We start from the raw sequence: 288,358 nt of genomic DNA on the forward strand, positions 1-288,358 counted from the left end.
CTCCTGCCTTGCAGGTGGGTTCTTAATCAGTTGAACTACCAAGGAAGCCCACATATAAACATATGTCTGGGAAATTATTTACAGCCTTTTCCCACCCAAAATTGCCTTATTATTCTAGGCTTGATTCAAGTTCCATCTATTAAATACTTGGAGGAACCAACTGATTTTATGTGCATACCTTCCAAGAAGACCTACTCTAGGCTTGCCTCAGTGATGCCTATCTGGGGAAGTAACATTTAAATTTAGATTTTAGTGGAGACATAAAAGATGAGTTGGGGCTTCCCTGGTGGCTCAATGGTAAAGAATCTGCCTGCCAGTGTCGGAGTCACAGGTTTGATTTCTGGGTTGAGAAGACCCCCTGGAGAAGGAATTGGCAACCCACTCCAGTTTTCCTGCCTGGGAAATCCATGGTCAGAGGAGCCTAGCAGGCTACAGTCCATGGGGTTGCAAGAGTTAGACACAACTTAGCAATGTGGCTAACAACAAAAAAATAAGTTAGCCAGCAAAGAAGTTGGGAGGGAGGGCATTGGCTCAAGGGGTTTTCCAAATGGAGAACTGCTGGTGAGAAGACCCTGAGTTTGTAGAAACAGCTTGTCTTATTTGCAGGAAAAAAAAAGAAAAAAACTGCTTAAGTAAGGAAAGAGTGGCACAAGATGAGGTTAAAGAAAGTGATAAGGAAACCAAGGCTTTATAGGTTACATTAAGAAATTTGGATCTTATTCAGAAAAGTCATCAGAGGATTTTCAGGTTTGCAAACACATGATCTGCTTTGCAATTAAAAAACAAAAGTCAAACTGCTATAGGGTAAATGGATTAAATGGGAGTTGAGAACTGAAGTGAGGCAGCCATTTGGGAAATCTACTGCAAAGATCCAAATGAGAGAAAAGGGGGGAATGGCACAGATGACCAGAAGCAACGAGACCTGAAAAGTATTTAGGAGGAAAAATCAACAAGGCTTGAGGACCAGTGTGGGCATGGGTGGTGAGAAGACAATGTCAAAGGTGACTCCTAATTTTCTGGCACGGGTTATTTCTAGAAAAAGGGCAGGTTTAAGAAGAAAAATGATGGATGGTTAAGAGCTCACCAGACGTCCGAGTGGAAAGTCAAATGCGGGCTGTATGCAGTGGGTGTAGCGCTCAGAGGAGTCGTGTGGACACGGTACTGGTGTAGAAGTTCTACATTATCTAGGACACAGATGCTGTGGATGAGGTCAACGCAGAACAACCTGAGAAGTGTAGGTAAAGTAGACCAAATATGTATCATGACCACACTTAACACTGAGCAGTTTGGTGGCAGAGATGGAGAAAGAAATAGCAAAGAGATAGGAAGAAGCAAGGAAGACATGTTGTCATCATGGCCCACGAAGAAGTGTTAAAGAATGGAGGTGTCAGCTGCGCAGAAGGTTTCTGAGTGGTCACATGAGGACAGAAAAGCGTCTTCCGGGTTTAGCAACGTGGAGGTAGGTCAGCTGCTAAGCTGAGATTCGAGAACGACAATGTCCCACCTGTGTCCTCTGCCTCGAATTTTCAGATTTGGGGCTAATGTAAGGATCTCCCAGTTTGGGCCTCTGCAAACACATAACTTCCTTTTAGCTGTTCTCTAAAGTATGTGTAAACATAACCCTTAACTTGCAACACAGAGCTGAGCTTCGAGGCCTCCGGATACGAGCCCTACCCGAAGGCTAAGGAAAGACTCAGCGGGTTGGCAGAGCAGCTGCCCGGGGGAGGCGATGCGCGCGGGGAACAGCCGTGTCCGATTGGCCGAGCGCGGTAGCAGCCCGATGATTGGCGGGAGCAGAAGGAGGCGGGGCGTCAGGATCTGCCTTTTCTTTCCGCTGGTACTTTCGTTTTTCTTCGCTGAGTTAGCCGACAGATCCTGCCGCACTCGGGAGGACGCGAGTCAGACCCCAGATAGAGCGGAGGCGACCTGGGAGAGGAGGCACGGCTGTGCTCTCGCCCATCTCTGCGGGATCCGGCGCGCAGAGTGAGTGAGCGTGAGGTTCCGGGTGCCTGGGTGGGACGCGCCTGGACCGGCTTCGTCGGGGCCCAGTAGACGGATGCCCAACGAGCCAAGCCTTTAAGTGCTGGCAGGTGAATCCCTCATCTGGAAAAGAACGCGTATCCTAGGTGTTGTTTCCGGTGATGGCACGGTTGCCCCAGTCAGTCGTGCCCTGGTAGTGAAAAAATGTGGAATAGAATCCCGCCCCTCCCCCACAACAATGCATCTTCCCGTTTACCTCTTTCCCTCCCCTTCCAGCAGAGTCGTATTTTCTTCTCTCCGCAGAAAGTTTGCATTTGCCCTGTGCCACCCCTAGAGAGCTGTCTAAGCTAGACGCACCCTGTGCATGCAGACCCAACAGTCTTGGCATTTGACGTGCTGTGTGTAGCTGCTGCTTGTGTTGAATCCCTAGCCCTTCTCTAGGGCACAAGGTGACAGGTTAGTAAATGTTAACGGAAATGAATGAATATGTGACTTTGGAACTTAATTATATATCTGTTTAAGGGTAAAAGAACTTAATGTGCTCGTGAAGTGTAAAAGTGACTATTAGTTCCTGCAGATCCCCCAAAAATATAGTTCGCCTTTAAAAAATTCTGACTCGTACCAAAAGTTTGGGGGAAGAAAAATAGGTGTGATTGATTGTGCTTTAAATATTGTTTTTATAAGTCGGATATATTGTTTTTATGGGACGGAAATAAGACTTGAGCCCCAAGCACAATCCAGTTTGCAGTTTGATGCAGGACTTAAAATTTGTTGTACCATAATATGGTTTGCCCTTTACTTTCTAATTCCATCTACTAGATTTCAGTTCAACAGACTTCTGTTGAGTATATATTGTGTGCAGGACACTGTCCAAAATGCAGAAGATGTTTAAAAAGAACAAAAAAAAAAAGACAGTCTCAGCAAATCTGAAGCTTACATCATTTAGGGGAGACATCATAGAGTTTTTTTAAGGAAGACAGGGTGTCAGTGTGCATGCTCAGTCGCTAAGCTGTGTCTGACTCTTTGTGACCCCGTAGACTGTAGCCCACCAGGCTCCTCTTTCCATGGGATTTTCTAGGCAAGAACACTGGAGTGGGTTGCCATTTCCTACTTCAGGGAATCTTCCTGACCCAGGGATCAAACCTGTGTGTTGCATCTCCTGCATTGGCAGGCAGATTCTTTACCACTGAGCCACCAGGGAAAACAGGGACTGACACCCAAATAGAGATGCAAAATGCAGTGAGGCACAAATCAATGAAAGCTTAATTGTCTCTGGGTATGTCTTCGCTTATAGAATAAGTAGCATTTGTACATGTCTTTGAATGCTAGTAAAATTTAAAGAGGCAAACATTTATGAGGAAGCTGTTTTCAAGGGTGAGTGACAGTTGGAGCAAAGCAGAAATGTTGGGCGAAGCCAGGGGAAGAAAAGTAGATAATTTGGTGACAGAGTTGCTTTGTGAATGGATGAAAATAGTGTCAGAGTGGAAGTCAGTGGGATAGTGGGCAAACTAGCAATTTTGTGCAAGAGAATGATGTGGTCAAAACCCGTGTGCAGCAGAAGGCTAGATTGGGAAATAGTGTTGGAGGCATGGAGGCAGGATGTCTTGAGACTGGAAAGGAAGAAGTCAGGTGATTGAGAGATGGTCTTGCCACTCCGTGTTGGTACCAGGTTTTGTGAGAAGATGGAGTGGATTCTGGATTTTTTAGCATGAGTTTATTGATCGCCTGCTTTGTGCCAGGTGCTGTGTCTGTATTAGCTCATGCAGTCTTAACAATCACCCTGTTGATAGAAAAGTGAGTCACCTGTGGTCACTCACCCTAAGAAGAGTGTTGCAGCCCCCGCTGGTTGACCTCTGGCCAGTGTATTTGCTTTAGGCACATCCTTTTTAGATACTTAGTAGGGAGGGAGAGCGGAGAAGGCGATGGCACCCCATTCCAGTACTCTTGCCTGGAGAATCCCATGGACAGAGGAGCCTGGTGGGCTGCCGTCTATGGGGTCTCACAGAGTCGGACACGACTGAAGCGACTTAGCAGCAGCAGCAGCAGCAGCAGGGAGGGAGAGCACTGCAAATTTGCAGTCTTTCACTCAGGTAAGATAAATTTGAAGTGAAAAATCAAATTGCTACAGCAAGTATACCAAAGGTGTGGACTTGGGTTCGTTTGTACTGATGTTTTGTGATGCTTAACTAGTTTTGTGACCCCACCATATGCTTACCTTTCTGTGGAAGGAAATTTGTGAAGCAGACATGACTTCATGCCTGCACACACGTGCTTGCCGGCAAGCATGCATACATTCTTCCATGCCCTGCTTGAAAATCCAGAGCCTTTCCTCAGGCCTGGTAGAACAAGATTCACTTAGATCTGCTCAGAATATTGTCAGCTGTGTGCTGATATATTAGGTTGCAAAAACCTGAATGAACCTTTTGGTCAACCTGATAAGTCCTAATTTACACTATGATGAAGGGAGGCTTTTCATTTTCCTGATGGATGTTCAGACTTCCTTAAATCAGGTTTTTGTTTTAATTTTTAATCTTCAAGGCTACTGAAAGTTAATTTACAGTTATCTAAAGAGATACTCTTGCTTTATCTTTTCAATTGCGTATAACAATGTAGTTTCAGTCTTTAAAAATTATTACAGAGATTTAAGAATTTTGTGCAACTTTGTTGTGTGCAGTAGACGAAGAAAATATCTCTTTTAAAAGATATATAACAAAAGTAATTCATTTTAATCATGTGAAGATATATAGAATACCAGTTTAAAATCCTTTGAGTTAAATTACAAATGTTCTGTAATTTCTAAGAGCAGTTTTGGGGAAAGTTTATACAATTTATCTTAAAGCAAATAGTGTCTTCCACTTATTAATAAAAGTGCAGATTCATTTTAAAGGCATGTGAACACCTACCATATTCCCAGCACTGTTCTGGAGATACTTCAGTGAAAAACCCTCCCCAACCTCGCACTACCACTATCCTGGACAAATCATTCCCTTCAGTGGGAAAAACAGACAGTAATCAAAAAAAAAAAAAAAAAATGTCCTAGGTCAGATGGTGGAAAGGGCAATGGAGAAAAGTACATCAAGGAGGAGGGATAGCATTTTCTGGGGTGAGAGGTAGGGTCGGTTTAAATAAGGTGGCCAGAGAAGGCTTGCCTGATCCATTAGCATTTGAGCAAAGACCTGAACGTGTATTTTATGGGGAAGGAAAAATATTGACCCAAAATGCAAATAAAAAAGGTTTTGGAATATAGACATCCATTTGAAAAGTATATTTGAGACAAATTATGGTTTTGATTAAGCAAGATATATAGAAGAAGCACAATGCTAGACATGCTTTCTTTGGAGCTGTGGGCTTCCATTTATGATCTGTGCTCTCTTTCCCTGTAGGATGTCCCAGTGGTATGAGCTTCAGCAGCTTGAGTCCAAATACCTGGAGCAGGTTCACCAGCTCTATGATGACAGTTTTCCCATGGAAATCAGACAATATCTGGCACAGTGGCTAGAAAAGCAAGACTGGTAAGGAAAACTCACCTGACAGAAGGAGGAGTTTTTCTACACTTTTAAAATAACTTGTTGACTGAATGACTTGGAACTACACCGACTAGCAGAGGAATCTCATCAGTAGCCGTTGGGATTATCTGTTGCAAAAAAAGAGCGTTGACCTGAAAAATGTCATGTATCTCTAGAAAGCTAAATGCATTAGGCATTAATTTGATGTACTTTTCAGTTTAATTATACATCCTCCTAAATGCTTTGGACAAGTTACATGATGCTGATACAAATTATTTTCCAAGTTAAGATTCAGGTTATAGAACACTTATGAGAAGTATAAAGTAATGCAATTAAGGAAATCGCTCTTAAAACTGATATATGTTCTGTTTTAAAATTTATTGTTTAGCTCATTGCAAATATTTTAAATGTTCTGAAAGTATTTGACATAGAAAGTGAAGACTCCTGTTGATTTTTTGCCTCCAGAGATAATCACCATTGATAGTTTTATGCACAAGCTTGGCATGCTAGAATTGTTCATGCTAATGTTATATAAAAGAAATACTATACTCCCTGCAGCTAAAAGCATTGTCAGTTTCAAAAGAAGGGAATAAAACCCAGGAAAACACTTTTAAGTTATTTTTAATCATTTCATTATGGAAAACGGTGTTTATTTTGTTGGTTTAAAGGTGAAAGTCACTCAGTTGTGTCCGACGTTTTGCAACCCCATGGACTGCTAAGTCCATGGAATTCTCCAGGCCAGAATACTGGAGTGGGTAGCCTTTCCCTTCTCCAGGGGATCTTCCCAACCCAGGGATTGAAGCCAGGTCTCCCACATTGCAGGCAGATTCTTTACCAACTGTGCCACAAGGGAAGTAGTATCTAAATGAAATGTGTACATTTTGACCCTCTTAGGGAGCATGCTGCCAACGATGTTTCATTTGCCACCATCCGTTTTCATGACCTACTATCGCAGCTGGATGATCAATACAGTCGCTTTTCTTTGGAGAATAACTTTTTATTGCAACATAACATAAGGAAAAGCAAGCGTAACCTTCAGGTATGGCCTTTGTTTTGTGTTTTAGTTGAAATGCTACCAGGTTTACATAGAGAGGTTTTTCATTCAGCAAGTGTTATTGAGTAAATTCTCATTGGTATTTAGAAAATTACAGAGACTATCAATAAACTGCCTTTATGTGGCTAACACTTTATAGCAGAAGTAAAATAAAATATTAATTCATTTTGTAAACATAAGGAATTTTCAAGCTTCAGGCTATCACTTAGGCATAAGTAGTTCTGAGAGAAATTTGGTGTTACAGTCTTGTCTTATTTAAAGTTGTTGATATTTAAGTCATTAAGAAAAAGGGTTATATGGTAAGAGCAGTGAGCTGTAGTGACATGTTAAAGCTCAAAGGAACTTCAGTGATGAGTCCAGTCTGAGTGCTTGGTAGACAGATGAAGAGTAAGTCCAGAAAGGTTTGATGCCTCTGAGGCCCAGGAGTGAGGTGGTGAACTGGCGGTGGACCCCGCCTTGCCTTGCTTCTGCTGGAGTTGCCCTCCCTTGGAAGAAAAAGTGAAAGGGAGTTGCAGGCAGGAGACAGTATACGTCAGAGTTTTAGGAGTTCTTCATAAGTACTTTCAGCACCCCATAAGCCTGGTTGCTGTTTTTATTTCAGTATTAACGGAATTTTTCTGTTTTAATGGAGGTGAGTACTATCATTGTCTTGTTTTAGTCCACACAACCAGACTGTTCAACTTAATTAGAAGCTTCCCCCCACTTCTGTGAATGTATATATGATTTTATAATACCAGTGAGTGGGAAAGCCAAATTAACTTTACAGAAATTTCATCTCCTACAGAGTTGACGTGATTATACCTGTTATAAAGAGAGGCACAATTGCCAGTACTTTGCAAACTACCTTTGACAAGAAAGCAGAAAAACTGAAAAGAATGTCTTTGGTCTAATTCAAAGCAGAGACCATCAGATTAATTGAGGAATAATCTGGATAACTTTTATATCATTTGCATTGTCTCAGGATCGTAACAAGAGAATTGGGCCCAAGAGCAACGAAAATGAAAAATGTTACAGGAACTGTATACAAAAATACTTGTTTTTTTAATCAAGAAGTAATTTAGGAACCTGCACGTAGTGGGACAATTAAAGCAGTTTTAGTCATAATATGTGTAAAGAATATTTTGATGTTACCAAAAACAGCTTGTATAGGATTTAGTAAGTGCAGGATGAACAGACTCATTTCCGTGTATATTACCCAGTGGTTTAAACATTCTGAAGATTAATTCACTTTTATTCTAACAACCCATGTCTAGGATAATTTTCAGGAAGACCCAATACTGATGTCTATGATCATCTGTAACTGTCTGAAGGAGGAAAGAAAGATCTTGGATCATGCCCAGAGAATCAGCCAGGTACTTTTTCCCTAATTGAGCATAAAGGATAATAAAGCAATAAACATTCATTCAGTCATCCAACAAGTTTTATTGAGGCCCTGTTTCAAGGCAGTGATGACTAGCTCTCTGATTTTATTGCCCCCAAGAAGTGGGGAAAAATAAGTATCAAAATGTTACAGACCCAGACTTTGAGAAAGGATCCTATTATAGTAGAAGTCATTCTAGGTTTGAAAAACCTTCTCAGGTCGTGATAGTTGCTGTGAAGATAATAAAGCATGATACAATGTGGACAGTAGTGGAGTGTTGGGTTGTTTCTTTAGATCAGGGTCAGGCGTCATCTCTGAGGTGGCAGGGTAGGAAAGGAAGCAGCAGATGTCTAGTCGGCTCTTGCAACAGACTGAGGGAGCAGAGGGGAAGTATGTGAGGTCGACGCACAGTCAGTGGAGGTGGGAAGACGTGGGCAGCTTCCATTATGTTCTGCACGTGGTACCGAAATGGCTTACACTGAAGGATCTGATGCGGAAGTGAGAAGCAGCAAAGTCTAGGATGACGGTGATTTGTGACTTGTGTCACTTGGAGATACTGTTTACTAAGCTGGGGAAGATAGGAAAGAGACAGTAGGGTTTTGGCAGGACACAGTAGGTTTTAGAAAAGAATGGGTTGATGGGGAAATCAGCAGCTTTGTTTTGAATGGTACTGAGATATCCGTTAGGTATCTAAGACATCCAAACAGTGAATGAGTCAGAGTTATACCATAACCAAGATTTTTAAAATCATGATTTTACTAATCCTAATACAGACCTTCCTGGTGATCAGGGTTCAGTTTTTTGAAGTTACAGTGGCATTTATTCATGCCTTTCATTGATGGGGTGGTGGGAACAACCCAGCAGACAGCGAAACCACTGTGGTTTGAGTTGTTCTGGTTAAGATCACTCCATTATCGGGGGAGAAGGTCAGAATACACAGTGGAATGCTTCCTATGTCAATTTCTCTAAGGAATAACTAATAAAGTGAGCTGTTAGATTGGGAGGTAGGGGTGGAGAGAGAGAGTTTAAGTAGAGACAGTGAATGCCATTTTCCATGCACTTTCTGAGCATTTGCCCAGTGCCTGTGACTCTGCTGCCTTCCTGGGTGTTTAGCTCCTGTCACGCCGAAAGCTCCTTGCAGCAGTAAGCATTTAAAGATACGTATTATTGGTTGCAAGCTTATGCTGGCTCATTCATCCTAGTAAACAGAAGTGTCAAGAGGAAAAGCTGGCCACATTGCTGCCTCTGAGAGAGGTGTGTCTTCTTTCAGTGTGGCCTGCACCTGGGAGACCTTCAGCAGGAAATTTTGATTGTCATGTGGGTTTTTCATTCTAACAGCATTATGATCTCAGATGGGCTTGAGTGGACAGCCAAGAGCAGAGATGGGCAGGAGAGTAAACTGTTCACCTTGGGGTACCTAAACCTTTCCCGCCTCATATTTGGCCCCGAGGCAGCACTAGAAAGTGAAGGAGGTGATTCCTGCTCTGCCAGGTCAGCCCCATCTCTTGGGTGTGCTTTGTGTTTGGAAGGCTTGTCGGCTCTTGATTTATTTTAAGCCCCTCAGAGGACACTGAGTTATCAGTGACCCCTTCAGAGGAGATTAGTGGACTGCACAGCTGCCACCAAGAGAAGCAAGGCCTTCTTGGGCTTTGGGGGAAGGTCCTGGATGTCTGGGGGTATCAGATCATTATTTTAGATTCCACATATCCACAAACAATATCTTATGATATTTGTCTTTCTCTGTAAAATTTTGATATGCCTCTGAATTATCTGGAATCTTGTCTAAATGGGGTTTCTGATTCAGTGATCAAATTAGGACCTGAGATTCTGTATTTCCAACAAGCTCCCAGATGGTAAGGTGATGCTGATCTGGGGACCACACTGAATTGCATGACTTTGAGACAAATAAGAACAGGGTAAATAAGAATAATCTCTACAGCATTTGAAAAACCTTCAAATAAATTCCTGTGTGGTCCCAGGCAACTGTATGAACTAATGGAAAATCCTAGATACACTGTTTGTTTAGTTTAGATGTGAATTGAGCCTAGTCTTTCTTTAGGCTTGTTCACAGTTTACCGGCACTTTCCAAGGCCTTGAGAACTGAGCTTTTCTTGTGCAGACTCATGTGGGAGGCCTGCAGGAGCTTCTGGAAGGTCTGAGAGTTAGGTGGGGCACAGGGAATAGACTTGACTTTGGAGCTTAACCAGTAGGTAAATACAACAGAGGAAGTCATGGCTGCTAACCGCGTACCTTCCGCTACAGGCGCAGTCCGGGAATATTCAGAGCACTGTAATGTTAGACAAACAGAAGGAGCTTGACAGCAAAGTCAGAAATGTGAAAGACAAAGTTATGGTGAGTGCTGAATAAGTGCATACAGATTCTCTGTAACTTTTTGTAGGGGGGATAAAAGTTTCAGTTGCCCTACTGTAAACATTTTAACTGATTTCAGTTTTTTAAGTAGTTGAGAAGAAGTTTCCCCCAAATTCCAGTCTCTAAGTAAACAAGTTGATGCAACCAGTGAGCAGATAGATATTTATGGCCCGTGTTACAACTTCCAAACGTGGAGCTATCTTTTCCTTCCTGGCAAGATCATGCAGTAACTGTGGACTTTGCCCCATCACCCAGTGAACTAGTTGTTGCTGCTCTAAATTGCCCTTTATGGCTTCACATCTTAAATTGGCATGTTCCTGGGGTTACATAGAACCCCAGGATAAACGTAGTCTTCCTCAAACACCTGTTTTACTCCAAGGCTTGGAAGGGGAACAAAAACATCTCAGGGAAGGAAATTTCTGATTAGGATAAAACATCCACAATAATTTTAAGAGAGAACTTCCCAGCCCATCTATGGGAGTGGTGCCCTTGGTGGTATGTGTTCATTTCCCTCCACTGTGGGGCTGTGTGGAGAGGGTGAGGAGTCCAGCTTTGCCCTGGACCTGGGTCTGTGAAAGCGGCCTTTCTGCTGAGAGGCCCACTCTCCTGTGGGTCTCTGGGTCACACCAACATGACCTTGACTTTGTGCTGCAGATGGCATTTTATCAAACAGGTTCTTTGAAGCAACTTTACTTTATTGCCTCTGAGGAAGACATTTCATTAAATGAGTCGAGATCAAGTGGCCCAGTCCAGAAATAGGCATATGTTTTATTTTCTAAAAAGATTATTGTATACTTATTAATGAAGTAGAAATTATTCATTATTAGAATTCTATGAATCTTATTCATCTTTGAGAGAGCAGGATTTTACGAATCTTTTTCATCTTCGAGAGAGCAGGATTGTATCCCTGATTTTCTGGGTCCTATAGAAACAATAATCTGTTTCCTAAAGTCTTTGTTCTGAGTACGGTGGAAAACTTGTTTACATCTTTACTTGTAGAGTATTGAACATGAAATCAAGACCCTAGAAGATTTGCAAGATGAATATGACTTTAAATGTAAAACCTTGCAAAACAGAGGTAAGAATTAACATTTAAAGCAGTGTCCATTGCCTGTAATTTTATCTGCCTACATTAGCTAACAAAGGCAAGTACTCCTTCATATTTACCAAATATTTTATGACTTAATTACCAGTCTTGACTTCTTGATGACCAGACCAAGGTTTTTTAACCTCAGTACTATTGACATTTTGGGCCAGATAACCTTGTTCTGCTGGAGGAGGAAATGGCAATCAGCTCTAGTATTCTTGCTGGGAAAGTCCCATGGACAGAGGATCCTGGCAGGCCACAGTCCATGGGGTTGCAAAGAGTCAGACACAGCTGAGCACACACACAACCTTGTTTTGGGGACTTTCCTGTGCATTGTGAGATACCCTGATAGCTCAGTGGTAAAGAATCTGCCTGCCAATGCAGGAGATGTGGGTTTGATCCCTGGGTTGGGAATATCTCCTGGAGAGGGAAATGGCAACTCACTCCAGTATTCTTGCCTAGGAAATAACCACGGACAGTGGAGCCTGGTAGGCTGTAGTCTGTGGGGTTGCAAAGGTCAGACACGACTGACTGAAGGACAGCAACCTGGGCATTGTAGGATGTTTAGCTGCATCCCTGACTTCTGCCCACAAGATGGCAGTAGAGCTGCCAGTGTGTGTGATTGCATGCTCAGTCCTGTCTGACTCTGTGACCCTGTCGACAGCAGCCTGCCAAGCTCCTCTGTTCATGGAATTTTCCAGGCAAGAATACTGGAGTGGGTTGCCATTTCAAAACTGTCTCCAGATGTTGTCAGGTGACCTCTGGGCGACAAAATCACCCCCCTTTGACACCCACTGGTTATGTGCTAGTCACTTTACTTTCTCTGCTTCACCTACTGATGGGCATGAATGGGTAGGTGTTTGGAGTTCCCTACCCTATTCCCCAAAGTTCCTGCAAATGTGCCAGCTCCGTGTGTGCATACCATAGGTGAAGTTCAGCATTTTCTCCTTGTTTTAAAGCAGTTTTACTCTATTTTGTTGTTGTTGCTTGTTTTTAATGACAGGAAGTCCACTGAAAATAACCTCAAAGTGTGCAGAGTACTGCTGTTACCTGAGCAGTCCTTTGAGGGTATCGTGATAAAATGAAAACATTATTTGTAATAATGTGAATAAAAATATGAGAGAAAGAAACCTCAATGACACGTTTCCAAATTGTTTGCTTCTTTTTCAAAGCCACAGAGATGCTTTATATCATTTTTTTTTTAACTGAGGTTTTGAATCTTGTCCTTTATATTCATTGAGGTAATATTCTGACAGTGACTTAAGAACCAGACAGTACTATTTCTCATTTACATGAATCATTGAAAGCAAGGACTTTGTTTCAGAGTGTCCTGTTCTGGTATTTTTTTGTTTTGTTCAATAGTGATTGAAGAAGACCAAGCTTGGACCTGTCTTCAGATAGCACTTGGGTCATATTTTCCCTAAATGTATGTGAATCTTGCCTTCAGTTGGCTTTGTCTTCTCCCACATTTTTGTTTATCTGCTGTCTCTCCCAATTCACAGAACATGAAACCAATGGCGTGGCAAAGAATGATCAGAAACAAGAACAATTGTTACTCCAGAAGATGTACTTAATGCTGGACAATAAGAGAAAGGTAACATTTCACATTCCAGAATAACAGTACTTTTGTCAGAGACTGTAAATAATGAACTTGAAATTTAGAAATGAGGCAAAAATTATTTTTTATAACCACTTGGCTTAGTGCTCCAGTTGAGAGGAAAGAACAAAATTCTGTGATTAAAGATGTGTTTATGTCACTGTGTGTCTTTCTCTCCCTTTAGGAAGTCGTTCTTAAAATAATAGAGTTGTTGAATGCCACCGAACTTACCCAGAAAGCCCTGATTAATGATGAACTGGTGGAGTGGAAGCGGAGACAGCAGAGTGCCTGTATTGGGGGGCCCCCCAATGCTTGCCTGGATCAGCTGCAAAATTGGTAAGACTGGCAGCTGACTGGTGAGCTGCATAAGCTTGTAGAGTGAACATTCAAGCTGTGTTACTTGCACAGACCCTGTGAAAACTTCTGTTTGGAGTTGGATGTAATCCAGCTGCTTCTTGCCCTGGAAACACTCACTTGAAAAGCACAGTGTTAGTCACGCCTGTGGCCACGCTCAGCTTGGTGTGGAACACTCTCCTCTCCCTGTCTGTACACGTACCGTGGGGCGTGTCACTTGACTGCCAACACACCAGTGACATGGTCATCACACAACACATTTAACAACTTAAGTCCCAGTGTTTTTTCAAAATGAAAGGGCTTGAGGCATTTTCCAGGCTTACATGAAATAACAGTTTGTGGGCCATTCATTCCGTCATCCATCTGGTAAATAGTCATTACATGCAGTATGCCAGGCACTGGGCTAGGACCTAGGACACAAGGTGAATGACTCTTGGTTGTTGCCAGCAAAGAACTTTCACTGGGGAGATGGGAGATGGATATGGTAATAACTACTTGGTGAAAGATTGCCAAGATTCTAACAGAGACTGTTCAGAGTCCATGGAGGATGAGGAAGGAGTCACCAGGAAAGATAAAGGAGACAAAATGGTTTTGCACTGACTCAGGAGTGAACAGGAAAAAACCACAGACCAGAGAGGAGAAAGATGTGGATAGAAGCAGCAGGGAGGGAAGGACCTAGGCCTGAAGTTCTTACAGTGGATGGCTAGAGAGTCAGAAGCCAGATAGGGAAGGAAGAAAGCAGAGCAGACAAGAGGCTGGAGCCTGGTCGTGGAGGTTCCCGTACTATTCTGGGAACTCCAGGACTTTCCCAGTCGACGCTGGTGAGCCAGGCAGGCCCTTTATTTAAATGGAGATTCATTTTTCTGATTTTTCTATTTAAGTCTGAGGATAGAATAGAGACAGAAAGGCCTGTATTTCTGGTCTGCTCTGGGGATGTTTGAATGCCAAATTCCAAAGAATAGCAAGGAGAGATAAGAAAACCTTCCTCAATCATCAGTGCAAAGAAATAGAGGAAAATGATAGAATGGGAATAACTAGAGGTCTCGTCAAGAAAATCAGAGATACCAAGGGAACATTTCATGCAAAGATGAGCACAATAAAGAACAGAACTGGTATGGACCCAACAGGAGCAGAAGATATTAAGAAGAGGTGGCAAGAATACACAGAAGAACTATGCAAAAAAGATCATGTTCCAGATAACCATGATGGTGTGATCACTCACCTAGAGCCAGTCATCCTGGAATGTGAAGTCAAGTGGGCCTTAGGAAGCATCACTACGAAGCTGGTGGAGGTGATGGAATTCCAGTTGATCTATTTCAAATCCTAAAAGATAATGCTGTGAAACTGCTGCGCTCAATATGTCAGCAAATTTGGAAAACTCAGCAGTGACCACAGGACTGGAAAAGGTCGGTTTTCATCCCAGTCCCAAAGAAAGGCAATGCCAAAGAATGTTCAACCTACCACACAATTGCACTCATCTCACATGCTAGCAAAATCTCATACACCGGCAAAGTAATGCTGAAAATTCCCCAAGCCAGCCTTCCACAGTACGTGAACCATGAACTTCCAGATGTTCAAGCTGGATTTAGAAAAGGCAGAGGAACCAGAAATCAAATTGCCAACATCTGCTGGATCATCAAAAAAGCAAGAGAGTTCTAGAAAAACATCTGCTTTATTGACTACACCAAAGCCTTTGACTGTGTGGATCAAAGCAAGCTGTGGAAAATTCTGAAAGAGACGGGAATACTAGACCACCTGACCTGCTTCCTGAGAAATCTGTATGCAGGTCAGGAAGCAATAGTTAGAACCGGACATGGAACAACAGACTGGCTCCAAGTTGGGAAAGGAGTATGTCAAGGCTGTATATTGTTACCCTGCTTATTTAACTTACATGCAGAATGCATCGTGCTAACTCCTGGGCTGGATGAAGCACAAGCTGGAATCAAGACTGCCGGGAGAAATATCAGTAACCTCAGATGTGCAGATGACACCACCCTTAGCGCAGAAAGCAATGAACTAAAGAGCCTCTTGATGAAAGTGAAAGAGGAGAGTGAAAAAGTTAGCTTAAAACTCAGCATTCAAAAAACTGAGATTATGGCATCTGGTCCCATCACTTCATGACAAATAGATGGGGAAACAATGGAAATAGTGAGAAACTTTATTTTCTTGGGTTCAAAAATCACTGCAGATGGTGATTGCAACCATGAAATTAAAAGATGCTTGCTCCTTGGAAGAAAAGCTATGACCAACCTAGACAGCATATTAAAAAGCAGAGACATTACTTTGCCAACAAAGGTCCATCTAGTCAAAGCTATGGTTTTTCCAAAACCATATGTTTTTTCACAACCATCATGTATGGATGTGAGAGGTGGACTATAAAGAAAGCTGAGCACCGAAGAATTGATGCTTTTGATCCATGGTGTTGGAGAAGACTCCTAAGAGTCCCTTGGACTACAAGAAGATCAGGCCAGTCAATCTTAAATCAGTCCTGAATATTGATTGGAAGGAGTGATGCTGAAACTCCAATACTTCGGCCACCTGATGTGAAGAACTGACTCACTGGAAAAGACCCTGATCCTGGGAAAGATAGAAGGCAGGAGGAGAAGGGGACGACAGAGAAAGAGATGGCTGGATGGCATCACCGACTTGATGGACATGAATTTGAGCAAGCTCTGGGAGTTGGTGATGGACAGGGAAGCCTGGTGTGGTGCAGTCCATGGGGTCACAAAGAGTTGGACATGGCTGAGCAACTGAACTGAACTGAAAGTATTAGCAGAGTCCGACAGATCTGAGCAGACAAGATGGAAGCAGTAGAATCAGTGGGCAGGAGTGGGTTGAAACAGCTCTGAAGGGCCCAAGGACCAAAGATCTCATGAGATGACTTTCTGGATTGCTGCTCCCCCCAGCCCCCTACCCGGGAGCCCGGTGAGGTCGCCGCTGTCTAGAGCCTCTATGGTCATCTTAGGCCACATGGAGTCTCTTGTGGAGATATGAATGCCTTCCATTGTCCACCGCTGTGCTATGCAAGAATTGTCAGCATTTTCTTGTGTCCCTCGACCCAAACAGGATTGGGAATCACTGGGTTAGAATCCTTGTAGAACACGCCCACCTGCCATTGTTATCCTGCCTCTCATTTCACACCCATGGGCTTTGCTCTTGGCTGTGACCTGAATTCAAGGAATGAGAACACCAACCAAATGAGGTGTTTTTCACTGGGGAGTTGATGCTCTTATCATCACTCCAGGCCAGGACTTCCACAGTCCGACATAGCTCAGAGGCTCCATTACCTTTGGTTTACTGTCAGGATGGAGGAACCTGAGAGGAGTCGGTAGCTTTCCTCCTTGGTTTATACATATATTTTGAGTGTCTGATAATGATTAGGTTATGCACCTTGCCTCTTCTTTCAGGTTAGTGACATAATAACCCCTGTTCCCTCGTCTCCTCCTAACCCACCTTACATCCCCCCTCTGCCTTGCTGCCTTGATTCCAGGTTTCCCTCTTGCTCCTCCCTGCAGTGTCACTACCCTGATATGAAATCTGCAGGGGCCCCTCACTGCCACCACATCACCTCCTAGAGTGTCTGCCTTTTTGTGTCCCCTCCCTCTGCACCTCGCCCCCTTTACCCTGTGCCTTTAAGTCCCAGTTATCTCATAACTCAGCTGAAGTCCAAGATTCACTAGACAGCAGTCCCCAAACTTTTTTGCATCAGGGGCTGGTTTTTTGGAAGACAGTTCTTCCACAGACAAGGTGGGCGGATAGTTTCAGGATGATTTAATAACACATTACATTTACCATGCGCTTTATTTCTATGACATCAGCTCCACCTCAGATTATCAGACATTAGACCCCAGAGGTTGGGGATCACTGCCCTAGAAGCTTCCACTCCCCCCACCCGCCCCCATCTCTCCTTAGGTCTATCTCTGTGGGATGCAGAGGTGTTTTTATTTAGGCTGTAATCATTCAGTGTGTGTTAGTTTTTTCTCACAAATAACGACTCCTAGTAGCTCAGATGGTAAAGAATCTGCCTGCAAGGCAGGAGACCCAGGTTTCATCTTTGGGTCAGGAAAGATCCCCTGGAGAAGGGAATGGCTACCCACTCCAGTATTCTTGCCTGGGAAATTCAATGGACAGAGGAGCCTGGCAGGACTACAGTCCATGAGGTCACAAAGTTCACACGACTGAGCAACTAACACTTTCACTTTTTCACTTTACACCAAGACAAGATTTGTTCTCTGTTTCTACCTGCACTGCAGAGCTGGGCAGATAACATCACGTGTTATCTGTAAACAGTGCTTGTTGGTCTCCATGATTCTCTGAATCCAGACTGCTTTGGGGCTATTTCTAATGAAGACTCTGTGGCTTGTACATTCCCAGGTTCACTATAGTGGCGGAGAGTCTGCAGCAGGTTCGTCAGCAGCTTAAAAAGCTTGAAGAGTTGGAACAGAAATACACCTATGAACATGACCCCATCACCAAAAACAAGCAAGCCTTATGGGACCGCACCTTCAACCTCTTCCAGCAGCTCATTCAGAGGTAACTTGAGCAAGATGTTTTTGCGCCTTTTGCAGTTATTTTACCCAAAGGAAAAATTTATGGTAATTCAGATAATTTAGAAGGGTTTAATAGGATATGTAAAAATGTTTATGGCTTCCCTGAACCAGGTCTTCCTGAATCCCTTGTTTATGCCAAGGGCATGTTTTTCTTGTGACCTCCTACTCTGGTAACTTGTCTCCTTCCCCCTGGCCAATCTGTGACGAGACCTGTCGAGTCTAACTTGTATTTGCCCTCTCTTTCCTATTCCGCGGTCTCATCATACTTCAAGCTCTCTGCTGAACTCTTACATTGTAGCTTTTCAAATGGTTGCAGCCCAGCCCCTTCTTCCCTCGTCCCTGTGACCCTGTACTCTGCCATAGCAGAGTTCTGTTTGATCTGTCATCACCTGCTACTCTGAGTGGAGCCCCTCATCCAGTCACCCAAGCCCACCTCCACAGCCTGGCCCTCACCAGCCATTCCACGTTAGCTTCTACACATGCCCCATTTCCAGGCCGACTTGACCTCGTGCCCACCCTGGACATTTGCTTCTCCATGCCTCTCCCAACAATATTTCCTCTGCCTCAGAGCCTTCTTCTCTGGTAGCTCATTGAGAACCTGCATCCTCAATGTTTCCGCGTATAGCCCATCGTGAAACTTTGGCCAGAGTTCCTGGGCAGATGCTGTCTCCCTTCCAGAGCTGCACAGTTAATTCTTCATTCTCCTGTTTTGGATTTTGGTTGTATCATTTTCTCTGCATTTCTGTTACCTTTATTGCGAACCGGAAGGTCTTCGTAGACAGAGAGGTGCCTCTGTCATCTTCTTCTACCACCACGGCCTTATGTAGTGCCTTACCCAGGGCTGGGTGTTCCCAGTGCGCTTAGTAGGTCAATAAATGGCCCTGAGTAGAAGAACAGAGTTCATATTGCAGTTTTAAAATGCTAACTTGACATAATAAAAGTGTCTTCTGTTCCCTGTGGCTAATGTCCAGACAGGAATGCCCAGATGTTGGATTTTGAAATTGATGCACTCAACGTTTACTCTCTACCTTGATTTTGAAATAATCAAGGACATTTACTTGGGTTTTGGAGTGCAGATTTCATTCTTTTTTTTTTAAATTAAAATTAATACTTGGAAGTGTTTATTAGGTAATAAATATTGCTAAATAATTTTACTAGAATAGCAGTTTTCCAAAGGATGTTTAAAATGTAAGTTTCAAAGCATGGTGGTAAGCAGTATGCTACTTGGTTCATTTTCAAGTATAGTAAAATGTGTTTTTGTTACTGTTTTTTATTTTCAAATTGAGATATTATTGATAGATACATTATATTAGTTTTAGTTATACAACAATAGTGATTTGATATTTGTGTATGTTGCAAAATGATCACCACACTGGTCAGTGAAGAAATTTGATTCTTAAATTTGTAAATGAAGAGAATCCAGTTGAGACTTTTCATTGTTGAAGAGTATCACGGCTCTTTGCAATTACTCAATTTTGTTGAGTGCATCTGTTAGACTTGGGGATGTCTTTATCGACTGTAAAACTTCAGTTTATTCATCCAATTGGTTAGAAGTTTTTCAACTATTTTTTGGATCGTGCCCTCTAAGCCCCCTCTCCTCCTTAGGGGAAGTAACTTTTACTGCCTCAACTTTAATGGAAATGCTAATATATCCTCTGCTGGGTATTCACAGCTCATTTGTGGTGGAAAGACAGCCCTGCATGCCAACTCACCCTCAGAGGCCATTGGTCTTGAAGACTGGAGTCCAATTCACTGTGAAACTGAGGTAATAAAGAAAAGATGGAACCCCCACACCTCCTTAGGGCTTTGCTGGTGGCTCAGATGATAAAGAATCTCCCTGCAATGCCGGAGATCTGGGTTCATCTGGGTCGAGCAGATCCTCTGGAGAAGGAAATGGCAACCCACTCCAGTATTCTTGCCAGGAGAATCCCATGGACAGAGGAGCCTGAAGGGCTACAGTCCATGGGGTCGTGAAGGGTCGGGCCTGACTGAGCGACTAACACTTTCACTTTCTTTCCACATGTCCTATCACAAAGTTTGTGACCCAGCTTCCTTCCACAACATGGGTATATAGGGGGGTGCTTTAGAGGAATTTTGCAGTAGGTATTTTAATATGAATTCTTACTTAGAATATCTAAGAGTCTTTCTGTTCAACTAGAAATATAACAAAGATGTGTGTATACACACACACACCACAATTTTTTCTAGTTATAAGTATAATGAATGTTTACTGTAAATAGCAATTCAAAATTGCAGAACTGTGCACATGGTAGACAGTAAAAGTTCCCAGCAGCCTCATCCCCTCTTGAGCATGAGCCTATAACCTGAGCTTTATGTTCCCCCTGAAATGGATGCAGTGTGTGTAAATGACTGGTACATTTTTCTGGTGAGTGTGTGCATAACTTTCGTCAGATTCTCAAAGTTGTATGTGATCTCAATATCTGTAGACTACCATAGTAAGCAGCCTGGTGTCAGTCCTCCCAGAATTTTGTCCATGTCTACATGAATATATAAATAAATACATTGTACTTCTATATACATGTGTTTTTTCATGCATAGACTTGTGAAAGTATATATGACATGATATATTTCATTTTTAAAAACCAGAGTTCTGCTCTCTGTTGTTTGGCAGACCATTTTTCTCCTTCGTAATAAATTGCAGAAATGTTTCCGTACGAGAATGTCCAGCTTTACTTCCTTTGGTTGCATGGCTGCATTCATTTATTAATAGCTTTTCCTCTACTGATGAGCAGCTGGACTCAGAAGAGCTGGGCTTACCTTCAGAGTTGGCCCCAGTCATTTTTCCATGGCGCTGCTGAGCTAGGTCCACAGGTGCTGCGTCTCGGCTACCAGTGCTCCAGCACCAGACTCTGACTCCCGTGAGGTCCCAGAACTCATGCTGGCAAGGGGAGCAATCTCATCCCATCACGTGCGTGACTAAAGGGAGCCAGCCAGTGAGGGGCTCTTCCCCAGGCCTCCAGCTCGGCAGAACAGAAACACGCTGGAGTCTCAGCCCAGGGCTCTGGCCCTCCGTCTTTCCACACTGCCTGGAGTGGTTAGAGAGATGACCCTCATTTTCCTGACTATGGGTCAGAGTTTTTATTTTCTCCCAACAGGTTAAGCATTAGGTACAAGTTTTGGTAAAGGGTAAAGTTTGCTATTTTTTACCTCTGTTGTTTAATTGCTCAGTCGTGTCGGAGTCTTTGTGATCCCATGGACTGTAGCCCACTGGACTCCTTTGTCCACGGGACTTCCCAGGCAGGAATACTGGAGAAGGTTGCCATTTCCTCCCCGGGTGCTCTTCCCGACCCAGGGATCAAACCTACATCTGCATTGGCAGGCAGTTTCTTCAGTGCTGAGCCACCTGGGAAGCCCATTTTTTACCTACAGAATTAGTCCCAGATAGAAATTTTGATAAACCCCACCATTGGGGAGGCAAAATGGGGAAGCAGGTGCCCTCACTACATTTGGTGGGAATATAAAATCTGTTGCTTGCTGTCAGAATTTAATATTACAGTTTTGTCCCAGCAGTTTCATAGCTAGGAATTTATCCTACAAATACACTTAAAAAAAAATCCAAGTAGACATACGAAGATGTCAATTTAATTGTTTGTAATAACCAAAAACTGGATGGGGTGGGGGTTGTTGAAATGTTTATCAATATGGAATTGGCATAATAAATAAATTGTAATAGATAATTTTTTAAAGTAATTATGACTTTTCTTTTCAGGCTGCTGGTGAAGTTGCAAGAGCTGAATTATAACTTGAAAGTCAAAGTCTTGTTTGACAAGTAAGATATCTCTAATATTATCAAAGATACATATACTATTGAAATGTTGGTTTTGTTAACCAAACATGGACTGATGCAGCGGGGCTGTTAGTGATTCCAGCAGATTTAAATCAGTAATTCCTGGGTCTTGGGAACTTTCTCTAAGAGCTGGTAGCGGTGTGCCTTTTTAGACGACAAATGAACAAAAGTGTGAGAGCATTTTATGCGTATGTGCTTGTTCCAAGCAGCTACCACCTCAACTAGGCCAGCCCCAGAGAAGAGGCACTTGGTCAGGCTCCAGGCCACCTGATTCTTCGGCCAGTGTGGGCTTGTTTCTGGAGTGAAACTGACGGCATTTTTGGGGGCATGTATGGAGACTGCTGGCTTTACACTTGTCTCTTCTGAACAGTAGGTATCCAGGAATGGGCAGGCTCTCAAGAGGTCTAAATGGAGCAGGTCTATCCTGTTTTGTCCTTAGACCCTGAACCCAAACTAGCAGTGACCTAGGCACTTACATTAAGCAACAAGATGGCTTAGCCCCTACCATCCCCCCTTGATATATTTAATGCTTTTGTTGGTGTGTTTACTAAGTTTCAAACCCGTTTATGATGCTCCAAGTCACTTCCTCTGGCTTTTGTCTCTTTCTATTTCCTGTAACTATAGCCCTCTTTGTTTGTACCTTTGTTTTCCTCCCATTTTCTTTGGTTTTTCTGTGTATCAGTTAGCTTTTGCTACATAACAGATAACCTCAAAACTTAGTGGCTTAAACTCAGAAACGTATTATTTCTATTATTCTGTGGACTGTGGGTGGTCCTTCTAGTCTGAGCTGGCCTGGTTGCTGCTGGGTGGTCTAGCGTGACCTCATTATATGTCCGAGGTCTTGGCTGGGATAACTGGGCCCTTCTCTGTGGGGCTGTCAGAGTGGCCAGCATGGGCTTCCTCACGTGGCACTAGTGTTCCAAGTGGGTCTAAGCAGCAGCATGCTGGGCCTATTAGGCCAGACTTGGAACTTGCACAGCACTGCTCCCATCCATCATGTCTGGAAAAGCAAGTCAAAGTCCCCTGATATTCAAGGGACAAGGAAATCTGTTCTGTGTCTTTAAAGGAAGAGTTGCAGATAATTTCTTGGCCGCCACAGTTTTGCCACAGTCTGCTTAACTCAGTATCTCTTTCGGTTTGTTCTTGCCTTTTTGTCTTTTCTGTCTGTTCCAGTTCTGAGTTTTCTTCTTAGTTTTGACAGGAAAATCGGTCACTGTCATAGCTGACAGTGATTATCAGCCACAAAAGCATTGCATGTCTAGTTGGGACAGGAAAGGAAGCTAACTCGTTTAACTGGGTGTGCACTAATGGTCTCTGACCTTCGCCTGCCCCTAAACATACATTATTTGTCCAGAATATGACATTATTGCTGAACTTATATGATTCTGGTCTCTCAAAACTTTAACCTCAGATTTAAAACTTGGCAGTTTCCCCAAATAATTGACTATTCAGGTACTTTCATGAAAGCATTAAAACTAATAAAGAGCAAAAATAAAACTCGAGCTGTCTCTTTGGAGGGTCCTCTGAGTTCTGTAGCCCAGAGCAGTGCTCTCTGCTCAGTCCCCAGGGCTTAGCTCATTGCTTCCTGCAGAGGGAGTAACCGCTCATAAGTTGTGATAACTCAGGCTTACATTCCTGAGGGTGTCTGTGCCCTCCTTACCCGTTAACTGGTTTCCTCCTCCCGGTGTGCTGTGTGGTCGGTGCTGCCAGCAGGATGTACAGAAGAGAAAAGGTGAGGCTCAGTTTACTTGCCCAAGGTCACCCAGCAAAACTTGGCAGTGCAGGTGTGGGTTGATTGACAGACTGAGTGAATGATAGGGAAGAAAACCCACAGGTGTAGATTTATTGGTTATTGATCTTAATACTTTTATATGTTTGTGAATGCGAATTTCACACTTTAAATACACATGTATGGTTACGTTTTTTTTGTTTGTTTTTTTGCAGAGATGTGAATGAGAGAAACACAGTAAAAGGGTATGTTTTGCACTGTTTTGCTCTCTGCTTTGTTTAGGCGTTGCTTTAACAGTTCCCAGCCTTTTAAGTATCCCTTGCCTGTGTTGTCTAGGTTTAGGAAGTTCAACATTCTGGGCACTCACACGAAGGTGATGAACATGGAAGAGTCCACCAACGGGAGTCTGGCGGCAGAATTCCGACACCTGGTAGGGAGACCTGTCTCCCCCTTTTCTGCCGTGTCTGGCTTATCAGGACTTATTTGCAATGGACTGGCACTCTGTGCCATATGTGATGTAGAGGGAAGTTTCCCTGGGAGGAGACTTCTAGAGTTTGTGGCTGGTGACTTCAGCAGTACCTGGGAATCTTGGCTCCTTCTCCTTATCCCAGGGCTGTTCACTTTCTCTTTCTGCCTGTCTCTGTCTCAGACATACCTTCTTTGGGGGGAAGTGAGCTCAGTAAAATATTCCATAAACCAGTGTGCACACAAGCTCTCTGCATGTGGTCCCTCGACGACCTCAGTGATCACTCACTCTAGACTCTTGGAGTCTTCCTGAAGGTCGTTATTCCCCCACATCCTGACTGGTGCTTCCCCCCCTCCAAGTGTGGCAGACCCCAGGGGTCTCTCCTGGGTCCCTTCATCACCATTTCCTTCCTGGGGTCTTGCCTGCAACCACTGTCTCTACTGCTTTGTCTCCAGAGGAGTAGGCCCGGGCACCAGGCAGTGGAAACCAGCAGAGGGGTTTATATGGGTGGTGCCTTCTCCCCTCTCCCTGGAGATTCGGGGCTGGCAGGTTTTCTGCAGATGTGTTGGTGCTGAGCCCTATGCATTTCCTGGGCTGGAACCTGCAGGGAGATTCAAGGCACCCTTTTTCTCACTGGCAGCCATCTCATGAGCCCGCAAACTCATGGTTAGGAAGCTGGACCTTAAGTGAGAGCCTCAGTCCAAACCAGGAGTCTGAGGGTGTCCAGAGCTGTTCCAGGGGCTCTGAGTTGCTTCCTTAAAACCTACATGACTGAAGACCTTTTCAAAGGATGGTCTGAGAGGCTTAAGACACTAGGCCTGTCTGGGAGATTCTGCTGAGGGAAGTAGAGGTGGGAGAAGCTGTGCCCAAAGCCTGGGGAGCATGGCACAGCTGGGGAAGGTGATGGGGATGGTTCAGGACAAGCTTGCCCAGGGGAGGGAGCAGCATTCCACTTCCCTGGCTCCTTCTGAACCCTGTAGTGTTTGCAGGGTGTCAGGACGCTGGGGAAAGGCACTCCCCCTCCACCTCATAAACCCCCACAGGGTCACTTCACCTCCTGTTCTGCATCCTCAAAATATTTTCACCTCCTTCATTCTAAGTCCCCACTTGTTTTGATTTGTAGATGGAAGTAGCAACTTTGAGGATTATTATATAGCTATTTACTAAGTTTTTTTTTTTTTTTTTTTTTTTGTAGCAACTGAAAGAACAAAAAAATGCCGGTGCCAGAACTAATGAGGTAAGTCTTTTTCTGTCGTGACTGGTCTCTTAACTAGCAGCTCTGTCCGGTGAGCTTGGCTCCGTGGCCCTGGGGGTCCCGGGTGGCCAGGGACAGCTCACAGAGGGCTGAGCAGTGGGAAGACCAGCAGGCGAGAGCGGCAGACAAGCTCTGGGGCATGGTGCACGTGTGGCAGCAGCAGAACCACGCTGTGCTTATGCTTTCCGGTTGTCAAGGGATTTTGCCTGTGAATTTTCTGGACCCTCACCAGCAGCCCAGCAGAATAGGTACAGTGGGCTACTGTGTTACTCACATTTCACAGGTGAGGAAATTGGACCGCAGGAGGTTTGCAAGAGTTAGCTAAGCGTGTATAGGAAGTAATTGTCAAAGCTGGAATCAGAGGCCAGCTTCATGACTGCCCTGCCAAAAACTGTGTGTGCCCTGTCCACTGCCGTTATCCTTCTGTCAGCCCCCTCATCACAGCTTGTCCTTGAAGAGCTGTTTGGGATGCATTCAGATATGAACCACGGGCAGAGGACAGAATGGCTGGAGTTGCTTTGGTTTGGTTGGATTTTGTTCTTTGTGCCTGCCTAGCACTCTGTCCTTCCCTACCACAACCAGCAGAGGGCGTGTGGAGCTGTGGGACAGGTGCCCGCCTGGGCCTGACCAGCCCTCATTTTTGGATCTTGACTCTTAGTAACCAACTAGGGACTTAATTTCCTCTCCCAGGAGCAGGAATGGAGTCACACCTCTCTGGTTCTAAGGTTGTTGTGAGGCTCACATTAGATAATGTCTATGAAGGCACTGGGAACACAATAACCTTTCCACCCAAACCAACCAAGGCACTTTATAACCTGCCAGGCTTATGCAAATCTGCTCTCCTGGTAGATAATCACACTTGGAACATGTGTACACTTTCCACCCCTTGTCAGCCTGAGGTGTGCAGCCCAGGCCAGGCGGGTCCATGGTGGGCAGAGAGGACTGAGGGCCGGGAAGGCTTAGGTTGTGAATAAACTCATTAGAAGTTGCTATTTCCCTAAAGACATTTTTTTTCCCTTAATCCATAACCCTTGCCAGAATATTAGAAATCTGGTCTTTGAGGGAACACTGAGATACTTGGGATAATTAAATCTGGGATAGATTATTAAAAGCTGCTGCTGCTAAGTCACTTCAGTCGTGTCCAACTCTGTGCGACCCCATAGACGGCAGCCCACCAGGCTCCCCCATCCCTGGGATTCTCCAGGCAAGAACACTGGAGTGGGTTGCCATTTCCTTCTCCAAAGCATGAAAGTGAAAAGTGAAAGTGAAGTCGCTCGGTCGTGTCCGACTCTCCGTGACTCCATGGACTGCAGCCTACCAGGCTCCTCCGTCCATAGGATTTTCCAGGCAAGAGTACTGGAGTGGGGTGCCATTGCCTTCTCCGTATTAAAAGCTAGAATCTTCTAAATTGTGCCTGATTGGGCTCATGCTTTCTGGAGCTTGTTAAAATGCTTAGTAGTTTCTTGCTGATTGCAGGATCAATGAACGAATCACTGTATTCGTTTTTTTCCCGTTTTCTTTTTCAAGGGTCCTCTCATCGTCACTGAAGAGCTTCACTCTCTTAGTTTTGAAACCCAGTTGTGCCAGCCTGGTTTGGTCATTGACCTGGAGGTAGGACTTACATGTTCCAGGAATGGGAAACTTTATTTTTACTTTAAACTGATGCATGTATTTTAATTTTAGACATACTTATCTAATTGCTAAAAAAAGACTGCTGTTTTCAGCCATTACTCTCTCAATGCTAATTTCATGGTTCAGTCTGCCCGAGAACTCAGTTAACCTTTGTCTGAAGTGAAAGTTGCTCAGTTGTGTCCGAATCTTTGCAACCCCATGGACTATACAGTCCGTGGAATTCTCCAGGCCAGGAAACTGGAGTAGATAGCCTTTCCCTTCTCCAGAGGATCTTCCCAACCTAGGGATCGAACCCAGGTCTCCCACATTGCAGGTGGATTCTTTACCAGCTGAGCCACAAGGGACGCTCCAATAAGCCAAATGTTCCAGTTGAGATGTCCTGTGTTAATTTTTTTATAAGAAGCTTTGACATTTATTTCTTAATTGAAAATATATGTCAAAGATAAATTCAACTAAAAACCAAAGACTGTACCTTTACATTCTTAGTTTTTAAGAATAAAATATACGCAAATGTACATAGGGTTCCTTGTTAGTCTGTGAGGCTGCATAGTGGTCTGCAGGCACTGTTTCTGGGTTTCCGAGGATTTCAAGGTCTTTGTCATCTTGTAGACGACCTCTCTACCCGTCGTGGTGATCTCCAATGTCAGCCAGCTCCCAAGTGGCTGGGCCTCTATCCTGTGGTACAACATGCTGGTGGCAGAACCCCGGGTAAGGAAAACACATCTACTTTCATACCAGGGTTTAAAGCCCCCCCCCCTGCTCTAGTTCTGCATATTTGAAAGAGCCTATATGGGCCAGATGTTGGGGGAAAAGTGGCACAACTCAACTCATTGCTAAGGAGCTGAGTAATTCTGGAATAGCGAAGCATTCCAGAAGCGTGTGTATGTACTAGAAATTAAAAATTATGATTTTCCTTCCATGTGAATAAGCTTGGGCAACAGGTTATTTTGTGTTATGCTTTTTAAAAAATGTATACACTTGCTAAACGAGCAGGCTCTGTTCTTAAGAATGTGGATACTCATGGTCAATTAGTTTCAATTGATTCCAGTTATTCACTGTACTTAGGTTCTTTGAAGTCACTGTGAACACTGATTTAGCGGATACTGAATCACTGTGCCTAAGGGAAGTATGGGTTCCCGTCAGCCTCTGGCAAAACCCTTGCATCTGCAGATCAATACATCACCTTATTTTGTTCAAAGATCCCTTATCTAACATACTTGTTGATTCATTAACATCGAACTCATGGCAAGCAGCTTTATAACTCAGTCTGAACAGAACTTATATATCATGTACGTTTGCTCCTTAAGGCATTTAGGAACAGTAGACAGCACTTCACCTCGCCTTTGAGGGGCATATTTAAAAATGAAATCACCAGCAAAAAAACCTCCAGAAATGCAGAGACCACAGCATTAAACAGATCTCAAAGAAGACACTTGGGTGTAGTGTGAGAGCCGAAACAGGAAGGCAGAGCATAGCTTTGTTTGACTTCAACCGGAAACACGTTTGGCGACTCAAAGTTTTCACGGCTCTGTGCCTGGTTATGTCCACAAATGAGTGCCAAAGTGCCACGAATATTGATTCGGGGGTTAAATTTTAGTGAGTAGAAAAATGCACAGATATGAGTCTGCAAATAGAACTATTTCTCTTCTTCTGCTGTGAAAATATGTGTGTCCTAGGCTAGAACTAAACTTTGGCACAGATCCGTGTTTCCATGCTGAGCTTGTGACTGGTGACTCATCAGTGGCTTTTAGCTTCTCGGTGTTTTCTCCCTAGAATCTGTCCTTCTTCCTGAACCCACCATGTGCACGATGGTCTCAGCTTTCAGAGGTGCTGAGCTGGCAGTTTTCTTCTGTCACCAAAAGAGGTCTCAATGTGGACCAGCTGAACATGCTGGGGGAGAAACTTCTTGGTATGAGCATATTCACTTTTTATGTAACCAACAATCAGAATTCGTAAAAAAATATCTTGACTTCTCCTTTCCCCCCTTTGCTCTTCATCTTCAAGGTAGGAGAGTGTTAGGAATCTATTGGCTTTTCCAGCTGCCATTTATTATAGCTAAGTGAGAGTGATGCCTCACTTTAGAAGGAGATGCCGACTTGATAGATTTAAATGAATCATTTTCCCATTATCTCATATTAACATTTCTGAGCAAGGCTCCTAAGGGAAAGATTTCTGAGTTATGTAAAATATATTAGTTGTGGCTAAAATAAATTCTTGGAGAAAGGTGAAGTCTGAGAAAGATGAAGTCTGATTAACCTTGGGGAGAAAAAAGTAAGCCCCCAATATTGTAAGAATCAGGCCCTGGGGCCACCTACCCCACAGCACACACCCAGGTCTCTTATGTCAGGTGGCCCAAATGGGAGGAGACACTGTCTACATCAGGGGACACCCATGATCAGCGCCGCCTGATGGGCAGGGTCCAGACCAAGATAGAGAATTCCCTTTCAGTAGCTAACGTCATGGATTTATTAGTCTTCTACGCCAAGCAAATCTAAGACCCACCAGTCTCAAGGTCAGATCATCAATGAATGGGAGTATCTCAACTATTTATTTTTAAACCCACAGATGGCTTTTTCCCCCAGATTTGCTTTCTGTACAGCAGAGCTGCCTGTCCTGCAGGCATCAGTAGACTTTTCCAAAACTGGATAGCTCTCAGCAGTGTCCTCTCTTGGGCATGTAGCTGTCACAGTGGGGGTCTTGTGCAATTTAGTAAAAAGTAAGGAGTCACCTTCTTCCATTTCCTTGTTTGCTGAGAGTTAAGACAGATACCCTTCCTGCCTGTGATGGCTTATCTGACACCGCTCTGTGAAGAGCGGTGTCTGTCTCCCCACTTCTCATGGCTCAGCCGTTTTGGTTTGTGCAGATGATGACCCCTAGTCTTCCTTCCCCTTTCATTTCTCTCACTTGCCTTTTGATTTGCTCCCTGAGCCTGTGTCCTATTTGGAGGAAGGTTGAGGGAAATACCTAATTAATATCTAAAATAAGCTTATAAAGTTGTGTCAGTTAAATCGATCACCTGCAAGTGATTCTTGGTCTTAGTTTGCACTTGAAAAAAACTCTGCAGGGTCACTGGGAGAGGAGCCTGGTAAGGAAGGAGAGGGAGGAATGGCAAGTGACATTGCACAGGGAGGGACCACCCTAGGCTTCTCCAGAAAGCACAGGCAGTTAGTGTTAGTGATCTGAGACTACTGACTGTGTACATACACCCTGCCTTGGTTGAGTGTTGGCTCTTTGAGAGCAAATACAAGAGCCATCAGCCCAGCCAGAGCTTCAGAATTGATTCCCAGTTCCTGAAAAACCTTGTTTTTATTTATTTAGGCCCCAACGCCGGCCCCGATGGTCTGATTCCATGGACAAGGTTCTGTAAGGTGGGTGCTGCCTTGGATTTACACTCTGAGTACTTTCTGCTCTCTGTAGGGTTCTTGGATTTCTCAACACGGTGCTGGCTGTGCCATGCTTGCTTTGGCAGGTTCCTCTAGCCCACGGAACCCCTAGGACAAGTTGTTTACTTTCCTTCAGCGCGAAGGTTAGGCTCCAAGTGTGCGTCTGACAGGAAGCACCTGTCTGTATGATAACATTCTCTCACATCCGAAATGAGTCCTCTGTTTGCTCACACTGGGCCCTGGCTTGGCAGCATGTTAGCCCCGTCCGTGAGTAACGTGTGCTCTGTGCCGGCGTGGACAGCCTGTGGGCCAGATGACCGTCCCCGAGCCTACTCAAGCAGGGGCCCAGTTCAGGGGGGTGATAATCAGACCCTACAAGGGTCACCAGACAGTGCTGACACGCTCGAGCTACTGGCGTTCAGCAGTGGGAAGCCACTGTGATCACCCAAGAGGTCATGCCCTGGCTGGGTCACTAATGTTTGGAGAGGGAAGCAGAGTCTGGCTCAGGAAGTGGAGAACTGGGTGTCTGAAAGCCGATAAGAAGGGGAGGGACAGCTCTGTAGGAGACAATGCTAACTTTGGCAGCTGGGCAGTCTTTGCAAACTAAAACCCGAGGGTAGGAGGAGACAGGAGAAGTCAGAGTTTGGGATTTCTTGGTTTCTAATGTGTGCATCTATTTACTTGGCAGGAAAACATAAATGATAAAAATTTTCCATTCTGGCTTTGGATCGAAAGCATCCTTGAACTCATTAAAAAACACCTACTTGCTCTCTGGAATGACGGGTAAGGGCCACAGATAGATGTATTTTTGAAGCATATGTTGAGCACAGCCTCCGTTACTGCAAGGCTGAGATAGTCCTGACCAAGACAGACTTCATTATTTGGCGAGACTTGTGAGCATCCCACTGAAACAGATGCTTACAGGCCGTCCCTTCAGGGATTCATTAGTAGGCCCTCATAAGATTGAACTTATACTTCCATAATAAATGTATACGCATTGTTAAATTAATTAATTTTTTATTGAAGGATAATTGCTTTACAGAATTCTGTTTTCTGTCAAGTCTCAACATGAATCAGCCGTGGGTACACTCATATCCCCATTTTCAAAGCTGAGTTTAAAAACCCTGAGTGCCATGCGTGCATTCATTGTACAAAAGTTTCTTGAGCGTCTTCTTTGTTGCCTCCCAGTAAGGAAGAAAAAGCTGTTTTTAACACAGTAAGTAAGTTTAAAATGTTAGTCGCTCAGTTGTGTCCAGCTCTTTATGACCCCATAGACTGTAGCCCACCAGACTCCTCTGTCCTTGGTGTTTCCCAGGAAAGAATACTGGAGTGGGTTGTTATTCCCTCCTCCAGGGGGTCTTTTTGACCCAGGGATCGAACGTGCATCTTCTCCATTGCAGGCAGTTCCTTACTAACTGAGCCACCAGGGAAGCCCAACTCAGTAAATTGTTTCTAATTTATTCCCAGAGTCAGTTGAGATTTCAGCAAAGACTTTAACTTGGTCAGAAGTTAAGAATATGAAAATGGATTGTCTGAGCTTTCCTTTTCACTGTAGAAGATAAATAAATTCAGACATTTTCAATCACCAAGTGAAAATGAAAGGCTCATTACTCCAGAAAGTATTTATTGATCATCTATTGGCACCAGGTTAATGAGCTTTTGGGGGAGTTAAGCATATATACAGATGATTGAAATGATTCCTGAAGTGTCAATGAAATAGATTTTAAAGCATCTAAGATAGTCAGTACATTTTTATCCTGTGTTCTCTTGTCACGTTGTAGTCATCTTAGTTGGTAAGTGAGCAGGAACATTATAGAGTCATGACCGAACCTCAGAGTGCCTCCGTTGATCCCTTTCCGCATCCAGGTGTATCGTGGGCTTTATTAGCAAGGAGCGAGAGCGAGCCCTGCTGAAGGACCAGCAGCCCGGGACGTTCCTGCTGCGCTTCAGCGAGAGCTGCCGGGAAGGGGCGATCACGTTCACGTGGGTGGAACGGTCCCAGAATGGAGGCGGTAAGCCAGGGTTCCTGCGCACACCCCCATTCGACCCACAGGTGCAAGCCCTTCCTCTGCTGCAGATCAGCTCATACAAATAATGAGCCTGTGACATAAAATTGCAGCTCCTGTACCCTACCCCAGTTGAGCTTCCCTAATAGGATTTATTGCATACCCAAGAGTTTGTGGGACTCTTTGCCTGGAACCTGTTGTGCACATAATGGTTGTTTAAAACACAAGGTCACATTCTTTCCTCTTGTTCAGGTTTGATACCTGTAGGTGAAAAATGTGAGTCACTATGACTGGCACCTAGTTGTTGGGAGGAAACCCATCGTGTGCAGGCATAAGCTTCCAGACCCACTGAGGGGAATCACATGTGGATGTGCTAGGATGAGGGCTGGTTGTTTGAGGGGGTCCCAGGACTGGTTCTCCACCCTGCCTTCAGACAGAGCAGGTGCATGTTTATCTGGGCTCTATCTTGGGTTTCTATCTGATGCAGTACATCCATGGCAAAACAGTTTCGAAAACCCAAGTATACAAAACAGGTTTCTGGGGAGTAAGAAACACATTTCGGTGGAGATGAAAAAAGGTTAAAGACAAACTGGTGACTTTTCCCCGTTACTTCTAGTTTGCTCTGTTTGAAGGATTGGAGGGAAGACTGAACTATTCCAGTAACTTCTGCTTTCAGTTAGAAGATGCGATAAGATGGGATGCTTTTCTAGTTGTATTTATTTTTTCTTCTGGCGAAAAACAAGAGAGCCGGGATTAGAGCCCAGGGAGGGAGGACAGTAATGGCAGAGCCTGCCTTTTCTGCTTCTCCCCTGGTTGTTCTTTCTGGAACTTGCAGAGAGATGGAGCTAGCAAAGCAGGCAGAGATGCATACCACTGACAACTGGGCAGTCTTAGCAGGGCAGCACCAGCTTTGGTCTGAAGTTCAGGAGCAGAGTCCCTAAAGCACCTGACCTCTGGAATATGAGCCCCAAAGTGAGATCCTGAATCAGTTAGGAAGCAGGAATTCAGTGAAGTCTGGAAGTAAGACCAGGAGCAAATTAAAGTTTGGGTGGTTTTGCATTCAGAATTATAGAAAAAGATAGCATAGGGTCCATTTTTGATTTGTTTAAAAAGTTTTTCTTGTATTGTCATCGTTTATTTTCATTCTTCAATATGAAAAGAAGTGAGCTTTTCTGTTAACCTAATCTGTGGCTTGAGCCAAGAAGACCCAAGTGGTAATTCGTTATTTTATAGGTGTCTAATAAAATTTTTTTGACTAGACTTACAAGTCTAAGTAAATAATGACAAATTCAGTGTTATTGAGAGTGATGATGGCCTTTGTTTTTCCTGCCTTAATGAAAGGATAATAATTTATTTAGAAATGAATCAGTTACACACACTGTGATGAAACTCCTAGATTATGTTTAGTTCTTACCAGGTTCTGTTAAATCCATAAACTCTGCAGTGTTTTGTCTCTTTCCTCTGTTGTTCTGGGCTATTCCATGGGACTCACTTTGCTTTTCTTCCTTTTAGAACCTTACTTCCATGCGGTTGAACCCTACACAAAGAAAGAACTTTCTGCGGTTACTTTTCCTGACATTATTCGCAATTATAAAGTCATGGCTGCTGAAAATATTCCAGAGAATCCCCTGAAGTTTCTGTATCCAAATATTGATAAAGACCATGCCTTTGGAAAATACTACTCCAGGCCAAAGGAAGGTAAGTGGGGAGAGTGCACAGGAGTTGCCTGCTGAGTCATAGCACAGCCTACTTTTTGCCATGGTTATGTTCTCCCTTCATCTTGTCCAGAGGTTTTCAGACAGGCTTTAATCCCACTCCACGCTGCCCTTGCCTTCTTGTAAGTATAGGGCACCGTCATAAACTCTACCAGCCCGTCCCTTCCTTTTGAATTGGTAAAAGCAGCCCTTCAAAACATAGTACAGTTGACACATGATACATTGTTTGGCCTGATACAGAGAGTTAGAAAGGAGCAAATGATTTTTGACTTTAGGGGTGTTGGGAAAGTCCATTTCTGGTCTTCTGTGTTTGTTACATTTTTTACTTTCTCTGAGTGGAAGGGATAAAAGGACCTTTGACGGTCACCTGATTTATGTCGTCCCATGCCTGAAATTGAGGAGGTGGAGGCCTAGGTGAAGAGCAGTGGTCCCTGCACGGTGACCCAGTAAGTTACTAGGTCTCCTCCTCACTGAGAGCAGGTCTGGACTCAGCACACAGGTCTTCCACTGCTCAGTCTTCCCTCAGCCATACTTGAGGAAGGGGACGTTAGACTCACCTGCTTTAGGACATGCCAACAAAGTTAATGGTTTTTCAGGCTCAGTTATTTCAGTATTAACACAATTACTTGGGGAGAAGATGCCCCCAGCTCACCTTGACTGATGTGTCTATGATACCAGCCAGGCCAGGACCATAAACCAGATACAACTTCTGTGGGACTTCGGGCCTTGGAAAGAAAAGCCTCCCCCATCTTGTCTATGTTCAGCACAGAAGAACATACCTCCCCTTTTCTTCCCGTTGTTTCTGTATCCATACCACAATTTCAGGTGACCCAGGCAGGGAATCTTACCTCACTGCCAAGGAAAACAAATCCAGTCTTGATCAAAGAAAAAGTTGATTGTTCTTTTTCTTGGGTTTATTTTTGGCTGTGCTGGGTCTTTGCTGCTGCTCAGGCTTTTCTCCAGTTGCAGTGCATGGTCCTTTTATTGTGGTGGCTTCCCTTTTTGCATAGCATGGGCTCTCGGGTGCATGGGCTCAGTAGTTGCGGCTCCCAGGCTCTAGAGCACAGGCTTATTAGTTGTGGCGCTTGGGCTTAGTTGCTCCTCACCATGTGGGATCCTCCCGGTTCAGGGGTCTTTACCACTGAACCAGCAGGGACGTCCCCATTGATTGTTCTTGTGTGATATCTGCTAATGGGAAGTGTCCACGATGTGTTTGCTTCTAGCCCCAGAGCCTATGGAACTTGATGGCCCTAAAGGAACAGGATACATCAAGACTGAATTGATTTCTGTGTCTGAAGTGTAAGTGAACACAGAAGAGTGACATGCTTAAAACCCTCAAACAAGCCCCCTGTCCTGGCTGGGGCCTGTTGAAGATGCTTGTTCTTTGCTTTTCCATTGTCATTGCTGCTGTCATCATCACAGTTGGACTTGTTGGAGAGATCCTAATTAGAGATCCTTGTGTCACTCCCTGTCAGCGTTTCACTGCCTTTATTAAAAAAAAAACCCCAAACAAGGTTGTATTTAAGGTATATAAGTTCTCCCCAAACTGATATTTTGAAAGAGTGTAAATAAAATGAACAAAAATTGATGAGAGTGGGAAAGCAGTTTTTTTTAATGTAGAAAAGGCCAAAGTAATGAGATACCTTTTTTTTTTGTCCGCTTGCTTTTATTTTGTTGTTTCATTTTGTAAAAGGTAGAAAAAATTTTGGAAAAGTCATTGTCAGTTATTTGGCCTGCAGCACTGTCTTGGGGTGAATGGATGTAGCCTTCATGTAAAAACCCTCTGGAGCAGCTTTATCTGCATACAAACCTCAAGGTAGGGATGAGGGACTCCCCAGACGTTTCCTCTGGCGCTTCTTGGGCCAGGGTAGACGACACGCTGCACACGCTCGCACCCAGGTTTACCCAGGCAGAAGCGGTGCAGGACCCAGACTGGCTATTTCTCACTCACATATCCAGAGTCCAACGTGCTTCATGAGGGGCCGGGCTGGGGACATGAACCTCTTGAGATCCTTGCTTTTTCAAATGTATCTTACAAGTGCACACATTTCTCTTGAAATAAAAAACTAAAGCACTGATTCAGTCACAGGCCAGAGATGAAAATGGCCAAGCTGGTGGTACTGCTTTCGCAATTTCGATGTCAACATTTCCTGTTTCTTTCTCCCCCATTTTAGTCACCCTTCTCGACTTCAGACCACAGACAACCTTCTTCCCATGTCTCCTGAGGAGTTTGACGAGGTGTCTCGGATGGTGGGCTCTGTAGAATTCGATATGGTGAGTACCATCACGCAGGGACATTCTCAGTGTTGGCCCTCCGAGGCCAGGAAGGCACTTGGCCAACCCTGGGTCTCTCTGTGAGCTCTCGGAAGGGGCCCAGAAGGATGTTTTTTAGATAAGCTGTGACAACTTGGAGCCTGCTGTGTTTAAACAAGCTACATTGTCACCAAGATCTTTATTTCTGGAATTCTGCACCTTCCCCAAAATAATATTTCAAACATTTAAAAATTCACCCTCTGCCTTTTAAAGGTATCCACGTAGAAATCTCATATATAAAGGAACTAAGATTTTCCTGATAAGAAAATGTTTTCCTTTGGCCTGTTGTTTCAGCCCTGTGTCTGAGTGAAGAGGTGTTATTTTTAGGAAGGGAGGAGACTAACGCTTGGTAGTTGCAATCTTTGTAGAGACTTGGTGAGCCACAACGAAACACTTTCACGTGCTTTATGTTTGAGAGCTAACTTGTGCCGCTCACACCTGGAGCTGTGAAGGGCTTGTTGAGAGTAAAAAGTTCAAGGAATGAAATACAGTCATGAATACTGTGAGTGAAATCCTGTCATGAGGGTCAGTATAAGGATAAGGACCGGGCTGGCCACCAAAAGAGGGATTCTTTCTTTGGGAGAATGTTTTTCAGAGTGTCAAAGAGTATTATCTGCCTGAAATCTGAAATCTTTCCTCTTAAAAATTTTATTTTTTTATTGGCTGGATGTTTTCTGATGCTGTTTAATTTTAAGCTCTTTTCCACATGAAGCTATTCCAGTTCATTTTTAAAAATTTTATTAATTGAAAAAAAAATCTCTCTGAGTCATCCCCAGTCTGTCTTTATCGCTGTGTGCCTGGGCCAGGGGTGGGGGCTTTGGGGGGTGGTGAGGGGGAGGGTGGTTCTGGCACAGACTGCATTAAGCGGAGGAGGGAGCAGATGCTGGTCGAGAGGGCGCTATCTTTCGACGTTCAGGGTCACACATCCTTGAGTTCAGGGAATGCATTTGTGTGTCACCAGTAGTATCTGTTTAGACTCAAGTTTCTGGCATGTCACCTTATCCTTTTCCCTCACCTGCAGAAGTACGGGCTAAAATCTTTAGAGACTGTGCTTTCTTACACCCTCCTGATTGTTGAGGCTGAAAAAAAATTACTTGGAAAAATGCTTAAGTAGTGTAATAGCAAAATAGTTCTATTGGCAAGTGAAAAACGAAACTTTTACATGTATAACGTTGCATTCTCTGATGGAATGTAGCTCCCCACTCTGCTCTGAAGTGCTCTGTGAGCCCAGCACAAAACTGGAATAACTGTAAAGCCTTGTTCAGAAATTGTAAGACCAGTGGACAGAACCTAACAACCGTGTGTTTGTTTGTTGTTCCCGAGCAGGTTGCATCATCATCACTATTAATAGGTGACCCTTGTTAAGCTCTTACTGTGTACCGGGCATGCTACTGGTAGTAACTTAGTCGTCATTCCGATATTCTGACTTAGATATTATTATTTTTCCCATTTTATAGATGTAGACAAAAAATTTTTCCAAAATTAACCAATTTGCCTAAGATCAGGTAGTCAGTAAATGAGGGAATGAATATTTGAGTCCCCCTGGGCTGCCTCTGGACTGCATGTTCTTGCCTGCTCTCCTGAGACCCCCCTCACCTAGAAAGCTCATCTCTGATTCATTTAAAACCTTCACCCCAGGGAAGCTGTTGGCACTTGACACTGAGTGTGTGCTATTCTGGTTTATTAAGATGAAGGCAGCATAACCTTTGGGGGAGAGGCTTGTATTTGTTATTTGGAAATCTGAACTCCACCTCTGTCACACCTTTATCCCCTGTGACCTTGAGAAAATAAGACGGATTAGTCCCCTCCATCTGTGCACGCAGCATGACTGCTTTCTCTGTGCTTCTCTGTGCCCTGGGAATAACAACAGTGGGAGCTATTTACTTTAAATAAATACTAGGAAATGGCTTTATGGCTCTGGATCCCCACTTCCCCTGCTCAGGAGCCATCCATTCTATTCCAGGTGATTTTATTCATTTCATTTGTAGAATAAAATCTATTTTTGCACATACGCACACATACAAATCTCCGGATTAAACCCATGGAAGATTTAAGAGCTAAAACAGGCTCTAATATGGGCACAGCACTGGTGAGACAAAATAACAGTTGGATTCTGTCTCCGAATTGGCTGGACTCCACCTTGTCTGTCCCAAATTGTCCTCCACCATGGCCTGATTTCCTTCTAGTGTCCAGTCTTGGAGTTAGGGCGTATGCTCTGAAATAGACCTTTCATGGAGCTGGCTGGTGTTTGGGTGTGTCTGGGGGTTGTCTCTCTGGAGCAGCAGGCACTGGAGCTGACGCCTGGTGCCGTTCCGGAGCCGGAGGACTACAGCCTCCTGAGACAGAGCACCAGTGTTCTCTGTAGCCTGACTGCAGTATTTGTTTAGTCTGGCTTTCCTGTACAGTAAACTTTTTCCGTGAGGACTACATGAGAACCAGGCTCCTCTCCTGGAGGCCTTTGGGCAGTGCTGATATTGGTAGGAACATTTATTAATTGTCTGCTATTTTCCATCTACTATACTAAGCATTCTTCTGGGCTTCCCTGGTGGCTCAGATGGTAAAGAATCCACCTGCAATGCAACAGATGCTGGTTTGATACCTGGGTTGGGAAGAATCCCTGGAGAAGGGATAGACTACCCATTCCAGTATTCTTGGGCTTTCCTGGTGGCTCAGCTGGTAAAGAACCTGCCTACAAAGCGGGAGACCTGGGTTCGATCCCTGGGTTGGGAAGATCCCCTGGAGGAGGACATGGCAACCCACTCCAGTATTCTTGCCTGGAGAATCCCCATGGACAGAGGAGCCTGGTGGGCTACAGCTCATGGGATTACAAAGAGTCAGACATGACTAAGCACATAGCACATACTAAGTATTCTACATATGCTGTATAATTTAACCCATTCAACAACAAGTCTGTTAGGGACTGTCTTCTTCAAATAGATGAGGAGCTTGGGATTTAGAGGTTAAGGAACATGGCTTGATCACACAGCTAGTAAGACACAGTAACAGGATTTGAATCCTTGCTCACTTGCTTTCTCTCTCTCTGTCTCTCCAAAGACCACCATCTACATATTTTCACTCTCAGCCAGACTGAAACATAGGGGCAAAACCTTCATTGTGCTTTTCAATCCAAAAATATTTTCCTAGGAACCCACTATGTACCACCCACTGTTGACTGCTTGGGATTAAAAAAGGACTCAGTTTTCAAGAGGCATGTAGTCTAGAGCTGTGTTGCTGTTGGTGTTTCGCGGGGGGGTGAATGATTCCCTGGGTGGGGCTGTCCTGTGCATTGCAGAATGGATAGCAGCATCCGTAGCCTTTCCTCACTAGATGCCGGTAGCCCACACCCCCACACCCAGTCATGCCAATGCAGAATGTCTCCAGGTGTTGCCGGAGGACAGAATCACCCCTGGTTGAGAGCACCTGGAATAAGGGGAGGGCCCAGCTTAGACGTGAAGGGGGATGTTTGTTTCAGGCTGTGTACTGTGGATGAGCAGTTCTGGGTCTATGAACGGCCCTATTGGAGGCAGCTGGGCCAGAGGCATGGCTGGGGGAGTTCCTAAGCCTTCTGCTTGTCTAGCCAGTACCTGAAACTCCTTCATGTGTTATTCCTACTGAGTGGCCTTTAAGGAAAATTCGTCATTTTCCCCAGGTCTGTCTCTCCCTCTGGCGTGCAGCTCAGCACTGCCTCACCCTTGTTTTGCATGAGCAGATTTGCCACATTGCTCAGTCCCCAGACTTGCCCAACAGCAGAAAGCTTTATACAGCCTGGATGAATTGACAGAATTAAGCCGGTAGGCTGCAGAGTAATAATCCATCAGCTTAGGTGGTATAAAAGGTCTCGATTAGGCTAGGAAAACGGATAGCACATGCTGCAGGCCCTCTAATCCCATGGTGGTTTTTTGCTGGGGGATGTCTTTCTACTGTAGGACACATAAGGAATGTTAGCTATGAGTCTGCGTTTTACAGGACCAGTGTAGTAATATCACTACATTTTCTCTCTTACAGATGAATGCGGTCTAGAGCATGAATTTTCTCTTCTCTGGAGACATTTTTCCTTCCCACCTGTGATTCCCTTCTGCTACTGTGTTCCTTCACATCCTGTGTTTCTAGGGAAACTAAAGAAAGGCCAACAGATTTGCTGCAACCTGTTGATAGCAAGTGGATTTTTCCCTAATTCAGAAACATCTGTTACTCTGAAGGGCTTCATGCATCTTATTGAAGGTAAAATTGAAAGGCCTTCTCCACATAGAGGGTTTTACAGATGAAAAACATCCTGGTACACCAAAATCATCAGGACTAGAATGAGAGTACTTTAGGAAAGGTGAGACATTTAGCAGCATATGCATAGTCAGGGCCCGACTATTACAGGTGGTTGGATAGATCATATGGTTATTCTTATTTGTTCTGCTTTACATATAGCCTCAAGTTTGCCAGTGGCTTGCCTGTGAAATAGTGCAAAGCTGTCCTGTATCTGGGGAGAGGATAAAAGTTATGTGTGTTATTATATTTTCCACACTGGCCTTTGAAAACTAGAGGGAGATTCTCTCTCGGAAGAATTAGCTTTTGTTACGGCTTTATGATGCTGGCTGATATCAACAGAAGGAAGTAAACTTTCCAAATTCATGAGTAGTATCTTCCATTTCAGCTTTAATACCAAAGTTGAATATATTCTGCCTTCATCATGAAATTGAAGTTAGTAAATCAAACTGTTTTCACAGTTCTATCAAGGTAGCCAAACTATTAACAGCTCTCTTAAGGCAAATCCTATTATTTTTTCAAAAAGTTGAAATTAATTGTAGATGTCAACAAACTCAGAAATTTAATGCATGTTTCATAAGTGAGTTCACTTGTCTTTATTGTTTAGTCAAAATGTTCAAATCGAGAAGAAAAAATAGTAACTGACAAATCATTAAGAAGTGGAGATTATGAGAATCCAATAATTTGAAAACTCATCCTGTGTAACTGCATTGAGAATTGCGTAATTTTCACTGGCAAATGTGTTTCTCTCACAAATACATTACAGATGGTTCCACTCTCTCTCCTGTGCTTTTTCTAGACCTGTTTTGGACTGCATGACGTTTTGTGAAGTGTTGTGTTACTTACCTTGCCCCTTCCCTAGCACTGACATACACAGAAGTGGTTTAGGGAGTGGGTTTGATAGAGGTCTTCTAGATAACTTTCACAAACAGCTGTCTGCAGCTGAATCATATTTTTCTGCTATCGCCACCACAATCATATTTTTATGTTAATACTGTATTTTTCTGGTAGGGATAAAGTTTTCTTGAGGTCTATTTTAAAGTTAAAGCATGTGTATTACATTAAATATAATATGCACATGGTACTTTCTTTTATTAAACACAAATTAAAACCTCCTCTCAGTTTTTACATAAGATGATTGACATGAACCTGATTGAGTTTGCATTGACTTTTTAAATTAAAATGATAAAGGAACAAAGACAGCAGTTTAAAAAGGTGTTTCTAATTCATGCTATTTAGCTATTTGGTATATTTTTGCCCTCTAAAAATGCTTTGGCATAGTCTCATTTTCCTGCACGTCCAGAGATTTTGTTTACTTTTTAAAAGTATTATAGTCTGTTATAAATAATATTTGGTGTAAAGATTTTAAACATTCCTGGCATTGTGTGTAGGTTTGATGTTTTTCTCATCATATGTTTAAACATAAAAATGTCACTCCTTATTTTTAAATAAGATCAATATCGTTTTCCTAAGTGTTGCCTTCTCTTACCCTGATTAAGGTAGGTGAGTGGAGGAGATGAGAGAAGAAACATTACTGAGAGAAGTCATAAAGAGTACCATAAATAAACCAATGAAAATCCTTTGGTCTTGGTGACCACCACAGCTGCCTCCAAGTGCAGAAATAATTTGGTATTTTAAAATGAATTTCAATACTGCTATAATGTGTTTTTAATTTTAAAATACATGTAAAATGTGACTATTGTCTCCATAGCAGCATCTAAAACCTATACCTCCTTGATGAGGTGAGATACTACTTCCTGAGAAGTTACTGCACCCACACGAAAAGCTGGGATTTTTTTTTTTCTCTCCAAAGATGCTCTAAGCCAGAAAGCTGTGATCCTCTTAAAAGGCATTGAGTGCTGGGGGAAAAAATAGTATAATAGAAGAATCACTAGGTTAGACGTAAATTGGCAGGTTAGATTCAACCGTTTGAGCTAACAGGGAATGGTGGTATAAGCTTGAATTCCGGCCTCATAGCAAATATGACCATTCTCATCTCCCTGTCTGAAGTACTTATATCTAGGAAATATCAAGTTTTTTCATAACAAACATCAAGAGTGTATTCCTCCAGGGAATGAAGTACAACAGATAAATGCCCTGCCTAGCTGGTTATGTTTGTATTTCTTTGTATTTGATCATTGTAAGAAGTCACTGAGTAGATCCTGGTAAAGGGATGTTTGTGTGTTTTAAGAGTATTTCTGGTACGGTGTTTTATAAGCACAGAACCTTTATGTACCACTTAGGACAAATTTCTCCCTTTTCAGGAAAAGTGTTTTCTGAAGTGGCAGTAAATAGCATTAAATGATGGAAGTCTATTTATTGTCTGTAAGCTGAAATGGAATATGAAGTCTTAATTGAACAAAGTACTCCTTTCACATCTGACTATCCCAAGAAAAAACCAGAAATGGTTTTGAAAGTTCTGGTACTTTCGGATGCTGTGCCCAGAGTAAGGAGTGTTCACTTGAGTGGCTTCTGCTTAGTAAGATTCATTAGTTCACCAGATATATGTTCAGCACCTGCTATGGGCTAGGCACTATACTAGATGTTTGGGAAACTAAGTTGGCAAAGTAAAACAGACAAAGATCTCTGGTTTTGTGGAACTTAAGATGGTCTGAGATACTGGATCGTATGTCTAGTACAAACATCTTACCTATTAAAACTTAAGAAAGCTTTTGTGAAGCAAACATAGCCAAAAGCTATGAATAATTTAAAGGTTATACAAAAATATACATAATTTCAAAGTAATGGCATTCATCCAAGAAAGGGTGAGTGGAGATTTTGGATGTCTCTTCCAGTTGTAAAATGTCAGTAATATAGACAAACTGTTTGACTGCTACAGCAAAGCAGATTACTTTGTGACAAACAACTTTGTTGAAAATGGACAGCCATGGCATTTGTGGTATTTATGTACCTTCTTTGTGGTTAGAAGACCATGTGACCCTGAACCAGGGTTTTCTGGCTCTGGGAGTGAATGCCATTCCATACATGCATGGACCAGGTGGGGGCTGCCACTACTAGCTGGTCCTGCTTAGACCCCAGTGTGGCAGCACTGAGTTCAGTTCCCCCAACAGACATCTAGACATTTGTGAAAATACCCTCTTTTCATTGAAAGAGGTTCAAACCCTCCTAGTGAAAGATTTCAGTGTAGCAAATATTTACTGAGCACCTCCTGTGAAAGGATAGTGTTAGCTTCTAAGAGGACTAGAAACATGCCTGTGCGTCTTCTCACCTTCAGGGATGAACTGCTTACAGAATTTTCATCCTAGTCGTTGCAGTAACCCTACTGCAGTAGTTTCTGCAGTCACTACTATGGCATGGTACCTGGGTCCATAGGAGGCATGAAAAATGCCTAGACGTAGTTCCTATGTTCAGTGGAGTTCCCAACCCAGTGATGTAAGAGAAAACCTTTTTTTTTAAAGAATCATTTTTGTTTTTTTTTGATACATGTATTTATTAAGCTGTAAAAAGCAACACTACCTGATTTCAATTAAAATAAATATTTTTCAATTTCAGAATACTTACAACTTATAGTTTTAAGATTAGATTCACTTTGGGAGGTTCTGGAAGCAAATACATTCATAGCTGTACAATCCCCAGAAAGAATCTAAATCCAGCATCAGGTCATTCAGTTCCTGCCAGGCAGATAAGAGCATCAAATGGTCAATAGCTGATCCAGTTCTGCAGCTGAAGGGCAGGATGGGCAGCAGTGGGGTACAGCACATTACACTCAGATATGAGATTAGAACAGAGACCAGCAAAAACAACAGTGTATACAAAGCTTTAAAGAAACACCACCATATAGAGCTCTGTGGTACCGAAAAAGCACATGTGATCCTAAAGCCAGAATAAAAAGATCTTTGGAGCATAGTGATGGCAGCAGTTAACAGTACAATTAAAAGCATTTAAGTCAAATGTGTTCATTATTATTACCAGCCAATAGCAAATAGCCAGAGCAAGACCCAGCCTACAGTCATAAATAACATCATGTGTAAATAAGGGCACATTTAACTAAACAACAAAGATTGCACAAAATAGTTTTGATCTGAGAAAAGAGGAAAACGCTTTGTTCCCAAGTAACAGAACAAAAGTTCTCAAAATCATTGGCAGTCTTCAAGTCATGTAACTGAACTATCTTAATGTTTCATTTAAATCACACAGAGCAGGCTGCTGTTGGAGCAATTATTTCAAATAATTTCAATTACAGAGTGTCTACCCCATGATATCTTTGGGAATAATGCTGTTCCTCTGCAGCATTTTACAAATACTACCTGTCTACATGTCTGATAGACCCATGGGGCAGGAACGCCCACCCACCATACTCCACACAGAAGCTCAAACTTGAGAATGGCTTCGTGCCTGATGCAGCTCCGTTAAGGAACACCCGCCATGTTCCACCTACCGAGGTGCTGCCTAGGCAATAAGGGATAATAGCAGAAGTTACTGCTTTAGACTGGGAGCAGTAATTGAAACACTTGGAGGCTGCTGGAGTGGGATAGGAGCCACTGGGCATGATAAAGCCTGGAAGCAGCAGTGTGTGCTGACAGAAAGGGGAAGAAAAAGGAATTTGTTATATTAACATAACAGCCAGCATCCATGTAGCTGAGGATTCTGCTCATTTCACTAAATACAGCTTCAGAGAAGTCCATTTGTGTGTGTGTGTGTGTGTGTGTGTGTAATTTCAGAAATCCTCATTAACATACCCTTTTATACCTCTGAGGTATGACAGGATAATGTATATGTGCAATTCCTCCCCAAGACAAATAATGGATTTTGATTTAAAATGAAATAGCCTTTTCTTATTATTAAACTGTAAAGTCCACCAAAAATATACAGTAGAAAGTCAGGAGGAAATGGGAACAATCTACTGATCCCCTAAACAGAATAGATACCGTGATGCAGACTTTTAATGACAGGTTTTAAAACAAATGTTATTTGTAGCAGTTCCCATACCTTCATAATAACTTTGGTAGCTTAGAGCATGTCTGAATTTATCCTGAAAGCTGAAAAATATCTTCTTAAAGAGCTGTCGGAGCACATTCCTTCCTTTTATTGGCTGACGAATTGGAATAATTTGTATTTAGCTTACTAATCTGTCTCTGGTTCATCTCCTGTAGACAAATGGCATAGTTACAGCTTGGATGCCAGATACAGGAGGCATTTTCTGTTTTATTGTGGAAAAATGAAAACTGCATAGTATGCCAGCACCCACTTTCCCAGCTAAAGGAAAGAGGCAAAGAGCTAAATGTCTGGGAAAAGAAGCTGGTCTAAGGGGATATAGAAAAAGGAGATTCTTTCCAAAATATTTTAACTACATTCACACATAACGTTTTGGTCACCAAACATACCTTAAACAGATTCCCTGATAAAGTCTAATTAGAATTGGGCTATCCTACTAACAGTTGTTAACTATTATAATTTTTAGAGTCACATCATGAAGCTAGGGTGATGGGAGACATTTTAAACACATAACCATAAGTACATATAGTTGTTCACTCAAACTAAATCTGTATTTGAAGTCATGAAAATTACACTGTCTTGCCTAAAGATAGCCTTGACCCATTTGGACAGACTGTACAATAGAGTTTAATTTATAAATGCATATCAGCAGATCATCACCATAAACTGTAAAATTCACAAAATACACAAAAATCATGAAGACCACACAGTAAAGCGAGCATTGGTAAATGTATCTTTTACATCAAATTATACAATGCACGAGGTAAATATTGCTCACATTATGGAGGGAGATTGTTTTATTTCTATTTTTTCCCAAAGAGATCAGATTTGTCCTGTGTGCACAATGAAGAAACTCCAGTAACACTGAAATGACCAATGTTGTAAAATATACATCACTACCAGATAGGAATACACACGTTCTTCATAATCATTTTCCACAATTACATAGGTAAGTGATTTAAATCTTGGGCTTAAGACTATTATAACAGTCCATCGAGATTCTTATGGACCGTTTGATTCTCCTTTCCGTTGTCGGAATCTCCTTGAGGCGTGTACTGGACTTGGTATTCCTGCAGGATTTTAAATACGTCATGGTGCCCAAAGTGCAGTGCTTCGTCCATGGGAGTGTTATTCCACCTAAACAAGTAGCACAGCACAGACAGGGTCATTAGAGAATTTCTGTACAAAGATGATAATCTTAGATTTTAAATGCAGGTTAAAGGGCCATTCAAATTTAGCTATTTACACAGTATTACAAGTAATATTGAAAAAAATGCAGAAAGAGATTTATAATCCAAAAAGTGATCTCAGAGCAAGTTGGGATATGGGGAGGAAGAGAAAAACCATCTTCTGCAAAAGGGTTTTGTTCATACTAAGTGTTTATGGAGGGGAAATTCTAGTGTTGACAGGTAGGAGAGATTCCTCTACTATTCCTGAATTTTACCTTCATGAAAAGCCTACTCAGCTGTGTAAATCCATCACCCTAGCCTTTGATAGAAAATTTGTGTTCCTGTCAATGTAAAATCACAGTGAATCTCCACAAAGTCTGGAAATAACCATAGTCTGATTAGAGCTCAAATATACATTGGAGGAACAAGACTGGCCTCAGAGGAGCTGACATTTTCATCATCTCTGGTAAGGATGGGACTTTAGGGACTCAACTGGACCCACTCCACAACCAGAAGAGCTCCTCTTTCCACAGGAAGTGTGCTCTGGGCTGTGCTCTTCAGCGTCCTGCAGATGAAGACTACTGAAGAGGAGCGAAGGGCTGCCAGCAGTGGTCCATCAGCCAATTTGCCTTTTGGAAGAGCAGTCAACCCTGCATAACTGACAACCCAAGTAAATGACGGAGCATGATAACTACCTCCCTAGTTCCTCACAAACATACTAAGTTTCTCTTCCATCCTCTCCCTACTATTATGTCACTTCACTTCTCCGTGGCTGGTAGGCTCTCTGATTCCATTTTTTCACATGCCACTCTCACAAGCTTCTGCTTTTCCTTCTTTCTTTGTTCTTAACCTTTTACCTTCTCAGTGGGGTCCCAATGTGGAACTAAAAGTTTTTTAAGTAATCTCATTTAAAAATATTTTTGAATAGTTTGAGAGCCTGTTCTTAACTTTTAAAATCAGGTAAGTAACCTTTTATATGTAAGTAACATTTAACACAAACGTGCTTCTCAAAAAACTGCTGAATTAAGTTGCCTTTTACTTCTACGTTAGCCCTCATTAAATTAGGGAGTCAGTGACCTGAAACAGGGTGATGGGGTAACTTCAGTCATTTACAGTATATAATTACCTGTCTTCCTTGGAAAACTATTACCTCTTTTTTTTTTAATGACTCTTGTTTCCGATGAAATAATGCAAAATATCAACTCTATACACTGAATTTGCTTAAGCCTGTTTTACCAATTTGAGGTGATACTGATTCTATGAAATAGAGAAACAAAGATGTGTTCATCTAGCTTACATTCTCAAAACGTTGAATAACCAGTTACCACGTTCATTACTGAGCTAACTTTTGCCTCTCAGATGGGTGCTTCTACTTTCACATTCCTAGAGGTTGATTTAGGGCAAAAACCAAAACAAAACATTTTGATTCTTAAACATGCAAAGCATAGTAAATATTTCTAGCCTGAGCCTATGTTAAACAGTGTTTTACTTGGGATTATAAATACTGGGGGCAAGGAGAAAACACCCTCTTCAGTTCCTCGCTCTGAAGAAAGAGCTTGTGTGGACATTACATTTGGGGATAAATGGGAGAACTGTCTCCCGAACATGAGGTTTTAGAATATTACCAATAAAGATCATGACTTTAGGTAATCAGAGCATTACCACACTTACCAAATTGCTAACAGTTCTCAGACACTGATGTCATAACTTGCCTGCATTTCCTGCACGCTGAGCTAATAAAACCCAAACCACTGATTTGAAAAATAGTAAAACCTTACTGAAACAGAAAGATCTAATAGCTTGAAAGTAATCAACTTGCTCCACAAAGTTACTTCATATAGTCCTCAAAGATCTAATCCAAACACCTAATCACATGTATCAAACCTCTCCCACCAAATATTTTTTTCCATTCTTCTAAGCCTTTCCCCTCCTCACTCACTGACTCACCCAGTTATGCAACTCGTTATATAACATGCCAGTGCATTAGTGCAGGATTTACTTCAGGCGTGTGTATATACCTCAGCTGCATTCTTAACCCTCTCCTGACCATCCAGCTTGGGAACAGGACTTGTTGCAGGATGAATGTCAAGTTGCTATGTGGACCAGGAAGAAGAAGAGAGGAACAGAACATACCCAGGCTAATCTCTCCACTCCAGATAGACTGCCCCTCTCTTCTTTCTGTGCCCTCAAATCTCATCTCTTCCCCAAAGCAATGGTTAAAATTCAGCTTCCAAGAAACTTTCTAAAACTGACTCCAACCAAATCCAGGAATTTCAACAAACTCCAATAGAGTTCTGAAACAGTAATTTCCTTACACATTTTAATATATCCCGCAATGTTTATCTTGTCTGCCTGGGGTAGTCAAAAGCCTCACGAGAACAAAATTCCTATTTTAACAAACACCAAGACTTGTTTTCTCACACAATATACTCACTGACAGACTAACCATGATAATTCTAAGAGAACTCCCTTAGGTAAACAAGAGGATCTAGGAGAAAGAATGATCTACTGAATAAAAACAAGGTTTTGTTTGTTGCCTTTATAAGGCTTCAAAGCAAGTTCATCTCCAACATACACAATGTGGATTTAATACACCCATCATTTAACTATTATAGCCCTGTATGATAAAAAGCCTGGCCTGCCAATGTTAGAAAGTAACACGAGGGCTCACCTGTCCTTGGGGAAAGGATTTACTTTGCAGGCTTCCAGCAGAAATTTAACAACTTCAACATGACCTACAGCCAAAGTAAAACAAGCAGGTTTTAGTGTTAAGTAGAAATTACGTTTGGGGAAAAAAAAAAAAAAAAAGTGGTTCATATATTACCCTCTGCAGCAGCTACGTGGAGTGCCGTTCTAGAATCATAGTCTCGCTGTTCCATGTCCATGGCTGACAAAGCAAACCTGAAAATTCGTAAGCATAGCTGTTCGTTATATTAATTCGCCTCTGTAGCATTTCCTCCCATCAGTTCAACCGAAGGTCCTGTGAGAAAGGTGTCATCCTTCACTAGGCTCACTAATGGAGACCCTGTTCAACTAGTACATGATGCCTTAGGCAAATGCCACTTCACCGCTCTAGCTTTTGCTCCTTTTGGGTAAGAGGAAACACTGGCCATCTCAGGTTTACAGTCCTCTGTGACCTTTCCAGCCTGGGGATCTGCAGATCATCAAGTGTTCCTATTTGCCCACCTCCCTCACCTCCAAAGATGGAGAGTGTGGGTAGATGGAGATTGAGAAGGCACTGTCCAATTCCAGTAAAACACTAATACCAATTGGCCAGATTGGGTGAACAGTTACCACTTGGGAAAACAGAGGACTGGGCTTTTGTAGGAAGTGGAAAAAGACAGACTACAGCAAGACTAAGGCACTGGAAGAGGAAACTTAATATAACTTTGGATTATTTTTATTAAAGGGAAATGTAAGTGAAACTTCACTTAGCTTCAAAATGGCCCTCTCCCAAGAAGCAATTTCATAAACATCTGTAAACCATATGCTATTCTGTCGACATACCTTCGAAGTGCAGACACATCTCCAGTATATGCAGCAAACAAAAGGTTTATCACTGACTTTACCTGTGAAGAAAAGAGAGTTCAGGCATCCAGAGAAAAATCAATACGTAGAATGCACAACTGTCACCAGTAAGTGATTTCCACGTGCTTTGAACACTTCAGTGGGGTCACACACACAAATTTATCACAAGGATACTGCTGTAAGCAAAAAGGAGGCATATGTGTGTTATTTTTCTTTTTTCATAGAGGATTATGGGGGGAAATCCAACATTAAAGATACATGAGGGAAAGAATGGAATGCTATCATTGGCACAAAAGAATGGAAACTTGTGACCTGGAAAACACAGTTGGGACAACTGAAAACTGGAACCTTTTTCATTTAGTATATCTCAGTGCTGGGAGCTGACTTGTATACTCATAAAATTCCTATCACATCATTGCTAAAAACTAACTCATGCTATATAAATGTCTAATTGCTGCCAACAATCCGTGTCCTCACCAATCACTGGTTTCTTTGGAAATCTTCAGAGACAACATTTGGTATTAATCATCTCAAACTGTAAGAAAAGCACTTCCCTGGAAAGGTAGTATTCAGTTCAATGCCCAGGCAGTACAAATGGGGGCAGGGTGGCATTCCCAAAGCCTGTGACTCTGCCTCAGCCCAAAAAGTGGATAAATTCCCAGAATACTAAGTCACTGACATGGAGTGCTTCTAGACATCAAAGTGTATCTTCTTTTAATAACCACTTTCTTGTCATTAATTAAGGGAAAGGCTAGTTAACCTAAAAGGCCATTGGATTTTGGTCTCTTTCATAAAGACTTTATCCAACACTGTTTTTGAGAAACCTAACTACTGACATACACTGTTTGTAAATAGTTCATAAATTCCCACTTTTGTCTTACTTTCAACTTCAACATTCATACAGATGATCCAACTGACACTGGACTCAATGGTAGAAAACAGTTGACCTGTTGGAATGGGAAGTAACTCAGTGATCCCATACCCTGGGAGCTGTGTTTTCTAGATTTTAACCTGGACAGGCCACCTTTCCACTACAGCTTCCCTTTCCCACAACCTGTGAACTCTTAAACTGGAACAACTATCGCAGGACTTCTCTAATTCAGCATTTTCAAAATGTTTTCTAATAGAAACTAGTCCAAAGGTACCATGAAAAAAAGGGTTCCATGGTTAGCTATTTTCTTAAAATACTAAATTCCTTCTTAGAGATTCATGTGCATATGAAAAGCTCTGTAAAGTTCTGCAGAACAGGAACTTAACCAGCTAAGCACACCCCACCTATAAATTTTACTAGTGAAAGTGAAGTCGCTTAATCGTGTCCGACTCTTTGTGACCCGTGGACTGTAGCCCACTATGCTCCTCTGTCCATGGGATTCTCCAGGCAAGAATACTGGAGTGGGTTGCCATTTCCTTCTCCAGGGGATCTTCCCGACCCAGGGATCGAACCCAGGTCTCCCACATTGCAGGCAGACACTTTAACCTCTGCACCACCAAATTTTACCAGTAGTTACTGTTATTAAGATCACTCCAGAAAACCTTACTCTTAACTCTTTCAGTCTATTTGCTTCCCTTCCAGCTACTCTTTACTACTCCTACCCAGCTTGCACTATGTCAACCTACTTTCAAGTCCAGAATGGTTTTCAAATGTGTGTGTGTGAGAGGGGATGGAGAGAGGATAGGAGTTTAACACAATCACCCAGAAGGTTTTGAAAGTATATGTAAGCATCTCTCCTCCTATTGCAATCTTGCTATTCCCACACCTCAATTAGATATAATTTGAAAAAAGTTTCCAGGTGATTCTGATATGCACTCCTATGGGTTATGAACCACTGTTCCAGGTGCCCTTCTTTCTTAATTGGATCAATTTGTAATTTTCAATTCCCTCGTGCTCTTGGGCCCACAGAAAAACATGATGGACTATTACAAATGATTCTCCATCATTTCCAACCAGTCTTTTATCGCTGTTGACCATTTCTTCCCCCTTATTGGTTCCCTTTTGTACTTTCTTCAGATCTTTAATATCAATGGTGACCCCATAACAGATGACCCTAGCCACAACTTTATTAAAGACGATAAATTTTCACCTCTCCTTCCTCTGTTGTGCAAAATATTGGCTTAGAGTAACTATGCTCTCTTCTGTCCCTCCTTCACTGGTTTCCTTATCTTTGCCTTAATCAGACACAACCATCCTATTTTGAAAAACCAATACACAATGCCACTGTTACCTCCTCTCAGTGCATATTTTCTGAAAGTATATTTTTAATTCCCTGCAAATTACCTTCACACCCACTATTCCCTCTTAGTAGTACTCTCAAGCTTTAGCAGCCTCCCTCAGCCTGGATTCTTTCTGATCTCTCAACATGCCCCGCCCTCACTCCTTGTCTTCCATCAGGCTGATTACCAGGTTCTCCCCCATGCTGGCCGCTCTGCAGTCATTTCCCACTTTTCACTGCCTGGTAACACTCCAGAAGTGGTCTCCACCTTCTTGTTTTTCACTGTAATTTCCCTCAAATGTGTTTCATATATCCCTCTGGGCAGAATGACTTCCCAGTCTGCATCTTTAATCTTTGTTCTCAAACCTGAATTCTAGAGCTCCACTTGCTTGTCATGCTGTCATTTCAAACTCAAAAACAACAAACCTGTCTGCATCCCTGATGACTCCTTACCTGGCCTCCACAAGTCCATATCCATCTGTCTACTTGACATTGCCTCTAGGATGTTTAATACGCATCTCAGACATCAGCTCAAGATAGAACTTGATTTCCACCACCTTCCCTCACCTCAAGTCAGCTTCTCTTCCCGAGTCCCTTAGATGACACTACGATTCACCTAGTTGCTCAGGCCAAAACCAGTCATGATTCAGGGCTGCTGCACTGGATAGCATGCACTGAGCCTTCCACAAGCACACCTGGCCTAGCAGGGGTACTCAGCCCGTGCTCTTCTCCCCCAGCTGTGGGGCCCAGTGCCCAGGTATGTCTATGGGAGGAAGGGAGCCCTCCTCAAACAAATGTGCTGAGGGGTCTGCACAAGAGGCAGAACTAGCTTTCTCTAACTTCCACAAACCAACCACATAAACTCTGTGGGTATTCCTGGATTCCACTTCACATAACCCATACCTAGCTCAAATAATTTTGCTCCACCTCCAAACTATATCTGGACTCCCACCACCTCCATTACTATCACCCTAGGCTCTGAGTCACCACCTTCTCTCACCTGGAGGACTGCCTCCTAACTGTTTCCACGTGTTCAACTTGGCTGCCACAGGGATCTTTTGAAAGCACACATGGCACTCCCAGTGACTTTCTATCAAACCGAGAATAAAATCCAAACTCTCTAGCATGGCTCTCAGGACACTAAATGCCCTACTCCCTGGTTACACTGTGCACCTCGCTCCCTACAGCGCTGCGCCTTGCAGCTGTCTCCAGCCAGCCGGTGGCCTTGCTGGTCCTAGGGGTGCTCAGGCCTACACGTGCGGTGCTGCCGTCGGGGACACCCCTTCCCCAGGTGGTGAGAAGGCTCCACTCCTCACTTATAACTCAGGTTTCTACTCAAATGGTATCTCCACCCACCCTAAAACACTGCCCTCTTTTTCATCACTCCTATCCCTTACCTCACTTCTCTCTTCAGAGTACTTTCTCTCTCTCTCTCACACACAGAGGCTTCTTGTCTCCCTCACTAAACAAAAGGTCCATCTGGGCAGAGACCCTGTATTTTCCCTTCCTCATTATAGCCCAGTGCCTATTACACGTAAGTACTCATTTGACTCAAATCAACACACTGTGCGAGTTAAACTTACCCAATGCTAAAGTCAATTGTATTTCAATTTAAAGCGTTGACCGACTAAATTAATATTCTCTCCCAAGGCAAATACTCAAATTGCTACCACCATTTTGATTAAATTGTAATCATTATTGATTCTTCTACCTCCTTGACTTCTACTTCTTAAATATCAGTACATTTATTTGGACTTCCCTAGTGGCTCAGATGGTAAAGCATCTGTCTACAATGCGGGAAACCTGGGTTCGATCCCTGGGTCCGGAAGATCCCCTGGAGAAGGAAATGGCAACCCCCTCCAGTACTATTGCCTGGAAAATCCCATGGATGGAGAAGCCTGGTAGGGTACAGTCCATGGGGTCACAAAGAGTCGGACACGACTGAGCGATTTCACTTCAACTGGTGCCTCTGCTTCTAGTCCTTCTTTCGCCCTCCAAAACTTTCACACATATGTCTAATTATCTTCTCAAAACACTGCTGTGATCATTAAATGTTTCTCAGCAAGGGAGTATTAAAAGAAGTTCCCAAATCATTCCTGATAATTTAAATTCATTAGCCTTGCATTCAAGATTCTTCAATGTAGCTGGCTTTGTCTCTTTCAAACTCAACAGAGTAAAACTAGTCTGTTTTACTACCTTTGTTTCTGTCTTATGCCTATGCCCCCTTCATTGGAACATCGAGATTTCTAATCAAATCCTTCCCTTTCTTCAAGGGCTAGCGTGAAAGCCCCTTCCCCAAGCATCCCATCTAGCATCTACTACCCATGTAGCTTGTTGCCGGTTACCCACGCAGGGCTTTGTGACAGCATGAGCCAAGGAGTAATCGTAATCAGTTAGATACCTCTGCTCCTACTAAACTACAGTATTGCTATATGTACTAATTTCCTGAAAGCATCTTCTCTCCACCCATTTTTCACTGCAGTGTTATTCTTAACCCTTTCTCTGTAAGACCCATGCCAATCTCTTAAATCAGAAGTCATCTCTTTCCATATATCTGCCTCACCGTGGCACTATCACATATAGTGTATTTGTTTCTCATCTCCCCCACTACTCAAGAGTAATCCAGAATTCCAATGAGCATACCAGTGATATGCTAACTACCCACTATTCTTATGCTTTAACATTTATTATCCTAAGCAATAAACCCTTGATGTATTTCGTGGCTGTTTGCATGAACCACATCCTTTTAAAATTCTGAATTTAGACCAAGCAAGTTTGAAGATATTTTATTTATGTAATAGGTACCACTTATTCACTTATTTAATATTTCCAAAGTGCTAAAAGAAATTTATTTTTAAATCTGGCTGTGCTGCATGGCTTGCGGGATCTTAGTTTTCTGACCAGGAATTGAACCCTTGTCCTCTGCAGTGGAAATGCAGAGTCCTAACCACTGGACCACCGGGGAATTCCTGAAAACTGCTTATTAATAAGGCCCAAGAAAGGCTGATTTTAGAGTATAATCAATTTCTTGAGGGTATGCTACCAACACTTGATTCACAAGCATGTTTCAGCTCAGAGGGAAATACAAAACAAGTGCCATTCACTCCAAGAGAGAAAAACACTAGGAGGTTCAGTGAACACCAATTAAAACTGGAGTACAAACACTTCTTTACTCTAGCAAATAACCAACCACCTATATTTTTAAGGTTTCTATAAATGAGGTATGAGTAGAATGCCAAGAAAGAAAATGGAACAGCTTAACAGTATTGAGACAGCAGATGGAGTGTTATTTCCCTTAGGGACAGTCCACTTTGTGGTCTGTTAAAAGCATTCCATGAATTCTCCTCAAACGGACATACTCTAGAAAGGCTACTATGACAAACCAAACCAGAGGAGGAGGACATCCTGTAAGATGAAAGCTGTGGTACATACACAATGGAGTATTACTCAGCCATTAAAAAGAATACATTTGAATCCGTTCTAATGAGGTGGATGAAACTGGAGCCAGAAAGAAAAACACCAATACAGTATACTAACGCATGTATATGGAATTTAGAAAGATGATAACGATAACCCCGTATGCGAGACAGCAAAAGAGACACAGATCTATAGAACCGTCTTTTGGACTCTGTGGGAGAGGGAGAGGGTGGGATGATTTGGGAGAATGGCATTGAAACATGTATAATATCATATAAGAAATGAATCGCCAGTCCAGGTTCGATGCAGGATATAGGATGCTTGGGGCTGGTGCACTGGGATGACCCAGAGAGATGGTATGGAGAGGGAGGGGGGAGGGGGGTTCAGGATGGAGAACACGTGTGCACCCGTGGCAGATTCATGTTGATGTATGGCAAAACCAGTATAGCATTGTAAAATAAAGTAAAATTAAAAATAAATAAAATTTAAAAAAAAGATGACTCATCCAACTCTAAGCCAACTGCTGTGAAGGATGCAGGTGTGCTAACCATTGATCAAGCCTCATTCTAATTTCCCAATGGATACCTGTGTTATGTAAATCTTAAAATACCTGTCAAGAAGGCCAGGGTTCACAAAACAGTGAATTAACTAACAGTAACTGCCAGAGGCATGGAACCTGTTCTTTGATGAATCATTCTTCAGTACAAAGAAAACAGCTTATACAGCAGAACAGTGGTCCATATATATCAAGGACTGTTTCATGTATGCCTCCCCCTACTAAAAAGAAACTTCACTTGGGCAGGCAGCCACTAAAAATTTAGACATTAAATGTTAAGTTCTTTCATATTGCAGACTTTCCAGTACTACTACATTTTCCTTATCAAATATCTTTCCTCAGAACCTGCCAGAACCAGACAACCTTCTTAGTTTATTTGTACAAAGTTATGACAAGAGTGGAACAAAAATGTTACAGTTCACATGAGTTCATTTAACACAGGCATGCTTGGCATATCAAAATTATACATTTTCCCAAAAAAGCTAGAAGCAGTTATAGATTCTATCAATTTTACAAGCCTAAAACATGACATTCCTCTCTTCAGTCCTATCATTCTCCTATTTATTTTGAGCCTATTTAAAAGCTGAATTGTCTGACTTTAGTGTCTCCCAAATACCCTGATTCTGTACAAGTAGCAATTATGAGAATTACATATTACTTTGTATTTATATAGTGCATGACTTTGAAAAAATAAATATTAAAAAAATTATAATTGTTTCAAACATCTCTGATGGGCTGGTTTGTAAAATATTATAGATAAACTGGTATTTATTACTACCACTGAGGTTAAAGGCCTTGGCTTAAGGCCATACAGCACATGAATTAGTAATGTAGCTGGGATACATTCCCAACTGTGTACAAGCAGACCATGATAATGTGAATCCTTACACACAGACTGTTATCCAAAGGATACAAATCAACTAAGAGACTAACCAGCAACCCAGTTTTAACCCATAAAGATTCTCTGCTAAATACTGGAAAGAAGGGAGGAAACATGGAAGGGTAGGAGCAGGGACAGGAAAGGAGATGATGAGAGAGGGAGGGAAGACTGATAACACTGTCATGACAGTTTACTCCAAGTATTTTATTTCCAATTCTATTACCAACCACAAAAACTGTGGTTTAGCCCCCCCCCCCTTTTTTTTTAATCATTAGTCTCTGTCTTCATACAGAGAACAAATTCACCCTTTTGGAAAGGCTTTAATGAAAAAAGCAGGTAACTGAAAATCCATCCTTCTGTTGCTACCACGTTTGGTTTGATGTAAGCTGCTCTCTTATTTCTAGCTCACTACAGTATCTGTTGCTGTGGAACAGATACTCTTCTCCATCTGTTAAATAAACCATCATCACTCCACCTCCAATTTTGTTTTAAAAGTTTACTTCCAACTTGGCCTTTTATAGCCTCTAAATGAAAATACATTTTCAGCCTTCTTTCATAAATATCTTTAAGATCAGGTTAAAAAATACAAGCCTGCTATATAGTGTAGCTGAGGAAAAACTTTAAGTTTCCAGCAAATGTAAATTAATCACTTGCTGACGAGGGTAGAAATATAAACCATTACACCATGTATGTGAGCAAAGATATTCTCTTTCTCTTACTGCTGAGTTTATTTAACATTCATACGCATGTGTAAAATAAAATTATGGGCTGAGTATGAGGCCACATGTTCCTAAGCTTTCCAATGACTTATTCAGACACTTTTATTAATATATAGTTGGCCTTCCATATCCATGGGTTCCACATATATGGATACAAAGGGCTGACTATAAGGGACTGGGCATCCTTGAATTTTAGTATCTGCAGTGGGACAAGGAGGAATCCTGGAACCAATCTCCAAGGACACCAAGGGACAACTGTTACTATATATAGAGACAGAACTAATCCAACTGACAGGATCAGAGGATCAGAGAAAATCCTTCATGCGAGTAACAGCTCTGTTATTTCCTGTCCATATTTCCAAATTTCTATATAAATGCAGGAGATTCTCATACCATAATTTCAGTAGACAAGAATAAACTACAAATTTTACTCTAAAAAAAAAAAAAAAGAGTATAGACATTTCACTTACAAAATATAACCTCAAAATGGCAGCTCCAAACACTGCATTTTTGCTCTTGATCAGTCAAGTGATAAACTCTCTTAACATACCATTTTCAAAATTTCTCAATGAGGAGAATAATTTGAAGTAATTTTACTTACACTTAAATGAAGAAGTCACAATTATATCAAAGAGATCTAATGACCCATGAAGAAAAAATAATTAGAATTATGTATTATTTATAGCAAAACAGCTAATATGTAGCACCTACTCTCCTTCGACTGAAATAAGTGCTTTAAAGGGTTATTGTCCTATTATTATTCAAAGGAACTTGAGCAAGGGAATAGTGCTGGCAAGTGGCAGAAAAAGGGCTCAGGCCCAGACTGCCTGATGCCAGGGTCAGTGTTCTCTCAAGCTCTACTCAGTATTCCCTGGGCCAAGAGATTTCCTGACAACACCTGAGATGAGATTTCCTCACCAATATGGAACCAAGACTAAAATATGTTGTGACAGAAAATCAGAAAATAGCAACTAAGGAGCAATTTATAGAGAAATCAGAGATACTATTTTTCTGTTGAGGTACTTTTTTTTTTAAAACTGAAGACAAAATAAGGGAACAAGGCAAATCATTCAATTCAGTATATCAATGCCAAAAAAGGGAAAAAAAAACAAGGTATCCTTATTCTTCAAGTCTCTAAAAATGAAATATGAGTTTTGGGTTAATGCGAATAGAGCAAGTATGACTGCTACAGACAGCACTGGCAGCAAATAACTTCTTATCTCAGTGGCTCGTATTATTCCGGTAAATGCCAATGAATGGTCTAAAATGATATCACTGGGCTCACAAGCAACCCTCCTTTTATATCCAAGTATAAAAGTAACTCACAGCCTATCTTTGTGTGGGCTGACAAAGAGCACTCTAATTAAGAAGCAAGCAGCAAACAGGAGAAAAACAGAAATAAGCAGGGCAAAGAGAGCTATGCCTTTGAAGAACAAAGTGCATTTTCCATGTGGCAGACCTAAGAGTATTTGCACTGCATTGAAAACTATCAAAATTTCATTTATATTCACAATCTTCCTGTGTCTCTTCTTCCCTTATACAAATGAATATTTATAAAACCCCACAAAGATTAGTTAGCATTCGTTAGTGTTTAGATAGAAAACAAGGTTCCACACTTGTGGCATGATCAAGTGTCATGCTTATTTACAATTATTATTAACTAAAAAGACAAGTATGTAAAACCCCAAAGAATCAAAGAAACTACAAACAGAGAATAAGAATAAAAGGGAAATAAACTGTTCACTGAATGTTTGTATATATTACTTCTTAAAAAATCAGGATCAGGGCCACTGGAATTGTAAGATGCTACAGTGGTATAAATTAAAAATAAGGAAATACAAACAAGCTCCCAGACAGTGTTCTCTTTCTGATGAGGACTGAAACAAAGTTTTGGCAGCAAAAGACAGGATTATTTCAATTTAGAATTAAAGGACCTGTCACTCCTTTGCATGCCTTGACTACTACTACCACAACCAATGTACACATACATGACTATTCTACAGTTATTCCAACCACAATACATTCTTACTGTTATTAGAGAAAAAAAAATCTGTCATTTTCATTGGTCTCCAGAGTCATATTTAATTCTCTAGATTCTTTAATGTTCATTTCACACTTTTATTGTGAAAAGTTCAACATGTGTGTTTATAGACAACAGAGAACAGATACATTAACAATATCTGTTTCTCTAGTGCTTTGAACTTTTCAAAATGCTTTCACAGATGTTTTGACTACTATTCAAGTTATGAGACAATGTTCCTCCAGCATACAATATAAGTAGTTCCTGGAGATTAGGATTTTTCAAAATCCTCGAAAATAAGTAACATTAGATATACACATAATTAGACTATATCATAAGACTGCTTACCCTTACCTATATTAAAACATTTATAATTATTAGTAATACTTTATTCTGTGAAGCAAAGAGGATGGACATGACAAAATTACACCCAGAATTCACTTGTTAATGTAATCTATATTAGTTGAAAATTCTTTAAATAGAACCAAAAAAAAAAAAAAAAAAAGACCTTTTAGGTCTAAAAGACCCTAAAAGCTTGCCTTCTATGTAGGCAGGGTTTAAAGTAGATTTCAAACTCTGTTGTTAAAATGCTTCTGGTAATTGCTCTAAAAATCCTGCCTGATCTGCAACCCAAATTTGGGATGCAGCCATAGGATGCAGGGTGCCCAACAGAACAGATTGTCATCACTATAAATCCACAGCTACCAACCTCAATAGTATTCTGACATCACCATGGTTCCCTGAGCTCTCACTCCCAATCTCCAAGAACAAACATTTCCTATCGTCTCCATGCTCTGAAATCTCATGGCCTCATGCCAAGCCCACAACTCACTCTTAGCAGAAAGCCTTCTTTCCTATGCCTCAGGAAGATGGAAACCAATGGACAGAAAATCTCTCAACCTCCTCCTACCATGACTACAAACCTACCCACTTGCTGCTCAATGACCTGCTTTATTGGAGAAGATGCTCCTCCTTCCACAAGCCTAATCTACCACTTGCACTGAGAGTTCCATCTCTTTCCAGGGATCTCACTTTTATTGGCCTTTTCTACTCTCCTGTATCTACTTCAAACTTTCCTTCTTTACTGGATCTATCAGCTGCCAAACGTGCTCTACTCCAAATAGTTCTCTGACCTTTAAATCTCAAAGCCAACAAAATATTCTTAAAAGGTGAAAAGGAAGTCACCAGTATGGGCTACCAACAGTTTACTGTCCGAGTGCAAACAATGAAACAATCCAACCATCTACTATTATCATTTACTAAATAAAAAGACATTTTAACACCAAAAGAATGAAAATTAGGAACTGATGTAAACGGACACCGCTTATCTTAACACTCATTTGGCTTTGATAGAGATGATGGTTCAAAACTTATTGAAATACTCCCCTCCTTTGACTTCTGATACTATACTATACTGGATTTTCTCTTCTCTGGACACTTTTCAGCTATTTCAAATCCTAAAAGATGATGCTATGAAAGTGCTGCACTCAATATGCCAGCAAATTTGGAAAACTTAGCAGTGGCCACAGGATTGGGAAAGGTCAGTTTTCACTCCAATCCCAAAGAAAGGCAATGACAAAGAATGTTTAAACTACCGCACAGTTGCACTCCCCTCACAAGCTAGCAAAATAATGCTCAAAATTCTCCAAGCCAGGCTTCAACAGTACATGAACTATGAACTTCCAGACGTTCAAGCTAGATTTAGAAAAGCCAGAGGAACCAGAGATCAAATTGTCAACATCTGCTTGATCATCAAAAAAGCAAAAGAGTTCCAGAAAAACATCTACTTTTTTACTTTACTGACTATGCCAAAGCCTTTGACTGTGTGGATCACAACAAAATGTGGAAAATTCTTACAGAGATGGAAATACCAGATCACCTGACCTGTCTCCTCAGAAATCTGTATGCAGGTCAGGAAGCAACAGTTAGAACTGGACATGGAACAACAGACTGGTTCCAAGTCGTGAAAAGAGTACTCAAGGCTGTCAGCCTGCTTATTTAACTTATATGCAGAGTGCATCATGAGAAATGCTGGGCTGGAGGAAGCACAAGCTGGAATCAAGATTGCTGGGAGAAATATCAATAACCACAGATATGCAGATGACACCACCTTTATGGCAGAAAGTGAAGAAGAACTATAGAGCCTCTTGATAAAAGTGAAAGAGGAGAGTGAAAAAGTTGGCTTAAAACTCAGCATTCAGAAAACTAAGATCATAGCATCTGGTCCCATTACTTCATGGGGAATAGATGGGGAAACAAGGGAAACAGTGGCTGACTATTTTTTGGGGTTCCAAAATCACTGCAAATGGTGACTACAGCCCTGAAATTAAGACGCTTACTCCTTGGAAGGAAAGTTATGAGCAACCTAGACAGCATATTAAAAAGCAGAGACATTACTTTGTCAACAAGGGTCCATCTAGTCAAGGCTATGGTTTTTCCAGTAGTCACATATGGACGTGAGAGCTGGACTATAAAGAAAGCTGAGCACTGAAGAATTGATGCTTTTGAACTGTGGTGTTGGAGAAGACTCTTGAAAGTCCCTTGGACTGCAAGGAGATCCAACCAATCAATCCTAAAAGAAATCAGTCCTGAATGTTCATTGGAAGGAGTGATGCTGAATCTCCAATACTTTGGCCCCTTGATGCAAAGAACTGACTCATTGGAAAAGACCCTGATGCTGGAAAAAGATTGAAGGCAGAGAAGGGGACGACAGATGAGATGGTTGGATGGCATCACCAATGTGATGGATATGAGTTTGAGTAGGCTTCGGGAGTTGGTGATGGACAGGGAAGCCTGGCATGCTGCAGTCCATGGGGTCACAGAGTCGGACACAAGTGAGTGAGTGAAATGAATTGAACTAAACTACTCTATCCTACTTTTAAAATGAGAGTTTCTTAGGTTTCCTTCTCATTTCACTGTCCCCTGGAGCAATCTCACATACCTCCCCACAGCTTTGAATCTACTCTTCCAGGCTGATCCCTCATGAAGTTCTATCTCCAGCTTAGACCACCCTTCTAAATTCCAGACCTATATCTGATACTTACTCAATATCATTACTTAGACATCTCACAAATACAGACATGCCAAAAAGATGTTACCTTTCACACACTGCTAACTGCCTACCCATTATCCATTTCCTACCCTGTCAGTATGCACTAATACAATCTCTTACTCCTTAGGGATAGTAATGAGTCTTAACTAAAAACTAGCCCTCTAAATTTCCTTATATCTAGTCTGGCCAGTGAGTATATGGGTTTCTGGGAAATTTCTTTCACATGATTTAGGTGTCACTCTTTCCTTTATTCTTCTACTTTGACCATACAAGAGAGACCAAAAATGAAACACCTATCTGGCAACTATAAGGTCTAACGTCCAGACACTAAGGATGGTCACAGCAGAGCATACCTTTCTGATGGTATTAGTACTGGCTGTCTACCCCCAGACTTGTTATATGAGAAAAATAATCCCATATGTCTAAACCACTGTTAATCAACCTCCTGATTTCTAGAGTCAAACATCCTTAACTATCAAAACCAAAATTAATTTCTTTCTGTACTCACAAAGTTCACTTCTTCATCACAGTAAAAGCAGGAGCATCCTCCGTATTGCTCCTACTAAAAACTTGGTGGTCAATTTGATATCTCATCTTTTTCATCCATCAAATACTATCAACACATGCTCGCCAATTTCATCTCTAAAACCTATTATCTACCTTTTTCACTTCTAATGCCCTATTCTAAATCACTACCACATCTCATTTTGGGCTCAGAACTTCAACTCTTGCCTTCCTCTAATTTGTTCTCCACAGAGCGGTGTCATGTCATGTCTCTTCTAAAAAGTCTTCAAGTTTCCAACTGCACTATGAATAGTCCAATATGGATATAAAACCCTATATATAAACGGCATATAAAACCCTACATAGATTTTTGCCCAACTGTGTTCAGAGGACTAACTGTAGCAGAAACACCTGGGGTGCTTAATAAAAATGCATATTTTAAAAGCAATCTTCGGTGTTGGACTTTAGGAATCTCCACTTCATAATTAGGACACTTAACAATTCAGATGCATATTAAAATATGAGAAGGGTGAACCTACATAATGTGATCCAAGACACATCTACAGCCTATCTCCACTCACCTCGCCTCACCACATTTGCTTACTTTCACTTTCTGAAATGTGCTGAACTCCTTTCTGTCCTGGGGCCTTTCTAAAACCAGACTATCCTATAACCCTACTCTACCCTTTCTCTTGGGTTTCCCTGGTAGCTCAGCAGTAAAGAATCCACTTGCCAATGCAGGAGATGGGAGTTTGGTCCCTAGGTCAGGAAGATCCCCTGCAGACAGAAAGGACAACCCAATCCAGGTTTCTTGCCTGGGAAATCCCATGGACTGAGGAGTCTGACGGGATACAGTCCATGGGGTGGCATTAAGAGTCAGACTTGACTTAGCGACCAAACAACAACTCTTCCTCTAACTCATTCTAAATTTAACTATCACCTTCCATGGAAAACAACCATACTGAATCATCCAGGTAAAATGAGGTTTTCATGTTATACCCTCTCCTAGCACTCTACTCTGTAGTTTTCTTTCATTTATTCTATCATATTTGATTAGTATTTTTAAAAGACAAAGATACCGCTAACTATTGATGTTTCTCCTGCATCCATTCCTTTTCTGCCCAGAGGTGAGCTTCACTGAAGACTGGAGTGTATGTTCTTATACTTTAACTACATTGTGTATTTGTCTCATGAAGTCTGTTATGGGTATATAAAAACAGTGTCACAGAATATACCATTTCACCTTCTTTACAGCAGTTAAACTAGAACTACATGTATCAGTATGAAGAAATTAATTATATTAAATTATTTTAGTAATTCTTTATTCAATATCTGCATCCCCTTACAGACTGCAAACACCAAGAGCTGGATCATACTTGTCTCATTAACTGCTGCCTATCTTAAGCACTTTGCAGTTTCTGGGACATAATAGGCAATAAATAAACATTGGTTGAATGAAGAACTAATTCATGAGTGAATAATAAGATAATGCTGATGTTGGTTTTTATAAAATCTGAGCTACTCCACCAAGTTAAGTCGGCTAAATACCTTGAACTAATTCTGTTACGCGATTTAAACAAAAACTGATAAATACTGAGATAATCAGTTCTTAACAGGAAGAACAAAAAAATAATTTTAAAGGTTATATATTAATTTATATAAAGGGATCTAATATTGGACACTGGTGGGGGACCTACATACAGCAGCAGGAAAGTGGAGAAAACACACATAAAAGGAAAACAAAATTGTTGGTGGAGAAGACATGTAAAACTATTTGGTAACTAAGTAAAACAGGGACTAACAATATTGAAGAGAAAACCTAGAGACCAGAAGAGTCTTAGCCACTTTCTTACAGCTACATAAGTGGGAAAGCAACTTCACAGAAAAAATCGACTGTCTGACCACTTTTGCACCACATTACTGGTACAAATACATTATACATAATACATTATTATAAAAGCAATTCTGGGAGAAAACAGATGGAAAATGCATTCATTTACCACTCATCTGCCTGAATAAGTGCACTGGGAAAGGAAGAAGCTATTTTTAAAAATACACTTTAATAACAAAGTTTTTTCTTCATGATCTAGTATAAATGGCATGTTTTTGTGATATTTTTGCTTACATTTAACATTGTCATTAAACTAAAAATCAAACGTATAGAAGGACAACTGTAAATGGCTCTAAATGATGATAGAGTATTTCATTTTTTAAATCACTGAATCATTCTCATTCTATTGGTTTCCAAAAAAAAATCTTTATACTAAAAACAAGTATAGATATGAACAAAGATACATTCATTTTTGCATAATTAAGTTCCAGATCATTGAACAACTATACACAAAAAAGATTAATGAAAGCCCAGAACTTTGATCTCTGTGAAAAATCAGGATTTATGAAAGTTTTAATAAATTGAGTTTAGCTAACAGACATTTAGACAAGGCAAACAAAATGATGAAAATGCATCTTTTACATCTCGAAGAGGAGGGAACTCCTCCAAACTCATTTAACAAGGCTATCATAACCGCAATACCAAAACCAGACAAAAGACATCACAAAAAAAGAAAATGACACATCAGTATCCATGATGATTACAGATGCAAAAATCCTCAACAAAATATTAGCAAAGCAAATTTAGCTATTCACTAAAAGGGTCATACACTGTGATCATGTGGGATTTACTGCAGGGGTGCAAGGATGGGTCAACATACAGAAATCAGTCAATGTGTTACACCAGATTAACAAAATGAAAGATAAAAACCATATGGTCATCTCAATAGATGCAGAAAAAGCATTTGACAAAATTCAACATCCATTTATGATTTTAAAAAAACCTCTCAACCAAGTGGGGAATGTACCTCAACATAATAAAGGGCATATATGACAAGTCCACAGTTAATGCCATACTTAATAGTGAAAAGTTGGAAGCTTTTCTTCTAAGATCATAAAGAAAATAAAGATGTGCACTTTCACTATTTTTATTCAACATCGTACTTGAAGTTCTAGATAAAGCAAACAGACAAGAAAAAGATAAGAAATCCAAACTGGAAAGAAAAGAGTAAAACTGCTACTATCTGCAGAAGACATATTATACATAGAAAACCCTAAAAGCTCCATCAGAAAACTGCTAGAACCAATAAATTCAGTGAAGTTGTAGGATACAAAATCAATACACCAAAGTCTGTTGCATTTCTATACACTAATAACAAACTATCAAAAGAGAGAAATTAAGAAAACAATCTCATTTGCAATTACATCAAAAGGAATAAAACACCTAGGAATAAATTTAACCAAGGAGATGAAAGACCTATACATTGAAAACTACAAGATTAATGAAAGAAACTGAAGACAACAAAAACAGAAAAATATTTCATGCTCAAGGACTAAAATACTGTTAAAATGTCAATACTTATCCAAGTTATATACAGATTTAATGCAATTCCTATCAAAATTCCAATGGTATTTTTCACAGAAACAGAAAAAAACAACCTCTAAAATTTTCACAGAACCACAAAGATCCCAAATATTCAGGGCAATCTTGAGAAAGTTCCTAATGTCAAGTCATATTAAAAAGGATAGTAATTAAAACAGGTGGTATTGGCATAAAAACACATACAGAGATCAATGGACTAGAGTAGAACCCAGATATAAACCCACACAGATATAGTCAATTAATTTACAACGAAGGAGCAAAAAAATACACAACAGAGAAAGGAGTGTCTCTTCAATAAACGGTGTTAGGGAAACTGGACAGCTACATGCAAAGGAATAAAAGAAGACCACTATCACATACCATACCCAAAACTGAACTCAACATGGATTAAAAACTTGAACCTAAAACCCCAAATCATAAAACTCCCAGAATAAAACAAGGAGTAAGCTTTGTGACATGAGTCTTGGCAATGATCTTTTTGAATCTGACACTAAAAGCAAAAATAAACAAGCCAGACTACCTCAAACTAAAAACTTTCTGCACAGCAAAGGAGACCATCAACAGAATGAAAAACTACTTAACAGGAGAAAATATTTGTAAACCAGGTGTGGTAAGGGGCTAATATCCAAATTATGTTAAGAATTCATACAACTCAACAGTACACTTTAAAAGTCCAACTAAAAAATGAGATCTAAAAAGACATTTTCCCAAAGACATTCAGATGACCAAGAGGTACATGAGAATGTGTTCTGCATTATGATCAGGGAAATGCAAATCAAAACCAAAATGAAATATCCCACCTGATAGAGAGGGTATTATTAAAAAAAACAAACAAACAAACCAGAAACAGAAGTAGGTGAGGATACAGAGAAAAAGGAATCCTTGGGCATTGTTGGTGGTAATGTAAACTGGCACAGCCACTATGGAACAGCATGGATGTCATTCAAAAAATTAAAAACAGAAATACCATATGATCCAGCAATTCCATTTCTGGGTATTTACTGAAGAAAAAGTGCCGACTTGAAAACATACATGCACCCCCACATTCACTGCAGCATTATTTACAATAGCCAACACAGAAACACAGTGTCTGTCAATGGATGAGTGGATATAAAATTGTTGACACACACATGTATACACACAGGAATATTACAGAAACATAAAAAAGAAGAAAACCCTGCTATTTAAGACAACATAGATGGACTTCAAGGGCCTTATACTACATGAAGGCACACAGAGAAAGGCAAATACTATAATCTTTCTCATATTTGGAACCTAAACACAAGCTCATAGATACAGAGGACAGATTGGTGGTTCCAAGAGGTGGGGGCGGAGGGTGGGGAAAATGGGTGAACACAGTTGACCCTTGAACAACACAAGTTTGAACTGTGTGCGTCAACATCTGTATGTCCCGCCCCCCCCCCAATAAATACATACTGCATTTTAGTATTATAGAATCTGCCAGTTGGTTGAATCCATGGATGCGGAACCAAGGGCACAGAAGGTGTACTGTAAAGCTGTATGTGGATTTTCAACAGCATGGGAGGATCAGGGACCCTTATCCCCGTGTTGTTAAAGATCAACTGTATATACATCTGATTATGTTTTTTCAAAAATATGACACAAAATTTTAAGTTTGTGCTTGAGCCCCCAAACCAACTTCTGGAACAAAAAAAAAGAGTCTATCAGAATCAGGTAGAAATATTGCAAATGGGCTGTTATCACAGTATCACTTCTTAAAGAAGTTCTTTATTGCTTCCTGTACTTAAAAATTTCTTTTTAACATTCTAAAAAAATAAAAGAGCTGTCTATGAATAAGTCAAGCGGTCCAGGTGGTCATTAACTCCCAGATATCCAGGTAAGGTTTTTACTTCATTCAATAATTAACAATGTAATGAAACAGACTGAAGTTATTTAGCTTTTTGGGGGAGTGCTTAACAAAGTTTGAGATTTTCAAATTATTAAGATAGAACAGTGAAACGCTCTTTTTTGTAGATAAAACACTATTTGAAATCACCTTATGCAATTACTTATCTAGGCTGTTTTTTGCTATACTAACTCCTGGTATATACGGTATATAAGATTGTGTCTTGTGGTCCTGCCCAGAACACAAAACAATTCCTGGCTTGTAGTGGCTGCTCCGTAATTACTGCATGAAGGCAAATGAACAAAAGAATAAACTTCTGCACCTATTCTGTATGTTATCTGTAAAACACTTTCAAACTTCTCTGGTAGTACCTGCTTTCCTCCCTTTTCATTGCATCTCTACAAAAGAAGCTGTCTAGGGCAAAATTAATTACAACATGGTCACTAGATTTGGCCCCAAGTTCTGTAAAACCTGTTTGCTTTTGTGCATTGTAGCCAGCAACTTAATGAAGATCGCTATTGCAAAGTTTCCTGATCAGAAGGAACACAAGTAATTACTTCATAGTTGAAATCAGTCCTTTCTCCTAGTGACATATTCTGCTGAACATATACAGTAAACAAGCTTAATGAGATGGTTTTAAAGTGAACTTTAAAAAAATTCATGTGTTTAGACTCTTATGCTTACATTTAGTCATCTATTTGGTAGGAGTGGGTTAACAGATAATCGTATTTTTAAATGGATGTCAGGATTTGAAGGGTGAATTTTATTAACTGATCAAACTGAAAATACTTGAGACTTTTAAAAGAATACTAGAAAATAAGTGGTAGACTGAGTCAATATACAAAAACCTCCTTTACTTACATTAGACTTGAGCCTTAAAATTGTATGTCAAAATCATTTGGCATTATTTATAGACAAGTCAACATCTATAATCATTACTTATTGAAAAAAGCTGACAGTGACATTAAAACATTTGCAATTTTATTTTTTTCTTTGTACAGGAGCCAAACTTACAATAGATAAAATTGAAAATCTGAAATGTTTTAGACGTTTGTTTGAGGGCTCAAGGATATTCAGATGCCAGTGACGTTTAATGTGCTTGCTCATATATAGCACAGAAAACTCCACTCTGTCAATCCTAGAGTTAAGAGAATGGAGGCAGTCTCCCTGCTTCTATGGATTATGATCATCATAGGGAGAAGAACCTTGCCTCTTAGAGCAGCATCTCTAACACCTAACATACTGCCTGAATAGTGTGTGTGTAAATATGAAAATAAAAGCAAATCAAAACTCAAAATTCATGCCCATAGGATATCACATCAGGCTACCTACTTAAACTGTATGCCCAACTAACTGCCCAGCATTCACTGATGTTTTTTAAGTGAAAAAAAATGCTAGGTAAACCAAAAGTTTCAATTATCAAAAACTGCTGCAGAAGATCCCAAATTCTTAACTAACACAAAATTCTAAGCCTCACAATGGCAGTGAGTAAGAACTTCTGCATAGCAAAAACTACAAAATACAGTATACAAGCAATAGCAGCTCTGCATCCAAAAGGCCCTACACACACGGTAAATCTATACTACCATGAAAGCAAGCAGATTATTACAGGACAAAGTCCAACATGTAAGGGATACAAAATAAATAACAGTGATGGTTCTGTGGCAGATATATACGGTGGATATAAAATAAAACTGCACAACAGAGACAAAAATCAAAGCTTCTCCAGTTTTTATTACTTGGCTAAAAACACTGCAATTAGTTTTTTCTCCCTTGTTTCTCCTTTAGGTGTAAAGAAAAAATGTCATACAATGACTCTTGTAATAGCATGCTTTAGTTGAAACACTTTAACAACAGGTAATAGAAAGTTAAGCTCTACTTCCTGCTTCATGAAAGCTGTTCTCTGAAGTTTTTTTTTCAGGTAAAAAGAGGAAACATTAAGGCAGAAATATTTTATTGGTATGATTAAAGTGGGTTAATGGTATTAGTTAAAAGAATTTTAACAAAATAATTTGTCCTACAATTTCAAAGGATATCAATAAAGTTCCATTCTGCAGAAACTGTAACGTATTCATTTTAACTCAAAGCAGAAAATATTATTTAGTTCATTTCTGTATTTAAATTATAAATCTTCTACACAGACCTGGACCCACAGATGCATGTATTCAAAGTCAACTGTAAAATAAATTACCAACAAGTTACATCATATTGATAATAAGTTTATACTTTATCAGTTGTGAATTTAAAAAAATAACATTTTAAAGAAATAAAAGTACAGTGACAAATGTTAACAACATGAAACGATTTGGAAATTAACCTACCAGCAATATGAAGGTCTGAAAAGGAAAGCCCATTTTATGAGCAACTCTGATATAATTTTTAAAGTTATCTCATTTTAAGCCCAAAATGAGTTACTGTCAGGAAAGGATGAAAAAGAAACAATACTCAAGATTAACAGATTTTGAGTTTTTCAATTAGGATTCTTTAATTTTGAGAGACTACAAGAAGAAACAAAATAGACCTTGGGTGTAATTAAATTAATAATTGATATAATTCTATACATCATTAATCTCCCTTAATGGATAAAAGACTTAAGTTTTATGTTATCCCCTCAAAGGACGAATTGTAGTGATCCTTAGTGATGATTTATGAAAGGCACACACAAAATAATGAAAACTCGTCATTTGAAGCTAAGGAAAAGTTTAACAAGAGACTGAAGATCATGATTTTAATTTGGATCTTACAATGGAATACCCGAACATGAATAGTTATATCTGCATAACTAATGCTAGTATTTCAGCATCATTCTAATTTGATAGATATAACGTGAAAGCAAGCATTCAATACAAGCAAGCTTATACTGAGTCAGTCTCTTAAAAGTTCAGGTTCTCACTTATACAAACTTGGGGGGAGAATAGTTTCCTATAAAAGTTTAAATTTTGAGAAGAAATAGTAGTTTTTTTTTAAAAGAATAATAATAAAGTTTTAACATTTAAATCAACTCTTGAAAAAATTAATGCACGTCAAGAATAGCAATATATACCTGCTTCATAAAAAAAAATCCCAGAACTATGAAGTATATTGATATTGAGGATAATACACATAATAAAGTATCAGGCAACTACGGAGCCTTTTTCTGAAGCCACTCAAAGAACCAAATATCTAAAGCAGAAACAATGGAACAGCTACGTATTTTGCACAGTATGTGCTGGGAAAAGCTAATTAGAAAAAAAATTTTTTCCAGAAAACATATTTTTGGAACTCCAATAACCTTTTTGCTACTTGAAAATCTTTTTTACTTATATATTTAGCCTAATCGCAAAGGAATTTATTTTAAAAAGCCAAGGGTGCAATATTTATTTTTAAAGTCACATTTCTGTTACCCTTTAGTTTTTTCAAAGATTCTGGGGTCATGATTTATTTTTAGAACTACTGTACACTTGTGACATACATTTCTAGCTTTATTAGTCTTTATAAATGTGGCATATAACTATATACTAGAAAAATACAATTAGTTTTAATAAACAATGATGGGATGATTAGTTTGTAAATAACTTACAATCATATTAACCAGTACTGCCAATTATACCTGGAGAATTCCTTGAACAGAGGAGCCTGGTGGACTACAGTCCACAGGGTCACAAAGAGTCGGACACGACTGAAGTGATTTAGTGTGCATGCGCATGCACACACACAGGATAAAAACAACCAACAAATAAAAGGCTGTCCCAAAATACATAAAATAAACCAACCCTATCGAAGGTGGGGGGGAGTAATGTGCTAATTGAGAAAGCAAGGTGCTACCTGGAAAAGAGGGTTGGGAGGAATGGGAGTTTGTGGTAAGATAACCCTCAATTCCTTTCCAGCTCAACCATGTGATTCTAATAAATTACAAGACTACAGTAAATGAAAGAACAAAGACCTAGAACAGCTGAACTGTATTTTAAAAATAAAAGAAATTCTTCAGCTATTTATAGGATATGAATTAAAATTATAACTAAGAGTTTCAAGTAGAATTGTTAGGCAGGAGAGATTTTCACTATATAAAAAATCTCCAGATATATAATAAATAGAAATTTAAAATGGTTTCAGGTAAGAATTTTTCCTTTTAAAAGCTAAGCCTTCCAAACAGGTAATTTCAACCAGCTGAGACATTAGGATTGAAAATATTTTAGCAAGGTAAAATACTTAATGAAATAAAAATCATTATTTTTTGATAATACTATGTCCAGAAAAATAAGATCCTCAGATATTAAAATCTCACTTAAGTATACCAAAATTGTTCTTTACCACTGAGATTTTAACTAAAATACTTCCAAATTAGTAAATGAAATTTAAAGTCTATTAATAATACCCAAATTATGAGATCAACTGCCAGAATTTGTCATTTCATTACTCTTTGAGCCTCCATGCTGAACTGCATACAAGTTCATCAAAGTACTTGGAATCAAGGATCATTACTACTACTTCTTTTTTTTAAAATGTAACCAATGTAAGAGTTCCCAACAAGAAGTGTTTTGTATATTATGCCCAAAATACCAAAAATGCAATGTGCCAAGTGCTAATTAGTAGTCTATTCATTTTAATTAAAGATAAATGGATTAGGAAACCATTATAAAAGTTTTGATCCTCACTGGTTTTACATCTCTTACATATCTCAAAAATCTCCATAGCTACAACTTATTAAAATTACTAGGATAAACCATCTACAAAACACTTAGGTAAACTAAATCAACCTTAAACTTTCTTTCATATGCTCACAAAACATAAATTTAGAAAGGAACATTTTAAAACTACAGGAAGAGAATCAATTCATTAAATAAAGACTTGTATCAGTCTATTTAATATTTTTTTAAGTAAGTACCTTTTCTATTACTATTTAAGGACTCTAAAAAAAATCAAGTTTTGTGAGCTCTGTTTTATACTGGATAGATTTTGTCCTAGATTTACAGTATTTTTAAGAATTCTAAACTAAGGGTAATTCCTGCCCTTCTCTTCTCCAGGAAATCTTCCCAACCCAGGGATCAAACCCAAGGCTTCCCACATTGCAGGTGGATTCTTTAACCATCTGAGCCACCAGCGAAGTTCAGTCCATTCCTAAACTTCTTCAATGTGCACTGTGTGCTATTCACACTGATAAACTACAACTGGGGCAGAGAGAGGGAAAAAAGGAATAAAAGAATCTTAGTCCAGTTAAATTCCTTCCATTTCTAAACAGTGTAGAAAGCAAATGTTAACTGTGTTACAATTTAAAATAAAAGTGGTTGAACTTGATATACCTGAATCTATGTTCATGCATAATTTTGGCTCTGAACTACATGACAGTGAATGGACAAGTCTACTATGAAAAAATTTGAGTAAATCTGAGGGATGGGGCATGATGAATCATAACAAGCCCCACCTCCAATTCATCTGGTTTTAATTAAATATTACACTTAATATAAAATGGTAAAGGAAGAACTGAATGGAAAGCATGTTATTTGTTAAAAAACTAAAAATTGTGCACAAGTTTTGGAATAAAACTATTCCATAGAGTAAACTGTTGTAACTAAGAAGTCCATTATTTAAGTTGTATACAATCCTTCCATATAATAATTTTGGAAACTAAAGTCAGCTTCCACAGGAAATCTGATGTTCTTGCTTTCCCTTTTGTGCAGTTCTCCAATATCATTATTCTCCTCTCTGACAGCGCTAGTAGTGAATGGGAGCAAAACAGAAACCACATATCTTTAAAGGTAAACTGAAAAAAGTAAAATATGCTATATTTTATAAGTTCTGGGTCAGCAAAAATTCAAAGTTCTTCTACAACAAAACCTAGATCAATGAACCATTTATACAGGACACACTGTGTAGAAATAACTGCTCCTGGTTTTCAGAATATGAATGCATAGATGAAGACAAATAAACAGACATCTATTATATACACATTCACATACATTTATATAAATTATCATGATACAGACTGACAATATCAGTATACATTCAGTGGTTTTTTCCACTCACATGCATGCCTATGAAACTATACTTTCAGACCAAGCTCTCTGAGTTACCTGTTTCAAAGGGACTAAAAACACCAACAAAACAACCCCAAATGTATCTTTCAAAGCTACTGATCACAAACTTACAAACTGAATATATCATGACAATGGATCTTCCTATTTACTAGTCCCAAAAGAACATTATGGAAAAAAATCTCACAGATAGATAGAAATTCCTATAAACAACAGTATTTCCCCTTCAAACAGTTTTAAAAACTTCACCAATATATTTGGGATGTTTCTCTGGATATGAATGGAAAATTTCATCAAACAAAAACTTAAAGTACTGTATTTGACCTACGATGCACATACATTGTAATTTGGACCATGCTGTAGAACTATACTCAGTTCCTTCTGAAAGTTAAATTTCTTAAAAAGTAGTTAAGGTGAATTTCAGTTTTACAGTTTTTCTACTCAATATAAATTCTACTGAGGTTTACAATTCTATTCTAATGCAATAATACTCTGATTTTAGCAACATTTCTCCTATTCTGGACAACTGATAAAGCAACAATTACATAGTGAACCAGTGATGTTCTTGCTCAGAAAGCAGAAAGAATCTGTAAATGGAGGAGAGCTTTTTTCCCTAAGTTGTTAAGTGGAAAAACAACAAAAAAAAAAAATTAGGAAAAAAGTCTTTATTCAAATACTTCTAATACAACCAATTGAAAAACATCCTCCCCGAAAGTAAAAAAAAAACCACCAACACTATACTACATTAAAAAATAGAATCAAATGAAGCCTTTGAGTATTTCTATAGTTTCTCTTCACAGAAGTCTCAGAATTAACTAAAATTATAAAGCATTTTTATTATATCTTCATAAAGCATGACTTTTAAAGTTAAAATTCCATTTGTTATACTTAAAATGCTGGAGTTGCTTTTATAAAAAAAACAATAAAATCAGCTTAAAATAAATTTATTGTACAATACAAAAAGTAGGCATACTGGAAAATAAAAGGTACATTAATATACAAAGCAAATAAAAGAAAGCTAAATAACACAAATGGATTAATCCAAACACTAAGATAAAATGCACAACATTTATGCTAAAAATAAAGTATTTCAGAAAGGATATGCATTTCAAATGAAATGTTAATGATGGCAAAAAAAGAAAAACAAATATGCTAACTTCAAAATGCTTGAATATCAAGAATCAGTAATGGCATAAAACATTAAATTCAACAATACTGGGTACTTTTCAATAACTTTATTTGAAAAGGTATTTAAAATACTGAAAGAATCAAAATAATGTTTTTAAGTCTGGCAAAGATTTTCCTCTTTTTTTTTTAAAAGTAAAGTTTGAGGACCTATTCACAACATCTTCTCTCTTCTTCCATTTATACCTTCCTACAAAAACTTCTGAATGCTCATCTTCAACAGGATGAATAGCTTAGAAAACCCTTCTCTACTGGTGTGTATTTAAGCCTTATCAACATAGTAAGTGGCACAAATTAACATCATTTTGTAATCTGTACAAATGTGGATACAATATGAAACATGAAATTTTCATTTTATAAAGTAAAACCCACTCCAAATGAAACAGTAAAATGTAACAATTAGAGCCTGGGAGAGAGGAGCCTTTTTTTGGGAAACTACCAATTAAAGACATTCAGTCCCCAAACCACGAATAGCTCTGTGAATTAATACGAATCACACTGTTCAAAGGTATAGCAGAGTTAAGGTATAAATGTATGGAGAGAGCAGACACACCACTTTCATGTAAATGGCCAAACCAGAAACATCCAGTTAGGATATGCGTCTGTACATCAGAGGAACAATTAGCCATAAAATCCTTGGCTAATACCTTCTAAAACTTACTGTATAACTAGTTTAAAAATATGTTTAATACTTCAGTTGGGCCAAAAGGCTTTTAAACAAGTTTGGAAGAGAACTTCTTTTCCTAATATCATGGTTTTCAAACTCATATAATCAAGATTTTCTACATCTGTGTTTGCACTTGCATCTAAACTATCCAGGAAAATATTTTCTTGCTACACTGTAATTACTATTTTAGACTTTACCCTATACCACATGTATGCCATGATACTAAGAAACTATCAAGTTCTCCTTCTGACTCCATCCCTGTCCTTCCAAAATCTTGAAGCTCTTGGGAACTGTGGGGAGAAACAGAGAGGTATATGGAGGAAGGAAGAAGTATGAATAGGATCCTACAAAACTTTACAATTACTTTGCCAAGACAGACTTTAAACATTGTGAATTATTTCAAATTTAGGCTGTGTTGAACCTACAGTCCTCTTAAAAACAAGTTTTGATTCTCAATATTGCATTATTATAACCAAAGAAAAGGATTAAAATCTAACAGGTTTATTTTAGTAGCATACTTACTACCTTCATACTGAATTCATTTCCTAACTACTTTCAAATAAAACAAGCTTTATGAGATATAATTATAATTTACTGCAAAGTTCATTAGCATTTGTGAAATTATTATAATTATTAAAAGCTAAAAACCAAAATTCACCATTCACACTTAAATATAACACAGAAAAAGTTACGTGGGTAATATGAAAATAAAACTGTTCAGGTAAACATTTCACTTGAAGACAGTCACTGCTGCTCCTTCTGAGTAACCATTATAGGTTTTTTAACAGTGAAACATGTCATTATCTTACATCGGAAATTCTTTGGCTGGAATGCTTTAGTAATATAAGACACTCCTGTACATAACAATTCTGACAGAACAAAGGAGTTGAAAGTGAAAAAGCAAAGATATTTTAAAGTGTTTGATAAAATTTTAAATAAATTTTAAAAAATTTAAAGCCAAAAAAGAGTAAAGCAAATCTATCTGCTGCTATATTAAATAATTTGGAAATCATAATTATGTCTTTTTATTTTTGTATTTAGCACAGAAATACTTTGTATTGCTATTGGAGACACCATGTCAATTTTAAAACTGGAAAATAAAGAAATGTGATGAAATTTATGAGTTCAATGTGTGGGTTTCAGAACCAAGAAATTACAAATTTCTCTTATTATTTTAAAATAGGATTATTTGACTACATATAGTTAAAATTTTAATTACACCAAGAAAAAATTTAAAGAAATTCCTCCTTTCATTAAAAAGAAAAATCTGCTTTATTTATACTTTTTAAAAGACTGACAAATCCACTTTTTAATCTGTTAACTTTACACAAAGATTAAAAAAAAAAAAAAAAAAAAGCTTTATGGCTCCAGTACCCAAGGTTGAAAGCACAAAAAACTCAATAAATATAGTATGCAAAAAAAACTAAAGATGTTTGAAAGGTTAAATGAAGAACATTCTGAAACTAGAACCCATATCTTTAGCTTTTCTCTCCCAGACTTTCCATTCTATATACTACAGTTGTAGAGATGTCCTCATTTGACTCAGGTGACACTTTTTTCCATACTGTCTCTTTTAAAGCAAGTTCTTGTTGGAGACTTTCATAGTCCAATGGTCCAAAGGAATGCTAGTTGTTCAAGCAACATACATAATTTATTAGTGCACTTGAGTGAAGAAAGGTCCAAGCTATAAAATGGTATTTTTCAATGATGAATGTTATTAAAATCTGTTAGCATTTTCACCCACCACCATCTGATGTTTTGCTCCATGTTACTCATGTTGACGCCCATGGAAGTTTCTATTTTTGTCAGCTTTGAATAATTCTCATGTATTATTAAAAGTCACTTTGAAACTAATGATAGGAAAATTTACTTGGTATGTATTAAAATTTTTTTCTACTTATAAGTGCTTTGCATATATTAGCTTCGAGTCTAGTTAGGTAATTTTATTCTAAACATTTCCACTTGGGATACAAAGGAATTTAAATTCAAAACAAGTCCCTTAATGCAGTAGACAACAACAAAGACAAAAAGAAAATCTTGTTCCTGAAATTAAGTCCTGACTCCTTTAAAAAGGAGTATATATGTGCAAAAATATGAAGTCAAACACACTGGTAAAAAACAAATATCACTTTAAAATAACAGTGTCAAAAAAAAAATAATAACAGTGTCAGAACACTGTATTAGACACTTTCTGAAGAAAAATACTTCATCTATAGTGACATATAAAACTTACTATGAAGCTCTGTAAGGCCTATCACTAATACTATAATCCTTTTCCACTTACATATCCATCCACATAAAAATAAACTTCAATTTGAGACTATAACTGACAAATATTAAGAGCAAAAATAGATTTTCTCTTTATAGCATGCAGCACTTTCCAACATGTTTTCTTTTAACAGAGTCAATTCTTAAAAATACTGCTAAAACAGCAGAAAAATGGGGAGGAAACTCTGCTCCTAGGCTAACCAGTTTCAATTTAAATGAAACTAATATTTACTATGTATGTCCAGGATGATAACGTCAACAATTCAACATTATTCATTTGTTATTAGTAAAAATATGAGGCCACTAACAATTAAAGTAAGTTTTATTTAAACTGGTGAACCTCATTTCCTCTCTCAAAAAAAGTTACATAATAATCTAAATAAGAATTTTGCTTACCCTCTGATCACCACCTTCTCTTCGAGGATCAAGTTTTTTAGCAAAGTGTCTCAAATTATCATAGTTATGGAAATTACACAGAGAAACAAGATCCTGTAATTAAACAAAACAGGTATAATAAGAAACTGACTTAGTCAATGGCTATTGTTTTTCCATATTTTAACAAATTTCACTAATACTGTTCAACTTAACTACTATCTCCTAGAAAGTACCACTGCATGTTAATAAAGCCGCATGATGTATTAAGAAGACCGAAGTCAAAATGGGAAGACATGGACTACAGGTATTTGAAAATTTACTACCATAACCTTAAGGCTCAGGCACTCAAAATGTATAACTTTCATTTTCTGTAAAATGGGCGTTATAATAATAGGCCACATGAATAGCTATTCTATCAAATAACTATAGCACCACAAAAATATAAAGAAATACTATGGTTACGGTGTATTTTAATCTATAAGGACTCCAATGTCATTCTCTAGTTTTTGTAAAATATTTAAAAAACTGAAAAATAAACTGGTATTTTAAATGGGACGATCTGCAGAAAAAATTACAATACTCAGTGCAGACTCTAGGAATTAGTAAATGTAAATAAAACCAGAATAAAAAGATACTGAACTAGTTAACAGTAGTAGTCATTTTAAATTGCAGTATTTATTTCCTTAAAAAAAAAGAGACTCAATCTTTCACTTATGGTGAGGGCTAAATGACTCTTCTAAGTTTAATGTCTTTTGCTGAGCTTTTAGAAACTGAAAAGTAATTACAACCATGAAATTAAAACTTAAGCATCAAACAAATTTCTAATTTGTGAGGATGATTATATGGGAGCTGTCTGGTAAAGGCAATTTACAGCTCCTCTGCAAACACTAACATGGCTATTGAGTAACTGACAGACTGGCAGTGAGAATGCAAACAGTCAAACTATGGAAATGAGTAATAAAGTAGAACCATCAGATGGCTCAACTTACATGATCACTATTTTCATTAAGAAAATATGCTTACATGACAGAAGTGAATTCCCTTAACACTGTTGCCCATCTTGTCCAGAGGAGGAGACCAGCACATCATGCCCATGACATTGGGGACAACTAAAAGAATGCCACCAGCAACTCCAGATTTTGCAGGAAGACCAACCTGAAAATAGTTTGAAAAAATAGACACTTATATTAACATTTTAAAATAAGAAAAGTTATATCCAACAATAAGGGAACTGGTTAAAATATTACAGTGTATTTCCATACAGTAGCATTCCAACATTAAAATGTAGATAAGTATTAGATTGGTGCAAAAGTAATTGCAGTTTTGCATTGTTGAACTCTGCCATTTGATATTGGAACATTCTTAAATGTGGTAATGCTGTACATCATGTTAATGCACATTTCTTGCTTTATGGTTTTTTTTTGTTGTTAATGACTTACAGCATGCATGTGTGCCAAGTCATTTCAGTCACGTCCGACTCTTTGCCACCCCAGGGACTGCAGGAACCATCAGGCTCCTCTGTCCATGGAATTCTCCAGGCAGGAATACTGGAGTGGATTGCCATGCCCTCTTCCAAGGTATCTTCCCAACCCAGGGATTGAACACACACATTTCCTGTGGCTCCTATATGGCAGGCAAATTCTTTACCACTGAGTCACCAGGGAAGCCCCAATGACTTATTACTTGCTGTTTATTTTAGACAGGGGAAATCACATTAGACAAAAAGCAAATTTCAGTGATTTTCTTACCCGAGTTCAAAATGGGTTGCAAATCAAAGGCGACAACGCACAACACTAACAACACATTTGGCCCAGGAACTGCTAAAGAAATGTACAGTATGGTGGTGGTTTAGGCAGTTTTGCAAAGGAGATGAGAGCTCTGAGGATGAGGGAGCACAGTAGCTGGCCATCAGAAATAGACAATGACCAACTGAGAGCAGGGTGACAATATACAGCCTTGACGTACTCCTTTTCCTATTTGGAACCAGTCTATATTGTTCCATGTCCAGTTCTAACTGGTGCTTCCTGACCTGCATACAGATTTCTCAAAAGGCAGGTCAGGTAGTCTGGTATTCCCATCTCTTTCAGAATTTTCCACAGTTTATTGTGATCCACACAGTCAAAGGCTTTGGCATAGTCAATAAAGCAGAAATAGATGTTTTACTGGAACTCTCTTGCTTTTTTGATGATCGTTGGCAATTTGATCTCTGGTTCCTCTGCCTTTTCTAAAACCAGCTTGAACATCTGGAAGTTCACAGTTCACGTACTATTGAAGCCTGGCTTGGAGAATTTTGAGCATTACTTTACAAGCGTGAGATGAGTGCAACTGTGCGGTAGCTTGAGCATTCTTTGGCATTGCCTTTCTTAGGGACTGGAATGAAAACTGCCCTTTTCCAGTCCTGTGGCCACTGCTGAGTTTTCCAGATTTGCTGGCATATTGAGAGCAGCACTTTCATAGCATCATCTTTTAGGATTTGAAATAGCCTGACTAGAATTCCATCACCTCCATTAGCTTTGTTGGAAGTGATGCTTCCTAAGGCCAACTTGACTTTGCATTCCAGGATGTCTGGCTCTAGGTGAGTGATCACACCATCATGATTATCTGGGTTGTGAAGATCTTTTTTGTACAGTTCTGTGTATTCTTGCCACCTCTTCTTAATATCTTCTGCCTCTGTTAGGTCCATACCATTTCTGCCCTTTATTGAGCCCATCTTTGCATGAAATGTTCCCTTGGTATCTCTAATTTTCTTGAGGAGATCTCTACTCTTTCCCATTCTATTGTTTTCCTTTACTTCTTTGCACTGATCACTGAGGAAGGCTTTCTTACCTCTCTCTCCTTGCTATTCTTTGGAACTTTGCATTCAAATGTGTATATCTTTCCTTTTCTCCTTTGTTTTCCACTTCTTTTCTTTTCACAGCTGTTTGTAAGGCCTCCTCAGACAGCCATTTTGCTTTTTTGCATTTCTTTTTCTTGGGGATGGTCTTCATCCCTGTCTCCTGTACAATATCAAGAACCTCCATTCTTAGTTCATCAGGCACTCTATCAGATATAGTCTCTTAAATTTATCTCTCAATTCTAAACAGGAAAAGGAGTACGTCAAGGCTGTATATCGTCACCCTGCTTATTTAACTTATATGCAGAGTACTTCACGAGAAATGCTGGGTTGGATGAAGCATAAGCTGGAATCAAGATTGCCGGGAGAAATATCAATAACTTCAGATATGCAGATGATACTACCTTTATGGCAGAAAGTGGAGAACTAAAGAGCCTCTTGATGAAAGTCAAAGAGGACAGTGAAAAAGTTGGCTTAAAGCTCAACATTCAGAAAACTAAGTTCATGACATCCGGTCCCATCACTTCATGGCAAACAGATGGGAAAACAGTGGAAACAGTGTCAGACTTTATTTTTGGGGGCTCCGAAATCATTGCAGGTGGTGACTGCAGCAATGAAATTAAAAGATGCTTACTCCTTGGAAGAAAAGTTATGAGCAACCTAGACAGCATACTAAAAAGCAGAGACATTACTTTGCCAACAAAGGTCTATCAGTCAAGGCTATGGTTTTTCCAGTAGTCATGTATGGATGTGACAGTTGGACTACAAAGAAAGCTGAGCATCGAAAAACTGATGCTTTTGAACTGTGTTTTGGAGAAGACTCTTGAGAGAGTCCCTTGGACTGCAAGAAAATCTAACTAGTCCATTCTAAAGGAAATCAGTCCTGAGCATTCACTGGAAGGACTATGTTGAAGCTGAAACTCCAATACTTCGGCCACCTAATGCAAAGAGCTGTCTCATTTAATTGACCCTGATGTTGGGAAAGACTGAAGGCAGGAACAGAAGGGACAACAGAGGATGAGATGGTTCGATGGCATTACCAACTCAATGGACATGAATTTGGATAAACTGTGGGAGTCCATGATGGACAGGAAGGCATGGCATGCTGCAGTCCATGGGGTCGCAAAGAGTTGGGCACAACTGAGTGACTGAATTGAACTGAGAGCAATCATCAAAGCTGATCCTCATAGCTACACGAGAAGTTGCCCAAGAACTCAACGTTGACCATTCTATGGAATTCGGCATTTGAAGCAAATTGGAAAGGTAAAAAAAGTTTCTTAAGTGGGTGCCTCATGAACTGATCAAAAATCAAAAAATCGCTGTTTTGAAGTGTCATCTTCTCATTCTATCCAACAACAGTGAATCATTTATTGATCGGATTTTGACATGAAACGAAAAGTGGATTGTATATAACAACCTGCGACAACAGCTCAGTGGTTGGACTGAGAGAAGCTCCAAAACACTTCCCAAAGCCAACCTTGCACCACAAAAAGGGCATGGTCACTATTTGGTGGTCTCGTGCGAACCCTGGTGAAATCAATATAACTGAGAAGTATGCTCAGTAAATGGATGAGGAGCACTGAAAACTGCAATGCCTGAAGCCAGCACTGGTCAACAGAAAGGGCCCAATTCTCCATGACAATGCCTGACTATATGTTGTACAACCAAGGCTTCAAATTTGAATGAAATGGGTTACAAAATCTCGCCTCATCCGCCATATTCACCTGACCCTCGCCAATAGACTACCACTCCTTCAAGCATCTCATTGACTTTTTGCAAGGAAAACACTTCCACAACCAGCAGGAAGCAGAAAATGCTCTCCAAATGTTCATCAAATCCCAACGCATGGATTTTTACACTACAGGAATAAACTTATTTTTCATTGGCAAAAATGTGTTGATTGTAATGGTTCCTAGACTGATTAATAAAGATGTGTTTGAGCCTAATTATAACGATGTAAAATTCAGGGTCCAAAACCACAATTACATTTGTACCAACCTAATATTTACTAATACGTTTGTAATATAGTAAATGAAAAGACAGTTACAAAATACTTGGGATATATTTAAATATGGGAAAAAAAACTTGAAAGATATAATCTAAGGAATTTAACTTGTGGACACATTCACATTTTTACTCTTTTTGGCTATATTTTCTAATTGTTCTACAGTAAACATGTATTGCTTTTAAGTATAAGTTATTTTCAAAAAATACTTCATGACTAAAACAATGAGAAATTATCTCTTCCAAGATGACTCTCTGTGGTATACTGGCAGAGAAATTCTAAAGAATAGAGATAAGATGGTACTAATTCAAATTAATCCTCTTCAAAACATTTAAGTTTACATTATGTAAAATTTGACACCAACTATGATACAAGACAAAATTACTGTCATCAGGACAGTGTTTTACTAATGGTTTATTAACAATTCGGACCTCTTAATAGAAGTAATAGTGCACAAAAGTAGCAAAACAAAATAATTACCTGAATGGAACCTACTAATTTACAGCAAATACCAGGGACAATGGAAGAGATGTAGTAAGCAAAATCAATACTCTGACAAACTACATGAAAAATGATCGAGTTTTTTTTTCATTTAAAAATAAGAAAACAGAGGTAGGTTAAGGGGGAGGGTATAGATTTTTAAAAAAATAATAGAGACACAACAATCACAATGTATGGATAGCCCTTATTTGTATTCAAGTGAAATAAACTATGGAATGATTTTCAAGATCATCCAGATAATCTGAACACTGACTAAACTTTTAGTACAGTTGATTTACAATGTTATTTTCTGCTGTACAGCAAAGTGATTCAATTATAAATATACATATTCTTTCTCATATTCTTTTCTATTATTGACTAAATATTTTCATAATATTAAAGGTTAAAATCCTCTTTAGGTTTTTATAGGTAATAATGTTGCTGTGGATTTTTTTGAGTCCTTATCATTTAGAATTACATACTTAACTATGAAAAGGGTAGGGGATGTAGGTGTAATAAAGATGAAATAAGACTGCTCATGTATTGATAATTACTGAAGTTGAGTGCCAGGTACACTTATTTTTTATTAAAGAATAGTTAATTTATAATGTTGTGTTAGTTTCAGGTATACAACAAATTGTTTAAGATATACATATAGTAAGGCCCTTACATACAAACCTTCAAGTTGCAAGCTTTCAAAGATGTGAATGTGCATTTGATTCCAGCAAGGAGCCAGAACCAGTGTCATCAACGTCAAACGTGAGTGAAATTAGTTTGCCCTCTATCTCCTACTGCCAATAATCCTTCAGCTCTACCATTTCCCACCTCCTCCAATCAGTAACTCTTCTTGCCTGTTCACTCTATGCCAGCCCCTATATGCTAGCTGTTGTACTGTACTACTACACTTTAAAGTATTGTACTGTAAGAGTAAACATGTTTTACTTTCTGGTTTTTATGTATTATTTGTATGAGAAATATTATAAACCTATTATAGTACAGTACTATATAGCCAAATGTGTTACTTGGGTACCTACGCTATCTCTGTTGCACTCACAAATTTGCTCTTGGAACAGAACCTGTTCATATGTAGGGGACTTACTGTGTGTGTCTGTGTGTGTATATATTTCTGATTCTTTTTCCTTATACGTTATTATAAAATATTGAGTATAGTTCTCTGTACTATACAGTAAATAGGTCCTGTGTCTGTGCGGCTATTTCTCTATTCTGAAAACAATCTCACTTGTATCTTTTTTTTAAGATTCTATACAAAAGTGGTATCATATGATAATGCACCAATTTTTCTATGCTTAACATTTTCAAAATAAAATTTTAGGGCATTACAACTTGATATAGAATGAAATAAGAGAAGTCTCTAACATTTCACAAGTGGCAAATGCACAACAGAGCTCAAAGGAATATATTTTTAAGTTTTAACTCGAATACACTTTAAATCCTTCAAAACACTTATGGTTGTAAACAAAGATGCCGAACACCACAGTTATGCATGCACTCTTTCTGAACTTAAAGAATTCCTGAGGTACCTCGTCACCACAATATTAAATACTAGTAACTAAAAGTAAGGTCTGTACTAAGCTTCTACAGTGAAATGCCTTAAAATAAAAGTGAAAAGTACCTATAGATTAAACTTCAAGTTCTTAAGAACATGTCATAGACTGCTTAACTCTATTTTTTACTAATTCTGTAACAAATTAACCTTGAGAACAAGCCTCTCTCTCTAAAATTAATGGACAGCTCTAGAGGCAAAGTTCAAACTGCATCTTAAAAAGAAGCTAGTCTAGACTAGTTTCCTGCTAGAGAAATTAAGATCAAACAATTACTTACATGGAAAGCAAACTGCCCTGAGAAATCATACATGCCACAGGAATGCATCAAACTGAGTGTATTTCGAACTGCTTCAGGACTCAGTACTCTTTCACCAGTGATTGGGCAGAAGCCACCATTAGCCAGTGTTGCTGCCATCACACTAGCTGACTCACAAGTTACTTCAATGGAGCATAGCTAAAAGAAAGAAAAAAATAAATTCTAAAAATTTAGACTCACATTATTTTAGTACAGTTGACCTCTAAGACAATCTATTTTATCTAGTATTTCATAGAGATCTGGAATCTTTTTTCCAAAGGGATAATCTGATGTCATTACACAAAGATTTAAATATGAACAATGTTCCAGCCCCTTTAACGTTTCTCCTAATTCACCAGTTATTCAGTCTTTCAATGGCAGAGCTAGGATAGGAAGAGCCAGACCTTTAGCACTAAGAACTGTAAATTGTCTCATGTGTGATATTCAAGCTTGTTTAAATATTAATGCTTTCTGTAGGATATATAAACATAATTATTTTTAACTCAACAGGGAAAAAAAGAAGGATGACCTATTTTTAAAATGAAGCAACATATGTCAGTATTATGATAGTTAGCATCTACATGAAAAATTGCTACTTTAAGGAAAAAAAAGTCGGACATCTTCCCTATAATAAAGCTCAGTATTCTCACATGGCAACACACAAAGGACTACAGGAAAAAAAATCTAAGTTCTAGCCTGAATGCTCTGTGTGCCTAAACCAAATTTGTTGCTTTTACATTGTTTAGTAACATTTAAATAGCTGTTTGATATTGACTATGATTCCTGGATATGGTATAATGAATTAAAAAAAGCAAAGTCCAAGCACACTGTAGGGTAAAATTTTTGCATTCCAATATAATCAAAATAATGGAAATAGTTTACCACACCAAATCCAAATTTACCCATAAAACTAAAACAATAAATAAATGCTGCTTTAATTTTATTAACAGCAACCAAAACTGAGGCGAAAGTGGAAGAGAAAGAGAAGATAGGAAGAAGAAAAGACTGAGCTCTCAACTTACAATATTCCTACTCATAATTCAAGACCTATCAGAGGCACAAAAGGGTTTGGAAATAGCAATAAGGGAAACTAATAAATTGCAATGAATCAGAGAACTGATTAGGGGCCACTTTTTGACTGGTTTTTACTTTTGCCTCATTATATTAAAACCCCTTCTCTATTTCTCCAAAACTACTGAATCTACCTATAACACAGACCCACACAGCAAACTTATAGTAAAGGTGATTTAATAATGAAAAGCTTTCTAAAAGAAAAAAAATATTTGAACTCAAATGACCAATTCCTAATTTATAATTAGTATTAATGGAAATTTTGTTTGTCATAAGGTGATACTTCCAATTTGACAAAACCCAATTTAAGAGTACTCTCCTGGTACCCTGACAGATGTTCAGTTAGATGCAGTCCTTGTCCAAAAGAGCAATTAAATTTTCCATGGCTGTCTCCTGATTTGTGCCCTGAAGTACGAAATTTCACAGATTACTAGTACCTAAGCTGTAACAGTCAAATATGTGTAACAAAGGAAAAGAAACTTTAACATATGGAAGAAATCCATACAGGCTAGGGAAAAAATAAGGGCCACTGGATAAATATGACACTGAACTCAATATAACATGTTATAGCCTCAAAGAAACTTCACAGACATCTTATGAACTCATCCATGTAATGGAGGAAATTAGATCAAGCTTATGCCACAGATAATGAAACCAGGGTTCAGCAGCTGAAACTAAGTCACATGGCTAAAAAGTGGCCAGGTTAGATTTTGATTTTCTGTTGACAGTCTGGATTCCCAAGTCATAGTTCTTCACACTGGGCAGGTGACAAGCTGAGACTTGGATTTCTATCAAGATCTACATTATCAACTTTCCTTACTTGTTCTTTAAGATTACTAAAAGGTTAAAATTAAAGAAGCTTAAAAAGTAAAGCCAGGCAAATGTTAGGTGACACAGAAATTAACAATAATTAGTTACTATGTAGCTACTAAGTACACTACAAACTCATTAGAAACACCAATGGATCACTTCTTGGCTAAGATCAAGTATAGAAGTACCAACGGTATTAAATCTGTAAGAATGAACTGAAAACATGACAGGAGGTAAATGATTCCTTCTTCTAAGGAAGACTATCTTAACTTCAATTCTATACCACGGAAGATACGTAAACGGTCCTCTCCCCCATGAATATAGAAAGCTACTTTAACTTATTAGAAAATCCACTATGTGACACTGTAGAAATGAACTACACAAACTGAGAATATACCACTTTAGAATGCTGAATGTTAACTTTTTGATAAAGAAACAAGTAACTCTTTCAAAGAAAAATTTAAAACTAAGAAAACAGTGCTCAGTTTATAAGAAAAAGAAGCAATTGCTGGAGCTGTACATTAGTTTTCATACTCCTTAAATGTAACGTTTTTATAGAAAAAAACATTTCCCTGTTACATTCTGAGATATTACAGGCATAAGATTGCATTTAACAAGGACTTTTTTTCTAAAGTTAATGGGAAATGACTTTCTCTCAGCCTAGAGCCAAGATTTCAGAGACATCTCTATTCTGCAAAATGTGACATATTATACACATATATACATAGTGGATATATACATATCCACTTATATACATAGTTCATACAGTTAAAAGTAAGTTACCTGGAAATAGAAGTCCAATATACCAACCATGTCTGTGCCTTCTGGGAAACACTGAAAAAATAAATGGGCAATTGAAAACACAGGCACACAGGAAAAAAATGCACACAAACAAGATACATGGAGATTAAATTTAAAATATACACACATTTCATTCTAATTGAGAACAAAATAGGACACAATCTATAAAAGAGTGCAAACACAAAATAATGAAGAATAAATCAAAATAATATCACATATATATTTCAAGATACTAGTTTAACTGACAATAATAAATTGATTCATTATTCATGAACCAAATTACTGGACCAGACACTTAAAATTTAAAAATCAAGTATAAGGGTTATACTTTTGAAAAATAAACCAATCCTTATGCAAAATCTGCATTAATGTAACTAGACAAATATTTGAATGGTACCAAATACAACCTGCTTGAATAATATTAACACTTTGATAGTATTAATTCAAGAGTGTTTTGCAAAACCTTCTGCATGTTAGTTATAGGTGGTTATTTAAAAGCTATTGTTTTTAGTATACATCTCTATTTTATTAAATGAAAGAGTAATCTGAAAAAGAAACAAAATTCAGAAACCTTTTTTTCCTTTAAGTAATATCCTATTGCAAAATTTCGATCTCCACTTTCTCTTTCAGACTGAAACCTAGAAGAAAAAAAAAACCACATTTGCTCTATTTATACACATACCCTCTGTAAAAGCATGATTGTTCTGTAGGTTAATCTGTATAGCAAAGTGCAGTATAAAGAACACTGACCCTTGAAGTCAAGGCTGCTGGGTTCTAGTCCCAGTTCTGTCAACAGGGCAGCTATGTGGCCTTGGGCATGTCATTTAAGTAATAATTCTTTCTGCATTAATTTTCCCAGCTGTAAAAGAACTGAAATGAACTAGGCCCTTTCTAGTCTTCATATTTTGTGACTTAAGAAGCTAATTTTTCAATTACCAAATATTCAATTATTAAAATTTACTATTAGTATCTTCTGGCTCCCCTAAAGGAACAGTAGTCAATTTCAACTGAGGGAATCTACGGAAATTTAACTAAGAGAGACACATGAATTGGGCCTAACAGCATTTGCTGGATTAACGAATTTCTGGGGAGTCTGGGCAGTGGCAAATAATACAGTATGAACAAAGTTATAAAAGATAGGACTTCACTGAAGGATGCAAGCATTCTGATGTGTCTGGGAAACAGTTTCATGGAAAAGAGTGGAAAAATACCAAACCAACAAAGGAGACTAAACCCAAATTATCAAGATTCAGTTCAGTTCAGTCGCTCAGTTGTGTCTGACTCTTTGCGACCCCATGAATTGCAGCATGCCAGGCTTCCCTGTCCATCACCAACTCCTGGAGTCCACCCAAACCCATGTCCATTGAGTCAGTGATGCCATCCAACCATCTCATCCTCTGTCGTCCCCTTCTCCTCCTGCCCTCAATCTTTCCCAGCATCAGGGTCTTTTAAATGAGTCAGCTCTTCGCATGAGGTGGCGAAAGTATTGCAGTTTCAGCTTCAACATCAGTCCTTCTAATGAACACCCAGGACTGATCTCCTTTAGGATGGACTGGTTGGATCTCCTTGCAGTCCAAGGGACTCTCAAAAGTCTTTTCTAACACCACAGTTCAAAAGCATCAATTCTTTAGCATTCAGCTTTCTTTATAGTCCAACTCTCACATCCATACACGACCACTGGAAAAACCATAGCCTTGACTAGACGGACCTTTGTTGGCAAAGTAATGTCTCTGCTTTTGAATATGCTGTCTAGGTTGGTCATAACTTTCCTTCCAAGAGGTAAGCGTCTTTTAATATCAAAACTGATAAATGCTAAAAAGTGCAATGGCTCCTGATTGCCTACAAAATGAAAGCCTGAATGCTTTCAAGTTACCTTATCAGGTCTACATTTTAGAAGGACAATTCTGCTATCAGTTTGGGAAAGGAGAAAAAGAAAGGGGAATGATTTATTAGGAGACTACTGTTAAAGAGAGCTACAGGAGCTCTTAACTAGGCAGCTGATGATAGGAGTGGAAGGAGAGGTACGATCAAATATAAGAGCACTTGGGCAATCTTCCAACCAAATGGGAAGAGGAAAAACAGGGTAAAGTCTGGTACAAATCCTAGATTTCTAGCACAGTCTACAGAAAGGATGGCAATATCAACTGACATGGGGATCCCTAGAGAAAACAGCAGTTTGGGAAGTACCACGTTTGTCTGTGGTACATTTGAAAGCTCAACCTTGAAGAGTTCAGAAGGCTGCTGCTTAAAGAGCAACTGTATGTGACATTCTTATTACTGATCAGGGGTGGACAGCTCCTTCTAACTGCATACCTGAATATTTCCATGGTCAGAAAAACAATGCTGGATATGACCAAGTTCTTGGAAATGAAGCTGTCAACTTGCCATATTTGGTGATTAACTATATTCAGGAATGATCAAAGTGCCTAACACATAGTTCTGTTCATCAAACATTGTATCAGGTACTTACTATCCACTAGATAACAGGAATACAGAAATGATTTGGAACACACTCTATCCAGGAATTAAGGAGGTCAAAGTCTAATGGCAATGATGAAGCAAAGAGAGAGAGAATCGTAAAATAAGTTCAATAAAATACAGTAATACGAGAGCACAGAAGAAAGGTGAGATGAGATTAATAAAAAAACTTCCTGGGAAAGACACTCAGCTGATGAATAAAAAAGTTGGTAAGAGAGACAACATGAAATACAAAGCAACATCTAGTTTAGTTTTCATGCCAAAAATGTTTAAGCCTTGTCTAATTACTAGGAAACAATCCTGTTCAAAATGGGGAATGCCAATGGGCCAGATCTGGTCCGTGCTTTTATAAATAAAGTTTTTTGAAACACATCCTCACAGTGTTTATTGCTTGCTTTCCTACTAAAACAGTAGAGCTGAGTAGTTGCAACAGAGACCGTATGGCCCACAAATACAAAATATTTACTATCTAGTCCTCCTTCACAGAAAAAGTTAATTTATGTTCCATTGAGAAGACCAAAAAAAAAAAAAAGCCACTTAATGAAATTTTAAAAAGCAAGGGTCTAGGTTAGGAGGACTGTTCCATTTTAAAAAGACAAAAAACCTCACATATATGTATATTTATATCAACATTCAAAAAATGAAGATCATGGCATCTGGTCCCATCACTTCATGGGAAATAGATAGGGAAACAGTGGAAACAGTGTCAGACTTTATTTGGGGGGGGCTCCAAAATCACTGCAGATGGTGACTGCAGCCATGAAATTAAAAGATGCTTACTCCTTGGGAGAAAAGTTATGACCAACCTAGATAGTATATTCAAAAGCAGAGACATTACTTTGCCGACTAAGGTCCAGCTAGTCAAGGCTATGGTTTTTCCTGTGGTCATGTATGGATGTGAGAATTGGACTGTGAAGAAGGCTGAGCGCCGAAGAATTGATGCTTTTGAGCTGTGGTGTTGGAGAAGACTCTTGAGAGTCCCTTGGACTGCAAGGAGATCCAACCAGTCCATTCTGAAGGAGATCAACCCTGGGATTTCTTTGGAAGGAATGATGCTAAAGCTAAAGCTCCAGTACTTTGGCCACCTCATGCGAAGAGCTGACTCATTGGAAAAGACTCTGATGCTGGGAGGGACTGGGAGTAGGAGGAGAAGGGGACGACCAAGGATGAGATGGCTGGATGGCATCACGGACTCGATGGACGTGAGTCTGAGTAAACTCCGGGAGATGGTGATGGACAGGGAGGCCTGTGTGCTGCAATTCATGGGGTCACAAAGAGTCGGACACAACTGAGAGACTGAACTGAACTGACATGTATGTGTGTGAAGAGATGCACACTTGTTTTAAACTGTCCATCTAAGGAGAGAAACAGGTTGAGAAAAAAGCAAATGAGACAAAATATGGATCAGAAAATATAAGTGAACGATGTCCAGATTTTCATTATTTGTTGTTTCAACTTTTCTATAGATTTCTCAATTACAAAATAAAATGTTGGGGCAAAAATCAAGTTAGCCAGGCACAGAGAGATTACAAGAGGGAAGATAAGCATTACAGGCAAATAAAAAATCGAGAAAGTGCCAGTCAGTTGACATAAATTAAGGGTCTCTTCTAATTATATGCTTTCTCACAAGAATTCTATAAAAAGTAGTTAAAGGTATTTTAAGTGTTCTCCCTCAGGTGATTTAGAAATCACACATTTCTCTCTAATGACCAAATTCTAAGTAAGTATTTGTTCACTGATGTGTGTGTGTGTATGCGTGCTAAGCTCCTTCAGCCATGTCCAACTCTTTGCAACCCTATGGACTGTAGACCGCCAAGCTCCTCTGTCCATGGGACTCTCCAGGCAAGAATAATGGGTTGCCATGCCCTCCTCCATGGGATTTTCCCAACCCAGGGATTGAACCTGCATCTCTTATGTCTTTTGCATTGGCAGGAGGATTCTTTACCATCTGAGCTACTAGGGAACACACTGAAGTATATATACATTAAGTCAGAAAAGAGTATTTAAAATAAATTCTGTGGCCTAGATTTTAAAAATTTCATGAGATCTAATCTATCACAAAAGCCTAAACCAAAAACCAGACTCACGTTGCATTACTGAATCCAACATATTCATTACCAGCCATCTTATTCAAAAACTGCATTACCTATAAACCAAAATGAGAAACTATTAGTAATCAAAAAACAAAACAGAGAATGTAGCATGAAAACTGAGTCTATATTATACTTACATAGTCAAATTTTTCAGCATTATTCACTCCTTGCTGCAAAGAAATGAGACATAAATGTTAATATAGACTCCATCACAGTTAAGCTTTTAAGTGAATATTATATTAAAATTCCAAACTGCTATCTTTATAATTAATATTCTGTGCATTAGTACTTTTAAATCTAGGTAATACTCATAAGGTAATTTAATATTTACATAAACTTTTTTTAACATGTCCCTACATTAATACCTGCATGTTGAGAATGGATCTGAATTACAAAGGGAATGCTTTATTTTAAGTATAACTTCCCAACCCAAAGTTACAGAATTTTCAATACAAGTTCCTCAAATCCCCTTATCTTTCATAATACCATAATCTGCTAGAATGTATGTTATTATTTCACATTTTAAAAAGACTTAAAATAAAGTTTCACCCTTAGCAAAGAATTAAGCATATACATATTATGGTTTTCAATTAAGAACAACCTACTTATATTTCTAAAATATAAGTAGAAATACTTGTATTTCTTAAACCTTAAGCCAGTATTAGAGTTAGAAAATAAGTTATGTTGCAAAACTAATCTTTTACAATGCTAGTGTATGTATACATTCTGGGTACACTTTACTAACGTAGAGAGATTCTACCTTTAATATCTCACTTGTTATAGCAAAACTTGAACTAAAAAAATCTATTTCATAGTCTAAAAAAATTAGCTAAATTTGTATTTAGCATTATGCCAATTCAGAGAATGGAGGATGTATTGTTTCATCACTTCTGACAAGTTAGCTGCTACTGCAAATGTCAATAGGAAAAATCTATGTAATGTAGATCAGTTCAAGTAGCCAAATGGTTTCATTTTACCTCGGCGAAGTTTACAAAGCAGTAAGTTGTAGATCTGAAATCAAACGTATTAATTGGTGATATGCACCCAAAAGAAACAATACATCTCTAATTTTTAAAACAAGTTTAAAATGAAGTAATTTAACAACTAAATTTGAAAACTGGAAAATTTTAACTTTGCCATCAAAAAAACCAAAACAATACAATTTAAACTTTTATTACAAGGGGATGGGGGGAAGTACCAGAGTATTATTTAACTGAATAAAGCCAGGTTCATTCTCCACTGTACAAGTGGATTAGGATGTGGCTGATAATCTGAAAACTTAACAAATCAACTTATTTGAGAAAGAATGTGCAATCACATATACAAATCAGTAGCTGGAAAGACCACCACACTATTTCTTCAAAATCAGGAATTAACAAAGCTTAAACAAGCTAAGGATAATATAGTTACAGCCATATTGTAATCACTATCTATGTATTTCCTCTAAAGTGTCCTTTGACATATTATAAGTTTTGTTTCTTTATAATACACCAGAAATCAAAATGTAGAAATGTAACTCCAAAGCTGTTCAATGAAAAATAATTAAAAGAAGAAATTACCAACTTCATTGAACTGTTGCAGTTGTCAAAATATTCCATAGATCCTAATGCTGTAAAATATGTAACAACATTTAAACCACAAAAACCTTTTCAACCTTTGAAAAAGCACAAAAAACAACTCTTTTGGAAAAAATTGTCAGCATTTGCATTGGGATGTCACATGGATAATTACTGGTTATACAATTAATCAATGTAAAATAAACAAATTATATTGAACTATCATTCTCTGACCTAAACTGTACTTTCTTTGTTTAGCTGTCATGTTTAATTTTTAAAAAAACAAACACTGTCTCAACTCTTGACTACAGTCACGTTCTTGATCTACTTTGCAGCTTACTAAACTAATGTACAATTAGGTTTTACTTCTATGCTATTTTTCAGAAACAACTGGTATTTTTAAGAAGCAACTGATATTTGTCAATGTCTAGCATCATATAACATTTTGGGTAAACTATCTGAAATGTTTTGGCAGATTATGTAAACAGGCAAAATATCTAAATGATTGTGTTGACTCAAGAAATCTCTACTCAAAACTTCCCCATTTAATCATAAAAGTACTTGATTAATGTTTCTTTTTATTATTTACCTAGAAATAGCATTTAAGTTGGTAAGATGTACTTGCCCTGTCATCTCTTGTAAAGGTTTCATGTACCCCAGGGATATATGGAATCTAGTAATCATTATGTCATTCTAATTTTGAAAATTTTACAGTATAAAGTTTATTTGCACAGTTGTTAGAAAAAAACACACATACACATACCAAATAACCTAGAGTAAATCCTACCCCTGTACCATCCCGCCAAAGCAAAACAAACTGTTTAAAAAAAAAAATCATTTCTCCAGTAGTGGGATACAGTGGGGTGAAGAAACAAATGTTATGAAAATTAAGGCCAGGAATGGGTGGATGGCAGCTGGTTATACTATTGTTTATTCTGTGTTATGTCTGAAATTTTTCATATAAGGAAAAATGTTTATTTGTTAATAATTCCCCACAATAATTACAAAACTGTTCCTTTAGAATATTTTTAAAATAGTAACTGATTGTTAATTAGTTCATATAACAGTGGATATTTTACTTGTTAGAATAAAAAGTTTAATTCTCTTATTCTGAATTTTTATAGATGTGAAAGTTGAGAAATCTTGCTGACAACAGATGAGTAGACGGAAATCAGAAAGGTTTTAACAATGTCATTCAATCCTTTGCACATCTATATCATTACACACAAAGGTCACACAGTAAAATATATCTTCAAAAATTACACTTAATGTTCTTATTAACTAACAACTTGATCAGATCCTCTTCCCTTTTGCTGAAACCAAACACTGGAAACAACCTGGTATATAAGATTTGTTCCCAGTCATTATAGTGATTACACTAATTCACATCAGCAATACCATAACTACAGTCTTTCAAAATGTTCTCTTCTGATGGTGACCAAGAAGTTTTTACAATCCGAGGCAGTGTACCACAGTAAAATTTGGGACCTGAAAAATATGCCTTTCTTTTGGAAAATGTGGAGAAAACTGGACAAAAGACAGATTAATTTTAAGAAAAGGCACAAAAGGAAACAGACTTGGAAACTGATAGTTTTAGTATCAATGCCCCTTTATATCTTGGAAAAATATTGCCATGCCCAAGGACATGTTTATTTCAGTGTGAAGTCACTATACAAGCATTATTAGATAAATATCTTTATATTATATACAGTAGGAAAACATAAAAAAGATACATTGGACAAAATACATTTACCAAAACATCTAATCCATTTACCCCAAGACTTTGAAAAAGCAAGCCATGTGGTTTGAAAAGGTTAGTAATCAGACCCTGAGATCAGAAAATTTTTTGATAAATGTACCTATCAAGTTAAAGAATTTACATTCCATTGAGGAAAACTTTTATGAATAAAGATTTAATAAAGAAGTTTTAACACTGGCCATTAAAATTTGATTAAGAGTTTTAACACTGGCTATTAAAAGAAATAATATAAATATACTGGAGTAGTTTTATAACCTGTTTTTGCAATATACTCATTAACTGAATCATGTACTATATTTCACAATACAGGTGAAATATCACTAAAAACAGGGACATGTGCCAATAAATTTAATATTACTCATTTAAAGTCAACACATTAATCACAATTTTGTAAATCAACTGATTCATTCATGAAGTATGGAGGTATAGAAGCCAATTGAAAATTAAATCGAAAAGGAAAAAAGACACAGAAGAAAAAGGCAAAAAGAGGTAACTAAAAATGATTTTATAAAACATTTAGCTTAATCTAGCCAAAGAAAATGCTTTAAAGTTAAATAATAGGTGGAGGATTAATATAGATTACATGTAAAAAATACTGTTCTAAATCTAGTACTTCCACGGATTAACCCTAAAGTAACAGAAAAGTGAATTATATTGACACCAATTACCAACCCCAAGTGTATCTATTGATATAAACATGAAGCAAATATAAGTCAATTACAATCCTTTCTTATTAATGTCACCAAGTTCAAGGCATCGTCCATTGCACCCCAGAGTCACAAACTGCCTCCCGTGTAACAAGTGATGGTCAACATGACTAAACTGAACATTCCATACATACTAACTAAATTTGCCTTGATTTTTTTTATGGAGCATGATTAATTAAAAAAAAAAAAGGACAGGAAAAAACCTCCAAAATTTTAAACTCAAAAATACTCTGGACTAAAAAAAAAAAAAAAGAGAAATCAAGTTATTCAAATGACAAAAACCAGAAACTACCAGTAGAACTGAGGTACAAACATATAAGACAATGCAATTTACTCTTTACCTTTAAAATAAAAAAGCAGAAGTGCGATAATTTTAATACATTGCCCTAATTTTTCCACCCAGCCATCAAATTATTACAAGATCTTAACTTTCAAACTGAAACTGAGATTAAAAAATAATGTAAGGATACTGCTGTTTCATCCAGAACAACTGTGCTTTCAAATTTATTTTTATTGTTTCCTTTAAGTCAAACAACCACATTATCATTATCATCAAACATAACAAACTGCATCAAAAAGTATTCCTGTAAGTTTAGTAGCTACCACAGAGAGAAAGAGGTTAGCACCTTCATGGTTTTTTAAATTATGTGCATTTTAAGTACAAAAATGACATTTTCTTTTATGAAGGTATTTACCTATATAGCTTTGTTTAAAATTTTAAATATTGGAGTTTTCCTACAAGTTTAGTAGTTAAGAATTTATGCAACAGGTTCCTTCTGTCCAAATCCTCCTTTTTTCCACAATCTGCTAATCCTTTTGAACATCTGCTCTGCCTCTTCCCCCATTTCCTGAGGATCACCACCAATCCTACAAGGAAAAAATATCAATACTACAAAATTATGAAATAAAGAGTCTTACTAAAGACTCTACTAATTTATGTGTTTGGGGGCAGGGGGATAACATGAAGAAAATATTTTAATAGCACCATAATAAAGTCTTGAATTTTGAAAGAAAGAATAACCTTAAGGTCATCAGTTAAAAAACAAAATTCACATTGAGTAGCCACTGTATATGAGCCACACTTCAGGTACTCAAAGTGTAAGCTCCTTGATAAGAGGCCTAGTTCCTTACAGATAACAAGCATTGACTAATGTCCAAAGAATGACTATACACACTCACTAAAAATGAGACTGACTTCTAATTCAATAAACTGGTATCTTCTGTATAAGTGAAATAAGGTAAATAATATTTCTCAACTTTTTAGACAATCTATGCCAGGTAAAGACGAAGATGTCATCAAGAAAACAGCAAACAGTTACATTAAAAATGGCAGAGTGAATTTGAATGAACAGCAAACAGAAAATCAGGAGATTTAGCTTAAGCCAAGTCCACTGCTGTTAGAACCTATCAAGTCTATTTCCTCATTTTACCTATTTAGTAAGAGGGCTGAGCTTGAAAACCCCTTCAGCTATGGTTTTATTACTTGAGCTTCAACTACCAATTCATAAATATTATGTGATCATATAATCTGCGAGATCACAGACAGGTGTTTATAAAAGTTTTGACTTCTTTTTTAAAAAGAGTCCAAGAAAAGTATTATATTCTGGGACAATTTTATATAGAGGTATGTCAAGCTTACCCCTCCAAGATTTAGATGAACTTCATTAAAAAATAAATAAATAAATAAAACTTGTGAAACACCATCTAAAAATAAAACAAAAAAACTCAAAGAAAGTGACCTTAAATATGAACCATACCCCAAAGCTTCATTGCCAACTCTGTCAGTAAATTTTCCTAAATTTAAAATTTCTGATCAAATTTGTAAAGACAAGATGACTCAGTTAAATGCACAGTTACATACAACCACACTTATGCTGTGTATGTGTGTTTTTTGAACTGTTTCTCAATACTTATATTAATGTGGCTCAATATATAATTTATGGCATGTGATTGAACATGGTAAGTGAAACTTATAAAGTAATGATGTGGTATGACCAGACATGCATTTCTCACATGCAGCATTTCAGTGTAGTGTATTAAGCCCATGAATCATTAAACAAAAGATGTTTAACTGCATGCAGTTAAGCAAGACTGCTATTAATCATTTACATATGTCCTTTCTTGAAAATACTATTGGTGTGCTATGTTAATCTCTCTCCAGTGTAAAAGTTCTTAAACTGAGATCCAGGGTCAGCTTCAAAGGGTCTGTGAACTCCCTACGGTTCATATAAAATCATGGTATGTGAACATTTTTTCTGGAAGGCCCAAAAAAGGGTTAGAACCATTCTAGTGGTTTTCTCATTAACCACTAATGCATACCTTTTATTATCATAACTTTCCTTACTTCTAATTTAAGTTACATGTTCAAATCTGAATAGTTATTAATGCAACTTTTCTCTCACTGTAGTATTTCATTGTAAGGGTGCATTTACTGGTGTATACCTCACATTATACTGGAAGCTACCTGAAGGCATGACTATGCCTATCATATACTCATAACTTTTTATAATAAACATAGTTTCGTTCATCTCAAACTGACAACTCTATTAAACAGCAACAAATAACTAGAGGTTATAATGGGCAAACTGAAAATTTTCATAGCCTAAAATTACTTACATTAAAAAATAATACTTGGCTATATAATATCTACGTCACTGGAGTTAGAAGGATTAAATGGCCAGTACTTACGAAGCATTTGCTCCAAAACAACAACATATACATTCTTAAGATACTACTCTTCTATTTTAAAGGCTTTCCCTCATGATTAACAACAATAAATTCATGAGAGTTAAGAGAATTTATAGCATACAAACTAAATGAAATTTTATTAATTGGGCCAAGGGTATAACTTATATTCAAACACTCCTTGAGTAACCAAGGTATCTCATATTCAGAAATGCATCTACAAAGCCATACAGCTATGTTATCTTCAACCATGGAATAGATATGCCCAGATTCACTGAAGAAAGTATATAAATGTTGCAAACACAAATGAAACATAATTGAATATAAATGAAACTTATAATTAGAAATTAAAAACCTAAGCAGTATCACAAAATAGAACCATTTTCAAATACTTATTTCAATACAACATTAGTATTTCCAATTATTAAGGCAAACTAGACACTTAACAAGAAAACATACAGTGTAAACAAACCAAAGAGTAGGAAAAATAAAATAACTTAATAATTGGAATAAATCTTTTTTACGATTCAAGTAAAACAAATGAAACAAGTTCAAATGAAAATTGTGATTACAGTTCATGAAAGTCAAGGACTTGCGAATATTCAAGGGTAAATGTACTTTGTCTTTAACACAAAGTACCAGAACATTTGTCCCTACATATGCTGATGACAAACATCAAACAGTAACATGCTGTTAATTCTGTTTACATCTGTTCATTCTAGAAGAGCCAAAAAGAGAAAGAAAAAAATATTAAAACTTTAAGAAGAAAAACTGTGACTACTGTTCAACAGAAACTTCTTTTTTAATTTCTGCCAGATCTTCAGGTCAAGAGTAAGTGTCAGAATTTATAATGAGTCATCTGTTTTCAGTTTTGCCCTTGAAATTACATCATTTATTTTGAAATAAATAAAAATTCTAACCTTATACCGTAAGATTAACACCAAAAGAAAACTTTTCACAGTTCTACATAAGGTTCATATTTATGCCTTAGTATTTAAAAATATTACTGGATTAAAACATCAACAGTTTACCTTTATTAATGAAGTCACAACAATTGCTCCAGCATTTACCATAGGATTGTGTGGTTTATCTGAAAAATATAAAAGCAACAGAATTATGTTAAGTACCTGATACCACTTTCTGTGATGCAGTTACTTCCCATGAACATACACCTATTTTCTTTATATAAGCCACTATTACAATTCTTTTTGGGGGTGGGAGGTAGAAAGTAGAAGAATGCAATTAAGTCTTTACACATCAAACCAGTAATACACTTCTCAGAAGCTACTATAATTATACAGGCAAACAAAGATTCAGATACAGAAAGACAGTGAATAGTGGTATAAGGGCACATTCAAATTTCCTAACTATGCCATTTACTACCTATTTGATCCTGGGCAAGTAACTGAATTTCACTGTGCCTCAATTCTCCCATCTCTAAACAGCACCAATATCTCAGCAAATCATAGTACTTGAATGAGTTAAAACACATGAAGTGTTCTGGCACATCACTAAGCAATCAAATAGTATTACTATTAAAAATCACCTTGGAAAAAGCCTATCTAGTGTGGACCCAATTTTCCTTTCAGAAAGTATTTTACTTTCTTATTTATGTGTATATATATGTATATGCTCAGTCAGTCAGTCATGTCCCAACTCTGCGACCCCATGAACTGCAGCCCACTAGTCTCCTCTGTCCATGGGGATCCTCCAGGTAAGAATACTGGAGTGGGCTACCATTTTCTTCTCCACATACACATGCAGAAAAAGAAAACACAAACAAGTAATACATATAGGATAAAAAGATTACAGGGTATTTAAGTTGTATTGTCCCTGCTTTCTATATTTCCTGACAATAAGGAAGTATTTTGTATAATTAAAAAATTACTTAAAATTTAACTTCACCCAAAATCCTACCTCTCCTAATTCTTCCAACAAAGAGAATTTCAAAGTCTCAGCTGATTATATTGTCATTTACAGTACAGCACAAATGCCAAACAGGGGCACTAGAAACATTTATTTGAAAGCATAATTCCAATCTATCTGTTTGCGGTAGTAACTTACTTCTTTGGGAACAAGATCCTATCTAATTTAACAAACCTAGCAGAGTTCATAAGTTATTGCTACATTATTTGTCTCCTTGAATTTTAAGCAAGTTATCTCCTGTGAGATAAGTCTAGAGCTAAACAAGGAAATTCTCAACTGTTGAAGACTTCTGTATAACCCAGGAATTCCAGTCTCACTATATAACCAAGAAAAACAAAAACTTATGTGTACACAAATATTCTCAGCAGTATTACTGGTAATAGTTAAAAAACCTGAAAAATAACCCACAACTCAAACATCCTGCCAAATGATGAATGGGTAAACAAAATGTGTTATTATCCATACAATGGAATATTATTCAGCAATTAAAAATGAAGTACTGACATATGCCCAACATGAAAGCACCTTAAAAACATATGCTAAAAAAAGTAAAATATGCCAGTCATAAAAGACCAAATATAAGGATTCCATGTACGTAGAACGTACAGAATAGGCAAACCCACAGAGACAGCAAGTAGATTACTAGTTTCGAGGCACAGAAGAGAAATAGACATTGACTACTAATGGGCACAGGGTATCATTTGGGGTGATAAGCATCCCACGATTGGTTGCTGTCATGACTATACAACTCTATGAATATACTAAAAGTCATTAAATAGTACATTTTGAATGAGTAAATTATGTGGTAGGTGAATTCTATTTCAATAAAACTGTTGAAAATGTTTAATTAAAAAACAATAATGACAAAAAATTGGGTAACTTAACAGTACATTATTCTCCTCAGTATAAGATCAATAACATGATTTAGTAGCTAGCTCTGCTTTAACATTTTGGATTATGATAATGACAAGTTTTCCAGTAGTCATGTATGGATGTGAGAGTTGGACTGTGAAGAAAGCTGAGCGCTGAAAAATTGATGTTTTTGAACTGTGGTGTTGGAGAAGACTCTTAAGAGTCCCTTGGACTGCAAGGAGATCCAACCAGTCCATCCTAAAAGAGATCAGTCCTGGGTATTCACTGGAACAATTGATGCTGAAGCTGAACCTCCAATACTTTGGCAAGGGCTTGACTCATTGGAAAAGACTCTGATGCTGGGAGGGATTCGGGGTAGGAGGAAAAGGGGATGACAGAGGACGAGATGGCTGGATGGGATCACCGATTCGATGGATGTGAGTCTGAGTGAACTCCAGGAGTTGGTGATGGACAGGGAGGCCTGGCATGCTGCGATTCATGGGGTCACAAAGAGTTGGACACAACTGAGCAACTGAACTGAACTGAATGGCAAGTTACAAAAGTTAAAATAAAACTTAGTACAGGAATACTGTCTAAGTAGTACAATCAGGATTTCACCTATTTCAAATTATGCTAAGAGAAGTCTGCTTTCTTTGAGATCACACCAAATGAGAATGATTATTGTCCCAGAAAAACAGTACACAGCCAAAGGGAAGCCAAAAACCAAAATATCTCCAGTATTACATCCATCTGAAAGGGAAACCACATGCAGACAGAAAGCAAAATACAGAAATCAGGCTGTGCTAAATTAGTTTATACATGTATTTGTATATATTCAAGTATCTGTCCTTTCATTTTTGACATTATCAGGTTCAGTCTCTAGGGCTCTAGAAGGTTGAAAGTGAAAGTGAAAATAGCTCTGCTGCTGCTGCTGCTGCTGCTGCTAAGTCGCTTCAGTCGTGTCCAACTCTGTGTGACCCCATAGCCTACCAGGCTCTCCCATCCCTGGGATTCTCCAGGCAGGAACACTGGAGTGGGTTGTCAGTTCCTTCTCCAATGCATGGAAGTGAAAAGTGAAAGTGAAGTTGCTCAGTCCTGTCTGACTCTTCGCGATCCCATGGACTGCAGCCTACCAGGTTCCTCCATCCATGGGATTTTCTAGGCAAGAGTATTAGAGTGGGGTGCCATTGCCTTCTCCGGAAAATAGCTCAGTTGTGTTCAATTCTTTGCGACCCCATGGACTATACAGTCCATGGGATTCTCTAGGCCAGAATACTGGAGTGGGTAAACTTCTGAAACTTCTCCAGGTGATCTTCCGAACCCAGGGATCGAACCCAGGTCTCCAAAATTGCAGGTGGATTCTTTACCAGCTGAGCCACAAGGGAAGCCACAGAATAAAAAGATTATGGTAAAATAAGAAAGAAAATACAACTGCCCTCAAAACAAACAGAAAAAGAAGCATAAAAAAATAGCAGTTGTAGCTTCACTTAAAAAATTTAATAAAACAGTGAGTATAAGGCATATGCTCATTTTTTATCCAGCATAAAGAAAAACTACAAGAGTGGTCGCAATCACTGAATTCCTTTACTTTTGTCTTCAATTCTATTTTAACTCAGCACATGCGGAACCTAGCATATACCCAAAGGACTAAAAAATAGAAACCAATCTATATGTTGGTATTTAGATTTAAAATCTCTATCAGATCAAAGTACTATCTACCTTTGTCATCTTTTTTTTGGATTCCTGTAAACAATTTAGACTTGTTAGTATCCAACTATTTAAAACAAGATATTTCTTTCACATACTAAATGTTATGGAAGAGCAAAAGCAAAAACATCATCTCTACAAGGGCCACCATAAAAACTTTTTATTATGGAAGTTTTCAAACATATATAATATACAAAAGTAGAAAGAAAAGAATACAAGTGTGCATGTACCCATCATTTAGCTTCAATGATAACTAATATTGATAACATTGATATTGATAACCAAGAATGATATTTTTTATAACCAGTATCATTTAGTTTCAATGCTAACCAACAAATTCCAGACACTGAGATTTTATAAGATATTCCCCTATGGGTAACTATATAGTGAAAGTCTTATTTTCTGCCCTAGAACGCTCTACCTCAACCTCCAGTGGTATAAAAATGCTTAAATAAAACTATTTTTTAAAGTAAGTGATTAAACTATCTCTATGGGTTTCAAACTATTTTCATGACAAATGAAAAAGCACGAATGTTTCAACTTTTTTTCTTCCAAAAAAAAAAAAAAAAACCTACTTAGATTTACACAGGAAATTGAGATATTTCTTTTTCCAAGTAACTTTTATATAATTCTTACCATCTTCATTTAAAAACAGTTTGTTGAACCTTAATCCACTTGGCTCTTTCCCAACATATCGATGCACATATTCTGTTCCAAGGTCATTAACAGCAATGGCATATTTCAAAGGTTTTACACAGGACTGAAGACAAAATGGAACTTTGGTATCTCCAACAGAATGCCTATTAAAAAGTAGATTTATAAAATAATTTACATCATTGGGAAAAAATGTAATTATAACTACAGGTGTTATTTACATGTTAATTCTAATTTACAACAGCTTTCCCATAATTCAACTATAAGTTTACTTGAACATTAAAGAATAATTAAGAATAAATATGTTTATTTAAAAAATGCAAACATTTACAAGTACTCAAGTAAGAGAATGGCTCAAAATTATTATATAATAAGTAATGTGAAAAACTGCCTCTGAGGAACTCTGAGGACAAGAGGGTATGATCCCCTTACTTCTATCTAGATTCTAACATAAAAATTGAACTAGTGCTTTTAGAAATTAGTCACCACTCTTTTTACTCATAGCTTTAATCAAGGCTAAATGTCTTTGCAGCCAAAGATGGAGAAGCTCTATACAGTCCGCAAAAACAAGACCGGGATCTGACTATGGCTCAGATCATGAACTCCTTATTGACAAATTCAGACTTAAATTGAAAAAAGTAGGGAAAACCACTAGACGATTTAGGTATGACCTAAATCAAATCCCTTATGACACATAGCAGAAGTGAGAAATAGATTTAAGGGACTAGATCTGATAAGATATGAGTGCCTGATGAACTACGGATGGAGGTTCGTGACACTGTACAGGAGACAGGGATCAAGACCATCCCCATGGAAAAGAAATGCAAAAAAGCAAAACGGCTGTCTGGGGAGGCCTTACAAATAGCTGTGAAAAGAAGAGAACCGAAAAGCAAAGGAGAAAAGGAAAGATACAAGCATCTGAATGCAGAGTTTCAAAGAATAGCAAGAAGAGATAAGAAAGCCTTCCTCAGCGACCAATGCAAAGAAATAGAGGAAAACAACAGAATGGGAAAGACTAGAGATCTCTTCAAGAAAACTACAGATACCAAGGAAACATTTCATGCAAAGATGGGCTCGATAAAGGACAGAAATGGTATGGACCTAACAGAAGCAGAAGAGATTAAGAAGAGGTGGCAAGAATACACAGAAGAACTGTACAAAAAAGATCTTCATGACCCAGATAATCACGATGGTGTGATCACTCACCTAGAGCCAAACATCCTGGAATGTGAAGTCAAGTGGGCCTTAGAAAGCATCACTATGAACAAAGCTAGTGGAAGTGATGGAATTCCAGTGGAGCTATTTCAAATCCTGAAAGATGATGCTGTGAAAGTGCTGCACTCATTATGCCAGCAAATTTGGAAAACTCAGCAGTGGCCACAGGACTGGAAAAGGTCAGTTTTCATTCCAATCCCAAAGAAAGGCAATGCCAAAGAATTCTCAAATTACTGCACAATTGCACTCATCTCACACACTAGTAAAGTAATGCTCAGAATTCTCCAAGCCAGGCTTCAGCAATACGTGAACCGTGAACTTCCAGATGTTCAAGCTGGCTTTAGAAAAGGCAGAAGAACCAGGGATCAAATTGCCAACATCCACTGGATCATCAAAAAAGCAATAGAGTTCCAGAAAAACATCTATTTCTGCCTTATTGGCTATGCCAAAGCCTTTGACTTTATGGATCACAATAAACTGTGGAAAACTCTGAAAGACATGGGAATAACAGACCACGCAACCTGCCTCTTGAGAAACCTATACGCAGGTCAGGAAGCAACAGCTAGAACTGGACATGGAACAACAGACTGGTTCCAAATAGGAAAAGGAGGACGTCAAGGCTGTATATTGTCACCCTGCTTATTTAACTTCTGTGCAGAGTACATCATGAGAAACGCTGGGCTGGAAGAAGCACAAGCTAGAATCAAGATTGCCGGGAGAAATATCAATAACCTCAGATACGCAGATGACACCACCCTTATGGCAGAAAGTGAAGAGGAACTAAAAAGCCTCTTGAGGAAAGTTAAAGAGGAGAATGAAAAAGTTGACTTAAAGCTCAACATTCAGGAAACTGAGATCATAGCATCTGGTCCCATCACTTCATAGAAAATAGATGGGCAAACAGTGGAAATAGTGTCAGACTTTTTTGGGAGGAGGGGCTCCAAAATCACTGCAGATGGTGATTGCAGCCATGAAATTAAAAGACGCTTACTCCTTAGAAGGAAAGTTCTGACCAACCTAGACAGCATATTCAAAAGCGAGACATTTTGCCAACAAAGGTCCATCTAGTCAAGGCTATGGTTATTCCAGTGGTCATGTATGGATGTGAGAGTTGGACTGCAACAAAAGCTGAGTGCCAAAGAATTGATGCTTTTCAACTGTGGTGTTGGAGAAGACTCTTGAGAGTCCCTTGCACTGCAAGGAGATCCAACCAGCCCATCCTAAAGGAGATCAGTCCTAGGTGTTCTTTGGAAGGACTCATGCTAAAGCTGAAACTCCAATACTTTGGCCACCTCATGCAAAGAGTTGACTCACTGGAAAAGACTCCGATGCTGGGAGGGATTGGGGGCAGGAGGAGAAGGGGATGACAGAGGATGAGATGGCTGGATGGCATCACCGACTTGATGGACATGAGTTGGGGTGAACTCCGGGAGTTGGTGATGGACAGGGAGGCCTGGCATGCTGCAATTCATGGGGTCACAAAGAGTCAGACACAACTAAGTGACTAAACTGAACTGAAACTGGTTAGTTTTTAAATGGGGCTCAGTTTATTCAATATCGTTCTCTGAGCCCCTCTCTAAAAATGCCTCTTCTTGTGAACCATATCTATTGGTAATTTCTAGCCCCAGTAAAACAAATAGCATCCAGTTTTACAAACTTGATAGAGTTGGCACCAAAGGCAATCATTTCACCATGGAGATAAACAACAGAACAAAAAGAAAGCTTTTTATGTTACCAAACTGCTAAGATGCAGATGAAGTATAGAACTGTTTTGAAAATGAAAAAATTGTGACTGACCCCAAGAGCAGCAATCTCTGTTTAATTTGCTCAAGTATCCCAGGTGTCCCAATCAATGAGCCAACACAATACAGGCACACATTCATTCTAGTGGAAATGTATTCATAGTGAAACTGGGCACTATAATAACTACCCCTCGACAATCAGAAGTTAATGGAGACATCAGAGGGACACCTCATTTCTAAGTAAAAGAGTATATTTTTCTTATCAAATTTATGAATAACTTGTAATTCAGCCTGTAACTTCAACTTGGCAATCATTCTATTACCTGACAAAAGCTTCTCTTACTACCTTTGGATTTAAAAATACCTATGATCTAGTCCAAAGCCTTGTCTCAAAATTTCTCTGGATAAGAAGGCTAAACTAAAAGAATCACCTATATGTACAAAACATGTTTAAGAAGAAAAAGGACATGTATGAGAAGTAGCTAATAATAATTTCCTCCAAAATAAAAATTTCTACTACATGATAAACCATTTCCTCCAAATACAAGAAAACAGGAATACCACTCCCTACTGGAATTTATTCCATAGGATAAGCCATGTCTTCTCATGAATTCGTCTGTTCACGGCACCCAATATTTAATACAACACATGAGTGTTTAATTCATTTCACAGGCCCAGATGAGGATAAAAGTATGTCATAACAGAGAGAATAATGGACTAGAAGTTTAGAGACCTAGGTGCTAGTTTCACCTCTGCCAGTTTTATACAAATTCTGGGCCTCGGATTCCTTATCATTAAGTATGAATGAACTAAATCACATTTTTTAAAAAAACTGTAAATACTTGAGAAAGATTAAGTAGTAAAAAAATAAAAGTATTTATTTCCTAATATATTCTGATAAAAGTATTATTAGAATGAAGGCACTTGAGACATATAAAAGCTTTAATTGGGATATTATGATTTGTAGTTTTAACAAAATTTAGGATAAAATTATCTAACATAAATTTACCAAGCTGTATACACCAAGGAGTTGTTTATCTCATTTTATGTAAGTTATATTTTAATGTAAAAAGAAATAATTACCTTAGTAAACAGCAAACAAAAAACCAGAATGATTTTACTTCTGAGCTGAAGTCTTTAAATGAGTAAAAAATATGATTTTCTTTTTTTGGCCTAATTTTTCTGACTGACAAGACCAAACTGCAACATAATAAATCTTTATGTCTGACTTACAGCATAATAGAAAGGTCATTCTTTAAAAAATATTTCAGAACTTTGTTCATTTTTCCAAGGGCCTCTCTTGACTGACTTTTAAAATCAAATTATTCTCTCTGAGGTGCCCTCATATTTTTATCCTTTTTAAAATTCTGCTGGATCCTTAGATGTCAGTGGTTATACCTGCAGTGTGATTATATCCTGAAAATCAAATTTCATAGGCTTCATGAAATCCTGTATCTTTTGCAAATGACTGATGGGCAAAAGACTATACATTACATTATATTGTCTTAACTACCATGCTAATCATATAAGCAGCAAGAGGAACAAAAATGATGACAGTATGCGTAACCAATGTTAAGTGAAGAAAGGTGAACTAATTCTACTAGTGGTCAGTTCATTAGTGAGTAATTTCATATTTTGCCAAATCTATTTTTCCTAAGCAAATCTGTAACTGTAGTTCCTTAAACAATAAACATTCAAATAAAAAGACTGCAACTGTGAATAATGTAGCTGAAATGCCTCATAAAATGTAGTAAAAAGTATTATTTCAATTGAGTTTTTAAAATTAAACTAAAATTTAAACTTCTCTGCCTTCTTGAATTCATGTCATCTCAAGAGGCTAATTACTATTAGAGAAGATACTCCTCTCTACTTCATGCTCATTGTTATGTAGTGAGCAAATTTAAGTTTTAGAGCTGGTTTTGACGAATCTGAAATAAACTTACCTCTGTCCATCTACTGTACAAACGGATACACCCCACAAATCAGGGCTGAACTTGGCTAGTTGAGGAATATAATCTGCAACCTATCCAAAACAGTAGAAATAAATCAACAGATAAAATATAAAATATTCTTTTCTATCAAAAAAATTTATCTTAATTTAGCTTCCACTGATGAACATTTTATAGTACTCAGTGGCTTTGTAGTGTATCTTTTATAACGATATTCATAAAAACTAAGGGCATAACAGACTTGAGGATTACAAGTGAGATCTAAGTGACCTCTCAGAGTCTCTCACCATCTGTTTTCTATTGCATTCTCTCTTTCTAGAAAAAACATAGTCTAAGAGGAACTACGAATTAATTTTGTTTTTAAAGGGGAAAAAAACAAAATTTATTTAATCAGGGTCATGATAATAGGGTTTCATAATCTAAAAACTTTCAATATTGAGAATAAATACAATAGCCCTTATATTATGTAGAGGATTTTAAAAACTGTAAACATTTTATTTAACATTTGAGGATATCATACCTACAGAAATTCCCAGGAAGTTATTTTTTAATTAATTAAAAATATAAAGGTCACCTTAATTGTTTGAAAATCAAAAAGATTTCTTTTTAATGAAAATAACAACCATAATATTTGAAATATTTTAAAAGCACTTAAAAAAAAATACAAAAGCACTAAGCTTCCCTGGTGGTTCAGACAGTAAAGAATCTGCCTGCAATTCAGGAGACTTGGTTCAATCCCTGAGTCAGAAGATCCCCTGGAGAAGGAAATGGCTACCCACTCCAGTATTCTTGCCTGAGAATCCCATGGACAGAGGAGCCTGGCGGGCTACAGTCCATTGGATTGCTAAGAGTCAGACAAACTGAGCAATTTAAACTTCTGTTTACTTCTGTTACTCTAAAAGAACTTAATCCAGTGGCTTCACTTAAATTTCTTACTTAGCAAAACACAAAACCACGTAATTTTAGTCTCTACACCTCAAGTTTAGCTAAATTTATTCAATTATTGGTTTAGGAAAATATTCACGTCAAAAACATTACCTTTCCTCCAGACTGCTTTTTAGCACTCTCATATAATTCATCGATATGTGAAGTAAAAGACATAAAGTCAGGAATGACAAATTTTCTTCTAAAGGCTTGTGTCAACAAAACAATGTTGCTTTGAACACATCTGTGGAATATAAGAAAAAATTAGTACTTGCTAATAATAACAATATTAGGAAAATACTCAAACAATAAAGAAATTCAACATTTTAAACAAATTCTAGAAATTATACTCTTTGTACATTATTTTCTTTCCTCCAAGCACCCTTTCATGTAGCTGCTTGTAAGCTGTTGAACAAATTAAAGAAATAAATTAGATAGCCTAAAAACTGCATCAAAGACTAAAACAACAGAGCATTCCACCAGGTTAAGCACTAAGACCATCTGAAAACAAGACTTTTTCACCTACCAGATATGATAAACATTCAGCATGACATCTGGTTAACAAAAATCAGACTTTAATATATAGCTGAGATCCTTTTTATTTTTTCCATGAAATAACCTCAGACCTATGTCCCGTAAGAAAAAACTTTACAAAAAACTAAACATTCCGTATTTTAACATATTTTCTATAAATTAATTATGAAAATGTTACATTTCTAAGCTAAAAACTTTGTTTAGTCAGATTTGTCTCTAACATAAAATACTTATTTAAATGCTTGCAAAAATAATGTTTAACTTTAAAAAATATGTATAACAGTATAATAATTTTATATTACTTGAATCACCAAAAATATTTACATTATTCTATGCACTGTTAAGATGTGTAACACACTGTAGAATAAAAATGTTTCACTGTTAAAAACTATTTAAATGATATGGTAAACCATGTGGATGGCAAAGCATGAAATCTAATAATTTGAATCAATATTCTGCTTTGTTTTAAAAGAGTTTAAGCTAGAAAATCAATTTATTAATATAACCCTAAAGAAGAGTTTTATAAATAGGTTAATAGCAACCATATACTCTAAGCTCATCTTAAGTGAGTCTCAGAAGCTCAAAAATAGAACACTTAATCGATAAAGGAAGACACTGTAGACTTGAGCATCAAGCCGTTATACCAACTAAGACTAAGCCCATAACAGACTAAAAAGTACTAAGCTTCAAGTACTATTTATCCTGTTTAACCCTCAAAAGATGAACCCTTTAAGGACATTTTACAGATAAGAAAACTCTGTGTAACCTGCAAGTAAATACATGCACTAACTATAAAAGGAGAGCTGGAAAATAGACACTCTCAATTTTTCAGTCCATGGTAAATGATAAGTTTTTATCTCAGTATCTGAATTCAGATGTTCTAAATGAAAAAGCAAATTATGATTAAAAGCCAGATATCACAGTTTAACTATCGACAAAAATCCAGAATATATACTCACTTGATCGACATAAAATTAAACACTGATTTAAAATAAAATAGGTTATTTTCAGTGATAAACACATGCTTTAATTACAACATGAAAAAGTTATAATCCTAATTTCCATTATTAAGCTATACATATAGAAATAACTGACATCTAAGATAATATTTACCTCAATAAACCAATAAATTTTATGATAGTTTCAATGTTACCTAATATTGAGTTTTGTCACTGACTTAGTATTTAATATGCATCAAACAGTAATTCAACTTGTACATGAGAGTTACAAGTAATATATAAGACAGATATTTCTTAGAAGAAAAAACTTGATAATTCCTGATCTTAAATGGCTATTCTGTATCAAGTAAAATCTACATCCTCCTTCTTTCAAGAACTGTTGCATGAGAAAATATAAGGGCTGTCAAACAAATAAAAATTATTAACCTTACTACTATTTACCTATTCAAAATTAATCAGCATTTTTAAAAGGAGGTTTTATACAAAAACTGTACCGTCAGTGAAACTTGGATTTTTTTTTTTTTTTCACTCTATGAGAAGGTGCTGGTAAAGCTGTGCTAACAGCCTTCATTGGTGAATTACTGTGGCCAGTCAAGGCAATATCACTCAGAAGAGTGTCTAGCTGCATGAGGAGCATTCCAATCTGTAATTTTTTCTTGGGAGTTATTTTAATATGGATGTCATGAATCTAACTAGAAAATCAGAAGTCATATAAAGTAGAATGAAGAGTAAGTGTTTTATGATTTTCAACAAGTGACATCTTTCTCATGCTTTCTTTGTTCAGTTTTCTCATCCTAAACTGGTAAAAATAATTTTACTTTCCATTTTAACTTAAATGTTTATGATTAACAACTGTTATGCACATCTGTTTTATAGAATATTTCAAATATAATTTCTCATTAGTAAAATAACATAGTGGATAAGAATTTTCAAAGAAAAATCAAATAAATACAAAGACTACCACTCATTTCCTCCAAAACAAGATAATAAAAAAATTGTGATCACACATGATAATACTTCTAATACTTACATGGCTAAAAATATATGAATAAATAAAGTATTCCTTTTCAACACAAATTTTCTACTTCTACTAAGACTATTAGCATTAAAATCAATCAATTGAGTATCTAGATAGGTATAGGCAGTCTCCAACTTTCAAACAGACTATGCCCCAAAAAGTATGCATAGAACTTATTTTCCCATTTAAAGAAAAATTCTACATGCTTCTCAGATTACCCTCAAAGGCTGAATATATATACTAACCAACAAGGTATTTTAGGTAAAATGTCAACACATTGACTTCAACCGAACCTTTTCATCTTTCTTTATAAATAACTTCTCTGGGAAAATGAATTCCATTGTAACATCTGCTTTTCCAGTTGCATGAAACTGAGATAGTTTATTTCTGGCAACACTAACTAGAAAACTTATTTTGAAAACAGAGAAAATACTTCTCTGAAGCAATCACCTTTTCAGGTGACCTGAAAAGGTTAGCGGTCAGAGGTTTTGAATCTCATTCTAGGAATGAAAAGAGAAATCATATGCCTATAGACATAAACTTTTCCACTGCCTGCTCACATAGACTACTAAGCATCTGTCAAGTTGGGAACTGCCTATATTACAATCATCAGGGTTTTTTTTTTTTTAATTGGATTAGTGTTTAAAATAACGCTGTTATTTTTAATATAGTAGAAAATTTTATGCTTTTCTGTTTGCTCAGTGTATTTAAATTACTTTTTCAAATTTCATATTTAAACACAATAGTATGTTATGAAGCACAAAAAAACCTTAACCAGTACTGAAAAGATATAAAATACTGCTTTCATGTAGGAATTCAAAGCAATTCCTCATACCCACAATCAATATATCTATATACCATGTCTTTGAATCAAGTCTGACAACTTTATTTTCAGATATACCGAAATAACTCCCCAGAAGGCACTCTGCACAGAGTTCATGATCACTAAAAATAAAATAATCTTACTGCAAAAATACAGCTAACTAGAAATTATTTCCTTCCCTTCACAAAGAACAGGTTCAGAAGACCCAAAATTCCTAACATCAATTCCAACATGAACCTAAAATCTACATTTTATAAGGTCAGCAGAGTTAATAGCATCAGGAACCATGTGGTGAAAAGACGGAGATCTAAAATTGGCAGCACTCACTGCTTCATGGTATGCCAAGACACTTGGAAGGATCTCAGTTAAATACTTATACCTTCAGATGACTTAATATTCTAGGATACTTCAGCAGATATCTAGAACAAATCATCTAGCCCCCAAAAGACAATAAAATAAAAAATATATAAAAATACATACATACAAATAAACTTTCAAGGTAGATGCTGGAATTCTTTTCAACCTAAGCTTATAGTCAGGAAACAGCCAAGGTTTAACAGTAGTGTTTATAGTTTTATTTTAGTTCTCACTCAAGTTTAGTTGTAAAATACCATATACTTCCTTGGGTTCCATGACAAACTTGTCTATCAAATTATTAAGCAATCAAACTAGTAGGAACACATTAAAGAAAATAAAGATTGGCAAATATAGGAAAATAAAAATATTCTCATTCAAGCAAATCAAGGCATTAATGTCCAAAGTTAGCAATAAGTTTTTAGATATTCTGAAAAAAAAAAAAAAAAGCCTATGCAGTAAGCCTATGTTTGCTGCGAAGAGAAAAGCAGACAATGGAGACATGTAAACCTAATGAATGCAGGCTGCCTTCCCATTTTATGATGTCATCTAAATCAACTTGTAGAAAAGAAACAGAGACCATGCTGAGAAAGGCTGCAAGATATGCAGATGAATTAGAGATCAATTTAAACAGGACAGAGTGTGTTCCATTCAAACTGAATGCAATCTCCAGGTATTATTAATTGGAAACATCCCTGGCTACATTTCCTCAGAACAGTTTCAAGGTATACTCTTAGCCCCAGTATATTATAGAACTTTAATGTGCACAAAGTTGTTCTAAGCAACTGATGTTTATAAATGCCCTCCCCTCTTTTTTAAATTACACAGGAAGCACTGGCTTTCAAAGATGCAATTTTGTTTTAAAAGAAAAAAACACCACATAGCATAGCAAATGACCATTAATGGTTTGGCAGAAATTTTTACTTTTTAAAAAGATCTTTGTCTAGCATGACACCATCTGATGTTGTTTGAAGAGTTAATCTTAACATATCCATACACTCTTTCAACCTGGGATCAGACGTTCGCAATCCTGTAGATTTGAGTGCCTGTTTTTAAAAAAATAAGAGTCTGTAAATACATAGTGCAAATAATGTATATGCTTATTCCAACTACAAGTTTTTAATTCCTGTATTTAAAAACTTCTACCCAAGACCTGAATACATATATATATGGCATTTTAGTGTCACTATTACCCTCTTTCTGGAAAAGTTTTTCACTGTTTCTTTCATTTCCTTTCATTGATTACCTTGAAATGAACATGATGAAAATTTGAAAATAAGAGAAATAGTGTCAGTCAGAATCTACATGTCAGATGACTTTAAAACTACATTGCAATATCACCATATATTGATTCATATTACTGATTTTTAACAGTTAGGATAGAAAAATGTAAAAACTTACTGTAATAAATTTATGAACAGGTATTTTCTCTTGTCCTTCTGCAATTGTATAGAACAGCAAATCTTCCAAACTAGGTAACAGACCCTGTTTTATTTTACTAAAGAGGAAAAAAAAAACACAAAATTAACTCTTACGTGAACTTTCAAGTAGATTTTAGCTACATCCATTTAAAAATAATCAATGAAGCAGATTACAGTTGATCGATTCCTCAAGACCTACTATCATATTAATAAATGCCGATTTACCAAAATCAAACAATATTACTGAAACCACATTGAGAAGCACGTTTAAAACATGTTCATTAATTTACACAGATATTTTGTAATCCTAAATCATGTTATGGTGATTTCTTCCTGTACAGCCTAATATACAATCACCCAATACAGCCTAGAAAATGTTCAGGTAAGAGTCAATATTTCATTCTGTTATCATTGTTTTTTTATAGGATGATTATACATATGTAACGGAGAAGGCAATGGTGACTCACTCCAGTACTCTTGCCTGGAAAATCCCATGGATGGAGGAGCCTGGCAGGCTGCAGTTCACGGGGTCGCGAACAGTCGGACACGATTGAGTGACTTCACTTTACTTTTCACTTTCATGCACTGGAGAAGGAACTGGCAACCCACTCCAGTGTTCTTGCCTGGAGAATCCCAGGGACAGGATTCCATGGGGTCGCACAGAGTCGGACACAACTGAAGAGACTTAGCAGCAGCAGCATACATATGTAAAACATGGTTGTGGTTTAGTTGCTAAATTGTGTCTGATTTTTTGCAACTCTATGTACTAAAGCCTGCCAGGCTCCTCTGTTCATGGGATTTCCCAGGCAAGAACACTGGTTTGTCATTTCCTTCTCCAGGAATCTTCCAGACCCAGGAAGTGAACCAAGGTCTCCTGCATTGCAGGCAGATTTGTTACTGACTGAGCTTTGAGGGAATCCTTGAATATAACACATATATTATAGTCATATATTTGTTATAAACAGTTATATAAAGATACAGTTCAAATAATTAACCTGATTGTAAAATCTGAGGAACAGAGTAATTAAGAAAAGATTAGTGTACAAGTTCTCAAGCTATAATATTTACTAGTCAAGTCACCTTGGGTAAACTAACTTTTCTGTGATTCAGTTTCCTCATTTGAGAAAGAGAGATGTGAGTTGACTTAACACATTCAATACCCTCAGTGCCCTGCTTGGCAGAAAGTACTCAATTGTCAATAGTTGTAGTGACTATTTCTAAAGTGACCTAGGCTTACATATACACATCAAATGCCACAAATCATAAAGACTGTTAGAATAAATATGTTACCATAAAAAATATATTAAAATCTTATTAACTAATAAACTGGTATAAGATGCTGCTGCTGCATTGCTTCAGTTGTGTCTGACTGTGTGCGACCTCGTAGACGGCAGCCCATCAGGGTCCACCATCCCTGGGATTCTTCAAGCAAGAACACTGTGGAGTGGGTTGCCATTTCCTTCTCCAATGCATGAAAGTGAAAAGTGAAAATGAAGTCGCTCAGTCGTGTCCAACTCTTAGCGACCCCATGGACTGCAGCCCACCAGGCTCCTCTGTCCATGGGATTTTCCAGGCAAGAGTACTGCAGTGGGGTGCCACTGCCTTCTCTGGGTATAAGATGCTATGATTAACCAAATTAATCGAGAAAAAATTTTTTCCTATTCATTGCAAAGTTTTGAGATAAAACTATAATGAACCTATAAATATTTTCTTTTGGGGAGCTCTGAAACTGAAATGAACACAGCTTAATATTCTGAACATTCATGACTGTCATATGTATTATAGTGATAAGAATTATAGATCTAGGGTAGACCAATCCCCTCCCCACCCATCACTATTTTTTAAAATCAAAGGTACAAATATATGCATGTATTTGTATGTATGTATAAAATGTCTGGAAAGGGCTTTACCTTTATTTCAAGAAACAGAAAATTAGAGAGTGGTCCATATATTTCTATTTTAAAAGACAACAGAATACAGCATCGGCTCACAGTGTATGTACATTTACACATGCACATATAAAATTTCTCCTCAATGAAACACTAATGTTGGCATTAATGTCACTTATACTGTTTTCAAAGCTATCATACCAGCTTCTTGTTTTTCAAGTCAACCCTAAAGTACAAGAATTTCATGTCAATGTTTTAAAAAAAATAACATATAGGATTATTGTAATTTAAACATATATCCTGGATATATAGTTACTCCTTAAAACAATCTTGGCTCTTAGAGAAATTTTTAAAATATATTTGGGATATTTTAATTATAATAGTTAAAAATTATGGATAACTTTTGTTAAGTATTCTGATTAGCTATTTTACATGCATTCTAGTTCAATCCCTACAATGATGACAAAAAATACTATTATGCAAAATAAAGTATGGTTCCTGGTACACAGTGGATGCTCAATATATTTACTGTTTGACCAAAAAAAACAAAAAAACAAAAAAAAAAAACCAGGCTGACTCTGTCCCCATTTCTCAGAGGCTCAGACAGGTCAACAAACTTTCCAAGACTGCACAGTGGTAGAGATATATTTAGAAACCTTGTTCCTCTGAATTCAGAGTCAAAATATATGCCTCTACAGTTTTGCTGGCTCTCAAACCTACTAGCTAGTAATTACTGTTATAAGGTATGATTTTTCTAGATCTTCAATCCTGATCTAAAACCATTAAGCAGCATTCAACAGTACTGATGACTTAATATTTAAAGAAAAATTGAGCCAGCTGTCAAAAACAATCAGTGGAAAATAACATACCAATTATTTACAGAAAATGGCTTGTTAAGTAAACTTCAGATAGTGGTAGTTATCACTTTAAAAAACTGCAGAATAAGCTTTCCATGTATTTACAACACCAGTAAATGGTATTTGCTTTGCCTAAAAGCTATGTAAGTAACATAAAATATACAGTTCTTTAGCTTATGGTAGATAGGGCAAAGAATTTAAAATGACCATGTTTATTGCCACAGCTAACATAAAAGGCTAAATATTTACTTACTTTTGGACAAGAGAGTAATTGTTATCCATTGGAGAGATACTTAAGTCATCCCTAGAATACTATGCTCACAAAATAAATAATAAATATAAATGTATAAAAGAGTTCAAAATTGATTTTTAAAAAAATCTACCAATCTGAGCATTTAAAAGCTCAGACTCTGATCTGAAAATGAATTTACTTCAATAGTCTGGGGAACAAATGCAAAGGTTCTCCCCAAAACTTTCAACTACACATAAATTACCCCAAAGACCTTTCCTGATATTATTACCTCCCCCCCGCGCCCACTTCTTTCCCCAGGATTCCCTGGTGGCTCAGACGGTAAAGAGCCTGCCTGCAATGCAGGACACCCAGGTTGAATCCCTGGGTCAGGAAAATCCCTTGGAGAAGGGAATGGCTATCCACTCCAGTATTCCTGCATTAAGAATTGCAAGGACAGAGAAGCCTGGTGAGCTACAGTTCATGAGGTTACAGTGTCAGACACAACTGAGCAACTAACACTTTCTTTCCCCAAATTTAATACCATTTTGTGGCACTGCTTAATGATATTATACTTCACCACTGAAACTCAAATGCTAGAAACTGTAGTTTTTGGAATATATAGTAACTAGGATATTTTTGAGAAGTGTTTAAGTTTTAATGACCAAAAAAAATAGATCGTAACAGGAGTATGCCAAGACTGCATATACTGTCACCCTGCTTATTTAATTTATATGCAGATTACATCATAAGAAATGCTGGACTGGAATAAGCATAAACTGGAATCTAAATTGCTAAGAGAAATATCAATAACCTCAGATATGCAGATGATACCACCCTTATGACAGAAAGTGAAGAGGAACTAAAAAGACTCTTGATGAAAATCAAAGAGGAGGGTGAAAATGTTGGCTTAAAGCTCGACATTCAGAAAATGAAGATCATGGCATCTGGTCCCATCACTTCATGGGAAATAGATGGGGAAACAGTGGAAACAGTGTCAGACTTTATTTTGGGGGGCTCCAAAATCACTGCAGATGGTGACTGCAGCCATGAAATTAAAAGACGCTTACTCCTTGGAAGGAAAGTTATGACCAACCTTGATAGCATATTCAAAAGCAGAGACATTAGTTTGCCAACAAAGGTCCATCTAGTCAAGGCTATGGTTTTTCCAGTAGTCATGTATGGATGTGAGAGTTGGACTGTGAAGAAAGCTGAGCGCTGAAGAATTGATGCTTTTGAACTGTGGTGTTGGAGAAGACTCTTGAGAGTCCCTTGGACTGCAAGGAGATCCAACCAGTCTATCCTAAAGGAGATCAGTCCTGGGTGTTCATTGGAAGGACTGATGCTAACTAAAGCTGAAACTCCAATACTTTGGCCACCTCATGCAAAGAGTTGACTCATTGGAAAAGGCTCTGATGCTGGAAGGGACTAGGGGCAGGAGAAGGGGACGACAGAGGATAAGATGGTTGAACGGCATCACCGACTCGATGGACATGAGTATGGGTAAACTCCAGGAGTTGACGATGGACGGGGAGGCCTGGCGTGCTGCGATTCATGGGGTCGCCCAGAGTCGAACACGACTGAGCAAGTAAACTGAAATGAACAGGTTTTCAAATTATAGTACCAACAACTGGTGATAAGCCCTCAGATTCTGTAGGGGGAAAAAACATGAAATAGTTACAACACTCAGCAACTAAAATGGGTATACATAGATGTTCAAATTCCAAGAAAAGTTCTTTTTTTATACTTTAAAAAATTTTCCCTTTTATTCTCCCTCATTTCCTTTTTGACTTTTGCCTTTATGATTCTTCACCAACATGAAATAGTTATAACACTCAACAACTAAAATGGGTATACATAGAAGATGTGCAAATTCAAAGAAGTGCTTGTTTTGTACTTTTAAAATTCTTCCCTTTTATTCTCCCTATTGTCCTTTCTAATTTTCGCCTTTAAGATCTTTTCACCATCATTTTGTTCCTTCTTTTACCCCTTCCTTCTCCTACTTTACCTTCTCAAAATATCTGCCTAAAACATAGAAATTTCTTAAAAAAAAAGAAAAAGAAAAATCCCATGTATTTAACTGGCATTTATAACATGTACAGCATTATACTAGTCCCTACTTACAATCTAAAAAGGAAGGAGAAGACATACATAATGAGGAATTACAAGAAACAAATAATGGGATCCAATCACTGGAAAATTATTCACTATGAACTAATAAGGTAGTTTCGGGGGAGGATGGAATTTGAGCTAGACTTGAAAGATGGGTAGGAGCTGGAAATACGGCAACAGAAGAGGACTATCAGCAAAGGAAACAGAATGACCACAGCAATGAAAGTAAACATTCACTAGGTATTTACAAAGAACAGCAAATAGCCAGAGCATAGGATATATGAATTAGGGTGCCTGTTTCTACCCACAAGCTGTTAAAATGCCTAATTTTCAGGGCTGAGAGTTATATATAAATCAACCAATAAATGAGGAGACTACCAAAAATTTCTGTCCTTTATTGAGCCCATCTTTGCCTGAAATGTTTCTTTGGTATCTCTAATTTTCTTGAAGAGATCTCTAGTCTTTCCCATTCTATTCTTTCCCTCTCTTTCTTTGCACTGATTGCTGAGGAAGGCTTTCTTATCTCTCCTTGCTATTCTTTGGAACTCTGCATTCAGATGCTTATATCTTTCCTTCTCTCCTTTGCTTTTCACTTCTCTTCTTTTCACAGCTATTTGTAAGGCCTCTCCAGACGGCCATCTTGCTTTTTTGCATTTCTTTTCTATGGGGATGATCTGATCCCTGTCTCCTGTACAATGTCACAAACCTCCTTCCATAGTTCATCAGGCACTCTGTCTATCAGTTCTAGTCCCTTAAATCTATTTCTCACTTCCACTGTATAATAAGGGATTTGATTTAGGTCACTCATACCTGAATGGTCTAGTGGTTTTCCCTACTTTTTTCAATTTAAGCCTGAATTTGTCAATAAGGAGTTCATGATCTGAGCCACAGTCAGCTCCCGGTCTTGTTTTTGTTGACTGTATAGAGCTTCTCCATCTTTGGCTGCAAAGAATACAATCAATCTGATTTCAGTGTTGACCATCTGGTGATGTCCATGTGTACAGTCTTCTCTTGTGTTGTTGGAAGAGGGTGTTTGCTATGACCAGTGCATTTTCTTGGCAAAACTCTATTAGTCTTTGCCTTGCTTCATTCCGTATTCCAAGGCCAAATTTGCCTCTTACCCTAGGTGTTTCTTGACTTCCTACTTTTGCGTTCCAGTCCCCTACAATGAAAAGGACATCTTTTCTGGGTGTTAGTTCTAGAAGGTCTTGTAGGTCTTCATAGGACCGTTCAACTTCAGCTTCTTCAGCATTAATGGTTGGGGCACAGACTTGAATTACTGTGATACTGAATGGTTTGCCTTGAAAACAAACAGATCATTCTGTCGTTTTTGAGACTGCATCCAAGTACTGCATTTTGGACTCTTTTGTTGACCATGATGGCTACACCATTTCTTCTAAGGGATTCCTGCCTACAGTAGTAGATATAATGGTCATTTGAGTTAAATTCACCCATTCCAGTCCATTTTAGTTCACTGATTCCTAGAATGTCGACGTTCATTCTTGCCATCTCTTGTTTAACCACTTCTAATTTGCCTTGATTCATGGACCTAACATTCCTATGCAATATTGCTCTTTACAGAAATGGTGTGGACCTAACAGAAGCAGAAGAGATTAAGAAGAGGTGGCAAGAATACACAGAAGAACTGTACAATAAAGATCTTCATGACCAAGATAATCACAATGGTGTGATCACTCATCTAGAGCCAGACATCTTGGAATGTGAAGTCAAGTGGGCCTTAGGAAGCATCACTACGAACAAAGCTAGTGGAGGTGATGGTATTCCAGTTGAGCTATTTCAAATCCTGAAAGACGATGCTGTGAAAGTGCTGCACTCAATATACCAGTAAATTTGGTAAACTAAGCAGTGGCCACAGGACTGGAAATGGTCAGTTTTCATTCCAATCCCAAAGAAAGGCAATGCAAAAGAATGCTCAAAATTCTCCAAGCCAGGCTTCAGCAATACGTGAACCGTGAACTTCCAGATGTTCAAGCTGGTTTTAGAAAAGGCAGAAGAACCAGAGATCAAATTGCCAACATCCGCTGGATCATCAAAAAAGCAAGAGAGTTCCAGAAAACCATCTATTTCTGCTTTATTGACTATGCCAAAGCCTTTGACTGTGTGGATCAAAATAAACTGTGGAAAATTCTTCAAGAGATGGGAATACCAGACCACCTGACCTGCCTCTTGAGAAACCTATATGCAGGTCAGGAAGCAACAGTTAGAACTGGACATGGAACAACAGACTGGTTCCAAATAGGGAAAGGAGTAAGTCAAGGCTGTATACTGTCACCCTGCTTATTTAATTTATATGGAGAGTACATCATGAGAAACGCTGGGCTGGAAGAAGCACAAGCTGGAATCAAGATTGCCGGGAGAAATATCAATAACCTCAAGATATGCAGATGACACTACCCTAATGACAGAAAGTGAAGAGGAACTAAAAAGCCTCTTGAGGAAAGTGAAGAGGAGAGTGAAAAAGTTGTTTTAAAGCTCAACATTAAGAAAACGAAGATCATGGCATCTGGTCCCATCACTTCATGGGAAATAGACGGGAAAACAGTGGAAACAAGTGTCAGACTTTATTTTTTGGGGCTCCAAAATCACTGCAGATGGTGATTGTAGCCATGAAATTAAAAGATGCTTACTCCTTGGAAGGAAAGTTATGACCAACCTAGAGCACATATTAAAAAGGAGAGACATTACTTTGCCAAGAAAGGTCCATCTAGTCAAGGCTATGGTTTTTCCAGTGGTCACGTATGGATGTGAGTGTTGGACTGTGAAGAAAGCTGAGCGCCGAAGAATTGATGCTTTTGAACTGTGGTGTTGGAGAAGACTCTTGAGAGTCCCTTGGACTGCAAGCAGGTCCAACCAGTCTATTCTAAAGAAGATCAGTCCTAGGTGTTTTTTGGCAGGACTGATGCTAAAGCTGAAACTCCAATACTTTGCCACCTCATGCGAAGAGTTGACTCACTGGAAAAGACTCTGATGCTGGGAGGGATTGGGGGCAGGAGGAGAAGGGGACGACAGAGGATGAGATGGCTGGATGGCATCACTGACTCGATGGACATGAGTTTGAGTGAACTCCGGGATATGGTGATGGACAGGGAAGCCTGGCATGCTGCAATTCATGGGGTCGCAAAGAGTCGGACATGACTGAGCGACTGAACTGACTGCCTGACTGATCAAGAAATTTATAAATTTACCAATTCTGCAAACAGGAAGCCACACTGTCTTTGACTACTGGTCAACCAGTTTCTCAATACAAAATACAATTAAAACTCCTTAGTCTGATATTTAGTTTATAAATTGGCTATGTACTATCTATGCTATCAAAAGTTTCTAAGCAAAAAAACTCCATTATCAAATCAAAGAAGGAAAATGAACTCAAAACGAGAGGGGAAAAAAATGGAAAACAACTTACTTTGTCTTATTTTGTTAAATAATGTTTCATATTACTTGACCTTTCCAAACTATAAAGGCTGGGGTAATATCTTTTTTGTCAACTCCATATAACTCAAATGTATAATAGAGTATAGTAAACCTATTAGATAATCAAAAACTTCTTTAAGTAAAAAAAAAAAAAAGATGCCTACTAATAGAATAAAAAGAATGCTTTGGTGTTTTTACTTGTAGCTTCATTTTAAAACAATTATCTGAAAAAAAAAACTTAGAGCTGTTTTTAAATCAGTTTATCATTTTGATTTTAGAGTGATCTGATTAATATAAACATCCATAACACCAGTAAACTGGCAGATTGAAACTGTGAGGTTGAAAGCTGAAATCATAGTGGCTGATCATATACCATTAAGTCTGATAAAGTGATACCTCTAAATCATTTCTCCCCAAGGCTAAGTATTAGAGAATTTTTTAAAAAAAATTACATTTTTTAAAGCTTTACTTTAAAAGGACTTTCTATTGTTTCATCTTAAAACTCCAAGTGATAAAGCAAAGTGGGTAAACTGTCCCCAAATTACAGAGAAAGTCAAGTAATATGGCCAATGTCACACAACTCAAGTGGGTGGACCAGATTTAGTCCTAGAAGTCAGTACTTGGTTCCTAATCCCAGACTCTTTCTGCTATGCCACACCAGCTGTGCTGAGTAGTTACACTCCATTTTAGGAGGAATACCTGGAGTTTATTCAAAATAAAGAAAGGTGAGATTCCTTACCTATTGAAGAATTTCAAACCAAAATGCTAACAGGGAAACGACTTACATTAGATGACCCAATTGTTATTCTGCCTTGTTAAAACTGCATCTTGTAAAATACAAAGCAAGAATGAGATGAGGCAGCTGTTTTAGCTGGACTTTATTTAAATTTATTCAAAAGCAAGTCAAAGTAAGAAACACAAAAGTGAGCTTTATGTGAGAAGTGGCCACGCTGTCTACATCAGCTGATGACAAAGTGTCCACATGTACAACTTCATGAGTCTAACCCAAGGGTACAATCTGCTTGACTTCAATGTGAGAGTGAGGACCTGGGCAGATCAAGTCCCACATGTCCAGCTCTGTTTGTCCTTCCAACCATGGTTGGAAGTATCTGTTAACAAGTATCTGTTAACAAGTCATTCTAGTTGTAAAAATACAAATATGTGAACTCTATCACTGAAATTACCCTAAAACCACACAAGAGATGACTTCCTCAAAATAACTAAAATATACAGGTTAAAGTTAACAAAAGGCTGATTTCAGCTACACATAAGGAAAAACAAAATAACTCTGAAAATGGTATGTGCTGCCTTCAAAGGTAATGAATTCTCTTATCAATGAGTATTCAAACAGATGGATAACAACCTGTAGCAAGTATAACAGAAGGGAAAAAACGTCAGCTGGGGAGATGGCTTTTTAAGGTCTCTTTCAATACTAAACCTAAAAACTTATAAAGCGTTATATTAATCTCCTAATACTGGAAGAAAAAACAAAGTAAGTCCTAACATTGTATGACCTTGGTTAGGTCATTTAATAACTATAGCCAGTTTATAACCTATGTAAAATGAGGTGGAAATAGATGTCTTTAAAATCACTTCCAACTCTAATCCTCAGTTTTTGAGCTACTCAAAATTCCTGTAAATTATATTCCTATAAATTTCCTCCTAAATTCCTATACTAAAACTCATAAACTTTTACTCACTCAGGACTACATAATGTAAACATAAAGGATTTAGATATATTTTACATATAAAGCTTAATTATCTGGGTTCTTTAAAAAAGTAATGGGAGTACCTAATGCCATGAAACTGTACATTTAAAAACAGTCAAAACAGTACATTTTATGTTACATTAATTTTACCCCATTTTTTTAAGAAAAGGTAAGGGGAATTGGGTATAGAAGGTGAGAATGAGGGAAAATAGCTGAACTGGAGACAGGGAGGCCAAGAACAAAATGTAGCAACTGATAACAATAATCCACAGAAGAACAAACCATTCTAACTAAAACCAGGGTATTAAAGAAAAATCTTACACAAATAAATACAGTTCAGTGTAAGTGCTACTAACAGCAAACTACCGTAAGGGATACCAGTTTTTGTAAATAAAGTTTTACTGCAAGAAAGCCATGTCTACTCAAATCTACTGTCTATGCCTTCTTTGCTACAACAGATGCTTTGAATACCTTTAATAAGACCAGGTAGCTTGTGAAGCCAAAAATATACACTATTTGAGAGCAAGTTTGCCACACTTGCCTTGGAGCATCACTGTATTTTAGCACAGTATAGTAATATCCCCTTCTAGTGAACCTAAGAAATGTTAAACTCTATTCATTACAATGTTTTAATATGGCAGAAAAAAAGGCAACATTTTATGAGACTTACACCTAAAACAGTTAAGAAATTTAAAACTTTGATGTTTGAGGATAAAAGAGAATACAACTGGATAATGCCGATAATAGGAGCTTTACAAACCCATTCACAATCTTCTTCAGAACCTTTTTCAATCAATAATACTGTTATATATACTAGAAAAAAGGATATGAGGATAGCAAACCAGGACAGCAGGGGAGAGATTTACAAACTTAAAATGCTTTCTCTGATTAGAAGTTATCATAATGAGAAATCTTAAAAGTAACTATAAGGAGGCAGGAAAAATGTCTGTTCTCACAAACCAACAACTGCTAACATCGTTTTGGCTTATTTCTACTATTTTTTCTAAGCATTTTTTAAAAGCTTAAGATGACTTGACATCAAATTGCATAGAAAATTTTGTATTATAACTTTTGACTTAACATTATATTTTCCTATATTCCTAAAAAGTATCTGTATTCACGTTAAATGACTGAATAATAAACTCTCATGTGGATGTGCCATAATTTACTTAACCATTCCACTTCTATGGAACACAAGTTTTTCCCCACTTTTCTCTAAACATAATATTGTGCCAAAAATATTAGCGAAAAATCTATCTACACCTCAGTTTTGTTAACCTGGACTCCTAAAAAGGTACAAATATGAAATTTTTCTAACGTTTAAAAATCACCAAGGGACGTTCTCGGTTCTATGCACCTGTGTTTCACAACCAAAGTAATTTATACCAGAGTAGATTCCAGGATAAAATCATAGCAACAGCATTTCTATCTGAAAACTATTTACCTTACTTAGAGAAATCTACAGTTAGATATTTATTTATAAAAAGAGTTACTTCATTTGGCTTTAAACATTCCTCTTAGTATCAAATGACTCAATGGTGAGATGGCACACGCAGGCAACTCCTTGGTTTATAAAGAATTTGAAGACTGAGGTGCTTAAAGAATGCAAATCCTACAGGCAGACTTTCGGTTTCTACAGTTATAATTTTTCTGCACTTCAAAATCACAAGAAGGAAGTAGTGCCGTTTTTTTACTGATTTTTTTTTTAAACTTGAAGACACCCACATATATCTTCAACAAATTTCTCTTCAAGGTGACCCTGATCTTTTTCAGACTAAAATTGTGTCTACTTCCCACCACCACCACTTTTCCCTACATACAAATGTCTTCACCAAAAAAAGACTAACTCCCTAAGTTAGTTGATTTTTAGGTAGGCAGACTTTATAAAAAATATAAAGCCTAGAAACAAGAAGCTAAACTCAAGGAGACTAAACTTCAGGAACTCCTTCAGTGAATGACATCTAAATATTATTAATTAAGAGCATGCAGTTTATTACAGACTATGTCCCGGTATTATCAACAGCTAAACAGATGCATGTGGTTTAAAATAAACATTAGACCACAAAAAACTTTAACGTGTACGTTATGGTTGGGCATTCAAACAAAACTACAACTCACTGATAACTGTAATCTAGAAAAAATATTTAGCAAATCACAAATAAAATGAAAGGTTCACTGCAAAGTCCCACACCCAAAATTAAATATATTTTCTTTATGAAGGAGGGTTTTTAAGTTTGTATTGTAAATTATTAGTAGCTCAGTCATGTCCAACTCTTGGTGACCCCATGGACTGTAGTCTGCCAGGCTCCTCTGTCCATAGGATTTCCCAGGCAAGAACACTGGAGCGGGTTGCCCACCCTCCTCCGGGGAATCTTCCCGACCCAGGGACTGAATTAAATATATTTTCAATCTTGATTTCAATTTAAATGAATTATAAATATGTTTACTTTTACAAATTAAAAGCAAATGATTAAAGGATCATAACAGAATCTGTCCCCTATTTAAACAGAGGTGCTGTCTTTCTATTTAACAATATATTACCTGAATGGGATGCCAATATTGCTTCAACTTCATCATCAGTACTATTCTATATAGTAGACCTAATTCAACATTGCTGAAATGCTTAAGTACTTAATCTTACTTTGAAATTCAATTCGTACAAAATATGAGGTAATGATTCTTTTCCTGCTACCATTTATTAAGAATAAATATGAACTACAAAAACAAGATCATACTATTTGAAGCTAACTGAAATCATCTGTTTGCACTTTCACTTTTAATATATTTTTAATTATACAGTTGAGCAAACAGCATTACTGCGTCAAAGATGTGCAGCTTTTAACAGATTACTACCAAACTGCCCTCCAAGATAGCTGAATTTATACTTCCACCAGCAATGTAAAGAGTTCCTATTTCCCATACCCTTTCCATCACTTAATTTAACATCTATCAATCTGATAGGGGGAAAATGATCTTGTTTTAATGGAGTACTTTTGATATTGTACCCTGTATGCATTACCTATCTTCTAAAGGGCATACACCTACTGACACTTTCCCAGAATCATCCTTCTCTTTTTCTAATTAAATAATATAATGCCCAAACAAAAAGTAACTTTAAAAAACTTTCCCTCTTCTCCACCCGCTAACCCTTCCCAGAGATCCTTCACTAAGACAGAATATACACATCTACATTTTGCAGAAATGAAGTATGGCATTCTTGAGAGAGAAGACAGTATGATAAAAATGTTCATATTGGGCAAGCATTGGCATAAAATAAAAGTTAATCAAAAATCTCAAATGCTACATAGCATTGTTTGATATAATGTGCATCCCAATCCATTACTGGTTTTCTGGAAGCAGTGGTATTTTGATTATAACTCTGTAATTAATCTTGAAACAACATGCAAAATAGGTTGAAATGAGACAAAAGAACAGATATATGGTGAAGATTTTAAATCTGAAGTCATCAAACTGTTGTTTGGTCACTAAGTTGCGTATGACTCTTTGTGACCCTATGGACTATAGCCTGCCAGGATCCTCTGCCCATGGGGTTTCCCAGGCAAGAATACTGGAGTGGGTTGCCACTTTCTTCTCCAGGGCCTCTTCCCTACCCAGGGATCAAACCTGGGGCTCCTACTTGGCAGGTGGATTCTTTACCACTGGGCCACCTGGGAAGCCAAAGCTTGGATGAAAAATGAACTATTACCTACACAAAGATTAGAGGATATGCTGCCGAGAAGGCAGACAAGTGGGGGAAAAGCAGAGGCCTTACAGCCTCAGGATTTATACCCAGTGAGCAAACCAGAAAAAAGCCACAGAAAAAGAGAACAATTTAAAAAGTCAAGAGTTGTGTCAAGTGGTTTCCAAAATGATGGACTAATACTAACAAAATTAAATAAGAGCACTGCAGGGAAAACTGAGCAGAGATCATCACATTTTCCTGTAACATACTTAGGGCAGTAGTAAAATCTTAACCTTGATCAGTAACCTAAACCAGAATTGAAGTTGTTGACAGAGATAGCATAGCCTTGGATGACAATGGTTCAGAATTTGACTATGAAAAAAGATAACTCACATTCTACCTCCTTCCAGAATATAACATTGCATGGATAATAAAATATAAGACCAAGGAAAGGAGGAAAAGCAAATATCCCAGCCATGCGAACTAATAAAATTACTCTGGTTAAGAATTAAATTCACTCTGAGCTTACTGGTAAGCAAGGCAAAAGGGTAAACAGTTAATATCACACAGTTTCACATAAATTTTTTCCAGAAACCAAACAAAAAATTTTCATTTGAGCCTAAAATTCAAAGGCTAATGTCCTTGTAAGGTTTTACAATAAATGATGTAATTTTTAAAATGAAGAATTATACATAACAAATGTTAAACTCATTTTATTTTTCACATGGGTATTTCTTTTAATAATCCTCTACAGAAACTGGCAGAATCCTGAGTGAGTGCTGGCATCCCAGGTGACTTGCTGACTGAGGGATGCTCTATACTTTGGAAGCTGAGTGTAAGAAAGGAAGCATCAACTGAAACCTTACCTCACAGAATAAGAGAAATGTTTACCTCATAAAGGCAAAATGGATGAAGTCAAGGGAAGGAAACTACATTTTGAAACCAGATCAGTCAAGAAATAGAATCTTTAAACTGATTAAAATTTTTTTCACAATCATTGAGACCAGTAATCTTCACTTCATCTGTAAATAGGAGATAGCTGGGGTTCACTCTTGAAATCCTTGATTGAAAGCTCTCAGGTTTATCATATACTTGGATTGCTACTAAACTTATCTAGCTATTACTCCAAACTTTGGTGTCAAAAACAGACTCTTTTGAACTATACAGTAAACAAGGTTATCTTATTGGCTATTCAAACTCCCAGGACATCTGAGCAAATATTCTTGAAGGAGTCCCTCAGTAGACTGCTTTTCTTCGGGGGCTAGGAGGAACAGGAAGGGACATTTTTATGTAGAATTGTCAATAAGCATTAGACAAAGTAAGTGTTCCAAAATTACTGCTAAGAAATGATTTCTTTCAAAGGCAATGGCGGTACAAGCTTCTGGAAAACATGTAAATCACAAAAGCTCAATTTTCTCACAAAAGGGGAAAAAAAGAGGGACACTAGAGCCATTGAAGAGACAGAATGGAAGACATTTTCTAGAGAAAGCCCTTCCCATCGAACAACCCACATTCTTCTTTCAATTCTGTAACTCTGGACATCTGTACTTACACTAGTTATATGACTGGTAATTCAGAGAAGTAAAGTGAGTACCAAATAAACACAATTCTAGTCTCCAAAAAACGTTAAAGATGCATAGATTAGACAAAAGTCGAGCTTTTCAGAACGTGACCACATTTGGGTCATCCAACTGAGGATGTTCAATGACTTGCCCATAATCATAAGGGCGCAAAATCCTTATCACAGAATATCACAAATGTGGCCCATCACCAAGCGATTTTTTTTTAAGTAACATTTTTCAGTCTGGGAAAACAATTTTAGCTCGAATGTTTTAGGATGGTGCCCATTTCAATTACAGGAAACATTAAGCCAGGTCTGAGATTTAAAGCAGAAGAATGGCACTTTCAGTTTGACTTAAGACAGCAATATAAGAACAGGAGCAAAAAACAAATCACATAGGGTCAGCACAAAGTCAGAAAAACAGTAAGATATAAAGAAAACAGGTAAATATTTACCTACAGTGGGGAAAAAAGCTGTGTCCATTTATATTAACTCAAGACAAAATATCCAGGAAACTGCCTCACGTACTGCGTAGGAAAAAACCCCAATTTTGTTTAAAGATTAAATTGCTGTGAACAATAGGTGAGTTATCACCCTATCACAATTCATTTAAACCACAAAAGCGACTTAATTCGTTTTCAGAGTTAGCATTTTGCCAGTCACATTTAATCCTGGCTATTTTCACATGTATTTTCAAAAACTCGCCCATCTCATGTAAGATGTCAAGACGGGCCAAAGCTGGTTGGCCCCCAGTGCAAACAGGTGGTCTGTACTGCGTGCCCCGTCTTCTAGGCCACATGACCCTTTTCCTCCTAATCTCATTGCGGAAACGTTATTTCCGGTGCCCCAGATGGCTCTACACAAACCTTAAGAAGCCACTTTAGAAATGTTAAGAATATTCTGCTACACTAGGCTTCTCAAGAGATGGTGGCAGAGATCGAAGCAGGGATACGCAGAGAGGAAACTCGAGCCCAGAGAAGGAAGGAGTCAGAAAGGCACAGGCTTTGCCCATCGCCAGACTCCTAAATGCCACTTGGTGATGTTCGTGTGGCATCACCGCCAAGGGTTGGGCGGGCGGCCAGGCACTGCAGCCCGGAGCCGGGGCGCTGAGCACGCGCGGCGTGGGACAGACACGCAGCCACAGCTCCAGCACGGGGGTCAGGGGAGGGGGGCACCAAAGGGGTCCTCCGGACCCTTGGCAGCTCCACCCGGCGGCTGGGAAGGGAACTAAGGGCCCAGCGAGGGGCGCGGGCGGGGCCGGGCCTAATCACATGGCGCAGAAGGCGCAGGCCGCCCGGCATCTCTTTCTTTCTCTTTCTCGAACCTCCGCTCCCATCCCGCCCCACCGGAGGCCCCTCCCGGGCCCGGGACCCAGGCGGGACGAAGCCTTCTGCGCCTCGAGTAGACACTCACTTTTCGCCTGAAGGCACCAGCTCCTTGCCCTCGTTGTTGGAGAACGCGTCCGTCTCCCCCGGGCCGTCCTTGGGGCCGGGCGCCTGCGGGACTGCGGGCGGCGACGCCCCAGGCTGCGGCGGCGGCTGCTGCTGCTGCTGAGTGCCCCCCTTGCCCAGCTCCTGTAGGATCTCCGAGGGCGAGCTGGACAGGCCCCTCGCGAGGGGCCCCGCCGACCGACCGCCCCCGCCCCACCACGGGTAGAGCCGCGCGGCGGCCACCTGGCCCGTTCGTCCCCCGCCCAGGGGTCGCCGGCACAGGGTGACGAGGGGCTGCGCCCGCATCAGAACCGCGCAGCCGGCAGCGGGCGGGCGCAAGAACAGGTCCCGCAGCATCGCCGAGCCTCGGAGTCGCATCATACCGCCGGGTCCGTCAGCGTCCGCTCAACAAGGGAGGATGCTCGGGACGTGGGCGGCCGCTCTTTTCCGAGAATGCGGGCTCCGGCGCGACGGCCAGAGGGCAAAAAGAGGACAGGGGCAGAGACGTGGGTGTGGTTCCGGCTCCCACAGCCGCCGCCGCCGCTGCTGCTGCTCCTCAGAATGCCCGCTACCGCTGCTTCTCAGACTGCCCGCTACCGCTTCTCCTCCCACCGCGTAGGGCTCTGCACTGAGGCTGAGGCTCAAGGGCGGGCCCGAGACTTTCCGCGCGCACCCTCCAGGAGGCGGGAGGACGCCGACGGCCTGCCCCCTCCGCCAGCTCCGATTGGCTCAGATCCTCGACCTCGCTTATGATTGGTGACTGGTGCAGTCAAATTTCTCTCGGCGCCTGGTGCGCGGAGTGTCAGGCGGCTGACGGGCGGCAGGGGGGGGTGGGGGAGGTTCGGAGGGGGAGGGGCGGGGCGTGAAATCAAACTGACATATGAGGCTGGAGAGGCAGGCAGGTCTCCAGAGTAGCCCCTTCTCTCTGGCCTGGTCAGGACCGAGGCTGCCACAGATAGAAACTGGGGGCCAGTGGTCTCGTCCTTTTCAAAACGGATAGGCTCCTGGACTCTGGGACCTCAAACTGTTTGGGCAGCTGATGGGTAAGAGCCCCTGCAGCCCAGGGGCCGGCCATCAGTGGGCTTGGTCGTGGCTGGAGGCTGGCCTGGCCATCGGAGCTCGGCTGTCCAAGCTTGCCGCTGGCCCCCGGCTATCCGGTAAGGGCGTGTGGCGACGCCTCTGAGGGCCGCGGACCCGCGAGGGCAGCCCCAGACGAGCTTGTCCTTCTCCCAAATGTTACATTTACTTGAAACTTTCCATGGTTGGCGACTGCCCAGATGTGAAGTGTTTTGGAAAAAATGAGCAAAATCCTTTCAGCTATGCGGCTTAGCCATTTGGAGGATTGGAGTTCGGGGGAGGGCAAAGAGAGAAGGGGAAAATCCAAAACGTGACAGCTTTCCTTTTAGAAAAATTGCTTTTAAAAATGTGCAATGACATCTCAAAAATACTTTTGAACAACGATTCCCCTAATACTAGTTTGCTTCAGAGCAAAATTGTAGATGCTTCTCTATTTTAAAGCTGCCTCATCGTTGTAAAATAGAAGCATCCAGATCCTGTTCTCTAAATCGTTTTCAGCCTAGTATTATTTTATCCATTTATACTTTTGGACCTGTAGGAAAAGAGCTGTGGATCTGATAATCTCTGACTTTTTCTTTGAGCCTATGTAGCCTATATACAGTCCACTTTCAGCTCCCCCTGCCCCCAAATTCTTTAGGCGATACCCTGAAACAATTAGTTTTAAATGCATAGATTCACAAAGGTTAATATGGCTCCCCTGGTGGCTCAATCCGTAAAGAATCTGCCTGCAATGCAGGATGACGGGGTTCGATCCCTGGGTCCAGAAGATCCTCTAAAGCAGGAAATGGCAACCTACTCCAGTATTCTTGCCTGGAAAATCTCATGGACAGAAGAGCCTGGCATGTTATATAGTCCATGGGGTCATAAGAGTGGGAGATGACTTAGTGACTAAACCACCACCACAAAGTTTAACGGAATAATGTTGTATATCAGGGGCATGCATCATTAACGGATCATCAGATTTAGTAATGTAGTGAATCTTAAAATATTGCACTAGATTAGTAATTAAGCAATGTGGCTGAACCTACCAGTATGTGACCTCTGGCATGTCACAGTCTTGTGTTTAAGTTTTTTTTATCTCTCTTTAACCAGAAGAATATGGAGTAAGCTATTATTATATGTATACTTTTTTTTTCCCCAAGTTAAGACAATTGCAAATCATTTAGATGGTTTTTATTACTACTTAGTGTTACCTGTCACTAAATTTGATGAGTCAAAGTAAATTTATTTAGGAAAAGGGAAATTAGGTTTGGAGGAAAAGTAGCAAATACTACATCTCCCTAATATTTCCAGTCTGACTTATCAATGTCATAAACCTGGATACTGTCCTATCTGTCAGATATACCTAGTTATCAGTTTTGTCTGCCTCCCTTCTCAGAATGACATCCAAGCTATTGACAAATTCAGTTATTATTTTCCTCCTGGTTTTTCTTAGTTTCTCTATTTTTCCTATGAAAATTCCTTCCAGTGTTTAAAGGTTTATGTATTTTATAGTATACTTAACACATGTAGAAAGTAAACCAAGTAAGAGATTATTTTCTGGAGTTTCTACTTTCAAGGATGAGCTGGTGAGAGTGGACAGATGTTACTCCTAATACTTAGAACAGCTTCAAGTCCACTGAAATTTAACCCCTTGTTTGAAAAGACCAATACAAAGTTAGACAGCAAATTGAATTAAAATGTGACTCATTAATACTTTTGATTATTTTCTTCATCTTATATAATTTTTAAAATCTTTAATGATTTTTTGGAACTATGAGTTAATTACCATTTCTATTAGGTTAATTATTCGACTATTAAGTCATATAACATATATAGTTATCCCTGTACAAGCATTTTATACACATACAATAGCCTACCAAAATATCTACCAACAAAATGACTCTTTAGTTTAGCATGTGTCTGGGTTGTCAGACTATTCCTAGACGTCCTCTTTGCTACTAGACAGGTGCAGTAGTCCTACCATGGGGAGTGGTCTCATAGCCAGTGAGAAGATAGTCAACCATAGAAAGGAAAAATTGGAATTTTTGCACTTTGTGTTTGTTCTAACTAGAACAGTTCCTGAACTTCTGTACTCTTTTGAAGATTAGAAAAGGCTAATGTTTCAAGATGAAAATATATATATATATATAAGTTCCACATCTTGCCCTTCACAAAAACTAAAAGGTATTATTTGTTGACCTAGAGCTAGATAGAAAATAGTTTTCCTTTGACTAATACCTTAAAAGAGTTGCCTAAGTTTTTTTGATTTGTTGGTTTGTTTGAAATTCTTCTATTTGGAAAATAGAGTAAGGCTCAGGAAGCCTCTAAACAAGCTTCTGCTGCTACTTCCCTTTCTTCTCTTGGTTTCCTGCTTTAACTGGTCAACTTCCTAGCCTCACTGATGAACCTTGCCAAACATAACTTATTTTTCTAAAGCTGAACTTAGATCTTTATTAAAGTACTATAAATCTTTCATCTATATAATACAGGTAGCATTGGTATCTTATAGGGTTGTTGTGAGTGTTAAATGAATCAATACATGTATGGCACTTAGAACAATGTTAGTTGAATTCTGTTTTAGCTATAATTATTATTATTTTCCCATGAGTGAATAAATTTTATTGTACAATATGATTAGTTGTCACATCTATTACTGTAAATACAAATAGGCAATTGTTTTAAACCATGTAATCATAAAATACCATTTAAGAAGAAGTTTTGTTGTTGTTATTCAGTCACTAAGTCATGTCTGACTTTTTGCAATCCCATGGACTGCAGCATGTGGCTCCTCTGTCCTTCACTATATCCCTGAGTTTGCTCAGAGTCATGTCCACTTAGTCAGTGGTACTATCTAACCATCTCATCCTCTGCTGCCCTCTTCTCCTTTTGCCATCAGTCTTTCCCAGCATCAGGGTCTTTTCCAGTGATTCAGCTTTTTTCATCATGTAGCCAAAGTATTGGAGTTTCAGCTTGAACATCAGTCCTTCTAATGAATTTTCAGGGTTGATTTCCTTTAGATTGATTGGTTTGATTTCCTTGCAGTCCCAGGGACTCTCAAGAGTCTTCTGCAGCACCACAGTTCGAAGGCATCAGTTCTTCAGTGTTTAGCTTTCTTGATGGCCCAACTCTTTCTTTGCAGCTGAAGTTGGAGAAGTTGTACATAGTCAGCAAAAACAAGATGTGGAGCTGACTGTAGGGCAGATCATGAGCTCTTTATTGCAAAAGAAGATGCTAACGTCCCAAAATAAGATAATTTTTTTCACTTTTAGAAAACAAAGCAATAATTTGCAAAGTATCTTAAAATAGACTACTACAAAGACAGCTTAAGCAAAGCTAGGCGCAGTGCCTGGGTTACCACCTATTTACAAATAACTTTTAGAAAAGAAATAGTACTAAATGAAGAATTGCTAGACCAAAAAGCAAAACAAAACTAAACCGGGCTGAATGTACATGTCACATACAATTAAACCTAAAAATCTATCATTTGCCATCTATGTAAATTAAAATGAATATCTGTCTTTGCAGTATCACACAAAAATGGCAAGAGAAATTTTAATCAGATTTGAAGACATTGTTTGAATGGTCTCATTTAAAATACTAACCATATGGAAATCTTTTTGAGAGTCCTCTGATGGCTGGGATAGGAGTTGGGGTGGTAATCAGTTATTTTTCTTCATTTAGAGTGATATGGTAAAGATTTCAGTTAGTTTGGTTTATAAATTATTTAGATTTAGGTCACAATTATATGCCTGGAGCCTCCAGGTGTTTACTGATTTTTCAAGCGATTTTCTTGGTTGTTTTTTTTTTTTGTAGATTCATAGAAAATATTAAATTAGACTAAATCCCATCCTAGATATCAGCAAGTTGTATATTAGCAAAACCTTAAAAAGTTTGATTTTATAGATGGCCAAAAAGTCAGTCAAAAGGATACCTACTCGAGTCTGAAAACCTTTGTGGTAGGTTGTATTACTGTTCCCAAATATTTTTGTCTCCCAATAGGAAGTCTTTACTTCCTCACCTTGTTGAATGGGAGGATTGGCCTTATGCCTTGATTTGTTCAATGAAATGTGAAAGGAAGTGATGTAGGCCACTGCTAAGCAGAAACTTTAGGAGTCATCACATGTTTCTGTCATCTCTCTTTTCCTTTTGGTATATGAAGAGCATGTCCGAAGAGTGGATGAGTCCTTAATCTGGGTCCCAGATTGATGGAACAAACCTGAAGATGACTGTAACTAACAAAGACTACAAAGAGAAATAAACGGTACTGTAAGTAATTTCAACTTGGGGGTTATTGTCATAGAATGACTTAGGTTGACCTGTACATTATCCAGGTTGAATGAAAACTTGGCAGCCATGAGACTAATATTGATTACAGAGAGTATTGGAGAACTCTGGAAACTGGCAGTCGATCTCTAGCACAGTTGAAACAGTACCACTGAGAGAACAGTCACAATAGGCATTCTTTTTCAGAGACAATTAAAATTAAAGTTTAGGCAGGAGATATTCGATATTTATAAGTTTATATTTGGACACTTTGGGGAAAATAAGCTTGAGGAATGAGCTCCATACCAATTATGCTATGTTGAATTTATGCTTTGAAATCTAATGTTGATTCAACATCTGAAAGTTGTCACATTTTCTAAGCTCTGAAAAAGAAAAATGAACCCAGACTGTGTCAATCTGCTCTTCAAATGGTAAGATCACATTACCAGTTTGGAAAACAATTATTAAACTCTGCTGAAATAATTATTTATGGAGCTAAATGCAAAATTCAAAAACTTGGGAGAAAAGCATCAGAGTCCACAGCAAGGTATTTTGATGTTCTGGGTAAAGAGAAATCAATATTCATTCTCTGTATAGAGCAGGTTCCTTCAAATTTACTTTTCAAGCATCTGACCTTTACAGTTGGCATGTGAGTCCCTCTGTCTGATTATAAGTCACAAGAGGGAACTCAACAAAAGAAAGGTTGGCTTCTGATAGCACTGCTTCTCACAGTGACAATACCATGAGGCAGAGTTTCAATAGGCACCCCAGAGAGTACGACAGTGTGATGTATAAAAAAAAAAAAAAATCTCTGTAGAAACCATCTAAATGTTTTATCAGTAGAAGAATGGCTTAAAATAATTATCATATTTCTACATTTTACATGTGGCAAACTATATTGTCTAAACTTAATGGCCCCAGTATATGTTTAAAGTGGATAAGCCTCAAAAACAGATCACAGATGGATATGATTATAAAACTGTAAAACATGCAAAACAATATATTATTTACAAATGTATACATATGTGATTTTTAAAGTTTCAAATGAGCATAGGAATGATAAACATCAAATTCAGTTCAGCGGTTATTATCTCTGTGTATATAGCATAAGGAATGGGATTGAAGAAATGTACAAAGAGCTTCAGCTGTATCTGCAATGACTGAATTTTTTAAAAATAATTTTTAAAATCTGAAGCAACTATGGTACTTGGGTAGTTGATATACAAGTATTTGTTATATTCTCTTTCTTTTTCTCTGTGGTTGAAATATATCACAGTTAAAGAAATGGCACTTTGTTGTAATGATGAAAGCCAATATTTTTCTCTAAAAATATTAAGTGTAGAAAATATTCTAAACTAATATTCAACTTTTAATGTTCCCTTTTAAACCCTTTTAAATTTTGCCTAACCAATGCTGAGTGATACAACTAGTTAAAAAAAAAAAAGTGTGTGTGTACGCACACACATGCACATGCTGCACTGTGTCCAACTCTTTGCAACCCCATGGACTATATATAGCCTACCAGGCTCCTCTGTCCTTGGAATTTTCCAGGCAAGAATACTGTAGTGGGTTGGTCATTTCCTTCTCCAGGGGATCTTCCCAACCCAGGGATTGAACCCATGTCTCTTGTGTCTTCTGCATTGGCAGGTGGTTTCTTTAGCTGAGCCACCAGGCTAGCCCAGTAAAACAACATAGCAACCTTGTAAATATATTTCAGATATGTATCCAACAAAAAAGGCTTTACAAAAGGTATAAATGACTAACATTTAACTAAAAAACTGATAGAAAAAATTATTTGGTGTTTGACTGTATCAAACATAAATATGAAGGTAGTTCTGTAATACAATATGAATAAAAACATATTTTTTTTCTTTTGAAATTAAAGAAGTTCTTTATCTTTGTAACATTCCTTTGGGGACAGATATTAATTGTTAAATTTTATGACTACAGAAATTATAAGTTAATAAGATGACACCTCTAGCAAGATGAGGCCCTTGCCCTCATTTCTTTTGAACCGTTGAACAAGTACCTACATGAGACCTGTTCCCTGGAGCAAAAACATCACATGACTTAAAAATCTTTAAGAGTAATTTCCCCAATCAGAGGCTCAGTAGGTAACTTGAATAAAATAGACCAGGCTATATTAGGGAATGATTTAGCCCAGTAAGTTGGAATTGAAATGCTCTGTATAAAGGGGCAGTAGCTAATCCACCTGAGCCAATTTTAGCTAAGTGGAATGCAGGCACATTTACATAAACCTTTGGATTGTTAGAAATATGATTTTTTTAATGTAGGTCTCTCAGTATTCATTTTTTAATATAAATTTATTTATTTTAATTGGAGGTTAATTACTTTACAAAATTGTATTGGTTTTGCCATACATCAACATGAATCTGCCACAGGCACACATGTGTTCCACATCCTGAGCCCCCCTCCCTCCTCCCTCCCCATACCATCCATCTGGGTCGTCCCAGTGCACCAGCTCCAAGCATCCAGTATCATGCATTGAACGTGGACTGGCGATTCATTTCAATATGATATTATACATGTTTCAATGCCATTATCCCAAATCATCCCACCCTCTAGCTCTGCCACAGAGTCCAAAAGACTGTTCTATACATCTGTGTCTCTCTTGCTGTCTCGCATACAAGGTTATTGTTACCATCTTTCTAAATTCCATATATATGCATTAGTATACTGTATTGGTGTTTTTCTTTCTGGCTTACTTCACTCTGTATAATAGGCTCCAGTTTCATCCACCTCATTAGACCTGATTCAAATGTATTCTTTTTTAATGGCTGAGTAATACTCCATTGGGTATTGGTACCACAGCTTTCTTATCCATTCATCTGCTGATGGACATCTAGGTTGCTTCCATGTCCTGGCTATTATAAACAGTGCTGCAATGAACATTGGGGTACACGTGTCTCTTTCAATTCTGGTTTTCTTGGTGTGTATGCCTAGCAGTGGGATTGCTAGGTCATAAGGCAGTTCTATTTCCAGTTTTTTAAGGAATCTCCACACTGTTCTCCATACTGGCTGTACTAGTTTGCATTGCCGCCAACAGTGTGAGGGTTCCCTTTTCTCCACATTCTCTCCAGCATTTATTGCTTGTAGACTTTTGGATCTCAGCCATTCTGACTAGCGTGAAATGGTACCTCATTGTGGTTTTGATTTGCATTTCTCTGATAATGAGTGATGTTGAGCATCTTTTCATGTGTTTGTTAGCCATCTGTATGTCTTCTTCGGAAAAATGTCTATTTAGTTCTTGGGCCCACTTTTTGATTGGGTCGTTTATTTTTCTGGAGTTGAGCTGCATAAGTTGCTTGTATATTTTTGAGATTAGTTGTTTTTAAGTTGCTTCATTTGCTATTATTTTCTCCCATTCCGAAGGCTGTCTTTTCATCTTGCTTATAGTTTCCTTTGTTGTGCAGAAGCTTTTAAGTTTAATTAGGTCCCATTTGTTTATTTTTGCTTTTATTTCCAATATTCTGGGAGGTGGGTCACAGAGGATCCTGCTGTGATTTATGTTGGAGAGTGTTTTGCTTATGTTCTCCTCTAAGAGTTTTATAGTTTCTGGTCTTATGTTTAGATCTTTAATCCATTTTGAGTTTATTTTTATATATGGTGTTAGAAAGTGTTCTAGTTTCATTCTTTTACAAGTGGTTGTCTAGTTTTCCCAGCACCACTTGTTAAAGAGATTGTCTTTACTCCATTGTATATTCTTGCCTCCTTTGTCAAAGATAAGGTGTCCATATGTGTGTGGATTTATCTCTGAGCTTTCTATTTTGTTCCATTGATCTATATTTCTGTCTTTGTGCCAGTACCATACTGTCTTGATGGCTGTGGCTTTGTGGTAGAGCCTGAAGTCAGACAGGTTGATTCCTCCAGTTCCATTCTTCTTTCTCAAGATTGCTTTGGCTATTCGAGGTGGTTTTTTTTTTTTTTTTTTTTTTTTTGTATTTCCATACAAATTGTGAAATTATTAAATTCTAGTTCTCTGAAAAATACCATCGGTAGCTTGATAGGGATTGAATCTGTAGATTGCTTTGGGTAGTATACTCATTTTCACTATATTGATTCTTCTCATGAACATCGTATATTTCTCCATCTATTAGTGTCCTCTTTGATTTCTTTCACCAGTGTTTTATGGTTTTCTATATATAGGTCTTTAGATTCTTTAGGTAGATATATTCCTAAGTATTTTATTCTTTTCGTTGCAATGGTGAATGGAATTGTTTCCTTAATTTCTCTATTTTCTCATTATTAGTGTATAGGAATGCAAGAGATTTCTGTGTATTGATTTTATATCCTGCAACTTTATTGTATTTATTGATTAGCTCCAGTAATTTTCTGGTGGAGTCTTTAGGGTTTTCTATGTAGAGGATCATGTCATCTGCAAACAGTGAGTTTTACTTCTTCTTTTCCAGTTTGGATTCCTTTTATTTCTTTTTCTTCTCTTATTGCTGAGGCCAAAACTTCCAAAACTATGTTGAATAGTAATGGTGAAAGTGGGCACCCTTGTGTTGTTCCTGACTTTAGGGGAAATGCTTTCAATTTTCACCATTGAGGATAATGTTTGCTGTGGATTTGTCACATATAGCTTTTATTATGTTGAGGAATGTTTCTTCTATTCCTGCTTTCTGGAGAGTTTTTATCATAAATGGATGTTGAATTTTGTCAGAGGCTTTCTCTGCATCTATTGAGATAATCATATGGCTTTTATTTTTCAATTTGTTAATAGGGTGTACCACATTGATTTGCAAATGCTGAAGAATCCTTGGCATCCCCGGGATAAAGCCCACTTAGTCATGGTGTATGATCTTTTTAATGTGTTGTTGGATTCTGATTGCTAGAATTTTGTTAAGGATTTCTGCATCTATGTTCATCAGTGATATTGGCCTGTAGTTTTCTTTTTTTGTGGCATCTTTGTCAGGTTTTGGTATTAGGGTGATGGTGGCCTCAGAGAATGAGTCTGGAAGTTTACCTTCCTCTGCAATTTTCTGGAAGAGTTTGAGTAGGATAGATGTTAGCTCTTCTCTAAATTTTTGGTAGCATTCAGCTGTGAAGCCGTCTGGACCTGGGTTTTTGTTTGCTGGGAGATTTCTGATTACAGTTTCAATTTCTGTGCTTGTGATGGGTCTGTTAAGATTTTCTGTTTTTTTCTGGTTCAGTTTTGGAAAGTTGTACTTTTCTAAGAATTTGTCCATTTCTTCCACGTTGTCCTTTTTATTGGCATATAATTGCTGATAGTAGTCTCTTATGATCCTTTGTATTTCTGTGTTGTCTGTTGTGATCTCTCCATTTTCATTTCTAATTTTATTGATTAGATTTTTCTCCCTTTGTTTCTTGATGAATCTGGCTAATGGTTTGTCAATTTTATTTATCCTTTCAAAGAACCAGCTTTTGGCTTTGTTGATTTTTGCTATGGTCTCTTTTGTTTCTTTTGCATTTATTTTTGCCCTAATTGTTAAGATTTCTTTACTTCTACTAACCCTGGGGTTCTTCATTTCTTCTTTTTCTAGTTGCTTTAGGTATAGAGTTAGGTTATTTATTTGACTTTCTTCTTGTTTCTTGAGGTATGCCTGTATTGCTATGAACTTTCCCCTTAGCACTGCTTTACAGTGTCCCACAGGTTTTGGGCTATTGTGTTTTCATTTTCATTCATTTCTATGCATGTTTTGATTTTTTTTTTAAAATTTCTTCTGTGATTTGTTGGTTGTTCAGCAGCGTGCTGTTCAGCCTCCATATGTTGGAATTTTTAATAGTTTTTCTCCTGTAATTGAGATCTAATCTTACTGCATTGTGGTCAGAAAAGATGTTTGGAATGATTTCAGTTTTTTTGAATTTACCAAGGCTAGATTTATGGCCTGGGATGTGATCTATCCTGGAGAAGGTTCTGTGTGTGCTTGAGAAAAAGGTGAAATTCATTTTTTTTTGGGTGAAATGTCCTATAGATATCAATTAGATCTAACTGGTCTATTGTATCATTTAAAGTTTGCGTTTCCTTGTTAATTTTCTGTTTAGTTGATCTATCCATAGGTGTGAGTGGGGTATTAAAGTCTCCCACTATTATTGTGTTACTGTTAATTTCCACTTTCATACTTGTTAGCATTTGTCTTACATATTGCGGTGCTCCTATGTTAGGTGCATATATATTTATAATTGTTATATCTTCTTCTTGGATTGATCCTTTGATCATTATTTAATGTCCTTTGTCTCTTTTCACAACCTTTGTTTTAAAGTCTATTTTATCTGATATGAGTATTGCTCCTCCTGCTTTCTTTTCGTCTCTATTTGCATGAAATATCTTTTTCCAGCCCTTCACTTTCAGTCCGTATGTGTACCCTGTTTTGAGGTGGGTCTCTTGTAGACAACATTTATAGGGGTCTTGTTTTTGTATCCATTCAGCCAGTCTTTGCCTTTTGGTTGGGGCATTCAACCCATTTACATTTAAGGTAATTATTGATAAGTATGACCCCGTTGCCATTTACTTTATTGTTTTGGGTTTGAGTTTATACACCCTTTTTGTGTCTCCTGTCTAGAGAATATCCTTTCGCATTTGTTGGTTTGGTGGTGCTGGTTTGGTGGTGCTGGTTTGGTGGTGCTGAATTCTCTCAGCTTTTGCTTGTCTGTAAAGCTTTTGATTTCTCCTTCATATTTGAATGAGATCCTTGCTGGGTACAGTAATCTGGGCTGTAGGTTATTTTCTTTCTTCACTTTAAGTATTTCTTGCCATTTCCTCCTGGCCTGAAGAGTTTCTATTGAAAGATCAGCTGTTATCCGTATGGGAATCCCCTTGTGTGTTATTTGTTGTTTTTCCCTTGCTGCTTTTAATATTTGTTCTTTGTGTTTGATCTTTGTTAATTTGATTAATATGTGTCTTGGGGTGTTTCACCTTGGGTTTATCCTGTTTGGGACTCTGGGTTTCTTGGACTTGGGTGATTATTTCCTTCCCCATTTTAGGGAGGTTTTCAATTATTATCTCTTCAAGTATTTTCTCATGGTCTTTCTTTTTGTCTTCTTCTGGGACTCCTGTGATTTGAATGTTGGGGCGTTTAACACTGACCTGGAGGTCTCTGAGATTGTCCTCATTTCTTTTAATTCACTTTTCTTTTTTCCTCTCTGATTCATTTATTTCACCATTCTATCTTCTATTTCACTAATCCTATTTTCTGCCTTTGTTAGTCTACTATTTGTTGCCTCCAGAGTGTTTTTGATCTTGTTTATTGCATTATTCATTATATTTGACTCTTTTTTGTTTCTTCTAGGTCCTTGTTAAACCTTTCTTGCATCTTCTCAATTCTTGTCTCCAGGCTATTTATCTGTGATTCCATTTTGATTTCAAGATTTTGGATCATTTTCACTATCATTATTTGGAATTCTTTATCAGGTAGATTTCCTATCTCTTCCTCTTTTGTTTGGATTGGTGAACATTTATCGTGTTCCTTTACCTGCTGGGTATTCCTCTGTCTCTTCATCTTGGTTATATTGCTGAGTTTGGGGTGGCCTTCCTGTATTCTGGCAGTTTGTGGAGTTCTCTTTATTGTGGAGTTTCCTCACTGCGGGTGGGGTTGTACAGGTGGCTTGTCAAGGTTTCCTGGTTCGGGAAGCTTGTGTCGGTGTTCTGGTGGGTGAAGCTGGATTTCTTCTCTCTGGAGTGCAATGAAGTGTCCAGTAATGAGTTATGAAATGTTGATGGTTTTGGAGTAACTTTGGGCAGCCTGTATATTGGAGCTCAGGGCTGTGTTCCTGTGTTGCTGCTGAATTTGTGTGGTAGTCTTGCTCTGGAACTTGTTGGCCCTTGGGTGGTGCTTGGTTTCAGTGTAGGTATGGAGGCATTTGATGAGCTCCTTTCAATTAATGTTCCCTGGAGTCAGGAGTTCTCTGGTGTTCCCAGGATTTGGACTTAAGCCTCCTGCTTCTGGTTTTCAGTCTTATTTTTACAGTAGTCTCAAGACTTATCCTTCTATACAGCACTGTTGATAAAACATCTAGGTTAAAGATGAAAAGTTTCTCCACAGTGAGGGACACCCAGAGAGGTTCACAGAGTTACATGGAGAAGAGAAGAGGGAGGAGGGAGTTAGAGGTGACCTGAATGAGATGAGGTAGAATCAATAGAGGAGAGAGCAAGCTAGCCAGTAATCACTTCCTTATGTGCACTCCACAACTGCACCACTCAGAGAGGTTCACGGAGTTATACAGAGAAGAGAAGAGGGAGGAAGGATACAGAGGTGGCTAGGAAGATAAAAAGGGGGGAATCAAAAGAAGAGAGACAGATCCAGCCAGTAATCAGTTCCCTAAGTGTTCTCCACCGTCTGGAACACACAGAGATTCACACAGTTGGGTAGAGAAGAGAGGGGGTAGGGAGGAGACAGAGGCGACCTGGTGGAGAAAAAGGAGAGTCCAAAGGAGGAGAGAGCAGTCAAGCCAGTAAAAATGGGTACTGAAGATTGGGTTCTTAAAGGTACAAAAGTGATAACAAATACCAAACAGTAAAGATTAAAAGTCTATAATAGAGTTTGGAATTTCAAAAATACGATATTAAAGAAAAGCAGAAAAAAAAGAAAAAAAATACAAAGTCACAAAAATTATAATATATATATATGAAGTTTGCTTTAAAAAATAGTCTTTTTTTTGCAAAGTAATAGTAGATTATAAAAGTGAAAATTAAAGGGGTAATAGATGACTTAAAATTTTTTAAAAATTAAAAAAAAGAATGATCATAAAAATAGTAAAAATATATCTAGGACTTTCTCTGGTGGTGTTGTGGGTATTGTGGGGTCAGTTCATTTTTGTAGAGTTCCTTTTCTGGTTTATATTTCTCAAGATCTATATTCAGATAACACCACCCTTATGGCAGAAAGTGAAGAGGAACTAAAAAGCCTCTTGATGAAAGTGAATGTGGAAAGTGAAAAAGTTGGCCTAAAGCTCAACATTCAGAAAACGAAAATCATGTCATCCGGTCCCATCACTTCATGGGAAATAGATGGGGAAACGGTGGAAACAGTGTCAGACTTTATTTTTTGGGGCTCCGAAATCACTGCAGATGGTGATTGCAGCCATGAAATTAAAAGACGCTTACTCCTTGGAAGAAAATTTATGACCAACCTAGATAGTATATTCAAAAGCAGAGACATTACTTTGCCGACTAAGGTCCGTCTAGTCAAGGCTATGGTTTTTCCAGGTGTCATGTATGGCTGTGAGAGCTGGACTGTGAGGAAGGCTGAGTGCCAAAGAATTGATGCTTTTGAGCTGTGGTGTTGGAGAAGACTCTTGAGAGTCCCTTGGACTGCAAGGAGATCCAACCAGTCCATTCTGAAGGAGATCAGCCCTGGGATTTCTTTGGAAGGAATAATGCTGAAGCTGAAACTCCAGTACTTTGGCCACCTCATGCGAAGAGTTGACTCATTGGAAAAGATTTTGATGCTGGGAGGGATTGGGGGCAGGAGGAGAAGGGGACGACAGTGGATGAGATGGCTGGATGGCATCACCAACTCGATGGACGTGAGTCTGAGTGAACTCTGGGAGTTGGTGATGGACAGGGAGGCCTGGTGTGCAGCAATTCATGGGGTCGCAGAGTCAGACATGACAGAGCAACTGAACTGAACTGAACTGAACTGAATAGGCCCCTTCCTATGTAGTCGGTACTAATGACAGGATTTTAATCTATTGCACCTGTCACTTCCAAGGCAGTTCCCTCTGTTTTAGCTTCTTCTGTTTGCTGGTCTCTTCAGTGTCTGATTTCCGCCCTGACACAAAGGGGGCAATGGTGGACACCTTTTTTAGCCTCACTTGTTCAGTCGTGCTGTGGAGAGGTAAGGACGCTGCAAACAAATAACACTGATGTGTGCTTGCAGTGCCTCAGCCACACTGGGCCTGCCCCTGCTCATGGCATGTGTACCCTCCCTGTCCACACTTCTCAGGATCTAGATTGCTCCACCGGGAACTGTTTGAGGCTGGCCCTGGGCTGCATGCACCTCCCAGGTCTAAGCTGCTCACATTCAGGCACTCATGTAGTCCTCAGAGGCACAGACTCGGTTGGGCCTTGTTTTGTGCCCTTCCCAGGTCCGAGCAGCTCAGGTGATGAGGTGTTTGGCGAGCACAGTCACTGCGACTTATGGCCTCCCCTGTCCCTGCCACTTGGTTTTCTGGGTGCACAACTGGCACACCTTCTCAGGCGGATGTTGACTGTCCAGAACCCCAAGAAGTCTTAGCAAAGAAGCCTGCTTGCAGTTTTGTAGATAATGTCCCTCTGGGGCTGCGATTGCCCCCTTCCGGCTCTGGCTTCCTGTCACCGGAAGGGGATGGTCTGCAGCCAGGTAGTTCTGTTCAGTCCTTTGTTCTGTTTTGGGCCTGGTGGTGTCTTAGGGCTTTTCATGTGGTAGCTATCCCACAGTCTCTGGTTTGCTAGCCCAAGTTAGTTCACTCCGATTGTCCTCGGGGCATACAGGCCAGATCCTTACTCTAAGCAATGCAGCCTGCACCTCCCTGCCCAGCTCCTGCTTGCTAGTGGCGGATGCAGGCGCCTGCATTGCTTCTCTGCTGGGGGAGTTAAAGTTGGGCTCGTAATCTGTGGGTTTATTTATTTATTTTTCCTTCCTGTTATGTTGCCCTCTGTGCTTCCAAGGCTTGCCACAGACTCGGCAGTGAGAGTGTTTCCTGGTGTTTGGAACACTCTTTTTAAGACTCCCTTCCCAGGACGGAGCTCCGTCCCTACCTCTTTTGTCTCTTTTTCTTGTCTTTATATTTTTCCCTACCTCCTTTCGAAGACAATGGGCTGCTTTTCTGGGCACCTGAACGTTCCTCCTGGTAGGCTACAGTCCATGGGGTCACCAAGAGTTGGACACGACTGAACGACTTCACTTTCACTTTTCACTTTCATGATTTGGAGAAGGAAATGGCAATAGCCATTTGAGATGTGCAGGTACATACAGTACCTATAGTCCCAGGTACATACAGTCTCATTTTGCAGGTGAGAAAACTGACACAGAAACATGAAATAATCTGTTCAATATTTTAATGACTTGCCTTAAAAGTATCACACATTTCATAACTCTGTGGCTTTTACCCTTGCTATTTCCCTTGACCATTCCCATCTGGATGTATCATCTGGTTCCTAAAGAACTCAGCTTAAATTTTGTCTCCTCTGCAAAGCCTTCCTTGAACTTTCTGAGAAGAGTTAAGGGCTTCTTTCATTCTGTATCAGGGCTTCTTTGTTAATATCTCCATTTATTCTATTACTCTAATTATTCATGTGCATCTCTCCCAAATGGGCAGGATGATTTAAATTTTTTAGCTTTCAACATACCACTATCATTTTGCATAATATCATTTTCAGTAACATAATTGAGGCTGATTACTGTAACACAGAGTTTATTAATTGGAAAATAAAATAAATATATTAGGACAAGTAAAAAATCAAAATTTTATTTAAATCTCGAGTAAATTCCTCCTCTATTATACTTCACAAAGAGGAGGATGGTTAATAAAAATTCAAACTGCCAAAGGACTTTATAAACACCCTGTTTTTTAATGACTGCTATTGAGTCCAAGCTCACTCTGCTTGCCATATGACAGGCCAATGAATTAGAGACAAGGTATTGTGGCAAGAAATAAGACTTTATTTAGAGCCAGCTGACTGAAAGGAAGGCAGACTAATGTCTCAAAATAACCATCTTATTGGGTCTGGATGCCAGGTTCTTTTATAGATCAGAGATGTGGGGAGGTGAGGAAACAAAGTATAAAGGCCATTAATCTTGCAAATATCTCCTAGAATGGCAAGCCTCAGGCAGGCGAATGTGTTAATTTCTTCCTTGCTGCCTACGGGTGGACATCATTCTGAACAAAGGCACTTTGATTTTAACAGCCAGGCAGAAGGGCAGTATTCTCTGAGCAGACCATTATGTGTGATTATAATAACAAAAGCAATGGAAAGCAAATCAAAGAAACAGTTCCAACATGGAATTAGACTTGACTTTTCCCTGCTACAGATCTACCTGTGCCAACCATCATGATGGGAGCTAAGATTGCAGAGATGAATAAGGCATAGTCTTTTGGTTTAAGGAAGTAGACAAAATACATATGTATGAACTCTTAATTAAAAATATCGTATTCTGGATGCTGTGAATATATTTACATATGTATATTCAGTGGGTAATGATAATATAAAATAAATTATTTCAAGGAGATTATGGAATAGTCTAGAAAGTATCTGCTATTTATATGAGGTTAACGAGGGCATTCTGTCAAGAATAGAAAAGAGAGAAATTGAATGGTAACTTCAGAGCAATCTGTTGTGGTATCAATCTCTAAATATTTCCAGTCTCCTCCTGAGTAGGATTGCATGTCCCTGCTCCCTAGAAGTTGGATGAATCAGTGTAACTTGCTTTGGTTGAGAAAAATGTGGTTAGAAGCTTAAAAAGCCAATGCATAATCTTTTACTCTCTCTATCCCTATGGCTTTCTGTTAACGCTCAAAGCTTGTGGCTGCTATCTGTGTCTGAGTTCAGAGAAACAAACAGTCACTTTAAGCTTCTGTGCTTTGGGGGCTGCGCTATCCTAATGAGTTCATCTAATATGAGAGGAAGATAGGAGAGAAAATGCATTGGCTCATAGGGATGCCAGTCCTATTGGCAGCATATATAAAAGTCAGCATATAAAATGACCATTTACCTGAAAGTGTGTGCACAAAATATTTGAATCAATAAATTCACATAAATATAATGCTTTTTCCATTAAATTCCACTTCTCACTAGGTGTTCTTATTTCCACGACTAACTCTGAAGTTGATATATATAATTTGAATCAATAAAAAGATGTCTTCATAATCCATCTTAATCTCACAGTTACATAATAAATGATCTACTCCAATTAGTGTTTCAGATAAAGAAAAAATAACTAGAGGCATCTGCAGCCTTGGTATATATTAGCTTCATTTGGTGTTGAAGACTGAACACTATTACATTTCTACTGCAAGAGGCATGGTACAAAGGACAATGCTTACAATTTTGGAGGAGGACAGGCTTGTCTTAATTCTAGCACAATTGTAGGCCTTCACACAATACTGTCTTTATAGATTTTACCTCCCAGCTAAAACTGATTCTATTTTAGCAGGAGTTTCTAGAAAAATGTCTTAATCCAAGAGAGTAACTGAAATAGTGAGAACTTGTTACCTCTTGATGGACAAAAACAGGAGGACGTTTGTGTTCATTTGCACTTGAGCTTTGTAACATACTACCTGAAAGAAGTGAGCTAAGAGGATAGTATATATCTTATAGATAAGTTTATGTAAGGAGAGGAGAAAATGAGTTCACAAAAGGTCTAGATGTGAAGGGGTATCCTAGATTGTCAGTATGTAAGGCCAAGGGGCAGTGAATAGGTTGGGATACACATCTTAAGACAACAGAAAAAGAGGAAAACCAAAGGGAGAGGATGGGGAGTAAAAGCAACTCCGGAGATAAACTTAGTCTCCTTCATGATCATTGCTTTTCCCAAATAGTTTGTGACATAGCCCAAATGAAATTCCTCAAGTGCTTTGACCTGCTAGGATCTGCCCAAATATTGAAAGGAATATCAAGTCCTTGTACAGTAAGAAATTCAATAAATAAAATTTCCAACTTTGAAGGCTAAATTTGTGGTTTATTGACTTAAAAAATAGTCTCAACCTAGAAGTTGAGAGTTATATTTTATTGGGTGAGAATTTTTAGGACTTCAAGCCCAGGAGACAGCATCTCAAGTGCCCCTGAGAGAACTGTTCCGAGGAGGCAGGGGGAGAAGTCAGGTTATATAGAAGTTTGCAACAAGGGACAGGTAGTCTGAACATCAGAAAGTTATTGCTAATTAAGGGCAACCACATATCTCAAGTTAAGGAATTTAGCGCTTTTCTATGTATGGGAGGATGCAAGAGTCTGGGCTTACTGAAATCATTCCTTTCATATCCCTCTCAGCTCTCTGACACTATTATCTTGCATCTTTCCACATTCTCCTGAGCTCAGTGCTCACAGCAGAGAGTGCCAGAAGCTCAATGGCTGCCAGTTAGCAGGCATTGTTTTTCCTGGGTGTTCTCTAGGCTCAGAAATTCATGTTTGGAAGGTTGAAATAGTTGATGGCTGTGACATCCTTGTTTATTTATATGGCAGGAAATACTCCATTTCACAGATTGTTTATTAAAAAGTTTAGTAATGTATATGGTTCTCTAAAGGCTTTCTGAACTAAGAGGCAACTGGAATTTAGCTCCATCTTGGCCATTGCCTGTCTCACTGGCTGACCTAGGAAGTCCCTTGATCTGTCAGTGCCTCAGTTCCCTCATCTATGAAGTGGAAGCTTAGCCTGGGTGGTGGATGCTCAGTTGCTCAGTAGTGTCCAACTTTTTGCGACCCCCATGGACTGTACCCTGCCAGTTTCCTCTGTCCATTCTTCAGGAAAGAATGCTGAAGTGGGTTGCCATGCCTTCCTCCAGGGGATCTTCCCAGCCCAGGGATAGAACAGGCATCTCCTGCTTCTTCTGCCTTGCAGGAGGATTCTTTACACACTAAGCCAACTGGGAAGCCCCAGAAGCTTAGCCTAAGTGACCTCAAATGTATCACCTGGATCCAAACTGTGATTCTAAGCACTGGTTACTAGCAGTTGTGGCTTTTATCTGGAGATTATTGATCAAGTACTGATGAAATCCTTTATCTATTTTTTTCACCAACAGATATTATGGGAATTGCAGGTGACACATTATTAAGCGTCAAACAAGATTAAAGAAAGTTTAAAGTCCAGTGACCAGACAAAAGTTATATAAGGAGTCTAGCATATGGCAGTTTTGAAAGAGCAATAAAAGGAGTCTAGCATATGGCAGTTTTGAAAGAGCAATAAAAGGTTCATACATATTTAGGTTAATAATCAAAGATCTTTAAAGGAATGGTGTGGGAAGGGGAAAAGGGATACACAGCTAGGAACCTCAAGGCCTGGGTGGAAAATTGTCCCAGTATGTGGAACAGTGTCTCTATAACCTGGTTGGTACAACTTCAATCTCAGTGGTTTTGCCCCCAGTGGTAGACATTATCAGAATGTAAAGGCAACTATGTTCAAGGGCAATTCGTATACTGTGTATCCATCTGACATTCACACTCAGGGGGCTTGTAGTCACTCAGCATGCACGCGCTCACTGTCATTAGAGGCAGCTGTTGGCTCTGAAGAGCCCTACAGAGCCCTGCAGAGCCCTCCAACAGCCTCCAGGACAGTATTTTGGTGCAAACCTTAGTGTGTGCTTTCAGAGAATCATTAGTGAAAGGAGATAACCACAAGTAAATAGAAAGCAGGTGGACTGGTACAAATGGTGTCACAAAAATATTTTTCAAGTCAATTACTGTAGGGTTTTTGTGGGTTTTTTTTTTTTTTTGTATTTTTTAAGGTGCTGGGATATCTAGGCTTCACTTATCTCTAAATAATAAAACTTTTCACTCCTAGCAACCACTTCCTGGAAAACAATCTGACAAAAAGATCAAAACAGTGAAAAGAGGTCTTTTGCACATTTGCCCATGATAAGAGAGGTTTTAAGAGCAAAATCCTATAATAGCTTCAATCCACTCTCTCTCAGATGAATAGTCAGGGTCAGGAATACCCTTACTGAAAAAAATAACACGTACTGATATTAATTTTTCCATGATCACTGCATTCTGGATATGACTATCAACTACCCACAGAATTTTATGACAAAACAATAATTGAGATTCTATTGGCTGTACAATAGGCCTGATACATTAACTTCACAATAATAAAACAAATTGCACTCATCTCTTTGCTTCTCTCTGTGCTATGCCAGGCAGTTTATATAACCTCAGAGGGCCTTAGTTCCCTTACTTGTAACTTGAAGATAATAATATTCACTTTGTCGGGCTATTGTGGGAATTAAGTGAGTAATGCACGTGTATTGTTCAGAGACAGGCCCACACAGAAATTCAACAGATGTTAGCTCCTTGTCCCTTGCAATTCATTTCTATCCAGAAGCCAGAGTGATCTCCTTAAGCTAATAATCAGAACATGTTATTCTGCAGCTTAAAACCCTTAATGGCTTCCCATTACACTCAGGATAGAATTTTTTAAAAAATTTGCAATCTTCCCTACAAGGCCGACAAGGAAGCAACAGTTAGAACTGGACATGGAACAACAGATTAGTTCCAAATAGGAAAAGGAGTACGTTAAGGCTGTATATTGTCACCCTGCTTATTTAACTTATATGCAGAGTACATCATGAAAAACACTGGGCTGAAAGAAGCACAAGCTGGAATCAAGATTGCTGGGAGAAATATCAATAACCTCAGATATGCAGATGACACTACCCTTATGGCAGAAAGTGAAGAGGAACTAAAAAGCCTCTTGATGAAAGTGAAAGAAGAGAGTGAAAAAGTTGGCTTAAAGCTCAACATTCAGAAAACGAAGATCATGGCATCCAGTCCCATCACTTCATGGGAAATAAATGGGGAAACAGTGGAAACAGTGTCAGACTTTATTTTTGGGGGCTCCAAAATCACTACAGATGGTGACTGCAGCCATGAAATTAAAAGACGCTTACTCCTTGGAAGGAAAGTTATGACCAACCTAGATAGTATAATAAAAAGCAGAGACATTAGTTTGCCAACAAAGGTCCATCTAGTCAAGGCTATGGTTTTTCCAGTAGTCATGTATGGATGTGAGAGTTGGACTGTGAAGAAAGCTGAGCACCGAAGAATTGATGCTTCTGAACTGTGGTGTTGGAGAAGACTCTTGAGAGTCCCTTGGACTGCAAGGAGATCCAACCAGTCCATTCTAAAGGAGATCAGTTCTGGGTGCTCTTTGGAAGGACTGATGCTAAAGTTGAAACTCCAATACTTTGGCCACCTCATGTGAAGAGCTGACTCATTGGAAAAGACTCTGATGGTGGGAGGGATTGGGGGCAGGAGGGGAAGGGGACAACCGAGAATGAGATGGCTGGATTGTATCACCGACTCGATGGACATGAGTTTGAGTGAACTCTGGGAGTTGGTGATGGACAGGGAGGCCTGGTGTGCTGCAATTCATGGGGTCGCAAAGAGTCGGACACAACTGAGTGACTGGACTGAAGTGAACTGCACTGAAATTATAGCTACATCTTCAGCCAGCCTCCCACTGAGGTTTATGCTCTGGCCACAGTTGCCTTCTTTCAGGTCTCCAAATAAGCAAGACCTATTTCATGGTTCCTGCATGGTAGTAGCACAAGGGGAGAGTTGGGGGCTTTATCTTTTAATATGCATCAAGCCCATTATAGAGTCAAACTGCTGCCTTTCATACATACTCAAACATGTATGAAACAGTCACATGGGATTATCCATTTGCTTGAAAGAAAAAACAGGTGTGTGAGAGTTCTTAACAAGCAAACATATTTGAATAGGTGACATTTAAGTTGAGATCTAAAGAGTAAAATTTCATCAGCAATGAACAGGAAAGGTGAGGCTTTCAGGCAGAGGGAATAGTATGTGCAAAAGCAGTGACAGTTTCCAAACTACAATTTAGGAGGGCCTTAGAGGCAACAGTTTGACTCTGAGTGGTGGGCTACAAGCTGTTTCAGGGCTTCTGTGGTGGTTCAGATGGTAAAGAATCTGCCTGCCAGTGCAGGAGCCCTGTGTTCAGTCCTTGGGTCAGGAAGATCCCTGGAAAAGAGAATATCAACCCTCTCCAGTATTCTTGCCTAGAAAACCCCATGAACAGAGGAGCATGGTAGGCTATAGTCCATTGGGTCACAAAGAGTCAGACGCAACTGAGTGACTAATACTTCCACTTCCACGTGACTGTTTCTCCCCTACTGGACTCTAAGGTTCATAAGAGCCAGGATAGCATGACTGTTCCCCTCAGGGCCATAGTCTGATGTAGAGAAGGAATGCTTTTTGCTGGAGTTAAAGATTTACTAACCAATAAAGTCCATACAAAAATACAGCAGAAGATCTGTCCCTGAAAAACTGAAGCACATTGCTGTAGCCAGCCTGATGTAAAATTTTGAGGGTTCTTCTTGAGCCAATAGACAGGAGCAAAGGAGAAAGAAAATACCTCCATCAAAAACTGTACCTTTGTTTTTGTCCTCTTTATACTTCCTCTTTAACTCAATTCCTTTCTTCTGTCCTGCCCACTGTACTTCAACAAATGGCTCTAGAGAAAAACTAATCTTAATGTGTTGTTGTTATTTAGTCACTAAGTTGTGTCTGACTCTTTGCGATCCCATGGGCTGCAGCACACCAGGCTCCTCTGCCCTTCACTATCTCCCAGAGTTTGCTCAGATTCATGTCCATTGAGTTGGTGATGATATCTAACCATCTCATCCTTTGCCACTCCCTTCTTTTGCCTTCAGTCTTTCCCAGCATCAGAGTCTTTTCAAATAAGTCAGCTCTTTGCATCAGGTGGCCAAAGTATTGGTGTTTGAGCTTCAGCAGCAGTCCTTCTAGTGAATATTCAGGATTTATTTCCTTTAGGATTGACTGGTTTGATCTCCTTGCTGTCCAAGGGACTCTCAAGAGTCTTCTCAAGCCCCACAGTTCAAAAGCATCAATTCTTCAGCACTCAGCCTTCTTTATGGTCCAGTTCTCAAATCTGTACATGATTACTGGAAAAACTGTAGCTTTGACTATACAGACTTCTGTTGGCAAAGTGATGTCTCTGCTTGTTAATAATACTGAGTAGGTTTGTCATAGCTTCCCTTCCAAGAATCAAGTGTCTTTTAATTTCACAACTGTAGTCACCGTCCACAGTGATTATGGCACCCAAAAATATAAAGTCTGTCACTGCTTCCACTTTTTCCCCATCTATTTGCCATAAAGTTATGGGAACCAGATGCCGTGATCTTAATTTTTTGAGTTGAGTTTCTAAGCTAATCTTAAGCCATTTTTCCTCTTTCACCCTTATCAAGAGGTGCTTTAGTTCCTCTTCAGTTTCTGCCAAGGGAGGTGTTATCTGCATATCTGAGGTTATTGATATTTCTCCTGGCAGTCTTGATTCCAGCCTGTGCTTCATCCAGCCCAGCATTTCACATGATGTACTCTGTATATAAGTTAAACAAGTAGGGTGACAATATACAGCCTTGTAGTACTCCTTTCCCAATTTGGGACCAGTCAGTTGTGGAGGTTAAGTGCTAATGTATATTTAAACACAGACATGGAAATCTCTCCAAGAACGTCCCTAGGACCTACCTTCCACAATGGTAGTTTCCAAACAGTGAGAGTCTAAAGGACAATGTGAGACCAGGCTGGGGAGAGAACCCTTAAAGAAAAAATCAAAGCCAGGTAAGAGGGAAGACTCAGGATGGACAAGAAAATGCAGGAGAGACTGTCCATCTAGATAGACTACCAAGACCAGAGAATGCAGAAGGGATGGTACCCAGCACAGTCCATGGCACTTAGGGACATTTCATTAAAGACCATGGAAGGAAGGAAGAGAAGACAGAGTTTCCTATTACCAGCTTCCTGAGTTGTTGGAAGAGGTGGCAGGAATAATGTGTGCTGTTGTGACTAAAAGAAAAAAGGAGCCACATCTAGAATCCAAACAGAATGGGATATTAGTACTTCCCTTCAGAGACCTATGCAAAAGCACAACCCGGGAAACTAAAACTGGCAGCTTAGCTCATTGGTAAATAATCCAAAGCACATGTGACACAGACTAGATGCTATGTACAAAGATACACCTGGCAGGGTCTTCTCTGCTGAGGCCTTGGGAGAAATAATATCTTGAAGAAGCACTTGTGGCTTATCTTTTCTCTTCATAGTTGGTGGCCCCAGTACCTCCTCCTTCCCAAATTCCTCTTTCTACAGAATTTGAACTCCTCTTTCTGTGAAGTTCAAATTTGAATTCCTCTTTCTACAGAAAGTCACAGAAAGTGCAAGAAGAGATAAGCGCTGTGAAGAGATAAGTCACAAGTACTTCCTCAATGTGTTAGGGGAAGCACACTGACTGAAACGGCCCACCTTGGCCAGGCCCTTTAGTAACCATTCACATGAGCTGTTCTATGACAGGAGATCCTGGTAAGGAATACGGAACTAATACGCCACCACCAACCAGAAGAGTTTGGGAAAGGTCAAAAGGAGACACCATGTGTCCGTCCACTTCCCAGAATCCCTCTTGCTAGCATCCATCTTGGCTGGGTGATGCGTGCGCCACCAGGAAAGACTGAATTAGAATGATTGGCCAAAGACAACCCGGAAACTAATCCCATCACCATAAAATCCGAGACTGCGAGCCATGTGGCAGAGCAGTTCTCCTGGGTTCCCTTACCCTACTGCTCTCCACCCAGGTGCCCTTTCCCAATAAAATCTCTTGCTTTGTCAGCACATGTGTCTCCTTGGACAATTCATTTCCAAGTGTTAGACAAGAGCCCAGTTTCGGGCCCTGGAAGGGGTCCGCCTTCCTGCAACAAAGGTATTACTTCTCCTAAGCCCTCAGCAGAGAAGACCCTGCCAGGCTTATCTTTGTACCTAGCGTCTAGTCTGTGTGACATGTGCTTTGGATCACTTAGCAATGAGCTAAGCTACCTGTTTTAGTTTCTGGACTTCTGCTTTTGCACAGGTCTCTGAAGGGAAGTACTAATATCCCATTCTGTCTGGGTTTTAGATTTGGCCCCATTTTGCTTTTAGTCACAACAGCACACTTTATTTCTGCCACCTCTTCCAACAACTCAGGAAGCTGGTAATAGGAAACCCTGTCTTCCCTTCCTTCCTTCCACGGTCTTTAATGAAATGTCCTTAAGTGCCAAACATTTGTGCTGGGTACCATCCCTTCTGCATTCTCTGGTCTTGGTAGTCTATCTAGATTGACAGTCTCTCCTGCATTTTCTTGTCCATTTTGAGTCTTCCCTCTTATCTGGCTTTGATTTTTCTTTAAGCTCATCTCCCCAGCCTGGTCTCACATCATCCTTTAGACTCTCTCTGTTTCAAAACTTCCAAATTGGAAGATAGGTCCTAGGGAAGTTCTTGGAGAGATTTCCATGTTTGTGTTTAAATATATGTTAGCATTTAACCATCAGGTCTGAGGCTCCTCTGAGTGAGGATCTGAGACCCTTCCTCTGAAGTATGAGAGCACAGTGGCATCTGTTTTGTCAGGGCCATTTGTAATTTAAGTTTACTCAGAATTTCTATTCTTCCACTGGTTGTGGTGTCCACATTGTCCAGTCCTTGTCTCCAGAGTTCTGCTTTGTGTCTTTCCTATTGAATAAGGTAAACAGAATCAGAACAGTCATGGTATAACAGTGATCTATTTTTTTTTAATACTCTTTTTCATTCATTTTCTTTCCCCCCTCCACTCCAACTTTCTTTGGCAGTTTTCCCCTCTCTACATTAAAAATAGCTTTCTGGAAACTTTCATGGAAAGTCTTTGTGTATAATAGTATTAATTTAAGAAATCATCTTTCAGGCAGATATCTTTAAGTTTTATCTTTACAAAGTACAAGGTTTTGTCATTCAGCCATTTAAACCCCTATAAAGAAATTTCATACCAAAGTGTCTTTGTCTCCTCTAAAAATCACACCACAGAGGATCTGTCTGCTCTACCCATAAGTGAGTGAGTCCTGCCCTTTTCTGATGTTCCAAACCCCCCCTTTGGATTCTAACACTCACCTCACTTCTCAGGGCACATTCCTTCTCTGCTTCTATTTACAGAAACTACCCACTTCAGTCCTAATCTTGTAAAACCAAGCAAACTGCCCAGAAGATGAGAATGACGAGAGACCATAGTCTGTGGTTTTATTTAGTAAGCAAATAATAACTCCGGTAAGGTATCAATGCTTCTATTCACACATTTCTTATACTTTAGCTCAACCCTTCATCTTGCAGGAGCTTCAGCAGGGAGAAAATGATGCCAAGAAATCTCTCCATACTGTGGCTAAATACCTTGGATTCAGATGTAGAATATATAATCCCCAAAAGTACAGAATAGTAGAATCATAGAGGTGAGAAGGAAGGGACTTGAGAAATATAGCCCACTCCCCTATCTATTTGTTAATTGCCTTTAACATTCCTCATAATTGGCCATCCAGCCACAGTTTTACAAAAAAAGATTTTTAAAATAATAATGAACCAAATTCTAAAATCCCAACCAGTATTTCTCAAAGAATGCTCTGTGCAGACTGAGTCAGAGTCACCTGGGTGCTGTTGAAGGGTTCTTGGGCTCTCCCCTAGTTGGAGAGAATCCTGGACTCTTGGGGCGGGGGTGCGTGAAATGCAGGAGTCTGCACCCCCAGGTGTTTCTTGTGCATGGTCAAGTCTGAGACCCTGCGTTCTAACAGGGATCTCCCAAGGCAAATTTACCAGGACTGAAGAAAGCTTTTTTGTGCCTTGAGTGGAGCAGTCCTTGCCTGCAGGCATTTTCACAAGAATGTGGTAAAACAGCTGCTACAAACCTACCCTCAACATTTTTTTTTCCCCACATCACACTCAGAGTGGCCAAGAGTGTTGTGAAGCTGGCAGATGCATAGGTTTCTATTTCCCAATGAAGGTGAGGAAAAGAAACCATTCTCTGTACCTAGGAGAGGGAGACTGAGCAGAATATTAACACTGCACTTAGTACTGGCGAAATGTTCCAGGCCCTCTGGTAGTATATATAAGCAACCATAGTAAGGGAAAAGGTTTGAACATTAATGACAATCTGGAGAAACTGTGATTTATAAGGGAGTGTAAGTAAATGAGTCTAGGCCACGTGGAGCATTGCATGGTCAGTTACTTCAAAAAACCAGAACACAGGAAGTGAAAAGGAAAACAATGAAAGTAATTTAAATACAATTCAAGGTACGGTAAAACAAGCTTTAGGAGTTTAACTATTTCAACAAAATGGTTAAACTTTAGAACAAGGAGAGCTGTGCAGCTCTCCCTCCGGAGGAGGCCCGTGTTGAGCATTCCAGAAAACCACGGACCCTCTTAGCTCAGGATACAAGGGTCGGCTGTGTTGAAAATGCAAGAGCCAGAAATGACACATACCAAGCAGATGACCAAAAACTAACCAAAAACTAACCATGAAAGAACAGAGAAATCCATTTTTCTTTCTCCTAAAGAGGAAAAAATATCACACTACCTCTCTCTTAACCTCCTCCCCCTCTCTCCCCAAAGAAAGAGCATTGGACTAGACATCAGAAAACCTAGATTCTAACCCTGGCTCTGCTACCCTATGATTTTAACCACCAAACTTAATAGTCCCAATTCTTCATTTCTTTACCTAGATGTAATTGAGTGTCTTGGCTGAGAATGAAGTTCAAAATTTGTGAACTGTTTTTTTTGTGTGTGTTTTTGTTTTTGGTTTTTATGAGTAAAAATATTCATTCATCTTTAATGTAAATGGTCTCTTTGTTTTAGGGGTAAAAAACAGAATTGTTTCTTTTAGTTACACAAATAAAGAGCAAGTACCATTAACCTGAATGGGACATTAAGCACTCTGGTTTGGTAAAGGAAAAGGCTGATTTTGTAAGCTTTGGGCTAGATTTTTATCTCTAAATTACTTATGTGAGTGTGTGTGTACACGTTTACTTGTATTTCAGCAGTAGGGGAAGAAAACATTTTTCTTAGGTGCATATAAACAGAATAGGGAACACACAGAGAATTGCTGCTTATTCTCTCTGTTGAAAAAAGTTTTTGCTTGAAGGTGATAAAGAGAAGAAGAAATTCTATTTTGAGGGATGCTGAGTGCTAGCAGTGGGGGTCTTGGAGACCAGTTTACTGTAGAATGGGGCTTCCTCCCCTTCTCATGGCTCTGCAGGGGGTAAAGGTAGGATTAAGAGTGGCATCCCTGACTTGCCTGATGGTTGACTGTCTTCAGAGCTGGTGGTGGCAGGTTTCTTAAGGAAACCAGGTTTTTTCAGTTGCCATGGTCATCAGCAGGAGGGAACCAAACAGGAGAAGAAAGACTTAATTTGTCTCTCCCATGAGAGGCACTCCTTTCGGTTACTCTTTGAAAATAACAGGGAGATTTTCAAGTTGGTGGGAGTAGGGTGTGAAGTAAAGCCATCATGCAAGAGTTGTATTGGGGACATTCGGGGTAAGCTGTGTGAAGGCTCAGCAGCGCTGTTCAATATACACTAGTTGGCCTGCTGACTGAAGAGAACCCATGCCTGGGGTCAGGAGTGTTGGACACCCAGATACGGTGGTTTTGCTCATCTTACATAACTTGCTTGCCTCTGGGAATCTGGAGAACCAACATATAAATCCTGTGATCCCTCTATCATTATAGGATTAAGTCCTTAAATTCTGCTAGTTGCTACCTTGTTACCTCTGTTACAGCCCCTTTAATAATGAAAGAAATGGCTTGTGGCGCTTTCCCCCACTAGAGGGCAGAGGGTTGTCTTATGGAAGTCTCTATCTCCTGGTTTTATGCCTCACTCCTACCAGGCACTCAATAAGTAGACCCAGGTCTTAGAGACCTAGATTTGCTATTCAGTACCATGATATCCTGAGAAAATTACTGACCTAAGATCCAGCCTCTTTATTTGAAAATGTTGGTAATAATGCTGGTGCCATGAGATTGATTTAATAATCAAATGAAATAATGGTCATCTTGTACCTAGCACACAATAAATGCATAATGATGCCTTGTTATTAACAATCAGACTTTATTGAATATGGTTCAGAGGAAGAATGACCAAGAGCTGTGGCTATCACACTAGAAGAAAGGAGTGAATTTTTTTTCAACTCATCATTCCTTCAAGGGCCTTCTATGTGTTCAGCATGTGCCCAGTCACTGGAGACAGAGTAATACCAGCATGGTTCATGCACTCCTGAATTCGAAGCAGGGTCACTGTATTTTCCTAAACTGGCATCTGACCAAAATGTGGACAATTAGGGAAGAAATATAATCAGCTTTCTTATCCACTTAATCAACAATCTCATCACCTGCTAAGTCGCTTCAGTTGTGTCCGACTCTGTGCGACCCCATAGACGGCAGCCCACCAGGCTCCCCCGTCCCTGGGATTCTCCAGGCAAGAACACTGGAGTGGGTTGCCATTTCCTTCTCCAGTGCAGGAAAGTGAAAAGTGAAAGGGAAGTCACTGAGTCGTGTCCAACTCTCAGTGACCCCATGGACTGCAGCCTACCAGGCTCCTCTGTCCATGGGATTTTCGAGGCAAGAGTACTGGAGTGGGGTGCCATTGCCTTCTCACCATCTATGTCACACCAAATCAGCAACATTATGTCCCCAAAGTCCAGTATTTAAAATGGAGCCACCCTTAATCCTTACTTTGGAAATACCGTTAATATTGTGACAACATGTCCATATTCTCAAAAGCCATGTTCCTACCTTGCTTCCTCTCAAAGCTACTACAGATATTATATATTTTGCTGAAAAAAAATTGTTTCAAAACTTACTTTCCATTGATTTACTTGTCAGTTATGTTCTCTGAGAATTATTAAATAAAATAGTATTAATGTCATTCATGAACCTTCTACACATTTATCTTATCTAAAGGAAAACAGAAGGACTTTACTCCTTCAATGAAACTCTTTATGGCCCCTGAAACTTTGATTTACCCACCATAAACTGAAAATGCATTTTGTTATGATGTTATATAGTTATTATCCTTACCCATATCTTTAAACCATTTAGTCATAAGTTTGGGAAAAATTAATAAAATTGACTTATTATTTTTATTAAGAAATTGACATTAAAATTATGTCAAGTGAGAATTTTTTTAATCAATTTTTTAATGGATTACCATGGCATTTGAGACAATGGTACTTCCATTCTCACTTTTCCTTATGTACTGATTCTTTAACATGATCCTCTGAATGTGACCAAAGAGGTCTCCAACTGTAGTTAGGTGAAATTCTGAAGCTATGTTATCCCCAAGGGAATAGTTTCTTCCAGGAAACCTGTCACAGTTTTAGAAAGATCAATGTCAAAGCACCCTATGAGTCCTCACTAAGCCCCCATCTGAAGAAAACCTTTATTTTCAAAAAATTTTCACAACATTTTAGTCTATATTTCTAACTCATGGTAAGATAATAAACTGGAATTAGTTTGAGGATATTAAAGGGAAACGTTTATGTCAACTTTTGCCCATTCACACACTGTATTCCTGAACAGAGACATGGTCACTGTAGGTCCAAGGCAACTCGACCACTTGGAGGGGCATGTTGTGCTCCGCATTAGGGAAGATTCTAACCGACTCTAAAGAGGGTTGCCTAAAAGTTCTCACCAAGATTGTTCCACACATTTGGAAATGTATGAGAGTCATGTTGGTTGTCACAGTGATGAGGCAGGTAGAATGGCAGGGGAAATGCTATTGGAATTTAGTAGGTTGAGACCTGCTGTTACTGCTGTTAAGTCACTTCAGTCGTGTCTAACTTTGTGCAACCCCATAGACGGCAGCCCACCAGGCTCCCCCAACCCTGGGATACTCCGGGCAAGAACACCTGAGTGGGTTGCCATTTCCTTCTCCAGGTTGAGACCAGGGATGCTAAAGTATCCTGCCATGAATAATACCATTCTATAAAAAAAAAGAATTGTCCTTCCTCAAATGCCACTGGCATCCCTTTTATGAGAAATAAGTTTTCTTCAAACAGGAACTGTGGGAAACTAAGCTGGGCTTATGGAAACAGAGAATCCTACAAAGGTGAGGAAGAAACCACCTGCCTCTCACAAATTTTGGTAAGCATGCTATTAGGAACTCTTCTAAGCAATGCAAAGACTTAAACCACTTCTTTTTTCCCCAGCCCTTAGGACAAGGAAACGATATTGGCAGGCCCTCAAAAGATTTATGATGGACACTAGAAGATCAGTCATGCATGTTGAAATCCTGACTGTTAGAGTCATTAATATGCATTTATGTATTGCCTCTAAAAAGAGAGTAAAATGTAAATATATTACTTGAAAGGATAAAATTAGAACAAGCTTTCAGTTCAGTCCAGTTCAGTCACTCAGCCATGTCCGACTCTTTGCGACCCCATGAATCGCAGCACGCCAGGCCTCCCTGTCCATCACCAACTCCCGGAGTTCACTCAAACTCATGTCCATCGAGTTGGTGATGCCATCCAGCCATCTCATCCTCTGTTGTCCCCTTCTCCTCCTGCCCCCAATCCCTCCCAGCATCAGTCTTTTCCAATGACTCAAATCTTCGCATGAGGTGGCCAAAGTATTGGAGTTTCAGCTTTAGCATCAATCTTTCCAATGAATACCCAGGACTGATCTCCTTTAGAATGGACTGGTTGGACCTCCTTGTAGTCCAGGGGACTCTCAAGAGTATTCTCCAGCACCACAGGTTAAAAGCATCAATTCTTCGGCGCTCAGCTTTCTTCACAGTCCAACACTCACATCCATACGTGACCACTGGAAAAACCATAGCCTTGACTAGATGGACCTTTGTTGGCAAACTAATGTCTCTCCTTTTTATTATACTGTCTAGGTTGGTTATACCTCTCCTTCCAAGGAATAAGCGTCTTTTAATTTCATGGCTGCAGTCACCATCTGCAGTGATTTTGGAGCCCCCAAAAATAAAGTCTGACACTGTTTCCACTGTTTCCCCGTCTATTTCCCATGAAGTGATGGGACCAGATGCCATGATCTTCGTTTTCTGAATGTTGAGCTTTAAGCCAACTTTTTCACTCTCTTCTTTCACTTTCATCAAGAGGCTTTTTAGTTCCTCTTCACTTTCTGTCATAAGGGTGGTATCATCTGCATATCTGAGGTTGTTGATATTTCTCCTGGCAATCTTGATTCCAGCTTGTGCTTCTTCAAGCCCAGCATTTCTCATGATGTACTCTGCATATAAGTTAAATAACCAGGGTGACAATATATTCCTTTTCCTATTTGGAACTAGTCTATTGTTCCATATCCAGTTCTAACTGTTGCTTCCTGGCCTGCATACAGGTTTCTCAAGAGGCAGGTCAGGTGGTCGGGTATTCCCATCTCTTTCAGAATTTTCCACAGTTTATTGTGAGTCACACAGTCAAAGGCTTTGGCATAGTCAATAAAGCAGAAATAGATGTTTTTCTGGAACTCTCTTGCTTTTTTGATAATCCAGCAGATGTTGGCAATTTGATCTCTTGTTCCTCTGCCTTTTCTAAGACCAGCTTGAACATCTGGAAGTTCATGGTTCATGTATTGCTGAAGCCTGGGTTGGAGAATTTTGAGCACTACTTTACCAGCATGTGAGATGAGTGCAATTGTACGGTAGTTTGAGCATTCTTTTGCATTGCCTTTCTTTGGAATTGGAATGAAAACTGCCCTTTTCCAGTCCTGTGGCCACTGCTGAGTTTTCCAAATTTGCTGGCATATTGAGTGCAGCACTTTCACAGCATCATCTTTCAGAATTTGAAATAGCTCAACTGGAATTCCATCACTTCCACTAGCTTTGTTCATAGTGATGCTTTCTAAGGCCCACTTGACTTCACATTCCAGGATGTCTGGCTCTAGGTGAGTGATCACACATCGTGATGTGAAGATCTTTTTTGTACAGTTCTTCTGTGTATTCTTGCCACCTCTTCTTAATATCTTCTGCTTCTGTTAGGTCCATACCATTTCTATCCTTTATCAAGCCCATCTTTGCATGAAATATTCGAGGTCAGGGGCTGCGGCCAAGAGGAGCTACCCCATGCCTGAGGTCGGGGCGGCTGCTGAGAGGAGCAACCCCACATCCAAGGAGCAGTGGCTGCACTGGCGCAGGAGGGCTGAGAGGAGCTACTCCACATTCAAGGACAGGAGGGGCGGCCATGAGGAGATACCCCTCATCCAAGGTAAGGAGCAGCGAGTGGCTGCACTTTGCTGGAGCAGCCGTGAAGAGATACCCCACGTCCAAGGTAAGAGAAACCCAAGTATGACAGTAGGTGTTGCGAGAGGGCATCAGAGGGCAGACACACTGAAACTATAATCACAGAAAACTAGTCAATCTGATCACATGGAGCACAGCCTTGTCTAACTCAATGAAACTAAGCCATGCCCTGAGGGGCCACCCAAGATGGCAGGGGGGGGGGTCATGGTGGAGAGGTCTGACAGAATGTGGTCCACTGGAGAAGGGAATGACAAACCACTTCAGTATTCTTGCCTTGAGAACCCCATGAACAGTATGAAAAGGCAAAATGATAGGATACTGAAAGGGGAACTCCTTGGGCTGATAGGTGCCCAATATGCTACTGGAGATCAGTGGAGAAATAACTCCAGAAAGAATGAAGGGATGGAGCCAAAGCAAAAACAATAGTCAGTTGTGGATGTGACCGGTGATAGAAGCAAGGGCCGATGCTGTAAAGAGCAATATTGCATAGGAATGTGGAATGTTAGGTCCATGAATCAAGGCAAATTGGAAGTGATAAAACAGGAGATGGCAAGAGTGAATGTTGACATTCTAGGAATCAGTGAACTAAAGTGGACTGGAATCGGTGAATTTAACTCAGATGACCATTATATCTACTATTGCAGACAGGAATCCCTTGGAAGAAATGGAGTAGCCATCATGGTCAACAAAAGAGTCCGAAATGCAGTACTTGGATGCAATCTCAAAACCGACAGAATAATCTCTGTTCGTCTCCAAGGCAAACCATTCAATATCACAGTAATCCAATCCTATGCCCCACCAGTAATGCTGAATAAGCTGAAGTTGAACGGTTCTATGAAGACCTACAAGATCTTTTAGAACTAACACCCAAAAAAGATGTCCTTTTCATTATAGAGGACTGGAATGCAAAAGTAGGAAGTCAAGAAACACCTGGAGTAACAGGCAAATTTGGCCTTGGAGTACAGAATGAAGCAGGGCAAAGGCTAATAGAGTTTTACCAAGAGGACTCACTGGTCATAGCAAACACCCTCTTCCAACAACACAAGAGAAGACTCTACACATGGACATCACCAGATGGTCAACACTGAAATCAGATTGATTATATTCTTTGCAGCCAAAGATGGAGAAGCTCTATACAGTCAGCAAAAACAAGACCAGGAGCTGACTGTGCCTCACAAGAAGCTTTTGCATGGATTAATTTACCAGATTAGCTAGTTGTCATTTTGGCAACTAGTCCCTAAGAAAATAGATTACAAGCAAGTGATTTTGATACAGGCATAATAAAAAAAATGAGTTGGAACAGGGGAAATTTCCAGAGCTGAGCCATGAGGCTGCTGAGAGATAAGGAGGAGGCTATTGGATGCCTCAAAGAGAGAGCAAAACATAGGAAGACAGCTAAACACTTTTGCCCATATCCTACCCATACTGGTACTGCTATGAGCTTTCTGAAAATAGATATTTCAATGCCAAAATGACCTTATCCCTTTGAAGGCAGAAACCATATTTTTCTTGGCTTAATTTTGCAATGCTTTACAATGAACACTTAATAAAATTTGTCACTCAAGAAATAAAAATTAGTATGTCTTAGATTGGCTTACTGGAAAGCTATCAGAGTCTAGGTTCAGTAAAATAAATACCCACACAAAGTTTTGTTTTGTGTTTAGGCTCACAGTATGATTTTTTGTGAGCACGAGCATACAAACTGCTTTCTTTAAGCATGAGGAATGCTTCCAGGTGTTCCAGAGCAAATTGAAACTGGATAAAATGAAGTGGACTTTAAACTTCACATCAGCACTTTAGATTTTAAAAGATTAAGCCACATTCTCTAATTTTATGTGGAGCCACAAATTTTAAAATTTTAAACAATGTAAAGGAAAGTAGTCTTGTCAAAAAAATAAGTGATTGCAGTTTATGCTGGATGTTGGCATTTTTATTGAGTAATAATAATAATCATAAGATGTTATTCTTAAAATTCTTAAAATATATTCTTAAAATTTTATAGCATAATACAAATATAAGTAAGATATGAGTATTTTGTTTTATTTAACATATGGCATCTCAAATGTTCTTCATCTATGCTGTTGAAGTAGATCTTAAGCTGCATGTTAAAAAAAAGTCTATTGCTATAGCTTATTGTAAACCCAAAATATTTACCTGGATATCTAGAAAAATATGCTCTTGAATTCTGTACATGTGAGAAAATTATAAGGAAGGCCCTTGATTGAGTGCAGAGTATTGTCACTCTTCTTAATGTTTTTAGTTTTAAAGGTGCACATTTGGATCCAGGGACACAGCCTGTGCAGTCTTTCTGCAAATTAAGTAAAGGTACCTGTTCTTTGGGGCAGATGGTCTCCCCACTCCTTAGGGAATAAAGTTTGATAAGTGAAACTGCATTTGGATTTCAGTTCCCTAACTATTTCATCAAGTGTCTGTGTGATGTTTGTTAATTGTCTACACATTCCTACCTTGCATCCTCTCAAAGCTACTGCAGATTTTATATATTTTACTTTTTTTTTTAATTTTTTTTATTATATTTTTTATTTTTTTTTATTTATTACGTTTATTTTATGTTTATTTATTTATTTTTTTTTCTTACATGCGTTCCCAAACATGAACCCCCCTCCCACCTCCCTCCCCACAACATCTCTCTGGGTGTTTTAAAATTTATTTTCTATATGATTTTCTTGTCAGTGATGACCCTTGATATTAAAACTGTTGTATTTCACCTGGGGGTTCCCAGCACTTTGGCATGTAGGTGGCGTGATGAACTCCATTCATGTTTGATGAATGAATGAACACATATGAGGTTTCTCACTAGTCAAGCAATCCAAGTTCCAATCATTTGATTAGTGGAAAATCCAATATTAAAACCCTGAAAAGAACTAATTTCTATACCTGTAGAGAATTTCAAATTCCAGATTGGCTCCTCTTGACTCCTCTTCCACACAACCTGCCCCATCAGACTAGTCCTAATACTAACCTGTGAAGAAAATATTATTAATTAAGCTTGCTGGTGACAAGCATTCAACTTAATATTTTTAAACTTAAGAAATTATGCTTGTTTTATCTGCTTGTTGAGAATATCTGGACTGCATTATAGCAATAATGCATTAGTGCCTCACTACTAGTGGCAACAATGAAAGGTTGACTGTGAGGTTTCCTCTTCAGTTCTCTGGGTCCAACTGAAAATGTTTTACACATTTAAAGTTAGCCTTCATTCATTTTCAGATATGTCTTACATCTCAAACACATATCAATTTCTTTCCTTTTGAGTTTAGTGTTAGTGACCAAATAACTTAAAATGTCTGTAGACTAGATGGAAAAATGAAAATCACACAATAATCACACAATAATAAGTGTATAGATACACTTTTGCAGTTGTTATACTGATAGAAGAAAAATGACAATTTCAGAATTTTACTTTTATGACTGGTAAATTCCAGTATTCAGGGCTTTGAACCCCATGTATTGTCTCTGTTGAGGGACTGTATTAATGGGGTTGACTCAAAAGTACATCGTGACTTCACTGTTAATACAAATCTGCCTCCATATGCTCTAGTGTGAAGAAGTTGTTGGTTGTGAGTAATGTCAGTTAATAAATATAGAAAGAATAATAGAAAATTACTATTTGACAGTCATCACTATAATTGTTTAGAGAGGAGTGTGTGTATATGTGTGTGTCTGTGTGTGTGTTTGTGTGTGTGTGTGTGGAGAGAGGGAGAGAAAGATTGCAAATGTGGCAAAATGTTAACCTTTGTTGAATTTTTTCATTCAGCTCTTTTGTAGGTTTGAAAACAATAAGTTGAAAGAGAAGATATTTGATTAGAAATTTCACATGGAGCCTAGTACTGTGAACTAGGGCCCAAAATGCAAAATTTGGTCTATAAAATGTTTTTTTTTTAACCCCACTAAACCAAGGATGCTAAAGCTGAAACTCCAGTACTTTGGCCACTCCATGCGAAGAGTTGACTCATTGGAAAAAACTCCGATGCTGGGAGGGATTGGGGGCAGGAGGAGAAGGGGACAACAGAGGATGAGATGGCTGCATGGCATCACTGACTTGATGGGCGTGAGTCTGAGTGAACTCTGGGAGTTGGTGATGGACAGGGAGGCCTGGTGTGCTGTGATTCATGGGGTCGCAAAGAGTTGGACATGACTGAGTGACTGAACTGAACTGAACTGAACTGAAACCAAGGATAATATAATAAGCTGACAAGACTGAGTCACTGAGCCTCTAAGTTTTGGATGAAATTGAGAGACGTTCCATCTTGAAAGAAGAATCAAATTTGGTTTTCATTTATTCATTCAGCAAATGGTTTTTGAATCCCTGTCATATGCTAATATATTCTTTGTGCTGTAGGAACAGCTGTCAATAAAACAGAAAGGTTCTACTCTTAGTGCACACTGTATGGAGTTAGAAATATCAAAAACACATAAGGAAATGAACAAAGTAATTTTAGAGAATGGTAACCATGGAGAATACCAGACCACTTGACCTGCCTCCTGAGAAATCCGTATGCAGGTCAAGAAGCAACAGTTAGAACTGGACATGGAATAACAGACTGGTTCCAAATAGGCTAAGGAGTATGTCAAAGCTGTATATTGTCACCCTGCTTATTCAGCTTATAGGCAGAGTACATCATGCAAAATGCCAGGCTGGATGAAGCACAAGCTGGAATCAAGATTGCTGGGAGAAATACCAATAGCCTCAGATATGAAGATGACGGCACACTTATGGCAGAAAGAGAAGAAGAACTAAAGAGCCTCTTGATGAAAGTGAAAGAGGAGAGTGAAAAAGTTGGCTTAAAATGCAACATTCAGAAAACTAAGATCATGAATGGACTCTGGTCCCATCACTTCATGGCAAATAGATGGGGAAACAATGGAAACAGTGACAGACTTTTTCTTTTTTTTTGCTCTAAAATCACTGCAAATGGTGACTGAAGCCATGAAATTAAAAGACACTTGCTTCTTGGAAGAAAAGTTATGATCAACTTAGACAGCATATTAAAAAGCATAGACATTACTTTGCCAACAAAAGTCTGTCTAGTCAAAGCTTTGGTTTTTCCAGTAGTTATGTATGGATGTGAGAGCTGGACTATAAAGAAAGCTGAGCACTGAAGAACTGATGCTTTTGAGCTGTGGTATTGGAAAAGACTCTTGAGAGTCTCTTGGACAGCAAGGTGATGATCTAACCAGTCCATCCTTAAGGAAATCAGTCCTGAATATTCATTGGAAGGACTGATGCTGAAGCTGAAACTCAAATACTTTGGCCATCTCATGTGAAGAACTGACTCATTGGAAAAGACCCTGATCTGGGAAAGATTAAAGGCAGGAGGAGAAGGGGATGACACAAGATGATATAGTTGGATGGCATCACTGACTCAATGGACGTGAGTTTGAGTAAGCTCTGAAAATTTGTATTGGACAGGGAAGCCTGGCATGCTGCAGTCCATGGCGTCGCAGAATCAGACAAAACTGAGCAACTGAACTGAACTGAACTGAACTGAACCACGGAGAACCACGTCAAACATGGTGTGATAGTGGGTGACCAGGGTGAAGGAGTATCACTTCTGACCGTAGGTTTCTTTGAGCTGGCAACATTAAACTGTAGCCTGGAATGACACAAAGGACTTGCCACACAAAGAGCTCTCAAGGTGGAGGGATAGCAAATGAGAGAGAGTAGGTGCAATAAGATGAGTGTGACCAGAGCAAGAAGAGAGAAGAGATCCAATAACAAGTTGTGCAATGGGAAGCCTCTGGAGGATTTTTGGTGGGGAAATTGTGATCTGATGGGCCTGCAAGGTAGAAAATGTGATGAAGAGGGCAAAAAGTGGAATCAAGAACACTAGTTAAAAAGCTGTTGCTGAGGTTCCCAGGTGAGAGATGATAGTGGATTGGACTTAGGTCCCAGGAGTGGAAATGGAGAAATATTTTGAAATGTGAGTCAGTATGGATAGGACATTAGAGGGAAAGAAGAATAAAGATAAACAATATAAATGAAATATCCAAACCAATTTCAAGACTTAATAAACAAAAAGTACGGTCATGACAATTTTAGTTCTACTAGAAAAGTGAACTGGATGTAAAGTGCTGATATATTATCTTTACTGAAGTGATCCACTGGGTGATAGGTCCAAGCAGAGCAGAAAAAGCTGAACTACAGTAGATATTCTGCAGGGAATCCGTGAGGTATGCTGACCCTTCTGCATTTCCCAGTGCTTGGTGATGCTCAGAAAATGATGGAGGACCCAGAGAGATAGGGCCAAATCCTCCACTTGTCTCATTCTGATACCTCACTGACATGAAGACCTGCTTGATACTTCTAATTTCCAAAGAAAATTATTTTATTTTCCTGATTGTCTCCAAGTTTAAAGATATAGATTTTCCTCCAAACTGGCAGGCTTCCTGGATTCTAGAAGTCAAAATTTTAAAGAATCTCATCAGTGCTGGTACTGATGGATAGTACTAGTACTCATGGATACTAGCTCTGCCCATAGAAATTGTTTATGATACATCATCATATTGTCCCCTATGATGAGATGGCATGCTTCAGTTTCCTTATGCATTTAAAAGGGGAGAGAGCAGGACAGGTAATTAGTAGTTCTGAGCAATTCTCACAAAATGTGTTTTGCTATGGCTTTATTTTGAAATCCTTAAATTCTTGATTATATATTAATATAATTGCAAGAGAAGCAATATTTGTTTGATCAAAAATTTAGCTAAGAAACATTCTGAATATAGAGGACTGATTATCCTGTTTTTAAAATCCTGAACTATTCTCTTACTTTGTAGCACTCAAGTTTTAAGTTTAGTTATGGTGGGGCTGAAAGAGACTGTATTTTGATGTCCATATTTTAAGGTTCAGTTTGTTTATTCAATTATTGATCAATGAAACATTCCATATGACAAAGGAATCCTATGGTCTGGTATGTTTCAGAGTCTATGTCCTACTATAAAATTAAGACCACATAATTGGCAGAATTTTAAGGACTCATTAACTGCTCATTAAGAATGTTATCATTATTATGATTTTATAACAGCTTTTTTGAAGTATAATTTATATACCATGTAATCAACCCTATTAAAGTATGTAATTCAATCATTTTTAGTATATTTCACAGAATTGTGTGACCATCACCCCAGTCAATTTTAGAATATTTTCAACACCCCAAAGGAAACTCCATTACTCCAAACATTCACTAGGCCCTCATTATGGATTTTTTTCCAATTATTTATTGTGGCAAAATACACATAACTTAAAATTTGCCATCTTAACTATTTTTGAGTGTACAGTTCAGTGGTATTGGGCTTCCCTGGTGGCTCAGACAGTAAAGAGTATGCCTGCAATGCAGGAGACCTGGGTTCTATCCCTGGGTCAGGAAGATCCCCTGGAGAAGGGAATGGCAACCCACTCCAGTATTCTTGCCTGGAGAATTCCATGGACAGAGGAGCCTGGTGGGCTACAGTCTATGCGGTCACAGTGTCAGACACGACTGAGTGACTAGCACTTCACTTCAGTGGTATTAGGTAATAAGATGTGTTTGGTGGTCTTGTGCATCCATCACTACCCACAGCTCTTTCCATCTGTAAAACTGAAGCTCTATCAGTGTTTTGTTTTCTTAATATTTATATTCAAGACTTTTATCAAATATGGAAATTTTGTCCATCATTTCTTTAAGTATTCTACCTGTTTCACTGTCCCTTCTTCTGGGACTCCTACTGTCTGTATGCTGATCTGCTTGATGGTATCCTACAGGTCCCTTATTCTCTGTTCACTTTTCTTCAGTCCTTTTCTTTATGTTCCTCATAAATAAACATTTATGAGGATAATTTTTTATTGTCTTATTTCTATTGTCCTATTTCGAGTCTACTGATTCTTTTCCCCACCTGCTCAAATCTGCTTTTAAGTCTCTATAGTGAGTCTCTCATTTCAGTTATTATACTTTTCAGCTCCAGAATTTCTTTTTGATTTCTTTTTAGGTTTTATATCTCTTTATTGATATTTCTATTTTTTTATGTGTTGTTTTCTTGAATTCCGCCATGTCTTTAGTTCTTTCAGCATCTTTAAGAGAGTTGTTTTTTCTTTTTCTTTTCTTCTTTCTTCCTATTGAAATATAGTTGATTTATAATATTACACTAGTTTCATGTGTACAGCTGAGCTAAGCACTGAAAAATTGATGCTTTTGAACTGTGGTGTTGGAGAAGACTCTTGAGACTCCCTTGGACCACTGGAAGATCAAACCAGTCAATCCTAAAGGAAATCAGTCCTGAGTATTCATTGGGAGGACTGATGCTGAAGCTGAAGCTCCAATACTTTGACCACCTGATATGAAGGACTGACTTATTGGGAAAGACCCTGATCTGGGAAAGATCGAAGGCAGGAGGAGAAGGGGACGACAGAGGATGAGATGGTTGGATGGCATCACTGACTTGATGGATATGAGTTTGAGCAAGCTTCAGGAGTTGGTGACAGACAGGGAAGCCTGGCATGCTGCAGTCCATGGGGTTGCAAAGAGACACAACTGAGTGACTGAACTGAACTGAATATGTATACAGCATAGTGATTGATTATTTTTATAGTTTGTACTCAATTTAAAGTTATTATAAAATATTGGCTATATTCCCTGTCCTGTGTAATATATCCTGGTAGCTTGCTTATTTTATATTACCCCTTTGCTCTGACCTCTCCCTGCTGGTAATCTCTATATCTATAAGTGAGTTTCTGTTTTATTATATTCACTTGCTTTATTTTTTAGAGTCCACATATAAGCAATATCAAATGATATTTGTCTTTCTCTGACTTACTTCACTCAGTATAACAATCTCTAGGTCCATCCATGTCACTACAAATGGCACTATTTTGTTTTTTATGGCTGAGTAATATTCCATATATGTTAGTATTTTTGTTTTCTTTGAATATATATGCAAGAGTGGAATTTCTGGATCAGCTTCCCATGTGGTACTAGTGGTAAAGAACCTGCCCACCAATGCAGAAGATGTAAGAGACATGGGCTCAATCCCTGAGTTGGGAAGATCCCCTGGAGGAGGGCATGACAACCCATTCCAGTATTCTTGCCTAGAGAATCCCATGGACAGAAGTGCTTGGCAGGCTATAGTCCGTAGGGTTGCAAAGAGTCGGACACAACTGAAGCGACTTAGCACTGCACATGGTAGTTCTATTTTTAGTTTTCTGAAGAACGTCCATACCATTTTCCATAGTAAAATTGGCTGCACCAATTTACGTTTCCATCAATGATGTACAAGGGTTCCCTTTTCTCCATATCCTTGCCAACATTTGTTATTTGTTATCTTTATGATGACAGCCTTTCTGATGTGTGAAGCGATATCTTATTGTCATCTTGATTTGCATTTCTTTGATGATTAGCGATGTTGAACATCTTTTCATGTGCCTGTTGGCCATCTGTCTTCTTTGGAAAAATATCTATTCAAGTCTTATGCCCATTTTTAAATTGGATTGTTTGGGGTTTTTTTGTATTGTATGAGCTATTTATATATTTTGTATATTAACCTTTTATCTGTTATTTAATTTGCAAATATTTTCTACCACTCAGTAGATTGTTCTTTTATTTCCTTTACTTTGCAAAAGCTTTAAAATTCAATTAGACCCCACTTTTTAATTTTTGCTTTTGTTTGCCTGAGGAGACAGATCCAAAAAAATATTTGCTATAACTTATGTCAAAGAGTGTATTGCCTATGTTTTCTTCTAGAACTTTTATGATTTTTGGTCTTACATTTAGGTCCTTAATCCATTTTTACTTTATTTTTGTATATACTGTGAACAATACTGTAATTAATTTTATTCTTTTACATGTGGCTGTCCCGTTTTCCCAGTACCACTCATTGAAGAGACTATCTTTTCCTCATTGTATATTCTTGGCTCCTTTGTTGTAGATTAATTGACCATAAGAACATGAATTTATTTCTGGCTGTCTTTTCTGTTCTATTGACCTATGTGTCTGTTTTGTGCCAGTACCATACTGTTTCTGAAGTCTGTAGCTTTGTAAGATAGTCTGAAGTCAGGGAGCATGATACCTCTAGTTTTGTTCATTTTGTCAAGATTGGCTTGGCAGTTTGGGATCTGGGATGTTGAGAATTATAGCTGCTACAGACTTCTCTGGTGGCTCAGATGGTAAAGCGCCTGTCTACAATGCGGGAGACCTGGGTTTGATCCCTGGGTCGGGAAGATTCCCTAGAGAAGGAAATGGTAACCCACTGCAGTACTCTTGCCTAGAAAATCTCATGGACAGAGGAGCCTAGCGTTCATGGGGTTGCAAAGAGTCAGACACGACTGAGCGACTTCGCTCACTCACTCACTGTGCTAAAAGCTGAAATTATTCAAAATTAACCAAAATTTGCCATCTAAGCCTTTCCCTGGAAGTTGCAAGTCTTCAAAAGACTTCAGAGTTTCAAAATTGTTACATCAGATTCTGTGAGTACAATTGTTATCTAGATGAAGAGATATTCCTGGTGCTTCCTACTCTGCCATCTTCCCCAAGGACACATTAACTATTGACTAAAGTCTCTTTCACTCTTTCTTAGACCTTGTTCATCTGCATCCTAATTATTAGATCCTCAGGATTGGAAAAATAGCCGTCTTTGGTCAGTTTGTTTCCAAAGCATTTTCCAAACTGTAGTATCTGGTATAATGTCCTATACTTTGTTCTTATCATATGTATTATTTTGATTCTTTACAATAATATGAGGTAATTATTAAGGGCAAATAGTGTTATCATTGGGGTTTCCCTGATAGCTCAGTTGGTAAAGAATCCACCTGCAAAGCAGGAGACCCCTCTTCATTCCTGGGTTGGGAATATCCCCTGGAGAAGAGATTAGCTACCCACTCCAGTATTCTTGGGCTTCCCCGGTGGCTCAACTGGTAAAGAATCTTCCTGCAATGCAAGAGACCTGGGTTCGATCCCTGGGTTGGGAAGATCCCCTGGGGAAGGGAAAGGCTACTCACTCCAGTATTCTGGCCTGGAGAATTCCATGGACTGTATAGTCCATGGGATTGCAAAGAGTAGGGCATGACTGAGAGATCTTCTCTTTCATTTTCAGTGTTATCACCATCTTATAGTCAAGAAAATTAAGGATACAAGTAAATACTAATGAATACTCAGTGAGTGATAGAGTGATAATTCAAACCAAGTGTTTTTCACTCAAAGCTAGATCTCTGTCTGCCACCCAAACTACCTCTATAGAGCAACAATAGCTTCACTATGAAATCAGAAATTTTATTCTGGATAGTGAGCACACAAAAAAATATCTTCACTGTATCACTGACCTTAGAAACCATTACTAGCTCTCTCTGCCTGTTTGGATTGTGAGTGAGCTCACAGAAGAGTGAGGAGAAGGCAAAATGGAGGAGGGTGATGTCTTTCTTATCTCCTCCAGCAGTTTCTTTCCACTTGCTAGAGAGAGAATGAGATAGGGAAGAAGTTAGGAAACTGCATCTAAACAAGTTTTTCATGGCAACTGTATAATGCTTGCATTTACCTGAAACTCAGAGAATGAGCAGATGCCAAATTGGTTTTGAAGTATCCAAAGATATAGCCTCTCTAGGAGGGCCTTGATTCCTTCAGGATGTGGATTTAGGATGAATGTCCAAATTTCTATTTCAGTGAGATGATAAGAATAGTGTTAGAATAAGATAATATAAAGTACCTAAGTGTTAGTGAAAAACATATAAAATTATACTTAAAATTTGGTCATTTAAAAATATGTTGATTTCTATATTAATGTTCAATTATTGTATTCTTTGGTGGCACAATATTGTTTTTAGCAATAGAAGTTATAATTTTTACTCATAGAAGTCTAAAACTGTTAATGTATATAATTTGTCTTGTAACCATACTTCCTGCCTTAGCCTGATTATTTGGATAAGTTCATACACTAAAATGCTACAGAGGCCAGGCAGGTAAGCTGCAGCAGGCTGAGTGTAAGCACATGTACGTATATTATATGAATGATGGAGTGCTGGAGACAGCCTGGCTATCCAGTGGGGTAGCTGGCGTCAGCTATAGCCAACTGTTATCTTGAAAAAACACAGAGCCAATAATTGCTAGATATTCTGATTTTTCCAGAAAAACTGAAAAACTGTAAGTTTTATGTGAACACTTCTGATCTTTAAATGTTGACTTACATTTAAAATCAATTAAAACAAGTGAAATTTAAGTTTTACTTAAAAAGATAAATTTAAACAAGTCAGTGAACCACTTGAACCAAACAAAATATGGCTTCTGGCGACAAATTTGCTATGACCATGTGGTAAGAGATGTATTGCCCCCTGGTGACAGTTTTCTTCAATTCTAGCTTTAATTTTAAAGGATACTGTGACTGCAAATTTCACTGTTTGGCTTGCTTGTGTAAGGAGCATGGTCCTGCTGGGTGGGCGAATTGCCTGCTTCCAATATCCATGCCAGTGTTTCCTTACATTGGTACAAATGGCCAAAGTGAAAATTAGCACTGAAATAGTTGGTGATTCGAATACTGAAAATAAATGTTTATTAACAAAGATATTTGTATGATAATCTGTATAATATAGAGTCATTTTTAAGCCTATATTATCAAATATTCAGGGTATATGTTGGGCATAACTAAAGCAGGGAGAGTCAGAAACATGGGGTAATTGTCTTGGTCCCTTGTAGCTGCAAGGTTGAGCATCTGGACCATGACTCACTCAGGCAGTTGGCCAATTCCTGAACTGGTGCTAAAAATGACCTGAAATACAGTTTTCTCGTCTGTAAAATATAGGGATAATAATACCACCTGCCTCACAGGGCTATAAAAACTCAATGTCCTCAGCGCTTTTTTCAGGTGGAGGTGGTGGTTTTCTTATATATGAATGCAGTGAGCCCAACCTGCTGCCATACCCTTGGTCAGCAAGGCAGGCAGGTAAGACTGGCCTATCTTCTATGCCCACCCTCTGCCCAGACTGGGTGTGGCTCCTCTGGGATTTCCTCATTTTCTCCTTTAAGGTTGATTTCTTTTAACCTGATGCTCTCATATAAAAATGTTTAGAGCAGAAATTGTGATTTGGGCTGGTTTCCGCTCCCACTTCAAGGTCAACCATGTAGTTAGAGCGTATGAAAGATGTGTCTGCTTGAAAGGACCTTGAATACTAATTTGTGATGGAAAATTACAGGAGCCCATCAGAAAAAAATTGTTATACCACCTTTCACAGGGAAGTTGAGAGTGCCTTCATATGCACTTTGCTTAGCTTTTTTTTTTCTTAAATTGGGAGACTGAAGCACCAGAAAAGTCCCTAAGATTCCAAATAAATAATTTAAAGCCATGAATTACTAGGCCCAGATTTTTTTCCTTTTTTAAAAAAATATAAAGTAAAAAATTCCTCTAATTAAAGAAAAACTTATAGACCTCCACTTTTCATGTCTTTCATATTTAAATATGAGAATGTATTGAAGGAAAACAAAAACTGCTAAAAACTAAAATCTACCCACTTCTGTTTTGAGAGCTATTAACATGAAAATTAAAATAAGAGAGTGTCATACTCCAAACAGAAAACAGTACAGCAAATATAAAGTGAGAGTATAAACAGCATGAATAATTTGTGGGAAAAAAGTATAGTACTTATATATTTGAAGAATTCAGCAGAAAAGAAGTTATGTGCTTGTTCCCATGCTAGGATTTGTGGCATTCCTTTTCTTCAGTTTTTGTTTACTTTGAAAATTACTCACATTGGTTTATAGTAATGCTTCACATTGAAATCATTTTAGGTGATTAAATAGAATCATACTAAAAGCGAACATGTCTTTATTACATAAAGGTGATAATATTTTGAAGGTGACCTTCATGGGCCAGGAAGCAGGAATAAATAGGGAGTTACATAGGGTTTGAAGGTGTATCAGAGAGGCAAGGAAAACAGATGGAATTTGAGACAATCTAAAACCAATCAGTCAAGGCATTTTAAAAGTTACATAAATATTTACATAGCCATAGAGATGTAATAAAATATTTTTTGGCCACAAAATATTTTTTATACCTTAAAATGATACTGTAAGCAATAGAGCAGAATAATGAACTTAAAAAAAAAATAAATGTGGTGTTTTAAAAGGGGGAAATGAGAAAAATACTTCATCTCATGCAGAAACTTCAAAGTCCTGATACAAAAAATATGAAACAAAGCAGAGCAAGTTCAACTGTTATTACAGATGGAAGCTTCACTCTGAGATAATCCTGAGCAGAATCCTTGGCACCTTCCTGGAAATTTTTGAGTCTATCCATCTTCTCATTTTTTTTCCAATGAGAAGTATTTATGAGATGAGTTTGTATAAGACTGGCTGCAGTTCAACTTTTGCAGGAACAAGCTGCTTATCTAATTCCTGTCTGAAGGGCATTTATTTTTATTAGTGGGTATTGTACCAGCTATCCAATGCCTCACTTTCTCAATGAGGAGGAAAAGAACTTGAGACTCTCCAGAAGACTTTTATATACCTCAAGTAATTATATATTTGTATTACCAATGCACACATGCACAACAGGGAGAAAATGCATGGAGAAAGAGGTACATACATTTTTATAAGAACAAAAAGCAAAATTTATTAGCATATTTATAATAAAGACCTTTTAAGTGATTCTATGTGAAGAATCATAAATTTAGGTTTGAAGAACCTATCTCAATTATCAATATATATGGACATACTGACTGAAGGTAAAATCCTGAAGTCTGAAATTTGGTTTTGAAATTCAAACACCTTGTCCTTCACTGAAAAGAAGAATGATTTTAATAAAGAACTTTAGGTCAAACATGCAAAACACTCTGATAACATAAGAACTATAAAGAGGAACTTTATTTCACATGTAGATTTATACCTTTCTGAACCCCATTCTTCCACAGGGTCATAGCTGATACCCTAGAGACCATTACTCTGACAATGATGGTTGGATTTTTGTCCTAACAGCATCTTCTGTCTTATCCTTGATCATTCATCTGCCACTTCTCTGCCCACTCACCCAGCCTACGTCTTTCTACAGTTTATCCTATTGACTTGGCATTTTACTAATTGAAAGTTTCATGTCATATGCCACTTTGGAGATTTCACGCATATACTCACCTCTGAATCATTTATCAGGTTGTTTTCATAAGAATGTCTCAGAGCCAATCCCTGGTGTACACTCCTGTTTAAATCTCTTCATCCAGGTGAAATGGAATGTTAAACTGGAAGTTTCAGCTGAGATTCTAAGGTATCAGGTAACTAAGGAAATTGTTAATTGTGAATTTTAGATTTATAACACTCACATCAAGAGCATACATAAAATGGTGGTTTTGCTGGGCATTTGTTGAAGTAATTTATTTGAGAGAGAGTTGCGAAATACTGTGTGCTGTTGTTAGTTGCTCAGTCACGTCCGATTCTCTGTTGCCCCATGGACTGTAGCCTGCCAGGCCCCTCTGTCCATGGAATTTTCCAGGCAAGAATACTGGAGCGGGTTGCCATTTCCTTCTATAGGGGATTTTTCTGACCTAGGGATCAAACCTGAGTCTCCTGTGTCTCCTGCATTGGTAGTCTGATTCTTTACCACTAGCACCACCTTCAGTTCAGTTCAGTTCAGTCGCTCAGTCATGTCTGACTCTGCGACCCCATGAATCACAGCACGCCAGGCCTTCCTGTCCATCACCACCTCCCGGAGTTCACTCAAACTCATGTCCATCGAGTTGGTGATGCCATTCAACCATCTCATCCTCTGTTGTTCCCTTCTTCTCCTGCCCGCAATCCCACCCAGCATCAGAGTCTTTTCCAATGAGTCAACTCTTTGCATGAGGTGGCCAAAGTATTGGAGTTTCAGCTTCAGCATCAGTCCTTCCAGTGAACACCCAGGACTGATCTCCTTTAGGATGGACTGGTTGGATCTCCTTGCAGTCCAAGGGGCTCTCAAGAGTCTTTTCCAACACTACAGTTCAAAAGTATCAATTCTTCGGTGCTCAGCTTTCTTCACAGTCCAACTCTCACATCCATACATGCACTGGAAAAACCATAGCCTTGACTAAATGGACCTTTGTTGGCAAAGTAATATCTCTGCTTTTCAATATGCTATCTAGGTTGGTCATAACTTTCCTTCCAAGGAGTAAGTGTCTTTTAATTTCATGGCTGCAGTCACCATCTGCAGTGATTTTGGAGCCCCCAAAATAAAGTCTGACACTGTTTCCACTGTTTCCCCATCTATTTGCCGTGAAGTGATGGGACCAGATCCCATGATCTTCATTTTCTAAATGTTGAGCTTTAAGCCAACTTTTTCACTCTCCTCTTTCACTTTCCTCAAGAGACTTTTAAGTTCCTCTTCATTTTCTGCCATAAGGGTGATGTCTACCTCCCTCTAAATCTCAAGTCAAGAACGAATCTTAAAGTGAGCCATCACAGTGAACTTTTTATGTGAGAATAAGAAGAAAAGCCAAGTTTTAATGAGAAGCAAAGGAAGGACCAGACCCACTGAATAAATGTAAGTGGGTAATTGAAGAGAAAAGATTAAATTGTTTTACTAAGTACATTCCACAAGTTGGTGCTTGTTCAAGTTCCCATTTATCCTTATCTTTTGTTTAGTCCTTTTAGAGTAGTTCTTTACCCATAAAATATTTTCCATAATGATTCTTTTTTAAAGTATTTTTAGTATAGGATCAAAGTCTACTAAACATTTATTGCTGTGGTCTTATCTTTAGATATTTAATTTTGCTTTCAAAGGAATATAACACATTATTTAGAATGATTTCTCCTTAATGAAATAAAATATATTTTCTATCAATATATGAAGTTTGTGCAAGTTTTCAATGACCTTACACTCAGTAGTAAATTACATCATTAAAGCTTTAGATAAGGATGAGAATGTGCTGTTCTTCTTGCCTTTTAAAAATCAATAAAAGACAGAATAATAAGCTTGGAAAGAGAAGTCAGAGAGGTAGAGGTCTCTGAGAAGCCAGTTGCAGAAAAATTTAAAGAAAGTCGATAGAGTCAAATGATGCAGAGACATCAAGAAGGATAAAAACAGAAACTATCATGACTTAGGGAGTCAGGGCTGACCTTTTATGAATAGAGTGGTTAAGATGAGATACAATAGTGAGAAGGCTGAGGGACAAATGAGGGGTGAAGAAGCGAGGGTAAAGATGCACGTATACTGCTTTTTCCAAAAGTTTGACATTGGAGGACAGTGTAAAGAAAAGATTTAGTGTATTTTTCCTTAAGTCAGGAGACTAGAACCTACGTGACAGCTGAGGAAAACAAGCTGCAGAGAGCACGGGAGTAATGGTGTGAGCATGTAAATGGGTATAACTGGGTCCTGGAAGGGGAGAGGGGGAAGTGCCCAGGAGGCTGGAGCAAAAGAGCATGTCTTCTAGACAGGGAATGTACAAAGACAGAGTGAAATCTGAGGTGGAGAAGATGGAAGATGAAGGAGTTCACGACTCTTGGTCTTAATTTTCTGTGACAAAATTTGGTGGTAATTTCATCCACTGAATGGGTGAATGAGTGGATTAAGGTTGTACTCTTTACTGGTTAGAGTGGAAGCCGAAATTCCTGAGGGGATGCCTTTTTCTGATTCTTACAAAGGTACAATAAGGACTAACCACAGCCTTTGGTAATAGTCTTAGTAAGAGTGGTGAAACGTTGGAAAGATATGCTTCTAAGGAGTTATCTTTTAAATAGTTGGCCAATTAGCTGTACAAGATGTAAGTAAACATTATCACAATTTGATCTAATCACTCTAATTTGGTTGTTCAGAAGAAAATTTGGACTGGGAAATCCTCTGATGCCTCCTAAAGTAAGACATTAGTTAAATATGTATTTGTTATATTTTTACTAGACTCTGTCATTTAGGAATTTAAACAGTTTCCTAGTATTGGTATTTTAGTCCCTCAAGACACTTGAATTTTTATTGAGTTCTTTTTTGATGTCTGGATTTTAGCTGATATATGTAACACCTGTACTTCTGTGATATTTTGTGAAGGCAAATGTTCCACTTTTTGAAAGTGGAACATTTGCTTTCTTCCTATGATAGTCTCTTCTATATTGTCATTTTGTCATTTAGTTGCTTTTTTTTTCTTTAATCTCTGAAGAACCTGGTCCTTATATCCTTGGTTTAATTTTTTCTTGTGCTTTAGAATTCTTTCTTTCAAAGGCCCATTATTTTCATTTTTAAAAATCATAAATGATGCTCATATACTGTTATTTTTTTTTCTTGATGTGAATTACTCTGTTTGAAACAACTGAAATTTTCCTTTTTCTACCAGGATATTGAATCATTCAAAATTTATCTGCTAGCTTGTGACATCCAGTAGGGGAGTCATAGTGTTGGGCACTTTTCTAAGAGCTCACTTCTGATCTTATCCCATCTCACAAAAGGTGTAACAGATACTTCATAGAAGACAAGGAGAAAACAGGCTAAAAGTATAAAAGTAAAGAGAACTTTAGACTGATCCCTTAATGTAAAGTCCTTACCTCTACATCTTGGGTTACTCTGACAGCTCTGCTCATCATCCTTACTTTAATGGTAAACTCTTATTAATTTGTTTTTTAAAGGTGAGTCCTTTTTTTTTTTTTTTTTTTTTGGTGCTGAGGACCTGTGGAGAAGAGAGATGGGATGGAAAAGAGTTACTGATCATCTGAACTTCTGATCCAGTTCAGAGTATGTGTATGTTGTTATATATACAGTGTTTGAAAGGATTACAGAGGGTATGTTAATTCAGGTCTCTTGGGAAGCTGACAAGAAGAGACTGGATGAAAAATTTTTTTGAAAAAAGTCCTATAAAGGGGAACAGCGAGATGGGGGTGGCCAAGAGAAACATCAGACCATGATGCAGGTCTGCTTCTAGATAAACAAGAAAGAGAAGGAAAGGAGTGAGATAGAAGCATCTTTAACTGCAGTGCAGTTCCAAGAAAGTTATGTGAAGCTGTTGCGAGTCCTTAGCCAAAGTCACCTTATGGGAGTCCTGTGCCCTTCTGAGAATGACCTACTTCACCCGATCATTGCCTAGGAGCAGCCTGAGAGAAGTCTGGACTCAGTGCAAATGCACTGATATTCAGAGCACAGCAGCTAGGGCTGTCAGTCAATCATTCTTCCCAAGGTGAGATGTCTGAAAGTCAAATTTTCATGGCTTTTACTATCCACTTCATCCACCAAACAGATCCACTTTTCCACATAGGTTCAGGGAGCAGTAACTTAATGGTTATCATAGACCCATATTCCTAAGAGGAAACAAAGAAGAGGAAGGTTAGTGAGATGAACTACAGGCTCTTTTACTGCAACAGATCTTGGAAAAGTACTTATCTTCTCACTCTAGATAGTAGTGCCACCTGAGGTGCTGTGAGCAGGAAAGGTAGACCCTAACTCACACTGGTATCTAGTCCCTTGTGCTTGAGCCAAAGCCCCAGCATAGTTAACAGGGCTTCCCTTGTGGCTCAGCTAGTAAAGAATCTGCCTGCAATGTGGGAGACCTGGGTTTGATCCCTGGGTTGTGAAGATCCCCTGGAGAAGGGAAAGGCTACCCACTCCAGTATTCTGGCCTGGAGAATTCCATGGACTGTTTACTCCATGGGATTGCAAAGAGTCAGACATGACTGAGCGACTTTCACACACATGCTAGTGGCCAGCTGGTTTCCTTGAGAAACAAACAGTACCCTACTGATGGCTCAGCATTGGTTTCTGTTGCTAATAGGCTGGTCATTCACAGATAGCAGTTACTAAATCAGCCTCCAAATGTGATAGGCCATGCTTTGGGGCCAATATAGAGCCTCCATGTCTGCCACATGGCTACTTCATTTCTGTACCTATTGTGACAATTGTGGGATGATCAGTGACAAAGTGACTAGTCATTTAATTAGCTAGTTGTTTTGACTACTTAGTAGTTGAGTACTTCTTCATGATATTAACAGATGCTTTTTGGTTAGTATTAATGTACAATACACTTCATGTCCCTTCCCACATGTTTGCTCACATACCTCTAGCCCATATCCCCTTATCTCTAATCTTCCAATGCTTTTCTTTCCAGATCTCTGATCAGATGGCCAGGCCATTGGCTATTACTCAGTAACGTGTACATATTTTCACCTTTGACATAAAGTAGATGCCAGGTATACTGCCCACTTCCACTGTATAATTGTAAGGGATTTGATTTAGGTCATACCTGAATGTTCTGGTGGTTTTCCCTACTTTCTTTAATTGAAGTCTGAATTTGGCAATAAGGAGTTCATGATCTGAGCCACAGTCAGCTCCTGGTCTTGTTTTCACTGACTGTATAAAGCTTCTCCATCTTTGGCTGCAAAGAATATAATCAGTTTGATTTTGGTGTTGACCATCTGGTGATGTCCGTGTGTAGAGTCTTCTCTTGTGTTGTTGGAAGAGGGTGTTTGCTATGACCAGTGCATTCTCCTGGCAAAACTCTGTTACCTTTGACCTGCTTCGTTTTGTACTCCAAGGCCAAATTTGCCTGTTATCCCAGGTATCTCTTGACTTCCTACCTTTGCATACCAGTCGCCTATAATGAAAAGGACATCTTTTGGGGGTGTTAGTTCTAAAAGGTTTGTGACATTGTACAGTAGGCAGTGATCTAGACCATCCCCAAGAAAAAGAAATGCAAAAAGGCAAAATGGTTGTATGAGGAGGCCTTACAAATAATTGAGAAAACAAGAGAAGCTAAAGGCAAAGGAGAAAAGGAAAGATATACCCATGTGAATGCACAGTTCCAAAGAAGAGCAAAGAGAGGTAAGAAAGCCTTCCTCAGTGATCAATGCAAAGAAATAGAGGAAAATAATAGAATGGGAAAGACTGGACATTTTTTCAATAAAATTAGATATGCCAAGGAAACATTTCTTGCAAAGATGGGCACAATAAAGGACAAAAATGGTATGGACCTAACAGAAGCAGAAGATATTAAGAAGAGGTGGCAAGAATACACAAAAGAACTATACAAAAAAGATGTTCATGACACAAATAACCATGATGGTGTGGTCACTCACCTAGAGCCAGACATCCTGGAATGCAAAGTCAAGTGGCCCCTAGGAAGCATCGCTACAAACAAAGAGGTGAATGAATTCCAGCTGAGCTATTTCAAATCCTGAAAGATGATGCTGTGAAAGTGCTGCACTCAATATGCCAGCAAATCTGGAAACTCAGTAGTGGCCACAGGACTGGAAAAGGTCAGTTTTCATTCCAATCCCAAACAAAGGCAATGCCAAAGAATGTTCAAGCTACCACACAATTGCAGTCATCTCACATGCTAGCAAAGTGATGCTCAAAATTCTCCAAGCCAGGCTTCAACAGTACATGAAGTGTGAAATTCCAGATGTTCAAGTTGGATTAGAAAAAGCAGAAGAACCAGAGATCAAATTGCCACCATCCGTTGGATCATCAAAAAAGCACAAGAGTTCCAGAAAAACATCAACTTCTGCTTTATTGATTACGCCAAAGCCTTTGACTGTATGGATCACGATAAACTGTGGAAAATTCTGAAAGAGATGGGAATACCAGACCATCTGACCTGCCTCCTGAGAAATCTGTATGCAAGTTAGGAAGCAACAGTTAGAACTGTACATGGAACAACAGATTGGTTCAAAATAGGGAAAGGAGTATGTCAAGGCTGTATATTGTCACCCTGCTTATTTAACTTATATGCAGAGTACATCATGCAAAATGCCAGGCTGGATGAAGCACAAGCTGGAATCAAGATTGCTGGGAGAAATATCAATATCCTCAGATATGCAGATGACACTCCCCTTATGGCAGAAAGCAAAGAGGAACTAAAGGTCCTCTTGATGAAAGTGAAAGAGGAGAGTGGAAAAAGTTGGTTTAAAGCTCAAGATTCAGAAAACTAAGATCATGGTATCTGGTCCCATCACTTCATGACAAATAGATGGGGAAACAATGGAAACAGTGACAGACTTTATTTTTTTGACTCCAAAATCATGACTGCAGCCATGATATTAAAAGATGCTTGTTCCTTAGAATAAAAGTTATGACCAACCTATACAGCATATTAAAAAGCAGAGACATTATTTTGCCAACATAGGTCCGTCTAGTCAAGGCTATGGTTTTTCCAGTAGTCATGTACAGATGTGAGAGTTGGACTATAAAGAAAAAGCTGAGCACTGAAGAACTGATGCTTTTGAACCATGATGTTGGAGAAGACTCTTGAGATTCTCTTGGACTGCAAGAAGGTCCAACCAGTCCATCCTAATTGAAATCATTCCTGAATATTCACTGGAAAGACTGATGCTGACGCCAAAACTCCAATACTTTGGCCACCTCATGTAAAGAACAGACTCCTTGGAAAAGACCCTGATGCTGGGAAAGATTGAAGGTGGGAGAAGGGGATTACAGAGAATGAGATGGTTGAATGGCATCACTGACTTGATGCACATGAGTTTGAGTAAACTCCAGGAGTTGGTGATGGAGAGGGAAGCCTGGCATGCTGCAGTGCATGGGGTCACAAAGAGTTGAACAGACTAAGTGACTGGGCTGAGCTGATATTGCTCCCACCTTGCCTACTGGAAAGATTTTCCCTTTCCACTGTCTTTCATCAGTTCAGTTCAGTTCAGTTGCTCAGTCGTGTCTGACTCATTGTGACCCCATGAATTGCAGCACACCAGGCCTCCCTGTCCATCACCAACTCCCAGAGTTCACTCAGACTCATGCCCATTGAGTCAGTGATGCCATCCAGCCATCTCATCCTCTGTCGTTCCCTTCTCCTCCTGCCCCCAATCCCTCCCAGCATCAAAATCTTTTCCAATGAGTCAACACTTCGCATGAGGTGGCCAAAGTACTGGAGTTTCAGCTTTAGCATCATTCCTTCCAAAGAAATCCCAGGGTTGATCTCCTTCAGAATGGACTGGTTGGATCTCCTTGCAGTCCAAGAGACTCTCAAGAGTCTTCTCCAGCACCACAGTTCAAAAGCATCAGTTCTTCAGCACTCAGCCTTCTTCACAGTCCAACTCTCACATCCATACATGACCACTGGAAAAACCATAGCCTTGACTAGACGGACCTTAGTCGGCAAAGTAATGTCTCTGCTTTTGAATATGCTATCTAGGTTGGTCATAACTTTTCTTCCAAGGAGTAAGCGTCTTTTAACTTCATGGCTGCAGTCACCATCTGCAGTGATTTTGGAGTCCCCCAAAATAAAGTCTGACACTGTTTCCACTGTTTCCCCGTCTATTTCCCATGAAGTGATGGGACCAGATGCCATGATCTTCGTTTTCTGAATGTTGAGCTTTAAGCCAACTTTTTCACTCTCCTCTTTCACTTTCATCAAGAGGCTTTTGAGTTCCTTTTCACTTTCTGCCATAAGGGTGGTGTCATCTGCATATCTGAGGTTATTGATATTTCTCCCGGCAATCTTGATTCCAGCTTGTGTTTCTTCCAGTCCAGCATTTCTCATGATGTACTCTTTCATGGCCACCCCCAATATGGCTGAAATGCAGTCTGTTTCTGGCTCACTTTCATGTATCAAGCCAGTCTTAACCAAGCTCAGACTTCTTCCTTCACTTTCATTTCATTGAATAGACTCCTTCTTAATGCTAGGAGCTGAGGTAGGGGTATGGTACAACTGCGATGGATACAAAAAGTCTGGGCTACAAAATCATGTCCTTGTTCTAATCTCAGGATCCCACATTGTGAAACTCCCATGGAGGTCTGTCATAAACACCATCCTGCCTATTTTCTCACCACTGTGAGTTTTGCCAGATCATATGGCTTAAGCAGCAGAGCCATTTGCATCACAGCCTATACTTGAATAAGAGCTCTTTTATTCTCTGGGCTCGACTTAAAGCTGATAACCTTTCATATCACCATGTCACTCTTCCTGGGTGGTTAATGTGTTGCCTACAGAAGTCAAACAGTCCTACCAGGTACTGTGCTTTCCTCTTTGTGGTAGAGTATGCAAGATTCAGCGATCTGTCTTTTGCTTTGAAAGGAATTTGCCAGCATGTCCCTGACCACTGGACCCCTAACAATTTCAGTGAAGTGGCAGGTCCTGAGTCTTCAGATGGTTTATCTTTCACCCTCTGAAGCACATGTCTTACCAAGGCTTTCAATGTACTAGTCATCTCTTCTTCTCTTGTCCAATCATTATGATGTCATTGATGTAGTGAATGAATGTGATGTTCTATGGGACATGAAGGTGATTCAGATCTTTTCAAGCAAAATTATGATAAAGGGTAAGAGTGCTAACATAACCCTGAGAGAAAGTTGAAAATTTTAATGTTGTTTATCTCACATGAATGTGGATCATTTTCATCTTTTTTAGGTGGACTGAAAAAGAACAGATTGTACAGATCAATGGCTGTATGCCATGAACCTGAAGTCTTATTAATTCCGTTAGCACGATACCATGTTTGGCATATGATTACGTTTACTACCTGGTTAAATCTGTAATAGTCCATAGTCATTCTCCAGGATCCATCTGTTTTCTTCAGGAGCCACACTGGTGAGTTAAACAGAAATAGAGAGCTCACCACTTCTGCATCATTTAGGTCTTTAATGGTAGCAACACTTTCCACTATATTTATTGGATATGAAACTGTATTTTTACTATTTTTGTTGGGGGCTAGAGATAGTTTCAGAGGTTCCCACTTAGGTTTTTTTTCACTATGATAGCTTTTACCACAGCCCAAGGATCCAGTATAGGGGTTAGTCCAACTGTCAATCTAATTTTAGTAATACTTTCAGGAACTGGCTAAATGACCAGTATGTGTGTCCTTGGATCCAGTGAACCAACTATGAGCCAAACTTTACTGTACTTATTTATTCAGTTCAGTTCAGTTGCTCAGTCGTGTCTGACTCTCCTGTCCATCACCAACTCCCACCGTTCACTCAGATTCATGTCCATCGAGTCAGTGATGCCATCCAGCCATCTCATCCTCTGTCATCCCCTTTTCCTCCTGCCCCCAATCCCTCCCAGCATCAGAGTCTTTTCCAATGATTTATTTATTTATTACCTGGCTCCTAAAACTTCACACTAGCAGGGGCCATGATAATACTTTGGATATCTGGCTATCAGTGTCAGCTATTTCTTTGTGTAATAGTTCTAAAAATGTTTAGTTATTTGTAAGCATCTTTCCTTCCCACTTTCTGCTGACATAAATTTTACATGTCTGCACCATTGTATTTGCCACAGAATTTCACATGTCTGCACCATTGTATTTGCCACAGAATTTCCCTTCACCAGGATAATCTCCCAGGTCATCAAGAGTAAAATCTTTAGAAATCTTGAGCCACTGTTACCTTGTGGCAGGGACAGTCCATGTGCCAGTTGCCAGAGAGGGTGTTATCCCCTTCATTCCCCAAGTGACTAATAAACTAGTTCCAGACTCTCATTTCCTCATCGACTTTCTCAATCCATTCTCAGTACCTCTTGTGTTACTCTGGGTCATCCAAGAGTCAGATTTCAAGATGAGATTAGAATAGCAAGAGATTTATTAGAAGCAATGCCTGTGAGGGAAAAGTAAGGCAGGGAAGGGGTAGGGAATGAAGGTAAGGAAAGTCATTAGATTTCAACACAGGTCTGATTGTGGGTCAATACGAGAAAAAAAGAAGGAAAGTTGGGGAAAGCATCTTAGACTTCATTTTAGTTCTAAGAAAGTTTGGCAAGGTCATTGGGAAATCCAGCATCAAAGTTGGCCATTGGAAGAATCCTGTGCCTCTTAGGAACAGGCCTGCCTTAGTTTTCCCACCTTGCTCTGTCATTAACTGGAAGGTTACTCAGTGATAAAGAATCTGCCTGCAATGAGGAGGTACAGGAGATGTGGGTTTGATTCCTGGGTCAGGAAGATCCCTTAGAGAAGGAAATGGAAACCCACTCCAGTATTCTTGCCTAGGGAATCCCATCGACAGAGAAGCCTGTTGGGCTACAGTCTGTGGAATCACAAAGAGCTGGACATGACTGAAGTGACTGAGTGAGTGAGCAATCCAACCCACAGAAAGGCCTTCCCACATGGTGCTAGCGGTGAAGAATTCTCCTGCCAGTGCAGTGAGAGACACGGGTTCGATCCCTAGGTTGGGAAGATCGCCTGGAGGAGGAAATGACACCCTGCTCCAGTATTCTTGCTGGGAGAATCCCATGGAGAGAGGAACCTGGTGGGCTACAGTCCATGGTTCACAGAGTTCGACACAATGGAGCATCTAAGCACATTATATTACATTAAATTATGGGCCATAGAAACAAAGCACATGGCTCAGATGCAATGATGGATTTCAGAGCATGTTAATGAGGATGCCTTTCATGGTCACCTCAAAGTAGAACAACTGGAGAATAGTGGGGAAGAATGATCATTCTCTACACAGGAAAAAGAAAAGAGATAATGGATGGAGAATAATAAAAAATGATGATCTCTGGTAAAACAAATTATGTTCTCCTGCAGTTGACCTGTCAGAAGTTAATTAATATGGAACTATTGATTGAAAGCTGGTAAATCAGCAAATGTTCACCACATATAGGGATTTCCAGAAAGTAGCAAATACTGATATTTGTACCAGTCCCCAAAAGGAAAGAAGGTGGAAGCCGAGAGCTACTCTACTGATTCAGATTAGAGGAGACTGTCAATTTATCAACAGGGTTTGGTTTACGGTCTAGAATCTGAGCAGTGAGTGAGCAATGTATTCCAGTAAGTGGGTGCTCTGCTGAAATTGAGCTCTGAAGTATTTCTGGAAACTTTGATGTCCATGAAGAGGAAAAACTTCCCATTAAGAGGTGATTAGAAGTGGAGAGCAACTTTGGCAGAAAGGATTTGGAGATACACATTTACCTTCTGCTAAAGAAAAGACCCTAAAGAGGAGTGAGCTGGCCTTGCACATTCCCATATTAGACTAGGGTTGTTCTGAAATAACTAAACTCTGGTTGTTGTTCAGTTGCTCAGTTGTATCCAACTGTTTGTGACCCCATGGACTGCTGCATGCCAGGCTTCCCTGTCCTTCATTATCTACGAGTTTGCTCAGACTCATGTCCATTAAGTCGATGATGCCATCCACCATCTCATCCTCTTCAGCATCAGTCTTTCCAATGAATATTCAGGGTCAATTTACTTTAGGACTGATTGGTTTGATCTCCTTGGTATCCAAGGGACTCTTAAGAGTCTTCTCCAGTACCACAGTTCAGAAGTATCAATTCTTTGGCACTCAGCCTTCTTTATGATCCAACTATCATGTTCGTACATGACTACTGGAAAACCATAGCTTGGACTATATGAACCTTTGGAAATGTACCCACTACTGAATCTTGACTAATTTTTTTTAGAAAAACAAGCCATTTAATTCAATTATCCAATTATTATTGAAGGCCTACTATGTCAAGGTACTGTCTCAGTCACTTGGGATATGTCAGTGAAAAAACAAACTTTTTTTCACTGGGACCTCTAGGTCTTTTCTCTTGGATATCCTCTCACTGGAGAAGAAGAAAGTGTTTTCTTTCTCTTGGCTTTGGGCATGAGGGCCTCAGATCTGGGAGAGAACAGGGTCCTCAAGAAAACTCTCAGTGGGGGAATAAGTGAGCCATGTACCATGTGGGCAGGTCAGAAGCCAAAGTGAGAGATGTCCAATAGGAAACTCCTATGGAAACTCCTTGGCTTGTAGATACCGAGAACTACTACATCTGACATAGGGTTTTAAACTATTAGGGAAGTTCCCCTCTATTACTCTCCAAGACTCTATGCAAGTCTTGTTAAGGATTACATCCTGGTCTTAGATACCGCTGTGTGGATTTGAATGAAAGGACTGGGGTCTCCATGGTGGTAAAGTTATACAAGAGGAAGTTTCACTGGCTGACAGTAATGAACCTTGACCTGAAGAGAAATAGAGGAGCAGGCCAGAATCAGTTGATGGGCTGGGGTCCCAAGTCATGGTGGATTTTTGGAATGAGAAAGCCCTTCCTGGGAATTTTTAGGGATACTTGGGAAGCAGAAGCTGGTAAAAATTGGACTTCCTGCAGTCAAGCAGGATTAGAGGCTTGAACTACTGTTGATACTGTAAAAGAAGAGTGACTTCTAGGCTGGAAAGCAATGGGACTTCTGTGTTCCAATGGGCTTCAGGGTTTCAGTGCCCCTGAGAGTTTCAGGGAACACTAAAGATGGTGTTTGTGTGAGAGCTCTAAGGAAGGTTGGAAGTCAGATCATAGAGCATAGTGAACTGAGAGCACTTCAGAGTTCTATGTTTGATTGTATCTGCACATGTTTTAATTAATAACTGATATGTGTTATTCAGGGCTTCCCAGGTAATGCTAGTGGTAAAGAACCTGCCTGCCAATGCAGGAGACATAAGGTTTGATCACTGGGTTGGGAAGATCCCTTGGAGGAGCAACTCACTCCAGTCTTCTTGCTTGAAGAATCCTGTGGACAGAGGAGCTTGGCAGGCTATAGACCATGTGATTGCAAAGAGTCGGACACAACTGAAGTGACTTAGCATAGCAATATAGCTCTTATGTGTAACTTGATATTTCTATTAGTTGTCTTCCTATTGTAGCCAACATTTCCGATAATCTTAAGAGAAATATGGGGTAGAATACACCCCCTAGAAACAGTCTGTGTAACTAATTTCCCTGAAGAAATGCGTCTACTTTGAGATTTCCAAGATGCAGACAGTAGGGAATGCTAAATTATGTAGTGTCCAATACTCATTCATTCTTTCTTTCCTCTCAGATATTTGTGAAAATACTGATATAGCTATACACATATTATCATAGATACAAATGCACCAAACACAATCACAATTGCTTTACAAAGTATATCACCCCAGTGATAGGAGTGGGAAACTCACAGACTACCTAAGGTATGTTATTATTAAGCATTTTCTGTTCACATCATTCAAGTTTGGTACTTCCACAGTGTAGCATGTAAAATGTAAGGGACTACACGGGCTGTATAGATCAATAAGCTCGGACAATCTGCTACAGGTGATTCACGTATAAAAATGTTTCATATGAAGTTTATAATGCTAGAATCTTACATGCTCTAGAGCCTAAAATTCTGCAGCACGAGAGTATGGACCCTAAACCTCAGGGCTGTTTTTGTCATAAAAGGCCTTCGTTATAAGGCCTCTTGTTATAATTCAGATGTCTGGTTTTGGATGTAAGAATCTTTCATGAAGATCACATACAACTCTGTTACTGTATCAGGCCAACTGAACAACATTATAACAGTCACTAGAATAGTGAGATTTGACCAAATTTTGGAAAAAAAGAATGGACTACAGAGGAGCAATCCTCTTTCTCCCTTCCTCTTTGTTAGTTAATTGCAAAAATATGTGGGAAATACAGTGAGCAACAATACTCTGCAGCTCCTACATCAATAGGTAGAGCCTGTTTCCCCATTCTCAAGATGAGGTGGGCAGCTCTTGTAACTGGCCAACAATGTAATGTAAGTGATATTTTGTGAGTTATGAACCTAGGCCTTGAGAGACCTCAGCTTCCTCTTTCCTACTCTTGGGACTCTGCCTACGATAGCCTGATCATCCTGAGACCATGTGGAGCAAAAGACTATTCTAGTTGAACTGTCTTAGACCAGCCAGTCCTAGGTGACCTGCCAATGACCATAGACACATGAGCAAGCCCAACTGAAAAATTGGCTGAACCTGGTCAAAGCTGTGACCCTCAAGTCAAGCCCTGTCAACATTGCCAAATTGCAACCTGTTTTGAGTGACATTTTGGGGAAGTTTTTGTTTTTAATTTTATTTACTCATTTTTGGCTATGTTGAGTTTTTCTTGCTGCATGCAGGCTTTCTCTAGTTGCTGCGAGCAAATGCTACTCACTAGTGTGTGTGGGCTCCTCATTGTGGTGGCTTCTCTTGTGGAGCACAGGCTCTAGAGCACATGGGCTTCAGTAGTTTTGGTGTATGGGCTCACGAGTTGCAACTCGTGGACTCTAGAGTGCAGGTTCAGAAGTTGTGGCACACATCTTTAGTTGCTCCGTGGCACATGGGATCTTCCTGGACCAGAACTCAAACCCATGTTACCTGCATTGGCTGGTGGACTCTTAACCCCTGAGGTGATGTCCTTGGGGGATATTCCAAGGGATGTCCTTGAGGAGGTTTTTCAAATGGAAAAAGCTAACTGATAGCTTTACATATCTCTATGAATCACACAGCTTAGAAATATTTTATAGTAAATACTCTCCTCAAGGCTCAATGGTAAAGAATCTACCTGCAATGCAGGAGCCACAGGAGACACAGCTTTGATCTCTGGGTCAGGAAGATGCCGTGGAAGAGGGCATGGCAACCCACTCCAATATTCTTGCCTGGAGAATCCCCATGGACAGAGGAGCCTGATGGGCTACAGTCCATAGAGTCACAAAGAGTTGGACATGACTGAAGCACACATGCCCTCTCTTCAAAGTTGGTTATATTTTTATTGTCGCTTAAGTGAGAGTCACTAAAAATGCTGATCCACAGAGAATAAAGAGCTTGCCTCAGAATGTTAATCTATACACTGCTCCCTTCATCAAGAAAGTCTTGATGCAAAAAGAACATCAGCTTAATTCAATAGTGTGCCTATGACATAGTTGGTTTCTATTTATTGTTCATACAGGCTCCTCATATAACTTCAAATTGGTAACAAATAGTATATAGACCAATCATAGTCTGTAAACCACACTCTTAATAGCAATGACCTAAGGCTTAGGAGTTGGAGAAGGCAATGGCACCCCACTCCAGTACTCTTGCCTGGTAAATCCCATGGACAGAGGAGCCTGGTAGGCTGCAGTTCGTGGGGTCGCGGAGTCGGACACGACTTCACTTTCACTTTTCATTTTCATGCATTGGAGAAGGAAATGGCAACCCACTCCAGTGTTCTTGCCTGGAGAATCCCAAGAACAGTGGAGCCTGGTGGGCTGCTGTCTATGGGGTCACACAGAGTCAGACACGACTGAAGCGACTTAGCAGCAGCAGCAGCAAGGCTTAGGAGTAAACAAAAAAGTTTTTTGCATGTGAAAAACCAGATAGTAAAAATTTTAGGGTCATACAATCTTTGTAAACGTCATCATTATAGCAAAGAAGAAGCCATAGACAATATGCAATGAGTGGGCATGGCTGTATTCCAATTTTAAAAACAGGCAGGAGGCTAGATTTGTTTTGTGGGCCATAGTATGCTGACATCTGAATCCTAAGCTATTTCTGAGGCTCATCCTCATCAAAGCTCATTATTGGGTCTGTTTTTTATTATCAAAAGAATATGTATGTGTGTATATGTTAGTTGCTCAGTCATGTCCGACTCTTTGCAATCCCATGGACTATAACCCACCAGGCTCCCCTGTCCATGGAGTTTTCCAGGCAAGAATACTGAAGTGGGTAGCCATTCCCTTCTCTAGGTGATCTTCCTGACCCAGAGATTGAACCCAGTTCTTTTTTTTTTAATTTTTAAAATTTTTACTTTATTTTACTTTACAATACTGTATTGGTTTTGCCATACATCAATACAGTATACTAACACATATATATGAACTCAGTTCTTTAACGTCTGAACCATCAGGGGCCCTCAAAAGAATATAGGCAAAGGCAAAAAGAGAATTGGAGATTGCCTTCACAGAGAGAAGAACAAAAAATGTTAAAATAGTTATTTTAGATGTCCCAACACAGAGCCACCCAGAGGGATAAAATAAAGTATGGAAATATGTAAATAATTATTTTTTAAATATATGGGGGAAAACAGTGAGCAGATACTGCCAATAAAAGCCCTTGGCTAAATCTTGGGGGAAAAAAAGAAATATTCCAAGAAACTTTCTTTTCAAAATGTTGACATCTCAAAGATACACAACTGCTTAATGGTAGGAAGCTGAAGTATTCCTTCCCTCATTTTTCTTCCCTTGCCTCTCTTCTTGTTTGCTTCCTTTTTAAAAAAATTTTTTTCTTTGGCTCTTAACACAGAGGAAAGAATTTCCAGGCTCCCTTAAGAGCAACCAGTATTACATTCTTGAAGAACAGGTTCATAAGAGCAGCTATTAATAATTTATGGCTGCCTTATTTGATTCTCCTTCAGTGTAGTTCAGGGAGAGTACATTTCTGTGTCACTATGGTATTAGACAACAATCTGTCTTTAGATTTACCCTGCAAATGGGCAGGTTATGTCCCTGTGAGGGAGTTTCAGGAAGCTGCTGCTGCTAAGTCGCGTCAGTCATGTCTGACTCTGTGCGACCCCATAGATGGCAGCCCACTAGCCTCCCCCATCCCTGGAATTCTCCAGGCAAGAACACTGGAGTGGGTTGCCGTTTCCTTCTCCAAGGCATGAAAGTGAAAAGTGGAAGCAAAGTCACTCAGTTGTGTCCGACTTTTCCCGACCCCATGGACTGGCCAGGCTCCTCCGTCCAGGGGATTTTCCAGGCAAGAGTACTGGAGTGGGATGCCATTGCCTTCTCCAAGTTTCAGGAAGAGGCACAATAAAAAGAGCTGTCACACCGAAGAAACCAGAATTGAAAGAGACACATGTACCCCAATGTTCATCGCAGCACTGTTTATAATAGCTAGGACATGGAAACAACCTAGATGTCCATCAGCAGATGAATGGATAAGAAAGCTGTGGTACATATACACAATGGAGTATTACTCAGCCATTAAAAAGAATTCATTTGAATCAGTTCTGATGAGATGGATGAAACTGGAGCTGATTATACAGAGTGAAGTAAGCCAGAAAGAAAAACACCAATACAGTATACTAACACATATATATGGAATTTAGGAAGATGGCAATGACGACCCTGTATGCAAGACAGGGAAAGAGACACAGATGTGTATAATGGACTTTTGGACTCAGAGGGAGAGGGAGAGGGTGGGATGATTTGGGAGAATGACATTCTAACATGTATACTATCATGTAAGAATTGAATCGCCAGTCTATGTCTGATGCAGGATACAGCATGCTTGGAGCTGGTGCATGGGGATGACCCAGAGAGGTGTTATGGGGAGGGAGGTGGGAGGGGGGTTCATGTTTGGGAATGCATGTAAGAATTAAAGATTTTAAAATTTAAAAAAAATAAAAAATAAAAAATAAAACATTTTAAATCTTAAAAAAAAAAAAAAAAAAGAGCTGTCAACCATAGCCATCATTTCTCAAAAAGCATACTGGGCAGATTTCCAAATTCCGTTACATTCTGTTTTTTAAAAAATATAAGATGATTAGCTGCTTTGACAAATATAGGCCTCCCCAATTAACAACAGCTGCTATCAAAATCATTAGAGTGAAAGAAAAATATCTAAAGTACTGTGTGTTCTGTTTAATGAGATGTGAAATGCTAAACTATTTCTTAAGGAGCTCAGGCTCCTTAGCCCAAAGTGTGAAGTAGCTTTGTAAATGGTTTCCTTTATTTAATATTCACTCCAATTTTTGATTAAGCCACTGAAATGCTCTAGCAGAATGCATAGATGGAAAGAATGACACATTAAAAAAAAGCCCTTGTCAGTTATTAACAATTTGATTCAGTTCTTCCTTTTTATGGCCATCACTGAAGCACCAGTAGCCAAAATGAAGTTCAATCCTGTTGTGATTTCTAACTGAAGCAAGAACCAGAAAAGGCATGACAATGTACCCTCCCACATTCATAGGCAGATTATGTCTCCCTCTCTTTCCAAAGAGCTGACACAAAATTGCACTACAGAATACTAAATGCAAGATGGAAATATGTATACCAAGTATTGTTTCATTGTAGTGAAGGACTCTGTTAGACTGAGCAGGAGAAGACTTCCCTGAGAAGGAGAGTTTGAGCTGAGTGATGAAAAATGATAGAATTCACAACAAAGGGAGAAGCAGGAGCAATCACTCTAGTAAAGTATGCTGTGAACGTGGAGTTCATGTAGAGGGCTCTTAGGAGATTTTAGCCCTAGTGGCAGTAAAACTAAAAATAGGAATGGATAAGTATGAGAGGTGTTGAGGAAATGGAATGACAGATAGAGTTTAATGATATAGAAGCAGGTGAATATGACTTCCAAGTCTCTTAAGTGTGGAAAGAATCTTCAGTTCAATTCAGTTGCTCAGTCGTGTCCGACTCTTTGCGACCCCATGAATCACAGCATGCCAGGCCTCCCTGTCCATCACCAACTCCTGGAGTTCACTCAAACTCATGTCCATCGAGTCAGTGGCGCCATCCAGCCATCTCATCCTCTGTCGTCCCCTTCTCCTCCTGCCCCCAATCCCTCCCAGCATCAGACTCTTTTTCCAATGAGTCAACTCTTCACATGAGGTGGCCAAAGCATTGGAGTTTCAGCTTTAGCATCAGTCCTTCCAATGAAAACCCAAGACTGATCTCCTTTAGGATGGACTGGTTGGACCTCCTTGCAGTCCAAGGGACTCTGAAGAGTCTTCTCCAACACCACAGTTCAAAAGCATCAATTCTTCAGCGCTCAGCTTTCTTCACAGTCCAACTCTCATATCCATACATGACCACTGGAAAAGCCATAACCTTGACTAGATGGACCTTTGTCGGCAAACTAATGTCTCTGCTTTTTAATATGCTGTCTAGGTTGGTCATAACTTGGAAATAATCTTAGGTCTTATTTATTCCATTCCTGACCCAGCACATGAGTCTCAAGCCACAGAATTCCCAAATGTTAGCCCAGTAATCTCTGTTGAGACCCTTCCAAGGGGAGATTCCCTCTGCCTCACAAGGCAACTGTCTGCTCCATTCTGAACAGCTTGGATTTTAGAGAGAGCTTATTTGCATTGACCTGAAATCTGGCTGCCCTTAAATTCTATCCATTGGTCTTAATTTTTTATTCAGCAAAGAATAGGGCTATTTTCTTAGTTCTAAGTCTGAGTCCTCTATATTTTTATAAGTAACTATTTAGTCTCTTTTTAGTCTTGTCTAGTTTTCTTCTCTCAAAACATTCCCAAGGAGTCAGGAAAATTCTGACAAATCTCTATTAGTCACAGTGCTGAAATATATAAAAGGCAGCTTTTCACATTTCTCCAGAGGTTACATTTGGTGTTAGAAACATTTAGTGCCATCGTCTTAAAACGTGAAGCTTTCTGACTGAAGCTCTTAGCATATCAGCCTCTTCAGCAGCCACAATGAAAAAAATAAGAGGATGAAACAAATGTTGGAGAAATAATAGCATGCATACTTAAAATATCATTCATCAAGGGGTTATGCCCTTTCTGCCTTAGTCATTTGAAGTAACAGTCTTTTATTTATTACTGCAGGAGAAAACAAGATATGGGTAGATTCAAATAAAATCAACATTAGACTGAGAGAATAAATTAATGTCACAACTGAAAGTTAAGATGATCTTGTCTAGTCCCTTCATTTTATAGACTAGGCAACAGATGACTACATGATGATGACAAATAGTAAAACTATTTGCTAAAACCACTTTGAGAATAGTTGATGGGTAACTAGACATTCCTATCATGCCACACAGATTATTTTCTAGTCACAAAGGAAAATGTCAGTGTACAAGGGAGGGATATGGTAGTTATCACACTAAAATGAATAGTTAAGTTTCACCTCTCTAATAACAGCTCACCCAGAAATTATCTTCTGATGGGAATATAGAGTACCTAACATCATCTATGATGTAATCTAGGCAAAAATATCTAATTGGAATACACGAAGTCCAACAAATGTTGCTGAGACAACCAGATATCCACGTGTGAAAGAATGAGTTTGAATCCCTTTCCTCATACCACATACAAAAATTAACTCAAAGTGGACCAAAGACCTAAATATAAGCACTTAAAACTATAAAACTTTTAGAATGAAGCAGAGATGTAAATCTTTGTGATGTTAGATTAGGCAATGGTTTCTTAAATATGACAGCAAAAGCACAAGAAGCTCAAGCAAAAAAGAAAAAAAATTCATCAGAATAAAATCTCTTTGTATTAAAAACCATTATCAAGAAAGTAAGAAACATAGCCTACAGAGTGAGGGAAAATTTTACAAATCATATATCTAAGTGTATGGTATCCAGAACATACAAAGAAACAACCTGATTTTAAAATGAGCAAAGGATTCTAATAGACACTTCTCTAAAGAAGGTATACGAATGGCCAATAAGCACCTGAAAATATACTCAACATCATTAGTTATTAGGAAAATGCAAATCAAAATCACAGTGAAGTACTTCACACTTTCCCTGGTGGCTCAGACGGTAAAGCCTCTGCCTACAATACGAGAGACCCGGGTTCGATCCCTGGGTCTGGAAGATCCCACAGAGAAGGAAATGGCAACCCACTCCAGTACTCTTGCCTGGGAAATCCCATGGATGGAGGAGTGTAGTAGTTCATGGGGTTGCAGAGTCGGAAATGACTGAGCGTCTTCAGTTTCACTTCACACCCACTAGGGTGAATACGATTTTTATAAAAATGGAAAATAAGTGTCAATGATGTAGAGAAATTGGAACGCTGTACGTTACTGTTGTTGTTAGTTAGTCACTCAGTCTTGTCCAGCTCTTTTGCAACCCCGTGGACTATAGCGCACAAAACTCTTCTATCCATGGGATTTCCCAGGAAAGAATACTGGAGTGGGTTGCCATTTCCTTCTCTGCGGGATCTTCCGGACCCAGGGTCGAACCGGCAGCTCCTGCCACATCTTCTGCATTGCTGGCAGTTTCTTTACCATTAAGCCACCGGAGAAGCCACATATTGAGGAGGGGACTGTAAAATAGTGTAGCTACTGTGGAAAACTTTTTGGCAGTTCCTTAAAAATTAATGATAGAGCTACCGTATGATGCAGCAATTCCATTCCTAAGTATGTAACCAAAAGACTTGAAAATCTATGTTCACATAAAAATATGTATGCTGCTGCTGCTGCTAAGTCACTTCAGTCGTGTCTGATTCTGTGCGACCCCAGAGACGGCAGCCCACCAGGCTCCCCCGGTCCCTGGGATTCTCCAGGCAAGAACACTGGAGTGTGCCATTTCCTTCTCCAATGCGTGAAAGTGAAAAGTGAAAGTGAAGTCGCTCAGTCGTGTCTGACTCGTAGCGACCCCATGGACTGCAGCGTGCCAGGCTCCTCCATCCATGGGATTTTCCAGGCAAGAGTACTGGAGTGGGTGCCATTGCCCTCTCCAAAAATATGTATAGGAATTGTCATATCAGCCTTATTCATAATAGCCAGAAAGTAACTCAAATGTCCATCAGCTGAAGAATGGATAAGCACAGTTTGGTACCATGGAATATTATTCAACCATAAAAAGTAATAATGTACTTATTGTGCTTGCTTAGTCACTATTGTGTCCAACTCTGTCACCCTATAGACTGTAGTCTACCAGGCTCCTTGGTTCATCGCATTTTCCAGGCAAGAATACTGGAGTGGGTTGCTATGTCTTCCTACAGGGGATCTTTCTGACCTAGGGATTGAACCTGAGTCTCTTTTGTTTCCTGCATTGGCAGGCAGATTTTTTTACCACTGAGCCACCTGGGAAGCAATTTGCTGATACATGTCACAACAAAAATGAACCTTGAATACATTAGGCTATGTGAAAGAAGACAGAAACAAAAAACAGGAAAGACCTCATATTACATTCCACTCATGTGAAATGTCCAGAACACGCAAATTAATAGAAAGCGAAATTAGATTAGTTTTACCAAAGGATTAGGAAGATATTGAGAGAGATGTGGTTTGTTTGGGGGATGGTGGAAGTACCCTGTAATTAGTGGTGATAGTTGCGCAACACTGTGAATATACTAAACCCCACTAAACTGTATATTTTTTTAAAAAATTTTTTATTTATTTTATTTTTGGCTCTGCTTGGTCTTTGTTGTTGCATGCAGGCTTTCTCTAGTTGCAGCAAGTGGGGGCTATTCTATAGTTGCAGTGCACAGGCTTCTCATTACAGAGGCTTCTCTTATTGCAGAGCATAGCTTCTAGTGTTTGTGGGTTTCAGCTTCCGGGTTCTAGAGCACAGGCTCAGTAGTTGTGGCTCATGGGCTTAGTTGCTCCACATCATGCGAGATCTTCCCAAATCAGGGATCAAACATGTGCAGCTGCACTGGCAGGCAGATTCTTTCCCACTGAGCCGCCAGGGAAGCCCCTGCTCAGTATTTTTCATGTGGTCACGTAGGACTCTATTGTTGAGTGTACCATACCTTATTTAGCCATATCCCTTTTAGTGGACTTACATGTTGTTTGTAGTTGCGTGACTATAAGCAGTGCTGTTGTAAATAAACAGTTTTGATGGATATAGGAGAGAATGATTTCTACAGATTTTGTACCAGTTGGAGGAGAGGTTGAAGGGTCTTGTGACCATCTGTCAGCTGTAAATAAGCTAGCTATTTTCTCTCATCTTCACTAGATGGTACCCATATTACCAATCTTTTTCATCTTTGCCAGTCAGTCTGAGAGACTTAAACAAACTATTGTGCCTTCTTGTTTTAATCTGAAAATTTTTAAAGTTTTAATGAACATTCCATATTGTTAATTCTTCTGTAATTTGCCTGTCCATGTAATCTGGAATTTACATTGTGGTCTTCATTTTTAGTTTATTTTTAAGGGATATTTATACATCAAATAATAACATATATATGTCAATATTTAATATCTAAACTTTCCCCCATAATTTCCTTGAGGGTAGGCTTTCTCCATGAAGCTCTTACTCCCACTGAACAGACTTCTCTCTCAACTGTCCTCACCAATTTAAAAGGCATGAGCACACATGCCTGAACTTCTGCTGGGATCCTAGCTGGATATCTATAAATAGATATGTCAGTAAAATGTGTACTTACTAAAGACACATTTATTCAAAATGAAAATGTGGTGTTAGATATTGCAGATTATTTATTAATGGAAAGACATTCAAGATAATGAGTATGCAGTGTAAGTAACAAGTAGCATAATCAATTTAGAAGACCGGCACACATGTACAGAAATTTATTAATCTAAGACTAGAAGTTTAGAGGAGAATCCTTTGGTGAGATTTTCAAAAAGAAAGAAGCTACATACAATCTTTCTGTCTTCCTGCCTCTGTAATCCCTCTTTGTAGCTGAGCCCTCTCCCCATCCCACATATCATAGTGGTGGTTCTTAAGTTGGCTGTGAGTTAGAGTCACATGGAGTGCTCTAAAAACTACTCATTCCTGAGCCCTACTCTAGAGGTTATGAAGCAATTGCCTTGTGATTGGGATTTTTTTTAAAACTCCACAGATGATTTTAATGTGCAGCCAGGGACTCAGCCCCTATCATGACTTTGGGAGTAATATAAGCTTATACAGGAGAACTGTAATGACTTCTAATTCAGAGCATGCTAACTTTGCTGGTTCTTACCTTACAAAAACTGGGCTTCTGCCTTTTCCCCAGCACAAAGTGCCTTACCTTACACTTTTTTTTAAAATGGAATTTTTCCTCCTTGTTCCCAAGGGTACTGCTGCTACATAATAGTGTTTTCCTTTCTGGACTTCTACAAATTACTTATTCTTAGATCCACACATGTACTTCTTGGGACTACTATGATGCTGAACTCTACCTTGGGTTAGTTACCTCTTGATGCTTTGCACTGTACTCTGTATATCCTGCTTTAATGTTGTCAGAGGGGTATATGAGAAACTGCCAATGGAGGTTATAAAAGTTTAAAAGCAAAATTAGGGAGTGAGACTTCCAGAGAAAGTTGAGTTGAGTTCAGTTCAGTCATTCAGTCCTGTCTGACTTTGTGACCCCATGGACTGCATCATAGCAAGCCTCCCTGTCTATCACCAACTCACAGAGCTTACTCAAACTCATGTCCATTGAGTCCCTGATGCCATCCAATCATTTCATCCTCTGTTGTCCCCTTCTTCTCCCACCTTCAATCTTTCCCAGCAGCACCAGGGTCTTTCCCAAGGAGTCAGTTTTTCCATCAGGTGGCCAAAGTATTGGAGTTTCAGCTTCAGTATCAGTCCTTCCAGTGAATATTCAGGACTGATTTCCTTAAGGATGGACTAAATGGATCTCCTTGCTGTCCAAGGGACTCTCAAGAGTCTTCTCCAACACCACAGATCAAAGCATCAATTCTTCGGCACTCAGCCTTCTTTATAGTCCAACTCTCATATCCATACATGACTACTGGAAAAACCATAGCTTTGATTAGACGGACCTTTGTGGGCAAAATAATGTCTCTGCTTTTTAATATGCTGTCTAAGGTGGTCATAACTTTTCTTCCAAGGAGCAAGCATCTTTTAATTTCATGGCTGCAGTCACCATCTGCAGTGATTTTGAAGCCCAGAAAAGTAAAGTCTGACACTGTTTCCACTGTTTCCCCGTCTACCTGCCATGAAGTGATGAGACCAGACACCATGATCTTAGTTTTCTGAATGTTGAGTTTTAAGCCAACTTTTTCACTCTCCTCTTTCACTTTCATCAAGAGGCTCTTTAGTTCTTCCTCACTTTCTGCCATAAGGGTGGTGTCATCTGTATATCTGAGGTTATTGATATTTCTCCCAGCAATCTTGGTTCCAGCTTGTGCTTCAACCAGCCCAATGTTTCTTATGATGTACTCTGCATATAAGTTAAATAAGCAGGGTGAAAATCAATATACAGCCTTGATGTACTCCTTTTCCTATTTGGAACCAGTCTGTTTTTCCATGTACAGTTCTAACTGTTGTTTCTTGACCTGCATATAGGTTTCTCAAGAGGCAGGTCAGGTGGTCTGGTATTCCCATCACTTTCAGAATTTTCCACAGTTTACTGTGATTCACACAGTCAAAGGCTTTGGCATAGTCAATAAGAAGAAATAGATGTTCTTCTGGAACTCGTGCTTTTTTGATGATCCAGCAGATGTTGGCAATTTGATCTCTGGTTCCTCTGCCTTTTCTAAAACCAGCTTGAACATCCATTAAAGGAGTTAAGACATTACATTGTAAAAATATCCACTTACACAAAAGAAGACAGTAAGGACGAAGAAACAGAAAGGCATGAGAAATAAAAAAAAAAAGAGGCAAAATGGCAAATGTAAGTTTAAACATATCAGACGTAAAATATAAGCATACAGATATGAATGTGAGTGAATCTATAGAACATCCATCCAACAAGAGCAGAATATTGTTTTCCTCAAGTGCACATGGAAAATTTTTCAGGGTAGACTATATGCTAGGTCATTAAACCAGGCTAATAAGTTTCAAAAGATTGAAATTACAGCAAATATGGTCTCCAACCAAATGGAATGAAATTAGAGATCAATAACAAGGAAATTTGGAAAGTTCACAAATATGTAGAAAGTAAACAACACTATTCTAAATAACCAGCAGGTCAAAGAAGAAAGAGTAGTTAGAAAAATAAAAAACAGAGTAGTTAGAAAATACTTTGAGTAGAATGAAAGTAAAAACTATTAAAAAGTGTATGCCAACAAAATAGATAACTTAGATGTAATGGGCAATTTCCTAGAAAGATACAGATTACTGAAACTGACTCAAATAAAAAGTAAAGATCTGAATAGATCTTTAACAATCAATTTCATTAGTTATCAAAAAAATTCTCACAAAGTCTAGAACTAGATAGCTTCTCTGGTGAATTCTATCAAACATTTAAAGAAAATTTAATGATAATGCCTCATGACTCTTCCCCAAAAAAAGAAGACGAAGGAGCTTGTCTTCTATAAGGCCAGTATTAACCTAATACCAAACCCAGATGAAGATATTTCACAAAAGAAAGCTACATATCAATATGCTTTATGAATATAAATATAAAAATCCTCAACAAAATACCAGCAAATTTGTAAAAAGGATTTCACTCCATGACGAAGTGAGATTTATTCCAGGAATGGTTGGCTTAACATTTGCATATTAGTTAGTATAATGTAATAGCAATAGAGCAAAGGGCAAAAATCAAACAGCCACCTCATTCTGAAAAAGCATTTGATAAAATCAGCATCTTTTAATGATAAAACATTCAATAAATTTGTCTTAGAAGGGAACTTCCTCAACCTAATAAAAGGCATCTACAGCTGTACTAAACTTAGGAAAAAGACAAGGTTGTCTTCTCCTGCCAGTTGCATTCATCATTGTACTGGAGGTTCTAGACAAAGCAATTAGGCAAGAAAGAGAAAAGACATCCACATTTGAAAAGAAGTAAAACTATTTATATTTGCATATCATATGATTTTAGATTTAAAAAATCCTATGGAATCTATTAAGAGACTGTTAGAATTAACAAGCTTAATGGGTATATTCTTCCAACAACAATTTCCTAATATAAACTGAGTGTCCAGCAATTAAATTCAGTTCTGACACTAACCACCCTGATCCCAGAAGTTAATAGTTCACTCCCACGAGACTGCTACCACTTTAGATACTAGCTTCAAGTGGGGTCCCCTGACTAGTCACACTCTTGCCCAGCTGACTAAAATTTTGGGGCCCCTTCAGATTTAGTAACTTGCTAGAACAACTCACATAACTCAGGAAACACTATACTTACAATCATATTTTTTAAAAATAAAGTTTTAGATAAATTCAGGAACAGATACTTGGAAAAGATGCATAGGATGAAGTATGGAAGTGGAGATGCAGAGCTTCCATGCTCTCCCCAGGAGCACACCATGCGCAGAACATCATGTGTTCATGAATCCAAAAGTTCTCCAAATCTTGTTCAGAAATTTTTATCAAGGTCTCATTTTGTAGGCATAGCTGATTAAATCACTTGTTACATGATTGAACTCAATCTCTGGCCTCCCCTTCCCCTCCCCAGAAGTTAGGAGGTATGGCTGCAAGTTCTAGCCCTCCGATCATTGTATGGTCAGCTCCTTCCTTGAAAATATCCAAGGAACTGCCACTAGTCACCTTATTATGGTAGACTCAGTTATGGTTATAAAAAACAAATAACTCTGTCATTCAGGAAATTCCAAGCAATTTTGAACTCTAGGCCAGCAACTAGGGGCAAGGACTATATATAGTCCTTTCCACCCCACCCCAACCCAATTATACTACAGGCAAGGAATCCACTAAAAGAATGCTAGACTTAATAAACAAGTTTAGTAGAGTTGAAGGATACCAGATTAATATTAAAAAGTCAATTGTATGTTATATGGTAGCAATAAACAATCAGAAATGAAATTAAGAAAACAATTCCATGTACAACAGCATCCGTAACAATAACATAGGTAAAAATTTAACTAAATTAAGTGCTTGTATATTGAAAACTACAAAACATTGTTGAAAGAAATTAAAGAATATCGAAATAAACATACACATCTCATTTTCATGGGTTATAGAATTTATTATTATTAAAATTGCACTACTCTCCAAACTATCTACAGATTCAATGCAACCCCTATCAAAACTCCAACTAGGTTTTGTGTGGAAATTGACAGGTTGACTCTAAAATTCTTATGGAAATTCAAGAGACCCAGAATAATTGAAGAAATTTTGAGAAGGAAGGGCAGAGTTAAGAGGACATTATACAAAGCTGCAGTAATCAAGACAGTGTGGCATTAAGTTAGAAATACAGATCATTGCAATACAAGTGAGAATCCAGAAACTAAATCTTTAATTATGGTCACAAGCATGTCAAGACAATTCAACATGGAAAGAATAATCTTTTCAACAAATGGTACTGGGACAATTGGATATCCACAAATAAAAGAAAGAAGTTGGACTCCTACCTCAAATTATATAAAAATTAAGTCAAAATGGATCAATAAACTAAAATTAAGTGCTAAAACTATAAAACTCTTAGAAAAAACACAGAAGTAAATATTAGTGACTTTGAATTTGGCAATGATTTCTTAAATATGACTCCAAAATCACAAGCAACAAAACATAAAATAGATAAGGTTTATCTCATCAAAACTAAAATCCTTTGTATATGAAAAGATACTATCAACTAAGTGAAAAGATAGCCCACAGAATGGGAGAAGATATTTACAAATCATATACTTGATAGGGATTGTATCCAGAATATATAAAAAGTTTTAAAACTCAATAAGACAGATAATCTAATTTTAAAAAGAACAAAGGACTTGAATAGACACTTTTTCTGTGAAGATAAACAAATGGTCAATAAGCACATGAAAACATGCCCAATATTATTAGTCATAGGAAATGCAAATCAAAACCACAATGAAATATCCTTTAGACACACTAGCATGGTGTCATAGGTTGAATCCTATCTCCCCAAATTCATATGTTAAAGTCCTAACTCCAGACTGTGATCTTATTTGGAAATAATCATGGTAGATGTAATTAGTTAAGATAAGGTCATCCTAGAATAAGGTGGGCCCCCTAATCCAATATAATTTCCTTACAAAAAGGGGAGGTTTGGACACAGACTGCACACATGAACATCATGTGAAGACTGGAGTTTTGCTGTCATAAGCCAAGTAATTTTCAGAAGCTAAAGAAATACCCTAGGATCTTGAAAGGGAACATGGTCCTGCACACACCTTGATCTTGGCCTTCTAACTTCCAGAATGGTGAAACAATAAATTCCTATTGTTTAAACCACTCAGTTTATGGCACTTTTTATAGCAGCCCAAGCAAAACAGTACAGATGGATATAATAAAGAAGATGGACAATAATAACTGTTGGTGAAAATGCAGAGTGATTGAAACCCTCATACTTTGCTGATGGCAATGTGAAGTGCAATCCTTTAGAAAATAGATTGGTAGTTTCTCTATATGTTAAGCATACAGTTGCCATATGACTTGGCAGTTATACACTTAGTTATATAGCCCAGAGAATTGAAAACAGGTATTTAAATAAATGCTTGTATTTGAATGTTTATAGAAGCATTATTTGAAATCACCCAAAGGTTGAAACGGAGAAGGCAATGGTACCCCACTCCAGTACTGTTGCCTGGAAAATCCTATGGACGGAGGAGCCTGGTAGGCTGCAGTCCATTGGGTCGCTAGGAGTCGGATATGACTGAGCGGCTTCACTTTCACTTTTCACTCTCATGCATTGGAGAAGGAAATGGCAACCCACTCCAGGCTCCTCTGTCCATGGATTCTCCAGGCAAGAATACTGGAGTGGGCTGCCATTTCCTTCTCCATTGGTTTATTTAACATGCCCCAAATAAGCAAACCTATAGAAACCAGAAGTAGATTTGTGTCTTCCTAGGACACAGTAGTGCATGGTAGTTAGGGTTGAGGGTGTAGGAAAGGTTGGGAAGAATGGGCTGTGACTCAATAGATACAGAATTCCCTTTTGAGACAATGAAAATATTGTAAACTTAGGGTGTAGTGATTCTTGCACAACTTTGTTGATACACTAAAAACTATTGAATTGTACACTTTAAATGAATGAATTTTATGATGTGTGAATAAAGACATTTTTTAAAAAACAGGCCTTGATCCTAAACTACCCACCTGAGGTCTTCCTGAAATGTAAGAAACTAAGAGAAAGAATAAAATAATGTTGATTTTAAAGAAGAAAAGAAAGCTAATTGGAAAACTCCCACAATATACTAGTTATAGGAGTTCTGAATTGTGTAGATGTATATTTAGCAATGGTAGTCTTTTAAGACGGAACAGTATTATTGTCTTGCCTTGATATTTTTAGAAATGCTGTGTGTGTTAGCAAAACAAATACTTTGCAGTCTAAGTACATTTTGTGGGTGAGCAATTCCTTAGCTCTTAGAACACCTCAGAAGTGCTAACATAACTGAGCAACCCTGGGCCAGTCCTTCTAGGAACCTCCTTGTCCTGTGTTTGAAGGGGAAACACCCTAGATAATCTCTAGGACCACCTCTTATCCCAAATATCTGCAGCCAATACCTTATGTCCCATATATTACTCTGAGAAATGAGCTGGCAGAAGAAGAGCTAGGGGCCTTAGAATCACCTGGGGGGAACATGTTAGAAACAGAGATGCTAGGTTCCACCCCCAGAATCCCATTTGCTTGGGTGATTGACACCCAGTGCTTAGGAATCGGCATTTTATAGATGCATACCAAGCAATTCAGAAACACTGGCAGGAATCTCTGGAAACTAGTTGCCCCACCCCTCAAATCAGGGGCCCTCTTTATCTCCTGTGCTTAATGAGATAAGAGAGACACCTTGATTACCATGTATTACCTCTATTTCCAACTCTTGGACTAAATCTCTTTCTTTTATTTAATCTTTTTGAAGTTAGTTAATATCACCATTAATTTGCTTCTTTTTAGGCCTGGCGTGCTGCAATTCATGGGGTCGCAAAGAGTCGGACATGACTGAGCAACTGAATTGAACTGAACTGAACTGAACTTATATGCTGAACACATGCAGTGTGTGATTAAAAGATCCTGCTCACTCCACTTAGGCCATGTTGGTATAACTTAGTGAGAAATAGCTACTATTTTACTTTTCACCTATGAATGGGAATCACAGGACATCAGGGAGGCAATATGTTATATGAAATTATAGTCAGTTATGTGATGCTGTGTTTTGGCTCCCTCTGAAATTTGACTCTGAGGGGAACATAGCTGAACATAGATGGCACAGAAAGAAGGAAATAGGGAGAGATATCAGTTATTCCATTGGCTGAAATAACTTTCAAGCTTTAGGGTGGCTTTGTTCAGATGTCATTTATGGATGTGAGAGTTGGACCATAAAGAAAGCTGAATGCCGAAGAATTGATGCTTTTGAACTGTGGTGTTGGAGAAAACTCTTGAGAGTCCCTTGGACTGCAAGGAGATCCAACAAGTCAATCCTAAAGGAAATCAGTCCTGAATATTCAATGGAAGGACTGATGCTGAGGCTGAAGCTCCAATACTTTGGTCACCTGATGCAAAGAGCTGACTCATTGGAAAAGACTCTGATGCTGAGAAACATTGATGGCAGGAGGAGAAGGGGATGCCAGAGGATGAGATGGTTGGATGGCATCACTGATTCAATGGACATGAGTTTGAGCAAGCTCCAGAAGTTGATGATGGACAGGGAAGCCTGATGTGCTGCGGTCCGTGGGGTCGCAAAGAGTCAGATACGACTGAGTGACTGAACTGAGCTGAACTGAACTTGTTCAAATGTCAGGAAAAAAGGAGCCACTTATCTTAAAATGAGATTCATTTTCATTTGAATCATTCTTTAGATTCAAAGAGAAGGGATTCAAGTCCTTACTCTGTCCTTATACCCTTAACAATAACTCACCTAGGGTTTACTATGTTCAAGGCATTGTTCCAAGAGTTTTAGCTATATAAACTCTCTTAATCTTCACCACAGGTCAACTGACAATTATTATCTCCGTTTTAAACATGAGGAAATCGAGACAGGGAGGCTAACTAGATTACGAAGATTACAAAAGGAGAAGACCAGAGAGCAGGATGTGAATCCAGGCAACAAGGCACCAGAGTTCATGAAGCATAAACACTAAATTTCAGCCTTATTTACCAGAGTTAACTATGCAACAGAATACAGTGTGCTTCTCATTCCTGGATTAGCTAAATCTTTAACCACAGCAGGATAATATTGTGTAGATTTGTCTTTAATGAAAGGGGCTTAAGGTTTAGCTGGTGAAGCATAATACTAAGTTTGATCCATCAACTGAAACATTATTCTCTGTGAAATGAAGAATACGGATAACTCATATTATGTTAGGAGTAAGTGCCTTTACAGAACTTCCAATTGAACATTATTCTCATCTTGTCTTAAGAAACAACCCTTAGTAAATATGGATTTTTAGCAGAGTGCATTTAACACTAACCTGAACACTCCCAGTTTTAATTATATACCCTTCCTTCCCTCTTCAGGGGCTCAGAGATTCAGAATTGACTTGATTCCAGAAAGTGAATTCAAAGTGCTAGAAATTTGTTGATATTGAAATCAGTACACACACATTGTAAGAGATGTTTCTCACCTGGTACTTTTCATTCAAGGACTCTTAGAAATGAGCCAAGGTTTTGGACTAAAGATGTAGTCTATCAAAAAAAAATTATGTGTTGCTTTTCTGTATTTGCACTGTGCTTCCCTGGTGCTTCAGATGGTAAAGCATCTGCCTGTAATTCAGGAGACCCAGGTTTGATCCCTGGGTCAGGAAGATCCCCTGGAGAAGGAAATGGCAATCTACTCCATACTCTTGCCTTGAAAATTCCATGGATGGAGGAGCCTGGTGGGCTACAGTCCATGGGGTCACAAAGAACTGGACATGACTGAGCGACTTCACTTTCTTACCTTTCTTTCTGTATTTAGTTTTTGGATGTATGCAACCATTTAGCAGTGTATTTAAAACACCTACTATGCAAAAAGCAATATGATAGGTATTATGAGGATGAATCTTGTCCCCCAAAGTGATTGCTGTCTTGTATGGGAGATGAGATTAAAAATTGTGAAACAAGACACAGAGTACATGATGGTTTATGAATAATATAACTAGTGACTCTGGTCATTCAGAGGAAGAGGACTCAGATGGTAAAGGGAAGCCTCTGGCTGATAGTTTCATTTGCGAGAACAGTGAAGGCAGGGTAGGATCTAGACACATGGGACTGGGAGGAAAGACTGAACTCTTTTAATTGAACCCTCAGACTGGATTAGAAGCTCTAGCAATAAGTGATTATAAAGCAGGGACTTTGTCTGTTACATGATCATGGACACCTATACGAGACACAGACTAAAATGAGAAAGGAAGCATGGAAAGAAAGAAGAAGCTAGTCAGTCTGATCTCTAGGAAAGGAGAACATAGGCGCTAACTGACTCGATGGACCACTCTGGTCCTTCAAGCTCTCAAGCTTTGTACTTCATTTAGGATGAAATATGGCCACATCTTATGAATGCCAAAAGAAAGCAAGTGATCAACAATCACCTTTCCCTTTTGAATTGACAACATTCTCAACTAACAGCCGTGTCAAATGTACATAGATGTTAAATTAAACTATAAGATTTTTGAAATGACAAAGGTATTATCTGAAAACATCAATTTGTTAAATAATGTTCAAACGATGAAATGTTTGAATGATTGAAACAGAAGAATATTTAGATTATCAAGTAAATATAGCAATGGTTTCTCAAAATGTCTCTTTCTCTGCTCTTCTTAGAAGACTATAACACATTGTGTCTAAAGATTTGTCCTGGGAAGCCATAAAATCCAAGGTCTGAATTCAGTATGGCCATCCAGAAGAACAGGAGTTGCCTCTTATTCTTCACTCCTACAGCGAAAAAGGGCAATCACTCTTCATTGAATGGAATGAGATATACTCAAAACTCATCTTTCCTCTTCAACGAGGAACATTGATTTTCAAAATTTTTTATTGCAAATGGTGAGTACTTCCTCTGAATTTGAATGTCAGTTGTCACTAATGATTTTTTAAAATATAGAAATCAGTCACTGATACACACACACACATATGCGTACACACACACATATATAGCAGTCATTATATAATATATATATAACATAAATTTACTGTTGTTGCTTATTTCTATGAAATGCTTTCCCTTGGCCGGTCTGACAAATGTGTCCCCAGTCCTCTGTGCAGATATTTTTCAGCTCTCTGCAAGCTGAGACAAGATCAGTCCTTTGACTTAACCCCTCCCTTGGTAAATAGAACCAGAGAAGCATCTTTACACATGCCATTCTGGTCTCAGCATTTCTAGTGTTAGCACGGAAGCAAACAAGGTCAGAGGTAGACTAATGACAATATGAATTTTTTGGATGGTTTACCACAAAGGTTAGTCACCTTTACACACTGAGTTCTACCATGGAGTGAATCAGACATTTGTCTGTTGACTTGTACATGGATTTGCACCTTTTTCTGAAAGAGAAGTAGTTTGTCAGCATGGATGCTTCAGGTAAAATGAATTGCCCTTCAGCTGGTGTGATTTGAGAAACAATGAGATATTTCCTCCACATAATATTATTTTCCTTGCCTTCCTTCCCCATATACTGCCTGAAATTACATCCTTAAATGCACATTCCTATGAATTAATAAGCATCTGGGCCAACCCCTTTATGACACGTCATGATGGTGTCAGTCAGCACTCTTTGGCTTGACTTTAGCTGATCAGATCTTAGTTCTTCCTGCTAACTCACTGAGATGCAGGCACTTTTGCAGGCACTTTTACACCAACAATTGCAGAGTTTTGTTAGGTAGGTGTTTGAGACATTGCCTGTGACTCCAGGTTTCTAGGTGAGGCACCATACAAGGGCCCTTGGTGACTAGGAAAAGGGGGAAGAGAGCCTATAGGTTGTACTAGTTTCCTAGGGTTGCCATAACAAAATATCTACAAACTGGACATCTTAGAATAACAGAAATTTGTCTCATAGATCTCAAGGCTAGAATCCAAAATCAAGGACCATACATCCTCAAAGGTGCTAGGAAAGCATCTGTTCCCAGCCTCTCTTCCATCTTTAGGTAGCCTCAAGTGTTCCTTGGCTTATAGATATCTATCTTCTCCCTATGTCCCTTAACACTGTCTTTCCTCTGTGTATCCCTGTGTCTGAATTTCAAATCGTTGTTTAAGGACATGAGTCATATTGAATTAGGGCCTCCCTTAAGCATAATTATTTCTGTAAACACCTATCTCCAAATAATGTCACAGGTACTGAACATTTAGAATATAGTACATGAATTTTGGAGGAGACACAATTCAATCTGTAACAGAAGTATGTGTCTGAGTTAGGCAGGGTCTGAGCGAGAAATTATGTGAAGATACTTATATACAGAACTTAATTAATACCTTCAGTTGGCCCTGCCTATTCAGTGACCTTGTGCATTAAGAAGCCTTAGCTAGTTCAGGTGTGACTCCTCAAATCAAGAAAGCCATCTGATCAGGAAGATCAGGTGAATGTTAGATCTAAGACAGTCAGGCCACAGTCATGTTCAGAGTGAGCCGGAGGTCAGAAATCCAAGCAGATAAGACACGAATAGAGAAAGAGCTTTGAGAGGCCATGACAAGGCAAGAGATAAGATATCAAAAGAAGCATTTTTTTCTCAGGTTTTATTTTGAAAAATGTTCAGACATATTAAAAAAAAAACTTGAAAGAATTGCACAGGGAAAATTCATACACCTAACACCTGAGATGTTATTTGTCTTTATAACTTGGGCATTCTGATGCCTGTGTGAATGATATCTTCTGGTTTTAATTGCATTAATTTCTCTAATGACTATTTTTTTAGATGTTAAGCATTTTTTATGTGTTCTTATTTTCTATTTGAATGTTTTTGGTATGAAATCTGCCCATTTCTTTTTCCATTTTTAAATTTGGCTGTTTGCCTTATTAAGCTGTAAGTGTTCTTTGTATATCCTGTGTAAAAGTCCTTTACCAGATATAAGTTTTACAAAATTTTTTCCCAGTAAAGAAACAATTCTCCACTAGGAAATATCTGAGTTCAGGGGAGACAAAGAATCCCAAATCCAGGCAATTGAGTTGCAGTACTAATATCCTTTTCTGTTAGGATTCTAGGTTTTGCCTATTTTTCTTTTAGTCACAACATCTCACTCTATTCCTGACACCTCTTTCAGCAACTCAGGAAGCTTGTATTAGGAAAATATGTCTTCCCTTCCTTCACCATGGTCCTTAATGAAATACCTCTTAAGTGCCAAGCACTGTGGTGGCTACCACCCTTTCTGCATTCTCTGGTCTTGTTAGTCTATATGGACTGACAGTCTCTCCTGCATTTTCTTGTCCATTTTGAGTCTTCCCTCTTAATCTGGCTCTGATTTTTCTTTAAGCATCCTCTCCCCAGCCTGGTCTCACATCATCCTTTTGACTCTCCCTGTTTGGAAACTGCCAGTGAGGAAGGTAGGTCCTAGGGAAGTTCTTGGAGAGATTTCCATGTCTGTGTTTAAATATATATTAGCACTTAAGCACCACAACTGACTGATTCAAAATTGGGAAAGGAGTATGACAATGCTGTATATTGTCATCCTACTTATTTAACTTCTATGCAGAGTACATCATGTGAAATGCTGGGCTGGATGAATCACCAGCTGGAATCAAGATTGCTGGGAGAAATATCAACAACTTCAGATATACTAATGACACTCTAATGGCAGAAAGTGAATAGGAACTAAAAAGCTTCTTGATGAAGGTGAAAGAGGAAAGTGAAAAAGCTGGCTTAAAACTCAACATTCAAAAAACTAAGAAATATCATGGCATCTGGTCCTATCACTTCATGGTAAATAGAAAGGAAAAAGTTGAAGCAGTATCAGATTTTATTTTCCTGGGCTGCAAAGTCACTGTGGATGTTGACTGAAGCCATGAAATTAAATGGTGCTTGCTCCACGGAAGGAAAGCTATGACAAACCTAGACAGCAAATTAAAAAGCAAAGGCATCACTTTGCCAAGAAAGATCTGTACAGTCAAAGCTATAGTTTTTCCAGTGGTCATGTATGGATGTAAGAGTTGGACCATCCAAATAAAGAAGGCTGAATATCAAAAAATTGATGCTCAAGGCTCTTGAGAGTCCCTTGGAATGCAAGAAGATCAAACCAGTCAATCTGAAAGGAAATCAACCCTGAATATGCATTGGAAGGATTGCTGCTGAAGCTGAAACTCCAATACTTTGGCCACTTAATGCAAAGAGCCCACTCATTGGAAAAGACCCTTGTGCTGGGAAAGATTGAAGGCAAAAGGAGAAGAGGGTGGCAAGAGATGGCAAGAGTGAACATCGACATTCTAGGAATCAGCGAACTAAAATGGACTGGAATGGGTGAATTTAACTCAGATGACCATTATATCTGCTACTGCAGACAGAAATCCCTTAGAAGAAATGGAATAGCCATCATGGTCAACAAAAGAGACTGAAATGCTATCTATCATTTGGTTAGATAGCATCACCAACTTAGTGTACATGAATTTGAGCAAACTAAGGGAGTTAGTGAAGGACAGGGAAGGCTGGCATGCTATGGTTCTTGGGGTCACAAAGAGTTGGATGTGACAGCAACTGAACAACAACATCACTTATATGTGAAATCTAAAATATGACACAAATGAACCTATGTACCAAACAGAATTTCTTTTCCATGGGGATGGTCTTGATCCCTGTCTCCTGTACAATGTCATGAACCTCAGTCCATAGTTCATCAGGCACTCTACCTATCATATCTAGTCCCTTAAATCTATTTCTCACTTCCACTGTACAATCATAAGGGATTTGATTTAGGTCATACCTGAATGGTCTAGTGGTTTCCCCTACTTTCTTCAAGTCTGAATTTGGCAATAAGGAGTACATGAACTGAGCCACAGTCAGCTCCTGGTCTTGTTTTGTTGAATGTATAGAGCTTCTCCATCTTTGGCTGCAAAGAATATAATCAATCTGATTTTGGTGTTGAGAATCTGGTGATGTCCATGTGTAGAGTCTTCTTTTGTGTTGTTGGAAAAGAGTGTTTGCTATGACCAGTGCATTTTCTTGGCAAAACTCGATTAGTCTTTGCCTTGCTTAATTACGTATTCCAATGCCAAATTTGCCTGTTACTCCAGGTGTTTCTTAACTTCCTACTTTTGCATTCCAGTCCCCTATAATGAAAAGGACATCTTTTTTGGGTGTTAGTTCTAAAAGGTCTTCATAGAACTGTTCAACTTCAGCTTTTTCAGCATTGCTGGTTGGGGCATAGACTTGGATTACTGTGATATTGAATGGTTTGCCTTGGAAACGAGCAGAGATCATTCTGTCATTTTTGAGATTGCATCCAAGTACTACATTTTGGACTCTTTTGTTGACCATGATGGCTACTCCATTTCTTCTAAGAGATTCCTGTCTGCAGTAGTAGATACGATGGTTATGAGTTAAATTCACCCATTCCAGTCCATATTAGTTTGCTGATTCCTAGAATGTTGACGTCCACTCTTGCCATCTCTTGTTTGACCACTTCCAAAAATGGCTGTCTGGGGAGGCCTTACAAATAGCATGAAAAGAAGAGAAATGAAAAGCAAAGGAGAAAAGGAAAGATCTAAGCATCTGAATGCAGAGTTCCAAAGAATAGCAAGAAGAGATAAGAAAGCCTTCCTCAGCGATCAATGCAAAGAAATAGAGGAAAACAACAGAATGGGAAAGACTAGAGATCTCTTCAAGAAAATTAGAGATACCAAGGGAACATTTCATGCAAAGATGGGCTCGATAAAGAACAGAAATGTTATGGACCTAACAGAGGCAAAATATATTAAGACGAGGTGGCAAGAATACACAGAAGAACTGTACAAAAAGGATCTTCAAGACCAAGATAATCATGATGGTGTGATCACTCACCTAGAGCCAAACATCCTGGAATGTGAAGTCAAGTGGGCCTTAGGAAGCATCACTACAAACAAAGTTAGTGGAGGTGATGGAATTCCAGTGGAGCTATTTCAAATTCTGAAAGATGATGTTGTGAAAGTGCTGCACTCAATATGCCAGCAAATTTGGAAAACTCAGCAGTGGCCACAGGACTGGAAAAGGTCAGTTTTCATTCCAATCCCAAAGAAAGGCAATGCCAAAGAATACTCAAACTACTGCACAATTGCACTCATCTCACACACTAGTAAAGTAATGCTCAGAATTCTCCAAGCCAGGCTTCAGCAATACATGAACCATGAACTTCCAGATGTTCAAGCTGGTTTTAAAAGGCAAAGGAACCAGAGATCAAATTGCAAACATCCACTGGATCATCAAAAAAGCAAGAGAGTTCCAAAAAAACCCATCTATTTCTGCTTTATTGACTATGCCAAAGCCTTTGACTGTGTGGATCACAATAAACTGTGAAAAATTCTGAAAGAGATGGGAATACTAGACCACCTCACCTGCCTCTTGAGAAACCTCTATGCAGGTCAGGAAGCAACAGCTAGAACTGGACATGGAACAACAGACTGGTTCCAAATAGGAAAAGGAGTACGTCAAGGCTGTATATTGTCACCTTGCTTATTTAACTTATATGCAGAGTGCATCATGAGAAACGTTGGGCTGGAAAAATCACAAGCTGGAATCAAGATTTCCGGGAGAAATATCAATAAGCTCAGATATGCAGATGACACCACCCTTATGGCAGAAAGTGAAGAGGAACCCAAAAGCCTCTTGATGAAAGTGAAAGAGGAGAGTGAAAAAGTTGGCTTAAAGCTCAACATTCAGAAAATGAAGATCATGGCATCTGGTCCCATCACTTCATGGGAATTACTTGGGGAAACAGTGGAAACAGTGTCAGACTTTATTTTAGGTGGCTCCAAAATCACTGCAGATGGTGACTGCAGCCATGAAATTAAAAGACACTTATTCCTTGGAAGGAAAGTTATGGCCAACCTAGATAGCATATTCAAAAGCAGAGACATTCCTGTGCCAACAAAGATCCGTCTAGTCAAGGCTATGGTTTTTCCTGTGGTCATGTGAGAGTTGGACTGTGAAGAAAGCTGAGCACCAAAGAATTGATGCTTTTGAACTGTGATGTTGGAGAAGACTCTTGAGAGTCCCTTGGACTGCAAGGAGATCCAACCAGTCCATTCTGAAGGAGATCAACCCTGGGATTTCTTTGGAAGGAATGATGCTAAAGCTGAAACTCCAGTACTTTGGCCACCTCATGCGAAGAGTTGACTCATTGGAAAAGACTCTGATGCTGGGAGGGATTGGGGGCAGGAGGAGAAGGAAACGACAGAGGATGAGATGGCTGGATGGCATCACTGACTCCATGGACGTGAGTCTGAGTGAACTCTGGGAGTTGGTGATGGACAGGGAGGCCTGGCGTGCTGTGATTCATGGGGTTGCAAAGAGTCGGGCATGACTGAGCGACTGAACTCACTGACTGACTGACCAAACAGAAACAGACCTAGAGAACAGACTTGTGGTTTCCAAGTGGAAGAGGGGTAGGGAAGGGATGGAGTGGGAATTTAGAGTTAGCAGATGCAAATACTTATGTATAGAATGGAGCGGCAAGAAGATCCTACAGTATAGCACAGGGAACTCTTCAATGTCCTGATGAATCACAATGGAAAATATAAAGAAGAATGTATATATATGGCTAAATCACTTTGCTGCACAGCAGAATATTAACTAAAAAGTAAATAAATAAAAAAGAAGGCAATGTCAGTTCTGGCCACCAGCAGGGAGTAGAATCCCCATTTATGGCATTTGCTGCAGGGCATTTGGAGAGCAAGGCAAAAGAGGAAGTAAATCAGAAGAGGCGACTGGTAGCAAGGAACAGGAACTTGAGGGAACTGGGAATGGTGGCCACAGTATTTATGGAGAAGGTTAGCTTTCAGAGAGCAAGTCCTAAGAGGAAAGCAAATTCAGATCCATTCTGGGCAAACATTGGTAGTCCAAAGAAAGGCTAATCAAAGGTTAATGGGATTGTAAGATGAGGGAACACATTCAGAAATCTGGAGGAGAGAAGGAAGAAGAGTCAAGGAAGATGGTATTTCTAGGAAATCTGTAGGGAAACAACAGGCAGGGAGAAGAGGAAGACAGCTTCAAGGCACTAAAACACTGGTAAAAATATGAAATGGAAGAAGTGCCAGTTAGGTGACTCAGAAGAGAAAAGGGCCGCTCTTCAGGTACCTATGACCTTGAGAAATATGGAGAAACCCCTGGCAGAAGACCTTAGAGGTATCTTTACCTTCCCACAGAGGTATTAGGGTAGGTGGGCAATCCTGCTTCTCAGTTATGTCACTGACTAGTATGACTATTTCCAAACCCCACTGCTTTGTGGGATTAAAGGGGACTATCAATGTGCGAATTTACTGACTTTTTATTTTAATTTCAGGAGAAGGCAGCAACAGGCTAACTATTTGGTGCTAGAAGTGCCAGGAATGAGGCCAGGGTCTGGGGTTAAAAACTGAATGTTAAGTTGGGAAAGGGAGCAAATCCATGATGGTGTGCTGGCCAACCTAGTCTTCTATTATGGTGACAAGGAAGAATGGGCCTGAGGGGTCATAACTCTGTGACTAGCATATTCACATATTACTTGTATGTTTTGATTTATCTTCCAGAAATGTTTAAATAGAAAACTTAGTGAGTTTTGTAGACAGATCTTTAGCCAACATACCACTCTGCACTGTCTTAGGGCTGACTTTGTACACATGGAAGTCAGCCAGATCTCACAGGTGGATCACTAAACTAGCATTCTTTTCTTGTCACTCTGGTACCTTAATGTGTGACCTTGACCTAAGGCAAGCTATCAGTCTGTCAAGAGGAATGAATCCAGGGATAAGGCCCTGCTGCCTCCACTTAAAAGACTATTCTTCAAGAAAGAGGCAATATAATCCCTTTTGATATCTGTTTAAATAAAATCTTATGAGGATTCTAAAGATAATATCTTTGGAGGACTTTGAGCTCCTTCAATAAAAATGTTTAAACATAACTGTAGGAATTGTGGTAGACAAATACTGCAATATTGTATATCAGCTTTCTGTCTATAATCAAATTTTTTTTGACTTGGTTTGTGTCCAGAGGTCTGAGCAGGTATCAGTTCAGTTCAGTTACTCAGTCGTGTCTGACTCTTTGTGACCCATGAGCCACAGCACACCAGGCCTCCCTGTCCATCACCAACTCCCGGAGTCCATGCAAACCCATGTCCATTGAGTCAGTGATGCCATTCAACCCCCTCATCCTCTGTCGTCCCCTTCTCCTCCTGCCCTCAGTCTTTCCCAGCATCAGCGTCTTTTCAAATGAGTCAGCTCTTCGCATCAGGTGGCCAAAGTATTGGAGTTTCAGCTTCAGCATCAGTCCTTCCAATGAACACTCAGGACTGATCTCCTTGAGGATGGATTAGTTGGATCTCCTTGCAGTCCAAGGGACTCTCACGAGTCTTCTCCAACACCACAGTTCAAAAGCATCAATTCTTCAGCACTCTGCTTTCTTTATAGTCCAACTCTCACATCCATACATGACCACTGGAAAAACCATAGCCTTGACTAGACGGACGTTTGCTGGCAAAGTAATGTCTCTGCTTTTGAATATGCTATCTAGGTTGGTCACAACTTTCATTCCAAGGAGTAAGCGTCTTTTAATTTCATGGCTGCAATCACCATCTGCAGTGATTTTGAAGCCCAGAAAAATAAAGTCAGCCACTGTTTCCACTGTTTTCCCCTCTATTTCCCATGAAGTGATGGGACTGGATGCCATGATCTTAGTTTTCTGAATGTTGAGCTTTAAGCCAACTTTTTCACTCTCTTCTTTCACTTTCATCAAGAGACTCTTTAGCTCTTCTTCACTTTCTGCCATAAGGGTGGTGTCATCTGCATATCTGAGGTTATTGATATTTCTCCTGGCAATCTTGATTCCAGCTTGTGCTTCCTTCAGCCCAGCGTTTCTCATGATGTACTCTGAATATAAGTTAAATAAGCAGGGTGACAATCAATATACAGCCTTGATGTACTCTTTTTCCTATTTGTAACCAGTCTGTTGTTCCATGTCCAGTTCTAACTGTTGCTTCCTGACCTGCATACAGATTTCTCAGGAGGCAGGTCAGGTGGTCTGGTATTCCCATCTCTTTCAGAATTTTCCAGTTTATTGTGATTCACACAGTCAAAGGCTTTGGCATAGTCAATAAAGCAGAAATAGATGTTTTTCTGGAACTCTCTTGCTTTTTTGGTGATCCAGCAGATGTTGGAAATTTGATATCTAGCTCTCTGCCTTTTCTAAAACCAGCTTGAACATCTGGAAGTTCACGGTTCATGTATTGCTGAAGCCTGGCTTGGAGAATTTTGAGCATTGCTTTACTAGCATGTGAGATGAGTGTAATTGTGTGGTAGTTTGAGCATTCTTTTGCATTGCCTTTCTTTGCGATTGGAATGAAAACTGACCTTTTCCAGTCCTGTGGCCACTGCTGAGTTTTCCAAATTTGCTGGCATATTGAGTGCAGCACTTTCACAGCATCATTTTTCAGGATTTGAAATAGATAGCAAGTATTCCATACCGCATATTTAACTCAATCCCATCCTTTAAAACAATGACATGGAATAGATTTTCATCAAAGCTCAGGGATCGGAGCTGTAGGTTTCCCTCACAGTGAGAAGTAAAGGTAAGTGTAGGTGATTCTCCTGTGACAAATCTTCTAATGAGAACTTTGTATGTAATTTGAATTATTATGATACATATTTCAGTGAAATGATTGTCAGTCAATATTGTTTCAAGTGTTATTTCTATATTACTTAAATTCTATCAGTTTTATATAATTATAAAGGGCTTGGAATTTTTATGAAACATTCCATGATGTGATTTTGATTCTAACAGTTTATCCTTGATACTAGTAGCTAACTCAGAGAAGGAGATCAAGACACTGAAAAGGGATACCCAAGAACTTTGAAGGAGAAAAGATCATTGGGATTGTGTGTGTGTTTCTTTTAAAGCTTAAACATGAGGTGGTTATATAAGGGGATTTCTAAAAGAAGAAAGGATGAAAATGGGCTGAACATTTCAAACAAAGTTCAATGTGAAATCAGTAGTACGTTCAGAGGAGCTGAGAGGGAACAAAGCTGTGGAGGAGAAAGGAGAGCAAAAGAATCGGGAGGCAGTAAAAAATGATTGGGGTCAGGTGGTAACAATAAAATCAAGAAATGAATCTGATGGAGAAAACCATGGGTAGCTATAAAAGGGGCATTTGAAATAGGAAGTGATGTGAGAGAAGAAGATAATTTTAGTATCGTTAAATAAAGTAGCAGCTATGGGTGTGAAGAGAAAGGATTAATTTTAAATGTGTCTCAGATGTGAGAGAAAAAAAAAATTTGAGGGCTGGATTGATGAGAAAAACTGGTTGAGTGTTGTATGGTTATGTCAAGCAAAAATCTTCCTAGAGCGTTATGTCCATTTTTGGACACTGTGCTCTCATAGGAGTACTGATGAGCCCGAGGTCATTCAAGACACCAGTGTGGTAAGTAATGTGTCAGTAGGGCCTCCTCCCAGGGAGTTAGGGTGGGCAGCTGTCCTCAGATACTTGCATGTCTGCCAATGGAAGAAAGACCACACTTTGGCCTCTGTATTGCTCAAGAGAAACAAACAGATCCATGGAAAGTTAGAGGGAAGCAGATCTTGCTTAATGTAAATGGTCTAACAATTAGATCTGTCTCTGTAACAGAATGGGCTTCCCTGGTGGCTCAGCAGGTAAAGAATCGGCTTGCAATACAGGAGACATAGGTGACACAGGTTTGATTTCTGGGTTGGGAAGATTCCCTAGAGAAGGAAATGGCAACCCACTCCACTATTCTTGCCTGGAAAATCCCATGGACAGAGGAGCCTTGTGGGCTACAATCCAGAGGGTTGCAAAGAGTCAGACATGACTGATGACTAATACAGCACATTTATCTTTATGAATCAATCAGATTAAATACTTGAGAACTTAAAAAAAAGAAAAAGAAATGTCTGTGGAAGTGTAGTTATTTAGTAAAATGTGAAAAAAATAGAAGTGTCAAGGATCATAATAGAATGGACAATTGTAAGGTTTCTCATCTTTGCAAGTATTCAAGCAGAGAATATTCAATAACCCAACTAACTAATAGAGTAATTTCTTTATCTTAAAAATTCCTTTCTGACTGGAGGAACATGTGATTTGTGGACAGTGAATTCAAGTCCTCACAGCCTTGATGTTGCACTCTGACCTTCTACCTGGGGACTACTTTCCCAGCACCCCCACCTCTGCTAGGAGGAAAGGAAGACAGACATGCTTTTTAAGACCATCCTTTAGTCACAGTCTGTTGGCTGGTGTGTTCAGTGTCAGCCATTGCTTTCTACTTCTCCTTTCCTATTATCAATTCTGGGCCCCTAAGCAAAAGTTTCTGAAAGCCTTTTCTCCTCCTTGTTACTTATAATATAAAATCAGTCAGGGTTCAAACAGAAAACAGACAAATAGTTGAACTGGGTCATAGACTGTAGCCTGACAGGCTCCTCTGTCCATGGAATTCTCTAGGAAAGAATACTGGACTGAGTAGCCCTTCCCTTCTCCAGGGGATCTTCCCTGCATTGCAGGCAGATTTACCGTCTGAGCCACCAGAGAAGCCCAGGTAATTAGAGGAGAGTTTAATAAAGGAGCTGTTTACGAAGGTGTAGGCAGAGTTTACAGAAACCAACAAGAGATGGTGCAGTCCCCCAGGACTTGTGTTATGGGGACCTTTACCATACACAAGATTGGGTCTGAAGATTGAGGAATGGAGCTATTTTGGACCCTGTAGAGGGTGGCTTTAACAAGAGGACTGCCTGCAAGGAGTTTGCAGCCAACACATAGAAAGAGAGCCAGGAGAAGAAACAGCTCAACCTCATTCTTCTGCTGGTGCTTCCCACAGCCAAACCTGACAAGCAAGCTAGGAAGGAGGGAAGTGGGCTGGTAAATATAAGGGATCAGCCTCCTGGGGCACAGAGCAGGGTACAGCTGAGGAGAGAGTGAGTCTGGAGGGGCTGATGGAAGAAACCACAGAAAGCAAATTCTTTTTTAAGGTATGGCTGGTGCTTGAACCATATCTGTATTGTTAGGAATGTGGCAGTGAGTCTTGAAAGAGCTCAGGGCCTCAGCTCTCTGCTAGTCCTATGAGCCCATGCCTGCCAGAGTTATAGCTCTCTGCAGAGTTTTTTCCTGATGGTGAGTGTTTAGTGTCCTTCACCTTCAAGGAAAGAGCACATAGCAATTTTATAGAAAGAAGGACATGTAGAAGTTCTTCATTTTGCTTAAGCATTAGAGTTTCCTACCTTGGAGCAGAGTAGAAATGCTTAGACAGAAAGGTAGATTTACTATGAAGAAATTGAAGCCAAATCTTGGGGCCCCTTTCTTGCTTGGGTCTCTGACCATTAAGTGTTGAGAATGTTCTAAGCGAAGAGAGAAGTCAGATTGCATTTCTTTTTAAGCATTTCTGGTAAATTGCCTAGAGAAGTCAGAAAAGGGGGCTCTGGACTTCCAGGGCTCCTGTAATTTGTCAAGAATCCTTTTCTTATCCAGTAAATATTCAATTTTGTATGTAATTTTCTATTTGTAATTTTATCTTTTTTTTCTTAAAAAGGATCAACCAAATAATATGAACTTTAGTTTCCACAAGACTGGGATCCACTTCACCTGCATGGAATTTTAATTATACTCAAACTAGGTCAGAAGTCAGTTTATAATGTAGGGATGTGGATTGCTTCAAAGTCCCTTCCAGACAAAGGGACTTTGTTAGGGAAGCAGGTGGTAAATATATGTACCAGCAAGAAGGAGCATATGTGCAGGTGGTACCTATGTCTAAAAAAAATGGCTCCCGTCTACTAGTAGACAAGCATCAAGGAATTGAAGTTTATCCTTCACCGCCTTCTCCCTACAGCTCCATCTCTGTCTTTCACATTAGTGTTCCTTGAACACACATTTTATATGAGACACATTCATCTCTTAACTGCATCTAGAGCTTTCAGTCTCTTTAATCATCTTTGTTTCACTTCCGCTAGCACCACTTCCATCTTTTGATGCTGCCATTCTCAACTAGAGAGGGTGAGTGAATTTCCCAAAGTAATAGATTGGTAATCTCAGCAGTGTTTGAACTCAGGTTCAAACTGATCTAGGAATCCGTACTCTTAACCTCTGTGCCAGTGCTTCTCAGAGCATGTGCCATTGGCCAGCTGCATCAGGGTCACCTAGGGTGCTTGTCAAAGTGCAGATTCCTGGATCCCAATTCATATCTGTTTAAATGATGAGAGGCAATCTGTTTTATGAAGATCTAGTGAAGGCATACTCCAAGCAGAGAGAACAGCAACTTCTGAGATAGGAATAAGCAAGGACCAGAATGAAGGCTAGTGAGGCTGGAACGCAGGGAGACCAGAGAGTTAGAGAGGGCCAGATCATGAGGATCCAGAGGCTTTGGATATTTCATTTAGTTAGACAGGAAGCTCTAGATCAGTTATAAGAAGATGAATAATAATCCCTGCCTTACAGTTTAACAGATGGCTGCTGCCTACTTAAGAACTATGGAGTTGTGCCCAGCCAGAGCATTTCTCTGCATCAAGAGAGGCCAGGGATGAATTCTTGTCATTGGAATGGGAGCAGGAGTGATTTATGAGTCACTCCTTAGATACTCCAAAAGTATCAAAGGAGCAGATGTGCCTGCTTCACTCTCTCTTCTCCCTTCTACCAGCTTCTTTTTGTTAAGTCACTAACTTCTGTCTGACTCTTTTGTGACCCCATGTACTGTAGCCTGCCAGGCTCCTCTGTCCATGGGATTTTCCAGGCAAGAATACTGCAGTAGTTTGCCATTTCCTTCTCAAGGGGATCTTCTCAACCCAGGGATCAAACTGGTGTCTCCTGCATGGGCAGGTGGATTCTTTACCACTGAGCCACTTGGGGATTTATTTATTTATTATTTATTAATTAATTATTAATTTCCTTTAAATAATTTTATTTATTTATTTATTTTTTGCTGTGCTGGGTCTTTGTTGCTTGATGGGCTTTTCTCTAGTTGCATTGAGTGGGGACTGTTTTCTAGTTGTGGTGCATGGGCTTCTCACTGTGGTAATTTCTCTTTGGGAGCATGGGCTCTAGGGCCTGTGGGCCTCAGTAGCTGCAGCACATGGGCTCAGTAGTTGTCATTCTCAGCCTCTGGAGCAAGGCTCAGTAGTTGTGGCACAGGGCTTAATTGCTCTGCAGCATGTGGGATCTTCCTGGACCAGGGATGGAACCCATGTCCCCTCAGTTGACAGGTGGATTATTTTCCACTGAGCCACCAGGGAAGCCCGCCACCTGGGAATGTTAACTTCACTTATTGACAATAACTGGGCTTTGCCCTGTCCCCTCGTGGCACTGTCAAGGCACTCTTATATGGGACTACTAGGTGAGCAAGAAATAAAATTGATGTTACTCAGATTTGGGGGCTTCCTTGTTATCATAGCTACTGTTACCTGAATGCAAGTCACAGGACTTATGCTTTGCTAAGGTCACACTGGCTGCTGTATGGAGAATAGCTTGGAAACAGTAGGGGTGGCAGCGAAGGTAGAGCAGGGAGACCAGTTAGGTAGTCTTAATGGGACTAATGGTGACTTAGATTTGGTTGGTGGCATTGGAGTAATGTAAAGTGGAGCTACTAGATACATTTTGAAAGAATTGTCTCTGAAACCAGCTAGATATATGGATGGATTGGATGGTGGGTATGCCAGCAGAGAGAAACCAAGGACTGTAATGTTAGCAGCTTGAACTCACTGAAAAAAAGAAAGGAGATTCCATTTTTCTGAGATGGAGACCATAACTCTCAAAAGCCTCCTCTTCCTACAGTTCTAGTCAGCTCAGCCTGCCCTGAACAATCCAGCTGTGGCCCTTGACCATGTTATTTGTCACCTGTGGCTTCGTCCTTACTCTAAAGACCCTGCATGTATTTCACATAATGACACTAAAAGGAAAACTTGACATACACATTTTTTCAGCCTGGACAACTGACAAGTTAATAAAATGAAACTGGTAAACATGACAAATGGCGATTTTAACCTCAAATGGGTTTGACTTACTTTTCTCACTCTTATTAAGGCGGAGGACAGATAGAGAAGGATTGTGTCTTTCATGTCTGCAGTTGGAAAATAAGGTGATGGTGCTAATCATAAGGTTTCTGTTAGTTCTGGGCTGACCTTGACTTGGAGTATGATTACAACACACTTTATGACCATAACAGCTCTGGCAGGATTTATGTTTATTGCTTCCTTTCCTTGTGTCCTCTGAATGTGAGTCTACTCAGAGTCACGGTATCTCAGGGCAGGATCCCACCTGTTTACCTTCTTTTGCACTGGGCTTCACTTCCCATGGTGCCTCTGATAGAACTGGGTAACTATGACCTTTGAAAAATAATGCTCTGTGAAAGAGGGACAGGAAACAGGGAAGAGAGATAGTATGAACAAAAGAGAGATGTGAAAGAAAGAGGGGAAATATATGGTAGTTGGTCACTTATTTTTCAGTTAATCAAAGAGATTATATATTTGGGTTTTACTTTTAAGACCTTTGCTTCACTGTTCTACAAGCTCAAGAGGGAAGCATTAGATACGGTCATTAACCTTAGGGGGTTTGAAGTCCAATCAAGGATATCCAATGCAGAGGGAACAGTGATTCTCTAACAGGATTAGACTAGTAATGCTGTAGCGCTTGGAGAAAAAGCTGCTCTGTCAGACCCCAAGAGGGTGGCTATTTCATTTGGAACATGGTCATGGGAGGAGCCCTGAGTCTACCTGGGGACAGTAAAAGAGAACCCCTAGAAATGTCAGATACCTGGAACTGGTCCCCCCAAAAAAAACTTTGCATGTGAATACCTATTATGTTGTAGGAGGAGTCCTGAAGTTTTTTTCCTGTCACTATTAGCACTTGAGTCTTTATTGATCATCAGCAGCAATGAAATTAAAAGACGCTTAATCCCTGGAAGGAAAGTTATGACCAACCTAGACAGCATATTCAAAAGCAAAGACATTAATTTGCCAACGAAGGTCCATCTAGTCAAGGCTATGGTTTTTCCAGTGGTCATGTATGGATGTGAGAGTTGGACTGTGAAGAAAGCTGAGCACTAAAGAATTGATGCTTTTGAACTGTGGTGTTGGAGAAGACTCGTGAGAGTCCCTTGGACTGCAAGAAGATCCAACCAGTCCACCCTAAAGGAGATCAGTCCTGGGTGTTCTTTGGAAGGACTGATGCTAAAGCTGAAACTCCAATACTTTGGCCACCTCATGTGAAGAGTTGACTCATTGGAAAAGACCCTGATGCTGGGAGGGATTGGGGCAGAAGGAGAAGGGGATGACAGAGGATGAGATGGCTGGATGGCATCACCGACTCAATGGACATGAGTTTGATTGAACTCTGGGAGTTGGTGATGGACAGGGAGGCCTGGTGTGCTGCAATTCATGGGATCGCAAAGAGTCGGACATGACTCAGCGACTGAACTGAACTGAACCACCCATAAATCCTTCCTAAGTGAACAATGCAAAGAAATAGAGAAAAACAATAGAATGGGAAAGACTAGAGATGTCTTCAAGAAAATTAAAGATACCAAGACTAGAGATCTCTTCAAGAAAATTAAAGATACCAAGGGAACATTTCATACAAAGCTGGGTACAATAAAGGACATAAATGGTATGGACCTAACAGAAGCAGAAGATATTAAGAAGAGGTGGCAAGAATACGCAGAAGAACTATACACAAAAGATCTTAATGATCCAGATAACCACAATAGTGTGATCACTCACCTAGAGCCAGACATCTTGGAATGCAAAGTCAAGTGGGCCTTAGGAAGCCCTAAAAACAAAGCTAGTGGAGGTGATGGAATTCTAGTTGAGCTATTTCAAATCCTAAAAGATGCTGCTGTGAAAGTGCTGCTCTCAATATACCAGCAAATTTGGAAAGCCCAGCAGTGACCCTAGAACTGGAGAAGGTGTTTTCATTCCAATCCCAAAGAAAGGCAGTGCCAAAGAATGTTCAAGCTACAGTACAGTTGCACTCATCTCACATGCTAGCAAAGTAATGCTTAAAATTTTCCAAGACAGGCTTCTACAGTACATGAACTGAAAACTTAAAGATGTACAGGCTGGATTTACAAAAGGCAGAGGAACCAGAGATCAAACTGTCAACATCTGTTGGATCATAGACAAAGCAAGAGAATTCCAGAAAAACATCTACTTCTGCTTCATGAACTATGCTAAAGCCTTTGACTGTGTGGGTAACAACAAACTGTGGAAAATTCTTCAAGAGATGGGAATACCAATCCACCATACCAGTCTCTTGGGAAACCTGTATGTAGGTCAAGAAGCAACAGGCAGAACCCCACATGGAACAATGGACTGGTTCAAAATTGGGAAAGGAGTATGTCAGGGCTGTATATTGTCACTCTCCTTTTTTTAAGTTATATGCAGAGTACATCATGCAAATGCTGGGCTGTATGAAGCACAAGCTGGAATCAAGATTGCTTGGAGAAATATCAATAACCTCAGATATGCAAATGATACCACCCTTATGGCAGGAAGTGAAGAGGAACTAAATAGCCTCTTGATGAAAGTGAAAGAGGAGAATGAAAAAGCTGGCTTGAAACTCAACATTCAAAAAACTAAGATCGTGGCATCCAGTCCCATCAATTCATGGCATATAGGTGGGAAAACAATGGAAACAGTGACAGACTTTATATTCTTGGACTCCAAAATTGCTACAAATGGTGACTTTATGAAATGGTGACTATGAAATTAAAAGAAGCTTGCTCCTTGGAAGAGAAGCAATGACAAATCTTGACAGCATATTGAAAAGCAGAGCTTACTTTGCTGACAAAGGTCTGTATAGTCAAAGCTATGGTTTTTCCAGTAGTCATGTATGGATGTGAGAGTTGGACCATAAAGAAGGCTGAGTATTGAAGAACTGATGTTTTTGAATTATGATGTTGGAGAAGACTCTTGAGAGCCCCTTGGACAGCAAGGAGATCAAACCAGTCAATCCTACAGGAAATCAGTCCTGAATATTCATTGGAAGGACTGATCCTGAAGCTGAAGCTCCAATACTTTGGCTACCTAATGTGAAGAGCCAAATCATTGGATAAGACCTTGATGCTGGGAGAGATTGAAGGCAGGAGGAGAAGCGGACGACAGAGGATGAGGTGGTTGAAAGGCATCACTGACTCAATGGACATGAGTTTGGACAAACTCAGGGAAATGGTGAAGGACCAGGAAGCCTGGCATGCTTCAGTCCATGAGGTTGCAAAGAGTTAGAGATGACTGAGTGACTGAACAACAACAACCATACACATGTATAAGTGGAACTAAGCAAAGTCTCCAACTCTGACATAGGGAAAAAAGGGATTGAGGGTGAAAGAAGAAGGTAAAGAAAGGGGAAGCTTGTTAAATATTCTCTGAAAGTCTGTTTCTGCTGACCCATCATTTCTTATTCTTCCCTCATACCCTTGTCTCTTCCTTTCATACACACTATGTAATTCTTTGTTTCTAGTCCATTCCCAGAGAATTAAATATGAGGGGTTCTATAATTAGCCAAGTGAGAGAAATGTGCAGTAGTATTGACTGTATACAGTCTTTTGTTCATTCATTCATTCATTCCTGGTGTCCAATCCAAAGTTGAAGAAGACACAATCCTTATTGTCAAGAAAGGTAGCAGAGGTAGTAGAAGTGTGAGAACAAGGTACTCTGGATGCAATAAGGAGTGGCCAATTAGTCCTGTGAGTGTGTGTGTGTGTCTGTGTGTTGTATGTAGGCAGACTATGACACAAGGCAGTTTTTACGAAGGACATGCTTATTAGAGAACTTTTGAAAGATGAGTCAGATTTCACTGTTCAGAGAAGGGGTAAAGGCAGAGGAGAGAAAGGACACGAAATAACAGGTGAAAAGACATTATAGTCTATTAAATCAAGGAATTCTGTCCTTAGGATATTCTTGGCTGAAGAAATCAGAATGTTTCATCATACCATCAATCAATGATTGAAAGGGCAGTAATGACTTATATTTTAACCAGAGTCACCCATTAGTGTCATTAGTGATGTGAGCTGGAAATGTGAATATACCCAGTCCTAAAATTATTTGTAACATAAGGCAAGGCTTACACTTTGTTCTATCTGTTTTCAACCTATACTTTGACATGTACCATTTACTAGGTATAATGTAGTTGATTTGCTGCAAATGAAAAGCTGGAAAAATTGATGATAAGTAACCTACACAAAACTCAGATAAAACCATTTGAATCTCCCACTAGATGGCATAGGAAGAACCTAGAATAGCATAATATCTATTTCTCATATTAGGCTCAAAATAAAGAAATTTCTAGTTCTGTGATTGCATAATTCTGAGTATTTACTCCTGAAAGCAAACACTGTATAAATAATATCTCTGTAATTATATTTCTTTATTAGTAATAATATAAAGTAGGTAATATGTGTATATGGTTTAAAAATCATAGCAAACAGAATATGATGAAGAACTTTATCAAAGTATTTTAAAAAATAGATTAAAACCATCCTTTTTTTTCACCAGACTGCTTTCTTTATTCATTCTTAATTTTTGTAGGCTAGCATTTTTCCAAATGGGTTCTTGGGTAGCCCAAGTCAGAGTTTATCTGAGTGGCATCACTCTCACAGATTCCTGACTTGGGAAAGAAAATAAAAGTTAATAATTCTGTATTACTGTGACTCTGGAAGACAAGGCACTGTCATCCATGACCTACAGGTTTTACAGAGCCATGAAGAGTGAAGCAATACATATTTACTGATAAGGCAAAAGGGATAATTATCATGTGACGTGTGTTAAGTCAGTCCACATTACTTTAGGAACACTAATAAGTATTGCCCAAGGAAAAAGAGCTCTACCCTCATGGTTAAGTGGTAAAGCACCCACCTGCCAATGCAGGAGATGTGGATTCAATCCCTGGATTGGGAAAATCCCTTAGAGAAGGAAATGGCAACCCACTCCAATATTTTTGCCAGGGAAATCCCATGGACAGAGGAACCTGGCGGGCTGCACTCCATGGGATTGCTAAAGCATCAGACATGACTTAGTGACTAAACAATAACAAGGTAAAAAGAAATCCTACCAAAGCTATTCTGTAACACTTGTCCATTAATCAAAATCTGACTAATCTGCATACAATTACTCAGAACATTGAGTCCTAATTAATTTCCTCTTCACAGGAACCTCACCCAAAATCTAGTCTTAAGAATGTAGATAGAATGTGATTTTTTTGACAAGCTGCCATAAGTGAATGATACAGAGCCAAAGGTGTATTCTGAAAATACACAACAGGGCACAGCTTTCCAAAACTCCCAGTCCTGTGTTACCTGGAGTTAGAGCTACATGGGATGAGAACCCAAGGTTTAGAATAACTTCTTGGTCATGAATGCAAAGCTAAATAAATGTATTTCCCAATTAAAGTCCAATTATAGTAACCAACTGATATAACTTGTAGTATAGCACCACAAAAATTCCATTCAACACGTATTTATTGAATGCTTTCTTTGTGCAACATTCTGTGCTGGACCCCAAGCTGGCTTAAATAATCTTGCTCTGTAACGCTGAGGTGGTCGATAAGGAGGAAGAAAGAGTGTACCTTTCAATAGTCATCTTTTACTGCAGCAAGAGCTCATAAATTGCTGGAGTTTGCAACACTAGAAAGGACACTTAACTTGAACCACAGTGCCCCCTGGCAATCATAACTGATATTCTGCTTACCCAGTAAAGAGTTCTTGCTAAATGTACAGTACTGCTCAATTCTATTAATAATTACAGCAAATGGGAGTGAAACAACTAATTCCTGTTGGATCTCAGGGCAGTGCTCCTAACCCAAGATTTTTTTTCACATTGTGTTAAAAATGAAGCCTTTCATCAAAATCTCCTGAAGTACTTGTTTTAATGCAGATTCTCGGGCTCAGCAGGAGATCACTGAATTGCAGTTCTGGGTCGCTTGACCAGGAAGAGGGAGCTGAAAACACCCATTTCTAAACCCACTTGATACCACCAGGAGCGCTCCATGAATCACAAGGAGATTTGAGGATCTCACGATATGAATTCCTAAGCATGTCCAGAAACACCACAATTTGGCCTTGACATTAATGTCATTTCATTTTCCTTTGTTTATCTTAGGTAAAGGCCAGTTTATAAATGTGTTCTCCCAAAGTGAACAGTGGGAATTGATTGACCGAAGGCACTGAGTATGGTTTCTACTTAAACAAATTTTTTACAGGAAAGTGTTTAGCTGAGATGTTTCACTTCATCCTTAAGTTTTAATACAGCAAAAGATGATGAGACTTTTCCGCTGCCCAGCTGTCCCTAATTCATTAACACATAGAACTATAGCAGTTACTGTTACTGCAACAAGAGCCTCAGAAATCACTGTAGTTTGCAACACTAGATAGGACACTTAACTTGAGCCACAGTGCCCTCTGGCAATCACAACTGATATTCTACAGAATATCAGGAGTTAAAATGCAGAGAAACACCAACATGGAGTCCTCACATGGGCAGGTAAATGTCACTTCAGAGCAAAATTAAGTTTGGGGAACTTGTATAGAAAGAAGGTCAGAAAATGAGGGTTTTTTTTTTTTTAACATTTATTGGTGTGTTTGTATAAAGGACATAGATTCTTTATAAGTTCAACATTATGCTGGAAACTTAAGTGTTTTATTCCCTAATTCTCATAATAGTTGCTGGGTAGTAATTATTGTGTTATTCCGTTATACCCGTATAGCAATCTGAAGCTTGAGTAACTTGCCTAAGGCTGTATAGCAAGAAAAGTCACAAAGCAAAGAAAGATCTTGAACCTCCAAAGTTCATGATGTGTCCATTATACCATGCTTGTAAAGAAACATGGAAAAATTAACAAATAAAAGAAATGTGCTGTACTACACTTAGTCGTTCAGTCATGTCCAACCCTTTGGGAGCCTGCCAGGCTCCTCTGTCCATGGGGATTCTCCAGGCAAGAATACTGGAGTGGATTGCCATGCCTTTCTCCAGGGGATCTTCCCAACCCAGGGACTGAACCCAGATCTCCCGCATTGCAGGCAGATTCTTCACCATCTGAGTCAACAGGGAAGCATATTAAACATTAAAACTCCCATGACAATTTTTTTCCTTTGCAATCTCAGAATCATCCAGTAGGCTGTACCCATGAATCAGTTTTCTGTCGAAACCCCAACCCATTAAATGGTGATTTTCTTGTGTGTCAGTTAAAAAAAAAATTGTTTTAAATGAAGCCTGTAACAATAATTTGGGCTTCTCCAATGGCTCAGTGGTAAAGAATCCACCTGCCAATGCAGGAGACACAGGTTCAATCCCTGGGTTGGGAAGATCCCCTGGAGAAGGAAATGGCAACCCACTCCAGTTTTCTTGTCTGGGAAATTGAGTGGACAGAGGATCCTGCTGGACTATAGTCCATGGGGTTGCAAAGAGATGGACACAACTTAGTGACTAAACAACAACAATAATTTACAAATTTTGATATGTATACCTGAAAGTCAAAAGAAAATATTGTCTTTCATGCATTGATATTATGTCCTTAACTGATATTTTAGATTAAAATAGTATTCTATTTAAATTGTTCGTGAAAATTATTGATGCTTCCACAGCGAGGGACAAAGCTTCATTTTATTCCACCACTGTGAAAGCCAAGCTCTTTTATCACAGGCAGCCATACAGGCTTAGCTTGATTTGTAGAATTGTGATTAGTTTATCAATTTGGCTTCAAATGTGGTCACGGCATGGTTATATTAGAATCACCTGACAGGGGTTCTCAAAACATAGTCCCCAACCAGCAGCATCAGCATCACCTGGGATCTTGTCAGATAAATTCTCAGGCCTCACTCCAGACCTATGAATCATAAACTCTAGTCCTGGGGTCCAGAAATCTGTGATTTAACAAGCCCTCAGAGTGAGTCTAATAATGTACACTACAGTCTGAGGACAACCAGTAATCGAAAATGGAGATTTCTTCTCCTCACACAGATTTAATCAGAATCTCAGGGCTTCAGAATTTTATATTTTAAAACAAATATCCCAGTGATTCTTAGACACAAAAAAGTTTTAGAACCACACTGGTCCATGTGATATGATTTGAAAGGACAACAAAGGATCCTTTCGTTAACATCCCTCTTTAATTATTGATCAAAAGTTAAATAATTTTATAGAATTAAACAAGCATGTCTTCATTAGTTTCTAAATTTATTGTCATAAATATTTTAAAATAAATTTATTTTTAATAACTAGGTATTTCACCTTCATGGGAGAACTAGGAAGGATGTTACAGAGAGATGTCACAAAACCCTAATTTAAATACTTTGCCTTATAGTCACCTAAAATCTGAATTCTAGGTTCAGTTCAGTTCAGTTCAGTCGCTCAGTCGTGTCCGACTCTTTGCAACCCCATGAATCGCAGCACGCCAGGCCTCCCTGTCCATCACCAACTCCCGGAGTTCACTCAGACTCACGTCCATCGAGTCAGTGATGCCATCCAGCCATCTCATCCTTGGTTGACCCCTTCTCCTTCTGCCTACAATCCCTCCCAGCATCAGAGCCTTTTCCAATGAGTCAACTCTTTGCATGAGGTGGCCAAAGTACTGGAGCTTCAGCTTTAGCATCATTCCTTCCAAAGAAATCCCAGGGTTGATCTCCTTCAGAATGGACTGGTTGGACCTCCTTGCAGTCCAAGGGACTCTCAAGAGTCTTCTCCAACACCACACTTCAAAAGCATCAATTCTTCGGCGCTCAGCCTTCTTCACAGTCCAGCACTCACATCCATACATGACCACAGGAAAAACCATAGCCTTGACTAGATGGACCTTAGTCGGCAAAGTAATGTCTCTGCTTTTGAATATACTATCTAGGTTGGTCATAACTTTCCTTCCAAGGAGTAAGCGTCTTTTAATTTCATGGCTGCAGTCACCATCTTCAGTGATCTTGGAGCCCAAAAAATAAAGTCTGACACTGTTTCTGCTGTTTCCCCAAGTAATTCCCATGAAGTGATGGGACCAGATGCCATGATCTTAGGTTTCTGAATGTTGAGCTTTAAGCCAACATTTTCGCTCTCCTCTTTCACTTTCATCAAGAGGCTTTAGTTCCTCTTCACTTTCTGCCATAAGGGTGGTGTCATCTGCATATCTGAGATTATTGATATTTCTCCCAGAAATCTTGATTCCAGCTTGTGTTTCTTCCAGTCCAGCGTTTCTCATGATGTACTCATGATATAAGTTAAATAAGCAAGGAGACAATATACAGCCTTGATGTACTCCTTTTCTATTTGGAACCAGTCTGTTGTTCCATGTTCAGTTCTAACTGTTGCTTCCTGACCTGCATACAGACTTCTCAAGAGGCAGGTTAGGTGGTCTGGTATTCCCATCTCTTTCAGAACTTTCCACAGTTTCTTGTGATCCACAAGGTCAAAGGCTTTGGCATAGTCAATAAAGCAGAAATAGATGTTTTTCTGGAACTCTCTTGCTTTTTCCATGATCCAGCAGATGTTGGAAATTTGATCTATGGTTCCTCTGCCTTTTCTAAAACCAGCTTGAACATCTGGAAGTTCACGGTTCACGTATTGCTGAATCCTGGCTTGGAGAATTTTGAGCATTACTTTACTAGCATGTGAGACGAGTGCAATTGTGCGGCAGTTTGAGCATTCTTTTGCATTGCCTTTCTTTGGAATTGGAATGAAAACTGACCTTTTCCAGTCCTGTGGTCACTGCTGAGTTTTCCAAATTTGCTGACATATTGAGTGCAGCACTTTCACAGCATCATCTTTCAGGATTTGAAACAGCTCAACTGGAATGCCATCACCTCCACTAGCTTTGTTCGTAGTGATGCTTTCTAAGGCCCATTTGACTTCACATTCCAAGATGTCTGGCTCTAGATTAGTGATCACATCATCATGATTATCTGGGTCGTGAAGATCTTTTTTTGTACAGTTCTTCTGTGATTCTTGCCACCTCTTCTTAATATCTTCTTCTGTTAGGTCCATACCATTTCTATCCTTTATCAAGCTCATCTTTGCATGAAATGTTCCCTTGGTATCTCTAATTTTCATGAAGAGATCTCTCATTTTTCCCGTTCTGTTGTTTTCCTCTATTTCTTTGCATTGATCACTGAAGAAGGTTTTTCTTATCTCTTCTTGCTATTCTTTGGAACTCTGCATTCAGATGCTTATATCTTTCCTTTTCTCCTTTGCTTTTCTCTTCTCTTCTTTTCACAGCTATTTGTAAGGCCTCCCCAGACAGCCATTTTGCTTTTTTGCATTTCTTTCCCATGGGGATGGTCTTGATCCCTGTCGCCTGTACAATGTCATGAACGTCATTCTATAGTTCATCAGGCACTCTATCTATCAGATAGGCCCTTAAATCTACTTCTCACTTCCACTGTATAACCATAAGGGATTTGATTTAGGTCATACCTGAATGGTCTAGCAGTTTTCCCTACTTTCTTCAATTTGAATCTGAATTTGGTAATAAGGAGTTCATGATCTGAGCCACAGTCAGCTCCCAGTCTTGTTTTTGTTGACTGTATAGAGCTTCTCCATGTTTGGCTGCAAAGAATTTAGTCAATCTGATTTCAGTGTTGACTATCTGGTGATGTCCATGTGTAGAGTCTTCTCTTGTGTTGCTGGAAGAGGGTGTTTACTATGACCAGTGCGTTCTCCTGGCGAAACTCTATTAGTCTTTGCCTTGCTTCATTCCGCATTCCAAGGCCAAATTTGCCTGTTACTCCAGGTGTTTCCTGACTTCCTACTTTTGCATTCCAGTCCCCTATAATGAAAAGGACATCTATTAGGTGTTAGTTCTAAAAGGTCTTGTAGGTCTTCATAAAACCGTTCAACTTCAGTTTTCAGCGTTACTGGTTGGGGCATAGACTTCGATTACCGTGATATTGAATGGTTTGCCTTGGAGACGAACAGAGATCATTCTGTCGTTTTTGAGATTGCATCGAAGTACTGCATTTTGCACTCTTTTGTTGACCATGATGGCTACTCCATTTCTTCTGAGGGATTCCTGCCTGCAGTAGTAGATATAATGGTTTCTGAGTTAAATTCACCGATTCCAGTCCATTTTAGTTCGCTGATTCCTAGAATGTCGATGTTCACCCTTGCCATCTCTTCTTTGACCACTTCCAATTTGCCTTGATTCGTGGACCTGACATTCCAGGTTCCTATGCAATATTGCTCTTTACAGCATCGGATCTTACTTCTATCACCAGTCACATCCACAGCTGGGTATTGTTTTTGCTTTGGCTCCATCCCTTCATTCTTTCTGGAGTTATTTCTCCACTGATCTCCAGTAGCATATTGGGCACCTAATGTCCTGGGGAGTTCCTCTTTTGGTATCCTATCATTTTGCCTTTTCATACTATTCATGGGGTTCTCAAGGCAAGAATACTGAAGTGGCTTGCCATTCCCTTCTCCAGTGGACCACATTCTGTCAGACCTCTCCACCATGACCTGCCCATCTTGGGTTGCCCTGGAGGCATGGCTTGGTTTCATTGAGTTAGACAAGGCTGTGGTCCTAGTGTGATTGATTGACTAGTTTTCTGTGAGTATGGTTTTGTGTGTCTGCCCTCTGATGCCCTCTTGCAACACCTACCATCTTACTTGGGTTTCTCTTACCTTGGGCGTGGGGTATCTCTTCACGGCTGCTCCAGGAAAGCACAGCTGCTGCTCTTTACCCTGGACGAGGGGTATCTCCTTACCGCCGCCATTCCTGACCTTCAACGTGGGATAGCTCCTCTAGGCCCTCCTGTGCCTGCGCAGCCACATTTGTTTATTTTTGCTTTTATTTCCATTACTCTGGGAGGTGAGTCATAGAGGATCCTGCTGTAATTTATGTTGGAAAGTATTTTGCCTATGTTCTCCTCTAGGAGTTTTATAGTTTCTGGTCTTACATTTAGATCTTTAATCCATTTTGAGTTTATTTTTGTGTATGGTGTTAGAAAGTGTTCTAGTTTCATTCTTTTACAAGTGGTTGACCACTTTTACCAGCACCACTTGTTAAAGAGATTGTCTTTTCTCCATTGTATATTCTTTTTTTAAATATAAATTTATTTGTTTTAATTGGAGGTAAATTACTTTACAAATTGTATTGGTTTTGCCATACATTAACATGTATCTGCCACAGGTATACACGTGTTCCCCATCCTGAGCCCCTCTCCCTCCTCCCTCCCCATACCATCCCTCTGGGTCTTCCCAGTGCACCAGCCCCAAGCATCCACTATCATGCATTGAACCTGGATTGTCAACTAGTTTCATATATGATATTATACGTTTCAATGCCATTCTCCCAAATTATCCCATCCTCACACTCTCCCTTTCCCACAGAGTCCAAAAGACTGTTCTATACATCTGTGTCTCTCTTGCTGACTTGCATACAGGGTTATCATTACCATCTTTCTAAATTCCATATATATGTGTTAGTATACTGGATTGGTGTTTTTCTTTCTGTACGATAGGTTCCAGTTTCATCTACCTCATTAGAACTGATTCAAATGTATTCTTTTTAATGGCCAAGTAATACTCCATTGTGTATATGTACCACAGCTTTCTTATCCATTCATCTGCTGATGGACGTCTAGGTTGCTTCCATGTCCTTCCATTCTATTATAAACAGTGCTGTGATGAACATTGGGGTACACGTGTCTCTTTCAATTCTGGTTTTCTTGGTGTGTATGCCCAGCAGTGGGATTGCTGGGTCATAAGGCAGTTCTATTTCCAGTTTTTTAAGGAATCTCCACACTGTTCTCCATAGTGGCTGTACTAGTTTGCATTCCCACCAACAGTGTAAGAGGGTTCCCTTTTCTCCACACCCTTTCCAGCATTTATTGCTTGTAGACTTTTGGATCACAGCCATTCTGACTGGCATGAAACAGTACCTCATTGTGGTTTTGATTTGCATTTCTCTGATAATGAGTGATGTTGAGCATCTTTTTATGTGTTTGCTAGCCATCTGTAAGTCTTCTTTGGAGAAATATCTATTTAGTTCTTTGGCCCATTTTTTGATTGGGTCATTTATTTTTCTGGAATTGAGCTGCATAAGTTGCTTGTATATTTTTGAGATTAGTTGTTTGTCAGTTGCTTCATTTGCTATTATTTTCTCCCATTCTGAAGGCTGTCTTTTCACCTTGCTTATAGTTTCCTTTGCTTTGCAGAAGGTTTTAAGTTTAATTAGGTCCCATTTGTTTATTTTTGCTTTTATTTCCAGTATTCTGGGAGGTGGGTCACAGAGGAACCAGCTGTGATGTATGTCGGAGAGTGTTTTGCCTATGTTCTCCTCTAAGAGTTTTATAGTTTCTGGTCTTACGTTTAGATCTTTAATCCATTTTGAGTTTATTTTTGTGTATGGTGTTAGAAAGTGTTCTAGTTTCATTCTTTTACAAGTGGTTGACCAGTTTTCCCAGTACCACTTGTTAAAGAGATTGTCTTTAATTCATCGTATATTCTTGCCTCCTTTGTCAAAGATAAGGTGTCCATAGGTATGTGGATTTATCTCTGAGCTTTCTATTTTGTTCCATTGGACTATATTTCTGTCTTTGTGCCAGTACCATACTGTCTTGATGGCTGTGGCTTTGTGGTAGAGCCTGAAGTCAGGCAGGTTGATTCTTCCAGTTCCATTCTTCTTTCTCAAGATTGCTTTGGCTATTCAAGGTTTTCTGTATTTCCATATAAATTGTGAAATTATTTGTTCTAGCTCTGTGAAAAATACCCTCGGTAGCTTGATAGGGATTGCATTGAATCTATAAATTGCTTTGGGTAGTATACTCATTTTCAATATATTGATTCTTCTGATCCATGAACATGGTATCCATCTATTAGTGTCCTCTTTGATTTCTTTCACCAGTGTTTTATAGTTTTCTATATATAGGTCTTTAGATTCTTTAGGTAGATATATTCCTAAGTGTTTTTTTTTTTCTTTTCATTGCAATGGTGAATGGAATTGTTTCCTTAATTTCTCTTTCTATTTTCTCATTATTAGTGTATAGGAATGCAAGGGATTTCTGTGTGTTGATTTTATATCCTGCAACTTTACTATATTCATTGATTAGGTCTAGTAATTTTCTGGTGGAGTCTTTAGGGTTTTCTATGTAGAGGATCATGTCATCTGCAAACAGTGAGAGTTTTACTTCTTCTTTTCCAATTTCGATTCATTTTATTTCTTTTTTCTGCTCTGATTGCTGAGGCCAAAACTTCCAAACTATGTTGAATAGTAGTGGTGAAAGTGGGCACCCTTGTGTTATTCCTGACTTTAGGGGAAATGCTTTCAGGTTTTCACCATTAAGGATAATGTTTGCTGTGGATTTGTCATATATAGCTTTTATTATGAAGAGGTTTGTTCCTTCTATTCCTGCTTTCTGGAGAGTTTTTATCATAAATGGATGTTGAATTGTGTCAAAGGCTTTCTAAGCATCTATGGAGATAATCATATGGCTTTTATTTTTCAATTTGTTAATGGGATGTATTACATTGATTGATTTGCAAATATTGAAGAATCCTTTCATCCCTGGGATAAAGCCCACTTGGTCATGATGTATGATCTTTTTAATGTGTTGTTGGATTCTGATTGCTAGGATTTTGTTAAGGATTTTTGCATCTATGTTCGTCAGTGATATTGGCCTGTAGTTTTCTTTTTTGTGCCATCTTTGTCTGGTTTTGGTATTAGGGTGACGGTGGCCTCATAGAATGAGTTTGAAAGTTTACCTTCCTCTGCAATTTTCTGGAAGAGTTTGAGTAGGATAGGTGTTAGCTCTTCTCGAAATTTTTGGTAGCATTCAGCTGTGAAGCCATCTGGACCTGGGCTTTTCTTTGCTGGAAGATTTCTGGTTACAGTTTCAATTTCCCTGCTTGTGATGGGTCTGTTAAGGTTTTCTATTTCTTCCTGGTTCAGTTTTGGAAAGTTGTACTTTTCTAAGAATTTGTCCATTTTTTCCATGTTGTCCATTTTATTGGCATATAATTGCTGATAGTAGTCTCTTGTGATCTTTTGTATTTCTGTGTTGTCTGTTGTGATCTCTCCATTTTTGTTTCTAATTTTATTAATTTGATTTTTCTACCTTTGTTTCTTGATGAGTCTGGCTAATGGTTTGTCAATTTTATTTATCCTTTCAAAGAACCAGCTTTTGGCTTTGTTGAGTTTTGCTATGGTCTCTTTTGTTTCTTTTGCATTTATTTCTGCCCTAATATTTAAGATTTCTTTCCTTCTACTAACCCTGGGGCTCTTCATTTCTTCCTTTTCTAGTTGCTTTAGGTGTCGTTAGGTTATTTATTTGACTTTCTTCTTGTTCTTGAGGTATGCCTGTATTGCTATGAACTTTCCCCTTAGCACTGCTTTTACGGTGTCCCACAGGTTTTGGGCTATTGTGTTTTCATTTTCATTCATTTCTATGCATGTTTTGATTTCTTTTTTGATTTCTTCTGTGATTTGTTGGTTATTCAGCAGTGTGCTGTTCAGCATCCATATGCTGGAATTTTTAATAGTTTTTCTCCTGTAATTGAGATCTAATCTTACTGCATCGTGGTCAGAAAAGATGCTTGTAATGATTTCATTTTTTTTGAATTTACCAAGGCTAGATTTATGGCCCAGGATGTGATCTATCCTGGAGAAGGTTCTCTGTGCCCTTGAGAAAAAGATGAAATTCATTTTTTGGGGTGAAATGTCATATAGATATCAATTAGGTCTAACTGGTCTATTGTATCATTTAAAGTTTGTGTTTTCTTGTTAATTTTCTGTTTAGTTGATCTATCCATAGGTGTGAGTGGGGTATTAAAGTCTCCCACTATTATTGTGTTATTGTTAATTTCCCCTTTCATATTTGTTAGCTTTTGTCTTACATATTGCGGTGCTCCTATGTTGGGTGCATATATATTTATAATTGTTATATCTTCTTCTTGGATTGATCCTTTGATCATTATGTAATGTCCTTCTTTGTCTCTTTTCACACCCTTTGTATTAAAGTCTATTTTATCTCATGTGAGTATTGCTACTCCTGCTTTCTTTTCGTCTCTATTTGCATTGAATATCTTTTTGCAGCCCTTCACTTTCAGTCTGTATGTGTTCCCTGTTTTGAGATGGGTCTCTTGTATCCGTTCAGCCAGTCTTTGTCTTTTGGTTGGGGCATTCAACCCATTTACGTTTAAGGTAAATATTGATAAGTATGATCCCGTTGCTGTTTACTTTATTGTTTTGGGTTCAAGTTTATATACCCCTTTTGTGTTTCCTGTCTAGAGAATATCCTTTAGCATTTGTTGGAGAGCTGGTTTGGTGTTGCTGAATTCTCTCAGCTTTTGCTTGTCTGTAAAGCTTTTGATTTCTCCTTCATATTTGAATGAGATCTTTGCTGGGTACAGTAATCTGGGTTGTAGGGTTTTCTCTTTCATCACTTTAAGTATGTCCTGCCATTCCCTTCTGGCTTGAACAGTTTCTATGGAAAGATCAGCTGTTATCCTTATGGGGATCCCCTTTTGTGTTATTTGTTGTTTTTCCCTTGCTGCTTTTAATATTTGTTTGTTGTGTTTGATCTTCATTAATTTGATTAATATGTGTCTTGGGGTGTTTTGCCTTGGGTTTATCCTGTTTGGGACTCTCTGGGTTTCTTGACCATGGGTCATTATTTCCTTCCCCATTTTAGGGAAGTTTTCAACATTATCTCCTGAAGTATTTTCTCATGGTCTTTCTTTTTGTCTTCTTCTTCTGAGACTCCTATAATTCGAATGTTGGGGCATTTAACACTGTCCTGAAGGTCTCTGAGATTATCTTATTTCCTTTAATTCGTTTTTCTTTTTTCCTCTCTGATTCATTTATTTCTACCATTCTATCTTCTACTTCACTAATCCTATCTTCTGCCTCTGTTATTGTACTATTTGTTGCCTCTGGAGTGTTTTTCATCTCATTTATTACATTATTCATTACATATTGACTCTTTTTTATTTATTCTGGGTCCTTGTTAAATCTTTCTTGCATCTTCTCAATCCTTGTCTCCAGGCTATTTATCTGAGATTCCATTTAGATTTCAAGATTTTGGATCATTTTCATTATCATTATTCAGAATTCTTTATCAGGTAGATTCCCTATCTCTTCCTCTTTTGTTTGGTTTGGAGGGCATTTAGCCTGTTCCTTTATCTGCTGGGTATTCCTCTGTCTCTTCATCTTGGTTATATTGCTGCGTTTGGGGGTGTCCTTTCTGTATTCTGGCTGTTTGTGGTGTTCTCTTTATTTTGGAGTTTCCTCACCGCGGGTGGGGTTGTACAGGTGACTTTTCAAGGTTTCTTGGTTAGGGAAGCTTGTGTCGGTGTTCTGGTGGGTGGAGGTGGATTTCTTCTCTCTGGAGTGCAATGAAGTATCCAGTAATGAGTTATGAGATGTCGATGGTTTTGGAGTAATTTGAGGCAGCCTGTATATTGGAGCTCAGGGCTGTGTTCCTGTGTTACTGGAGAATTTGCATGGTATGTCTTGCTCTGGAACTTGTTGGCCCTTGGGTGGTGCTTGGTTCCAGTGTAGGTATGGAGGCATTTGATGAACTCCTGTCAATTAATGTTCCCTGCAGTCAGGAGCTCTCTGGTGTTCTCAGGGTTTTGGACTTAAGCCTCCTGCTTCTGGTTTTCAGTCTTATTTTTACAGTAGTCTCAAAACTTCTCCTTCTATACAGCACCATTGATAAAACATCTAGGTTAAAGATGAAAAGTTTCTCCACAGTGAGGGACACCCAGAGAGGTTCACAGAGTTACATGGAGAAGAGAAGAGGGAGGAGGGAGTTAGAGGTGACCCGAATGAGATGAGGTGGAATCAATAGAGGAGAGAGCATGCTAGCCAGTAATCATTTCCTTATGTGCTCTCCACAGTCTGGACCACTCAGAGATGTTCATGGATTAATATAGAGAAGAGAAGAGGGAGGAAGGAGACAGAGGTGACCAGGAGGATAAAAGGGGGGAATGAAAAGTAAAGAGACAGATCCAGCCACTAATCAGTCCCCTAAGTGTTCTCCACCATCTGGAATACACAGAAATTCACAGAGTTGGGTAGAGAAGAGAGGGGTTAGTGAGGAGACACAGGTGACCTGGTGAGAAAAAGGAGAGTCCAAAGAGGGAGAGAGCAGTCAAGCCAGTAATCTCACTCTGAAGTAAAAATGGATACTGAAGACTGGGTTCTTAAAGGTGCAAAATTGATAACAAATACCAAAAAGCAAAGATTAAAAATCTTTTAATTTAGAGTAGAGTTTGGAATTTCAAAAATACAATATTAAAGAAAAGAAGAAAGAAAAGAAAGAGAGAAAAAAAAAGTCACAAAAATTAAAAAAGTATATATATATATGAAGTTTGCTTTTAAAAAATAGGGTTTTTTTTTGCAAAGTAATAGTAGGTTATAAAAGTGAAAATTAAAGGAATAAGAGAGGACTTCAAAATTAAGAAAATTAAAAGAAAAAGAAAGAATGATCATAAAAATAGTAAAAATATATCTAGGACTTTTTCTGGTGTTGTGGGTATTGCGGGGTCACTTCATTTTCGGATAGTTCCTTGGTCCGGCTTATATTTCTCAAGATCTTTAGGCTCCTTCCTATGTAGCTGGTACAAATGACAGGGTTTTAATCTATTGCACCTGTCACTTCCAAAGCAGTTCCCTCTGTTTTAGCTTCTGTTTGCTAGTCTCTTCAGTGTCTGATTTCTGCCCTGACACAAAGGGGGCGGTGGTGGACACCTTTTTTAGCCTCACTTGTTCAGTTGCACTGTGGGGAGGGAGGGACGCTGCAAACAAATAACACTGGTGTGTGCTCGCAGTGCCTCAGCCACACTGGGCCTGCCCCGACTCATGGCACGTGTACCCTCCCTGCCCACACTGCTCAGTCTCTAGGTTGCTCTACCGGGAACCATCTGAGGCCGGCCCTGGGCTGCATGCACCTCCCAGGTCTAAGCTGCTCAGGTTCAGGCACTCAGGTAGTCCTCAGAGGCACAGACTCGGTTGGGCCTGCGTTTTGTGCCCTTCCCAGGTCCGAGCAGCTCAGGTGATGAGGTGTTTGGTGAGCACGGTTGCTGCGACTTATTGCCTCCCCCATCCCTGCCACTCGGTTTTTGGGGTGTACAACTGGCGGACCTTCCCAGGCAGATGTTGACTGTCCAGATCCCCAAGAAGTCTTAGTTAGCAAAGAAGCCTGCTTACAGTTTTGTAGATAATGTCTTTCTGGGGCTGCGATTGCCCCCTTCCGGCTCTGGCTGCCTGTCACCAGAGGGGGATGGTCTGCAGCCGGCTATCTGTTCAGTCTTTTGTTCTGTGCGTGGGCCTGGCGGTGTCTTAGGTTAGGGCTGGCTTTTCGCGTGGTAGTTATCCCACAGTCTGGTTTACTAGCCCAAGTTAGTTTGCTCAGATTGGGCTTGGGACATTCAGGCCAGATCCTTACCCCAAGCAGTGCAGCCCACGCCTCCCTGCCCAGCCCCCACTTGCTAGTGGCAGGTGCAGACGTCTGCATTTCTTCTCCCCTGGGGGAGTTACCTTTGGGCATGGAATCTGGGTTTTAATTATTTATTTACTTTTCCTCCCTGTTATGTTGCCCTCTGTGCTTCCAAGGCTCACCACAGACTCAGGAGTGAAAGTGTTTCCTGGTGTTTGGAAACTTCTCTCTTTTTAGGACTCCCTTCCTGGGATGGAGCTCCGTCCCTACCTCTTTTGTCTCTTTTTTTGTCTTTTATATTTTTTCCTACCTCCTTTTGAAGACAATGGGCTGCTTTTCTGGGCACCTAATGTCCTCTGCCGGCATTCAGAAGTTGTTTTGTGGAATTTACTCAGCGTTTAAATGTTCTTTTGATGAATTTGTGGGGGAGAAAGTGGTCTCCTCGTCCTACTCCTCTGCCATCTTAAGACCGCCTCCTCCATTGTATATTCTTGCCTCCTTTGTCAAACATAAGGTGTCCATAGGTGTGTGGATTTATCTGTGGGATTTCTATTTTGTTCCATTGACCTATATTTCTGTCTTTGTGCCAGTACCATACTGTCTTGGTGACTGTTGCTTTGTAGTATGGCCTGAAGTCAGGCAGGTTGATTCCTCCAGTTCCATTCTTCTTTCTCAAGATTGCTTTGCCTATTCAAGGTATTTTGTATTTCCATACAAATTGTGAAATTATTTGTTCTAGTTATCTGAAAAATACCGTTGGTAGTTTGATAGGGATTTGATAGGGATTGCATTGAATCTACAGACTGCTTTGGGTAAAAAACTCATTTTCACTATATTGATTCTTCCGATCCATGAACATGATATATTTCTCCATCTATTTGTGTCATCTTTGATTTCTTTCATCAGTATTGTATAGTTTTCTATATATAGGTCTTTGGTTTCTTTAGGTAGATTTACTCCTAAGTATTTTATTCTTTGAAATGGTGAATGTAATTGTTTCCTTAATTTCTATTTGCTCATTGTTAGTGTATAGGAATGCAAGGGATTTCTGTGTGTTGATTTCATATCCTGCAACTTTACTATATTCATTGATTAGCTCTAGTAATTTTCTGGTGGTGTCTTTAGGGTTCTCTATGTAGAGGATCATGTCATCTGCAAACAGTGAGAGTTTTACTTCTTTTCCAATTTGGATTCCTTTTATTTCTTTTTCTTCTCTGATCCTGTGGTTAAAACTTCCAAAACTATTTGAATAATATTGGTGAGAGTGGGCATCCTTGTCTTGTTCCTGACTTTAGGGGAACTGCTTTCAGTTTTTCACCATTGAGAATAATTTTTGCTGTGAGTTTATCATATATGGCTTTTATTATGTTGAGGTATGTTCCTTCTATGCCTGCTTTCTGGAAGTTTTTCTTTTAATTTTTTTTTTTTTAAATCATAAACAGATGTTGAATTTTGTCAAAGGCTTTCCTGCATCTATTGAAATAATCGTATGATTTTTATCTTTCCATTTGTTAATGTGGTGTATCACATTGATTGATTTGCAAATTTTGAAGAATCCTTTCATCCCTGGGATAAAGCCCATTTGGTCATGATGTATGATCTATTTAAAAATGTTGTTGGATTCTGTTTGCTAGAATTATGTTAGAGAGTTTTGCATCTATGTTCATCAGTGATATTGGCCTGTAGTTTTCTTTTTTTGTGCCATCTTTGTCTGGTTTTGGTATTAGGGTGATGGTGGCCTCATAGAATGAGTTTGAAAGTTTACCTTCCTCTGCAATTTTCTGGAAGAATTTGAGTAGGATAGGTGTTAGCTCTTCTCTAAATTTTTGGCAGAATTCATCTGTGAAGCCGTCTGGTCCTGGGCTTTTGTTTGTTGGAAGATTTCTGGTTACAGTTTCAATTTCTGTGCTTGTGATGGGTCTGTTAAGATTTTCTATTCTTCCCAGTTCAGTTCTGGAAAGTTATACTTTCCTAAGAATTTGTCCATTTCTTCCACGTTGTCCATTTTATTGGCATATAGTTGCTGATAGTAGTCTCATATGACTCTTTGTATTTCTGCTGTCTGTTTTGATTTCTCCATTTTCATTTCTAATTTTGTTGATTTGATTCTTCTCCCATTTTTCCTTGATGAGTCTGGCTAATGGTTTGTCTATAACTGAGGCAGAAAATAGGATAAGTGAGGTGGAAGATAGAATGGTGGAAAAAAATGAAGCAGAGAGGAAAAAAGAAAAAAGAATTAAAAGAAATGAGGACAACCTCAGAGATCTCTGGGACAATATTAAATGCCCAACATTTGAATCATAGGAGTCACAGAGGAAAAAGACGAAAAGAAGGACCATGAGAAAATACTTGAGGAGATAATAGTTGAAAACTTCCCTAAAATGGGGAAGGAAATAGCCACCCAACTCCAAGAAACCACAGAGTCCCAAACAGGATAAACACAAGGCAAAACATCCCAAGACACATATTAATCAAATTAATGAAGATCAAACACAAAGAACAAATATTAAAAGAAGCAAGGGAAAAACAACAAATAACTCACAAGGGGATCCCCATAAGGATAACAGCTGATATTTCAATAGAAACTGTTAAAGCCAGAAGGGAATGGCAGGACATATTTAAAGTGATGAAAGAGAAAATCCTACAACCCAGATTACTATACCTAGCAAAGATCTCATTCAAATATGAAGGAGAAATCAAAAGCTTTACAGACAAGCAAAAGCTGAGAGAATTCAGCACCACCAAACCAGCTCTTAAACAAATGCTAAAGGATCTTCTCTAGACAGGAAACACAGAAAACGTTTATAAACTCGAACCCAAAACAACAAAGTAATTGGCAATGGGATCATACTTATCAATAATTACCTTAAATGTAAATGGGTTGAATGCCCCAACCAAAAGACAAAGACTGGCTAAATGGATACAAATATAAGACCCCTACATATGCTGTCTACAAGAGACCCACCTCAAACCTAGGGACACACACAGATTGAAAGTGAAGGGCTGGAAAAAGATATTTCACACAAATGGAGACCAAAAGAAAGCAGGGGTAGCAATACTCATATCAGAGAAAATAGACTTTGAAATAAAGCCCATGAAAATAGACAAAGAAGGCCACTACATAGTGATCAAAGGAGTGACTGCTTTTTGAGCAGAGGTGATGAACATGTCCTGGGACAGATACACTCAGGGAGGGGACTACAGAGAGAGGGGGCTACATCTAGAAACAGCATAGTCAGATCTGACAGTCCTCTTGAAACTGATCATCAGTGATATGACTAGTGTCATCTTGGTTATTTTAGGTACAGATAATGTTCAGTTAGGGTTAGCCAAAGCCTTTGACTGTGTGGATCACAATAAGCTGTGGAAAATTCTGAAAGAGATGGGAATACCAGACCACCTGACCTGCCTCTTGAGAAACCTGTATGCAGGTCAGGAAGCAACAGTTAGAACTGAACATAGAAAAACAGACTGGTTCCAAGCAGGAAAAGGAGTATGTCAAGGCTGTATATTGTCACCCTGCTTATTTAACTTATATGCAGAGTACATCACGAAAACTCTGGGCTGGAGGATGCACAAGCTTGAGAGAAATATCAATAACCTGAGATATGCAGATGACACCACCCTTATGGCAGAAAGTGAAGAAGAACTAAAGAGCCTCTTGATGAAAGTGGAAGAGGAGAGTGAAAAAGTTGGCTTAAAGCTCAACATTCAGAAAACTAAGATCATGGCATCTGGTCCCATCACTTCATGGCAAATAGATGGAGAAACAGTGGGAACAGTGGCTGACTTTATTTTGGGGGGTTCCAAAATCACTGCAGATGGTGATTGCAGCCATGAAATTAAAAGACGCTTACTCCTTGGAAGGACCAACCTAGATAGCATATTGGGAGAAGGCGATGGCAACCCACTCCAGTACTCTTGCCTGGAGAATCCCATGGGCAGAGGAGCTTGGTAGGCTGCAGTCCATGGGGTCTCTAGGAGTCGGACTAGGCTGAGCGACTTCACTTTTACTTTTCACTTCCATGCATTGGAGGAGGAAATGGCAACCCACTCCAGTGTTCTTGCCTGGAGAATCCCAGGGATGGGGGAGCCTGGTGGGCTGCCATCTATGAGGTCGCACAGAGTTGGACACAATGAAGCGACTTAACAGCAGCAGCATCAGCAGACAGCATATTGAGAAGCAGAGACATTACTTTGTCAACAATGGTCCATCTAGTCAAGTCTATGGTTTTTCCATTAGTCATGTATGGATGTGAGAGGTGGATTATAAAGAAAGCTGAGCACAGAAGAATTGATGCTTTTGAACTGTGGTGTTGGAGAAGACTCTTGAGAGTCCCTTAAACTGCAAGGAGATCCAACCAGTCTATCCTAAAGGAAATCAGTCCTGGTGTTCATTAGAAGGACTGATGTTGAAGCTGAAACTCCAGTATTTTGGCCATCTGATGCCAAGAGCTGACTCATTTGAAAAGACACCAATGTTGGGAAAGATTGAAGGCAGAAGGAAAAGGGGACGAAAGAGGATGAGATGGTTAGATGATATCACCAACTCAATGGACATGAGTTTGGGTGGACTCTAGGAGTTTGTGATGGACAGGGAGGCCTGGCGTGCTGTGGTTCATGAGGTCCCAAATAGTTGGACACGACTGATTGACTGAACTGTACTGAACTGAATGTTCAGTTCCATAACTGGTTTGTTTCCCTTTCTTGAGGCCAATTCTCTGAACTGTGGCAGCTTATATCGTGGCTACTATCTCATCAACATGTAGTTAATTAACTTCTTCCACATGGTGGCGACTTCAGTATATATAAGACAGCTCACAGGATATGGCTCAGAATATTATCTAATAGCCTTTGAGAAGAAGCTAAATGTCCTTGCCTATGCTTAATAATTATATTATTATTATTTGACTTCTTATGACTGTTTTCCTTTGTTTATGCATTTTATCACTTCTCTGATTAAACTTCTTCTTTGGCTAAAGTTTTTCCACAGACAAAAGGCAGGATGAGGACATGGGGTTGGGGGCAAGGACCATAGAGATCCTGCTCTGTTTCAGTGCTCTGTGATGACCTAGATGGGTGGGATGGGAAGGTGGGGGGGATGTCCAAAGGGAGGAGATACCGGTGTACATATAACTGATTCACTTCCTTGTATAGCAGAAACAACATTGTATAGCTTTACAACTTCCTTGTATAGCTTTACAACATTGTAAAGCAACAGTATCCCCCCAAATCTTGAAATATGCCCGAATTTCAGAAATTATCACCATGGCCTGTGAAAATAATTTTTAACGCCTAAAAATATGATTCTGATTTTTTATCTTTCTTTATAATTTATTCAACTTGGTAATGATGTTTAAATAGACATCCTTGGTTATAAAAGAGTGTTGTTTTAGATTTAGTCACTGAATTTGGGGTTGCCTCATAGCTTAGTCAGTAAAGAATCTGCCTGCAATGCAGGAGACCTGGGTTTGATTCCTGGGTTGGGAAGATTCCCTGGAGAAGAAAATGGCAACTCACTTCAGTATTCTTGCCTGGAGAATCCCATGGACAGAAGAGCCTGGCAAGCTACAGTCCATGGGGTTGCAAGAGGTGGACACAATGTAGCAACCAAACCACCACCAGCACTGAATTTGACAAGTTCATTTCAGTTCAGTTCAGTCGCTCAGTCGTGTCCGACTCTTTGCGACCCCATGAATCGCAGCACGCCATGGCCTCCTTGTCCATCACCAACTCCCGGAGTTCACCCAAACTCATGTCCATTGAGTCGGTGATGCCATCCAACCATCTCATCCTCTGTCGTCCCCTTCTCCTCCTGCACCCAACCCCTCCCAGCATCAGAGTCTTTTCCAATGAGTCAACTCTTCGCATGAGGTGGCCAAAGTACTGGAGTTTCAGCTTTAGCATCATTCCTTCCGAGGAACAACCAGGGCTGATCTTCTTTAGAATGGACTAATTGGATCTCCTTGCAGCCCAAGGGATTCTCAGGCATCTTCTCCAACACCGCAGTTCAAAAGCTTCAATTCTTCGGTGCTCAGCTTTCTTCACAGTCCAACTCTCACATCCATACATGACTACTGGAAAAACCATAGCCTTGACTAGATGGACCTCTGTTGGCAAAGTAATGTCTCTGCTTTTGAATATGCTATCTAGGTTGGTCATAACTTTTCTTCCAAGGAATAAGTGTCTTTTAATTTCATGGCTGCAATCACCATCTGCAGTGATTCTGGAACCCCCCAAAATGAAGTCTGATACTGTTTCCACTGTTTCCTCATCTAACAAACTAATCCTAAAATTCATATTGTAAAGTAAAGGAACAACATAGCCAGAGCAAGTTTAAGTAAGAGGAATAAGGGAGTAGCCTATGTTTATAATACATGAAGACTTTGTAAACCACACAAATTAGGAAAGCATGATATTTGCACAAAACAACAGACTATAAACAGATTAGGTTGTAGTTGCCCAGACTTTCCTTTTTTTGACCATCCCTTTAAATAATTCCCTCCTGCCATATAGCTCTAGCCCTTCAGTTTAGTTCAGTCACTCAGTCATGTCCGACTCTTTAACCCCATGGACTGCAGCGTGCCATGCTTTCCTGTCCATCAACAACTCATGGAGCTTACTCAAACTCATGTGAGTGGAGTCGGTGATGCCATCTAACCATCTCATACTTTGTAGTCCCCTTCTCCTCCTGCCTTCTATCTTTTCCAACATCAAGGTCTTTTCCAATTAGTCAGTTCTTTGCATCAGGTGGCCAAAGTATTGGAGTTTCAGCTTCAGCATCAGTTCTTCAAATGAATATTCAGGACTGATCTCCTTTAGGATGGACTGGTTGGATCTCCTTGCAGTCCAAGGGACTCTCAAGAGTCTTCTCCAACACCACAGTTCAAAAGCATGAATTCTTCAGCACTCAGCTTTCTTTATAGTCCAACTCTTACATCCATAGATGACTACTGGAAAAACAATAGCTTTGACTAGACGGATCTTTGTTGGCAACGTAATGTCTCTGCTTTTTAATATGCTTTTTAATTTTTAATAGGTTGGTCATAACTTTTCTTTCAAGGAACAAGCATCTTTTAATTTCATGGCTACAGTCACCATCTGCAGTGATTTTGGAGTCCCCCAAAATAAAGTTGGTCACTGTTTCCATTGTTTCCCCATCTATTTGCCATGAAATGATGGTACCGTATGCTATGATCTTAGTTTTCTGAATGTTGAGTTTTAATCCCATTCTTTCACTCTCCTCTTTCACTTTCATCAAGAGGCTGTTTATTTCTTCTTCACTTTCTGCCATGAGGTGGTGTCATCTGCATATCTGAGCTTATTGATATTTCTCCCAGCAATCTTGATTCCAGCTTGTGATTCATCCAGCCCAGCATTTCACATGATGTACTCTGCATATAAGTTAAATAAGCAGGGTGACAATATACAGCCTTGACGTACTCCTTTCCTAATTCGGAACCAGTCTGTTGTTCCATATTCAGTTCTAACTGTTGCTTCTTGAGCTGCATACAGATTTCTCAGGAGGCAGGTCAGGTGGTCTGATATTCCCATTTCTTTCAGAATTTTCCACTGTTTATTGTGATCCACACAGTCAAAGCCCTTGGTGTAGTCAATAAAGCAGAAGTAGATGTTTTTCTGAAACTCTCTTGCTTTTTCAGTGGTCCAATTGATGTTGGCAATTTGATCTCTGGCTCCTCTGCCTTTTCTCAATCCAACTTGAACTTCTGGAAGTTCTCGGTTCACATACTGTTGAAGCCTGGCTTGGAGAATTTTGAGCATTACTTTGCTAGCGTGTGAGATGAGTGCAGTTGTGCGGTAGTTTGAACATTGCCTGGCATTGACTTTCTTTAGGTTTGGAATGAAAACTGACTTTTTCCAGGCCCATGGCCACTGCTGAGTTTTCCAAATTTGCTGGCATTTGAGTGCAGCACTTTAATAGCTTCATCTTATAGGATTTGAAATAGCTCAGCTGGAATTCCATCCCCTCTACTAGCTTTGTTCATAGTGATGCTCCCTAAGTCCCACTTGACTTCGCATTCCAGGATGTCTGGCTCTAGATGAATGATCACACCATCATGGTTATCTGAGTCATGAACATCTTTTTTTGTATAGTGGTTCCGTGTATTCTTGCCACCTCTTCTTAATATCTTCTGCTTCTTGTAGGTCCATACCATTTCTGTCCTTTATTGTGCCCCTCTTTGCATGAAATTTTCTCTTGGTATCTCTAATTTTCTTGAAGACATCTCTAGTCTTTCCCATTTTATTGTCTTCCTCTATTTCTTTGCATTAATCACTGAAGAAGTCTGTCATCTCTCCTTGCTGTTCTTTGGAACTCTGCATTCAAATGGGTATATCTTTCCTTTTTGCCTTTGCCTTTAGCTTCTCTTCTTTTCTCAGCTATTTGTAAGGCCTCCTCAGACAACCATTTTGCCTTTTTCCATTTCTTTTTCTTGGGGATGGTCTTGATCACTGCCTCCTGTACAATGTCACAAACCTCCATCCATAGTTCTTCAGGCACTCTGTCTCTCAGATCTAATCCCTTGAATCTATTTGTCACTTCCACTGTATAATCATACCCTGCTTTAATTTTTTCATGGCACAGCCATCAAATACTTATGTGTTCATACAGGGTTTTTTTTTTGCATCATTACTATTGAATGTAAAGGTATTCCCTAATAAGTTTATTTCATAACAATAAAAGAGCCATCAAGAAAGCAGAACAATCTAAAATGTGTTAGCATCCAATAAGAAAGCATCAAATACTTGGAGCAAAAGCTGATAGAAAAAATGGAGAAATAGACAAATCCACAATTACAGGTATAGGTTTTAATACTTTTTTCTATAACTGATTGTAGTATTAGAGAAAATATTGAAAAGCATATAGAGATTTATGCAACTCTTTAACTAGCTTATATTGGGCTTCCCTGGTTCAGATGGCAAAGTGTCTGCCACAATGAGGGAGACCTGAGTTCACTCCCTGGGTGGTGAAGATCCCCTGAAGAAGGAAATGGCAACCCACTCCAGTACTCTTGCATGGAAAAATCTCATGGTCAGAAGAGCCTGGTAGGCTATAGCCCATGGGATTGCAAAGTCGGACACGTTGAGAGACTTCACTTCCTTTCACTTTTAATCAGCTTAACCCAGGGTTTCTTGGCACTACTGACATTTTGAGTTAGGTAATTCACAAATGTGTCACAAATGGCAGGATTTCCTTCTTTCTCACGGCAGTAACATTGCTTTGTATGTATCTGTCACATTTTCTTTATCCATCATCCACTGACAGACACTTAGGCTGCTTCATTATCTTTGCTGTTGTGAATACTGCAGCAGTGACATGAGGGTATAGATATCTCTTCATACTCTGTTTACACCTCCTTTGGGTCTATACCAGAAGTGAAATTGTTGGATGCCATTGAGGTTTTTAATTTTCTTCTTCAGCCAAGTTTGGTAATTTTTATTCTTTCTGGAGAATTGCCTATTTATATCTAAATTTTAGATTTCTGACATAAAATTTTAATAATTCCTTATGAACTAAACACCATTTCTATCATATTTGTGATTAGATTCATTCCATCTTCCTCATCCAATGTTGCTTATATTCAGTTCAGTTCAGTTCAGTTGCTCAGTCGTGTCCGACTCTTTGCACCCCATGAATTGCAGTATGCCAGGCCTTCCTGTCCATCACCAACTCCTGGAGTTCACTCAGACTCACGTCCATCGAGTCAGTGATGCCATCCAGCCATCTCATCCTCTGTTGTCCCCTTTTCCTCCTGCCCCCAACCCCTCCCAGCATCAGAGTCTTTTCCAATGAGTCAACTCCTCACATGAGGTAGCCAAAGTACTGGAGTTTCAGCTTTAGCATCATTCCTTCCAAAGAAATCCCAGGGCTGATCTCCTTCAGAATGGACTGGTTGGATCTCCTTGCAGTCCAAGGGACTCTCAAGAGTCTTCTCCCACACCACAGTTCAAAAGCATCAATTCTTCAGCACTCAGCTTTCTTCACAGTCCAACTCTCACATCCATACATGACCACAGGAAAAACCATAGCCTTGACTAGATGGACCTTAGTCGGCAAAGTAATGTCTCTGCTTTTGAATATGCTATCCAGGTTGGTCATAACTTTTCTTCCAAGGAGTCACTTCAGTTCACTTCATTTCAGTTCAGTCACTCAGTCGTGTGCGACTCTTTGTGACCCCATGAATCGCAGCACGCCAGGCCTCCTTGTCCATCACCAACTCCTGGAGATCACTCAGATTCACGTCCATCGAGTCAGTGATGCCATCCAGCCATCCCATCCTGTCATCATCTTTCAATTTCATGGCTGCAGTCACCATCTGCAGTGATTTTGGAGCCCCCCAAGATAAAGTCTGGCACTGTTTCCACTGTTTCCCCATCATTTCCCATGAAGTGATGGGACCAGATGCCATGATCTTCGTTTTCTGAATGTTGAGCTTTAAGTCAACTTTTTCACTCGTCTCTTTCACTTTCGTCAAGAGGCTTTTTAGTTCCTCTTCACTTTCTGCCATAAGGGTGGTGTCATCTGCATATCTGAGGTTATTGATATTTCTCCCAGAAATCTTGATTCCAGCTTGTGTTTCTTTCAGTCCAGCGTTTCTCATGATGTACTCTGCATATAAGTTAAATAAGCAGGGTGACAATATACAGTCTTGACGTATTCCTTTTCCTATTTGGAGCCAGTCTGTTGTTACATGTCCAGTTCTAACTGTTGCTTCCTGACCTGCATACAGATTTCTCAAGAGGCAGGTCAGGTGGTCTGGTATTCCCATCTCTTTCAGAATTTTCCACAGTTTATTGTGATTCACACAGTCAAAGGCTTTGGCATAGTCAATAAAGCAGAAATAGAAGTTTTTCTGGAACTCCCTTGCTTTTTTGATGATCCAGTGGATGATGGCAATTTGATCTCTGGTTCCTCTGCCTTTTCTAAAACTAGCTTGAACATCTGGAAGTTCAGGGTTCACGTATTGCTGAAGCCTGGCTTGGAGAATTTTGAGCATTACTTTACTAGCATGTGAGATGAGTGCAATTGTGTGGTACTTCATGTGAAATGCCAGGCTAGATGAATGAAAGCTGGAATCAAGATTGCTGGGAGGACTATCACCAAACTCAGATACAGATGGTACCACTCTAGTGGCAGAAAATGACGAGGAACTAAAGAAACTCTTGGTGAAGGTGAAAGAGGAGAGTGAGAAAGCTGGTTTAAAACTCAACATTCAGAAAACTAAGATCATGGCATCTGGTCCCTTCACTTCATGGCAAATAGAAGGAGAAAAAGTGGAAATATTGACAGATTTTCTTTTCTTGGTCTCCAAAATCACTGTGAATTGTCACTGCAACCATAAAATTAAAAGACGCTGCTCCTTGGAAGGAAAATAATTGACAATAGACTGACACTTAGACAGTGTGTTAAAAAGCAAAGACATCACTTTGCCGACAAGGGTCTGTATAGTCAAAGCTTTGTTTCTAGAGCCTTCAGAGGGAGCATGGCCCTGTCAACTGTTTGACTTTGGGCCTCCAGCGCTGTTATTTTAAGCCACCCAGTTTGTGTCAATTTGTTATAGCATCTCTAGGAAACTAACACACCAATTATTTGGTTTTATGTTGACAGTTATTTTGTTCTTAGTGTAATGAGGATGTTATTCCATAGTCTTTCTCTTTTATGAAGTGCAGTTAATTTACAATGTTGTGTTAAAATGTACAGAAAAGTGATTCAGTTATACATATGTATGTATATTTTTCAGAATTTTCCATTATAAGTTATTATATTGAAAATAGTTCCCTGTGCTATATAGTAGGTCCTTATTGTTTAGTTATTTTATATATACTGTTATGTATTTGCTATTCTCAAATTCCTAATTTATACCCCCGCCATTGGGGTGGGTTTCATCCAATCAGTTAAAGGTCTTAATAGAAGAAAGACTGGCCTTCTCTGAGCAAGAGGGAATTCTACCAGTAGGCTCTCTTTGGATTCAACCTGCAACTGTCCCCTCGGTTGCCAGTCTGCTGACCTACTCTGCAGATTTTGGATTTACCAATCCTCCTTAATCACATGACTCAATTCCTTAAAGTAAATCTCTGTACATATACACATTCAGTTGGCTTTGCCCTGACTACTGTACTAACTTTTTATAATGTTTTGATAATCAGTAAAGCAAGCCAATCCATCTTAAAAAAAAAAAAAAAAAGAAGAATGTTCTGATTAATTTTGGTCCTTTTCTTTTTCATACATTTAGATCTTCTTCATTTTTTCCCAGTGAAGCTTTATGTTTTCCAGTGGTAGTGGTCTCTCACATCTTTCCTCCCTAAGAACATTGCTAGCAACTCAAGTGGTCTGATGTAGTCTCAGTACCTGACTGGGAGCTCCTTGAGGATGTAAATATTGACTTTCTACCTCTCATCTCTTACGTCAAGATTGTGGGCTTGGCTCAAAGTAGCTGTGTAACAAATATTTCTTACATAGTTTAGTGAATTTTGTTATTCATACAAACGGTTAATTTTTTAGTGGTTTGTCATAAGATTAATAATGCAGTAGTGAGTCATTAAACATTTATTGAACACCCATCACAGGCAAGGACGCATACAGAGCACGTTCTTTTATTTTGTTACATAACTGCTGCCAGCACTAGCACTGGCTGAGAGAGCATCTCTGGGGTCTCCCCAGCACCATGCATTTCTCAGCTGTTGCTAGTCTCTGGAGGACAATAGGCCCTTCAGGTGTGCTTCTCCTGGATCTCAGTGCCTCTTTCCAGAGGGGAATGATGTAAGGTAGAATGCAAGCTGGCCCAGCACTCCCCTACCAAAGCTTTAGCTCAGAACTGTGGCTTCTGTAACATCTGGGTCTCAGCTTCTCCCTCAATCCAGGCCTGCCTACTACACCCCACCACTTCTCTCTGGCCCCCCTTCCTGTTTTCTTTGTGCAAAACTCAATTTGCATCTTGATGGAGTTGAATAATTAGAACCCTTCAGCATGAATAATTCTAGGCAAATTAATTTTCATGCCAATCAGCAAAAATTAATTGGCATCATGATGTTTCACATTTTCCAGGCGGGGCTCCTCAGGCGGGGTCCCAACCTCTTCCCAGCCTCAGGCTTTTCTTCCCTAGCACTTTGGAGAAGATTGCTTGTAGTTTTATTGTTTGTCTGTTTTTAACACTTGCACAGGCAACAATGCTACCCTTCCTTGCAGCTAAATGAGCCATTTAACAAGCGTGATAAAATCCTCCTTAGAGCCACTACGGGCTGAGTTTAACCCACCTGTTTCTCTATAAACCAATATCTATTTTAACCTTTTTATTTGCTTTTGTGGGTACAAAAACATACAGAGATGTACATAAAAGATATAAACATACAACTTAATGAATTATTATGAACTGAATGTTCATGACTATCTTCTGCCATTCTATGGCATATTCTTTCTCTCTCTTCATTGTATCTTTTGATGAAAGAAGTTCTTACTTTTAATATAGTCAGATGTATCAACATTATGCCCTGATTGGGGCTTCCCCAGTGGCTTGGTAGTGGTAAAGAATCTGCGTGCAATGCAGGAGCTGCAGGAAACTCGAGTTCAATCCCTGGGTCAGGAAAATCCCCTGGAGAAGAAAATGGGAACCCACTCCAGTATTCTTGCCTGGAGAATTTTGATGACAGAAAAGCCCAGCAGGCTACAGTCCATAGGGTCGCAAAGAGTCGGACATAACTGAAACACCTTAGCACCACTCATGTCCTGATTAAAAATTATTCCAAAATAAAGTGTTTATACTTATTTTATAAGAAAACTGTACTTTCCCCCCATTTTTTTTCCAAAATGGCAATAGCTTTATTAAATTTTTTCTAATAATAGAAGATCTTCATATTTGCCTTGAACACACACACACACACACACACACACACACACAGAGGAATTATTTAAAAGTATGTTGCAAATATTATGACATTTCACTTTTTTATTTATGTTTTAAAATTATTTTTTTCTAGTTTTGAGATATAACTGACATACAGCAGCACACACTGTATAAGTTTAAGGTGTACAGCATAATGATTTGACCTATATACAACATGAAATTGTTATCACAAGAAGTTTAATGAACATCATCTCTTATAGATACAAAATTTAAAAAATAGAAAATAAAGTTCTTTTTTGTGATGAGAACCCTTAGGATTCAGTCTAACAACTTTCATATATAGCATACAGCAGTGTTAATTATATTTATCACATTGTAATCACATCTCTACTACTTATTTATCTTATAACTGGAAGTTCATACTTTTTGAATGCCTTTATCCGATTCTCCCTCCTTCCACCAACCCTGCCTCTCAGTCTCAGTCTCAGTTCAGTCGCTCAGTCGTGTCTGACTCTGCAACCCTATGAACGACAGCACGCCAGGCCTCCCTGTCCATCACCAACTTCCGAAGTCCACCCAAACCCATGTTCATTGAGTCGGTGACACCATCCAACCATCTCATCCTCTGTTGTCCCCTTCTCCTCCTGCCCTCAATCTTTCCAAGCATCAGGGACTTTTCAAATGAGTCAGCTCTTCACATCAGATGGCCAAAGTATTGGAGTTTCAGCTTCAATGTCAGTCCTCCCAATGAATATTCAGGACTGATTTCCTTTAGGATGGACTGGTTGGATCTCCTTGCAGTCCAAGGGACTCTCAAGAGTCTTCTCCAACACCACTCCAGTGGTCATGTATGGATGTGTATGGTCTCACATCCATACATGACCACTGGAAAAACCATAGCCTTGACTAGACGGACCTTTGTTGACAAAGTAATGTCTCTGCTTTTCAATATGCTGTCTAGGTTGGTCATGACTTTCCTTCCAAGGAGTGAAGATGAAGTTGCTCAGTCATGTCCAACTCCTTGCAACCCCATGGACTGTAGCCTACCACACTTCTCTGTCCGTGGGGTTTTCCAGGCAAGAGTACCGGAGTGGGTTGCCATTTCCTTCCTCAGAGGATCTTCCCAACCCAGGGATCGAACCTGGGTCTGCAGCATTGTAGCAAACACTTTACCATCTGAGCCACCAGGGAAGTCACAACTTTCCTTCCAAGGAGTAAGCGTCTTTTAATTTCGTGGCTGTAATCACCATCAGCAGTGACTTTGGAGCCCAGAAAATAAAGTCAGCTACTGTTTCCACAGTTTCCCCATCTGTTTGCCATGAAGTGATGGGACTGGATGACATGATCTTAGTTTTCTGAATGTTGAGCTTTAAGCCAACTTTTTCACTCCTCTTTCACTTTCATCAAAGAGGCCCTTCAGTTCTTATTCACTTTCTGCCATAAGGGTAGTGTCATCTGCATATCTGAGGTTATTGAGATTTCTCCCAGCAGTCTTGATTCTAGCTTGTGCTTCCTCCAGCCCAGCGTTTCTCATGATGTACTCTGCATATAAGTTAAATAAGCAGGGTGACAATCAATATACAGCCTTGATGTACTACTTTTCCTATTTGGAACCAGTCTGTTGTTCCATGTCCAGTTCTAACTGTTGCTTCCTCACCTGCATATAGGTTTCTCAAGAGGCAGGTCCAGTGGTCTGGTATTCCCATCTCTCTCAGAATTTTCCACAGTTTATTGTGATCCACACAGTGAAAGGCTTTGGCATAGTCAACAAAGCAGAAATAGATGTTTTTTTCTGGAACTCCCTTGCTTTTTTGATAATCCAGTAACTGAAAATTTGATCTTTTTTTTCCTATGAATTTGTATGTATTTTTGTTTGTTTGTTTTTTTTTTTTGAAGATAATTGAGCTGCAACACTATATTAGTTCCTGTTACACAATACAGTGATTTTTTTTTCTATACATGTCAAAATTATCACCATGGTAAGTCTAGTATAATATGTCATTCCACCTCAAAGATATTACTTAGTTATTGACTATATCTCCCACTCTGTACACTTCATACTTGTGACTCATTCATTTTGCAACTGAAAGTTTCACCTCTTAATCTCCCCACATTTTCTCACCCTTAGTAATGACCTACTTGCTTTTTGTGCATATAGCTGTGTTTCTGATTTGCTATTTGTTTGTTTTGCTTTTTTAGATTCTATGTATAAGTGACATCACACAGTAGTTTTCTTTCTTTTTTTAAAAAAAATTTATTTATTTTAATTCGAGGCTAATTACTTTACAATATTGCATTTTTGCCATACATCAACATGAATCCACCACGAGTGTACACGTGTTCTCAATCCTGAACCCCCCTCCCACCTCCTTCCCCATACCATCCCTCTGGGTCATCCCAGTGCACCAGCCCCAAGCATCCTGTATCCTGCATCGAACCTGGACTGGTAATAGTAGTTTTCTTTCTCTGTCTGACTTATTTCACTTACCATAATACCTCCTAGGTTCATCCATGTTTCTACAAATGGCAAGATTTCATTTTTTTTAATGACTAATAATCTATTATACATATATCACATATCTATATAGCTCTATTACTATCTATCTATGTATCTGACTACCACATCATCTTTATTCATTCATCTATTGATGAACACTTAGGTTTTCCCAATATCTTAGCTATTGTACATAACTCTACAATAAACAAAAGGGTACACATATCTTTTCTAATTAGTGTTTTTCTTTTCTTTGCGTAAATAATCAGAAGTGGAATTGCTGGATCATATGATAGTTCTGTTTTTAATTTTTTGAGGACACTCCATAATGTTTGTCTTCTTTGGACACACTCCTATTCAGATACTTTGCTCCCTTTTAATTGGATTATTTGTTTTCATCATGAGTTTACAAGTTCTTTATATATTTTGTATATTAACCAGTTGTTAGATATGCTGTTTGAAAATATCTTCTTTCATTCAGTGGGTAACTTTTCATTTTGTTGAGGGGTTTCTTTCCTGTGAAACAGCTTTTTAGTTTCATGTAGTCCTATTTGTTTCTTTTTGCTTTTGTTTTCCTTGCCTGGAGAGACTTCTCCAAAAAAAAAAAAGTACTATGAAGACTGATGTCAGAGAAAGTCCTGCATGCTTTTTTTAAAAGTAGAACTTTCATGGTTTCAGATCTTACATTTGTCTTTAATCCATTTTGAATTTATTTTTGTGCATGGTGTGAGAGAATATCCCAGTTTGATTTTTTTGCATGTATCTGTCAAGTTTTCCCAACACCATTTCTTGAAGAGGCTGTTTTCCCCCCCATTTTTGTCGTAAATTAATTGCCCATATGAGTGTGAGTCTATTTTTGAGCTCTCTCTTCTTTCCCATTGATCTATATATCTATTTTTGGTTTAGTATCATATTGTTTTGAGGACCACAGCTTCATTTGTTGTTGTTATTGTTTCATTGCCATGTCATGTCCAAATCTTTTGTGACTTCATGGACTGTAGCCTGCCAGGCTCATCTGTCCATGGGATTTCCTAGGCAAAAATACTGGAGTAGGTTGCTGTTTCCTTCTCCCGACCCAGGAATCAAACCACATTTCCTACATTGGAGGCAGATTCTTTTACCGCTGAGTCACTGGGGAATCCCAATAGTTTAAAATCAGACAGTGTGATAATTTCAGCTTTGTTCTTTTTTGTCAAGGCAGCTTTGGCCATTTAGGGTCTTTCATATTTGCATATAAATAATTTTAGAATTATTTGTTCTAGTTTTGTGAGGAATGCCATTGATATTTTTATTAGAATTGCACTGAATTTGTAGATTGCCTTGGGTAACATGGTCATTTTAACAATGTTAATTCTTCCAACCCACAAACATAATATATCTTTCCATCTGCTTGTGTTGACTTCAGTTTTCAGTTTTTTTTCATTAGTATCTTATAGATTTCTGGGTACAGGTCTTTTGCTTCCTTGATTAAATTCATCCCTGGGTATTTTATTCTTTTTGATGCAATTGTAAATGTTTTCTTGGATTCCCTTTCTAATAGTTTGTTTCAGTGTATAAAATGCAACAGATTTCTGTGTTTTAATTTTGCACTCTGCACCTTTACCAAGCTCAGTGATGAGCTCTAGGTGTTTCTTGCTGGAATTTTGAGGATTATCTAATGCATAGTATCATGTCACTTGCAGGGAGTTAACAGTTTTAGTTCTTCCTTTCCAAATTGGATTCCTTTAATTTCTTTTTCTTGGCTGGTTGCTTTGGCTAGGACTTGCAATACTATTTTGAATAAAACTGGTGAGACTGGGCATCTTTGCTTTGTTCCTGTTTATGTTTAGATATATTCCCTCTATATCCACTTTTTGAGAGGTTTTTTTTAAATCACAAATGGATAAATTCAATTTTGTCATAATATTTTTTGCATTTATTTAGATGATTATATAATTTTTATTCTTCAGTTTGTTAATGTAGTGTATTACTTTATGGATATTTGTGGATATTGAACTATTCTTGCATCCCTGGGATAAATTCCACTTGATAATGGTGCATGATCTTTTTAATGTATTGCTGAATTGAGTTTGCTAGTATTTCACTGAGCATTTTGCATCTATATCTACCAGTATTATTAGCCTATAACTTTCTTTTTTGTGATATCTTTATCTAGTTTTGATATCAGTGTGATGCTGGCCTGGTAGAATGCATTTAGAAGCATTCCTTCCTCTGCAATTTTTTGAAATAGTTTGAGAAGGGTAGTTATTAACATTTCTCTAAGTATTTGATAGAATCCACTTGTGTAGCTGTCCAGCCCTGGATTTTTGTTTTTTTGGGATTTTAAAAAATTACTGTTTTGATTTCATTACTGTTAATTGATCGTTTATATTTTCTTATTTATTCCTGATTAGCCTTTAGGAAATTATACAACTCTAAGGATTTGTCTATTTCTCATAGGTTGCTGATTTTATTGACATAATTTATTAACATTTATTGACATAGTAATCTCATTAACCATTGTATTTCTGTGGCATTGGTTGTAGTTTCTCCACTTTTATTTCAGATTTTATTAATTTGGGCTCTCTCTCTCTCTGTTTTTTCTTTCTTGATGAGTCTAGCTAAAAGTTTATCAATTGAACTAGTTTCGGTTCAATTTTCGTAGAACCAGCTCTTACTTTCATTAATCTTTTCTATTGTTTTAGTCTCTATTTCATTTATTTCTGCTCTGATTTTTACGATTTCTTTCCTTCTCTGACTTTTTGCTCTTCCTTTTTTAGTTACTTTAGTTTTGAGATTGTTCTTGTGTCCTGAGATGGGCTTATATCACTATAAACTTCTCTCAGAAGAGCTTTTGCTGTGTTCCATAAATTTTAGATTGTTGTGGTTTTGTTTTAATTTTTATCCAGGTATTTTTTTATTTCTTCTTTGATTTCTTCAGTGATCTATTGGTTGCTTAATAGCATTTTTTTCTTTTATCTTTGGCTACACTAGTTCTTCACTGTGGCACATGGGCTCCACTGTGCACAGGCCCAGTAGTTGTGGTGCACAGGCTTTCTGGTTGTGCACAAGCTTAGTTGCCTCTCGGCATGTGGGATTTTAGTTCCCAACCAGGGATTGAACCTGTGTCCCCTGCATTGGAGGCAAATTCTTAACCACAGAACCACCAGGGAAGTCCCTAGTAGCATATTTCTTAGCTTCCACATGTTTGTGTTTTTTGTTGTTTTTTTCCTTGATTTCTAGTTTCATATTCTTGTGATCAAAAAAGATGCTTGTTATGATTTAAATATTTTTATATATACTGAGACTTGTTTGGGCCACATCCCCAAATTTGTTTTGTGGGCTACCATGTGCTATATGTTTTTTTCAGTAGTCATGTATGGATGTGAGCACTGGACCATAAAGAAGGCTGAGCACTGAAGAACTGATGCTTTTGAACTGTGATGCTGGAGAAGACTCCTGAGAGTCCGTTGGACAGATCAAGTCAGTCAGTCCTAAAGGAAATCAATCCTGAATACTCTTTGGAAGGACTGATGCTGAAGCTGAAGCTCCAATACTTTGGCCACCTAATGTGAAGAGTCAACTCATTGGAAAAGACTGATACTGGGAAAGACTGAGGACAGGAAGAGAAAAGTGTGACAGAGGATGAGATGGTTGGATGACATCATCGACTCAATGGGCATGAGTTTGAGCTAACTCTGGGAGTTAGTGAAGAACAGGAAAGACTGGTATGCTGCAGTCTATGGGGTCACAAAGAGTCAGACATGACTAAGCAACTGAACAACAATAACATGTGCTGTATCCTGGATAATGTTCCATATCCACTTGAAAAGAATGTGTATTCTGTTTCTTTTAGATGAAATGTTCCATACATATCTATTAAGTCCATTTCGTCTAATTTGTAGTTTAAGGCCAGTGTTTCCTTATTGATTTTCTTTTTTGATGATATATCCATTGATATTTGCTGCTGTTGTTCAGTCCACTGGTATAAGTAGGGTTTTAAAGTCCCCTTCTATTATTGTGTTACTCCTGTCTTCCTTTATGTCTGTTAATATTTGCTTTATGTATTCAGATGCTTCTATGTTGAGTCTATATATATTTATAATTGTTATGTCTTCTTTCTTGGATTAGTTCCTTTATCATTATGCATTGTCCTTCTTTGTCTGTTACTGTCTTTATTTTAAAGTCAATTTTGTCTGATGTAAGTATTGCTACCCCAGCTTTCTTTTGATTTCCATTTGTGTGGAATATCTTTTTCCATCCCCTCACTTTCAGTGTGTGTGTGTCTTTAGATCTGAAGTGAGTTTCTTATAAGCAGCAAATATATGGGTCTTATTTTTGTATCCATCCAGCCACTCTGTCATTTGATTGGAGCATTTATTTTATTTACATATAAAGTAATTATTGACCAGTATGTTCTTATAGCCATTTTGTTTTCTTCAGGTTGTTTTTATAGTTTTTCTTGATACTTTCTTCTTCTTTTGGTCTTTTTCCTTGTGATTTGATGGGAATTTTTAGTGTTTGGATACCTTCCTTTTTTTTTAGTGTGTATCTATTGTAGATTTTTGGTTTGTGGTTACCATGAGGTTTATATACAGCAATTTATATATTTGATATTTTCAGTGTGCTGATCTATTAATTTCAAATGCATTTTAACAACCCTGTAGTTTTACTCCTCTCTCCTACATTTACTGTTTTTGACATCATATTTTGAATCTTTTAATTTAATTTAATTTTTTTTGGCCACATGCCGTGGCATGTAGGATCTTAGTTCCCCACCAGCGATTGAACCCATGCCCCCTGTAGTGGAAGTGGGGAGTATTAACCACTGGACAATCAGGGAAGTACCAAGTCTTTTTGTTTTGTGTATCCTTTAACTACTTATTGTGGATATAGATAATTTTACTTCTTTTGTCTTTTACCCTTTCTACTAGCTTTATATATGTTTAATATACTATCTTTACTGTGTGTTTGCCTTTACCAATGAGATTTTTCCTCTCATAATTTTCATGTTTTTAGTTGTGGCTTTTTCTTTTCTGCTTAAAAAGGTTCTTTTAACATTTCTTATAAAGCTGGTTTGGTAGTGATGAACTCTTTTTAGATTTTGTTTGTCTATAAAACTCTTGATTTCTTAAAAGCCTTGCTGGGTGGAATACTTTTGGTTATAGGTTTTCCCCTTTCATTATTTTAAAGATATCATATTTAAATATGCTATATTATTTTAAAATATATATATTTTAAATATATCAGACATATAAAAATATATCAGATATATTTAAAATATATCTCTTCCAGCCTATAGCATTTTTGCTGAAAAGTCTGCCGATAGACTTATGGGCATTCCCTTGTATATAACTTATTGCTTCTCCCTTGCTGCTTTTAATATTCTCTTTTTGTTTTTAACTTTTGCCATTTTGATGACAATGTGTCTGATGTGGTCCTCTTAGATTGATCCTATCTGGGACTCTGTGTACTGGGTCTGGATTTCTGTTCTATTTCCTAGGTTAGGGAAGTTTTTAGCTATTATGTCTCAAACATATTTTCTGCCACTTTCTCTTTTCTTCTGGGATCCCTATAATGTGAATGTTTGCACACTTGATGTTGTCCCAGAGATCTCTTAAGTTGTCCTCATCTCTTTTTATTGTTTTTAATTTTTTCTGTTCAGGGGTAGTGGTTTCCACTGCTTTGTCTTCCACTTGCTAATTTATTCACCTGTATCTTTTAACCTACTGCTAATTCTTTCTAGTGTATTTTTCATTTCCGTTACTGTATTATCCACTCTCTTTGGTTCTTCTTTATATTTCCTAAATCTTTGTTTAAAAATGCTTGCTTGTAATTCTGTTCATCTGTTCTTTTCCTGAGTTCTTTGATCATCTTTATGATCATTACCTTGAACTCTTTCTCAGGTAGATTGCTTCTCTGCACTTCAGTCAGTTCTTCTGGGGTTTTGTCTTGTTCTTCTGTTTGGAACATGTTTCTCTGTCAGCTCATTTTGTCTAGTTTGATGTTTTTATTTCTGTGTATCTAGTTCAGCTCAGTTCAGTCACTCAGTCGTGACCTACTCTTTGCAACCCCATGGACTGCAGCATGCCAGGCATCCCTGTCCATCACCAACTCCCAGAGTTTACTCAAACTCATGTCCATTGATTAGGTGATGCCATCCAACCATCTCATCCTCTGTCATCTCCTTCTACTCCCACTGTCAATCTTTCCCAGCATCAGCGTCTTTTCAAATGAGTCAGTTCTTTGCATCAGGTGGCCAAAGTATTGCAGTTTCAGCTTCACATCAGTCCTTCCAATGAATATTCAGGACTGATTCCCTTTGTGATTGATTGGTTGGATCTCCTTGCAGTCCAAGGGACTTTCACGAGTCTTCTCCAACACCACAGTTCAAAAGCATCAATTCTTCAGCACTCAGCTTTCTTTATAGTCCAACTCTCACATCCATACATGACTACTGGAAAAACCATAGCCTTGACTAGATGGACCTTTGTTGGCAATGTCTCTGCTTTTTAATATGCTGTCTAGGTTGGTCATAACTTTTCTTCCAAGGAGAGCATGTATCTTCCCAGAGCATGTATCTAGTAGGTTGTTTATATTCCCTGACCTTGGAGAAGTGGCCCTTTGTAGGAAACATCTGTACATTCCAGAAGCACTCTCTCCTCTCATCACTAGAGCTGTATGGTCTAGGTGTGACCCTTATGTGGGCAGTGTGGGTCCTTCTTTTGTGGCAGGATGATTACTGTGGGTGGTCTAGTAGATATGACTGGCTCTCATTCCAGTTGCTTGCCATGCCCTGCCTTGTGTGGAGGCTCCTGGCCAGTGGTTGATGGAGCTGAGTCATGGCTGTGGATCTATGGACATTCCCAGGGCTAGTGTTGGCTTAGTGGTGGTTAGAGTTGTGTTCTGGGGTAGGTGGTTGTGGGGCTGGGGTTCCTAGTTCTAGTATGTCAGCCTGCTGCTGGGTAGGTCTGGTTCCTAACATGGCTGTCTCTGGGTTCTGGGGAGTCCAAAAACTGGTGCTGGCCCATTGATGAGTGGGGCTGGATCCCTGGGTAGCTGGCTGAGGAGTCCAAGGTATCTCGGAGATCATGTTGGCCTGTTGGTGGGTAGGGTTGGGGTTCAGGGCATCCCAGGGCTGTTGCTCACCCACCAGTGGGTAAAGTCAGACCCTGGGGCTAATACCTGCCTGTTGGCAGGGGGAGGCAGGTCTTGGAGTCACTGGATGCAGGGCCCAAGTGTCTCAGAACTGATGTTGAAACACTAGTCAGTGGGATCTGGGCTCAGGGAGTCCTGGGTCTAGTGCTGACCTCACTGCAGGTCTTGGAATTGCTGTCTGCAGGGCTCTGGGGATCTCAGGTCTAGTACATGTCCACTGGTATGTGAGGCTGAGTCCTGGGCCCTCTAGTAGATAAGGCTTGCTTTAGGCTGAGAAGCTATTAAGGTAACCTCCTGCTGGTGGATGGGACTGTATCCCCATCTAGTAGTTGCTTGGCCTGAGGTGCCCCAGCACTGGTGCCAATAGGCTTCTGAGTGGGGCCAGTTCATGGTGCTAATGAGCTGGAGGGGGAACTCCACACTGGCACTTGCCAGCACCAGCATCCACATGGTCAACAAGCTCCCTAAGAATGACTGATGCCAGTGTCTTTGTCCCCAGGGTGAGCTGCAGTTGCCTCCTGCCTCCAAGAGGCTCTCCAGGATTGGCAGGTATGTCTGACTCAGACTCCTTTCAAATTATTGCTTCCTCCCTAGGTCCCAGAGCATGTGAGATTTTGTATGTGTCATTTAAGAGTGGAGTCTCTATTTCTCACAGCCATTTATTTGGGTCTCCCCAAAGTAAGCCCCACTGGCCTTCAAAGCCAAATGTTCTGAGGGCTTATATTCCTGGTGCAGGAGCCCTGGGATGTGGTACCTGATGTATGGCTCAGACCCCTTGCTCCTTGGAGAGAGCCTCTGCAATTGTAATTATCATTGTGTTTGTGGGTTGCTTACCCTGGGGTTTGGGTCTTGACTGTACTGACTCTGCCCCTCCTACCCTTCTTGTTGTGATTCCTTCTTTATACCTTTAGCTGTAGAAGATCTTTTCTAGTAGATCTTTTCTGCTTTCTCATCAATAGTTGTAATGTTGGTGTACCCATGGGAGGAGGTGAGTTCAGGGTCTTCCTATTCTGCCACCTTGCAGCAAAGATTTCTCATTGTGGTTTAAGTTGCATTCCCCTAAGCCTGGTGATATTGAGCATCTTTTCATGTATAGTGGTGTTATTTCTTAAATTTTATTTCTAAGTGTCCATTGCTAGTGTCTAGCAGTACAATCATTTTTTAATATTGACCTCACATCCTGTGGTGCTGGAGAAGACTCTTGAGAGTCCCTTGGACTGCAAGGAGGTCAAACCAGTCAATCCTAAAGGAAATAAACCCTAAGTTTTCTTTGGAAGGACTGGTGGTGAAGCTGAAATTCCAATACTTTGGCCACTGGATGCAAAGAGCCGACTCATTGGAAGAGACCCTAATGCTGGGAAAGATTGAGGGCAAGAGAAGGGGGCAACAGAGGATGAGATGGTTGGATGACATCACTGACTCAATGGACATGAGTTTGAGCAAACTGAGGAGATAGTGAAGGATAGGGAAGCCTGGTGTGCTGCAGTTCACGGAGTCACATAGAGTCAGACATGAATTAGTGACTGAACAACAACATGTCCTACATTCCTGCAAAATTAAATTTTTTTTGTATAGTTAGCATATATATTTATGCCATTTGTGAACAAAGAAAATGTGTTTTTTGCTTTCCCACCTTTATGCCTTTTACTTTTTATTTCCCTGGCTGGGGCCGCCAACCTAACGTTGGATAGGAGTGGTGAGAGTGGCCATCCTTGTGTTCCTGACCCTGGGGATGAAAAACATTCATTCTGTCACCATTGGGTGTAATGTTAGTTGCATTCTCTATCAGATTTAGGAAGTTCATTTTCAGTTTGCTGAGAGTTCTGTGATGCTAAACAGGTCTTGAAATTTATCACATGCATTGTTTTGGGTATGTCTGGAAATGTTTTTCCTTCTTTATTCTGTTAATGTGGTAATTTACATAGACTGATTTTTTAATGTTAACCGAGTCTTGTCTTTCATGATATATTATCCTTTTTATATATCACTGGATTGATTTTGCTCATTTTGAAAGGGTTTCTGCACTCTACTTATGAATGGGTTTGTTGTAATCTTCTTTTTTATCACTCTCCTTATCAGATATTAGAACCATGGTCATGCTGGTTTATTAAATGACTACAGCAATGTTTCTTCTTATGTCTATGAAAGGATGTATGCAATAAAGGTTTTATTTCTTGAAGTGATTGTTACAGTTTTCTTGGGTTGCCACCTTGGTTTTGAGTTTTGTTTGTGGATATATCTTTGTTTAATTTACAATTTTAATTTAATTATTACAGAATTCAGATCTTCTACTTCTTCTTGTGCCTTTTGTATTATTATAGAAAATTATTTTTTATTACTCAACTCTAAAATAAACTTACTTCCATGTCATCCACTCAGGACTCGTCACCCCTCTCCCATCTTCTTACTATTTCATAAATGCTAGGAATTGTAAAGATATTTCCTTAAAGCTGTCATTGTATCCTGGACATCATCACTCACAGCATCTAGTCTAGGGGTAGTTTAAGATAGATACTCAGTTTTTGGTTATTGTTCTTCCTGTTGTCCTTTTTTCCCTCAAGTCTTGCTGGAATCTCTCTTTGTTCTATTAGTAGACCTTTAGAGAGAAATCTGTAAATAGTTCGGAGTTTTGCTTTCCCTTGATTCAGAAAGGATTTGTTGTTGTTGTTCAGTTGCTAATTGGCGTCTGACTCTTTGCAACCCCATGGACTGCCGCACGCCAGGCTTCCCTGTCCTTCAATATCTCCTGGAATTTGCTCAAACTCATGTCCATTGAGTTGATGATGAGTCAGAAAGGATGCTATGCACATTAACTTGGTATTCATAAGGGATCTTGATATAAAGTCTCCAAACATGTTAGGAATTTCTTGGCTATTGAGCAAGCAATTCTTCTTTCCTTTTCCGGCATGTGGCTTGAGGAGCAGAGTGTCAGTGTGTTTGCTTTCCTATGGAAAAGTATCCAAAGAAGACAAGAAGCCACTCTTGGCTGTTTCATAGATGCTGACTTGCTAGACCTCTTCAGCCTCCTTTGCCAATATTTGATGACATTGACATTGCCAAACAAGAGTCTGATTTGAAAAGGAGCTGCATAGCCTTAGAAAAAGGACATGTTTGGAGGGAAACCCATTCAGTGCCATAAGTTGATGGGTTTTAAGATTAATGACGCAAGCCCTTCCTCCTTACAGACCAGCAGAAGTGTAAGAGACCTTGGACATGACTTGGTCCAAACCTCTTATTAAACAGGCGGAGAGACTACTGCCCAGAGAGGTGGCACAATTTATCCTGTTCATGCAGTGAGTGAAGGTGAGGTTAGGACAAGGAGCTCAGTCTTCTGACAACCCCAGCTAATTGCTTTCTGCAGCTGCAAGCTCTCTCCTTTACTTCACTCTAGGCCTTTTATTTCCATGTTCACTAACCTACCCAAACAACTCACCTTAGAGAGTGATATACCTACTTCTCTTCTTTCTTTGTTCCCTTACATTCTTACCCAGAGGAAGATTTTGACAATTCACTGAATCATGGTTTACTAGTGATATAATTTCCAGGCATTAGTATCAAGAACCATGTGCAATTTTTCTCTCCTTTGCTCTGTGTTGTTTCTTCACAGGCTGAGAGGAAGAAGTAAGTATTCTCTACCAAGTGACTGTCTGGGTAGGTGGATTCAGGGGTGTTCTTGGGGAAAAATTACCTATTCAACAATTTTCAGGCATGATGGGGAATATAGATTGACAGAGTTACTCTTGGAAAGAGGAGGTACTAAGACCTAAGTGTTACGTACAAATATTTACAGTCTCTACACGTACTAGGTGCAGGGAATTCTACAGTGAATATACCAGACATGGTTCCTGCTTGCAGGAAGCTAACATTGCAGTGGGGAAAATTGCAATAAATAAGAAAATAAATAAACAAAAAAGCAAGATGTCACAGGTGGTGACATCTTGAAAGACGACCCTTGAAAGAAATACCTTGAGACAGAGGCCATGTGATAAAGGCAGCAGAGACCGATGAAGTGAGGCTGCCCTGCCAGCCAGCCCCAGGTTATTTACCTGGCTGTTTCCACTGGTGAACAGTAAGCATCTATCTTGCTTAATCTTGATCAAATTGGGTCTCTATTAGTATGGGTGCACCAGTATGCTATCAGATATACTTGATTATAGTGGGAGATGGTCCAGGGTAAAGCAGGGGCCCAGGGATTTCAGACTGCCCCAGGCATCTAAGGGAGACCCTTGGGAGCTAGCGTTTTCACACAGTGGTCCCTGTCAGCATTATTCCCATCAGCATGTGTCCTTAGATTCGGTAGCCACTTGTTAAACATTTTATGAAAGAATTAATGAATCACCTCTGTTCCCATTCCTGATGGAACCAATCTATTGAAGACTAATTGGTGGCGTAACAACCTAAAAAGATTATATTTCCCTTCAATAAGTGTTTTAACTACATTCTGTAGACTATCCCCTTGCCATCCCTGAAGAAGATCTTGGTCAATTTCCATTACCCTGAGATCTTATCCTTTCTACTGGTGCAAGCACATTCCATTGAAAATCCCACTCTCTCACCAATGAAATGTCATTTCCTCTTGTCTCCCCAGAACAATGTTGGGCAGGTAACCTGGCTTCTTGAAGTGGAGGGGCAGGTGAAATCTTATCAGGAGACCCCTCTCCTCTCCTCTTCAAGTTCTTGCTTCTTTCATGTCCTTAGCATGGGCTCCTGGAGGGCCTTGTGGGAACTCCTACTTCTCAGGGTCCAAGTAGGACAGGTCTGGGTGAAGGTTGACTCTTGTGCTCCACCCCACTGCCCCCACCGCCATCAACAGTGGGATGTCCTCCTCCCTCTGGTAATGTCTGCCTCTGTGTGGAGCATATCTGTGCAGGATCAACTCAGTTCGCCTAACCCAGGTGGAAACAAGGGACCTATTTTATACTTGGGCCAGGTTGGCAAGCTGATGTTCAGTGGGAGAAGGAGCTGCATGTCCTTCCTTAATGCAGTGATCCCCCACCCCTACCCCATCTTGGCTTTGGGGTGGAAAGTCTAGAGAGGCAGTAACTTGTCTCCAAAAAACAGCATATCCTTAACAACGTGATTCTCCTTCTCCTTCTCCTTGTCCCCAGTCCTTTGCTTACACAGACTTGGTGGATGGGGATGTGGGTGCCCACTCTTATTGATCTCTGAGGAAGTGCCTGTTGCCCACATATTGGTGGCCACATTTTAACAGGGAGAACTAAGGGACCCTTTTTCTTCAGCTTTGGGTCCTGGATGACACTTCTGTGGTGACAGGTGAAGTCTTTATTGGCAGCCTATTATATGTCATTAGTATCACAGTCATGAGCAATACCAGCCACATTGTTATCATCATTAAGATTGTTACTGTCATCACCCTTGCTATCCCCACTATTACAACAACCCTATGACCGCTGTCCTGCTGAATGGGTGGTAACAATCATTACCACTACCAAAACATCATGACCTCCCCCAGCATCACTGCCCCATCCATAGTAGGTGCATAAGACTAGCTGCTCTGACAGATGTGCCACTAAGTGTATGATTGTTCCATTACAATAGACATTTCTTTCTCATTTATATAATTGTCTGAAGCAGGTGTTCTTGATCGACAGGAGGCTTTCCACATAATGGTTTAGAGCTTAGAGCCTTGTGATTGTCTTCATGTCGCCAAAGAAAGGGATGGAGGGTGTGGGTGGGCACACTTGGGCAAAAGTAACTCATGTCTCTGCTCACTTTCCATTGGCTAAAACACAGTCACATGGCTGTGTCTAATGTACAGGATCTGGGATGTGCGGTGTAGCAAAAAATAAAACAGTTTTTGGTCAAGTGGGAGCATTCTCTGCCAGGCCATCCTCATAAATAATTCAGTGCATCTGTTCTGTTCCCAGCCTGGGCTGGACCCTTTCTGCTATACAAGACCAGAACAATATGAGGTTTCTATGATCAAAGGCCTCATGAACCAAGATGCTGCTGCTGCTGCTGCTAAGTCACGTCAGTCGTGTCCAACTGTGTACAGCCCCATAGATGGCAGCCCACCAGGCTCCCCCGTCCCTGGGATTCTCCAGGCAAGAACACTGGAGTGGGTTGCCATTTCCTTCTCCACTGCATGAAAGTGAAAAGTGAAAGTGAAGTCGCTCAGTCGTGTCCGTCTCTTAGCGACTCCATGGACTGTGGCATGAACCAAGATAGATAGCAGTATACAGGGAAAGTATGTTGGGTTTGATTATTAGTTTAGTTCTCTAGTACTGTGGTTGTTCAGGTTGTGCTGAAGCAGTTGAATCTTGGAGAATGGGTAGAATCTCTTAAGCTGGAGGAAAAATGGAGTTGGAGGTTGCAAGAATGCTTTATGCAGAAGAATAACCTGGACACTGGTCGGAATGGGCTCAGCATGAACAGAGAAGGGACTGGCCTGACTAGAGCTGATGACTATTGGGAATTGATGAAGAATAAGCTTTGAGTGATTGGATGGAGATAGATTGCCAAAAGCCTCTTTAGATATATGTATCTTTGGTTGCAAGTCACAGAACTACTCTGTCTCAATGAAGCAAGCCAGCAAACAAAACCCTCCCACATCCCAAATATACTAGAAGGATAGAGGAGTATTCTCTAGAAGCAAAAGGGGAACTGAATGGCCAAATCCTGTTTCGGCAGCTGGAGGTGGTGGAATCCAGGGAACCTCTAGCAATGATCCAGCCTCTGCATGTGGCTTTTCAACATTCATATTTCAGGGAGCGAGCCTTGCCCAGCCCTGCTTCGGCAGATGTCTGCAGGACTGGTCTGCCATGGCGGGAGGGCTGCATTATTGGAAGCAGTGCCTTCCGCTCATCCTGACCCATGGAGTGTGTCCTGTGTAAGACAGCATGGAAGGTCTTTGGGAGTGAAGAGCAGAGCTATGTCAAAGGTAGTATTCCTGTGTCCAATGCCAGTGCTTCTACTGACTAGCTGGGTGACCAGGTAGATGAGTTGTCTAGCTTCTGAGCCTCACTTTTCTCACCTGTAAAATCAATATTAAACAACAGAAACCATTTGAGAGGATCCATTTAGAGAATGCATATGGAGGGCTCCCAGTGTGTATCTTTTAGCTCCCAGTGTTTATCTTTCCTCCTCTGCTAGGATCTGATTTGCCTGCTGTAATGAGGAGACGGTGTGACCTTGGAGGGCCAGAGGAAGCTAGGAGAGTTGCCCTCAAATCTTTCCCTAGAGAGTAATGTCCCCTTCGGGCCTGACTGGTCCTGCAGCACAGGGTGGGCACAGAGGAGCTGGCCCTGCAGGGTGCTGGTCGTGTTTATAGACACTCTGATAGCATCGGGGCTGTGAGCCGTGATGGAGCTGGGAATGTAATTTTCAATTAGGAGTCCTCGCTTGTTCTTGCTTACACTACACTCTAATTAAATTTCAGTCAAATGTGACACTGTGCTGCCAGGGGAGGGCAGGGAGGGTGGGAGGGGCTCCCCTTCCTCTAGATGAGAGGCCTCCCCTTTCTTCCCCCTGGAGCAGTCCCAGTCTCCCATCCCTTGGCCTACTTGGAGACTGCCTGGAGCCAACATCCTTGCTCAGTGGGCCCAGCAGGCTGCCAAAGGTCCTGAGAGAGGTCTGCAAACATGGGGACCCTGGCTCACAGGGGGCTCTCAGTAGAATTGAAGTGGCTACTGCTGTTGGAATCCTCAACTAATAGGGGATGGTACAGGAGTCGGGAGCTGACTGGTTTCTGATCAGCTGGGCTTTCTGGGGCTCATGTTGGTCTAGTCTGCATCATCCTGGGCTCCCATCTCCCTGTTCTCCCCAGCTTTTAGCTAGCAAGGTAGGGACCCCCAAGTAAGTCACCCCCAAGGCTTCTTTAAAGCAAACAATGCTGTGAGTGTAATGGAGGCAGAAGGGAGGGAGTGAGGGGGAGAAGTGCCCTCAGGATGAACCATTAACCTAGCCATTGGGCTTGGAGGAGTTGGTCACTGTGGCTAGAGAGGCTGGGGGTGGGCTCTCAAATTGGCAGTTTTTCAAAATCACACGTTACATTTTTTAATCTGCAAAAACATGTTGATGATCACCCAAGGCTAGGTCTACTTCTGTTCCCAGCAGAAAGAGGGATTTCACAGGCTCACCAGGAGCCGTAGGCTATTAGGAACACAAGCTATTGAAGTGGGACCTCCTCTGAGTGGAGGTGGTGCAGGGTGGACCTGTTGCCAGTCTGCCAGGTCAAGGGTGGGCCAGCACTCCCGCCCCATGCCAACTTACCCTTCTTCTGCTCTCCTTGGGCCGAAATTATGTCTTCCTCTACACTCATCAGAGCCAGAGCAGTGCCTTCCCATTTGGGAACAACACACCATTCTTTTCATGACTGGGTGACTGGCCCATTTTTTTCAGTTTTCTCTCTTACTTTTAATGGTGCTCTTTCCAGTGGGAACATGACTTCTTTCTTTTTTGCCATGTCCCTGGTGGAGATGGGAAATGTGATGTCCCCCTTTCCCCAGTCCCTCAGCTCCCCTCCTTAGCTTCTTCTCCCTCTCCCTCCTGGGCTGTGGAGAGGCCCCAGAACTCATCTCGAAGACAGGCCACACTGGGGGGTCAGGCCTGCCTCTGCTGTGGATAGATGAGTCTTTCCCCTTCCTAATGCCCAGCTTTTAAATCAGTAGGGGTAGGGGGAGGTGTTGGATGTTTTCTGCATCATCACTCACTTTGGTGGTTCATGAGGAGAGCTACAGACTCTGCCCAGAAAAATCCCCACAGTACCTCACAGAGTCCCTGAAATCACAGTTAAAAGATATGTGACGAGATGGTCTTCAAGGCTCTGAGGTTCTGTGGTTCTCCTGAGGCCAAGGCTGGAAACAGATGCTTAGGGCAGAGAAGAGAATATACAAGCTCACTGCCTTAGGATGCTATAGAAATTCCGTCCCTTGCCAATCATCCTCTCCTTTCAGCATCAGGCAATAAATATGTCCCTTGGAATGGAAATTCTGGCTCTCCTGTGGGGGTCTGGTTGGTTGGGGGTCAATCTCAAGTGGCCAAGGAGTCCTCCCCTGCAGTATGAAGTGCTACCATTTTTCCAAGTGAATTTTCTCCTGCCTGGTGAGGTTCAAAGTGGGTTGGATCCCAGTATCACCCACTCCATCTCTCACCCTCTTCCCTTTAGGGTTCCAATCAAGATGAACTGAATAGAAAGAGCCAAGCTGAGGGCAAAGTGCTTGTGTCACCAGGGACTCTTCAGACAGCTAAGAGCTGGTCTGAAGCTGTACCTTAAGACCCACCCGATCCTGTCCTGCCCACCTCAGGAGCACAGGCAGAGGCTGGGGCTTGTCTTGTCTGCAGGTCATTGCAGGGGCTCTGTTTCTTGGCCAAGGGGACCTGTCAGGAGAGGCTGTTCTGCTAGAGATGTGAGAATAAACAAGAGCTATTCCCTTTTCTCCTCGAAGCAACAGGGCCAATGTCTCCAGTGCTACCACGAGCTCGGGCCAGGGAGAGCAGTGTGGGGCATGGCTGTGGCTGGAGGATGAGAGGGGCTGGCTCAGGGATGGTGCTTACCTGGGCTGGGGGGATGGCATGTACCACACAGCATCTTGCAGGGGAAGATTGGGGTTTGGTCCAGAAGGAAAGAAAAAAGGTCAGAGATGGTGGAGAAATAGTATTAAGATTCAAGATGGACTATAATAAGGTACTACCTCACATCAGTCAGAATGACCATCATTAAAAAGTCTACAAATAACAAATGCTGCAGAGGGTATAGAGAAAAGAGAACCCTCCTGCACTGTTGGTGGGAATGTAAATTGGTGCAGCCACAATGGAAAACAGTGTAAATGTTCCTTAAAAAACTAAAAATAGAGTTGCCATATGATCCAACAATATCATTCCTCAGCAGGTGTCTGGAAAAAACTAAGCACCTCAATGCTCACAGCAGCACTATTAACTATAGCTAAGACATGGACACAACCTAAGTGTCCACTGACAGATGAATCAAGATGTGGCACATATATACAATGGGATATTGCTCAGCCATAGAAAGAATGAAATAATGCCGTTTACAGCATCATGGACGGACCTAGAGTATCATACTGAGTAAGTCAGACAGGACATACAAATATCATATGCTGTCACTTGCAAATGAACTTATCTGTTGAAAAGAAACAGACTCTCAGACATAGACAACAGGCTTGTGGTTGCCAGAAGGAAAGAAAAAAGGTCAGAGATGGTGGAGAAATAGTATTAAGATTCAAGATTGACTATAATAAGGTACTACCTCACATCAGTCAGAATGACCATCATTAAAAAGTCTACAAATAACAAATGCTGCAGAGGGTATAGGGAAAAGAGAGATGGCTTGGGAGTTTTAGATTAGCAGATGCAAACTAATACATATAGAATGGGTGAACAACAAGGTCCTATGGTGTAGCACAGGGAAACATTCAGTATTTTGTGATAAACCAAAATAGGAAAGAATATGAAAAAGAATGCATATATATATACATATATATATGCATATATATATACTGAATCACTTTGCTGTATAGTAGAACTCATAAATCAACTATAATGTAATAAAATAAATTAAAAAAAGATTCACGTTTGAGAGGCAAAAGTGAGCCCCAGAGAAGGGCTTCTTCAGGTGAGGGGCTGGGATGGGGTGAGTGAGCACTCATCAGGGTGAGAACTTGGGATTCACATGGCCCTAACTTTCAAGTCCTGACTCTGCTACTTCCCAGCTGGTGACCTTAGTAAGAGTCATGCTCTCTCTGAGACTTAGTTTACTTAAAATAAGAAGATAACACCCACCTGACAGGTTGTCGTGGAATTTGTGAAGCAGTGACACACATCACCTGCTTTATAATGTTCCTGTTATTCACCTGATGGGCCAGGTGAAGAGGCCTAGGTGCAAGGCCCCTTAATCTCAAGTCAGCTTAGGAGACAAGTGGGAATAATCTAGGTCTATAAATTTTATAGTCAGCGGAGGGAAGAAGAGTACTTTTAAAAGCATTCAGAAAGGAGTGAAGGCAGGGACTCAGATAAATGTGGACTTATTATTCATTATAGCCAAAAGCTGGAAGCAATGGAAATATCCACTCATGGATAAATGCAAAAACAAAGCATAGTGTATACCTTCGGCCTTAAAATGGAGGGAAATTTGGACACATGTACAACATGGATGAACTTTGGAGATATTACTCTAAGTGAAACAAATCAGTCCCCAAAAGACAAACACTGCGTAAATCTCCTTATATGAGGTCCCTGCTGCTGCTGCTGCTAAGTCACTTCACTCGTGTCCGACTCTGTGCGACCCCATAGATGGCAGCCCACCAGGCTCCCCTGTCCCTGGGATTCTCCAGGCAAGAAGACTGGAGTGGGGTGCCATTGCCTTCTCCCATATGAGGTCCCTAGATGAATAAAATTCATTCATGTTAATTTAAATAGTGCATATCCGTGGTTATAGGTGGGCTTCCTAAGTGGCTCAGTGGTAAAGAGCCCGCCTACCAATGCAGGAATCAAACCAGGGCTCTGTAACAACCAAGACGAGTGGGATGGGAAGGGAGGTGGGAGGGAGGTTCTAGAGGGAGGGGACATATGTATAGCTATGGCTGATTCACTTTGATGTTTGGCAGAAACCAACACAATTCTGTAAAGCGATTGTCCTTCAATGAAAAATAATTTTTAAAAATGGTTAAAATAGTAAATTTTATGTTATATATATATATTTACCACACACACACACACACACACACACACACAGACACACACACAATCCAGAATCTGTGCTTGGGGTGACATTCACCATGAGTGGAGGGGAAAGGTCTGGCCAATCCCCTCAGCCTCCTGAGCTCCACTCCTGTTCCCCGGATGTCCAGTTCTCCTGATGGGGGAAAGGCCACCTTCTGTTCATAGCCCCACTTGTTGGCAGTCTGAAGATCAAGGGCTGTCCCTCTACTGCCAGCCCTGCTTTCCCTCTCCCCTCTCAAGCCTCTGATTCATTAAGGCTATGTCTCCCGCTGTTCTCTGAAATCCCATTGGCAGCCCTACTGAGCACCAGGGGCTGGCTGCTCTGATATGGGCCCTGGCAGCCGGGACTGGTACAGCCGCAGGCCACAGCCTCACTGCGAAGCATTCCTGGCAGCCGGAGCCTCTGGAGCTGGCTGCCCACCTGGCACTAGGGAGGCAGATGGTAGGGATGCAGACCTGGCAGGGAGCTCTCTGCAATGCCTGCTCTGTTCAGCAAGGGGGAGATAGAGCCCCACATTTGGCTCAGTGGTCTCAGAGCACTGTGCATCAAAGTGCTTCTAGTATGGTGTGGGGGAGGGGCACGCCAGCCCCATAAAAACCCCAGGACTCCTCACACAGCGCGGAGGGTTGGGGCTGGGGTCCAGACATGAACTATGTGCCACCTCTGTCGTTGAGGCACTTGTTCTGGGTACCTATTTGCTATGTAACAAACCACCCCAACACTCAGTGACTTTGAATAGTCATTTTATTATGTAACAATTCTGTGAGTTCTGACCCACACAGCCTTGGCTGGAGCTGATGTCTTCCAAGGGCTTGGCTGGCAGGGACCAAGATGGCACACCCTCGTGGCTGCCAACTGGGAGGGCAGCTCTAGTCAATGCCCAGACATGGCTGCTCCAGGTGGCTGCATTTCTGGGGGAAGCATCTCAAGAGGAAGTGTTCCAAGGGGGACAAAACAGAGGTTCCCACTTCCCATCCACTCCATGGTAGTTGCTGCATTAATATTGAGGATTTCTGATTAAGCAGCACAGAACCAGCCTGGATTCAAGGAGCTGCTGCTGCTGCTGCTGCTGCTGCTCCTAAGTCGCTTCAGTCGTGTCCAATTCTGTGCGATCCCATAGATGGCAGCCCACCAGGCTCCTCCAATGCATGCATACATGCCAAGTTGCTTCAGTCATGTCCAACTCTGTGCAACCCTATGGACAGCAGCCCACCAGGCTCCTCTGTCCACAGGATTCTCCAGGCCACAATACTTGAGTGGATTGCCATTTTGGATTCAAGGAGAGAGGTAACCAAAAATTGGTTTCAAAGATTCATGGCCAACTTTAATCCACTCTTGTCCTCGATGGCCCCAGCTTCCCCCAGTTAAATGAGTCATGTTCTGTTTCATAAGACTTTAACAAACCTTCAAAATGGCACAGAGAATCTCAGAGCAGAGAGCAGCAGAGAGCAGGCTGATAGTGTGGCTTAGGCCAGGAGGACAGAGCAAGCGGGAACTCTTGCTCAGTGGGCTAGTAATTGGCTGGAAAGGAGTTATTTCTGCTAGGGAAGGAAAACCACAAATTGAAACTCACTATATACCATGTCATGTACTCTAATTTCCTCTAATTCTCCAAGTAATCCTGTGAGATGGGAAAAATCCCCCGCCTTTTATAAATGAGGAAAGTGAAATCCTGTTAATGATTTACCAAAGCTAGAGAGGCAGAAATGTAGACTCCGAACCCAAGGATGTCTCTCTCTGCAAAGTTTGTGCCTCTTCCACTGTGCTGAGGTCCTAAATAAGTAAGATTATACTTTGTTTGCAGCTCAGACATCTTCAGAGCAGAAGAACAAGGATGACTCTGATATCCAAAGGGCCCTTCAGAGCCATTAATGGTAGGGTATAGGAGGGAGCAGGGAGCTGGCTGCCTGACAAGTTTCAGGAAAGAAGAATAAAGCTGACAGTGTGTCTTAGCTGGGGCAGCCCCAACAGGAAAGGAGCTCCTGGGAGCCAGAGAGACAACCTGAAACCATGAGCAACTCTGGGTCCCACCAGGCAATGAAGAAAGAGGGATATCTTACCAGGAGCCAAGAGGTAGAGAGAGGGTGCTAGGAACAAATTGAGGGAAATTCTGGATGGTAGGGATTGAACCTGGGAACAAGAGATAAAGACTATCCATCCTATCATCTACCTGTCCATCCTTCCATGAATTCATCCATCCCTCCATCCATTTATCCACTTATGAATTCATTACTGCTTTCAAGTGTGTTCTATAATGTGTCTGGCCCTGTTTGG

The 288,358-nt window shown here is 39.3% G+C and overlaps 2 protein-coding genes across 7 annotated transcripts; one reads left to right on the forward strand and one right to left on the reverse strand.

Moving 5' to 3' along the window:
• On the forward strand, nucleotides 1,818-41,202 carry STAT1 (signal transducer and activator of transcription 1). Of its 2 annotated transcripts, XM_018061553.1 has the most exons (25): nucleotides 1,823-1,983; nucleotides 2,284-2,436; nucleotides 5,364-5,492; nucleotides 6,381-6,525; nucleotides 7,794-7,892; nucleotides 10,163-10,252; nucleotides 11,270-11,348; nucleotides 12,860-12,951; nucleotides 13,139-13,290; nucleotides 17,683-17,841; nucleotides 19,531-19,623; nucleotides 21,589-21,648; nucleotides 23,611-23,640; nucleotides 23,732-23,825; nucleotides 25,057-25,098; nucleotides 26,644-26,727; nucleotides 27,358-27,456; nucleotides 28,522-28,657; nucleotides 30,067-30,116; nucleotides 30,820-30,914; nucleotides 31,998-32,143; nucleotides 33,650-33,835; nucleotides 35,076-35,151; nucleotides 36,027-36,126; nucleotides 40,171-41,202. In XM_018061553.1, exons 3-25 carry the CDS (start codon nucleotides 5,365-5,367, stop codon nucleotides 40,183-40,185), a joined length of 2,250 nt encoding a protein of 749 aa, XP_017917042.1. In that variant the 5' UTR covers nucleotides 1,823-1,983; nucleotides 2,284-2,436; nucleotide 5,364; the 3' UTR covers nucleotides 40,186-41,202. The 2 variants fall into 2 exon arrangements, with proteins under 2 accessions (XP_017917036.1, XP_017917042.1); XM_018061547.1 differs by lacking the exon at nucleotides 2,284-2,436 and having other exon boundaries at nucleotides 1,818-1,983.
• Nucleotides 43,856-134,000, reverse strand: GLS (glutaminase). 5 transcript variants are annotated; one of them, XM_018061557.1, is made up of 18 exons: nucleotides 133,340-134,000; nucleotides 116,436-116,532; nucleotides 115,959-116,080; nucleotides 111,461-111,590; nucleotides 110,417-110,496; nucleotides 105,499-105,662; nucleotides 101,409-101,467; nucleotides 93,808-93,840; nucleotides 93,665-93,723; nucleotides 89,671-89,737; nucleotides 89,082-89,132; nucleotides 86,400-86,576; nucleotides 80,263-80,394; nucleotides 79,261-79,353; nucleotides 50,055-50,116; nucleotides 49,372-49,448; nucleotides 49,219-49,282; nucleotides 43,856-46,515 (listed from the first exon to the last, which is right to left on the reverse strand). In XM_018061557.1, exons 1-18 carry the CDS (start codon nucleotides 133,735-133,737, stop codon nucleotides 46,359-46,361), a joined length of 2,022 nt encoding a protein of 673 aa, XP_017917046.1. In that variant the 5' UTR covers nucleotides 133,738-134,000; the 3' UTR covers nucleotides 43,856-46,358. The 5 variants fall into 5 exon arrangements, with proteins under 5 accessions (XP_017917046.1, XP_017917059.1, XP_017917066.1 ...); XM_018061560.1 differs by lacking the exons at nucleotides 43,856-46,515; nucleotides 49,219-49,282; nucleotides 49,372-49,448; nucleotides 50,055-50,116 and adding an exon at nucleotides 75,395-78,221 and having other exon boundaries at nucleotides 133,340-133,917; XM_018061564.1 differs by lacking the exons at nucleotides 43,856-46,515; nucleotides 49,219-49,282; nucleotides 49,372-49,448; nucleotides 50,055-50,116 and adding an exon at nucleotides 78,128-78,280.

Source organism: Capra hircus, chromosome 2, assembly GCF_001704415.2.
Source record: "Capra hircus breed San Clemente chromosome 2, ASM170441v1, whole genome shotgun sequence".
NCBI lineage: Eukaryota > Metazoa > Chordata > Mammalia > Artiodactyla > Bovidae > Capra > Capra hircus.

Coding starts and splice junctions, on each gene's coding strand:
- STAT1 (XM_018061547.1), top strand. CDS start 5,365: ATGTCCCAGTGGTATGAGCTTCAGCAGCTTGAGTCCAAATACCTGGAG. Junction 7,893..10,162: donor ATGCCCAGAGAATCAGCCAG/GTACTTTTTCCC, acceptor CTTCCGCTACAG/GCGCAGTCCGGGAATATTCA. Junction 27,457..28,521: donor TGCTGGTGGCAGAACCCCGG/GTAAGGAAAACA, acceptor TTTTCTCCCTAG/AATCTGTCCTTCTTCCTGAA.
- GLS (XM_018061557.1), bottom strand. CDS start 133,737: ATGATGCGACTCCGAGGCTCGGCGATGCTGCGGGACCTGTTCTTGCGC. Junction 116,081..116,435: donor CTGTTCATAAATTTATTACA/GTAAGTTTTTAC, acceptor TTTTAAAAACAG/GCACTCAAATCTACAGGATT. Junction 49,283..49,371: donor CCACGTAGCTGCTGCAGAGG/GTAATATATGAA, acceptor CTTTGGCTGTAG/GTCATGTTGAAGTTGTTAAA.